The sequence below is a fragment of the Centroberyx gerrardi genome, chromosome 11 (assembly GCF_048128805.1).
Source record: "Centroberyx gerrardi isolate f3 chromosome 11, fCenGer3.hap1.cur.20231027, whole genome shotgun sequence".
NCBI lineage: Eukaryota > Metazoa > Chordata > Actinopteri > Beryciformes > Berycidae > Centroberyx > Centroberyx gerrardi.
In genome coordinates this window covers 6,523,837-6,788,836 of record NC_136007.1, presented here as the reverse complement: position 1 = coordinate 6,788,836, position 265,000 = coordinate 6,523,837, and the positions used below count along the sequence as shown (strand labels likewise).

Sequence of the window (265,000 nt, the reverse complement as noted above, 5' to 3'; positions counted from 1 at the left end):
AGACCATATGATAGTGATTTTGCAGTATGGAGGAGAAGCAGGGCTGTTAAAACAACGAATTAGCCTTGTCTGGGGTTAGTCTGTGTGTGTGTGTGTGTGTGTGGAAGAAGAGCCTGGGATCCAGTTTACTGGCAGGAAACAGGAAGTTGCCTCTTGACTCTCAGCTAGGGCCGAGCCTCTTATTGTCTCATTACTGGATGTACAGAAACCTCAGCTATTCATTCTTACTGTGATCAGGTTTTAATTACTTTTTTACCCCCAAATTTTCCAAAATCCATTACGTGTTTTTTTTGTTTGTTTGTTGTTTTTACTCTTCTCTTCTCTAATCTTGGTAGAGGGTTTTGGGATATTTGCCACATTACTTGTGATGCGATGTGGGATGATGGGTGTAACCTGTGAACGGTGATGCACTGGTGAATAAAAAGGTGGGTGAACTCTCACCTCCAGTCAGTGATCATCATAAGGCAAACACTCACCAGTATAAACATAAATCAATTATACTTTCAGAAAGCATTAATTTATGCTTGTTTTCCCGTGGATAACTGGCCAGACAGGAAAGTGGATGAAACAAAAAAGTAAACAAAAAAGTAAACACTTAATCACAAAATAACTCCTGGAATGCATTGAGCATCACAGATTGATGATACAGTATGCAGATATGAAACGGTGTTAAAGTGTCTAAGGGTGGATTATTCTTATAAAATAAAAACCCCCAAAAAAATCATTTTCATTTAACTTGCACCAGTTTGAAAATGATTCTCTTCTGCAAATAAAGACGTGGGGAAACTGAGTGTAAGTGGCTTTGTGTGTGTGTGTGTGTGGTCTGTAACCTAGCATACAGTATATATTGTATTTTTTGTCAGGATCAAAACGTGAGCTACGCAGTAACATGGAGGGAGAAGATGAAACATACTCTATATCTTCACAATTATTTATAGTGTCCTAATCTAACGTGTGTGTGTGTGTGTTATTTCTTGTTGGCAGGTTCGCAACACAGTGGCACGAATGAACAAAATGTGCCTGTGTGTGTTCATGTCTGCCTGTCTGTTTAACATAATGTTTATGCGGCTGTTATTCCTGCTGTCAGGTTCATATTCATCCCCATGATGACGCGGGTGGAACAAGATGAAACATAACTGTGTGTGTGTGTGTATTCATGCCTGTATGTCTGGGTCATGTTTAACCTGATGTTAATGTCATGTTTTGTTTCAGGTTCGTAACCTGTGCTACATGGTGACACGGCGGGAGAAGATGAAACACACTCTGTGCGACCTCCAGGAGAAGATCTTCCACCTGCAGATACAACTACTGGAAGAGGACATGGCTGGAGGTAAGAGGGAGGGAGGAGTGTGTGTGTGTGTGTGTGTGTGTGTGTGTGTGTGTATTTCAACAGCCTGAAGTCCTTTCTGGTAGTTGAGAAGCCTTTCCTTTCCTCCTTAAGTGGTGTTTGTAGTTTTAATAGTACTAGTAGTGGTAGTAGTAATGGTAGGAGTAGTGAAGTAGTAGTAGAAATAGTATTGTAGCAATTGTGGTAGTAGTAATAGTTGCAGTCATAGTAGTATTAGTAGTAGAAGTTGTAGTACTCGTAATTGTAGTAGTAATAGCAACAGTAATGGAAGTTGTTGTAGCAGTACTTGTAAATGTAGTAGTGGTATTAATTGTAGTAGTAGTAATAGTAGCAGAAATAGTAGTAGTTTAGCAGTGGTATAGTAGTAGAAGCAGTGGTAGTATTAGTGTAAAGGTTTTTTCTCAAGATTGTTGGGCTCTTGTCAAGTCCTTTTCTTCTTTCAGCTTTCTAATTACAGTCACCTAAAGAGAACAATGTGAAACTAATCGCAACACTTCACCCACCCTAGCCTGCAGCCAACCCACATTCTGTCCACCCAAAAAAACATACAATTTCTGGAAAGCCCCCGATGGTGGAAGAGCATAACGGTTACATTCTTACCCTTGCTGAGTTATGGCGGTGGGCGGGCAGTTTGGGAAATGGCCTTTCATCTATTTTGAGCAGCAGGCCACACTTGACACCTGCACAGCAAAGAACAATGGGATAATAGGTTGGCCAGACGTGCGACACACGCCATCCAAGTTAAATGGAGCTCTATTTCCTATCCACTCAGCACAGGTGACTGACCTCAGAGCCTTTCATGCAGCTTCTCTGTGATCACAAGGAGCACAGGAAGGCCACAGCTAAACGGAGTGTGTGTTGGTGCTGCTCTCTTGGCTAGGCGTCTGTTCAAAAACAGATCGTTTCAGTTGGACCACCAGGTTAAATAAGGTTGAATAAGTATGGTGAGAAGATTGCATGAAGGGAGCATATCTGTTTTTTTTTGTGGTTTGTTCTGCACCCTTCATTCCAAATGTAGATTCTTTTTTTTTTTTTAGTTCCTCGGTGGAAAAGTGTTACTTTGACATTTTTACTTTAATTCTGTTATTCTTCAACTCTGTGAATAACACTTCTGTGGATAAAACTACATTATCATTCCACATGGAAACAAGAGGCAGCGCTTGACATAAACTAACTAGTGGCAGTCATGGTAATATAAAGTGTAGCTGTCATGGTAATGATAGTGAACTCTAGTTGTCATGGTAGTGATGGTGAGCTCTAGTTGTCATGGTAATCATGGTGAGCTCTAGTTGTCATGGTAATGATAGTGAACTCTAGTTGTCATGGTAGTGATGGTGAGCTCTAGTTGTCATGGTAATCATGGTGAGCTCTAGTTGTCATGGTAATGATAGTGAACTCTAGTTGTCATGGTAGTGATGGTGAGCTCTAGTTGTCATGGTAATCATGGTGAACTCTAGTTGTAATGGTAATGATGGTGAGCTCTAGTTGTTCTGGTAATTATGGTGAACTGCAGTTGTCATGGTAATGATAGTGAGCTCTAGTTCTGGTAATTATGGTGAACTGCAGTTGTCATGGTAATGATGGTGAACTCCAGTTCTGGTAATTATGGTTAACTGCAGTTGTCATGGTAATGATGGTGAGCTCTAGTTGTTCTGGTAATGATGGTGAACTGCAGTTGTCATGGTAATGATGGTGAGCTCTAGTTGTTCTGGTAATGATGGTTAACTCTAGTTGTCATGGTAATAGTAGTCAACTCTAATTGTCAGGGAAATGTTAGTGAACTCTAGCTGTCATGGTAATGAAAGTGAATGCTAGCTATCATGTAAATGATGGTGAACTCTAGTTGTCATGGTAATAATTGTAAAGGTAGTAGAATCTAGTTGTTATGGCAATAATGGTGAACTGTACCTGTCTTGGTAATGACACTAAACTGTACATGTCATGATAATGTTAGTGAATCCTGTAATGTTTATGGCAATAGTGAGCTGTCATGGTAATGATGAAGTGAACATGTGTTGTTATGCTATTGATGAGCTGTAGTTGTCATGGTAATAAGAGTCAGCTCTAGTTGTCATGGGAATGATAGTGAAGTCGAGCTGGCATGGTAATTATAGTGAACTCTTGTCACCTTGGCCCTGTGGGTCTGTCATAGAGTGATGTGTGACTCCAAGTTTCTATGCTCTCTGGGTGTGTGTGTGTGTGTGTGTGTGTGTGTGTGTGTGTGTGTGTGTGCGTGTAGGGAGTTGTAGTAGTGCCCCAGCCGGCGCTCAATTTGCAGTGTTCATCATTCCTGAGGCAGGCTGCTCTGCTCCTCTCCTAGCCTAGTCTATTAAACACGCACTTACATACAAACACACACACACACACACACACACACACACACATATTTACACACACTTTCACACATGCACACACACACAGCCACATACACTCAGTAACCCTGAGACACACACACACACCCATGCACACAGCCACACACACACAATAACGCTGAGACACGCACACACTTTTTCACACATACACACAGTCTTGCACACACTTTCTCTCTCTCACTCACACACACACACACACACACACACACACACACACAGAGTGCAGAGCCCCTGACTCAGCAGTTTGCTGCCATCAGGAACCGGGAGCCGTGCTGCTGGCACTAAACAGCCATATCTATTCACACTGCCACAGGAGTTAGATTAGGGAGGATAGTTTGTGTGTGTGTGTGTGTGTGTGTGTGTGTGTGTGTGTGAGAGAGAGAGAGAGAGAGAGAGAGAGAGCACTGGGGGAGTGAAGGATGAGGTTGTCTGCTATAATGATTGGTCACGTCCCTCACCTAGTATCTACCTCTTTTCCTCTGCCTCTCTTTTATCTTTCTCTTTCTTCTCCCTCTCTTTCTTTTTTCTCTCTATTTCCTCCTTTCTCTTTCTCCCTCTCTTTTTCTCCCCTACTGCTCAATCTCTCTCTCAATCTCTTTATCTTTCTCATTCTTTCTCTCTGTGTTCCAAGTGTTTTCTTTTTCTCTGTCTCTTTCCCTCTCTCCTCTATCTTACTTTGTTTTTCTCCTCTCTCACTCGATTTCAGTCAGTCCATCAGTTGTCTCAGTTTGTTCTCCATCTGTCCAACTCTCTCTTTATTATTTAGCGTATTTCTCTCCTGGCAGCTCTTCTTTTATCCCCCCTTTCCTCCCAGCCTAGCGAGCTAGATACCGGCCCGCTTAGCATGTTTTCGATTCTAAAACGGTATCACAGCTCAAAAAAAAAATGTGACACTGAAACAATAAAATAACTTAAAAGTAATCTAAAATAGTGCCGAAAACTGTTTAAATTCAATTATTATACTAGTTTATTAGACAGTGGTATTGACAGATTCTGTTCATTTTGTGGCCAAGTAAAAGTATGGCAAACAAAATAAGCCAAATGTGTGGTTTTACCAAAACTGTAAATGGGACAGTGTCATTTCTTGCACTTCCAGTTAAGTGTGATCCATATGCATGTGCACCATTAGATTCATACAGGACAGGGTGAATACAATATGACAAACATGTTGGACATCATGTACTAAAACATTTTCTAACACTGTTGATTTATAGTTTCAAAACCTTCATTCGCCGTGTTCAGTCAGAAAAAGACTGTTTTGTTCTGCTTTTCGTTGTCTGTGTTTTGGTTGTTAAATTGGCCTCAAATCCAATTCCAAGTATGAAAATGTCTTAAAGAGCCTTAAATTTGTCTTTCTGGAACCTGCAGATACCCTGAAGTCACACACACCCCCCTCCCTCCCACCAGCAGCACTACCCATCCTCCCCTCTCCTCCCTCAGGACTTGTTTCCCACGTAGAAAACACACACACCTCTCCTCTAACCCGTCTCAAACGGCGCCGCTAACCTCTGTCCGCCTGTCTGTCTCTCATAGTAGTTCATCTGTCATGCTCCGCTCTGTCTGTCAGTCAGCCTGTCTGTCTGTCATGTTTATCTGCCTGTCTGTCATGTCGCGGCCTGTCTCGTCACGCTCCGTGGATACTAGCCTGTTACCAGCGAGGCGGGCGATATCCCTATAGTCCCACATGCTGACAGAGAAGCTACATAATGCTGGAAATACAGAGATGGTGAAGTGCACAGAGTATCCGGAGTGTTCTCAGCTCCTGTGATAACATAAGTAAGGGATAATGTACAGCAGGCTGGTCATTATTGCAAAATAAGCCCTGACAAGGTGATTCAAGACCCCGAGATGAAGCGCTTATGACCTGGCTACTTCCCAAAGACTTTAATCATTTGACACGAAATACTGATTTAAAAGGATTTTATTATGAGCTGAAGTAATTTACAAGCTTCCACCAAAGAATTAGTTCAGCAGGACTGCAAACATAGCAGCCACAGGCTACACTGAAGCAGAACTCACAACTAACTTGAACTAGGAATCAAAAGTTTTGTGCCCTTCAAATAATTTAAAGAAATATTGGGAAAACTTAGGTTGGCCTGCAGTAACCAAGGAGTAACATCTTTTTGGCTGAAGGTGTCAACAAAACAAGAAAGTGCTTAGATATGAAACGGCAGTCTGTAATGTGAAACAGTTGTCTGTTATTCAGAAATAACAGACATCAGCATGCACTCATCTGCCATAGCATGACATGACATGACATGACAATATAAACTATATAGGCAGCGGACAATTCCAACACACTTTTAGTAGACTGTAAGAGTGGGAAGTATGGGAAATACTTACTGTATCGATTAGGATTATAGCGATATATTAGTTTGCCTAAGATATTGGCCTTTCAATAACAATCAGATATCAGCCAGTCAGTGTTGCTCACCCCCGATATGATTGTACTCAATCGGCTTTGGGGGTGGCAGTCTATAAAACCTGGACCTGCGTCACCCTGCTTTAAAGAGCAGCTAACCCTCCTAAAAGAATTTCATTAGTATGGGTTTCAATTATTAATATTATTATTATGGGTTTCAATGGAGAGTTTTACTGTCTAAATGTTGTTTTAGAGGCTTTTCCACCCTGACAAGAATAAAACTCGTAAACTTATAAATGCTTGATTGATTGAAAGGAATGGACTATAGCACTTGGGCTCACCAGGAACAATTACCAGACTACTGTATACAGGACAAAACTCCTTTCCAGGCACTGAGATAAGTGGATTTCCACCTTGGCTGGGTTGTTAGTTATGTTTGCATTGGCCGCTGCTGACCTGATAAACCTGAAAAAAATTGCCACCTAGAGGACTTAATCTGATTACGTTGTTTTCACAGTAACTGTAATACTGTCATCTGATCACATGTAATCTGTTACTCGCCATTGCAGCGTCTCAGCACTTTGTAAAGTTGCAAACATAAAGGAAATCTGGATATATTAGTCCCATTGTGTTTTTGTTCATTTGATTCATTTCTCTGCAATGGAACAGTTCTCTGGTGGGGAGCATTACTCTTTTTTAACTATAACCTCATTCACACACACCTGCACGCACACACACACACACACACACACAGACAAACACAAACACAGGGCTGAGAGTTACACCAATAATATTCTGCTGGTAGTGCTGTTTTGTCTCTAAAGCAGCCACACAGAGACATACACACACACATACACACACACACACACACACGGCCAAGTTACAATGTTCACCATTATACACATACATAGACACACATGCATACAGCATACACACACTCATGTACACACACATATACACAAACACACAGGGCTGAGAGTTAGAGTATTATTCTGCAGGTAGCGCTTTTGTTTCTTGAAAGCGAACACACAAAGATGCAAACACACACACACACACACACACACACACACAATACAGGGCTGGTTTACAATGTTTAGTATTATTCTGCAGGTAGCACTCTTTCTTTAAAGCACACACACACACACACAGTTTAGTGTTATTGTTATGCAGGTAGTGCACTGCATTTACATTCTGGCTCAAACCGAACTGTGACAAGCTGACAGCGGTTAGTATTGGCCTCTCTGATCTGCTCTCTGCGTGTGTGTGTGTGTGTGTGTGTGTGTGTGTGTAAGGGAATACAAGGCTGAGGTATAGTGGCAGAAGGCACATAGCTGATCTAGAGATCTACAAGAGAGAGGGAGAGAATAAGGACTGAGAGAGAGAAAGATGGGGAGGGACGGGAAGGTAATGGGATGAAAGAAAAGGGTGGAAGGAGAGAAGAAGAGTGAAAAAGGAGGGGAGACATCGAGAGAGAGAAGGGAGGAGAGAGAGAGAAGAAGCGAGGGTAAGAGAGTGTGAAAGGATAGAAGAAAGGGTGGAGGGAGAGAGGAAAAGACAGAGGGGAGAGAGAAAAAAGCTTTCTCACGTTGCACTAACGAGCTCAGGTAAGAAATGGGACACAGCGTCTACACACACACACACACTGCAGTTCAGTGCACCTAGAAAGAGGGGAAATTAATCACACACTTCAAAAAGACGAATCCCCTGGCGCTGTTGCACCTTCTAAACGAGGGAGGGTTGGAGGAGAGGGAGCGAGGGATAACATTGCAGAGATGGAGAGAGAGAGAGAGGGTGGCAGCAGGGAGAGAGAAATGGAGAGGAAAAAGCACTGATCTAACAAAAAAGTATTTTAAATGGTTTCCACTGCTGATAGTTGGATTTGTGCTGAGATTACAAGCTGCAGGGCGACGCTTCTGCATGTTCAAGCCGAGCCTGCAGCCGTCCTCCAAATCCCTCCAAACTCAAAGACCGGTTTCCCCATTTTCCAGTCGTCGAAAAAAATTCAAAAGAAAATGATCAAATGAGGGAAAATGTCGCGGAAAAACGCGGAAAAATTGTCCCCAGGAAGATCAGAGGATAACATGGTCCTCCTCTCCAAAAAACCTCGGCAGAAATTAGACTTTACAAGCTGTGTGGAAAAGCTTCCCCTTTAGGAGCTTCCTCAAAGATCCCCCAGTGCTAATGGCCTCTGCAATTCCAGCAACAGCCATAAAATAAATTGGAAAAAGGGGGGAAATGTCTCTTGCATGTACCTGCACTCTCTTACAAATCCACATGTAAAAACCCAAGTCTCATACACTAACCTAGCCACCTTCAAACACACGTCAGATTTTAATATATTACCACATTAAAATATGACAAAGACCAATTCAAAATTGCTGTGTAGAACTCTTCACCTGACATCCCGCCTCCATTTGACTGTTAAATTGATTCAACCAATCAGAAGTGGAAAGAGGCACATAACAAACAGATCCCCCACGAGATGGCAGAACAAGTTTTGGGACATTTGTCGATAATTCTCTCGTGACAGTAAAGCCACATTATACCATCGTGTCATCGCGTTCGAGGAGACAGTGGGACCGGTCCAAACCGGAGATCCACTCGATGCTGTTTGGCATTCTTGCGAAGAAGGCCATGTAAAGTAGTGATAATGTGAAAATAATTTTTACACTCATGAATAGAATGGTAGAAAAAGTTAAAGCGAGACGTAAACATTGTGCCACATCAACATCTCATTAGCAAGTTTTCTTTCAAGCAACTAAAGAGTATCACAATTGAAAAGTAGCTTAGTGCTAGTTACATGCTCGACAGCTGTGAGTGTCTTGGCAAACAGAAATATAATAATGAAAAAGAAAATGAAATCACCACTGCAACTTAACAACTAACGTTACTGCTAACATTTAGGTCACAAGGCCTGCTACAGTAACGTTACATCCTCAACAAAAGCCAACAATCCTGTTGGCTGAGAGAAGTTGGCCAGGGCTAAACTTTTCGCCGTCATCAGCCATCAACAGCCAATCAGATTTCCTTGTTTCCCTACCAATGTGGTTTTGTTTCATGAACAAGTCCGCCGGTACAAAATGGACGGAAGTTGATTACAGTCACTAAAAGCTTCCCAGTTCTTTACAACTTTTGTTAGAAAGACTACAGGATAAAAGTGAGAAATCTGGTTTCATCCAAAGGAATGCATCAAGGATCCGCTCTTTTTCAAAACACATCCACTCAGTTCTCTTTTTGACTGCAGTGCCTGAAATCCCCTCCCATCTCCGGGATACGACGCTGTCTTCTCTATCCTTGATTCAGCCACTTCAGAATCACTTTACTGGCTGAATAAAGTCGTTTTTAAAAGGAGTTTTGTCCTGGTTGCGTTGGTGCCATCATATCGACTTCATACATATCAAGGACAGCAGGACCTGAAACAGTGAAAAGGACTCACTTTGCTCCTTTTCTTCTTCCAACTTGAGGACACAGTCAGTGAGCTTCAAAGACTCTTGCAATTGTTTGTTTGGAATTGGATGCCACCAAGAAATAAAAATCCTCATTGAGAAGGTCAATATTGGTTAGTTGTCTACAGCATTTACTCAAAAATATTAAAAAAACAAATGATAATGGGGGACATAAGAGAGAAACAGCTGGTTTCTCTTCAATTCTCTTTGTGAAACAGGGAGTTTTAGCTTAATAACTGTATCAGAATCACTTTCCTCAAAATGCCCTTCAAAGTTCATAAAATAACTGTGAAATTAAAAATGAGGGGGCAAAAAATGCATCTGAAAATTAGGAGGAATAATCTTTTTTTGCATTTCGTCCTGTTAACATTTTCCTTTTTTTTGGTGAGTGTTAGGGTTGTCAAACATTCATGCGTGACTGCGTCTACTGTCCCTTGTGGGCCACTGTAGGTGATTCGTGGGAACCAACAAATCGGTTTCTAATCAGAAAACAACTGAGTACGCAGCCTGAAGCAGTGGGAGAAAGTGCTGACTCCATATAAACCACTGCGTCAACAAAAAAATAAAACAACCAATATCGTAAAAAAAAGAAAAAAAATTCCACAATGAAGCGGTGGAAGTTGGACTGGTTGGGGACAGAGAGAGGGGAAAATGGCTCCATCCTCTTCTGTAAGGCCTGTAAGTTGGAAAGTCATGATATAAAATAAAACAAATCTTAGTGGTACAAAAGGAGTGTTTATTTGCCAATATGCAATGAAAATGTATTATTTCATAGTTCAATAAAAATGACACCATAAAGGACTAAAACACTAAAACATTAACTTTTTTTGGCAACGATTTTGTACCTCACTTTACAAACCTTACAATATGAACTAGGTTTAGACCGATATATTTGTTTGCTGATATGTTTTCTATTATTATTATCCTGGCTTTCAATACTGGGTCAAATTTAAAGATTTTCAATACTGCCACAAAATATCGGCTATCTGCAGCTACAATCCAAAAGTATTGGTATCAGCCTTCAAAACGCCTATCGGTCAAACCCTACTATGAACTGCAATTCAACACATACCCGACTTACAGCTTCTTTCTGTGCAGCTCTAGAGCAAAAACAAGACACTTGACTTCCAGCTCAGTCATTTTCATTTTCCTCAGAGACTTTGAACAGTTTGTCACTCTCATAACTTTTACAAACTGCCGCAGTTTAACTCTACATAACTTTTAACGACCGGACATTTTGGAACTTCATCCTAACCCAGGCAGCGATCTGGTGTGGATTTGGGAAAAAAAAAAACACTTCCACAGCCTCCAGTCCGGGCGAGGAGAAGCTCATTCCCTCCTATTTCCTTTTCACTATCAGCACTCCTGCTGTCAGTTTACCTTCTCCTCATGTTGTGTTCTGCCAATTCACCTCATGGGGTTTTTTCTTGAAGTGGTGCCACAGCATGAAGCCCTTTGGGATGCCATATATTCCTAAACTAACATGGGAACCTATCAGACCAGCATGAACTCTTTCTTTCTTTCTTTCTTTCTTTCTTTCTTTATTTATTTCTTGCTTTCTTGCTTGCTTGCTTGCTTTCTTTCTCCTTCATTCTACACATTGAGTATTGTGCACCTACTGAACTGTACACTCTCCTCTGTTTCCCTCCCTCTTCCCTCACACACACACACACACACACACACACACACACATACACACACACACACACACGGGTCGTCTCAGTGTGAAATCTCTCTCTGGTCTCCCTCAGTTGCAGCCATGCATGACCTGCTCCTCCATGCTAAAGCAAGCATGAGGACAGCCTACTGCTGGCTGTGACAGCCTGCACACACACACACACACACACACACACACACATTCATTAGCTTGCAAATGTACACATGCATACACACACAAGCAGGATATATTGTATACTACAGCACAGTTACAATATAATAGCATATACTGTAGTGCACATGCAGACACACACACATACACACAGGTACACACATATATATACAAACACACACATACGTGTCATATCATCCATATTGCACCCATATCAACTATTTTAAACTACAGTACCACAGTAAACTACCGGCTGCTGATCGAAACACACACACACACAAACACACACATATACAACTATTGTGACCGTCAGTATAGCTGTAATGAACTACCTGCAGGTGCCACCTGCTGTACAGACACACACACACACACACACACGCACACACACACACACACTGATACACAGAGCAGCAGGAGAGTTAGTGAGCCGTGCAGTCAGGACTCACTGTGTTTGTTTAAACAGCGGGAGCCTGTTACAACAAGACATCCCAACAATAAGGGCTTTCCATGCCATGGGATATGAGAGAGAGGGAGAGAGAGAGAGAGGGAGAGAGAGATTATCATTGTATGTGTGAGAGTCAGTGAAGTGTGACTGAATGTGTCTGCAGTGCTTCCTTACATGCTGTGTGTGTGTGTGCGCGCGCGCGCAGAGTCATGGACGTGGATGTGTTAAGGGATGTGTTTGTGTTCATGTGGTAAAGGTAGGGTTGGGCAATAATCCATCATTATCACGTCTTTCAATAGCATCATATTGTGATGAAATGCTAATATTGAGTTATCGTGATGCGCAATTCTAAATTGTCTAAATTAATGCTAAAAAGCAAATACTGATTAATATCTCTCACAAAATGAGATCTGAAACAAATGAGGGAATAGTATTTGAGAATGACTAGTATAAAAGTTTCATCATTTATACTCTAGTGCCCCCCTCACATCTAAAGACCTGCAGGCTGTTTTTGGAGCATTTCCATCAGCCAGAAAATGACACTGCTCTGATTGGCTGGTAGTACGAGAGGCCCCGCCCCCTCCCTTGCCCCAAAAGATGATTGGTCGACTCCAGTAAAATCAGCTTTCCACTCAACAAACCAACTGTGTTCTGACTGACCTATATCAGAGGCAACATGCTTTATTCAAGCTTTATTCAAATTTAAGTACAACTTTGGCAAAACAACAAATAGTACAAAACTGTTTTTATTGTGAACAAGGAAGATCCAGGAGTGTAAAACATTAGATTAATGTATATGCACAAAGTGTATGTATGTGCGTTTGTGTGCATTATTTGTTTGTGTATATTAGTGTATGCCTCAAATTGTGCGTGTTCATATGTCTCTTCACCATGTGTACATTAGTGGATGTGTTGGTGTGTGTGTACTGTATGTAGGTATATACTGTATATTAGTGTGTGTTGTGTGTTACCTGCCACGCTCCCAGCTGGAGGTGGGGAGCGGTCTCCAGGTGTGATGGGACGGCTCGCAGCGTGGCGGCCCGCTGCAGGGCTCCGTTACATGTCACACTGTGTGTCAGCATGCTCACACACCTGAAAACTAGCACAAAACCTGGTGTGTGTGTGTGTGTGTGTGTGTGTACAGTATGCTCATGGTCTGCTTGCTGAAAGGTTTGACAGTGTTGCGGTTTTGTTGTTTTTCTGTTGAGGTGTGACTGCAGTTCAAAAAGGTGAATGGACTAGGATTTCTGATTTTTACTTAAAAAGTTACAAATGCGTGTGCACATGCTGACACACACACACACACACACACACACACTCAGAGAACAGAGAACTCCAGGACAAGTTTTTTTTCTTAGTTTCATCTCTGGGGTTAACTCAGGTATCATTCATCAAAGCAGCAGAAGCGCTGGGCCCACATGGGGCTTCAATCTGACAGCTTCACCTTCGTGCTTTCACTGGAATATTAAACCTGCTTTACTACTGGCATTAACATGCATCTTGGGCATTTGGATCCTTATCTGGGTAGCGCTTCACTGCATAAAGATCCAAGTGTAAATGTACCTAAGATGCACTGAAGATGAATAGTGATGCGATCGCCCAAACCATGTCAGGAGGCGGTCAGAGACACATTCAGACACATTTGGCCACTTTGTTAAAAGGTGTACAAACATTCCCAGTCAATATATTATAATATGTAATTGGAAATAAGCCTAATTGGTTGTGTTGCTCTCTTTGTGATTAAACCGTTTTCAGACTTGCAGAAGAGCAACAGTAGTGTTCTTGTGTGACTGACAGCTGATTTAACAGAAGACCAGCTGTTGTCAGACAAGCTTTTAAAGCAAAAAAGTGCAAAAATGTAATAATACTACTTCCCTAAATCCTTGGAGGTTACACAGAGATTATCAATTTTGCTGTTGCTGACAATGCATATTTTCATTTTGCGAGGGAAAGAGCAGTCTGATTTGATGTTGATAGGTGAGACTTTTATAATGCGAGGTGTAAATGAAATGTAGATATCTCCTATTTGGATGCTATCTAGATAAAAACACACGTCAATGCAAGCTGCATAAAGGCCCGTAGTTGAATGTGTAGTTCATATCTTCTTTCTGTTTACCCATAAGGCTCTTCAAGTCTCCAATGACACAGTGCAATTAATTAGCATGTCGTTCATCACCTACTGCAGTAGATAACTAACATGAATCTTTTTCTTTTTTGTTTTATTCTTCTCAAATGATACAATACAATGTAAATATGAGATTAATGTGGCCAGATTTGCTGTAGAACCACAAGTTCCCGTCCATTAGAGCCTTCTCCTATGTTTACTTCCAACTATCAAGCAAAGTTTAGACAGATTTTTGAAGTCTTGCACCTAATTCACATTTTATTTTTTTGCATTTCCATCAGTTGAGTTGAAGCAAATAAATCGGCTTCCTGACTGTCAAAAAAAAGTATCTTTCAAGTATTGATTAGTGTTGGCTAATGTTTGCCATATTTTATCACATTTTGCCATTATACTGTATATTTTATTATCCCCCCTTTATCCATCCCTGCCTTTATCCCTTTATGTACGTTGTTGTAAATTGTGTGTCTGCTGCTTTCTCACCCATCTCTCCCTCTTGAAAAGAAGAGATTTCCTAAGCTTAATGGCACTTCCTGGCTAAATAAATCTTAGATAAAATAAATCAACCAAAGTCCATCACCTGACCCCGTCTTCTGTCTCTCCCTGCAGAGAAAACCCAGAAGGGAGAAAAGAGGAGGCAGAACGGAGTCAAGGAGAAAGGGAAGGAGAGAAGGAAGAGCAGTCCTGAGAAGAAAAAGGAAAGGTGGAAGTCAGAGAACGGCTCCCTGCTCAAAGAGCTAGGTATGTCTACTGTGTGTGTGTGTGTGTGTGTGTGTGTGCGTGCGTGTGTGTGTGCGTGCGTGGGTGCGCACCTTGCAGTGTTTTGCAGTGTTTCCAAACAGATTAAACACACTTCATTGGCCAAACATATGCCTCTATGTGTGTGTGTGTGTGTGTGTGTGTGTGTGTGTGAGAAAGTTCCTGCTGACAAAAGGTTGCAGCACATTCACAGCTTCGATGTATCAATAATTTATTTAATCCAGCATATCAATATATATATAAAAACTCTTCATCAGGGCAAAAAGCAATAACAATATCCTGGGACAATATAGAAGTTAGGAATCTTAAATATTGTTATTGCATTTTGCTCTGATTAAATCTTTATATGTTGAAACTTTGGCATAAATAAATTATTGATGCATCGAGGCTGTGAGCGAGCCGCAACCTTTTTCCAGAAACGATGGAATAGTATCGTCTATTATAATAATAGTCTGCTGTGGTCAGCACCTCTCCAATACCGGTGTACGTTTCCTTTTTCTTTTTTTACCAGAAAATTCCTGCCTCCATCATCACTGTTGTCATGCGTTCTCTGTGAATTGATCAGTGTAGACCGAGTGTCAGGTGCAGCCGTAACGTCTCTAATAGGAGCTGACTGCAGCCCGGCCCAGCAGGCCCGATCTGATGCATCAATCTGTTTGCACTGGAGCAACACTCACAGAGAGAGAGAGTGAGAGAGACAAAGAGAGACCCCAGTCCCCCCTCATGGCTTATCAGTAACAAATATGTCCACCTTGTTTTGGCCTGTAATTGTAATTCTTTTTTCAGTCACTGGTCAGAGAGCAGGGTGAGCCAGGTCTCTCGGTTAATCTTTGTCAAATATTAGTCAAAGATTAGTCAGTTATCTTGGTCAAAGATACTCCAACAGTTATGTCCACACTGGAAATCAAACCCATTGATCATCGCTCCCAGTTGGGGGACGATCCTACCCAATTTTAACTGACATTCAAAGCTCGGTCTCCCACATGGTGTTGCATCATTACTAGATGCATCATTCCCCCCAAGTTTCATCAAAATCCAGTGAGCGGTGTCTGAGATATATCGACGCATGGACTAACAAACAAACAAACCTTGTTTAGCACCCGCCTTGGGCCCAATCTGTGTAATTTTGAAAATGTCGCAACAAAGTGGTGAGATGCATCATTCCCAGAAGTTCTGTAAAAACCCAATCAGCGGAATCTGAAATATCAGGCTTGACACTTGGAAAAAACAATCAGTGTAATTTTGAAAATGCCGAAAAGCTGGGTCTGAGATGCATAATTTCCCCAAGTTTCATCTAAATCCAATCAGTGGTGTGTGAGATATTGTGTGTGGACAACAAATGAAACAATGTGGCATCTTCCTCTTCTGGTCAATCAGTGTAATTTCGAAAAAACCTCAACAAAGTGGTGAGATGCCTCATTCCCCCGAGTTTCATGAAAATCTGATCAGCGGTGTCTGAGATATCCCATGATGGACAGATGAGCGAACTAATGAAGGAGTGGAAGGAGTGCGATCCGTAATCCTTATCCCCAAATTTTTCATGGGTGACAACGGAGAGAAAGCGGGAAAAAGCGAGAGTAAGGGAGAACGACAGAGAGCGAGGGAGAGAGACAGACGTGGAACGTGAGGGAAAGCTCAAAAGAGAGAGGGTGAGCAGCTCCGTCATTATTAATATCTGTCATTGACGAGAGAACGGGCGAGAGACAGCGATAGAATAAGGGAGAGAGAGAGCTGTCACTGTCGATACTCGTCACCGGCGAGATGAGGATGGATGGTAATGGTTATCTATCCTGCTAGAAGGGGATTCATTCCTCACTGCCGATCATTACAGCTACATGTGACGCTCAGCGTGAGTCCAGCACGCTCGGGGTCCATGCACACGACGCACACATCACTTTGTACCGAAGCGCTAAACGCGGATATGAAGTGGAAATCGAGCCCACGGATCATACACAGGTGTTTGTTTATTACATTTACATTTCAGGCATTTAGCTGACGGGGGGGGGGGGGGAGGTAAGGGTGCAGTGTGTCTCGCTGAAGGACGCTTTGACAGACTTGTTGATGGACACACACTGGCTGTTGTGGTGATCACATCTGTGACTTTGAAGTTGCTAACACTAGACCGCCCTGCTGCCTGCCTATTAATGTGTAAACTGATAACATTTCAGTATACACACAATCTCATAAAAGTCAAAAACCATACTGTCCTCTGTCTAAATAGATTACGACACATAGCAGGTACATCTCAAGGATAATATCTTATTAAATTAAGAGTTTGTTTGCAAAAACATGTAACTCCATTTGTTAATTTCTATAAATCAAACTAGTAATGCATATTGTCAATAGGCGATAACGGCTTTTGCGACAAAGCAGATTTTGGATTCAGAAAGTAAGTTGTGTGAAGCATAACATACAACAGTCAGTTCATGTTTTTTCAAGAATGTCGTTTATCTGTTTTTGGAAATGAACTCTTCAAATATTGTTTAAATAATAATCCGTGACATTTTCATCTAAATAAATATCTGTTTTGCTACTCTATCACTGGTTGATAAAAAACAGTAGGGATTCAACCTATAGCCAGTTTATGAAGCTTTTACATTTCTTGTTCTAAACACTCGGTGTCTATTAGGTCTTTCCCGGGAAAAATCGTGAATTTCATCATCGGGTAATCGTGTACACAAAGTTGTTTTCAATGAATTGTTCTCCATAAATTGTATAAACTGTCCTCAGATTAAAAAAAAAAAACGATCTCTGACTTTCCTATGATAAGGAATTTCACTTTCTCCACTTTTCTCCAGCCGAGAAGTGAGAGAGGTTGTTTTTTTGCCGTTGGCTAACCGTTGGTGTTTCTTTTATTTTCCACTGAGTAGCTTTGGCATGTTTGGCTTGGAGAAGGCTAAACGTTTTTTTGAGTTCCTCAGGAAATAGTCAGAGTTTACATAAGTGTGGGCAGAGATGTGTTAATTGATGTGGTAATTGTTGTGTTAGATCAGATGTCAGGATACCAAAGCCTCTTTATTCAGCAAATTTGGGAGTTTTGAATTTTGAAATGGATATCTATCTGTCTATCCATCTCAGACAGATGTGTTTGCAGTGTTTGGCCCATAAAACCAGTTTTTCCTGAAGTCCTGAAAACATCCCAGTGTTTTTTCCAGATACAGCTGCTTGATGGGACAGCAGGGCTGTGACAGTGTGAGGAGAGCTGGTGTTGGTGGCCGAGGCAGAACCAGAGCTCACTGACAGAACCAGAGCTCACTGACAGAACCAGAGCTCACTGACAGGATCAAACATAGTGTTTCCTCTTCTCTCATGGTTCAGGTTATCTCTTTCATTTTGAACAGGAGGTTTGTTCCAAAATGACAGTTGCGCCTTTGAACAAAGTGACACCTACGTTTTCAAAGTGACTGATAGCACAACGTTGAAACAAGTTGTGGTGGTTTTTCAGAGGATAGTAGGTAACTTAACTGCATGGCTGACAAAATCATAGCAATTTTACAGACTGGATGCTTTATATTTTGCAAGTTTGAATGATGAACAATTAGTGATTTGTGTTTGCTTTGGGGTGTTTTATTTTTTTAAACGATGCATAGCATTTTGGAATTTAACTAATAGTATTACAGATCATAACACAGTGTATGAATTAGCATTCATAATAACAATCATATTGATGATATAAAATGATACTATAAACACATGAATATTGTTATGAATATTTTAAATATGTTTTAACTTTTAAATGAATAATATAATGCATGAATTATACAATTATGCTTTATCCGTCCTTGACAACAACTAACACCATAAAAACTCAAGGGGAAAATTTGTGGACCTCACAAATAATATTAAGATGTAATTAATGTGTGTGTAGGCGTATAATACAAAACAACAATCATTAACAAGCAACCAACAAACTAGGGTGAGAAAGTTTTTTTATGGGGAAAAAAAATAGTAGCAAGATGCAATGTACGTATGTTTGTGTGGGTGCATGAAATGAAAAACAAAGTCCTCCAGGCTTCCAGTGAAACAAGCACCTCCGCTGTGACTTAACTCTATATGTAGGCCATCATGTGGGTGGATTCACATTCTTATATAATCTTTGTTTACATGTATCTATATCTAATAAGTTATGAATATTCCTGCACCTCTCTAAAATGCTCTGGCCCATGCAGAGAAGTACTAATCATGATTAATTAGCTTTGAGCCTAAATGAGAAGCACGCACCTGAGTTATGATGGCTGATTATGCTCACTAATATCATTTATCCCCCTTTGTTGTGAGCTTTCATGCACATCAGTAAATACAGTTCACCTGCACATTGGTTCGCATTTAATAATAAGATGATATTGTATTGATGCCCGTAGGGAAATTCTCATTATGCTGCTCTGCCCTTAAATGCCAATAGAAAAGAATAGGCTACAGCTTTATTGTCCACCCAACATGGGAAACTGCGGGATACAGAACAGACACATCAGCAAACAACACATAAGACACATGAAAAACATTAAAAATACATAAATAAGACATCTTGGCATACTGACAACAGCACACGTGTGGCACATGCAGAAGAAAAGCCTGTATTACTTCCAGTGATCTAAGACAATTTGGCCAAAAGTTATGAACTTGAAGAAGAAAGAAAGAATCTCTAAAAAGCTAAAGAAGCCAAAAGCTAGAAACCGCTGAATGAAGACTCGACATTGTCATCAAGAGACGAAACCACCTGGAGCTGCTCTGTTGATATAATGGAGGCTTTCTTTGTTGGATTATAGCGTCTTGGTAGGTTTAACATGCAGCTGAGCTTAATTTCACTGTATCACTAACATTTCTGGATCATAAAATCCACCCATATGCCCCGAAAGTCACGCTGGGTTTCCACCATCGTTTTACATTTTTTAGTAGGTCCAGGTTTTAGGAGTTAAGACTTTGGCATTGTGGGCCGGCAGTAGCCTAGAGTTCAGACAAAATTGGCTTGGTTTCCCATTTCAAATCTGCTGTACGAGCTGATTAGCTGATTTTACTCACCAGTTTCAGGAGTGTCGATCTGGAAAACCTGGAATGGATAATGACACCCTGCTTAAAGGAATTTCATCAGTATGGGTTTCAGTGGAGAGTTTTAGTGTCACATAATGATCTAAACGGGTTTGAAAGAAGAGTTTTAGTGTCCCACAATGGTCTAAACGGGTTTGAATGGAGTTTTAGTGTCACATGATCTAAATGGATTTGAGTGGAGAGTTTTAGTGTCCCGTGATGGTCTAAATGGGTTTCAATTGAGAGTTTTAGTGTCCCATGTTGGTCTAAATGGGATTGAATGGAGAGTTTTAGTGTCCCATGGTAGTCTAAACGGGTTTCAATGGAAAGTTTTAGTGTCTCATGGTGGTCTAAACGGGTTTCAGTGGAGAGTTTTAGTGTCCCATGGTGGTCTAAACGGGTTTCAATGGAGAGTTTTAGTGTCCCATGATGGTCTAAATGGGTTTCAATTGAGAGTTTTAGTGTCCCATGATGGTCTAAATGGGTTTCAATTGAGTTTTAGTGTCCTATGGTGGTCTAAATGGGTTTCAATGGAGTTTTAGTGTCCCATGATGATCTAAATAGGTTTGAACAGAGAGTTTTAGTGTGCCACGGTGGTCTAAATGGGATTGAATGGAGAGTTTTAGTGTCCCATGGTAGTCTAAACGGGTTTCAATGGAGAGTTTTAGTGTCCCATGATGGTCTAAACTGGTTTCAGTGGAGAGTTTTAGTGTCCCATGATGGTCTAAATGGGTTTCCATGGAGAGTTTCAGTGTCCCATGTAGGTCTAAATGGGTTTCAATGGAGTTTTAGTGTCTCATGATGGTCTAAACTGGTTTCAGTGGAGTTTTATAGTCTCATGATGGTCTGAAATTTTTTGGCATGGTCCAATTTGAGGATATTAAGTATTGGTATCAGCCATCAAAACTCTATATCGATCAAACCCTAATATACAATATATAGACTCCAATATGTCCAGCATCATATGTCCATTTGTATCTTAGGACGGTACAGTTAAGATGTAATCTGACAGTGATGTTTTGAGCTTTCGCCCACACACACTGCCTATCAGCAGCGAGGCAGGCCTGTCTCTCATTTCCTTATTTAACCAGAGCGGAGCGTCGCAGGGCCAACAGTGTTTTCCTGTCAGTGTGAATATGATCAATAAACAGAGCGACGATAACAGAGGACAGGAGAGTTGTTTGGCTCTGCTTCCTGTTCTGATATGATCTCCCCCCCTCTCTCTATTTATCTCTTTTTCTGCCTCCCCCTCCCTCTTTTTCTCTATTTTTTCTCTGTTTCTTTGTCTTTCTCTCTCTCTCTCTCTCTCTCTCTCTCTCTCTCTCTCTCTCTCTTATAACCTTCCATCTTTATCTTTCCTTCTTTCTGTCTTTCTTCTGTCTTTCCACCTGACTGCTGAGGGATAAGGACTGTAACTTGATGTTCAATGGATGCTGGGAAATCATCACTCACATAGTGTTTCCATGACAAACAAGCCCTTCTGTTTATGTGGTGTGCTTGTGTTGTGTGCAACCGTATCATTTGTATGTGCGTGCGTGCGTGCGTGCGTGCGTGCGTGCGTGCATGTGTGTGTGTGTGTGTGTGCGTGCGCATTTGTGTGTGTGCTTGCCCTTCCCAGTGTGTTCTTGTCTTGGTGTGTATATATTGTGCCTGTCTCAGTGTGTTATGTGTGTGTTTGTCTCTGCATGTCGTGTGTGTTCGTGTCTCGCTGTCTCTGTGTGTTTGTGTGTGTGTGTGTGTGTGCGCGCCTGTGTCAGTGTGTGTGTGTGTGTTTGTGTGTCAGGCCATCTGTTCTCTGTCGGGCCTGGTACTGACTCCCAGGGCTTTGTCTTCCTCTCTGTGTGCTGGGATCAGGAAGACAGACATGTACCATAACTCCACTCAGATGTACTGTCCCCTATCCCCACTGTTTATTAGTGGGATTCCAAGGGCCATATGCCAGTGGTGATTTGAAGGGGGATTATGGGCGGAGTTTTCCTCGTGTCGCCCTTTTAGGCATCGGCTGAGCTTCATCCTTAACTAAAGATGAGGTGTAATGGGTGTTGTGTCCACCAGGAGCGTCTTTTCACTTCTTCGCCGACTTCTTTTGTCTCATTATTCTCAGTGGAAACGCTGGACAATGCTGCTGAATGTTCCCGACAGCCGTAGCAGCTTAGTGTATTTTAGAGCAATAGAAGGTAAAAATATCTCAACTTTTCACAGACTTTGAGCACCACGCTTCAAATGGATTTTCTGTATTCATTTAGTAACAGCAAGCGCCACAAACCCTGCTTGAAGACCCCATGAAATGGCATCTTTACTTGATGTATTTCCTGTTGAAACAGGATGTTGGGGCGGGACATACCTCATTCAAAAGTCTAAACTAATGGAATATCAGTCAAAGACAGAAAGGCAGTTTTATGTGATGGGAGGGGCAGGATTGCTTAATAATCTGTGGTGGTTTCATTGGTTGGAATTTATATTTACGCCTACTAGTGCAGCATGAGGTCACCATTAAAGATACTCCGTTTTCCAGGAAGTAAAAGTAATGGGAGTTCATTTCATGGGGACTTTAACACAATCATCTGTTTAGCGCTACTAGCTAAATAAGTACACATTCTGTTCAGTTCCATGGTGCATTTGTGGCAGCAACATGTAGATTTAATTGTCACTTTATTTGAATGTGATTTCAGCTCTCTGGTTCCCTAGTTACTCAGCTGCCTTAATCTATTTTATGGAGAATACATTAACATTAGGCTACTTGGCTTGATAATTAACGTTAGCAGCTGAACCGTTAGCTTTTAATATGTAAACGGTAGAACACAGTGCCGAGATGCATCATGCCTCCAAGTTTCATCAAAATCGGACCAGTAGAGTCTGAGATGTCAAATTTTGAAAAATTTTAATTAGCTCAATCCATAGTAAACCCCTCCCTGATTTCATAGCATGGAGGACAACAATGTGATTTATTATGAAATGAGTATGTATTATCTTACAAACATTTAGCTATAGATTTAGCTATATATATCCTCATTTAGCTATAGATTGAGCTATATATCCCCATACATCTCTGTATTTCAGCAGTCCATGCAAACTAAACGTGACAAAGAAAGTTCTCTCATCGTTTGACGTTTTGAACTGCATACTTCATTTACATATGGGAATACGATTATGCGAGAAAAGTTTCTTGGTTACGTTTTCACAGTCACACAACTTTTACTTGCTCTTACTAATTAGATACTGATCAATAAAGAACAGGTATGACTTGCAGAATATCAAGTGCTTTACGCTGTGACAAAATTTGACAGCACACAGGTGTAGCGGAGTGAAGTGTCTCTCCTCTCCCAGACTGACTGACATGAATCTGCCTGTTGATGACCACAGTTCTGTGGATCAACCTAAATTGATTACACAGAACTTGTTTACGCAGTCTGTGCAGGCTTGCTGGCCAAATGATCAAATTCTTCCCACACCAGTCCTCACTGCATGACCATCTGCAATTGGTCTAAAATATCTCGTGTTTGCTTGTGTTGTCTTGCAGAAAAGCTTCTACTCTCGTCTCCTGGTTCAGTGCCTGTTTAATCTTCATGCACCCCGACTGGCAAGGAGAATAAATAAGCGAACAAAACAAAGCCACTATTAGTATTCACACATTTGTATGCGCCACCGTGCTCGACTATGTTTCTATTTCGGGCAGGTTCAGCTTCGTTGTGAGTAAACTGCCTCCTTAAGTACGTGGTTTTCAGACTGAATGACCAGTATGTGTCCTGTTGAACAGACCCTGAGTGTCCTTATTTACCCCCTTGTGTCCTAACTCCTAGAGGAACCTGAGGCCAACCAGCCTGTAAATCCCCAGGCTGTCCAAGGTGACCTGTCCCAACAGAACAGGGTCAATCCTGGGATCAGAGGTGACATGTTAGGACCTGATCAGGCGATCGTCTGGGATCAAGATGAACCGCACTGTAACCTGACTCCTCTGAGAGACAGAGAGGACAGACAGAGAGAGACCGCTAGAGATACCGCTAGTGAAATCTGCTGCTAGCTAGCGCCGGCTTGTTTTTAGCCAAAGTAGCTAGCTAGTGCTCCAAGACAGACTTTCGCCGGGTCGTATCTCTCCAAGACTCCGGACTTCTCTTGCCTGTGTCAGTCGTGGTCTGCCACTTGAGAGACTGACACCCTTCTCCCTCACAATAGTCGGATTGTATCTGGATCAGACACAATGCCGTGTGAAGACTGCCAGCTGCTCCAGAAGGCAAATAGAAGCATAACTAACCTCAAGGAGGACATTCGTAGACTCTCGGATGAGCTGAAAAAGAAAGATAGTCTCTTATCCAGCTTCATTAACACCGCCTCTACTCAGGCTAAAAAGATATCAGCGATGAACTCGGCTATATCCGACACCATTCTGTGGGATCCAGTAACCCGTCCGCGACCCTCCTCCTGCTCGACTCCCAGTCACCCGGCTACCTGGACCGAGGTAGTGGTCAGGGGCCGCAAGAAGAAGAAGAATGGTCACCAGGCAGTCTCACCACCTCCCCTCAATCTTTCAAATCCCTTCGCGATTTTACAGAGCGAAGCACCGATGCATCCAGCGGATCTCTCCGTGGATGCAGCCATCGACCCGCGCTCTGCTGCTGGCCCGAGGTCTGGAAGAGCTGCGCCCGCGGCTGCTTGAGCCTTCCCCGCTCAATCCACCGCTGGCTACAACGGCAACAGCGCACCAGGTTCCTCGTCTGCTGCAGCGGCCGTCTCCCATCCTGCCACCGCTGATCCTCCTGTGGTCACCTCGACTGGCTCCTCTTCCACATCACGGCCTGGGAATTCCCGGTCTCGCCTCCCCAGGCAAAATAATTTGAGCACTGAGGTGCATCCCTGGTTAGATCTGCCACCATCACTGCCACAATCCCTTTCTCTGCCTCGTGCCTCCGTGATAAACTACCTTCTGTCCTAAAACGCCATCCAGACTGCTCCAACCTGGTCATTCACGTGGGATCAAATGACGTCAGCAAACAACAGTCGGAAATCCGCCGTGCGGACTTTCAACAACTCATCTCTGCCTGTTCTGGAACCGTAGTCAACTGTACAGACCCAACGGACTTCATCCAAACCTGCATGGGGCAAAGCTGCTCTCTGCAAACATTGACTATGCGTTGGCTAACCTGCAAAATGCCTGTCAGACTGTCTGAGACAGTCCATGCCACCATGAGGTAACCCACACATACATTCAAAATAATCTTCACTGCCACCATAAATTTACTGGAAGGGTTCCTGTTACAAGTGAAATTTCTGCAACATCTGGCCAAATTCATCCCCTACCAATCATGGGGCATGGACTATCAAACTCACATTCAGCTGCTCTACCTGTAAATCACATCCCAATCTGTCTAACACTCAGACACCGTACTTCTGTCTCCAGAGTATCCCGTTCAGTAAATTATGACAATCTTATTACCATTACACACACTATAACTCCATCCTCGCCTCCCCCTCCCTCCAAATTTGGTCTGCTAAATGTGAGATCGCTGTCAAACAAATCATTTATCTGTCAAGATTTTATTGTGTCCCAAAATCTAAACTGTTTCTTCATCACTGAGTCATGGCTCACCCCTGATGACCTCTCCCCTCTCATTGAAGCCACTCCTTCAGGCTACTCTCACTTTCATCAACCCAGGTCACATGCACGAGGTGGTGGGGTTGCCGTAATTCACAAAAATGCCCTCAAGTGCGCCATTATCTCTGTAGGCCCCTTTTCATCTTTTGAATTTCTGGCTTTTGTGATAGATAGCACCCCGCCGGTTTTCTGCCTTCTAGTATACAGACCCCCTAAGCCCAATATTGATTTTATCAGTGAATCCTCTGATCTCCTCTCCCACATTGCTCCGAAATACGACAATATTCTCATTCTCGGAGATTTCAACATCCACATTTGCTGTCCCTCTGAAGCCATGACCCGCGATTTTATAAATTTACTTGAATCCTTTGGTCTCCAACAATCTGTGAATGGCCCAACCCATGTTAAAGGCCATACCCTAGATTTAGTTGTCTCCTCAGGTCTCTCTATCTCCAACCCTGTGATAGAAGTTTTTCACCTATCTGATCACAGGGCAATCATTTTTGACCTCGATTTGCCACGCCTTTCTCCTGTCCGCCCTGCTCTTCTCCGCTCCCGCATTCTAAACTCTTCCACTGCCACTAGGTTTGCAGAAGCCTATAGAGAGGCTTCCATCACTACCAGTATCAAGGCTGCACCATCTCATGTGAGCACAGAGGAACTTGTCTCACTATTCAACAATACTGTTTCGGCCACCCTTGATTCTGTTGCACCAGTCAAAACTAAAAAACGTAAGCCTTTGGCCTCACCGTGGCTTAATAACAGTAATATTAGAGAAATAAGGAGAGCATGCAGAGGGGCAGAGCGGAGGTGGAAGAGAGATAAATTGCAGATCTCATTTCAAATTCTGAAGGATCTCTTGGATAAATACCAGCTGGCTGTCAAAAATGCCAGGGCTCAATACTTTTCCAATCTTATTGACAAAAACTGCCATAATCCCAGGGTACTTTTTAGTGTGTTAAACTCTGTCACCTCCTCTACTCCCACCCCCTGCTTAGAAGTGTCTGTCTCTAAATGTGAGGATTTCTTAAACTTCTTTAGAGTACTTGATATCAGAGCTAGTATTAGTCCATCTGTAAATAGCCTATCCATGTCCTCTGAGAACACTGCAGTTCTAAATTCCCTTAATTCCATCACTTTACCAGAACTTCATCATATTATCTCCTCTATGAAGACCTCCACCTGTTCTCTTGACATTATTCCAATGAAACTCTTCAAAGAAGTTATTGGCACCATGGGCCCCAGCATTCTTTCAATTATCAATAGCCCTCTGGAAACCAGCCATGTTCCCCAATCTTTCAAACATGCAGTGGTCTAACCACTTTTAAAAAAACAGAATCTAGATCCTTCAGTCCTCAATAATTACAGACCAATCTCCAAACTCCCCTTTCTTTCTAAAATTCTTGAAAAAGTAGTTTTTAACCAACTGTTGTCCCACCTGGCTCAAAACTGCATTTTTTAAAAATTCCAATCTGGTTTCAGAGCTCTTCACAGTACTGAATCTGCATTACTGAGAATAACTAATGACCTCCTTCTAGCTGCTGACTCAGGTAACTGCTCCGTCCTCTTGTTCCTAGATCTAACTGCAGCCTTTGATACAGTAGATCATTCCATTCTCATTCACAGGTTAAACCATTGGGCGGGGGGTCTACGGTTCTGCCTTAAACTGGTTTTCTTCATATTTAGCTAACAGATCTTTCAGTGTCTCTATTAGCGACTCATCTTCTTCCTCTGCCCCCATGTCCTGTGGTGTCCCCCAAGGTTCCACACTTGGTCCAATCCTCTTCTCCATCTATTTGCTTCCGCTAGGCCACATTATTCAAAAACACAACATTTCTTTTCACTGTTATGCGGATGATACACAGATCTACCTCCCCCTAGAGCCTAATAACTACACCAAACTAACTGACCTCAATAACTGTCTTCAAGACATCAAATCCTGGATGGCTGCAAACTTTCTTCAGCTCAATGAGAATAAAACTGAAGTTATCTTATTTGGACCACAGCATTTGACCAACATTATTTCTCCTCATCTTGGCCCATTGGCCCCCTCTGTTAAACCACATGCAAAAAATCTTGGAGTCGTATTCGATTCAGGATTGAAGTTTGACAAACAAATCAATCAGGTAGTAAAATTAAGCTTCATGCAGCTCCGCATCATCTCCAAACTCAGATCAATTCTCTGTATTTCTGACCTGGAGAAAGTCATCCATGCCTTCATATCATCCCGCCTTGATTATTGCAACTCGTTATAGTTTGGTATCACTCAGTCTTGTTTATCCCGTCTCCAACTAGTTCAAAATGCAGCAGCAAGAGTTTTGACAAGGTCAAAAAAGAGGGAGCACATTACTCCCATTCTTGCCTCCCTACACTGGCTGCCTGTTAGCTACAGAATTGATTTTAAAATCCTGATGTTTGCTTACAAGGTGTTAAATGGTTTCGCCCCCTCTTACATTACAGAACTCCTGTCCCCATATCACACTGTCAGAGTACTGAGATCGTCTGACCAAAGACTTCTGTCTGTCCCGAGATCCAGGACTAAGTGTTATGGGGACAGGGCCTTCTCTATCGCTGCCCCAAAACTATGGAATTCTCTTCCTCCCACCATCCGATTCTCCCCCACTATTGAGATCTTCAAGAGTCATCTTAAAACACACTTCTACTCATTAGCTTTTAACTGTGCCTAACTTAACTAGCTCAGGTATTTCTCCTGGAGTCTCTGTAGGTCTGTGTTGTCACTTTGGGCTCTGTGTGACCATGTGCCTTTACTATTATTATTATTATCATTATTATTTATCATCACTCTGATTTTTTCTCCTCTTCTATTGTGTTCATTTCCTTCTTTTGTTTTTGTTTTCCTCTGTGTTGTAAAGCACTTTGGATCAACTGTGTTGTGTGTAAAGTGCTATATAAATAGAGTTGAGTTGAGAGACAGAGAGAGACAGAGACAGGCAGAGACAGTGTCGTGTTTTTAGATATGAGAGTGTTGGAATTTACCTTTTTGTTGTACCCACTTTCCCTCAACCCTCCTCCTCTCCTACTTCAGTTAGTGAGTCATTTCCTACGTTTCCCAGAATTACTTTTTCGTCAATTCCCAGAGAGCAAGCCTGAACTTGTTGCATTTAGCTGTGGGTTATAGGCCGAGCGACAGCGATAACATACCAAGAGCAAGAGAGAGTTTTTGCAGTCGAGAGCCCCCTTACTCAATGCGAAACATGTCTTGTTGCTGCATTGCATTCTGGTCCATAGGGGCTACTGCTACTACGCGCATTCAGCAACCTTAAGGTACAAACCTTACAAGACTACTGTAATCTATTCAGAAGCACAAAGCCAGCAAAAAAAGTCATTTCTGGAGCCCATTCAGTTTCCCTATGCATTTTCATTCAGGTGGTCACAGAAAATACACTCAGGAGGGCAGTGAAAGAGATTAACAAGCCGGGAGAACTTTGATTTAATATTGCCAAATTGTACATGAGGGCAATGTGAGGTTGTTACACTGTCCAACACACTACAGGAACGGACAATTAAAGTGTAGTAGAGTGGCTTTTTTTATTGTACAGAACAACTCTGACAGGTTCATTTCTGTTACTTCATGCTTTGGGCTGTGATTTTTGATTCTGGTTGGCGTTAGTGTGTTGCAGTCTGAAAGTCCCCTTCTTTCAGGTATTTAGCTCTCTCTCTCTCTTTCTCTCTCTTTTTTCCTGACTACTGTATTTCTTGTCTTCCCTGCGTCACTCACATGTGTCTTTACATCGCTCTGTTGCAGTACCTTTGCTCTGTTTTTGTATCTCTGCCCGTTTCTATCTCTGTCTTTCTGGTCTGAGTTTCCAGGGAGACGGTTGGCACCCGAGAACAATCATCAGACTGTAGTGAGGGCTTTAGACCTAGCAACACACACACACACACACACACACACACAGGCCTGGTCTTGGCCCTGCCCTACCGCTAGTGCATTCCTTACCGTGTGTTGCCTTAGCAGCGCTGGCTAGCGTACCATTGCTTAGCATGAGCTACCACATTAGCTGTTGTGTGATGCCATCCTGTGGCTTTGTGTAGCTGTGAGGCAAATTAGCATGCACTAGCACTAAGGCTAGCCATTCCCAAACTGTTGCATAATGTAGCCTTGTGAGAAAGCCGTTACATAGCCTTTACCATGCCAGGGCCTTCTGTAGCATAGCATCGCTTAGCATAAGGTAGCATTAGCCTAGCATTGGCCTGGTATAGCATCACATTAGTTTAGCAGGAGCTGTGTTAGCTGTAGCCAAACAGGGAGGAGGGGAGGAGGGGAGGAGGAGTCGGGCATAAAGGAGACAGGATACAGCTCCCCCAACCGAGTCACATGTAGCACCTGCTGATCAGTGGGCTTCCTCAGGAAATCAAAATTGTTTAGAGTGATTGATTGATTGGTTGATTTGAATTTAGCTCAGTGTCTTGCATTAAAATCCCCCCCCCCCCCCCCCCCCCCCAAAAAAAAAAAAATCTATACATAATGATATCCACAGATATTGATGTAGAAATACATATGATGCATATGTATTATTATGTTGGACTACATCATCTAACATGTATGTGTACAGTAATATACATAAACAGGTGTACATCGACTGAAACTTTATTGATCCTGTGGGGAAATTAGGTCCTCCAACATGATCATGCTGAAAATGCCATGATGTTTTACTGTTTTACCACGTGTGATTGAGTAGATACTGGCAAAAATGCTCACTGTAAATGAGTAAAAACACACTCATTATGCTTTGCCACATGACTTGGCGGCAAAGTTAACCAATTAGGGGAAACAACGACAGATACGACAACCTTTGGGCTTCAATATAGTTCAGAATGGTTTGGCAAGTTGACAGTTCAATTTTAAACATTTTATCTCAGTGGAAAGTAGTTAGAATAATGTCACGATTGTATATGTAGATGACAGAATTCAGACATAGTAACAGACTACACAGTGGCATGTTTTACACACTGTGTATGAAAATATATGACTACAATGGTGTAAATTCTGCACTGTGTATATATTACAGGTTTTCTTCTTACCTCTTCACTCCTGCTACTCTCTCTTCTATCACCCCCTCCTGTCTTCCTCACGGCGTTTGTCTGTTTTTTTTTTCTCTTCGTCACCTATTCCCTCCCTCATTGCTCTCCCGACTCCAGCAGAGACATGCTGCGTCATGGAAACGACTGGCTCGATGTGTGTGTGTGTGTGTGTGTGTGTGTGGGGAGGATAGCTGGTGTTAAAGCCACCCTAACAGCACCTCCTGCCGTCCTGCTTGGCAGATGATTCTAGGCAGTGCAGATACAGGGGGGGGGGATGGGGGAAAAGAGAGAACAGTAGAGAAAAGAGAAACCGAATTTGAACTCAATCCAACCAGGACAGAAACATTTGTGAGCACTTTGTAATGTGTTTGTGTGGAAGTCCTTGGTCAGCATTATCTGCATCTCTGATGAGATTTATATGGCCTTGTGGTTGGTTCAGGGCCAGTGGTTCTTCAAAGTGGGTACAGCCGACTCCCAGTGGTCTTGTAGAGCAGTGGTTCTCAACCTGGGGGTCGGGACCCCCCAGGGGGTTGTGAGATAATTTTGGGGGGGTTGCGAGATGATTTATGGGGTAGGAAAAAACATATTTCTACTATACGATTTATTATCATGTCTATTTTTTTAATCAATTTATTTATTTTGCTTTTTTCTTGTGAAGTACTGAATAGTTTTCAGCCTCTCAGACTCCTCGAATAATCAAATGAAACAAGCTGAAAAGGGAAAAGCCAAAAAGGTTAAGAACCACTTTTTTAGAGAGATTCAATTGTGTACCTGGCTAAATGAAAAACAGTTAAATTCCACTACAATTTCATTCACTAGACAGTGGCATAATCAGTGTATGCCAATATACTATTTTGATCACCGGTGACATTCTCCTCACTGTTCTCTCCCCACCTATAGTGGAAAAACTTTGTGTGAAATCACATCTGTCAACACAAATCTAGGCGTATGTATTTTGGGGTTCCTAGAGATGAAAAAGTTGGGATCCCATGGTTTAGAGATTGGCTGAATTGACAACTATGGAAGAACAATGCAGAGTAAGCTCTTCCACCTCCATCTTTAGAAGAAGCTAGTAAAATATAGGCTAGCCAAACTATGGGCACCCTATTCTGTGGGAACACAAGAGAAGCAATGCATAAGCTGATGGGACCCCCCCCCCCCCCCCCCCCGCCGCCACCCTCTCTTCTCCTCCAGCACGCTGTCTGCATTGTGTGTGTGTGTGTGTGTGCGTGTCAGAGTGAGAAAGACTAAAATGCCACAGACAGACACGCAGTGCTTTGGCAGCACTTTTACAGCCCACAATGATAGAAAAGGAGCCATGAAAATCTCCTAATTATACAGACACACACACACACACACACACACACACACACACACATAGGGAGCTTTGTCTGCAACCTCCTGCATACACACATTCACATTCACACACACGACACACAGTCCTGGGCTATGACAGTCCTGTGCACAGACCAGAGCGTGGAGAATGCATTGTTGGGATGGAGACAGGAGACAGGATTTCTGCTGTAAAATGGGTTTATATCTTCATTATTGATGAAGCGACAGGAACGTCATGTTTGGATTTAGTGCTTATCCCGACGTACTGTGAATGTCACTGTCTCCAGGTTGTTGTTTTTTCTCTGACAGACCCTAAGCTCTTAAGACTGGGGGATATGGCCAAAATGTACAATATTGAAAGGTGCTATGTGAGGCATTTTAACGTCAATAAATCATGACCACATTAATTATGAGATATTAGTGTAATTAACATAAACAAAGATGAAGAATATCAGCGAGAAGATTGGCAGCCCCTACTGGTCTATACACTGCAAATTACATTCTGCATGTACGCTGTGGATTTTGTGGGAAATCTGCTGGATTGCTTTACGGCTCAAAGTGAGATTGCTTTACGGCACATAAAAAGGAAGAGGGCACTGTTCTTTTAGCGCAAACTGGGGGGGGGGGGTCAAACACATCATGGAGGACACAAGAACGCATACGAACCCGAATTGCAAAAGAGTTGGAACAAGTAGCAGCATCTTCTTTGCAGCAGGAACCAATGGGGTTTGTGGGAAATTCGGTATTAATTTTGAGAAACACTAGCACTAACTATACCACTGGTGTGAGATAGAGGCTATCAATCATCTCGACCATGGTCTCATTTGTTTACAGCAAATACACAAAGGTATCACAATTAATTTGTAAATGATGTCAAAAATACATACACAAAGCAGTATTTTGGCTTGTACTATTGGGGACAGTACTGCAAAAACACACAGCTTTGTATGGATCCATACCGGTCTACTGTCAGATATAAAGTGTCAGTGTAAATTGCTTTGGATTTGAGTGTCTGCTCAGTGCCTAAAACGTAAATATAATGTCTGTGTTGTCTTCAGCATTAGAGAAAGTGACTAGATAAGAGAAAGAGAAAATAATTGTCCGGTCCTGGTTTCCACCTTCCACAGGTGCGATCTGTCAATGTTTCCCTAATGGGAAAACATTCATACTGCAGCCAGCCACACAGTTTATATTTGCTCTATTACTTTTGCTTCTTTCGGAGGTCATTGCTGTGTGATGGAACTGTTTTTCAGTGTTGTAGTAGCCTAAAAGTTAGAGAAGCGGGTTTTCAGTTCGAGTCGTCTGGGCAAGTTCGAGTACCCTGGCAAAAGAAGTTGCATGTGAAAACCCACATGTGAATTCAAAGCACATGTGTTTTGCATGTTTTTTACTTTTTAGACACGTTGGTTTTCATATGTGAACAATTTTCCCTCGTATTCTCACATCAGGTGACAGTTTTTATTTCAGATGTGAAAATTTAAATTCATTCAAAGTGGGGTTTTTTTTCCACATGTGAACATTTTTTTCACTTGTCATTATGTTTTTTTTTTTCATATTTGAAAACTTAATTTCACACGCAAAGCAACAATTTACAGGTGAAAATGTCATTTTCACATGGGAAATGAGATCACGTTTACATATGAAAACCAGCAGGTGTCCAAAAAGCACATGTGCTTTGAATTCACATGTGGGTTTTCACATGTTAGTGTTTTGCAACAAGGGTAACACTCTTCACCAGCTCCCAGGTCTGACTGTGTGTAACTGAGATTCACTCCGAGATTCGCTCTTCCCTGAGAAAAAAATAAATAAATGAAATAGAACAAGTAGGCCAAATAACAGAAGTGCTTTGTTGTTCTGTGTACTCATGACCTTGTCAACCAAGGTTGGCTTCTATTCATTTTCAGTCGATTCAAGGAGTGGATTCTCTTTCTTCAGCACTCAAAAACTGGATTTTTGATGGATTGATTTTTTTTACTGTAAAACATGTTTTTCTATCCAGACTGTAAAGAAATAAGAACGGAAGCCCCATCATTATTATTTGAATTGCAGTCCCGCTTTACGTTTTGAATGGAGGGAACTGAAAGTGAATTGAACCCAACCCGGCACTCACCGGAAACTTGTGATTTAAGTGTTGGCACAAAAATCTTGTAAAGCGAGTCTGAAAGGCCTTGGTGCTCTTGCTCCGTTTATGCCTTTGACTTTTTACTTCATTTGAAAGAGAATTCCCTGCAACTCCACTAACTCTGAATAAGTGCAACAGCATTCTTCTCTGTTTTTTTTGGATTTCTGAAATGTATGTAAAGGAGACTTGACTTTTCTGCTTTTTCTCTCACTCTTCCTCCCTCACTCTCTCTTCTCTCTATTCCTTACTCACCCCTCTGCATCCTCTTCCCTCTCTCTCGCTCTCTCTCTCTCTCTCTCTCTCTCTCTCTCTCTCTCCTTACATCCCTATCCCTCCCCTCAGGTTTGTCGAAGTCCTTCCCGTTGGACAACTCTCTGTTTGACAGCTGGCTGGCCCAGTCGGTTCAGATCACTGCTGATGACATGCTGAGCCAGTGGGCTCTGGGCGCCCAGCACCGGGACAAGAGCGCCAGCCTGCTCTCCGACCAGGTAGGCCTTCAGTCTCAGGAGGCCCGGAAGTTAAAGTATAGCATTGTCACGATAACCAATATTTAGATGCTTCTTCAATAGTATTGCAAAAGATAGAATTCAATATTGGATTTTTATAAACGTTCGATACTTGAATTAAATACAATTCCTTTTGAACATCACCTCCAGAGGGCGTTAACATGCAGATGACACATAAATTGGAATAGATAAAAGCAGAAGAAGAAGGATTGGAATAGCCAGAGCTGCAGTCTGGCTCTTGAAAATCCAACAAAGTTAAACAGCTGAAAACAGCAACAGCGTCAAACAGTCCACCACCTCTTGATCAGAATAAGAAACTTTAGTCGCCAAGTACAATGTACAAGGAATTTCTCTTGGTGCAGGTATCAACATAAAATGTAATAAGTATAAGAAAAATGTAAAAGATACTGTATATATACAATACAATACAGGGCAAACTGAATCCCAGTCTACCTAAACTGGTTGACAAACTGGTACCAGGAGTGAAATATTAAACTATTTCACTTACAGAACCCGAGAAAACACTTGGTATTGGTGTCAAAGTCATAATTCTAGTTTTGTGACAACTCTAGTTAAGTAATTGTTTTTTTTCTTGGTCAGCTGCAAGTTTAACAGCGCATACTTCTATGCAAAGTCTGTTGTTCAAAGCTACTAGTGATTAAAGGATCTTTGATTAATATCAAAGAATTAAAAAGAGACTGTTTGCATTTAGTTGTAGGACAGTATTGAATTCCTCATAATGAAAATCACCCACATTAAGTACCTGCCTCAGAATTGTGCACAAGTACAGTACTTGAGTAAGAGCACTTAGTTACTTGCCACTTCTGTCAGATGTCAGGGTCTAGTAGAAAAGAGTAAAGCCTCCTCACTCCTCACACACACATTCATACGCCTTTTATTGACACTGTTTTGATTCAGTGTGGATCTTTGTTAGGTCAACACCTGCGGATTGAATGTGTCAATAAAAGGTGTAAAAGGCGTATGAATGGAGTGTCAAGTTGAGCAGGCTTTGCTCTTTTCTTCTTCACACTCTCCCTCCCAGTCACATGAAGGAGCTGGTGGTCGCAGTGGAGCTGCACTGTGGCTGACCCTCCGTTCTCCTCGGGAATGTGCTCTGTTTGTGTATTGATTGGCAGGGGGCTCCGACCAGAGAGCATGGCATGAGTCCATTGTTCGGGATGTTGAGGAACAAAAAACAGGGACAGAAAAGAAACAGGAAAACTGTAATTTTCCATTAAAAATGAATGGGAGATTGAAGTAAAACACTGATATCCTGAAGAAGGAAAACAAATCTGAAAAATAACATTGAGGATTGTTCATTAAGTAATGCTTCATGTAATCTGACTTTTATCAACCTCTGTCAGAAACCAAGGAATTTGCAACAACATTGACGGGTCCCAGGCTCGGCTTAGTCTGTAATTGACAAATAATAAAGCCACATTTTCACAGTCGAGACGAGTAAGATGGCTAATTAGAGCAGAGACCAAAAATCATCTAGTGAAGACGTAATATGTCACAATGTAAAATACTGTAATAATTGAAAATGTGAGTATGTGCTGGTGAGTGGTGGGAGGTTTTTTCCAAAACAGTAAATGCCAGAAAGTGAGTTTTGAAAGCCAGAAATCTCAGTAGTCATTGTTATTGATCAATAACCCTGCAGTTATATTATGGTAATTTTGTGCTACGGGGCAGTAAAAATCGTACAATCCTTTAAAGATGAACTGATTCACCTCTCTTTTTTCCCCCTCTCTGACCTGGTCCTCTCTCTTTCTTTTCCTATCCTAAACTCCTATATCCACTCCTTTCCCTGTCCCTCCTTTCACATCGTATCCTCCCATCTCCTCTCTCCTCTTCCCTTCTGCTCTTCTCTCCTCTGCCTTCATCTCCCGTGCCTGTCTTTCCTCTCTGTTCCTCTCTTTTCCGTACTCCTTCCCTCTTTTAATCTCTGGCCTCTCCCTCTCTCACCTCTTTACCTCTCCTCTCCTACTCCTCTTCTCCTCCAGCTCCTGCAGGGCGAGGAGAGCCTGCTGAATCTGATGATGGAGAACTCCATGCAGTCCACCTGGAAGACGCCCCAGCTGGGCCGCAAACCCCGGGGAGGCAACAAGCCTCGCGGCCGCGGACTCCCCCAGTCCACCGGCCCCGCCCAGCCCGAGAGCCCGCTCTCCGCTGCGGCCGCGGCCGCCTCCGCCGCCAGCAGCCCCTCCACAGCCAAGAGCCCCTGGGGGAGCGTGGCGGAGGAGAAGCCCAGCCACGTGGGCCGGAGAGGGGAGCGGTCCAGAGGCTCGTCCAAGGCGCTGCTCCACCACCACCACCTTAAGCACCACCAGACCAGGAGCTCCGACCCGCCGCCGCAGCCCCCCATCTCCAAAATGGATTCCTGTCACATCTCGGAGGACCGCGGCCCGTGGGACAGCGCCCACGCCAGGAACGGGACCGGGAGCGGATCCGGCAGCCTCGCCGCGAGCTCCTCCCCCACTCCGCCCCGCAGCCCCGGGGTCACGACGCCCGAGGCAGGGGGCGTCCCACGTGGCGGCGCCCTGCGTCTGCGCCTGTCCCGCCAGGGTAAATCCAGAGGGAGGGGCGGAGCCGGAGCCGCAGGGGGGGCGGAGTCTACACAGCGCTCCGAGAGAGACCTGCCCTTCCCCGGAAAGGAAGCGTCCCTGTTGGACGCCGCCGAGACTGACGGGTACTTCTCTGACGGCGAGCAGAGCGACTCGGACACGCGCTCCGGCGGACGCAAGCTCCGCCTGCCGCAGTTGCATTCTGGGAACGAGGACCTGCTGAGGAGGAGCGTGCTGGCATCATAAAGAACTGAGACTCTCGGACATACACAATCACACACACACACACACACACACACATACACCATCAACCAGAACACACACACACACTGTTATCCAAGCAGAGTCCCAGTCTTTGAGTCCCACTGGCTAATTGTCTCTCCATCTGTGCCCGGTATACAGTATAAAAAACGGCTGGATGGCTTTGTTCAACCAAATCCCTGTCATATTTACCAGTGGAAAATCTCTTCAGTCAAATGCTCTTACCTGCTTTGTTTTTTGGGGGAATTTGAATGTAGCTGTTAGCCCGTCATATAGCTACTCCACCAGACCATAGTTTGTTGTTAGCTTACCGTAAGATGCTATACGTTAAACAAATAGGAAACGAACATTACATTTAGTTTTTGTTTTGTTTTGGTATTTCAGTCTCTTTTCTTTTGTTTTAGGCGTTGAAGTATCCATTTCTGGCGGCCTTCTGTTGTCCGTGGTTACAGCCAGAATTGGGGATGAATACTTCGGGGCATTATTGTTCAAGCTGGTTTCAGGGTCTTCTTTACTCTTGGTCTTCACGGCCTAAGATGCATCCAATGAGTCCATGTTTTCTTGAATATGTTCAGTGGAAAGACAATTTCACTTCAGAGTTGGTCTGAATATGTACAGAAGGTATCGCGGAAAAATGTCTTTGGCCTTGAAAAGCACAACTAGCTACAGTCATAGGAGCTGTAATATAAACACTTGTGTGTATAATACATGCTCATTCAGGGTTGGGGTCAATTCTTGTCAATTTCACTCACTTCAAAATGCAACTGAAGCTGCAATTCACAAAATAAAAATGAAGCCTTCGTTTTCAATACTTTGGTAGATTTGAAGAACAGATCTCCAGCTTTTCCAGTTTCGAATAAAATAACTGAATAGAAAATAGATTGACCCCAACCCTGGTGCTCATTCAGATTGTCACACATGAACAAACACACACACACACACACACACACACACACACACATATTGACACATAAGCAAATCCCTTTGCTCTCTTCACAGCCGTTGTTGAAATATTTGATCTGACTCTTGTCAGCTGCTTTCAAATTCTTCCTAATCCTGAGTTCCATTTTTTTTTTTGCCTGAATCATTGGAGAAACATTATTCTAGAAACTCTGTGCCTTCTGTCGCTCGCCCTGTCCCCCCGCCTCCCCCATAACACCCCAACCTTCTCAATCAACCAAACAATCAGTAAGTAAATCAATCAGTCGTTTCTCAATCTGATTTATAACAATCAAACTGAAGGAAATCCCGTTGGATTGGTTACTGAGTGTAGCCAGCATTGGGCTCCTGCCACCTTAAGAATTGTCTAGTGCCTGAAATAAGGATGTAAATGCAGCGCTTGCCATTAATCAACAAAAGCATCTGCAACAGTTAGCAAAGCAGAGCCACACATAGTACTATCAGTGCAAAGTGCTGCCTACATGTTCTGTGCCCCCCTTAACTAGATTACTGGAGTCCAGAGCCGCTGAGGAAGAGGGTTTGGTCGCTGCCTCTTCTCTCACACCTTGAACAGTTGGCTGCAGCAACAGATCCATGTGGAGAGGTGGGGATAAAAACAGTAAATGAAGTGCTAGCTGGATGCACACTGGTAAACTCCATCCAAACCATGCATTCTTGTTGGTATTTTGTATTTTTATTAGCCTGTTTGCACTGTCAACAGTCAGAACAATGGTAAGAATCAGTAACTTAAAGCTGCATTATGCAAGATTTTTATGTAAAAATACGCCAGTCTCATCAGCATAAAACACAACGTTGGACTGGGGTTAGAAGAGCGTCACATCCCCACTAATTGAGTCGCTGTAGATTCACTCTATTTTCGGGTACGGTCACTGGCGGGAAATCTTCTTCCTGCATAGGGAGTGACAAATCAGAACTGGAAAATACACGTTTTATGAGCATCTTAAAAACTAAAAACAAACCAAAGGAAAACATACACTTTTAATCGAAAACGTTACATCTTTTGCCTCTCTCGTCCCTTTGGTATAAAACAGTCACAGCCAGTTTACTGACGTCAATTCAAAAATTGTTTACCTCTCGCTTGCCAGTGTACAAAAAGTGCATAGTGCAGCTTTAAGGCAACAGGCATGAAGAGAGATGAGTTAGCTGTGCCTTGCAAGTACCTGGAGGACCAGTGTGTGTCTATCTACGCCCTTCATATTATTGCCGTGTTGGGCTCAGCTGGCGTGGAGTTAGCACTTACTTAACAGCCATGGAGAAGGGGTGGGGCGCCAACATGGCTGCCGCTGAAACCCGCAGCGGCCAAGCTCTTCTAATCAGCGGCTCTGCTGCAGTCGCTCCTCCTGTTAGATGAATGATGAAAATGTAATAATCAGCTTCAGAGGCCTGCGCTCTAAGTTCTTGAATTGAGTTGTTTGTAAATTTGTTTCGTTTTTGAAGAACTTTTTTTGTTGTTGTTCTCTCAGAGAGTTGTATTTTGTACTTAAAGCAGTCCACGGTATTTTCTCAGGGGTTAAAAAAAAAACGAAAAAAAAAAAAGCAGAAGAATAAAAGGTTAAAAAATTTATCGAAAAAGCATCGTAAGACGTAGATACATATATATATACATATTTTATATCATATTCAGTATATATATATATAAAGCGATGTGTGTATGTCTAGAAACTTCCTTATTTGGCAAGCTTCACTGTTTGAACTCCTACACGACTACTACTGAGCATGTTTCCTCTCTCAGTATAATCCATGTGACCATCAACCCTGGGTTAAATAGTCTTAACAAATAATTCATGTTCGTTTTAACTCGCTCGGGGTACCAGGCGGGTGGGGTTTGCCGAGCCAGGACAATTCAGATAATGTCAAGTAGGTGGTCAAACACAAAAAAGTATATTAAACTGACTTTCAAGTGCTTTCTTGTGATTGTCTTGCACTTAGGGCGTTGTCCTGTGAGGAACCCCGCCCATCTGGAACCTAACTAGGCTGAAATAAATTATAAAAAGTGTTTTTAAGGGCTGTTTGACCCAGGCCTGATGACCAGAGACTTACACAGAGGTGCAAGTCCGATCTACTTCCTCTAGTTTTCTCTACGGACGGCTTCTGCCCATCTGGCTGTCTTCTGAAGCGACCACGCCAAAGAACAGATCTGTGTATTAAGGCAGCGTATTTACTTCTTATCTACACAAACAAACACACACGTACACATACATACACACACGCTCCGTCTCTGGTTTTCAAGATGAAGAACGTTAGATAAGGATGTCAGACTTAACTCTGTCAGTTTAATCCAGTTCAGCCCGGGTTTTGACCCGGCTCGATCCGGTTCAGTCAGAAGCTCTAGCAGATCTGCTTCCACGGGGGTGCGAAGTATCAGCCGTCGCCCCAATAACTGGCTGGTGTTGGTCGTTAAACTCTCCGTAACACACACACACACACACACACACACATTAACCCCCTTCAGAAAAAGCCAAATGCTGCTGAACTGCGTATGTGTATCGCACATACACACACACACTCCACACACTCACAAACACGTACACACAAACACACACACACACCAGAGCTGGTATAACAGGGTTGTAATGTACAAGATGACTAGTTTTTTATGTCTATGTGGTCTTGACCGCATCAGGAAGTGTGAGCTTACTCAGAGTGAAACCCCCTAACAGCAGAAGAGTATTTATTGCCGGTGACACTGGAGCGTCTCCGTCTCCTTCGTCCCTCAGATGGAGCCGTCGTAGAAGTTTCACGTCGTCGTTCCTCCGCGCCCGAGAGGTTTTCTTCTCTTTTCAGACGCCATGAGGTGTAACGAGTAGTCTGGCGAGCAGGCTTTTGAAAGACGGCATACGGCATACTGAGTTAGTTCTACAGTTATATAAGAGAGTATTGCCTGTAGCAGCTGCTGCAGTTGCAATACGTTAAATGCAGGATAGATGGAGGAATGTGGACTTCTACGATGGCTACCACCCCCATGGAAACTGACCATAAAAACACACACACAACAACAACAATAGTAACTTTCTTGTGGTCTGAAGAGAGGTTTGGGCGGAGTGCGAACCCTCCGCCGGGTGGTGTTACCGTTCACGTGTTGCTAAGACGGTGAAATGTAAACTTGGTTTCAATATTCAGTGTTCAGAGTAGCCTGACTTTGTAGACAGTGTTCTTAGACAAGGCCTCTCATGTACGGTCTTAACATGTAGTAGCAGATACTCGGGCTGCACAATGCTGGCAAAAAAAAAAAAATCATATATCCTTATTTTATTGGCCGAATTTAATTTCCTCCACAGAAATTGTGGGGGCGATTGGATGAGATGCTAATGCTTAGGACTTGCTGTTTTTGAATACAATAAAAGATTCTCTCCCGTTTGTAACTTCCAGCTGGAACAGCTTCATTCAGCTTCACACAATTTGGAAAATTGCCATTGTGAATACTGCAATTTTGATTTTTCTTTTTCGGTATCTTGTGCAGCCCTGGTTAATACAAACTGGTTATTATTATATATTTACAGTGTGGCTACAATGCCCTCTCCTTCCGCTTCGTAGATACTGTAGACTGGAGTCTTGCAGGTTTTTTTTTTTTTTTTATCAATATCCACTAGCATACAGCTTGGCGTTCAGAACATCACTGTCCTCTGTGTTTTATGCTAGCGTGGATGTTGGCACGCAGCCCAAAATGTGATCTGATGATCTTTCAGGTTTGCAACAGCTTGGTGGCTCTCTCAGGTTGGATATCCACACGAACAAATATGTTGACACCATGTGACCCAGATTAGATGTTTTTTCTGGGTTTAATCTGTAATACCGGTCACGGTGTGAACATTTCTGTTTGTTGGTGTGCAAGTTCAGCCTCAGAGCAGAGCGTGGGTGTCGGTATCAGCAGCAGATCTGGTGGAAAATCAGAGGTTATGCTCTTCTAGTGCTAGCTTACCACTTGGAGTGCATGGTCAACACGTTATGCATAATGGATAATACACTGTTGAATTCTAAGTGGTGCACTAGTGCGTGTATCGGAGCGTAACCCTCTCTCCAGGTGTTGGCGTGCTGCACAAACCTTGAATGCCGCACCAGAGAAACACCTGGTGGGTTTTGTGCCCGTAACAGCAAGGAACAAGCTGCATCCACCATGAACTTCTGGTGAAAAGCTGGAAAAGCCGGTGTCGATTGCTGGAGGTAATTGGAACCTCGCCTATATTCACGAAGCTGCTGTAGCACCGAGTATCTGCTGCTGATATTATATTGATGTGAGGCTTTTTGGAAAGACGTCACTGCACAAACCGGGCTGGGTTCCTCAGAACTTCCTCTGCAGTGCAAAGATCATGTTTGGACCATTTTTTTTTGGCAGCCAAATGCTGGCAAATTTCAGCTGTGGTTGGTTCTATTGTACCAGCCACTTGGGCAGGTAAACAACCACCGTTTTTAGGATGATTTCTATCTGTTTGGCTGGTGAAATAACGAAAATAGCGAGTGAATTCTGTCGCCGGTGGATGAAAAATTTGGTTGCCTGTCCCAGTTTTAAGGCATCGGTCAAAAAGTGATCATTGCACCGAGACGCTTTTGGGGAACCAGAAGGGTATCAGGATGCTGTTCATAGGATGTCTCTCTTCCTCTGTGGTAGCTGCTTTATCCAATAAGAAACTGGTTCACGGCTGCCGTCGGGTCAATGAAGTCAGGATTGGCCAATGCTTCAGATTCTTTAGTCTTGAATAAATTTCAGCTGATGCCGCAGCTTCTCTCTCGGGCCATTTTTTTAAGCGTTCATTTTAACTCAGTCGGTGACACAAAATGGCACAAGTGAAAGCAACTATTATCCAGATAACCAAGCGCAGTGGGATTCATTCACAGTAAAGCATGCTGCAGATGGCTTACGTAGTATTTTGAGAAAAAAAAAGAAAAAGAGCCACATAATTACATCACAGCTCTTGATGAGATCGATCTAGCACCCGAAGCACTTTGTTGAAATCTTGACCAAAGTTGAATTCATCAACAAACTGTCTAAACTGCACAATAGTGAGAAGGGGCTATGGATTTTGCCTCAATATATAGTACATGTCAGCAACAGAAAATATTATATTTTTCCCTTTCGTTTGCTTTCACTTGATATCTCAGCTCCCATCCTCAGCCATTCTGTTTCCCTCCTACTAAGCATTTGGTTGAATCCACTGGGGAACGCAGACTGGCACAGTCATCTGATAGAGTGGGACCCAGAATCCCAATCTGTGCTTCCTGTTTCTGACATCATTGTCTAGTCCTTGCTTTATTGTCCTTCGCCAGCCATCTAAACGCACCCGCCCACCTACTACCTACCTACCTACCTACCGCTGTTTAGCTGGAGTTTGTACACACCTACAATAATGTATAATACTGTTCTACTACTACTACTACTACTAGAGACATTTTCATTTTCCGTGTTTTGAAAAAGCCTTTGCAAGCTGTTTTTTTTTTTTTTTGTAACGCTTTAGCTGGCCGCCGTGGCTCGTATGAAACTAGAAAGCTGACTCATTATCTGCTTCCTCCGTTTTTACTGGCGCTTTGCTCTCCTCTCCGTTACAGCAAAGTATCGTTTCATGGTCTCAACATCCACAACCCAGACACACTGCACGGACTGGAGTTCTACTTTCACAAACGTTCCTCTGAGGCCGAGCTGCCCTGGAGGCAGAAATAATCTCATTGGTTGAGATAAACCTTGGTGGGCGGAGCCAAAGAAGAAAGAGCTAAGCTAGCTAAGAGGGAACTCAAAAATCTGAATAAAAAATATAAATGGCAATGACTTCTTTTTTTCATTCATTCATGACAATGGCGTTGATGATGTTGGAAGGTCAGCTGGGCTAACTAGCTAACCTACTATGCTTAAATTGCCTTTTTTTTCAGTTAGTAGCTTCCTCCTCTCTTACCTCTTGCCTTTTTCACTGGGCTTCAGTCCAAAACTGATTCTTTGGCTCCGCCCACTGAGGTTTAACTCAACCAATCAGATTATTTCTGCCTCCAGAGCAGCTCTGCCTCTGAGAAATGTTTGTGTAAATTGAACTCCAATCTGCACAAACTGCGCATCTCACTCTGCCTCTGCCCTCCTTCCTCCTCCTCCCTGCTCCATCTCTCCCTCGCTCTTCCCCTCCTTCTCCCCCCTCCCACCACCAGCAACGTCCCCTCTCTTCCTACCTGCCCCTCCCTGAATCCCTAAAAACTGTCCCTTATGCCAATCACTCCTCTCCTCTCCTCCTCTCTCCTCTCCTCCTCTCCTCCTGCTCTCTGCTTCAGTGCCCCGCCCCCCCAGCCGGCACGAGGCTCTTTAAATTGTTTTCGAAGCATAGGACGATCAAAAAGGAACTCTATAGCTTTAAGGACAAATAATGACAGACACGTGTTGTGTGTGTATGTGTGTGTGTGTGTGTGTGTAGGTGTGTGTGTGTGTGAGAGAGTGAGTGAGGAGGGGAAACGTTGCACTCTGCTTTGCTCTGGCCTGGAGAGAGAGCGAGGGGAAGGAGAGGTAGAGCTGGAGGGGGAGAAGGAGGTTTTAGAGGGAGGAAGGGAAGGAGAGATGGAGAGGGAGGAAAGGAGAGGTGGAAAGGGAAGGAAGGAGGAAGGGAGGGAGGCAGGCATTCACTGAACTGGAGCCAGAGAAGCAGAGAGAGAAAGAGGACAACTTGTTCTTTCCCCTGTGTTCTGTTTGCAGCCTGTCCACACAGTCAAGTTAACAAGCAGCTAATATAAACAACACCAGGCCCTTCCCTTCTCTATGACCCCCCCTTCACACACACACACACACACACACACACACACCCCAGCCCCGCCTTCCCCATCTCTCTCTCCCCTCTCTCTCTCTCTCTGTACTCTCTGTGCTCTCTCTGTCTACAGCTGGGTTTCCATCCAAGTCATTTGTTTTTTTTTTGTGCAAATTATGTAATTGAATCAGAATAGCTGAATGGAAACGGCAAAATTTGCATGTCATGGCATGATCGGCCCGACGAAGGCTTCGGTTTGGTTCAGTTTCATTGCGTAACTGTTTAATAGTGGCTTTGGCCTTCCAGAAGTGTAAAATATCTGCTCACCACGACCTCCCAGAGATGTCACATGTGATGTTTCTCCCAAGTGGAAATCGCCCATCGTGGTTCTCTGGTCGATAGCTGGTGCATTAGAGTCTCACCCAGTGCATTTCTTTGTTTTCTTCTTCGGATGAAAGCGTGAATTTGGCAAACATTAGCTAACACTAAAGACCAGTAACGATACTAATCGATTCTTGTGAGATTCTACCCATTTTTTCATGTGAATGTCGGGGTTTTTTTGACAATCAAGAAGCTGATTTATTCGCTTCGACCCAGCTGATGGAAACACACATAATTCGCATTTTATTTTGTGCGACATTTCACCAGTTTGCGTAAAATACACTTGACAGTCGGATGGAAACATAGCTTGACTCTTCTGCTCTTTTTTTCTCTCTGACATAATGTATCCAATCTCTGCGTCTGTGTTTTTTCACCTCTCTGCGGTTTCTCCCTTTATAATCTGAACAATGTTTTCAAATCCCTTTACATCTGGCATTAACATCAGGCTGCCGGGAGGTTCAGATTGTGCTCAGATAGATCAATAAATGCAGACTGACTGAAGATCTGGTCGTCCAAACCACGCCTAGCCGTGGTCAAAACCACATTTGGCCACTTAAACGCCAAAATGTAAATGCAATTGCGTTTCCAGTCCACACACAACAACTGTGTAATTGGAAATAAGCATTCACTCGGGTCCAGAGAACATATGCAAAGCAAACAGATGGCTCACACGGTATCTTAAAACAGTAACTTTCCTGAGTGCTTGCCATGCTGCTACAGTATATAAATGTTACAGAAGGAGGTAGGCGGGAGGGAAGAGCGGTTTGGTTTCAGTGTGGGCACCGGAGACAGTTTGATGCCAGGTGTAAATGTAATCGGGATAAATCTTGTCTAGACACAATCTGGATGTAAGACGCGTTTGTGAAGAGGCTCGCTGCATTTCTGTCTCTGCTCTTTCTCTCACTCATAATTTGACCAATCTGTCTCTCCCTGTCTCCGTTTCTGCTTTATTTCTCTCTGTCATTTTCATGCTTCATCTCTGTCTCCCTCCCTTTCTCGTCTTTCATAGCCTGACTGAGCTCTCTCTCTCTCTCTCTCTCTCTCTCCCCCCCTCTCTCTCTCTCTCTCCCTAGCTGTAGCTCACACAGAGAACAAACGTTTATCCGTTTCCTCTGAGGTTCAGTTTATTTATCTGCCTCCACTGTCCAATCTTTGATATGCACAGCCAAGGAATATGTGTTTTGATTGCATAAATTGGGGAAGCTGCAGTCCTCCTGTGTGTGTGTGTGTGTGTGTGTGTGTGTGTACAGGAATGCGCACATGTATGCTGATTTGTGTGTGTGTGTGTACAGACATCCCCGCATTCTAGCAGGTGTGTGTGTGTAAATCTGTTTGTGTATGGAAAAAGCATAATAATGGAAATGCAAATCGGATGCCTGCTGTGTGTGTGTGTGTGTGTGTGTGTGTGTGTGTGTGTGTGTGTTTGACACCCTGGGCTAATTGTAGTTGAAACTGTCCAGCAGGCGGTCTGCTCTCCCCAGTGAGGTGACCAACTGTGTGCTCCAGTCAGGAAGACGCTCTTTGTTCTCCTCACCTCCTCTTCTTCCTCCTTCTCCTCCTCCTCTTCCTGATCCTCCTCTTCCTCCTCCTGGAACATTCGGTCTGTCTTTCTCTCAGTTTCTCTCTCTTAACTTTCTCAAATGCCCGTTCTCTCTCTCACTGTCTCCTTAACTCTTTATCTCTGTCGCTTTTGTGCTTTTTTTCTCTCCCTCCCTCCCTCTCTCTCTTTCTCTCCCTCCCTCTCTCTCCCCCTCCCTCTCTCCCTCCCTGTCAGCTCAGTGCAGAGCAGGCAATTTCTGACTCTCATTAATAAGGAAATTCTCGCTTCCCTCTCCTGACCTGCAATTCAGAAAGTTTTCTCCCTCAGGTTCAGAAACGCTATGAAACAAGAATTCAGTGGAGTTTCGGTTTGCAAAATTTTGGCAACTTTTTAACAAGCAACTTTTTGTTATAATTTGTGCAGGTCCTTTTCCTGTTAGCACTCATGAATATCCTCATTTTTTTTTTTTGCCTGTATATGTTAATCTGTTACAATTTGAAGCACTTAGTGTCTATCTTCATTTGTTGATATAAGGTTAATTGAATAAGCTGCTCATCGTTTGGCCAGTTAGCGCTCCTTTCTCTCTACTCGTCATATTTTTTTTAAATCTTAATCATTCTGCAACATCAGATTCCTTTTGCATCCTATTGGTCACATTTACGCACGATTCGAATGCCAATCAGCATCTTGTCCAATCAAAGCAGAGCCCGACACAGGCTCCTCCTCCTCCACCTGTCTTATTTGTCCTTATAAGGTGTTGAAATCTCTGCTGTCGTGTCCAGTTACTCCTCCACTCCGCATCAGTTCTTCAATACGATAATATGAATGTTGCAGGAGTTTATCCTTCTGTATTCTTTGTTTCAAAGAATGTTGTGCCATTTGTTAATAGCAAAGAGAACTATTGAACATATATGAAAAAGAAGAGCTATTTTAAATTATTTTTTGGCTTTTTTTGCTATATTTATTTTCTTGTATTAGAATCTTCTTTGTAGGAGGGAAAATCAAAAAATGTATTTTTCATTAGTGCGAAAAACCTATTTTCTTCCTTTTTGTACAATTTCGATGTTTTAAGCGAGACTTTGAAAAGCAATATGATGATGATGACGACAACGATGTTTCCTGTGACTGTATCTGCATGCTGTTTGTGTTGCCTTAATGACGGCTGCGTCCCACTATGACCCCCCCTCCCCCTCCCCTCCCCCCCTCCCCTTCCAACTCTGACCCGCCCTAAACTCCCACCCTCATCTGGTGGAGTCCCAATCCAGTCCAGTCCAGTCCAGTGCAGTCAATAAAGCAGTGCTTTCTGTGTATCCAAACTCTCTGCCTCTCTGTTCATCAACCAAACTCTCCCTGATAAATAATCACTTTGACATGGGACCTATTTTATAGACAGGGGCTTTGACTTTATCCTAGATGCTGTTGTACAGTAGCTTCATAGAGTATGATAAAATAAATGGATAGATACATGGATGACGTACATAAATAAATTGCTACTAATTATTTCAATAACATCGACAACTTGGTAAATCATAGAAAATTGGTTTCAGCTTTTCAATTAATAGAAAAGTGACAAAAATCAAAATTTCAAGGATTTGGTTGTAAGGTTTTAAGCGCAGAATTTGTGCAAGAGACTCTTTTATTCAATGCCATACAAAAGTATTCAGCTCCTTTGTCCTTTTCTGCATTCTGTGGCGTTGCAGCCTGCATTCAAAATGGATAAAATTCGGTTTTTTTTGTCACTGATCTACACACTATTACGGAGCCCGGGAGTGGCCATCGGGAGAAAAATAATTTATGGCGCGGCCACGATTTACTGTAACGTGCGCACGATATGCACGAGACACAATTCGTTCCCTCGATCTGGTTAAAATGAGCCCTCGTTTTGGTTTATTCGTTCGCACGAGATACAATTCGTTCCCTTGATTTCCTCTTTACGTGCGCACAAATTGCCAAAACGTGCCCACGAAATAGTGATATCGTGCTCTCGATATATAATACATGCGTTCTTCACGAGCTTATAAAGAGTCAGTGCACAAATTGGTGATTATGTTTAAATGTGGCGCTGTCCTGGGTGTGTTGCAGCACCTGATTGTGTTTACATGGCCTGAAGGTTAAGTGGCTAAATATGTTGCAATATTTGGGGGCATATGCCTATTCAGTGTAAACAGACAATGGATATTAACATACCAAATCCTTACTAGGCCTATCTGCAATACCTAAAAGGTACCTTTTAAGTTGCATTTTTTCCTAAATTGCACAGTTTAACGAAATCGAGGGAACGAATTGTATCTCATGCGCACGAATGGACTAAAACGTGCGCACGTTACAGTAAATCATAGACTCGATATAACTTTTTTTCTCTCCCAATGGCCACTCCCGGGCTCCGTACACTATAACTAATCAAAATATTAAATGTTTTGAGTCTAAGTATTCAACCCCTTTGCGGTGACTCCCTTAACTTCCCTTAAATGTCCTTGAGAGGTCTCCACAACTTGATTGGAGTTCACCTTTAGAGCAAAACACATCTATATAAGACACAAAAGTCCACCATGAAGTCCAAGGAACTGTCAAACTGACAAAATTGTGAGATCCGGGGTATAAAGGATATGAAACAGTTTCTAAAGTAGGTGAAAAGACGAAGGAAAACTGTACTTATATGATTCAAAGTGCAAGAATCCAAGTCCAGGCACAACTGTGAATTTTTATAAGAAAAGCCGAATGTGTTGGTGTTTTTATATTCTCTCTGCCCTCCAAATAAAGGCTTTTATTATGAAAACTCACAATTGTGCCTGGACTTGGATTTTTGTGCTTCTAACCAGAGAACTACATTTTCTCCTTGTCCTTTCACCTGCTCTATCTTTTTCCCTGAGCACCTGTAGAGGTTTTTTTTAAATCCTGATGTACTCCTTGTGTTACTTCTTGCCTCAGTTTCTAAAGTGTCAGGAGTTTACAAGAGTACAGGAGGCTCCATCAGAAGTGAAAAAAAAATATGGAGCCACCCACACTCCTTCCTGGAGCTGGTTGTCTGACCAAACTGTGCAACCGGCCAAGAAGAAGAAGGAGCTGGGTCAGGGAGAAGACCAAGACTGGAGAACTTGCTGAAAGAACAACAGCCACTGAAACCATTTCACACTCCTAGAAAAAAAAAAAAAAAAAGGCATGATGACATCAGCCTGGAGTTAGCAAAGAGGCATGTGAAAGACTAAGAGCATGAGGCAAAAGATTCTGCAGTCTGATGAAATTAAAGAGTAACTAAACCCCAAAAATACTGTTTTTCAGCTGAAAACCGACGTATTTGGGTATTTAGTAGTGTTGTTGATGGTTTCAGGTCCAAATCTTGAAATTTTAGTGCAAAGTATTTGGATTCTACATATTGTTTTATAAAGTTAGGGTTGGGGTTAGGGTTAGGGTTATGGTTGGTTAGGGTTATGGTTGGTTAGGGTTAGGGTTGGTTAGGGTTAGGGTTAATTAGGGTTAGGGTTAGTTACTCTTTAAAGTTGAACCCTTCATCCTGACAAAAAGTTATGTCCGGCTTTTCAGCAGCAGGGACTTGGGAGACTTGTGAGGACAGAGGGGAACGATGAATAGATCCAAATACAGACAAACCTTGAGGAGACTCAGAGTGCCAAAGACCTGAGATCGGGGCCAACAATGTCTGCCTCAACAGGACAATGACCCTCAGCATATCACAGCCAAATCAACACTGGAAAGGCTTCAGAACAGGAATGTGAAAGTCCTTGAGTGTCGCGGCCAAAGCCCAGACTTGAATCCCGTTGAAAATCTGTGGAATGGCATCAAGGTAGCTGTTCGCAGACTCTCCCCGTCCGACTGGGCCGAGCCTGAGGTAAATCTGCAAGGACGGAAGAATGGGAGAAAATCCCAAAGTCCAAATGTGTCAGGCTGATAGAGACGTTTCCAAGAAGCTGTGTTCGCTGCCAGAGGTGCGTCTACAAAGTCTTCTTGAGGTTGAAGACTTATTTAAATTAGATGTTTTTGTGTTTTCACTGGCATTATGGGAGATTTTGTGTAGGCTGTTGACAAAAATTATAAATGTAATTTTGCATTCAGGCTGAAACAACACAAAATGCTGGAAATGTGGGTTGAATCTTTTTTGAAGGCACTGTAAATACGGCCCTGGGTTTTCCTCAGGGCCCAAAGCCGGTAACACAGAATTGATTGATTCAGATTCTCTGTCTCTCCTCTTTCTGCTTTTTTCTCTCTTTTCTCATAGCACTTTTCTCTTTCTAACGTAATCTGACCATTTTTCTCTCTCCGCTCTTTTTGTTTTATAATCTGGAACCTTTCCTATCTGGCATTAACATGCATCTTGGGCGTTCAGATTGGATTCAGATAGAGCTTAACTCTCTCTCACACACACACACACACACATACAGTATACTAGAAACATGCCCACAAACAGACATATTCACACTAATGGGAATCAATTTAGCAGCACAAAGCAAACGCACCCTCAGGGATCTGGAGAGACTAGATGCACCTGGCTTATCCTATAAAGCTCTCGTTTTCATTCTTCATCTCCAAGGATCTTTCCAAAATCATTTTGTTTTGCAATCCAAATGTTATTTTTCCAGGCTATTGTGCAGGCTAATCTAGCTAAGTGCTTATACTGCTAACCTACAAGCCAAGAGAAACTTTCTCTAGAATAGTTCGAGGGCCTGATTTACTGTTTCTTGGAAACAGCACTGTGAAGTGTTGGAGCTGAGTCTGCCATATCCCATGTGATTCAGGCTTTCAAGCAGTGGTTATTAAAGCTGCACTAGGCAAGATTTTCATGTAAAAACACACCTGTTTTATCAGCCTAAGTCACAAAGTGGGGCTGCGATAGAGAAAAGTGTCCCATCGCCCCCAGTAGAGACGCTGTAGACTCACCCTGTTTACACAAATGATATTCTTGTATTGGGAATGGACACCTCAAGTGACAAAATAAAGTGATGTGTATTTATTTCCTGCCCTGATGGTATGGTGCAGTTTAAGGTGCCTCCTCTTAGCTCAGCACTAGCCCTAGCACAGTGAAATCAGGGGAGGGACTATGGATCAACCCCGGTCCGTCTGTCCAATATCTGACAATATCTCAGACGCCGCTGATTGGAGTCACGTAACACCAAACCCAAATCTGTGTAACCTTCTACAGAGCACAACAGGTGGTGACATCACCTGGCACCAAAGATCAGCCAATAGCAGATGCCAATTTCAGTAGCATGCTTTCTACCATTAGATGTCAGGCTTTACACAGATTTGGGTCTGGGGTTTAGTTTCGTTTAAGGGAATTATGCGTCTCATTGCTCCATTCTGTCATTTTTTAAATTGGATTAATTGGCGCTACGTTTGTTTACTTGTTGGATTTTGCCCAAATTTAGGGGAATGATGCATCTCACCACTGCATTCTCTCATTTTCAAAATTACAAAAATTAAAAATGATTATTAATAAAGTACTACATCATTTAGTTCGTTCATGTGCCAAGCATAATATCCCAGACACCACTGATCCGATTTTGCCAAAACTTGAGGAAATTATGGATCTCACCGATGTATTCCAGCATTCAAAAACTGATTGGCCCGCAAGGGGAAACTACAATTACAGCTCAAAACAAGGTGACATACTGTATGTGTTATTTATTGGCCCAGACGGGGACTTCATCATTTGTGGGAGATGACATGTTTACTGTTGCCTTGTTATTTTTAGTGTGCTATTTTTTTTCCTTGACCAGAAAAGGAAGTTTCACTGCTGTATCAATTATCCTCCCCTCACCCAAAAACGGCATGTCAGTGTTGTTAGCTTCCCTTAATCATATTATTGTGTGCCACGCTTACAGCTAGCTGTCCTCCCAGGCTTCAATGAGGAATGCAAACTAATGTGTGTCACCAGCCTCAAGCTAGCTCACTGGCTTTGCAGGAAGCCATACACACATGGGCACAATGACGAACGCTAACAAGCTTTTTCAAGTCAAAAGACAAATGTAGAAACAAGTTTTCCCCGTAATGTGACAAGCGGCTGGCAAAGAAAAGTGACAGAGCAAAATTCAAAATGTCAAGGCATCCATTTAACAGCCTTTTGTACGCACAGCCAGTTAATCTGACACATTGTTGAAGAATCAATAGAGAGCAGAGAGCTATTTGGACAAACTGTTGGCAGCCGACATCCTCCACTGTGAACCGTGAAATCCACATCAGTTTCAGGACATCCACCAAACAACTGAGGAAGGAGGCTGGAGGGGGGGGGGGGGGGGGGGGGGGGGGGGGGCTGTTTGAACAATTCTATTGGTTACAATCTGATATGCTGTCCTGCACACACACACACACACACACACACACACACACACACACACACACAAGCTCGTGAATGCCATATATACACTACAAGTCAAAAGTTTGGACACACCTGCTTTTCATTCTCTTAAAGCCATTCTGATCTAAAGGCTTCTGCTTAAATGCTTGAAATTTGTTTCTTAGACAAATATAAACAGTGAAGTTGATCCTATGTATGAATTTCTTTCCAAAGCCTTTGCCTTTCCATCAAGGCAAAGGGCGACTACTATAAAGAATCTAAAATAGAAGATAGTTTTGATTTTGTTTAACACTTTTTTGGTCACTGCATAATTCCATTTGTGTTATTTCATAGTTTTGATGTCTTTACTATTATTCTAAAATGTGGAAAATAGTAAAAATAAAGAAAAATGTGATGTGTCCAAACTTTTGACTGGTAGTGTACCCCAGCACTTCTCACAACACAAGCATTTGCACTCCTTTCTTTCTCTCTGATTCCCAGGAGTTCCTTATCGAGTACAGTAATATGTCCAGACCAGACCAGACCAGACCAGACCAGACCAGCAGTGTTTCATATGTCAGCGGCGTTGAAACCATCCATTACACCGGCGGGCCGAAATGTCAAGAGGCCACTCGGTTTTAGCGTGTTCCTGATGAATTGTAAGTCATCTAGTTCCTCTTAAAGCAACAAACAGTGGACTCAGCAGAGGGCCTGCTTTTAAAAAAAAAAAAAAAAAAAAAAAAAAACTCCCACCACACCGCCAGACCCCGTGGACATGAAAGATAGTTTGTTTTTGTTGCTCTTGGTCGGGGTCCAGGCCACTTTGCAGTAAGTGACGCAGCGTTTCCCGTACGAGTTCCACTTGTAAATACTTAGGAGAGTCAAAGGAGGAGCGGGGGTGAGGTGGAGGGGGGGTTGGGGGGGAGTTAGGGGAGGGGGGGGTCTGCCTATGGAAAAATAATACCAGATGGAGAGAGCAAGGGTTATTCTCTGGTTAAATAAAAAAAAGGGAGGGACTACAAAACACTTAGACACATATAATTTGTTTAGTTTGCTCGGTTTTGTACGGAAGCCGAGAACGGCTAGGAGTAGGATGCATGAACTGAATTATAATTATTCTAACCTTAAATTTAATTCAGTAGTTTCACAAAAACACTGTTCGTATCCTGTGACTGTATGAGCGTACATAATGAGGCGGGGTCTCTATCGCACCTGCACAATTATTTTGCTTACTCTCTTTCTTTGTGTTTTATCATGTATATGTGCATAAAACTACGGAAGCCGAGAACGGCCGTGCTTGCAATTTTTTTTTTTTAATGCCGTTATCTCGAGATCACGAGTTAATTATCTCATTATCTCGAGATAACAAAGCTCGTTTTCTCGAGATAACGGGTTAATTTATCTCGTTATCGCGAGAAAACAAGACGCAATGCAATTTCTGCCTGTGTTAGACCTTGATTGAAGTACAGTCTGATGCGTTGATCAATAATGGGTAACGTTACTCCTTGATCTGACATTTTCAGCTTAAATCAGTTGCTACAGTTGTCAAGGCGCCATCTATGCATGCTGGCATGGCACTCCTGATCTCTGATAAATATTATAAGTAATAAGAGGAAACAACATTTTGTTTTCTCGTGATAACGGGTTGATTATCTCGTTATCGCGAGATAACAAAGCTTGTTTTCTCGAGATAACGAGATAATTAACTCGTGATCTCGAGATAACGGCATTAAAAAAAAATAATCCGTAGTTTTGTGCACATATACATGATAAAACACAAAGAAAGAGAGTAAGCAAAATAATTGTGCAGGTGCGATAGATCATTATGTATGCTCATACAGTCACAGGATACAGTGTTTTTGTGAAACTACTGAATTAAATTTAAGGTTAGAATAATTATAATTCAGTTGATGCATCCTACTCCTATTCATTCCTCAAAACTGCAACTTGCCTTATGCCTTATGCTCAGTTATTAGTTTTATCAAAGAAATAATATCCAAGAGGGCTTCCTTCACAGTGATGATTTGATTTGATTTGATAGAGGAAATTATTCTTGCAGGTAAGTGCATACATTACAAAAAAAAAACGAAAAAAAAAAACAGTGCAGGAATTAAGGAACAATGCATACAATAAACAACACATAAAATACAAATCATAGCAGGAGTGTGGTGTGTGCATTATCCATACAGAAATGTGGTTATAACGGTGCGAGGCACAGCCGAGTGTCATCAGCATCACTATTAGGGTATTTATACAGTTACCAAAATGTGTATACTGTCTGAAAGGTATACATATTAATAAAGAAGGAAAAAACAAGAAACATCACAAACTGGCTTCCTGGTTGCCACAGGAACTGGCATAGCAACCAAATTCATCTGTATTCCAGCACGTTTGACCTGTCTTTGACCAATCAGATTGCTTGGATGAAACTTTCTGTTGTTTAAGTGCGGTAATAACGTACAGCAAGCCGGTCATTGTTGCAAATGAACCAAATATGGTAATATTGATGCTCGGCGTGTAACCAGCAATCGAAAACTTTCATACCCTCCAAATAAATTAAAAGTGGTATAATCTTCTGTGTTTCTAATCTCAGTTAGCTGACTGATGTCTGCAGTAGCCAAGCAGTAACGTCTTTTTGCCACAAGGTGGCGCTGGAATAAGAAATCAACTAAATGGACTGGGCTTCTTAACTGCAGACTGATGTGATTAGATGTAAAACAGCAGTTTGTTATTCAGAAATAACAGACCTCAGAATGCCTTTATCGGCCAATCAGAATTGAGTATTCAACAAAGCCGTGTTAAACGATAACATACAAGAGGGAGCGCCAGTATACGATCACAGCACACTGGTGCCAATAACCACAATATAGAACAACCATGAGTATTTACTGCTTTCATACAACATTTCCAACATTTTTACCATAGTATCAAACATTAAACAAAGATACAAGCTTTGAATTTTTATTTAATAATTCTATTTTGGCCTAGTTCCCCATTGCTAAGCAGTAAACATCCTTGGTCAGAAACAAATGTGGTATTAATGTAAACAAGGCAGAGTGATACCGTTTGAGTTATAAGGTACAAATTTGTATACTCCAGTAATAAGAACTTTTGGAACGCCTCTCATTCAATCACAATGCGTGGTTGGAAACAAATGTTTAATAATCCTTATAGACCAGGCTTATGATAGTGCTAATTCAGCACATCACAGATTTCAGCACACCGTCTGCTGTGGGGATCAGACCTGTGACCTCCAGTTTAACTACCGAGCCCCATTCTCCAGCCCAGATGTTGGATCCACATTGTATAGTTAAGTTCAAGTTCAATACTTTATTGCCATCGCAACATGGTTGATTGGGATTTGTTTTGGCAAGCTCACTTAAAACAGACAGAGAGGGACAAAGAATGGTTAAAATAAACCACAAGACGTAAAATACTTAATACACATAGAACACAAGGTAAGACATAAGATAGAAGCAATAAAAAACAAAATAAAACACCACAAATAAAATACCATAAGCTAAGACATATGTACCATAGGGAAAAAAAACTATATTAAAACAACCACTGTACATGCCATATTGCACACTTAGATCTGACAAATAGACTGTAGTGGCTCAGTAGAAGAGTTAAGGAGGCGGACGGCCTCTGGATAAGTTCCTCACTCAGTTAATAACACAGTAGAAGACAGTGGTTGAACTGGGCAGCTCCCAGGTCTAAATGTGTGTAAGTGTGAGTGTGAAGCAGGGCGTTGCTGAAAAAAGTCAACCTTCCCTGGATAAATAAAGGTTAAAAATGAAAATACCAGTATCTGAGAGATCAAAAGATGAAGTAGGCCTAGTGAACTCCTGAGAAGCTGTACTTGGCTTTTTAACAATACTAATGCAACAGGCGTCGCCCATTCTTAAAATAAATGAAGGGTTTCATTCCAAAGTGCTATAAATTCACTTTGGGACAAAATGGGACAAAACAACTGGTGTTTTTATGATTAGATCCTGATTATATCTAATCTTAATGATTAGATTAGAAATGTTACTGTTGTGTAAGAGACAATTACTTCATTGTTATACAATGGAAACTTATGATGTAACCTGGGAGCTAGGTAGACAACCTTCCAGACAGTGTACATGTCTTGGTAACTGTTGTGTAAAAGCCACAATGCCCTTGAGGATGTTCTTTACTGTCATTACGGGTGCTCAGTTGCACATTGCATCTATTGCATCACCACTGTAGACGTAATCACAGTAAAGAATACCCTCTTGGGTCTTATTGTCATAATAGTTATTTTCATGCCATATTCCTTTACTTTCAGGCTAGCATTCATCTTGTAAGAGTATAAGTGTAATATGAGATAGTTGCAGTAAATGGCAAATATCTCATACTGGAATGCACTCTTCAGATATGTGAAGCAGGAGAAGCAGCCAGTCATGACTACTTCAGTGCTACTGTATAATAGCTCAGCTTTCAAAGGCATGCTAGAGAAGGAGGATGTACAAAAATACATTTCAATCACCTGAAATATTCTCTTCTTCTTTTTTGAAGTGCAGCAGATGATCCGTTTATTATCCCTCTCGTAAAGAATCCAACTAAAATCCAGTTTTAAAGGTACACTATGTAAGATTTGTGTGAAATAGCACCGCTTGCAGGCGCATAGCTGAATGACGACACTAAATCAAAACAAAGACAAAACTGGCAACCCCCTCCCCTCCAACCAGCGCGGCATACACACACCCTCGCCAAGCGAAACAAATGCAATTTTCTCAAACAATTAAACACTAATTGTGATAACTTATAATAACACAAGTCAGAGCTGGTTTGGAGTATTATATTTATGACAGGATCTGCAGAAATGACTCAAGGCCAGTCATGTCTGACTTAACATTACTAGACACATGGTGCAAAGCAACAAAGCTAAAAGTGAAACAGTAATGGCTGGGGATCCGTGTGTATTAAGCTCTAGGGCTTGTGAGCTATAGATCATCATCACCAAGGATAATAAATTCACTGACACATCAAAACAAAGCATGCTGACCAATTATTGACGTGTGTTAGCAAGGCTTTTGCCAGAAGACCAGATGATTAGCATAAACAGAGCTGAGTTAGCTTTGATAGCTGACGGCTGATAACATTATCTCTCTCCTATGCGCTGTTTGGCAACTCTGCTGTCTCTGCATATATTTACAGAACAGAATACAGAAGACAGCATAAAACTACATAAAGTCTAAGTCCTCGATTCATAATTTCTCAGTGAATCGGTTGGCTAAACTTAAGCCACGGTTAGCATAACAGATGTACAGCTCATAACATTAGCAGCATAGCAACAAACATAACGTTAGGCCTTTTAGCTCTGTATACAATGGAAACACATTATGAAACAACTGGGCTTTGCTTTTATCTGGCTCAGCCTGGCTCTGAGTGATGGAAATGAGGAATTAGATCTAATTAGTAGGGCTAGACCAGTTTCTCTGATAGCAATAGTCCAGACAGCAAACGTTAGATAACGTAAATTGCACTAGAAGAGGAGAAAAACAGCCAACTCAGCATCAGTTTTAACTCTTTTGGTTCCTCCATATTTCAATACCAGTACAAATGGTTATTCTTGTTTTTGTATCCTGCTCTATCAAAAGAAATTTAGGCAGCACACCGGGTTTTTTGGTCTTATAATTTGCTGCTTCTCTGCCATATTTTGCACTACAAACTGTTGTTGGGGGAGGCGGAGCTGGTTGAGCCTGAGTGGATATAAGGAGTGGGAGGGGCTCCAGCTATAGGGGAGGAGCTTTTTTTACGGCCCGTAAAAAAATACATTGAACTGAATACAAGAGGCAACAATCCAAATGGGGGATGAATAATTTAGAATTTAGATTTCATCCCTCCACCATATTGTTTGTCCTGCTGAGAAGATTGTAGACTAGATTAAAGTAAAAATCCTCCATTGATCACCTTTAAGTGTTTGATCTCCTGATTCCTCATCTGAAGAACTTTTCAACTCCCAACACCCTTTGCAAAGGTCTATGAGGGAGATAGAAGTCACATCTGAGGGAAAATTACCTTTGGCTCCACATTAGACGACGTGTTCCTATTTAATGTTTTCCCAGGAATCCCCATCGAGGTAAACTGTGTGGTTGGATATTATTTGGTACAGAATTGCGTGCAACTGTCATCACAGTAGGCAGGGAGATAACTGGAGAAAGTAAAGCCTATGATCAGAGAAACTACTGTCATACATCCTCTCACTGTGTTAACCTCTAGTAAAAGGAATAAAGGTAATGGTGAAATTACTATTCCTCATCCCTGTCAAGAACCCCTGTGGATCCCCGCACCCCACTGCTTTTGACAATCAAAATGACTGACTACAAAAAAAGGTCTAGACGTTGAAGGAGGGAGGGAGATGCTGACAGAGACCCTCAGCTGCCTTCCTGTACTGCCCTCTGGTGGCATCACATGATATGACAGAACATGGTTATATTGCAACTCCAACATAAAGCAATCACAATCACTTTAACCATCAAGTGCAATAAATGTAAAGGCATTTGTCTTGATGCCATTGGTGCAGAGGGATAGTGACAACTTAGAGAGTTTACCAATACATACTGGCACATACTGTATAGTACAAGGGACAATACAATACAACATTACATGCAGTGCATGCAGACACACAAAGGACAATGCACTGTACATACTGTATCACCCTATACCTGCAACATTATATGCCTGCGTTACCTTAAAGGGAATGTCTACTCTAAAACAGAATTCACAAAATGTCATTCTTGTGATCTTGGTAGAAAACTCACCCACAGCTAGAAAGCCTCGCTTGATGTTATCAAGAGACAAATCCCAGTTATTAACTTGCGCTACTGTATCCAACAATGGTATTAACTTGTTGATATTGCTTTGCACACACTGGAACACGCTGGTGAACATTTGTGTGTGGTGCGATTTGAGTTTATCTGTTTTACATTGTAAGCTATGAATTAGGAATACACCAAGTTTTTGTGTGACTGGCCCACTGGTCAACTTACCTGTCCAGTAATGAGAACTGTCACAACCCAGGCTCAATGGACTTGACAAAAAGGGAGACCACACATGTTTCAAAGTAATACAACAAATAATTTATTGTAAACTAAATAGTTAAATTATCCAAAATGAGAAGAAGTGTGTAAGTCTGTAACATCAGTAGTGAATGCATTGCAGGGATGAGTGTATGGTGTGGGGGTGTTGTATGGTGCAGAAAAAGAACCAAAAGAGGAGCATAAGCTGAAACCATCCAGAAGGGTGGAGAGGAGAGGGATAATGAGGGAGAGAGAGGAGCCATCTTAAATAACCTGGGATCCACCCATCCCAGGTGCCCCACATCAGCACCGATGACACTCCCAACTCTGCCTGTCAATCACCTGTAATGGAAGCACAACCAGGAAGCAAGCAACAGAGTGGGAGGGCTGTCACAGAATCATCCATGTGTCCCCAGTAGATCACCATGCTAATGTAGCAGGATATAATGTGATTCCATTTGCCATTACTGTTATGGCCACAAATGTCAGTCTTAATCCACTGGGACCCTCTGTCTGACCCCTTAATGTGACAAGCCCCCCCTCTTAGACCCCTGCAGATTTGGATAGTAAGCCCCCTACAATCTTCCCCAGTCTGCGGTTTCATGTCCCTGTGTCCGTTGCTGCTTGGCTGTGATACTGTGTGTCTGCCAGGGTCCTTATTTTCACTGTGATCACCAGGCCAAAGACACGGCAGATTTGGGCGACAAGCAGAGAATACACAACGCAGATTTCACTCCGCTACACTAACACTTTAGCATACACTATGTTGAGTGATAACAGGCAACTATTGAAAGTTATTACTTGTTATATGGCCTATAGATTCATTGTTTTTTATGCACTTTTTTATTTTTTTACCTCTAATGTGAAGCGCAGTGCATTGCATTCGATTTAACAAAATGTGCTGTATAACTAAAGATTCATTTCTACATTTTCAAAATGAAATATCATTAACTCAATATAGCTAATGTAGCCAGGTTTGTTTTTGGAACTATTTCAGGTGAGCAGCCATCTATTCATTGTCCCCAGTAGTTCAAGACAGTACCTTATTTTTGTATCATATTTTGTGTAAATTTGACCAATCTCTGCCACAAAACTACCAGACTTTGCTGCATATCCTTTAAGATTATTTACCATTTAGCTTTAGAGGTGCTGCAAGTTCTAATTTTATCACTTTTGACATAATGTTAGTCCCTACTAGCGCTCAACGGAAAACATGGAGAGGGCGCAACAGCCTTTACCCATTAACGTTAACGGTAGCAATCTGACAGCTCTAGTAACGTTAGCAGGCGAGTTCATACTAGCAAACACTTCTATCTAGTAAGAAAGCACAAGTCAACTGAATTACATTACAAATGGAAACTACAAAGTTGTTACAACACGTTTTAATAACACAAAAACTACATATGGAGCATCGCGTTAGTTCAGGCAGAACACTGTAGTCGTGCCGAGCCCAGCTGATCAGCTATCAGCTGTTTCATCCAAAACAACTCCCCAGTTGATCGTACCAGCTGACTCTCAAACACCAATCACATTCAAACAAGTCAATAAGGCGGTCTTTATAATCTGACAGCTCGCACTCTCACTCTGCTGTTCATTTATGCCACTGCTGCTAGAGACCTGGTTGCTGTGAAACTCCCTCCACCTCCCCATCCTCCTCCTGGTATTTTTGTACATAGGATGTTGTGTAAGCTATCTCTGAATTATGTCTGTTTGTATGATGTATGTCTGCTTGCCTTGGGGGTTAATTGTTCTCCCCGCAGAATCTCATGCATGCTGCCTGAATTCATTGGGGAGCATCCTCGAGAGCAGAACCTTTCCGCCAAATACAACTGTGTATAACCATGTGCAATAAATGGTCTAAACTCCTTGATGCAAGTGTCTCTGACTGAACAAGTAAAAAAGTTTTATTAAGTACAGATTGATGCTGTGAAGTCAGCTGTGTTTATGTTGGAGAACTCGGGTGGAATGAATCTTGCTCGATTTTCCGACTGGGAATTCCGACTTGAACGACCGTTCTGTTGCACTTTTTTGCACGAGTACAAAGGAATGCACCATAACATCAGTGATCTTCATGGTCCTCGGGACTCAGAGTACTGCTGGTTTTCTGCTGGTAAGCTACCAGGTAGTTAATTGCATTCACCTGGTGTCCCAGGTGTAAAATAATCCCTGATGAGATGGCTAGAATGAAAACCCTAACCCTAACCCAGTAGGCCTCTGGATCCTGAGGCCTGGGATTGAAAACCACTGTGCTAAATATGGAGCACCAGAGAGAATGATCTACCAGGGACACATGGATGATTTTGGTAAACAGATAAATTGACCAACGGGCCAATCTGGGCTGAAGTTCAGCAGCCGCTCTGCCTTTTTTTTTTTAGGTATGATTGAATATGATGAGCTCTCCAGTATATATTCCAATACCAAATAAACAACATTCCCTGCTTAGTGGCCCTATGCAGTGTGTGTGAGTGAGTGTGTGTGTGTGTGTTTGTGCGTGATCCATCTGTCAGTGTACTGTGTGTGTATTGAGATGTTAAAGCAGGACTGTTCCAGAGAAAACAACAGTTGTCCCTGCTCTGTTTACCACCGGGGGGGAGAAGGAGGTATTTCAGCGGGTTGCATTATCCCCTCACACTGCCGCAGGGCTCTCTTTCTCTCTCTCTCTCTCTCTCTCTCTCTCGCTCTCTCTCTCTCTCTCTCTCTCTCTCTCTCTCTCTCCCTCTCTCTCTCTCTCTGGGTTTCTTTGATGTGCTTTGTGTCTGCTGACAGAGTTCACAGTCCTCTCTCTTATTACTGTCTCTACTGTTTAACGTTTATATATTTAGAGTCTTCATCCACCGGGAGAGAGAAGGGGGTTAGGAGGCACTGGCACTTAGTTTTAGTGTGTGTGTGTGTGTGTGTGTGTGTGTGTGTGTCAGGGACAGAGAAAGTTGGCTTGCGTTTATGCATGTGTTTACATTTATACATTTATATGGATACCTACATGCATGTTAGGGCGTGTGCATACATGTGCTTGAATACACGTGTGTGTGCATGTGTGTAAGACTTCTATATATACAGTATGTATGTGCTTGTGTGTGTAAGTGGGTTTGTATGTGTTTGTATGCAGGTGTGGGCATGTATACGTGAGGTGTATTTTCTTTGCACGGGTCCCTGAATGTGTGTGTATGAGCGTGGGCATACGTGCAAATGTGTGTGTGTGTGTGTGTGTGTGTGTGTGTGTGGCTTCACAGCAGCAGCAGTGAAGGACACATCTCCGTGGCCTGTGTACCTTTCTCCCTGCCTGCCACTATAAATAGCTGCCAGTGCTTTTGCTGTACTCTTTTGTGTGTGTATGTGTGTGTGTGTGTGTGTGCGCCACCCTCCCTTTCAGAGATATTTACCAGACTGTTGATTAGGGGAAGGTGAAAGAGACATGGGAAGGGAGCGAGAGAAACAGAGAGAGAGAGAGGGGGAAGGAGAATGGGAGAGAGAGAAGGAGGGAGAGAAAACAAGGAGCTGGGGAGAGAGGATGGACAGAATAACAGAAACACCTAACAATATATGAATATCAAGTACCAAATAATGAGTATGGCCTCCCTGTGCCTTCAGAACAGCTTCAGTTCTCCTTCATGCTGTCATACTGAACTGCATGTTGTGAGATACTGGACCTTTCTTCCGGAAGGGAGGCGGGGCATGGAAGGCGTTTGACTTCATCTCGTTGTTCTTGAAGCCTCTCTTGAATTTGTTCAGCAGTGTGTTTGGGGGGGATTATCATCTTGGAGTTTGGGAGCATCAAGAGGGAGTATTGTTTGTGCCATAAGGTGCAGGAAGTGTTCCTCGGTGGAGTTCCTTGATGTTCCGTGTTGCAGTTTGTCTGTTTCAAGCTTGTTCCCCTTGCCAAGTTTTGACGTTTTTCTGACCGATACACCTGAAATTCAGGCACCGACTATTTGGCCTCATTGAAACTCTACAAAACTAACAAGCTCTATTAACCCTAACCCTGTCCACTGCTCTGTTGATTTGAAAACTTATACTTAAAGGGATACTGAGTAGGATTTTGCCGGTTGTGGCTTTCAAAGTTGACCCCTCCTCCCTAGCTCAATAAGACACGAAGCACACACGCCCCCATTGTAATGAATGAATGAATTTTATTTTATTTTCGTGTCGTACCATTTAAATGGCCCATCCCACATGGGATTACATGACACACAATTATAACAACATATAAGACACAGACTTTCTTATATAACATGCTTTCTGAGAGTCCATGCTTTATCTAAATAGTCCACAAAAGCAAATGTTTCCTTCTTGCACAATTTTTCCATGATTTCAGTCTTCCATCGATAAATAATCAAGATCTCTGAAGATATCTCCACTTGTTTCCAGTGCAGTTTCACTTGTTTCAGGAATTTTCTAGAAATGAGTGTCAGTATCTTTAAAGGTCTTGAAAAGTCAGAAAAAAGGCAGATCACTGCACTACAATTAAGAAAATGACACTTGATTCTACAAAATTCTTGAAACAAGTTGATTTGCACTGGAAACAAGTGAAATTATCCAACCCCATTGGCAGATTTTTTCACTTATTTTAAGAAAATTATGATTTTTAGGACTCAATAATAGACTGAATGACTTGTTAAGATGGAGATTTTTTGCAGTGTAAAGGCAATATTCCAAACCTGATCTGGACACATAAGCATCTTTCCCTCTAATTGTGATTTAGTTACTTCAAAATCCTTTCTTGTGGGGTGTTTCTGTTATTTTGTCCTCCTCTGTATTCTGAGGGCTGTGTGCCTGCCTGCCTGCTGTGCCACTCTTTCCTCGGTAACAAGGAAGTAGATTATGGAGCGGGATCAGAGGAGAGAGAGGCTTTCGCTCTGACGGAGGCATTCCATACATGCTTCGGCTCTGAGGTCACTTCACCCCAGACTGTCTTACCCAAGGGGATTTTTTTTTTTTTTTAAAGTTGCAAACAACAAAAGTCTTTGTTTACCACAGCATCTCTCTCTCTCTGTCCCACTTTTGTTTTCGCTCAGTCTCTGTCTTAAACAGCAGGATTTCTCCCCTCCACCACTGCATTGAATCATCACACACACAGACACACACACACACACACACACACACACACACACACACACACACACACACCTTTGACACACATATGCATCTCAACTGGATCTTTGTATTGTTTTATTCATATTCACATAGACAATCTGTCCCTGTCTCTTCATCTCTGTCAATCATACACATGCTTTCTTTCTTCTCTCACTCTCTCTCTCTCTCTCTCTCACACACACACACACACTCTCTCTCACTCTCTCTCTCTCTCTCACACACACACACACACACACACTCTCTCTCTCTCTCTCTCTCTCTCTCTCTCTCTCTCTCTCTCCTCTGCCTGCCAAACGCTACATAAAAAAATAAAAAAAACTCCCCACACAGAGTCTGGTTGTTGCTCAGATGCTTATGTCCGGTGACCAGAAAGTGAGATAGATAGAGAGAGAGAGAGGGAGAGAGAGAGAGAGAGAGAGACTTTTCCTGCCAATAAAGCATGTGAATTTAATTGGGGGAAAAGTGAAAGAGAGGGAAACAGAGAAAGAGACACAGAGGAAGATGGAGGCAAAAACAGACCGCTGTAGCTTGTTTTAAAGAATTATTGTCTGTGGCAACTGTAGTTAGCTTCCAACTGATGGTTTCCAAGCCTTCCTTCATCTTTCCATTTGTTAATCCCTCTCCAGTTACTCACACTGATAAATATGAACCCAAATATAAAACAAACTTATATGTCTTAAAGACCCCAAATGAAAATCTCTGAAAACTAAACTGTAGGAAAATGTCTGCACTCACATAGTAGGCTATGTATTTTTGACCGTCTTTAATTTGCACAGCTGCAACAGCAACAAACAGGTTTCAGCCTTCCTCAGCGTTTCTGCTTCCCTAATGAGAGTGACCCATTTTTATAAACAACCAGGATCCTCAATTATCAATCAAGCCCAGATCATAATAAACATAAGGAAATACAACAGTCATATTTACATATATACAATCTTGAGTGTCCACAAAAAGACAAAACAATCAATTGCAGTCACATTTTATGGACACATTACCATTAGGGATGATACGATCTGCTTATCTCACGATACGATTCGATACGCAATATGTGGTTCATGATTCGATAAAACCATGATACGCTGTAATAAATACAAGTTAAACGACAAAATTATGTTTATTTCTGAGACACAAATCTTTCTAGCGATGCCATTGTCTCGCTAGAATGTAAACAACAATTTAGAAATGTCATTACAAAGTGACAGTAATACAATTTGGATGGAGAGTTTGTGAAATTGTGATGGGCAAGCCGTCTCATTTGTGATTACTACAGTAGAATAAATGTAGCTAATATCGCGATATATTTTTCTGCCCCACGATACGTATTGTCACATTTTTGTATTGCAATATATTGAATTTTGATATATATCGTCCCATCCCTAATTACCATCAATCTGTTTTATAGGAAGCTGTCCTGCTTCTTTCTTCTTAGGAGTTAACATTGTCATATGTTAACTCCTCATTCAAACCCATGGGATACTCAGGTTGTTCTTTATTCTCTCTATTTAATCTCTGAAAACTCCCATCCTGGATGAGTGAGGGGGTTCAGGCTCCACTGTTCTGCAATAGTTCTGCACTGAGAGTCTTGATAAAGTGAACTTAATGATTGCAGCCAGACGGCCCGGGGGCCTCGTTTATTAAAATGTACTTGGATTGAATTTTTCACTTCATCTCAAGATCATTTTTTCAAATTGTGCATACACCTGATTTATAAGAACGGCTTTAACCGAATAAAAGCCGCGCGCGCAACCGTCAGTGTATAAATTGAGAGTGCCTCAGGAGTTTAGCGAGCGAATGAGTTTCAGCTCCCCGAGGGAAATTCTTTATGTCAAGTTCAAGGTATATAAATAACAGTATTGATGTGGGTTTCCGCCTCCTCTCATTTCTACGATCAATTTTGATCATAAGTCCTTTCTCTAGATGAGGCCCAGTTGCCAAGGCTGTATTTACACACAGGAGAAACAGAACTGGGAGTGTTATAGGTGAACAGAGTTTATTGCTAAGTGGTCGGTGTAGCAGTAAGAATTATTCTTCTGCACTGATGTTAGTATTAACCCTGATATAAATGATAAGTTCAGTGATTTTGGACTTATATAATTTGTCTCTTATATCCCTGCAGTACTTGGACCCGCAGAGAATATTGGCTCCAGAGTCAGTTGCTGGTTGAAACAGTGAGCTTTGTTGACAAAATATAACTTCTCTAACAGTAATAAACATTTTCATATAGCCTAAATAAATGTTCATTTTGCTACTCTCTGTCGCCTATTAATATAATACAAGTAATCCAAAAATAACGTTTCCGGCATCAGCCTTTTAAAACCCATAACAGTCGAACACTAGTTATGAGGCAGTAAAAATCGTACTTATTGCCCCTTTAAATCTCTATTAAAGTCACACTGAAATGACTTTTTCGTCATTTTAGCTTTGACAATTTATGCAAAACAAATGTTTTTTTATTGTTTTTTTATGTCGAAATCTCATTACTTTTACTTCCTGGAAAAGGAAAAATCTTTAGTGGCGACATCATTGCAGGTCGTGACATAAAAATTCCAACCAATAAAAACAATCACAGATTGTTGAACAGTCCCGCCCCTCTGCTCCTCCCAACAAATAAAACTGCCTTTCTCTCCCTAACTGATCTCCCATTGGTTTACACTTTTGAATGATGCCTCCTCCTTATGTCCCGCCCCCAATATCCTGTTTCAACAGGAAATACATCACAACAAGGAAACAAGACATGCTTAAAATGCAGCTTCAATTTGATACCAGTATCATCTTCTGTTGAGCTATTTATAGAACTGTTTAGCAAACTTCCCCAAACAAACTGGCACCTGTGTGTGTGTGTGTGTGTGTGTGTGTGTGTGTGTGTGTGTGTGTGTGTGTATGGGCAGTGTGGGTGAGTGTTTTGTAGAGAGAGATTCTTCTTAACCTGATATCAAAGTTCCTATGACAACTTCCTCTAATGTGTGTGTGTGTGTGTGTGTGTGTGTGAGAGAGAGAGAGAGAGAGAGAGAGAGAGAGAGAAAGGAGGGGAAAAAATCTTGATTTCAAGGTTCCCATGCTAAAATTCCCCCCACAGTTATCTCCAACATCTGATCTTTAGCTGACGAAGTAAACTGAAGATATCAAGTGTTTACTGTTGCTCTTGTGTTTCTGCTTCTACAGTACTGCTCTGTATGTGTGTGTGTGTGTGTGTGTGTGGGTGTGTCAGGCAGGATAGAGAAGTGTGTTTGTAACCTAAAGGTCCCCAGTTCGAATCCCCAGCCCACAGAACTTGAATGGATAGAATGGTCCTTCCACTGTTTGTCATTGTAAGTTGGCTACAGCATAAAATGGTAAAATGGTGATTATGGATAAGGGTTAGTTGCTATGGTGACAATGCAAGTCACGGGCATTAAAGTGGAGATGAAGCATTTGATAATATGACTGGTTCATTTGCATTTTACCTCAGACAAGACAGGACACTGCATTCAAGTCTGAAATTCACCTAGATTTGATAGAAAAATAAACAACAGTTCGCTTTTTCGCCACTAGGGCGCAGCCATCTTCCAACAAGCTAGCTGGTGACGTCACAGGAATGGTTCGTCTCACCTGCTCAACCTCAGTTTAACATTACTTTAAATTGAATAACCACAGGAAATGTGTGTGCTGGGCTACTGCCAAAGCTGTGCCCCTAAATATTTCATTAATATTTAACACAAAAAATGATGTATCATATGATCAGGATTATCACACAATATATGAGACAGTACTGTATAATCATACAATTAAGTCAGTTAAGTCTACATCGTAACAATAATTATATGTAATTATAAGCTAATCATAATAGGCCTATATTGAAATAAAAAATAAAGGTCCCCAGTTTGAATCCCCAGCCCACAGAACTTGAATGGATAGAACGGACCTTGCAGTGTTTGTCATGGTAATTTGGCTAGTAGGCTACAGCATAAAATGATGATTGTTGCTATGGTGACAGTGCAAGTCTGGGCATTAAGGCCGTAAAGTCTGTCACACTTGCTTGAGAACTGTGCAGATGTCAAAACTCAACTGAGCGCTAATGTTAGCGACAAGGCTAACGTAGCTTTATCACAGATTGTAGGCTACTTCTCTCTCTCTATAGCTGTAGTCAACATTAGCATGTTAGCATTCCACGTTAGCAACATGACAGAGAAGCTCCTTGGTTCTTGCTGTAAAACCTCTCACCTCAGTGACTTGCTGTAAATCAGTTTATACAGAAGCTAGCCCAACGGAACAAATAAAAATGGCCGCCACCTGGAATGTTGATTTGAATGGGCATGACCGCTCTATCCATTCAAGTTCTGTGCTTCAGACTGACTGGGAATATCAGCAGTAGATGAGTGGAGTTGTACTGGGCAGCTTCCAGGTGTGAATGTGTGGAACTGTATGAATAAGAAGCCAAAAAAAGAGCATCCATGTTCATGCTGGATGAATAAATCTTAACAAAAAACCCGCCTGAGCTCCATATCTCTACTTCACATTGTGTTTGAGTCTGCAAATGCTTGGCATCTCAGGGGAAACTCCTTAATCAGAGACACTTCTGCTTTTATGTCAGAACAAAGACAAATCACTCTTGCAATCTTGATAGTTACAGACTGATGACGATGATGATGATGATGCTCAGTCTCTCCTACTCCTACTACGATAAAATGTGTTTTGGTTACATTGTGTAAGGGTGATTTTTGGCGCCAGTTAAGCTGTCCCATATAAACTCTTAGATCAGTGTGAAACAGCGATGGGTTCAATTCAGTTTCATGATCATTAGATTGTCAGATCAATACAGAATACTGCAAGATTCATTACTATTAAACTGTCATCCTCTGTGTTTGAGACTGATGATATGTTAAACCCCATGGGTGATTTAGTCTAAATTAAGAGTGATGGTAACGATTCTTTATTTATTCTAGGGTTTCTTAATGTTTGCCCTAAATTCAGTGGTACACAAGGACCTGCACTCTGTATGTGAGCTATAAGCAATAAACCTGAGTGGTGATGTCACCGCTCAGGCTCAGATCCAGACTGACTTACAGTGAGCGAGCTGGCGGGACTGCAGTGTCCTGCATTTCATGTCTCATCTATGTTTTCATGAAAATGTTTTTTTAAATACTTTTTCTATTTTCATACATGATCATGTTTGAGCAAATACCACCATTATGTATTATAGCAGCTGTCAGTGATGATGCTGTTTTTCTCCCCATCCGATTTTAACATGACCTTATTTATGAATTATTCTTTTGTTGTCATAGACCACTGGAGCAAATGATCTACTGGGGGCACATGGATGATTTTGGTGTCTATATTCTCTGACTTAATGAGTAAGTTGACCAAGGGGCCAATAATCCAAAAACTTGGTGTATTCCTTTAAGGGTGAAGACACATACAGCAACTCTTTAGGCAGGTACATCTTGTTGCAAGGAAACATTTTTAAAAAAAACTTTTGACTCTGTCTCTGTCTTTGTTGCCCGTTTGTGAGATTTTTGTTGCCTAGTGCCTCACCACGCTTAGTAGACCTCCAGATGCAAGGTCAGGTTCTGCATAGAGTTTTCATTTCAAAATTAGATATCCATCTTTAGAAAAATCCACTCTGTCACCCACTCTGACAAAATGATTACTGAAAGGAATCTAAAACTCACTATTGAATATAATAAGAAGTTATAAGCCACCTTGTGCCTTCTATTTTCAATGTAGTATATTTTTAGAGTTTTTTCAACAACATCAGGTAATATTTTTAGTGCTTTGGAATGAAGTCGTCTGTCTGTATGTATTGTGTGTGTCCAGCCCTTCTCGTCTTCTCCTTGTGTTTGTTGTGACTTGGTTAAGGTGTGTCTTGAATGCTGATTGGAGCAGAGACGGGACATGGGAGGCAAAGTCACTGGTAATGGGATGTCACCTCCCTGTTGTCTCATGTCCTTAAATCCCTGGGAGGGACGACAAGGCAGAATCAGTTTCCATCGCTCTGCACAGCCGACTGAGACTGGAGACGGGCTGAAGGTAAGCAGGAGAGCCAGAGGGTTCTGTGTCTGTCACTCTGTGGGACTGCTGCTTTAAATACTACTACTGATACTGCTAAGACTGATCTGCATTCATCCTTTCTTCTTCTGGGTGTTAATTGACTTTTTTTTTATTTGTAAACTATTTGTATGTTTTGAATGTTACTTTGTAAATCCCTTTATATAAATATTATAAGTTCTAATAAATTAATAATACTGTGAAATATTCAAAAATATTACAGCTGTCTATGTAGACCTATCTATGCTATGTAAAAATGTTCTAATTCTAGTAGAATGGACATGTAGGACCTGAGTGTCCTTGACATTTCAAAATGAGGGCAAAATGTTTAATAGGCCGTATAACAGCATATAGTACATGTTTAAATACACTGTGTACAACACATTGTGAACGCCTTCATCTACATCTCTCCTTTATGACTGAACTGCATTTGATACATAGGGATAATAAGGGATCATTACTTTCCCCTGGATTATTATTGTACTGTTTGATTTTTGATTAGTTTCTATTTTCATGTAGTTCCAAGTTTTACTTCAATTTCAGTTTAACTTTAGTTGGTTTTCTGTGTTATTTTGGTAGTTTTAATTTAGTTTTTTTTTATTTTTTTTTTTACAAATTTCTAGTTTTGTTTTTATTTAGGTATTTTGAATTTGTTTGCAACAGGTATTGTGTAATACAAACAATAAATCATAAATTCTTAAAAAAATGTATTTACATAAATATGCCAAAAATGTATTCCTTTTTTACCCTGCACATAAAAACATGCTGTTTTAGTAGTAGTATCAAGATAGTTTGAGTTCAGTTGTATGTTTATTTTAGTTTACAACTTTAACACCTAGTTTTCGTCTTAGTTTTATTTGACTATAATAACCTTAATGGAGACAGCATATGGGTTTTGTGTAATGGCTCAAAAGAGAGGACTGTCCTCTATCTTTTCCCCAGACTTCCGTCTTCATCACAACAACCCAACCAGCTGAATCTCCTCCTCACACTGTCCTGCATCATGCCAAGCCAGTTTCCTCTGGTCCTGGGAACAGAAACCCTGTCCCACACCCAGCTGGCCTGCCCAGGGGAGCATCCTCCATACCCGAGTATGCAAGACTCCAGCGCCCCCTTGGACCCGTGGAGCCCGTCGGACAGCCAGGTATTCCTCAGCCACACAGGCAGCAGGCGGACTATCCAGACCCGGCTTCAACCAGGACACCCACAGGTGCTGCAAACCTGCTACAGCACCCAGCACCCATGCCCCGGGCACCACCCTGCACCCCTCACCGCCCAGCCCAGAGCTGGAGACCCGGTCCCGACTGTGAGCGCAACAGTGGAGGGAGAGGAGGGAGATAAGGGAGAGGGGGGAGGAAAGAGGCATTGTGGGATATGCGGTCACCTGCTGCTGGCCGTTCTCCTGGCTGTCTGCTCCCCACTGGTGGCTGTGGGAGTGTGTGTGGCTGATGTCGTGACTGGGGAGTGCTGCAATGTGCAGGGGAAACACATAGAGTCTGTTGATGATCTGATGTGAGAGAGAAGACTAACAATGGCTTTGTATTTATTACAGAGAGAATATGACCTTTCATAAGGAGCAGGGTGGGCATCAATTCATGAATGAATTCATCAAATCCAAATTCCATTCAAATGAGGAAGTGGAATTTGAATTTGAAAAAACCTACAGAATTGAATTGAATTCAGTGAAATTCCATGTTTTTTGGTACAACTACATATCTAAATTACATGTAGTGTTATATATTATCACTACTGAATATCATAAAATGTTAAAGGAGCCTTTCAGCTGGTATTTGATGCATAACATGTAATCATAATACATACATTATGATTGGATGTATCTAATTTGTTTAACTGTCTTTTATTTGATTCATAATGTTTGATTCATAATGTTTAGCGAGTCAAGACAAACTCTGAATTTCATGGAATTTAATGTAATTTAATTCTCCAGTCATTCCAATTCAATCCCAATTCTGTTTACTTAGAGCTGGGTGACATTCACATTCCAATTCCAACTCCAGGAATTGATCTGGAATTTACCATGCATTCTCAGTTCGGTTCGTGAATGGCCCCAACCCTGATAAGAACAGACAGTGGCGCAATTGTACTTGATGTGAAGTGGAAGGCAGGGAAAGCCAAGCTCTACTGAGAAATCCTTGAAAGATATTTTGATGTTCATCTACTCACTGTCATCTAAAGAACTACTTTCTTATCATTCATACGAAGTATGATTCATTGTCATTCGTGTCAAGGATGAAGATAAATTGTACAGCACTCCTATAAATCCTAAAAGTAGCATTTTCCATGCCATGTGCGCCCTCTAGAGGCTGAGACTGTACAGTGCTTATCATGAGGCCAGTTAATGTGCAGCAAATAGGCTTTTTATGACATTTTAGTGCTTACAAATTAACTGTTTTCCATAACCTATACACTCTTTACTTTATTATATGCATACTTCTATGTACATTAGCTACATACACAAACTACTGTATAAAGGACATATTTCTGGTATAATTGTCAGATTGAGAGAGAAGAACGCAGTTATTTAACCAAAGAAAAATGACAAAAAAACAAAGTCTTCATTGTGGACCAGTGTTAAGCCTGTTATTCATTGCAAACATTTATTACAATTTTTTATGATGCAAACAACAGCAAGTCCCTCCCTTGTCGGAACAGCTTATCACGTAGTCATGAGGGAATAAAAGAGACATAAAGGGACAGGAACAGAAAAGTGTGTATTATGCGCAATTCCATTGTTTCCTTTAAAAAAAAAAAACATGACAATCAGCTCTCAAATTCCTTAACATTGTAAATTTTGGCATCTTCTTCCCTCATGTTGTACTCTCTGGAATAATGGTGATTAAAAATCAAAAGAACAAGGCATGCATAATAGTTTCTGGTAATGCACATAGATCAAGGGACACCGCTTATAAAAAAACAAAATCCATGTACGATGTTCATGTACATTTCATATATATATGGTCCCTTTCTTATAGGTGTCTTAGGCCTATCTATCTGTTCCCGCTGGGGAAGTGTGTCCTCCATTATCTACACTTGGTCACTAGATTCACCTGTCAAAGGTCTGCGCTGCATGGAGACTCATCTGTAAGATGGACTTCTAACATTGACAACTACTAGATGTTACAAACCTGCCAACCAACTTTTGTTTTCGTTTCTCCTTCCTCTCTTACTGCATGTTATTATCAAGCTTTTTTTCCATTTTATTTTTTCAATAATTTCATTCACAGTTAAATAGTTTTCTTTTCATCATCTGATCATTGTGCTATCTATGCAATTTCATTATCAAACCTCACATGGGTGAGAGACGGTTATAGCCAATATTATTTTGTATTAAAATCTCCTCCCGTTCGCTGTATGTGTGGTCTCTCTCCACCCCACGCTTCTCTAAAAAAGGGAGCCGACAGACTTAGATCCATTCAGTGCTACTGTGCCCACAAGATAGAAAAGTCCTGTTCCTGAATGAGAGTATCCTAACTTCCAAATCACCTGTGACAAAACAAAATGGATCTTATTTCCGATACACTGAGATAAATGCACTGCTCCATTTTAATAAATGGGTACAACAGCCACAAAGACACACATCTTTACGGTGAAGGCTGTATACGTGGCCACACTTGTTTTATGTCTATTGAACCCATGTAAAAAAAAAAAAAAAAAGAAGAAAAAAGTGAGAAAAGACAAAACCAAAACGTGGTGATTAAATACTAGGCTGAATGTCTTCTTTACTGTTAAAAAAGTGTATTGCGACGTGTACAACTATAATCGCTCTCTCTCATCGCTTGAAATGTGTTGAAGGAGGGGGGGAGAGAGAGGGGGGGGGGGGGGGGGGGGGGGGGTCGGGAGTCGTTGGTATACCAATAGAATCATGTACAGATTTACAGTTATAATGCATTTATCGTCACACTCAACAGATGGCAAAATGGGAGGGGGAGAAGGCAGGAAACGATATAGAAAAGATTCATCCGTCTGAATTTGAACACCTCTGCTGTGGAACCGATGCTATGTTACTCTCTTAGAAAAAGAAAGAGAGAGAGAGATAGAAATGAGCGTATGTGCGTATGTAAGTATGTATGTATTTATGTAAGTATGTATGTATGTATGCTTGTAAGTGTGGTACCAAAATGTTCGACCAATAAAAGTCTATTGGGATCAAGTTGTACTGGTTTCTCTGACGGTGGAGGCAGACTTATTTAACCAAACATGGGGCTGAGTATGGTGGTACTGGTGGCAGCGGCGGGCGCCTGGGTGGTCGGGTCGAGCGCCCCCTGATGGTGGTGGTGGTGGCGGCGGCGGTGCTGGGCGTGGCTGCGTTAGTCGATGTACTGGGAGAGCCAGCGGAAGCCCTCTCCGTAGCCCTGCCTCTTCAGCACGCTGCACATGAACACCTCCAGTGGTCTCGTGTTCAGCTCCTTCATGGCAATGTTGCCCTGGGGGGAAAAAAATCAGTTTCTTTCACTTAGCAAACAGGTGAAGAAGGGAGACAGAAGTAACACTTGGTGCTGTTGTGGATTAAGAACAAGTAGGGAAGTTCTTAGGTTAGGAACAGGAAACAAATCTGTAGAACGCTGAGATACTATCTCTAAGATTAAAAAAACCTCCAGTGAGAAAAAAGTAAATTCTGCTGTATGCACAAAGTCCAAGACGCTCTAAATCCAGTAAGGAAGAAAGAGACTAAAAGTGTGAAAAAGCTAAAGATGAGAATTTAGTCATCAGATTTTGACTATTATAACCTTTATTGTGGTCAGTGTCAGAAGTAAAGTGTTAAGAAAAAGAAAAAAAAAAACAATTACTGCACCTACTGTAAGCCAAAACTTTTTTTTTTTTTTAATTATTTTTCACGTGGGTGTACACATTAAAAAAATAAAAATAAAAAAGTACTGTGTTTTAGGCAACAAACCAACCAGCTAACAGTATTTTATCCAACCTGGATTGCAGGGACTTGAGTCCACTTTGACAATGTAACAAGATCTGTGTTTCCAGAATATTTTGGGTTGGGGACCCATCTTCCCATAATCCACCTTTGGGTTCTGATGCAGTCTTTAAAAAACAATGTTCTAGTCTAATGTCTACTGCAATGCTACAGACTCTGCTTTGCCATACAGTTAAGTGTAAAGCATAAACAATTTGAAGTCAATTTTGAAGTTTCCCGTTTCATCTCATTTCCCCACAGGAATCATGAGTTTCATCTTATCTTGTTTGTACAAGATGTTTTGTTAGACTTACAATACTTAGGAGTAGGTTTTAAAAATGAAAGTAAGTAGTGCTGACTACAGGTCCCCATAGTGGCCAATTTCTGTAGATGGCCATTTGTGAATGCTTTGAGGTACAGATACTAAAAATTGGAAATGTTCTACCCCGGTGAAACATCACTATAAGGAAAAGTGCTTTCTAACACGATCTGGGGGGGGTTAGTAGTGGACTGGGTGACAGATGAGCGCCGTCTCTCCTCACCTTGCCTGTTGTCTGTCCATACAATCCAAATATCTCCCTCAGCTTCTCCTCGCTGATGGCTTCTGGTCTGTCGATCTTATTACCCAGGATCAGGATAGGCACGTTTCCAATGGTCTCGTCTGTCATTAGTGCCTGAGAGGACAGAGGAGGAGTTACTTTCTGGCCAAACCATACAGCCAGAGGTTGTCACTCTTCTTCAACCTGCCTTGTCTACTTCGACTTGAGTCAGTTATTTCCTACATTTCCCAGAATGACTTTCGACAAGTCCAGAGAACAGGCGTGAACGTGCCGAGGTTGGCCTTTACCAACCAATAAGCCTCAGAGGTTTGGCAAAACTGATTTAAAAATATCTTTAATCCTGGTGCATACATGTAAAAACGGTCACAATTAACATTAAAGGGATGGAAAATGTAAAAAATATGAGTAAAGAAAGACTCAAAATCACGCCGATATTGTCCTTTAAAGGCTAGTTGGATACGACATTTTTAATTAACTTTAAGTAACTTTGTGTACAACCTGCTTGGAGGGGCGGGGTTTCTCCAATAGTACAAAACCATCAGTAGGAGAAAATTAAGACAATCACAGAGAAATGTTTGAAAGTTAATTTAGTGTACTTTTTCTGTGACACCAACTTAACTACCATTATCTCAACTTTCCTGATGTGGTAAACACCGATTAGACCCGTACTTTGTGATTTGAATGTTAGGGGAGTTCTGCACCCTATCAAAAAAACCCCAAAAAGCTCTGTTGTGTGATAGCGGTCAGGCAGGTACTTACATCAAGTTCTGTTTTTGATTCGGCCAATCTGGGGTGATCCGCACAGTCCACAAGGAAGACGATACCGTTGATGGCGGGGAGGTAGTTTTTCCACACTCTGCGGGCTGGGTGAACAAACACACACACACACACACACACACACACACACACACACACACACACACACACACACACAGAGAGAGAGAGAAACAAAAACAACAGTTAGATGGTTTTGCATTGTGCTGCTGTGACACATGCAACAACAAAACTAACTAACCCTCTCCTTACGTCACACACATAAATGCACGCATGCGCACACACACTTTGAATACACTTTGGACACTGATCACGGTATCTCATATTAGCCTGATAGTAAGCAAAGGCTGTTGATAAGGGAGAATTCCCCTTCTGTGCTGCATGATTTACTTTTCCTAACCCACACATTTCCTCTGGTGAACGAAAAGTTATCTCAATCATTATTATTCAGTGACACTAAACGGATCATATCAGCAGTGAACAAGTGGTATCACAGCATCCTGAACACATACACATTATGAATACAAAACACACACACACACACACACACACACACACACACATACCTTGTGCGTGGCCTCCAAGATCGAAGGTGGTGAAGGTCATGCCAGCAATCGTCAGCTCTTCCGAGGCTGGTGGAGAAAAAAAAACAGTTACGGTTAAAGCTCAAAACTCATCTGAAAAGTCAAGCAGCTCACAAGTCAACAGTGTGCAGGAGTTTACTATATTCAGTCACGTGTGATCAGCAGGGTGGTGCAGTGATTAGTGATTGTTCAATCAGAAGGCCTTAGTTCAAGCCCCTGTGAAGCAGTGGCAAAGTGCCCCTATTGCCCTGCAATGCATTGTGGGTACTGGAGTCTTTGTTATCACAACACAACAGAAGTTCAACTGGCTGTGTTTTCTTCAAATCTCAGCATATGAATATGTGGCTTGGTAGGTATCTTTAAAATTATGTTTCTGACCAACCTGTTGAATTCCAAGAGGATTAGTTGTTTTTAAACTGGTACTTTAGCCAAGTAAAGACACACCAAATGAATTTACTTGACAAATTTTGTGTCATTCTGACCTGTGGTTAATGAGAGGAAGATTTTTAAAAGGTTTTTAAAATAATCCAAAATGGCGGCAAAAAAAGTATGGCCGTCATTATGGGTCCTGGAGGGAAAAATGTTCAGCATGTGCAGATACATGTGTGCCATGTTTCACATCTCTTTGACTAACGGTGTGGCAGACTGAGCCTTACTATAGCGCCCCCTGTGGGCCAATCAGTACCATTCTTTGTGTCCAGGTTGAGTCACGATGACCATGTGTGCCAAATTAGGAAAAAGCTACCAATCTAGGTCTGAGTTATTGGACTGAATACATAATAATAATCTAATAATAGGTACATAGAAATATAATTCAGCTTCAGCAAACTAAAAATGGCCTTTTCATACCAATTCAACAGTAGTTTGCTTGAGAGTTATTAAACCATGGCAAATCGAGAAGTGTCTAGGAATCTGTCCAAATCTGCCTGCATTTATTTGCACGGCTGGGTGTGCTTGTGTGTGTGTGAGTGTGTAAGTGTAGCACCGACTCACTCGGATGTAAAGTGGGCACATGCTGTCCCAATCTGTCATCTTTGAGCATGTGCAGTAGCGTCGTCTTGCCAGCATTGTCCAGGCCAAGAAATACTAACTTGCCGGATTTCTTGTACAGTCCTGAAACGAAGCCAGAAAACGTGAGAACTCAAGCTTGAAAACGATCCATCTTTTCAGATGGGTCGTATCGCATTATACATCAACACTCAGTCTTTGGAACCTGCGCACACAAGAAAATGTCACCGCATGTGGAAACAGGTGCTCAGTCTGATATGGAAATGAATAAGTCTCAAGGCTGTCAGGGTTTACGAATTGTGGTTTTGAACCTATAATCAATCAGTCAATCAATCGACTCAGTAAAAAAGGTGACACTTGACAATAAAAAGTTGTCACGCTGAGACTTGTTCTCAGGCATGCACAGGATCTTCACAAACGTATAAATAGATCCTTTTATGCGAGATGAAAAACACAGCTGGCGCGCACCACCTAGTGACACAGCCAATCACTATAATTACACTGTATGAACATTGAAGAAAATGAAAAATAATGAGCCACCCTCCCCAAAATCAACTTACGCTCTTGCATTCTTTATTGTGCGTAATGAGGGGGGAAAAAAGTTTTTATCTGTAATTTTATGTAGGACGGGTGCTTGGAAGTATGTTTTACTTTTGATTTCATGTCATCTTTTGGTCACAGTTAGGGTTATAGTAGTAAAATGTTTATCACAATAAAACCATTAATTTTAAACACTTTTAAGCTTTTTAAGCACTTTTTGCTTTAAGGGGTAATTTGACTAGATTTTACTGTTATTTTCATTTTACTGGCTGAACGAATACAGAGGAAACAGTAACCCAAACCCACTTCTTCCTCAACTTCTTTTCTCCCCTGTATCTAGAATGAGGTCACAAGTCATGACTGGGCTACGTAACGCATTCCCTATTCTCTGAGTCAGTGTAATGATACCAGTATATTTATGTTGAATTGCACAACAGCACAACAGCACCACACTACCTGTCTGACAGGGTGAGCAGGAGCAACCACTTCACTACAGCAGCGCTGACACAGAAACTAGAGCGGGAGACTCTGGGGAGGAGAGTGGCTGGTAGACACTACGAGATTTTCCACCACATTTCAACCCGATCAGTCCGTCACAGACCAATTTAGAAGACTGGAGTGAAAAATCATACGATGTCACGTTTCTCAGAGGAATTTCCTTTGGGTGCCTTTTCGTATCCACACAGCATATGTCATTTGGTCGATGCTTTTAGCCGTGGCACTTTGCAGTAACATGAGTGCATACATCTGTAGCATGGGTGGCCCCAGTGGGAATCGAACCCATAAGCCCGGCAGCATTAGTGCTCTAACCAATCAGCTATACAGAGCCATTTCAAACTATACAGAAGCATTTAAAGGAATGGTGACCACAGTTGATTGCACCATTGTGCTTCTTTTATCCAAATGGACCAGACTGGAAACAGGCCAAAAACTCTCTTGTGACATCTTTGCTTATTTTCTAGCATACTTTTGTAAACAGCATGTGTTTAAGGTACTGCTGAAATACCCTCATCTTGACAAGGGCTTTAGCTGTTTGTTTGTTTCCATGAAATCTAGTAGTGTGCATCAGCCTTTAAGGAGTGGTGCCTGCCTCTTTATCTGGGTATTTGTGTTTCAGATTAGCTTGGCAGTGAGGCACAAAGTAAACCAACACCTGTAGAAACTCTGCTCCTTACTGCCTTCTACCACAAGAGGGACAACATGGGTTTCTAGGAACAAAGCCTACTATTGTGCACAACACTATCGGCCCACCTTTTCACTGAACACCCGGGCAAGATGTAGGAGAGACCAGCAGTTGTAACAATTAAAGCTGTTCTTGTGATCACTGAAGACATTAATCAGGATATACTCACATAAAGGCCTCTAGAATTACAACCTCACCCACAGAGTTACATAATAACTTTAGCAAAAGCTTTGTACGGTTCCACCATTCTGGTTAGACATAGGTTCTACAATTTCCACTTAAATAACAAAGCTGTCAGCCTTGTATGCAATCACCTATTTACAGCTCTAAACAGTGAAATTATGTTAATTGTGTGTTAGTGTGTCTGGTCACCAGTACTCACCTAGAAACTGCAGTACGCTACTGAAACCACTATAAATCCAATCAAATATGAATGACATATCCGGAGCTGTTGAATCCTGAGAAACAAAACAAAACAACAAAAAAAACAGAGGTAAGAAGACATGAATTCACACAGAAGACCAAACACAGGGACAAACACTTAAACAAAACAATGATAATAATGAACGTCAGCCGGGACATTTTATTTTGGCTGTGAGGATAAACCTATCTTGTGACATGATGTGACGTATACCTAATAGCGGGGTTCAAAATCTTGGGAATCAAGTAAAAATTAAGACAAATTAGCCCATTATCAAACGTGTTTCGGTGAGGCTACTTTATATGGTCTTAATGGTGGGATTTCAACAGCCACTTGTAATTGTTCACTCTATTGATATCCAGATCTGACGATGACTGATATCACAATATTTTTTTCAGCTACACAATCTAGGCCTAAATAACGACTAGATATCCCTCATGTTTGATAATATATTGTTACTTGCCTATGGCCTACTGCTGAATGTTCCTGGAAACCCTAAGAGACTGAGAGAACAAAATGACATGTTTAAGTATCAGACTACAGAACACAGGGAAATCAGTAAGGCCCAATCAGCGCCGCTCTCCACAGACCTCATAAACGTGATGGCACTCAGTTGTGAGGAGAAGCAATCTGCTTCAACCTATCAGAGATTTGAGCCACTTGTGATAAGAACAATGACAGTCAATGGCTGGGTTTCTACAGCACATGATTATCTTGTTCCCGTAGGACTCTTTGCACAGAACGACAGGCGGTTCAGAGCAATGATCACACACAGTCTGACAGATTCTTAATAGCCAACTGAGCCAAGACATACGTTTTGTTCGACAAAGCCTATCTGCGAGGGCCTTGAGAGTGCAGCCTATTATCCTGACTAGACCCAAGCTTTCAAGATAACCTAACCAGATTGTGTTTCAATCAAAACAAAATGGAATTGAAACAGGGCCTGTTCTAGCCACATTAAATCAACAGCCTGCTGTCTAGCTAGATGTAACAGCTTGGTGCTTCTGTGTGGAAACGCTCTCTTCTCATTCACTTTCAAGCTTCTTTTTCACTCATCCGAGAGACATGTGATCAAACGTTTCAGACATAAGTGTCTCTTGTCTGTGAAAAAGGAGAAGAAAAAAAATAAAGGCAGAGGGAAAAGAAACTTCCTCTGTGATCATAGGAGAGGCTTTTGGATACAGGAAAGATTTTTTTCCACGACACCAATATGTTTGCCATAGTAGACACACACTATCGCCGCTTCTCCATCTCTGTGACAGTTAGAGTGGCATCAGAACAAGGTAAGCCGGGGCCGACCTGTAGCCCTCGTTGCATAACATGCAAACAACTCCAGGGCTAAAGTATATGGTAGCCAAAGGTCAAGACCATGCAAATACAGCTGAACTACACGTCAGCAGCAGCTACGCTCCAGTCCCCTTTGCTCCCTCCGCCCGCACCAGCTGGCTGCTACGACACTGTGGGTTGGCACTGGAAGCCGAGGCTCCCACGTGTGGTGTGATACAGCTGTGGATGCCGGTGAAACGGTTTGACAGAAAACCTACAACAACCACAGTAAAATACAGGCGCATACATAGCTCACACACAACCATAACCCTATCACCCCGTGGCAGTGAAAATGTTCACCCTCAGACAGCAACAAAGACCAGTTTTAAAGGATATGAGGTTGTTGTTAAATGAAGGTGGTCACGCTAGTAATGCCTTCAGATATAACTGACTAACACTTAGGCCTCCACAACACAAATATCTGTCAGTCAGGTTTAGGACAATTACCTCAGGTAACAAAAGTCCACAGAGGGGAAGACAGGAGCTGCATTTGTTAATTCAAACATCACCTAAGCTGTAGGTTCTGACTGTTTGCCCTCATTAACATGCAGTAGTCAGTTCAATCACTGCTAGTTTTCCAAAGCACTCTACCTTTGAATTCAATCTCTGAAGCAAACAGCTTGTTATAGTTTGTTATTGAGGGACATTTGAAAATAACGTACTTATGCAGATATTGTAATAATAAGGAACCATTACACAATTACATCTAAAACATTTAATAACAAATTAAGATAATCTGAATAGTGGGGTTCCATGTTTTCCAAAGAGACATAGATTCTACGTATTCCATTATTTCAGCCAAGTAATGTGAACCAATAATAATTTCAAAACAAAAGTACCAAACTACCCTAAAGAGATCAAATAAAGATGTGTATGTGAAAAAATAAAAGGAATGGATGCGGTTCGATCCGGCTGTCAAACCAGTCTTGTTATAATAATCACATTCAACGTTAGCTAGCTAACCTTTAACCTAGCAACGACATTACATTGATGATCGCCAGCACATTCCGCACTGGCTGAAAATCTAAAATGTCAAATTTTCTGAATGATGATGGTGAGATCATAGTAAAACATGGAAGTTTAATGTTTATCTCTTAATGTTAGGGTGAGGCCGGCTAACAGGTTGGCTAGCTGGAAGCCAGTAGCTACGTGTCATGTTCTCCAGGAGGCGACGTTGCATCAACAGGCTCCAGTAGCGATGGGAGAAAAGGGGTAGCTACATTAGCTAGCCAGCCGCTAGCTAGAAAATACTTAACGATGGCGCTCACAACATCGGGAACTAGTGAAAACGAGAGCACATTTTCTCTCATTCGCAGATATAAATGTAAAAAAACATATCAGCGAGCTAGCTCCAGTTTATATACAGTTTGAGGCTTCCTGTTAGCTATCGAGTTAGCCAACTTGGTGTTAGCAATGCTAGCGTAGCATCGTTAGCAGCCATGATAACTTGCTAACCGCATAAGCTAACAGAGATGCCGAGCTTTCACACGCACTCTTTTCCGATCTTTTGTGAGATAATTTATCCGAAAACTTACCCGTTAGTTACGTGTAGATGAATTCACTAAGTGTGTTCGCCTTTATAACCATGAAAGTTGGTCCCCCAGTCAAAAGACAGCCTGCAAATTCAGGTCTTCTTCGGCTTTCGTGTTTTGTTACTGACTGAGCCACGACACTGCAATGGCTGTCCAACAACTCCCAAATTCTGCCTAGCCGCTTCCTGTTTATGTTTCACAATCATCTTTCCGGTAGGTGAACAAAAATGAATTGAGACGGTGGTACGCGTTTCATTTTGGAAATACCACACTAATATTAACTGGCACTTTTCGCTAAAATATTTTACTGGGATAGACTGGTTAAAATATATGACGGACCATCTGAAGTACATTAATCATTATTTCCAACTTGATGGATTATGACATTTTGCTGTCTATCATGAAAAGTCATGTGAATGATCTTTTCTACACCGTCACTTATATTCAGTTTGCTCTGCTGTTGATCATTATTCTGATGTTCATTAAGCCCACTTATGTGTATATTAGTGTAGATTTTACTGGTTCAGCCACAACTGATGACACAAGAAAATGCTAAAAAAGAAATGGCACAGACATTACAAATCGGGGATTCCATTCACTCATATTTGTTTCCAGTACACTGAAATTCCAGAGCACAAGAGGAAATGCCACGTGTACACACTGCGCATGCCCGACGGGGTTTACGTTGATCCTGCTGGGTGATCCCAACTTCCTGTGGAAGAACAGAAGTGTCTCACACGATTATCTTGACAAGGCCTACACCCGTAGGTAGTTGAACGGGGATCGGCTCTAGCCATGGTCCTGTGATAGTCAACAAGTCAGTTAATTAACTTTTAAGAAAGTACGAGACGGCGATATAGTCGCTGTTTAATCGAACATCTCATCGCGTCGCCAGGTTACGTTAACCCGCGCCAGCCAGCTAGTTAGCTAAAGACGCAGCTAGCTATTCGCCAACCAGGCATCTCAAAATTAGATCACGGTGTCTATTTCAAGATGTCAACTACGGGGTTCAACTCTCAGAATGGGGCAGGAGGAGGACAGACATACGCGAATGGTGAGCAATAGTAAATTCACATCAATTCGTACCTGGCTGAGCTAACGTTAGGTAGGTAACGTTAGCCAGTTAAATTAGCTAGTAATAAGCTAACACACTAGCAACAGTTGGCTCTGATTGAGCTGTCTACATGTCCATTTGCTAACTGACTATCTTATTAACGTCGTTGGTTAACGTTACCAAGTAAGATTGGTATGTCAGGTATAGTTAGTTTATGTCAGCTAAATCTTTAGCTACTGATAATTAGCTTAAGATGCTAGTGACGTTAAGGCACGGCCAAGGCAGTAGTCAGTGAGGACAGAGGGGCGGTCGAAAAGCTAACGCTAGCTACATTGCTATCCAACTAGCTAGCGAGAACTTTCGCTTGTCAAGATGACAAACCAACAGGTTGGCAAAACGATGCATTGATAGCGAGGATAATTACCGTTAACGCCAGGTATTAGGTGGCCCCACCAATACCCAATTAGCACAACGTTAGCTGATACTAAGTTCATCCCGTTAGCTACTCTGTTACCCCGCATTCAACTGAGGGAACTTTTCCTGTCATGTCTAAACATCTATCCAGCTTTGGCTTGGGTCCCGTGACATTTGCCTGCTGAGGGTTTTTCGTGGGCACTTTGGTTGTCAGTGAGTAATCACATAGTTAAGATTATTATGTTCCCTCACTGTTGTGCAATACGGATTTCCAGCAGGCTAAGGAGTCCTGGCGTGTTTGTATCCTACGTTCAGTGTACATGTGGCACATTGGGGATGATCCAGATATGATCCGAAGAACTTTCTTCAGACTCAGCCCATAACCTACCTCAGTTTCAGACTGCTGACACATGTCTATTGGGTTTCCAAGAATGCAAGGGAAAGGAGACAATCTGAATTCACTGACTTTACAGCTGACAAAAGTGTGACTGTGGGCAGTCTCTAAAGGCTTTTTCTTATTGATGCTTGTAGAGGCATTTTCTTGTCCTTGAGGGTGAAGCAATTGAAGCTCGAGTTTATAATGCCTCAAGTTGTTCATCAAAGCTGTAGATAACTCCAGTCAGAACTTCTAATAGTTCATTCACCACATTCTCCCTTAATCTTTTTCTTATCTCCCTTGAATCAGACAGGTCATTTAAGGCTTTTAATCCAGCTGTTCTTTGAGCTCCGATCAATCTGAAAACAGTGTGGTAGATGACAGAAACAAACCCAAGAATGCATATCACTAACGTCAGGGTTTCGGGTTAAATTCCCACTGAGGCTTCTGGGGCCCCTGCTAAACTGTATTGTAAAATGTTTTGGATAAGCATCCAACAAATCACATACATTAACAGAGTGCTTACCGTTCCAAACCTTCCCTGTCATCAGGTTTATAATAAATGATTTTATTAATATGAATTAGTCTTTAAACTTCCTTCTTTTCCACTGATGGCTTTGACTGATCTAATGCTGATTGGCTCCTTGTTTCTTGATTTTCTAGCCATTGATTTTGAACTATTTTCCTTTACGTTTCATTTCGGTTTACCTTTTAATGAGCTGATTTATGATTGACTGTGAGGTCTTCCTGGTCCCAGTCCAGTCTCTGTTTGATTGGCCGAGAGCTGCGGCTGACAAGGAGCTTTAGTTCTTGAGGTTTCCCCTGGTCTCAGGAAGGACAAAGATTTGAGGTGGATTATATGAGGTGGATAAGAGTTGTTTTCTAATCCCTTCTATCGACTTATCCTAGCTCTCCTGTTATGTAGTGCAAGGCTAAGTGGATAGTAGTGAATCTGTTGCCATTATGTAATCACCTAGGTTGCAAGCAGGGATGCACTGATGCTGTGGATTTAAGGCGGATTCCAGTTCAGAGTATTATAATTTATGTATTGGTCCATATGAAGTACCGGTCCGATCCATTTGTTTTACTGATTTGGGCCAATGGATAACAAATATTTGAGATCCTTTTTTTTCTATTGGCAAGATCTTGCATCCATCTATGTGCGAAAGGCAAAAAAGTTGTTTTGCTTTTATATATGGCATGATATGCTAGACTGTTTGTACTGATACTTGGTATTTGGGAAATTGCTAGTGCCCCATTTTAGCCTGGTATCTGCACAATATCCAATCCTAGTATTCTTAATTGAAAGTTGTTTCTACTTATGCTAATCAGCATAGGGAAGTTGATATATCTGATTAGAAAAAGCAAAGCACTCTTTTGCATCTGTGGTGTCTGTCTACTGTGTTCAGACAGGGTAGGCCAGACGCGGCTCAGAGCCCCTTACTCACTGTCACTACAGACAGCTCATGGTGCATTAAATCCAGGTAAAGAGATTATATCCTGAGCTGTGTCAGTTTACTGGTCATTTGGAGGATTTAAGTCATTTCACTCACTGCCCCCTCTACCATTACTGTGCCATCTGCTTTTCAAATTCAACTTTTTGACCTGTGCCTCAGCTTCAAATTGAATCATTTAAAAAGTAGGCCAATGAAAAGTAAATTTAGATGATTTTTTTTTTTAATCTGTCAGCATTTTGGTGACATTTTAGCAACAGTGGCTGTGTGGTTTTTTTTTTGGGGTAAAAGTAAATATTTAATCACTATTCAAACATAGTTGTTGAAATGTGTGTCGATATTCCAGTCCATCCTCTTTAATTATCATGAACCTTTGACCTGACATTAACATGCCTTTATTCTTCTTGCTCTGTCCTCCAGGTCCGTCACAGAACCCAGTAGCGCTGCAGCAGCCACCGGGGGTCGGCTACATGGTTCACCCAGCTCCATACAACCCAATGCAGGCCAAGGCTCCCATGCCCCCTGGCCCTGGACTCTACCACCCTGGGCCATACCAGCCCGTTCCCCCAGTCAGCTCCTACCAACCTGTTCCCCCCGTCAGTTCCTACCAGGCTCCTCCCGGCCAGCACCTGTTGACCAGGCCTCCGATGGGGGGTCCACCGCCCCACACACCCCCTCAGTCGGCCAGCCCCAGTCCCGGTCCCAGGATGCCCCCTGCTCAGGCCACCCCTCCACCTCCTGCTGTGTCTTCTAACAGCTACTACCCAAACCCCCAGCAGCAGCCCGCGGCTCCTGCCTGGCAGTACAGCACTGCTCCCCCACCGATGGGGGCGCCCGCTCCCATGAGTACGCCCCCCCGCGGCCCCATGGCTAATCACGTGAACCCGCCGCCGAGCTCGCCAGCGCCGCCACAGTCGTCAGCAGCTTTCAGCTCCGTACCGCCAGGTCCCGTCTCCCATAATGCCACGCAACCCCTGGTGCCGGGGATGCCCCCCACCTCCCTCCATGGATACACACAGCCAGGTAGGAATGCCACTGGGGCATGGGGCAAGGTTGTGTGTAAAACTATAGGCCAGAAGACTGTTACCAGCCTATGTACTGTCAAATTCAGTAAAAATACTTACTGGCTTTATTGTCCCCGTAGGGAAAATTTATTTGCAGTGACAAACACACATGGCAACCACAACAGGTTATAGTAAACAAACAGTATCAAAAGAGCACAGTAGTGAAAGTGTGAATGTTAAATGAAAAATGTACGCTACAGTATCAAAATAATAATCATACGAAGAAGAAACAACGTCCCAATGATAACAAGTGAAACATGTTGTCCCCCATGAACGATGACGGCCCCCTTTGGGCCAGTCAGTAACAAGATGGATCATCCCTCTAGGTTCGGCCAGTCAGGCCAGTGATCTAGGACTTATGGCCTTTCAGAGTTTGAAATTTTGACCTTTAATTATAGCAGCCACATCCACCCTATCTGTGTCATTTAAAACGCCAGAACACAGTGCCAAGATGCATCAACCCTCCAAGTTTCATCAAAATCTCAGTCCCATAGTGCCCCACCCCTCCCAAATTTCATTTAATGGGGAACAATAACTATTCCATAGCACTTTTATTTTGTCTTTTCTCTTTCCTGTTAATGTCCTTCATTGGCTGCCATGTGCTACTGATATGCGTATCTAGCAGTGATGTGTTGGAGCTGGACATTGCCCTCTGCTCCCACGCTGAGACGGTTGGCTGGCTGCTCGCTCTGTCTCTCTTCCAGGCAGAGAGACTAATTTACTCTCCGTTTGTACAAAGGCCAAACAAGAATTTTATAGTTGCCTCTGTAATTTCTATGTAGCAGTGCGGTGGTGTTTGGGGGGTAATTTTAGCTTTGATTCCACGTCCCTTCCTGTTGTGCTTCTAGTGTTGATTGTAGTGATGTTGGCAGAATGCACACATTCATTCTAGGACTATATCTCATTGTGGTTTAGATGGAAAATTTGGATACATTATGCTGGTTGTTTCATTTCAAATTTCTTGTTGTGATGGCAAACCATTACTGAGTTAATACAGAGGAAACACTGTGATTTCAGTGACAAGAGGAAGGGGAGAGTTTAGCAATAACTGTCTTCATTGAGGAGTATTTGTCAAAAACGTAAAGAATCACGTAAAGAAGCACTCAGAATTTCAGTGACTTTTTATGTCAACTAGTCAATGACACTTTCTCTGAAGGAAGATATCTTGTTAAGTGAGTAGCAGGATGGTATTTGGTTATGTGATCGTAGGCTACATTGGTCTATGGCCACAAGCAATTTACAACCCAGGTCCATTATCATATTATCACTCATGCAAACATGAGCAGAATAAAAGAAGATTGCTCTTGAGAATAGGTGGTGTAATTACCAGCAAGTCATCATTAGTCGTTTTTTTTTTGCAGACACAGTATCTGAATGACTTGCCATTGCATTTTGAAAAGAAACTGGGATTTTCCTGTCTGTCTGTAGAAATGTTACTTTAAAACATCATAGGAGTTTTTTTTAGAGCAGAGGCCACATTACTCAGTTGAACATTTTTGTGCAATTATATATGATGATTTTATTTTCTAAAATTATCATAAAATATTTTCTCATTGATACATTTCATTTGGAATATTCACTGCAAAACGTCACAATGCTGATATAAGATGCAAAAATGAGTTAAAGTTCAATTTTGTTCTTCATATCACAAAGTTGTCACAAAATTGATATTCATCATCATTATCAGAATCTGTTGCAAAACAATCAGGATTTTCATTTTAGCCATAATCGTGCAGCCCCAGTGTAATGCACTAGTCTAATGAAGTCTGTTCCTCCATACCTCTTTAAAAACACTGTACACTTTTCCTGTTTCCTCATAATTGGAAATTACCCTTTTCTGTTACTGCTAGGTATTCCTAAGAATAAATAACCAACCTGACAAATTGTCCCCAACTGTCATTTCAGTTGGGGGACAATTTGTCAGGTTTGGTCAAGTCTTGTCCAGCCTTGTGAGTTAGGATGAAGTTTCCCTCAGGGTATATTTAAATGATTTACTCACTTATGGTCAAAGGAATATGTTTATTTTACAAATAGCCTAAGATCTTGGATTAACTTGCTGTTGTACGACGAGAAGGTAGGTAAAAGGTTCACCTAGCCTCCAGTATTTATTTAGTTTGCTACAGTGCATGGTAATGTTTTTGTACACTGTATTTTTAGCGAACTGTGCAAACTGGCTTTGTATAATTTCAAAAAGCATTTGCATATGCACCAAATACACAGAGGTGAAAGAGGTGTTACATAGAGGTGTTACATAAATAGAAGAAAAATGGAATTCCTATTACATGGCCCCTTTAAGGTTAGGACAGGGATGGGAAGCGGCTCTCTAGTCAGTTCACCAGGTCAAGCTCAACCCAGAGCCTGGCCTTGTAATGTTTTGGCTTTAGAGTTGGGGGTGGATCTGTCTCAGCTTGCTGATATCAGCTAGCTACGTACAACAAAGACCTTACAGAAAACTGTATGTCAACTATATGAACGACAAACCTGAATTGGAGTAGGTAAATGATGGTTTGGAGGATTCCTGTAGTTGTTCTGTCTTAAAAAGGTTTTATAAAAGCCAAAGCCATATGAAACATAGGATTTCCAGTGCTAGACACTCCTGATCTTACCCTTGAGTCCAGCCTTGCCTCTGTTGTTGGTTTGGCCATAGAGGTGGATGTGTCTCTGTTGCTGTTCTCTGACATTAGCTAGCTGTGGGTCAGTGGCACCACCAGCTGTCTTCACCTCCGCTCAGAGCTTATAGTGTTACAGACACTTAGCGATGCCTCCTAACTGGCTTCTACATGACATGCAGCAGCCGTGCTAAGTGGTCTTGTTTTACATGATGCAGTAATGTTGATAGGTTGTGATCCGGCCTAAATGATGCGACTAAAAATGAAATTTCACCTAGGATGATAGGAGGTTGTTGGTGAAAGTTATATTACTTGTGTTACCGCTAGAATGACTGTTTTAAGATTGTTCTTTTTTGTTGTTGGTGTTATTTACCAGGCACTGCTCCCCCACCAATGAATCCCATGGCTCCCAACACATACCAACCAGGCAGGGCTCCCTACGGACCCCCACCCACAGGCCTCCCACCCACAGGCCTCCCACCCACAGGCCTCCCACCCACAGGCCTCCCACCCACAGGCCTCCCACCTACAGGCCCCCCACCAACCATGAAACCCACCCCGCCCCCCACTGGCCCCCCCATGGGCAATGCCACCCCTCCACCCCCCAAGGCAGATGGTAAGTTTCTGAAATCTGGCTCTTGGCATCTTTTTGTTTACCTGCTTTCTCCTCAGGTGTGATGGTCTGTAAAGGCTGCGGTATACTTTCAACGCCACATACACATTTTTGTATAGGCTACTTGCTGCAGCTTTGCGTTGTTAATTTATTTACATTTCACACCAGTTGAGCCAGTTGAGTGATCATACAGAGGCAGATGACCTCTAACAAGCTCAACAAACCGAGCCTCCAAACGATTCATTTTGAAAGAGTTGACTGCGGGATGTTAGCACAAAGATGTAAACAAAGACAATAAACTGGAACGACTACACAACCAGTCACATGATATTTTAGACCAATTGCAGATCACACAGTGTGTGAAGAGTTTAACCAGTTCAGACAGCAAGCCTGTGTGTCCTACTGTTAATACAAACCTGCTGAAATGTGTTTCTGCAACAAGTATACCACATGTTTGAAGTACAAATGTATTATGGATCTGTGCTGATTGTAAGGTGAGAGTGCTATCAGTAATAACCATTGTGTTGTGTCAGTTTGGGGCAGGGACAGTATGTCCATGTACAAACCAGCCCTTTTTGTTCTGATCGCCTGCTTGTTTCCCTCCCTCCCTCCTTCCTCTCCATGCCAGCTCAGTGTGGGGGGGCAGTTAACAGCACTCTGTCCCCCACTGAGCCCGATTGCCAGGAGGGGGATATTGAATGTCCAGGTGTGGCCGAGTCTGTCGATAGCTATTAGCTGTTATGTCAGTGCCGTGGTGCTCATCCTGTCCTTTCCGTGCTGTTGTTCATTGTGTCCAGGGATGCACTGATCCCTCAAACTGATTCCAAATACAAAGCTCTTAAGTATTGGCTGATACCAAGCTGCAGTCCATGACTTTTGACAATGTAGAATGTTCCAAAATTCACTGGACAAAAATGGTTGAGAGAGAATCAGTTTTTCTGGTGGAGAACTTCTATATAGTTCTATGTGTGTAAAAGGCAGGAAATCAAGCGGCTTTGCTTTGATTTCTGAAATGTTACTTGTGGTTTATGTTATGAGACATTAATTATATATCCTATTTTTGCCTGGTTATTCCTCAGTATCAGTGCATCCCTTCTTAGGTCTATTTCTTGTTTGTAGTTTGATCACCTCTCTCTCTCTCTCTCGTTCATTCTCACCACATCTCACATATGTCCCATAAATATACTTATAGCTGCCAAAGAACTAGATGTTTCATGTGTCTAGATAATCTAGTCCTTCGATACAACCTACACCACTTTCCATCATGACCTTTTTCTCCAAGTTTTTTCCAGCGCTGTCGATAGTGTATTAGTACCCCTTTGTATCCATTTCTGTCACATTTCTTGTAGCTTAATTCCTTCCATCTCCATTGTCTGTGGTTAGCACACTGTGATGGAAGTAGCGTAACGGGTTGTGCCGCTGAAATTATTCATATCACGTCTGTTTACACTGACACAGGACCTGTGGCTGGCAATGGCCCTCAAGCCCCAAACAGCTACAATCATGTTGACAACAAAATGGGTAAGGCCGGGTTCTGTCACGTATTGAATTGCTTTGACACTGACCGCATGTAAAGTCTAGACTCACTCATTAGGGTTTGGTTTAATGGCACAAGGGACAGTTAAAGCAGATGCTGTGTATTGGTAAATGGACATTGTCTCTGGTTCTGCTCATTGATTCAATTTCAGGTGTCAATACCAATTCTTATGCTAATTACTGGAGGAAATTAAGGGTTTGCAATAAACACCTGTATTTTCCTTCCCTTTTTAAAATGAGCACAGTAAATTCCTTCTTTAGTGCTTTTTTTTTAACACTGAAAAATCAGCACCTATAGCAGAGATTTGTCTTCACAAAAATATAACTAATCGAGGAGTGGAGCATCCCAAAGCCATGGCATGCTGTTATCAATCACAATTCTTTTATTTCCTTATGGATTCAGAATTTCTTTTTGATAAGGAACCCTACTAATAATCAATGCTTTGTCTACTGAACAGCTTTGATTCGTTTTTCTTCCTACTGATATGACTCTAAGTTAGTTTCTGTTCCTGTCTCCGTTCTAGCTGGCCCGCCCCAGCCTGGCCCCCCCGGCCGGCACTTGGGCCACTACCCCTCCCTCCCCCCCGGGTACCAGAACACCTCGGCGCCCCCCAGCGCCGGCGCCCCCCCCATGCACCCTGCAATGCAGGCCGCCACGCAGCCTTACACCCAAGCACCTCAGCCGTACCAGCAGGTGAGCTGGATCACACAGCAGCGCTCTGACACTGTACTGTTGGAGCATTTTGCATAAACAGTGTGCCGGGTCTCTTTGTTTGTGGAGCGACATGCTCTGCTACTTCTGTCATGCATTTGCCTTTTCTTTTAGCACACATGCAAAACCCTTTAGTCTATACAGGCCTCTAGAGAAATCTAAAGTTGCTGCTTTTTTTATAAGGAGCTGGTGTGCATTATTCACCGAGGCAAAGCAGACCAGAATAATTTGAATAGACAAAGTTGGCAGCTATAATAAGCTTTCACAGCTTACTGAAATTCAACTAGTGAACTGATGCCTTGATGCCTGCATTCACGCCTGCATATGATCCTTTTTTATACAGTTATATCAATGTATCAGTTTGCCGATACAGCTTTTATTACATATAGCCCGATATTGGCCTTTTATTACACATCAGATATCAGCCAGCCAGTGTTGTCAACCACCGATACGATGGAGTTTCCTCCCTGACCACAGCTACATCTGTAAAATCTGTAGTGAAATTTTATTTTGTTTGCACTTCTTATGTATTAATTTAAATGTTCAGTTATGTTTTTTTGTAAATTTTCCTTTTTAAAGACGGTAATGAGTTTCCCAGAGTTTCCCCTCATCATTGAATAGGTGCAGTGGGTCAGCCTGCCCTTAAGGAGCTGTTGACCCCAAAAGCAATTTCATTAATATCTGTGTAAATGGAAAAGTTCACCATCCCTTGGTCTAACTTATTCAGAGGCTTTTCCACCTTGCCAAGAATACAATTCTGGGGTAAACAGTGAATCTGTGTGATCTTTTGGCATCATTGGTCAAATTTTAAGATATTGAATATTAGCAGATATCTATATCGGTCAAATCCTACCCTCATTACATAGCAATAGCACTGCCAGGGTCACCCATGCTAAATATTGCGGCTCTCACAAGTTTGTAAGACACTTTGGTAAATGGGTCCACCAAGTAGCACCTGTGCCCCTACTCCCCGGCTGACTCTTCCCCCCTTTCCCAGCCTCCTGGTGGCCCGGGCCCGGCCCAGCTCAGTCCCTCCCTGGCCGCTCTGAGCCTCCAGTCCAGCACCCCCGAGGCCCTGCGGGTGGTGAACCTGCTGCAGGAGAGGAACCTGCTGCCGCCTGGCCCCGTCTCCGCCCCGACACCCTGCCTGCCCCAGGACCTGCAGAAGATCAACTGCAACCCAGAGTGAGTCAGGATGGACTGCATGTCTTTATATTGATTCTGTCTTTTATTTGTTCATGTTTTATCACTATTATTTTAGTAATATTAGTATTATTGTGGTTGTTATGCGTTAACTCTTAATTTTGTTTTGAATATTATATTATTACATCTGAAAATAATATTACTAATAATGAAGTTGTTCATCGTTATTGTTATTATACTATAGAGTAATTTTTGTGATTTTGATTAGGATTTTATTTTTTTTATACCGAGATATAGTAGATTTGGTGTGAATTTCTGTGAAATTAATTTTTGAATGTGAAAGCTATTTTTAAGAATGTTAAAACTAACTGTATTCGGGGGCATTTTTACATTCTAAACTATTGTACAAGTCCTTGCAGTCAAGAAAAAAAACGACTAAGTCACAGCTAGTGGTGCATTCCCGAGAGGAAGCAGTAACACAAAACTCAAATGGGACTAAACCAGCACACTGAGAAAGGCTCTGTGAAATGTCGGCTGTGTTTAGGCTTCCTTTTGTTCTGCCTCTAAATACATTTCAAATCAGCTTGAGCATCATCTTTGTCCTTGCAATTGCTTCCCCATTTGAGTGTTTTTGCACTGGCTACATTTACGTTTTTAAATTGCTAAAGGTCAAGGTAAAAAATTTAAATTGGCAAAAAATCAGCAAGGGAATTTCTAGCCAACAATGGATTCAATCCAACGCCAATCCCTGATGTATTTGATCTCAGTCGCCCAAATGTCGTACAATGCTGACACGTGTAGAATAGCAAGAACAGCAGGACCTCCACATGCAGGACTAAAGTGCTATGAGCTTCTGTGTTTGTGTCTCTCCAGGGTTTTCCGCTGCACCCTGACCAGCATCCCTCAGACCCAGTCTCTGCTGAACAAAGCCAAGCTGCCGCTGGGCCTGCTGCTCCACCCCTTCAAAGACCTCTCGGTACAACAGCAAGCGCTCTCCACACTCAAACCAACCCTAAGCACATTGTTTGCACACAGCAGTAAACTTGTGACAGGAAGGTTGTTGAGTCCTTAACACTAGCTGAGAAAAGTGAATAAAGCTCCTAGGTGTGAATAGGTTTTACTGTATGAATGTGAAGCAAATTGGTGCCAGAAAACTGCTGAGTATGTGCTTCAGCTCTTCCCTGAATGAGTAATGGTTTAAAAAAAAAAAAAAGCCTGCATCCTGTAGATAAAACGCCTAGACCAGACTAGAAATGGCTTTATATTGAGGGTTGTTTTGACGATGCTTCTCAGTATAGGATTTGACTAAATATGTCTCGGGGTTAAATCTCGCTGTCAGAATGATTTCATTCTTGTGCTATCTGTGACACAGAAGGAACTTGAGATGAAGTTGTAGAGCTAAATGAAACCCTTTATTTGAATGCCATTTGTGCAGACTTTGCAGCCAAGAAAACGAATTTGCCCGAGGCGTTTATGCTGAAATGTCACACAGCGGTTGCACTGTGTTTTTTCCTGTGCAGCAACTTCCTGTGGTGACGTCCAGCACCATCGTCAGGTGTCGCTCCTGCAGAACCTACATCAACCCCTTTGTTTCCTTCCTGGACCAGAGGAGGTGGAAATGCAACCTGTGCTACCGAGTCAACGATGGTGAGGAGGGGCGGGAGATGGGAAGGGAAGACGATCATCTGAAAGGGCTATTGTCATTGGAAAACACTGGAGGCCCTTAACAGTTCCCAATAAGTCAGTCAATACAGTTCCAGCCATTCAGCAGCAGAGTCCTAACTAATATGGCTTGGCAACAAAATGCATTTCCATAAAGTAACAAAAGGAATTTTGACTATGATGGGTTTTGTAATTTTTTCCACTTATTTTGAAGGTGCTGGTTTTGATCTGAATTTGGAATAGATTGTAAAACAGTTCTGTCATGTAAGGGAGTGTTCACATAAAGCATGTTTGGAGGCTGATGTTGACATCAGACAGCCAGCAGTTCCTCATGCTTTGAAAGCCTACCATAACACAATGAAGGGAGGGCAAACAGCAGTCTGAACTGATGCTTATATTCAGCTGTTTCTTTGTGAGTTCTTAACTGGTATGGACACCAGAGTCCATGATGCTCAGCTAAAGTTACAGGACCTTTCCACTCTGGTTCATACCAAAGAAAAGAAACCGTAGACGTGATCGCTCCCTAAGATTCAGTGTTCAGTATTGTAGATCTGTTTCTTGTAACCTGACCCTCAGGTTCAGGAGAGACAGGCAGTCTATAACAGGAGTTAGTTTTGTTTTAATTATTCCACACAGGCTAGAAGCTGCGATATGTATGTCTATATATGCCTTTCATATACAGTATATAAGCCATTTGGCAGGCAGACACCTTTATCCAGTGCCATGTGTGCATATATTTTTAGTATTGGCGGCTTCAGTGGGAATCAAGCACCCTAATCCTGGAAGTGTTTGTGTTAAGATGTGAGAAAATATAAGGGAGGAGAAACCACTATTTATGCAAAAAGAAAACAATTTCTTCAAGGTAACAGTTACAAAGATAGAAATGTGTACATTTGGCCGTGGAGCAGTAAATACACAATATACATTATAATATGTCCACACACTTTAGGCAGCGTGTTTTGTGTTGATATGTTCTTCCTCCGTCAGCAAGGATTGTATCCATTCGAAATGCGTCACCTTAAGTTTGCATGTATTATGTAGCCATATTTACACTTCCACAGCCTCTGTACACATTTTTATCTTTGCGTCTGTTAGTTTCAATAAATGATTTTCTCTTTGCATTATAAGTGATTCCCCACACCTTATTTTTCTAGTATCTTGCTTTCGTGGGAACCCTTTGCCCTTCTCTAGTACTGTGATCTGACTGTTAGAATAACCTGACCGGATGGTGTGTGTGTGTGTGTGTGTGTGTGTCGCTGCAGTTCCTGAGGAGTTCATGTACAACCCAGTCAGCAGATCGTACGGAGAGCCACACAAAAGACCCGAGGTCCAGAACGCCACCATCGAGTTCATCGCTCCCTCAGAATACATGGTAGGATTCAGCAGGAATGATGGATACTGCTACACTGGCATTCAACATATAAATATAATGTAAATGAGTTCATTTCCAAACATATGCATCAAAATAATTACTTGAAGCTCATCATCATTCACTATCTCTAAAATATAGAGGAACCACTTTGTAAAAGTGCTATTTTGTCATTTAAGGACCTTAATTACCTTACCGTATTATCTTATTTAAAAGTACCTCAATTTGTTTTCATTTTGTGCCATCAATCATTTTATAACAGTAGGTTTCACTTCTTTCAAATGGTAGAATATTCGTTTTTTAACAAACTGTTCAAATGGAAACTGGGCATTAAATTAAATGTCCTCATTGTTGCTGTTTGTGTGAAATATTTGATGCCCTCGGGTCCAATGAACCAAAGTTGTTTATTGTCCAAGTGTTTGCATGCATCTTGCAAATTATGTGGTGAGCTGTGTGTGTGTGTGTGACTGATTGCCTGTGATGGTGTGTGTTTGATTTACTTACCTTATGAAACCTCTGGCCCTCAGCTGAGACCGCCACAGCCTGCTGTTTACCTCTTCGTTCTGGACGTATCCCACAATGCAGTGGAGACGGGGTACCTGAATGTGGTCTGCCAGTCACTGCTGGACAACATTAATGCGTATGTACATCATTATATTCTCAGTTATTGTCTATGTTGAGAAGACACCGGGATCTGATGCATCTGCCCCTTGTGCTTTTATACTAATGGGGGGGGGGGAGACTTTGTAGAAACCTGGCTCAGATGTTTGACATGTCACTTATTATATGTGTAGATATACAGACGTATGGTTATTTGCAACCACTTATCCTTGGCAGTTTATGAGTATATGTTATTATTTATACATGCACTTGTTTAATAGATGTTATGTTTCCTTAATTAATTCAGCAGCAGAGGGCCACCACACAAACAAAAAAAATAAAATGAAACAAAACATATTTCAGTTAGATTTTCTTCAGAAACTTTAATATTAAGAATCACTGCTTTAGCATAATAAAGTACACAAGAACAGTATTGGTACCACAAACTACACTTGAACCTAAACTGGGACCAGAATGGGGACTGATGGAGCGAAAACCAAAATTACCATTTTGAACCCCAATAAGCTCCCCATATTGTTCTTTTTTTCTGGCTGTGGAATACTCCTTCACTCCCTGAGATAGATATGTACTGTAGCTTTGTGTCAATAATTATTGACCAGCTGTTAAGACATATTCTTCAACATACGTTCAGTAGTAGTAATCTTAACTGATTGCTGCAGTGTTAAAATGGGGCTCATGCTTGTTAGATGCAGCTGAAAGAAGGTCATCCCTGTCACTTGACTGCCAGCTTATTTATTTATATGCGTGTTCGTGTGCTCTAGGCTTCCTGGAGACTCGCGGACAAAAGTAGGCTTCATCACCTTTGACAGCACCATCCACTTCTACAACCTGCAGGAGGGGCTTTCTCAGCCACAGATGCTTATTGTGTCTGACATCGAAGGTGAGAAGCGGCCAACAGCAAGGGCTTTGCTCTCATTATTACAGCCGCTTGACACTAGCTGTGTGCAGAAATTCACAACCAATAAATAATCAGAAAGTGGCCCATTTTCTGTCCTTTAAAGCCGCACTTGGCAAGAGTTTCATGTAAAAAAATACACATGTCACAAAGTGGGGCAGCAACAGAGAAAAGCCTCCCATCTCTGCTAGTTGGACCCTGCTGGATTTTCCCTATTTGGCCAAATTAAATTTTGGTGTTGGGTATGATCACTGGTGGGAAATACAACATCAAATAGATTTTTGGATTTATTAGATTATTTAGTTGCCCACTTTACCTCAAGTCAGTTTGTTGCATCATGAGCAAAGGCTTACATGTTTTTTTCTTTATTGCGTTTGTGTGGTCTTCTTGAATCAATCTCATCAAGATGGTAATGTTGGAGTGTTTGTAACTGCATTTTTTAATGGCATTTTTTTTTCACTCCACAGATATATTTTTACCAACACCAGACAGCCTTCTAGTAAACCTCAACGAATGCAAAGAGGTGAGAAACTTCACCTTGGTTCAAGCTAATTGTATGTCAAGTTTGCTAAAATTATACTACGGCATCTTCATGTGCTACAGGCATGGATGCGGGTGCGGCCTGTCTCATTACATTTATCCAACTCATAAATCCATAAGCATTTGCACTGGAATGTGTTTGAGGTTGTTGCCATTGTTATTTGAATGTATTAACAGTCCATGACTTCCTCACTTTTTGCATCGCTGTTCTTAATTACAAACTTAATTTTAACCATGTGTTTTCTATTTCTCAAGAAAAACATTAACTAGATAGAAGATGTCATTTCACTCAGAACATTTTGGACCCACTGTTGGAGAGAACTTGAATCATTCTCAAATTTCACAAAAAATGAATTTCAAACCTTGTGTTTGTTTCCCAGCTTGTGCAGGATCTGCTGAAGAGCCTTCCACATCTGTTTGAGAAGACCATGGAGACCCAGTCCGCCCTCGGTCCGGCTCTGCAGGCCGCCTTCAAGCTGCTGTCGCCCACCGGGGGGCGCATGTCTGTCTTTCAGACCCAGCTGCCCAACCTGGGAGTGGGGGCACTCAAGTCCAGAGAGGACCCCAACCAGAGGGCATCTGCCAAGGTAAGAGCTCTATACAAAGAGTCTTAACAGGTTTCGTAGATCCAAGGCTCATTAAAAGTACTCACTATGAAAAATATCCAGGAGAAAATTCAAAAAGTTGGGTATGGCAGTAATGGTATGTGCGGGGGCTCCTATGAAATTCTACTGTCTTTGCCCACCACCAGTAAGAAAATTTGACACATTTTCTTAGGGTGACTGTCTTTTGACCTCATTGTCTTGCCTTCCTCCCAGGACATCCAGCACTTATCTCCGGCCACAGACTTCTACAAGAAGCTGGCTCTGGACTGCTCCGGCCAGCAGGTGGCGGTCGACCTGTTCCTGCTCAGCGCTCAGTACTGCGACCTGGCATCGCTAGGTGAGTTCAGATGGGACGGGGAGATGGAGGGAAAGGGGGGAGTGGGGTTATTGGTCCACTTGTTACTGCTCAATACACTGTACTGTGACCTGGCATTGCTAGTTAATGTTTGCCATCAGATTCATGAGTCAAGATTTACTGGCCTGTTGTTAACTTTGTGCTATATATAATAAAAGTCTAATAATTAAACTTAAACAAATACTTTTTTTTTTTGGGAGATTGGCCAGCTGGTCAACTCAACTCCCATTAAGCAGTGAGAATATAGACACCAAAATCATGCATGTGTCCCCAATAGATCATTGGCAGCAGTGCTCCATGCTAACACTTTAGCAAACACTCTGTTGAGTGATAGTAGGCGACTAGCAGCATCTTCAAAGTAAGAACACTAACCTTTTAGTAATAAAAGTTGTTAGTAGTTTTTATTATATGGCCTGTAGATTCTTTAAAAATGAAATATCATGAACTCAGTTTTGCTGATTTTGCCAGGTTTATTTTTGGAACCTTTTCAGCTGAGAAACCACATATTCGTCCACTGTGCAGTGATTTCTATCTGTACACAGTCTGCCATCGCCCGGCACAGTCACGAGGAAAGTTTGAAGAAAGTTTTATGCAGACAGTGCAACAGTAGAATTGGCTTAGTTTCCTGTATTGCCAACTTTGCAAGCAACCAATAATGAGTGCAAGAGTCAAAACAACAGTCCCCAGACAGTAAAAAAAAACATTAATTTGTCTACAACATCCATGTGTCATCAGTAATTGAAAAAAGCTAGATACAGAAATAAGAGGCAAGAGGAAAGGGTTTTTTCTTTCAACAAGACCAGGTGCGAGCAGGAGAGTCGGGTGTAAATCTATTTTTATCATGTTGAAAAGAAGACGATCAACATCTCATTCCTGCCTCTCCTCTCCTCTCCTCTCCTCTCCTCTCCTCTCCTCTCCTCTCCTCCCAGGTTGCATATCCAGATACTCTGCGGGGAGCGTGTACTACTACCCCTCCTACCACCAGCAGCACAGCCCCTCGCAGGTGGAGCGCTTCCAGAAGGATCTGAAGAGATACCTGACCAGGAAGATCGGCTTCGAGGCCGTCATGAGGATACGTTGCACCAAAGGTCAGGTGGAGTCCAAAATGGGGAACTTCAGGAAAATTAAACCTTCCTGACACATTTGTAGATGTGACAGGAAGATTTGAGATGATTTGACATAATCTCACGTTTATTTTTTAGTGAGCAGAGGTGTGATTTTTCTGAGTTACAGTTTTTTGGACACATAACTCCCATTAATTTCAAAAAATATTTGCTTTTTTAATGCTTTTTTGTGTTCCTTGTCACATCCCTGAGGCGTTTTCATTTTCCCCTGCTTTTCTATTATTCTCTTTTATTTATCTTGTCCCGATCACATTTCTGCAGTGTTATTTTAATCATGAAAAATCACATGATTGGATTATGTATTCTTCCCTGTGAAGAATGACAGCGGCTGCCTGGTGTGATAATTATATGGAAACCTACTTGTGTGTCTGTCAAAAAGTCCATGTGAAAAGTTTGTACCTTTTATAGCCCCTCTGCTCAGAAGAGCATGCATTCTGAAATGTATGACTTGTAGAAGGATTATATGCTCTTTCTAACTTTCTAAACACGTTAATAAATAATAATATAGGCCACTTTTACTGCAGTATGTACCAGCAGTACAGCCTGCACAGCTTGTGAATACATTAAAATGTGACTGATGGCTGTTAGTCCTTGCAGTAAAAGCTCTGTCAATCAATTTGAAAGACAAAACATCTCCAGACCCCAGACACATTGATTCTTTTGGGGCTACCTTTGTGCATATGATAGTATTATGGATTGGTAACTCCAGTTTCTCTCTGCAGGTCTGTCCATCCACACGTTCCACGGAAACTTCTTTGTGCGCTCCACCGATCTGTTGTCGCTTCCCAACGTAAACCCGGACGCTGGCTTCGCTGTTCAGATGTCCATCGAGGAAAACCTGCTGGACATGCAGGTCGTCTCCTTCCAGGCCGCACTGCTGTACACGTCCAGTAAAGGTACACACACTCAGAGACACACACACATACACACACACACACACACACACACACCAGGTCATGGAATTTCTGGAATATCATGGAATTTTGAGAGGTTGTATTCCAGACAGGGAAAGTCAGGGAATTTGCTAAATTCACTTTACAGGAATTTACCAGAATGTATTTTACAGCTTGGTTCACACACATTTATTGCACCAGATAGTGGTTTTCAGCTGTTTTTCTCCACAGCAGACCAGCTGTAGTGGAAACCAGACTGTTCACCCCTTTGAAAAACAGCATTAATAAACCAGGAAGGAAGAACATTTTTAGGTCACTGAAAAGCTCCGACTTAGTTATGGAAAGTAATGGGAAAAGTCATGGGTTTTTAAATCAGGGCCATAGTTGGAACCTTGTATAACGTGCAGACACCTTTTAGTGGATGCTTTTATCCAAAGTGACTTGCAATACCATGACTGCATGCATTTTTTATTTGGCTGCCATGCATTCGTATGGATTTAATATGGATGTTCATATGGATCGAACCCGTAACTGTGGCAGTGTTGGCGCTATGCTTAACCCAATATGCTACATGAGACTACGCATGCACAATTGTACATACACAGATATTATAAGCCCACACACTTATTCACATATTTGATTTATAATGGAAATGTAGTTGGACTGATTGTCGGATCAGATCTACTGTGAGGCTTTTCCAGAGTATTTCCTGGAAATCACTGCAGGAATTTGTTTTTGGGAATGAGGCTTTTCTACGTTTCAACTGTAATAGAGGCATTAATATAGAACAGTACTGTTACTTTTTCTATGTCATCTAATAGGGTTATGCTAGTGGAACAGGTAATTAAACAGGTAATCTGATCAAACTTTGAATTTAAGCTGATTAAATGTTAGCTTTGACCTTGAAAACGTGTCTAAGATTTCAAAAAACTGATTGAAAATATTTTTTGCGGGGAAAGCCTCCATGTTTAAAATTTTTAAACTAAAAAGACATCTTTAAGTTAAAAATCTTAAATGTGAACTGTCTCTGTAGCTAGAGGTTTCTTCAAGGCCAAATGTAAAAAGTAGAAATAATGAAAGTTTGTCCTGTTTCTTGTCGTCAGGAGAACGGAGGATCCGTGTCCACACCATGTGTCTCCCTGTGGTCAACTCTCTGTCAGATATCTTTGCCGGTGCTGATGTTCAAGCCGTCACTGGACTGCTGGCTAGTATGGGTACGTACCGCACTTGCAAACAGGCGGACTTATTTTTTTCTTAGAATAAAGTTGTTTTAGGCAACTTTTAAAACAAGATATTCTGGTGCTGTGCAGAATACCTGGCCTACAAATCAAACTGCATGTTGGAGAAAATTGGTTGATTTTATTCAAACTGACCAAACCTGAAGCACTGGCATCACATTTCCTCTTCCCCTTACTATTACATTTTATATGTAAGATTGATAAGATAAGATTGCCCACATGTGTCACAATTGCATAATGTTTTGTGAATATTGCACAGCCTTAGTTCCTCAAATGTCTGACTAATTTCAAGCAAAGTTGTGCAAATAAACCGAAAACGACAGCTATATTCCATTATGAGTTTTAACTTAACATCATTTCATCACAGGTGTCAGATTTATACTAATACCAGGCTGTTTCTGATGGATCAGAGCCTCACTCTAATAGTATGTTTTCAACAAGAATATTTTCTTCCATATACAGCATGAGTTTGGTGTGTGTGTGTGTATAAAACGTAAATAAAGGATAGCTTTCCATTAGTCTTCATTGTTATGGTAAATGGTCTTTGCCTGGCTGGATGCTATAATCATAGCAGGCTTTTCCTCCACTTCTCTGTTATTAGCGCTGACAGATGGCGGTGATGAGTGACGGTGGCTCTGGTTGCCTAGTAACCGTCACATGCAGAGCAGTCAGATGAGCCTGGGCTTTTCTGACACTCAACCACTACTTATAGAACAGACACTGCTGTTTCCCTTCCTTCAAAATATGGAACACCAGGAGTTTGACATTTAGTTCAGTCGAATCTCTCACCACACTTCTCAGCTGGAACATTAGTCACTGCACGACTACTGTAAATGTATAGTCAATCCAAGTGTGAATGTCATTAATGAAAGTACACAGCCTCTACCACTTAATTCTAATATTCACTACATAATACTGAAATAAACAGTTACAGTCACAATGAAATGAAGATTAGCTTCACCTTTTAAGCAAATTTTACGTTATGTACACATAAAATTCTCAAAGAATTATTATTATTTTTTTTTTATATATCAAACTCCCACTACTGTTACTTCCCAGAAAATGGCTTATTTTTAGTGGTGTTCATAAAAATTCAAACTAATTATACCATCACAGATTTTTGAACAATCCCCTCTCAGTCCCTCTGATCATATAAAACTTGTAACTTCACAATTTTCAAAGTGACATAAATGGCAACATGGTATGTTATGGTATTTTTGGGTGTTCAACCCTGAAAATCCTGTTTCCTTTACCTAAGACACCATGGTTGCATCCCAGTGGCTGGGATTTATTCATTTTAAAGAATCCAAAATTTTTGACAAATCAAGATTCATGTCCCTCCCCCTAACATCCTGTTTCAGTCAGAAATACGTCGAATTATGGAAAAATACACAATTGAAATGCTGTTTCAATTAATGGGAGACAACTGACAACTTGACACGTGTCCTTCCTCTCTCTCTCTCTCTGCAGCTGTGGACCGTTCGGTGTCGGCCAGCCTCAGTGATGCCAGAGACGCGATGACCAACGCGGCCATCGACTCGCTGGCGTCGTACCGCCAGGCCGTGTTGACCATCCAGCAGCCCGGCCTGCTGGCTCCCGCCTGCCTCAGACTCTTCCCCCTCTACATCCTCGCCCTGCTCAAACAGGTCTGCCTCTCCACACCATACCAGCACATTACACAGCAGCTTTGAAAAGAACATTGAAAAATAAAATAAAAAATCTACTGCACTGTCTGCCAATTTTATGCTTGGGTTCTACTTGTCCTTCCACTGTATTTTTACCCTTGAACCAGGGGATCCCAAACTTGATGCTCAATTGGATATTCACTAGATATTCACAAACCCATATTTGTTAATATTTCTGAGTCATTTTTGTATATTTTCACTGCAGAGGTGGGGACTAGAATCACATGACTTGGACTCGAGTTAAAATTGCATGAGACTTGACTTTGACTTGTACTTTGATGACTTGAAAAGGTTTCTAAAGTCTTGACAAAAGATCTTGTGTTTGTGTAAATGACTTGTTCCAGCAGACGACTGAATTTAAATTCTGTTTTCTGAATTCGTATGGAATGATTGAATCTATTGAAGTTGAAACTGACTATAGAAACTCACGATGCTCTTATCAAGTTTTTATCCTGTTAAAACGATATTGCATTGAAAAGTCCTAGATATTTCGTTTTCTTTAAGATATTAAATTGATACTGGACTCTTGATTTGTTACATGACATTAATGACATGGACTTGACTTGGACTTGACTTGATAATCTACATTTAGACTTGAGACTTGGTCACACCTCTGTTTCAGTCTGGTGAATGAAATAACACTAAAATCAAACTATTCCACATTTTTGTTTGGACCCCACTGGATCCTACTCGGGTACCTGTGGATTCTCTGGACCCAGCTGTGGAAACCCCTCTGTTAACCCTTTACTGATCTCTCTTCCTGTGTGTGTGCGCACCTGCAGATAGCCTTCAGGACGGGGACCAGCACCAGGCTGGATGACCGGGTGTTTGCCATGTGTCAGCTGAAGTACCAGCCGCTGGCCTACGTGATGCTGATGATCCACCCTGCTCTCTACCGCATCGACGACCTGACGGACGAGGTGAGGGGATGAAATGCTTATTCCCACATGTTCTAGCTGTAGATATATTGTCAGTTATTGCGGTTGCAGCCCCACTTTGTGATTTAGACTGATAAGATGGGTGTATTTTTACATAAAGTCTTACCTAGTGCATATCTGCTTTTGTTGCTCCATTTCAATATCTCCCACAGACATTTTGAAGTGTCCCTCTGTTACTAAATGTTCTCTTCTTTCTTCTCTCTCCTCCATCCTCAGGGGGCTTTGAACATCAGTGAGCGGACCATCCCTCAGCCCCGGATACAGCAGCTGTCTGTGGAGAAGCTCTGCAGGGAGGGAGCCTTCCTCATGGACGCTGGAACGGTGAGGAGGATTCAGTCCTGGCTTTGAAATTAGCACTCGTAACGCACTAACAGAAATACGAAATGGATGCTACTCCCTTGTCTGCTTCTACTTCAGTTAGTGATTTCCTACATTATACCACAAATGTACTACCAAAGTACAACCAGCGTGTATTTTTCCTTTTAAAGCACTTGGATTGGAATGTACAAGCTCTAGAAGAGTATCTACACTTAAATTTCCATTTTACACGCACACTTTTTATCCAGAATGATTCAGAATGAGTGCAGCAGTAGAAGCTTCAATTCCTACATCTATAACATTACAAACAACCAATAGGAAGGAGTACAAGTGTCAGAGCCATAGCGCTCAATTTTGTCAAATTTGTACTGAATATTTGCATGTTTCTTTACCGTGCTTTGACTCTGCCCCTTATTCCAAAAGGTGATTTATCTGTGGATTGGAAGGAATTGCAACCCCAACTTCCTCACGCAAGTCCTGGGAGTTCCCAACTACACTGCCGTGCCTCAGAACCTGGTGGGAAACCTCATGTTGCACCAATCCACCACATACAACTACATTACACCCTCACCTGAATTGTCAAATGAAACTAGATGAATACTTGTACTGTACTAATACTGTTATTCTTCTCCAACAGCACGTGCTCCCAGAGCTGGACACTGCCGAGTCCCAGAGAACCAGGGCTTTCGTTGGCTGGCTGAGGGATCAGAGGCCTTTCTACCCCACCCTGCATGTCATCAGGTGGGCGTTAGACCACATAGAAGAGAGAGTAGAATCAAGTAGAAAGTGCATGTAGTGTTAGTTGTCTCTACCTCTGTGTGGGGAAATTAAAACCAGCCACCAGTGCTAGTAAAGTTTGAGTTTGTCTCCTCTTCCAGCCACTTTGGCAAGTAACCCACCGTCATCTGAAGCTCTGATTCTGTTCCATTCAAGGGGGGAAAAACCCCTGCTGGCTGGTAAAATAGTGAATAGTTGTTGGTGAGTTCAGGGATTTACCAGACACTGTGGCAATGGACGAAGACACTCCTGCCCTGTTCTTCCTATTTTGCATCTCAACAAGTGGTTCAAGAGAACCACTGCTTGAACTTGATTCCAAGAAAATTCCCAAACTCCTATGACTTCAGCACAGTAACAGCAAAACAGAGTAACATTGAGGTTGAACTTACTGATCTTGTCAACTGCTGTTACAAAGTCTTAAAAAAGTCCAAGTTCCTTTATTAGCACTTTGAATTGACACTTGGAACTACTACTACTATACCACAATACTCATGATCACAATTTTATATATCACAATATGGCTCACGTATGCAGAATCACAAGTTAAATCAACTTAATGTTCATCCCATTGAACCAAATGGTAATGTTCGGTGTGATGTCAAACCAAACTGAATTTTTCAAATAATATACCATATAATAATATGATTATTCTGATTAATATATAATTAATATATATATTAATATATATTATTATACTGTATAATAATATACCATACCTCATTTTGTGAGTTTTTAAATAAAATTTCCTTATTATCATCAATTTAGACAGTAGAATTGTGTTACAATATCCCAAAATCACCATAACATCACAATATGATTCCACTGAAAGACGATAGGATGGAAGGAAGGAAGGATAATATTGAATTTTCGCCCAGACAGATACTGATGAACCTTTTTTGTGTGACTTTCAGGGATGAGAGCCAGCTGAAATCCAACTTTGTGCAGAACATGATCGAGGACCGAACGGAGTCGGCCTTGTCTTACTACGAGTTTCTCCTCCACCTCCAACAGCAAGTCTCCAAATAATAAGTCCGTCGGACCGCGGAGACGAGGGGACACTGATGCGAGGACGCGCATCGGTGTTGTATGTATGTGTCTTTGTGTGTGTGAGTGCGTGCGTGAATGTGTGTGTGTGTGTGTGAGAACAGCGGGAGGCATGTTCAGGGATGCCTCTCGCTCCACCTCCAGCTGTGGTCCAGCATCTCTCTGAAAAAGCCTCGTGAACTGAACTGATGTGAAGCGTCACAAATCAAACTATTTGACGGACTGACCGAGGACGGAGGGACGAAAAATCTCGATTCTGATGCTGATTTGGCACTTCCCCCCCCCCCCCCCCACACCCCACCCAGCTGGAGCAAACTGTTGGAAAATGAAAATAAAAAAAAAGAAGAAGCAAGAAATCCATGGCGGTGATGATGATGATTATATATGTCAATGATCGAATGAATCAGTGTTTATTCTCATAGAACAATGCTGTCTAACAGAGGTATCGTTCAGATACAGTACAGGCAATGGATGTGTGAAGTCTTTTTGTTCAAAAAGCACAGTTGTCTTTACTAATAGAAGTAAAATAATGTATGTATGCTTAAGGCTAGGTTCATGAGGATGATTAATGTGTCCGCACTCAAAGACTGTTATTGGGTGTCACCTGGAGCATTTGTACACAGAACACCTGAGCTCTAACAATACTCTCTAACATAGTAGTGAAGGACAGAACGTGTGCTTTTTATTTCTCAGTCATTATAATCGTGTGTCGAACAAATCTGTAGACTTTGTTGTAAATGGCGGAAACGTTGAAGATGTTTGATGGCGGACCGACCTCGCTGTAATTCGCTGCCTTGAATGTGTCGACTCAGCAATGGAACCTTTTTTTCATCCCGTCACGGTCTGATCTGTCCTTCAAAAAAAACTCTTTCTTTCATCCTTTCTCTCTCTCTCTCTGTGGACATTCAACACCTCTGACGATGTCGCCGTTCTGTTTGTGTTTTTTTTTTTTTTTTCGTTTGTTTAATTTATGAGACTCCCAATCTGATTAAATTCTGTAATTGCCTTGTATGGGAACTCACTTTTTATTATTAAGCCTCTGTTTAAATACAGACTCTATATATGAAATATTTTAATATAATAGGATATGGGAAATTCTTTAACACAGACATAACAAAGCCATTGTTGATCTTTTAATCATGCTTATTGATACTTGTATATTGAAAATACTACATTATATAAAGGTAAAGAAATGCTGATGATTTTAGTATGAACATATTAAGGTGAAATGACGCTAAGAAAATAAAATGTTTGGGACTTTTTAATCATAGTTTGTGTTGTGGTGGGTGAACAGTGTTTGGGTTGTGAGAACAAGGCTAACAAAAAATAATATTGATCAGTAATCAGTATAGTCAATATTCCTCTTGGCAAAACTCTGGTAGGCAACTGATTTCATCCAGTCTGAAAGATTATGAATGAAAAAGCAAAAATGCATCTATAAAGAGGCACAGACATTGCTGGATTTTCATGCATTAAGTTCTACATCCATAATAGAAACTGATGAGGATTAAACATAGTCCCTGTATGTAAGAAGTAGCAGGAGTTCCACATAGAGAATGACCAATGGAAAAAAAAAGAGTTGAATAATTAGACGTAGTTAACAGTACTAACATGTTTATTACATACTCTTCTGCTTTTATAGCCAATTATGGCTGGGCAATATGGTTGAAATCAATATGACAATCATAAGGATTTTTTTTTCGATTTCAATATCACAATATGGCTCAGGTATGCAAAATCATGTTAAATAATCAAATTAATCTTCATCCCATTGAACCTATGGTAGTGTGATGTCAAACAAAAATGAAATTTTCAAATAATATTCCTACCATACCTCAATTTGTCAGAGTTTTTAAATAAGATTTGCTTGTTACCATTAGTTTAGACAGCAGAATTGTGTGTCACGATATCCCAAAATCACCATATCATCACGATATGATTAAACGATAATATTGAAATATCGTCCAGCCCAAGGTAGGATCATCACTGGTCCCCTGGAGTAAGTGAGTCCTTATCAGTGAAAGAGTGAGAGTTTGTTTTCATGTGACCTTAAAAAGCTTCCTGTATTGCAGATGTGAGCACAGCGACCAAACTTTGTTTTTTCACTCTTAGACGCATTTTTTTTTATTAGATGAATCTAATAAAAGAAGGCAGGTTGCTTCTTATTTCTGCAGCCTGTCACAGATCAAAGTGAATATTATAGCTACAGCAACACATCAAAATCCGCAGCACGTTTCATTAAAAAGGACAAGGTGTTGGAAATACTTTTTGAAAAAGATATTTTGCACAAAAACTGCTGTGCATTTTTATTAAGATGATGATTAATAGAGAAATAATAAGGACAGTCAAAGCATCTCCGCGGTGTGGCGACAAAACGTTAAAACAAGCGGCAACATCAAACATCAATATGCTGTTGATTTTAAAGTTCCTTCTTTGCTCTTTCATTAATGCTTTGACACATCTGAGGTAGAACTACATATTCTACTCCAAAGTGAATTGCTAAATGAGTTCATTCCAGTTCTATAGAAAATAATAGTTCATTCTTATTAAATAACTTATTTTGTAACCCATGACTGGACCTGTTAGTGACGGGCCTGCTTTTTGTGTTCAGAGGGTGTTTCAGCCCTCAACGCTGTCTGACAGACGGAGCGGCGACACCTGCTAACTTCCCCACTAACAAAGAAAGACAACGCTGTGTTCACACTGTGGCCGAAATAAAAGCCACACTGGTCGGCAACAAACTGCCCCTGCATCCTGAAATAGTATTGTGTGACTGTTCATTTTCAATATTTCATTTTATTCCCGAATGTCTAAAGTTTAGGCCTATATTTTATGTAAATTGTCAAATATGATCCTCACTGTAAATGAATAGGAAACCAAGTGAGGAATTGGAATTGTCCAGCCAAGCCAAAATATATAATAGTAAACAATACAGTACAACTTTTCACTTTTAACATTTATCCTACATGACTTTTGGAGCACACCCAGTGAGAACGAATGGGAAGCCCCAAGATTCACTGCTAGAACGACGCATTATGTCCAAACTATAACTGGCAAAAATAAACAGTGTAATAATCGATCCTAAAGTACAGAGCTGGTTGATAAAGCTAGGAAAATGAACACCTGTGTGTCTTAATTGACAGCATGACATCAAACACAAGGCCCATTTTAACCTGTAAAGATGAATTTTCTTTTCTTGCGTTACAAAGTTTGTTATTCCCAAGACGTTCTTCCTAAATTGGAAGAACATTCTCCACAAAGACACATATTCATAGTATTCCCATGATGTCACATGCATTTCCTACCAATATGGCGCTTTACAATACACACAGCTCATTGGCTGTGTTTTTGTTATTTGATTGTGATCACCTGTTAATTTATTACAATCAGCTGTTATTTTCCTACCAAGATGGCTGTGTGGTGATGTAACAGAATACTATATTGACTTGGAGTTCTTGGACTTGATATTCACTTTACATTTTCTTTTGGTAAGCTTATGTTTCTGTGTTTTAAAGAGTTAGCAAGTTGCTATGGCGCCGCCCTTCGTCTGTAAGTCAGCGCCGAGGGCTGAAACACCTTTAACCCGCTTTTTTTTTTTTTTTTTAATCCTCGGGATCAGAAGAACGCTCAGAGATGACATCATCAGTGCGCGTCATCACTTCAGACAACGCTAGGTCCATTCTGCTGTGTTTACTAGAAAGCAATGATCTGAGGGCTTTGTGCTGTCAACACTAACCGAGCGAGTGGATCGTTGTTCTGCATCCACTTTGAACAGACTTTATAGGTATTTTATTTATTTCAACATGGAGTCCGCGGAGGCCAACGGCCAGAGGAGCCCCGAGGAGAAAAGCTCTCTGTCGGCGGCGCAGAGGAGAGCCGAGATCCGAAGGAGAAAACTGCTCATGAATTCAGAAGACAGAATGAACAGAATCGTGGGTTTCGCCAAAAATGAGTCTGAAAACAACGGTACGTAACGGTAACTGGTTAGATCTAGACCGTTACATCGCTTGTCGTGTGTTTTCCTGCTGAAATGACTTGGCTAATATAAGCTCGTAGCTGCCTGTAAATTAGCAAAGCCTGTTGTCGTGTCTGTCATCAGCATCTTATTCCTGTTCGTCAGCACGTTGTTTTTTTCATCGCATCCAACTTCCACATATTTACACCGTCATTCAAATCTTAATACAGCCGTTGCTTGCTCAGGCTGCAACACTAGAAGGCCGTTGACTAAAAGTTCCCACCACATGACAGAAGATAAGATGAAATTTTAAGTATCCCCATGGGGAAATTGGGCCATTGCAGCAGCAGCAAATAATAATAGGATACATCACAGAAAAATAGATTAATAATCAGATTTGAGCAAATGCAACTGGTGACTTCAACACTAGAACATATTAAGTAGAAATGTATGAATGAAATTATGAAAAAAGTATGGATTACAGCATTAAGAGAGTGCAAAGTAGCAGCAGAATTTAGAGACAGACAAAATGTAAAAATAGAACAAATCAGAGGAAAATGAGAATGCAAAGAAAAGTATTATGTTAAAATATACAGAATGTGCAAAAATGATTTTCATATTAGAAAATCAGAGGGCCATACATGTGTATAAAAGGTGTCTCAGTATATGTCCATTGTAAACTACCCCATTCAAATATATTTACTTACAGATGTAAATAATGTACAGTGCACACAGATTTGGGTATGTGTATTATTGTCTGTCCATCTTATCAAAAAGTCTGGATTGAGGTAACATAATATGTAAAGAAAAAATTACAATTATGCAAGGCAAATGTGCATTGACTCATTGTCTGTTGTCATCGCCATCATAGTCAGAACTTGTACGTATGTACTGTATATACATATTATTATTACCGTTACCTTTATTTTATCCAGCAAAAGTTGACTGTGCATGCTTAGGTTACTCCCACCTCCCTTATTACTTTACAATACTGAAACATACTGTAGCTATAGTTAGACATAACATCACTGACTTCGTCTCACTTGCACCTTCCCTCCCTGCTGTCCTCCTCTCCGCCCAGCAGGAGCGTCCCGGCGTCCCACAGAGCCTCGCTTCCACCTCGACCTCGACAGGACGGAAACGTGGCCGTCGTCGTCTTCGGCCTCTCCGAGACCGTCTCCCTTCCTGCCGGAGGCTGCGGGCCTCGGCAGCCGCTCCCACAGCGCCACCCCGGAGAGGAGGGGCTCGCCCCTGCCCGACTGCAGCGAGCAGCTGGACGGCGCTCTGGAGGACGAGGCCGTGGGACTCCGACAGAGACCCAGGGGGGAGCGGGCGTCGGACGACCCCAGCGGCTCCCCGCGCCGAGGCCTACAGAAGTACCTGTCCCGTTTCGACGACGCCATGAAACTCCGAGGTCAGCTGGCCAATGAGAAGCCGGCCCAGGATGGAGGCTCTGACACAGAGGAATTTGATCCGTTCAGAATCTTCAGGCTCATCGGCAGCATCCTCCTCGCCGTTTTCGTCAGGGTTTTTGTCTGCAAGTATCTGGTGAGCCTGGTCGCTGTAGGAGCGTTGTTGATGTGGTAACTGAAAGGAACACACTGGCTTTTTGGGAGATCGGACCGTTGGTCAACTTCCTGTGAAGTGATCGCAACAAAGACACATGCAGCATATGATCTACTAAATGATCCATGCTAGCAGCATGGAGCGAATGATGTACCGGGGACATATGGATGATCATTTGATTTCTATGTTCTCATCACTCAGTGGCAGGTTGACCAATGGGCCGGTCTCCGAAAACATGTTTTCCTTTAAGGAAGCACCAATGCCATGTTTTCACTGCCAATATTGATTCCAAGTGCTAAACTTTAAGTATCAGCTCATATTAATTTCTGATCAATTACTTCTCACCGAACAAGTTATGAGTCATTACACAAACATTAATGACGTAATCCATTTTTTTCCCCTTAGAGATATACAATCCCTGCTTTTGGTATGCTTTGGTATCACACATATGACCCACTGTTTTGGCCTGAAATCAGCCCATTATCCAATACCAGTATCAGTATTGGTGCATCCCTACTTACTATTGTTTTCAGCTGATAACAGACTAGTGTAAACATTACATTGTTTTAATATTGTGATCCTCTCATATTCTTCCATTCTAGTCAATATTTGCTCCATTTCTCACCCTGGAACTGGCCTACATGGGGTTGTACAAATACTTTCCAAAGGTGAGTTGGCACTAGATGTTTGTTTTTGATCCCTTTCCCATTGCTAATTGAATTTGCTATATTTATGCGAGATACATCAAATGTTAGAGAAGTTGCATATTGCAGCTTTAAAAATGTCCTGCTAAAACTGAATAGTGCTTTAAAAAATCGCATGTCTTCATTTCTCATAGTCTCTCTGCATGTTCTACCGTCTCTGCAGGTAGAGAAGAAGAACAAGACCACTGTGCTGACCGCCGCCCTGCTGCTGTCCGGCATCCCCGCCGAGGTCATCAACCGCTCCATGGACACCTACAGGAGGATGGGCGACGTCTTCGCCGACCTCTGCGTCTACTTCTTCACCTTCATCCTCTCGCACGAGATCCTGCAGCTCGTCGGCTCAGAGACTCCCTGATTGGCAGGGAGGACCTCAGTTAGCCCCGCCTCCTTGTCGTCCCCCCCCCCCCCCCCCCCCGGTCTCCCATTACAAACAAGGCATGCTCGTTTATGCTCGTTTATGCTGGCTGACGCGAGTTTTGTGGTCGACAGGGAGGAAAACAAACCTCACTGCCTTACTATCAGGGTCATGCGTCAGCCGGACTAGTGCTCATTACTTCAGTGCTTCAGCTTCCACTAAAGCAAAACTAAATGTGACCAGAGAGTCCAGTGTTTCCTGCCGGGCCCCCCCGAGTTATTTGTGGCGGCGGCAGCTCCGTACGGGGGTTAAGTGACAGAAAGAAAGTGTTGGTGTGTGGAAAGAAGATACAATGCCATTTATTGTGCTGAGAGGAAATTCAGTTTTCAGGGCCAGTACAGAAAACCGTGTGCGTCATACACAACAGTTAGCACTTTTTAATCGCATTTTATCAGTTTGGGAAATCTATTTGCAGCCACATGAATGGGAAACACTGGAGTCCCTCTACATTTTCCTTACCTCCAAAGATAGTACATAAGCTGGGGCTGGGTGTCATATTATGAACTGATATCAACCAGGGTGGGAAAGTAACTGCAGCCACCAGACAAATGCTGGTATATTTGGGCTATGGCTGGTAAGTTTGCTTGATCTGCCGAACACCTTGGTAGGTATCCAACTGTTGTTTTGTGGGTCTGTTCTGTTGTAAACCAATTCTGCTGGTGAAATGGTGAAAGGTGGTGGCTTGTAAAATTTGTAATCTATATGCCTCTATAGCCAGTGGGCAAATAAGTTGATTTCCTACCCAGTATACAACACTATTAATGCCTTTTTGTAAACATGCTCAGTCAGCCCTGTAGTGTGTGATGTAGGGTTGGGGTCAAAACATTTTCAATTCATGCAATTCAAAACCTGAATCCAAACTGCAGTCCACATAATACTGATAGAGCCTTCCTTCCCTTTATTTATTGGATAGAAGAAGCATTTCAGGGTTAAACTTTTCCCATTTAATTTTGGAGATGATCCTCCTCCTGAACTGACTGAGTTGTAAGAGACTTGACCACAACCCTGCAGTGAAGAGGTTACTGAGCTTCTTTATCTGTTATGACTGACAGAAGCAGTCGATGTTTGAGTTATGCAGAGGGTTTAAGACCGAATACCATAATGACTGACAGGAGCAGGTGGTCTTCTGTTCCCTGATGCAGAAATACACACATTATCACCTTATTACCTGTGCTGACTTCTTGCCATGTCCGAACCTCAAGCAGAAGGCTATATAGAGATTATAGAGGCTTTGCAGTTGTGTTACAAATAGAAACCACATCTGGTGCCATCATGGAGGTTCAGTGGAGACTTTTCTGCACACAAATAATGGCTAAATGTAGAACAACCAGGCTAGAAAAAGAGAGCTACTGGAAAAAGGTTGTTGTGATGTGAGTGTAGATCAGTTCAGTAACATTTTAAGTAGAAGTGAATAGTCTGATAAGGTTGGTTTGTGTCCAAATGTAGGTTACTGTGACACAGTAAACTGTCTTGTCTTTAGCCCTAGTCTCTATTGTAAAACTCAAGAGTTTTACAATAGTAAAACTTGAGTAGCTTGAGAAGAGTCAGGTCAGTTAACCTGAACAAACTGTTAGCTAGCTAACTAGCGAGCAGGCTCACTTAGCAAAACAAACAATGTTAAAGCGAACATGCAAGTACTAGCCACTACTAACTTAGTGTATGAATCAGGTGTTAACAACAAAACAGTGATGGTTAGCTGACCAGATACTATGATTTACAAGCTCACAAACTGACATTATCTAAACACAAAATCAGTCAGATTTATCTGTGGTGAAATGATCAGTTCCCAGTCAAAAACAACATGGAAATCAACCATGTCTACTGAATTCTGTTGAGACGGCCAAATTGTACATTTAGACACACAATCAGCTGTTCACAGCCACTGTTGCCCCAAGAGCTGAGGACCTCCAACATGGCCGCCAGAGGGGGAGTTACATCACCTGAAAGCCGACTATAGAGAGTGAGGAGGGGGGGGGGGGGGAGTCTAGGGCAGGAGTTCTCCATCATATTTAGCAGTAAAAACAGTGTCACCCCGGCAATCAGCCTCATTAAAACACACTATAGTGCTCTAATTATGGATCAATTTGGGTCCAAACCATTCAGGTCTAGAAACTCCTGCCTTGAGTGTGGTAGAACGTCCTGATTACTAAAAACAAATACAGGATTAAGAGTTTTTAATCTCTCCATTGGGATACTGATGGAAGTCACTACAGGCCTTTAATCTCTTCTACCGAGATTGAGGTAGAGTTTAAAAAGGATAGTTCAAGTATTTAAGTATTTGAGAAGGTTTTTTTTGTCTAGCAGTAGCACGGCTTCATCCTTTATCTCAGAAACTAAAACACTGAGGCAAACAGCTTTTTTCTCTAGACTAGAAGTCAGCTCCCAATGAATCTGATTGGCGTCTTAAAAACCCGAACTATCCCTTTAACAGGTGGATGCTGCTGACATGCGTTTGTATTGTGATAGATCTCTTCATAGACGATGCTTTAAAGTTACATTTTCCATTTGCGCGCTCTCTCCTACAGTGTTCAGAAGGGTCCACCTGCATTATAGGAAAAGTTAGAAGAAGCATTTTGTCTTTCGGGACGCACCGTGAATGTGGAGTAAATTACTTTGCACCATCTATGAGCTTAATAAAAGTCAACTTCATACATTCATATCCCCATATTGAAGTGTGTGATGGACGGGAGAGGGGAACGTTTCGGGGCGTACTGGAAAGTTGTGTGTGTTATGGCTGCTGTTCGGTGTGAGGCAGTGGGATTTTTCGTATGCTTGTATGTCTCTCTCTTGTATTTGCGCTGGGGTAACTCTGATGAAACGTCCCGTCTTGCTTTGCTCTGTCCTCCAGCCTCACTCATACTCATATATATACTCTCTGCTCCTGTGGTGTGTTACGTCCTCTTTCCATACTCGTCATTTCATCCAAATTAATTTATTAAAAAGTTTGTCGGTGAATGTTTTTTGTTCCTGTAAATGCGTTGGTGTGATTTACTACTCGTTGGACTTACTTGATTGTTTTTTTTTTGATAATGTTTACAGAATTAATTGTGCTGAGTTATCGAACTGTTAATTGTTTTTAATGGGTCTTATATTGCAATTTAAAATTCAATATTAAATCGGTGTCCACATAATGTAACAGTCTCTGCTTAGAAAAAACATATACCGGAATGAATAACCCAGGACAATTCAAACCAAATAAATACTTGTGTAACATTTCATGGTGCTTCTGCTTTAAGACTTCACTTTATATTTACTCTGTTTTTACTCTTTTACTCCTTTATCAGAGCTGATTGCTTCAACACTAGAGTCCCATAATGGCTTGGCTCTTTTAATTGCTTGAGACTTGACTTGATGCATGAAGAGAAGACTCGAGACTTGACTTGGGTTCTGGTGACTTGGGACTTGACTCTGACTTGTACTTTGATGACTTGAAAAGGTTTCTAAAGTCTCGACAAAAGATCTTGTGTTTGTGTAAATGACTTAGATTGAAAGTGATGAGATTTGTTCCAGCAGACGACTGAATTTAAATTCTGTTTTCTGAATTTGTATGGAATGATTGAATTTATTGAAGTTGAAACTGATTATAGAAATCAAACTCATGATGCTCTTACCAAGTTTTTATCCTATTAAAACCATATTGCATTGAAAGGTCCTAGATATTTAATTTTCTTTAAGATATTAAATTGATACTGGACTCTTGATTTGTTCTGACTTGTTCTGACCTGGTGTTCTACATTTAGACTTGAGACTTGACTTGAGACTTGAGCCTAAAGACTTGAGACTGACTTGGGACTTGAGCAAAGTAGACTTAGTCACCTCTGCCTTGAGGTCATTCCTTATAACTTTATTGAATTATTGAATGCAGTGGTTCTGAAACTAAAAAAAAATTAAATGGGGGTCCGTGGACCATATACGGAAGAGGATTAGGGCCAATTTTCATAGCTCAAATTTTATTTGAGCTCTGAGATTAATCACAGAATTCTGAGAATAAAGCCACTATTCTGAGTTCTGACTTTATTCTCAGAATTTTGACTTTAAACTAAAGTTCTCAGAATAAATTAAAGTCAGTTAAATTAAATTCTGAAAGTAATCTCAGAACTCACATGTGGTCCTCCTCTGCCGCACTAATGTGTTTATATTTGGGGTCCGAGACATGAACATTTTTGACTGCATTTTTACAGTTGTCGTGCTGACCTCCCACCACTAGGAGACGCACTCTGCCGTCCTAGCTCTGCGTTTGAGCCTTGACCTGTCGCCGTTTGATGATGTAGCAGGTTCAAAGACCCATGGCAACAAGCGTACAAGTTTCGTTATAAGCTAATTGACTGTTTTTTTATTACCTGTGTGCAGTCAGAATAACAATGGGACGGGAGTCAAGGTATGTAAGAATTATTATTTGCATTTGGTATATCTTTGTGTGATTTTCACCAACTCTGCAGCTACTTATCAAATCAATTTTGATAGCTAACACTAGCAAGCTAACACGTTTAGCTACCGATGCTAACATCAAACCAACTGTTCGTTTGAACGGGCTTTGGTCGCTGAATGACGGCTAGCAAACAACTTCTTCATATTCTAGTGTGTTTTCATCTTTAGTTTGTTTGCTTACGTAGCTATTCTGATGTTTATTATCTATTTAGACATTACAGGAAACGGTCTGCGTCCCGTGGCCGGTCCGGCAGTCGGTCAAAGAGTCGCTCCCCGGACAAACGGTCCAAGAAAGATGACCGGGCCGGAAACCGGGACCGGGACCGAAACAGGAGGGAGCGGTCACGGAGCCGGGAGCGTCGCAGATCACGATCCAGAGACAGAAAGAGACCCAGGTGGGTGCAAATGGAGGAGAACCCGTGTGTGTGAAAGAGAGAGAGAGAGAGACTGGGATGGCAAGAAGCAGTGAAAGAGACCGGTCTAGTCCAGTGTTGTCTGTAACGCCCTGTGTGTGTGTGTGTGTGTGTGTGCTGCAGGAGGTCCCGCAGCAGGGAAAGGAGGAGGTCCAGGAGCCGAGACAGGAGGAGGTCAAAGAGCAGGAGCCGCGGCCGCAGGTCCCGCTCCCCCAGCCCTGGCAAGAGCAGGAAAACGGATGAAAAGTGAGAATTCTTGTACACTACTCTAAAATCATCTCAAGACACCTCTGATAACCAGAATCCCTTTAATCACCAAGTATACTATATGTAGGTGCAGCTTACAGACTTTAACAGTACATACTGACACAATTGATAACAATTTAAGGTTGATTTTGCATGCCAAAACGGCCCTGTGTAGGGCCAGACAAAGTGGATTGTGGGTATGCATAGATCACAGAAGCGGCCTGTGTAGGTGATGTGCATGCCCACGAAAAATAACTACTGATATGAGTAGTGGTTATGACTGGCTACACATGGTTTTCTGTCCCAAGCCCTGCATGTTCAGATGCCCTCAATGATTAATAGTGTCATTCTTGCAGAGAGGCCAAATGCATGAAATACATTTCTGATGCACTTGCCATGAATAGTCATTGATCTTGCTGTATTTTTTTCTGAGAGTAACTTTTAGATCCTTCTCAATATCTTGCATAACCTTGATGCGTAATTTCCCAATACCGCTGTTTCTCTTACTCTGTTTTCTGTTGTCCTCTTAACAGGTCTAAGAGCAAGGAGAAGGACTGCCCCGATACCTCGTCTGACAAGAAAAAGGTTAAAGAAGAGAAGGAGGATGAGAAGGTTGAGGATGTAAGTTTCACATAGCTGGACAATGGGACAGTCTTGGAGTGACCAAGATTATAACAAATATCAAAAAAGTTGTCACTTAAAATAATCAAATCTTTTTGTTCTTCACATGAAGTGTGTACCAAAATAATAATTCCACCATGTGTACACAGTACATTCTTTAAAAATGTTTTCTGGCATGATGTAAAATGGAAATGTATGGAGATATTATTGTCTTTCTTGCACTGTGTGTGTTTTTGAAGTATGTACCAAGGTAAATTCTCTCCCCCAAAAAGAATATACTGTGTTTTGAAATTAGATTTTTCATATATTCTCTTTTTCGTCGAAGCAGCAAGATTTTGACCAGAACAAGCTGGAGGAGGAGATGAGGAAGAGGAAGGAGCGGGTGGAGAAGTGGAGGGAGGAGCAGAGGAAGAAAGCCATCGAGAACATCGGAGAGATCAAGAGAGAGCTGGAGGAGATGAAGCAGGGCAAGAAGTGGAGCCTGGAGGATGACGACGGTGAGGAAATTAGAAATAAATCTTAGAAATAACTAGTATTACTTTCCTTCAGACCTGCCAAGGACATCATTAAACTGTACTATGTATTCTGTCCTCAGTCTCTTCATTAACTCTCTGTTTCAGATGATGACGAAGAAGGGCCGGCTCCGATGGAGGCTGAGGATGACGAAGACGTGGAGGGGAAGGGCGAGAGGAAGGAGAAGGAGATAAAAGAGGAGAAGAAGGAGGAGGGGGAGGAGGAGAAGGAGCCTCCCATGGAGCAGGAGGCCGAGGAGGACGACGTGGATCCTCTGGACGCCTACATGGAGGAGGTGAAAGAGGAGGTGAAGAAGTTCAACATGGGAGCCATGAAAGGAAACGACAAGGTGAGTGCGGGCCTGGAACCATGCCCTCCGATGAAATTTTACAGTTTTCAAGGCTATGATAAACAGTTAACGTTTTGAGACACAGATGGGCAATTTCACTTACAGCCATAAGCAGCAGTTTGTCCTTAAAGGGACATTGGGAGTGTCTTGAAAACAAAGTGCTGTACAGTTTTGAAAGCCAGAAATCTCAGCACTTAGTGAAGTAATTGTTGAGTCAAGTATTGATCAATAACCCTATCAAACCCCCACAGATGTATGGTCATTTTGGGCTATGGGGTAGAAAATCATACTTATTGACCCTTTTAAGCTTTTGTTCCTTATTGGCCCACATTGTTAATCGGCCATCTACATTGACTTTAAAAAGTTACCCTTGTGTTTTTTATGCAGAATGGGTAGTCCAACCCCTTGGTATTTTTGAGATAGTAGAAAAGCTGAGAAGTACAGCACAGAAGAAGAGATTCTGCTAGGTTTGATGCTCAGACAGCAGGGTGAACTGTGAATTCAGAGGCAGGAGTCTTAAATAAAGATTTACTTACTTACTTACTTAACCACTACACCATCTTTCTGCACTGGCCACATCTTATCACTTTTATTGTCCAGTGTCAGTTTTTAGCTTCACCATCCATTTGTCTTACCGGCGCAGGTCCTAGTAAATACTGTCTTTTTGGCTGTTTTACTCCAAATTATATATTGTCTTATATATATATTTTTTCCTTCTACTTCAACAGAAGGGAGCAATGACCGTAACCAAAGTGGTGACAGTTGTTAAAACCAAGAAAGGACCGCACACTCACAAGAAGAAGGGCGAGCTGATGGAGAACGACCAGGATGCTATGGAGGTGAGTGTTTTTTCCCCCCTCAATGTTTTGTTTGTGAAGGAGGGCGCAACTTCAGGTGGTCAACATGCATTTCCCTTATACTGAGGGTTTTTCTTTCATTCATGAACAATGCGCCTCACTTCTGAAAATTGCTCAAACATTTGTGAAAACTATGTTTAGTCTGTGTCAGAAAAAAATTACTAAATTCTGGTTACTTGGTATGATCTCACCTCCCACTTCCTCCCTTCTTTCCTTGCTACCTTCTTACGCCCGATCCTCCTCTTGCTACCCCCCGCTCACCCTCCTTCCTCTGCTGTTAGACTTACTGTAATTTTCTCCCGATAAGTGCATCTGCTAATTGCCTAAAATTTAAATGATGTGTCCGCCAGTACTCGTCAGAGGAGGAGGAGGTGGATCTGCAGACGGCTCTGACAGGATACCAGACCAAACAGAGGAAGGTCCTGGAGCCCGTCGACCACCAGAAGATCCAGTACGAGTCGTACCGCAAGAACTTCTACGTGGAAGTGCCTGAACTGGCCAAGATGACTGTGGAAGGTATGTGAACAAAACTCTGGACATGTTGATTTTTGTTATGATTTACAGCCATCTAACCCCTCTCCATCTGGTTGCCTTGAACCCATCCAGAGGTGAACGTGTACCGGTTGGAACTGGAGGGCATCACAGTCAAAGGGAAGGGCTGTCCCAAACCCATCAAGACCTGGGTGCAGTGTGGTACTTCTATGAAGATCCTCAACGCTCTGAAGAAGTGAGTCTGACTGATGATATTAATCTTTGAGGTGGTTGTGAGGGACTGGGCAACTTGTTTGGGCAATGTAGTTATTGGACAATAATCCTGGAAATGGGAAATGAAGAGAGGCATTGGTAAATTTAATGAAAGGATAGCAAGGCATTCAGCTTGATTATAAAACGGCTATGAACAGCTCAATAAATACCCATTTTATCGCTCAGTTGCTTTGGTACCCTTATTTGAGCTCTACTCCTGACAACCAAGAAAAGTACCAGGGCGTGTCCATGTCAAATATTCCCTGGCAATATTACTGGAAGAATTTCCCTGTGTTGCATCAGCCTTATTGTTGAATTTCACTAGTGAGAGGGGATTTTGTAGATTTCTCAAGATATGCTTTGATGCACTGTAAAGGCATCGGCACTCATGTCTTACTCAGTCTGCTCTTTGACATGAACATAAAATTTGAATGTATTTCCCCTCTCCTAGGTCTGCCAAAAAAAGTATTCAGATTGCACTTGACACTGGCAGATGCTTAGACTGGGTTGCTCAGTACATCCAGTGAGCAACACATTGTACTGGTGAACATCTGTTTTCTCCCAACCCGACCCAGGCACAGCTACGAGAAGCCGACCCCCATCCAGACCCAGGCCATCCCCGCCATCATGTCAGGCCGTGACCTCATCGGTATCGCTAAGACCGGCAGCGGGAAGACCATAGCCTTCCTGCTGCCCATGTTCCGGCACATCATGGACCAGCGGCCCCTGGAGGAGGCCGAGGGACCCATTGGTGAGGGCCGTCCCTTTCATACTTCCTTTAGGCTTCCCTCTAACATTTACTGAAACATTTTCTCTTGGCTATATACAAACGGAAGACTGGAATAATTGAAGTGGGATAAAGACAGAAAGGATGAGCTTGGGTGGCGGGAGGAGGGGTTGGGGTGTCCTAATCCAGTGCTTTTTGAAGAACGGGTTTAGGACCCAAATGTAGGTCAAAGGAAGATTAAAATGGGCCCAACTTTATTTTGGAATAATAACCGACTGGCTCTTAAAGCTTCCAAAGTATTTCTACTGCAGTGCAGGGTAATGATGCATAAAACACCGTAATTTATTAACCTAAAACAGGTGAAATCATCTTGATCAGCCAATCCAAAAGCCTTTAAAGTCAATTTTTAATCAGTTAATGTACTTGGCCAATAAATTGTTTCTGATTTAAATAAATAAATAAATAAATAAATAAAAAAAATAAAAATTGAAAATGTGTTTCCACAGAATAATGAAAAGACAGAAAGCCGCTGCTCTAATCTTATCGTCTCTTTTCCTCCCTTCCTACAGCTGTGATCATGACTCCCACCAGAGAGCTGGCTCTGCAGATCACCAAAGAGTGTAAGAAGTTCTCCAAACCGCTGGGGCTCAGAGTGGTGTGTGTTTACGGAGGCACAGGGATCAGCGAACAGGTACACACACACACACACACACACACACACACACACACACACACACACACACACTAGCCTTCCCTGTTCATCTTATTTCTAAAGGGCTGTTTTTGGCGAAATGTGGTCCGATCGTTAGACTACAATCCATCTAACACAGCAGAGCAATGCTTTGGGTGAAGGTGAATACCGCTCAAGAATACATAATGTCAGAATACATAATGTCTTATGGTGTAGGACCGTCCAATCTATATTTGCAAACTGGGATAACTCTCTCCCAAAACCAGAAACAAGGGAAATTTGACTCATCTGTGATACAAGGTAGCTGCAGGTCCTTAAAAAGTCTTACAATAAATTATCTAAATGTAAGGCCATTAAAAGTATTAAAATATCTTAAATACAATTATTAGAGGTCTTATTTTTTCCACCATGTAATGACAAGTTTCCCTGCTCTTCATGCCTACTCTTAGGTTAATACAGAACAGGGTTAATAGTACAAATATGCATTGTGTCTGCTTTAATATATAGTTTCAGAACTTTCATTAGGGTAAAAGAGTCTTAAATTAAATTCCAGGTAGCATTACAAAGTCTTAAATTTGGCTTTCTGAAACCCTGTGATATTGTTGAGGTATGTTTAGCTTGATAATACAGTGAATTGGATCACAAGGAATAACGCTGTCTAGAGAAGGAAAAAAAACACATTGGCGGTATTTTTGTCCATTAAATAATAGTTCTGTATGAATGAATGTATGGATTTATAATGTTGGGTGTCATCTTTGCGGCGCAGATTGCTGAGCTGAAGAGAGGAGCTGAGATCATCGTGTGCACACCTGGAAGGATGATTGACATGTTAGGTGCCAACAGCGGTGAGTTTCAAACACCTGACCCTCCAGCTTCATTAGTCTATCAGGATGTCAGTGCAAATAAGCGCTCGTATTGCTAATTGCATTTGCATGGAATAAATATTACAATGTGATATAGTACATAATGAACCAAGTCAGTACCACTTACTAAACTGTTGACATTATTTGACCGCCTTGGGGATCAGTCATATCTACAAGACAGTGATGCGGTCCCTGAAGATAAGGGCAAGTACAGGTAGGTGGAACTGGTTCTGCCTCCGTGGATCCTGCTTCTCCAGGCCAGAGTCGGTGAAAATGTTCAATAGCTGTAATGAAACGTGGAAGTAGGTCGGTCAGCATTTGTTAGTATGATAAAATGAGAGAATAAGCTCAACCAGGGTTCTACAGTGTTTCTGTTTTAGTAGCATATGCTCTTGTAAATAAATTCATGCTGCCTAGAAGACTAAAAACGAGCACATGTGCAACTGGAGAGTCAAAGCACGGACAGGCATTTTCCAATTATTTTCACGGATCACGCTCCTTAATACCTTTCCTGTGGTCTTAATTATGTTTGATTATGGAGCTCATGTGGCTCCTTTTTGAATGAGTATCACTGTAGAGCCCTGCACAACATAGAGCGTTTAAAATAAATTAAATATGTGCACTTGAGATGTTTTTATTAAATAATAGCTGTTATATCTTATACTTTTATTCTGCATTCGTAAATTCTTGATTCTGCACAGTTATAATCATAAAAAGGGGTTTTGTTCTTTCCACACATGCGAGGTAATCTCTAATATGTTTCCCTTGTAGGTGAAAAGGCGCTTGGTCAGATAATGCTTGATGTGGCTCCATCTCTTGTATTGTATCTTGAGGCTGTTTTCTGACTTTACAGGTCCCACATGCGCCTGAGATGGTACGCAAGACCAGAGAAGCAAAAAAGAAAAACATTTTAAAATAATAAAAAAAAAACTGGCCACTTAAATGTACAAACAAAAGAATATGATGCATTTAGGATGCCTTGTTTTGCTCTAAAGTAGTGTTACATAGTCTAATCTTGGAAAGGGTTTTCTGTGTTCTTCACATTAGTTGATGTGTTTTTAAAATAGGTAGGATCTGTCTGAGGACCCAACCCTACTTGAGGTGAACGGTTTTCCCTCTGCTCCTCTCCCTTGGTGTGTAGGTCGCGTCACCAACCTGCGCAGAGTGACATACGTGGTGGTGGATGAAGCAGACAGGATGTTCGACATGGGCTTCGAGCCGCAGGTGGGTGTTGCCTAGATCCATACATCAACATAGACAGATTTTCATAATTCTCGATGCTTAAAGCTGCACTAGGCAGTTTTGTACATTGGCAGATTAAAAACGTGTATGAGTAAACAAAATAAACTAACCTCCGAGTGTCGTCTGTTTCCTGCACCAGGTGATGCGTATCGTGGACAACGTGCGTCCGGACCGTCAGACGGTCATGTTCTCAGCCACCTTCCCCAGAGCCATGGAGGCTCTCGCCCGCAGGATCCTGTCCAAGCCCATCGAGGTGCAGGTGGGAGGCCGCAGCGTGGTCTGCTCCGACGTGGAACAACACGTGGTAAACAGTCTTCATCTCTCTCTCACTGACAAGGATTTGTTAGGAAGGTTAGATTTTTTTCTGGTGGTCTGGTGGCCAGGATGGTGAGTTTGTGAACTCTAGGGCCTTTTTGTCTAATGTTTGACCACCAAAATATTACATTGCCCTATTTTTGACAGTATTTAGTTTTTCCGATCGAAATTAGACTAGAAAAGAATATGAATCGAGCAGAAACCTGTGTGAACTCATTAGTTGGTAGCCTAGAGTATTTACTCTTTATCCCAAAACATAACTAAAACTGTGAAATGGATCTTTAGGGAAATTAGCATATTATGCATTATAAAATGAAATAAAATAACACATTTTGTTGACTTGACAACAGTTTTGTAAAACCATGTTCCTTTTTTATGGGTCCATATTTGCATAACTACTCTGTAACGTCCAGCTCTAGCGAACCTTGAGAATCTTTTTCATTTACTTTTTGGTACCACAATCAAGTGAGATTTAAACTTTCTGAAGTACTTCTATTTGTAAAATTGGTGGTTCTCCCACTGCTGCTGCTGATTAATGAGGACGAGAACTTCCTTATAATTTGGACTTGTGTTGACATTTTACACTGATGAACAAAATGTTTAATTCAGTTTCCCCTTTCTCTCTCCCTCGCTCTCTTTCTCTTTGTTTCTGCAGCTGGTGATTGAGGAGGACAAGAAGTTCCTGAAGCTGCTGGAGATCCTGGGTCACTACCAGGAGAAGGGCTCGGTCATAATCTTCGTGGATAAGCAGGAACACGCCGACGGACTGCTCAAAGACCTGATGAAAGCCTCCTACCCCTGCATGTCTCTGCACGGAGGTACCGGCTTTGATTTGGATTAGGGATGCACCGATACCACTGTGTGATGCTTTATTGATTCCTGTAGGGGAATTCTCTCTTCACTTACCCCTCCTCCAGCGAGGTCGGAGGTCAGTTATGGAACAAAGCTCCTGGAGCCGGTAGGGATTCAGTGTTTTACTAAAAGACTGTCTCTCTAACCACTAGCACATCCTGCTGCCTACTTTTCACTGCTGTGGTGGATATAACATCTCAAATGATAAGCAGCCATAGTTTTCTCCTATTTCTAAACCTACTTTCTAGGCATGTTTTTGCTTTATTGGACAGTTTACAGTAGAGAGACAGGAAAGCTGGGCAAGAGAGAGGGGGATGACATGCGATAAAGGTCCCAGGTCAGATTCTAACCCAGGGTATTGTGGGTACATGGTGTGTGCCACCAGGACTCCCTATCACCCATTTCATAGAGTGAGAGGATGGTTTCAAATCTTTTTCACACGTAGTTTATATTACAGAGTTTGGGGTTCAATTCCTTGAAAAACTGTGCACTGTGTTGTAATTAGTACCACAGTTAAATGGGATGATTGTCCTTTCAATAGTCACAAACCTTTTTATTTTTGCCTTTTATATTTTCTAAGAGTCCTGGAAAAGGGAATATGGAAAACGAGTAGCACTCCCAAATCTTTGGTCTTTCATATATTTCCATCCTCTCCTCCTCCTAGGCATCGACCAGTACGACAGAGACAGCATCATCAACGACTTTAAGAACGGAGCTTGTCGTCTGATGGTGGCCACGTCAGTAGCAGCCAGAGGCCTGGACGTCAAGCAGCTGATCCTGGTGATCAACTACAACTGTCCCAACCACTACGAAGACTACGTCCACCGGGCCGGACGCACGGGAAGAGCCGGCAACAAGGTCAGTCAGTTCAAATTCAACTCAAAATCTTTTATTCGTACAGGGTTGGGCGTGCTGAGGGAGCGTTTTTGGACACAGCGTTCATTTTTATTGTCTGAAATGGACTGGTTAGCTCCTGTTAATGGCTCTAAATTCCTTTTGAGAGTTCATAGCAATTAAATAAGAATCACACTCTTTCATTTAAAAATAATCACGATCAACCGATTATACGATCATCGGCACAGACCTACATATGATTTAGCACTGTCCACTAGCTTTTTCCCCACAGAGGGTATGTACAGAATACAAATATGACTTATAATTTTTAGACCATTGGATGGTACACAGTAGAGAGTGATGAGAGGAGAGAGACAGGAAAATTACATGCAACAAAGACTGAGTCAGTAACAAAAAAATCATGTGGAAATTAAATGTTATCCAGCTGCTTCAATATTATCCAAATAATTGAAGTTTGACCAGTTGCACATTTTACTGTGACACAAAATTCATCTGTGTTTGTGTAGAGTTTAAATCTTCATCCTCTCTGTCCCGTGTCTTCCTCTCAGGGCTTTGCCTACACCTTCATCACGGAGGACCAGGTTCGCTACGCCGGTGACATCATCAAGGCCCTGGAGCTGTCCGGCTCCCCTGTCCCCCCCGAACTGGAGCAGCTCTGGGCCTCCTTCAAAGACCAGCAGAAAGCGGTAAGATGAGTGAAGGAGGGATACTAGAGGGGTGGTGTGTGTATGCGAAGTACTTCCGTGCCGATATGAAACTTTCAGAGTACGATTATCTTGATATACGATATTATCTTAATAATTATTAAAAAAGATGAAAACTTTAAAAACAGTACTGTAATATGCTTCAATTACTTTCAATTACGAATTTATCACATCAATCACAAGACGACTTTTTTTCTTAAAAAACAAAATTATAAAAGGCTGGTTTAGCTTATAGAAACTGTAAGGATATTTTAAACAACACAAATAAAAATCCAAATAATAGCATCTAATAAATGCGTCTCCACTCACACCAATTTATTAGAGGGCTGCCAATTTTGGGGAAAATAAATCAATGATGACAGATGAGAGAGGCGGTGGTCACGGTAATAAAAATTGTTGGCAGTGTCATAACTGTTTTTTGTATAGTAATACCGGTTATTATCCCATCCCTAGTGCCAAGGCTGCATTCAATTTCTCAAAGCTTTGCACTTTATTCGCACAATATTAGGATGGGAGCGGGAGGTTCCTGTTTTGAATTTTTAAAAGTCGGTAAACTGTGCTCTCCTCGGACCTAGATTTCTTCTTCTTAAGTGTCCGGTGGGATGGAGGTGGTGAAATGTTTCAGCCATTGTTGGCGAGTCCAGCTTTCTCTGGACGGAGCGCTTGTTCACTGTGGTTTAGGTGAAGGTTTTACATTTCGCTCCCAAGTTTCAATTTGTCACTTGCTTTGTACCGAGAAGATTTCCCACCAGTGACCATACCCAATACCTGAAATTAATTTGGGCAAATAGGGTGAATCTATAGCCTCTCAATTAGTAGGGGTGTAGTAGGTCTTCTCCGTTGCAGCCCCAATTTGTGATTTAGACACTCTTAAGAGAAAAAATCTTGCCTAGTGCAGCTTTAAAATAAGTCAAAATTAAGTATAAGTTCTTCACTTTTTGTCTGTCTTTCTCTCCCACTCTCTCTTTCCTGCCCTTTCTCCTCTCCCTCCCTTCATCCATCCGTCCAGGAGGGTAAAACCATCAAGAGCAGCAGCGGCTTCTCAGGAAAAGGCTTTAAGTTCGACGAGACCGAACACGCTCTGGCCAATGAGAGGAAGAAGCTGCAGAAAGCCGCTCTGGGGCTGCAGGACTCCGATGATGAGGATGGAGCCTTGGATGTGAGTAACCGTACCATGTGTGATTCAACTTCTGCTTTGCCACACAGTCATAAAATTGGTAATAAAAGTTAAAAATAGACACATGTACAATGATCATGGATTTAACAACACTTTGTTGCATATAATTTAACACTGCCCGCTATCTTTTTTTTTTCTGTGCAGAATACAAATATGACTTATTATAATTTTAGACTATATTTAATTGCATTTCTGCTTAATTGGATGGTACACAGTAGAGAGTGATGAGAGGAGAGAGACGGGAAAATGACATGCAGCAAAGACTGAGCCAGTAACAAAAAAATCATGTGGAAATAAATGTTATCCAGCTGCTTCAATATTATCCAGATAATTGAAGTTTGACCAGTTGCACATTTTACTGAGACACAAAATGGACCTTGGTTCCCCCAGCCTTCCAACCTTCCAACCTAATATCACCTGCCGTACCTTCCTCCCTCCCAGATTGACGAGCAAATCGAGAGCATGTTCAACTCCAAGAAGAGGGTGAAGGACCTGTCTGCTCCCGGTTCGGCCGGCGGGCCGGCGGGCGCCATGGCCGCCGCGGCAGCCGCCGCCGGGGGGCTGACCAGCCTCGGGGCTCCCTCCGCCGGAAACATCCAGAAACTGGAGATGGCCAAGAGGCTGGCGCTCAGGATCAACGCTCAGAAGAACCTGGGTGCCGAGGCTCAGGTAGGTTCGGTAGAGATGGAGTGTATTAGTGCTGGAGTGTCTGTTTATTGCAGATGCACAATGCCAGTGCTGTGAATGATAGTATTTTTATGTGTGTAAATATTTACTGATATTTGGTAGAGCATGTGTGTAGTAGGGTTTCACTGATATGGGTTTTTCAAGGCCGATACCTATATTTTTATATTCAAGCTGCCAATAGCGGCGATTTTGTGTATCTTTAAATTTGTAATTCCTTGGTCATTTTCTGCACTTTACATGGTTCATTTCATGTGTCTTGCATGTTTTCTATTGTCTGTTGTCGGTTTGTGTCGTGTTTTATGCCTTGCAGCGCCCAACTTTCCCATTTTCCCCTATGTGACTAATAAAGTCTTGACCTTGAGCTGGCTTTCTCTCCCTGGACAGGACGTGATGCAGCAGGCCACCAACGCCATCCTGCGCGGCGGCACCATCATGGCTCCCTCGGTGTCGGCCAAGACCATCGCAGAACAGCTGGCGGAGAAGATCAACGCCAAGCTGAACTACACTCCGGTGGAGAAGCTGGAGGAGGAGCGGCAGGCGGCCGAGCAGGCGGAGACCGTCAAGAGATACGAAGAGGAGCTGGAGATCAACGACTTCCCTCAGGTCGGCAGCACAGAGAGAAGGGCTTTCTTAACAAATGTCCCAAAAGTCCTGCATATTTTTTATTTTACTGTGTTAATAGGCTTTCATCACATTGTGGGGGGAAAAATGTTTCTGTATGCCAATTCAGTGACTCAAAAATTATTTTGATTAATCGTTTAGTCTATAAAATGTCAAAAATAATGACAAATGCCCATCACAAGTTACCAGAGTCAAAATGAAGACTTAAAATTTGGGTTTTTTGGCTGCTGGTCACGCCAAATAAGCAAAGTATTCATTTTATAATGATATGAAACGGAGAAGCATTTTTGAAGCTGTAACCAGCAAATGTTTGATATTTTTGCTTGATAAATGACTAAAACGATCGATTATCAAAATGATTATCGATTAATTTTCTGTCAATCAACTGTTTCAGCACTACCACTAGCTGCAAGTTAGCTCATTATCGTGCAACTTTGCCCTCAGAAGTGCCTATTTAAGAAAAATAAGAGACTAAAATGTAGAATCTCAAGGTACTCCTGAAGGAATATTTCACTTTTACACAAAATTTTGTTTTTGTGCATGCTCAGTACAACGTGACTACATCAACTGTCACCTCTCACTGTATCTGAAAGGAGTTTTCACTCACTGAAGGATGATGGGCTTTTCTTGGATAGAAAATATTTAAGGGATGGTTCTGGATTTTTTTCTGGGTTTTTTGTTGCTGAAAATTTGGCACCAACCTACTGTTTGCATTTGGTAGTAACTGTAACGGAAGTGTGGAAGTAAAATAGCTGAATATTGTTTGTTCTGTTCTCCCTCAGACGGCCAGGTGGAAGGTGACGTCCAAAGAGGCTCTGCAGAGGATCGGTGAATACTCTGAAGCCGCCATCACCATCAGAGGAACCTACTTCCCTCCAGGCAAAGAGCCCAAGGAGGGAGAACGCAAGATCTACCTGGCTATTGAAAGTATGCATCAGGGAAATTACTTCTCAGGGTTGTTTTTTAAAGAATTTCATGATTTTTGAACTCACAACTCCAATTCTGTTTTTCAAGGGAGACTGGGCAGCTCATTAATCTCCATTAATCTTTATCTGAAACAATCTAATGGAGATTCCCATTTTCCTGTGTTTGATGGAAGTGTGTATGCTGTGTATTGATGTTGGTGTTTGTTTTCTAGGTGCAAATGAACTGGCCGTGCAGAAAGCCAAAGCGGAGATTACCAGGCTAATCAAGGAAGAGCTCATCAGATTAGTAAGTACTATCCTCTGCTGCTTGAAAACAGAGATGCACCGATATGATACTGGCTTTGGATATCGCACTGACACTAGATATCTGTACCAGAATTTGCCTGTTATTAAATTTTGATGGAAAGAATCACACGTAACATGTTAAAAATAGAAGCACAGCAACTTGATTTCCTAGCTTTCTATGTTTTGGATCTCCCTAGTTGAGAAAAATGAAAGATTCCGTCATTTTTTCCCCCCAAAAACTAATAATAATAATCTGAAGATATATTGTCCATAAAAAGCTCTACATCAGATCAGTATTTTGTGTTGCCCCGTATATGGTTTAGTGTTCTGAATCAGCAGTGGAAAAGGTATCGTGTGTCTCTGTTTGAAAACATCTGCTTCATTTTTGCCTGGATCAAGTTCTGTTGCTTCTGATGTAAATCGTCCGAATCTCTGCGGCGCTGATGTCTCTCAAATATTAATGGAAAACATACGGGGCAGCTACACGGCAAATATCAATGAAAGATGCCGCTCATTGTGTGTTTTTTTTTTTTTATATATATATATTATTCTTTTTCTCCTCACAGCAAAATTCCTACCAGCCGACCAGCAAGGGCCGATACAAAGTGCTGTAGAGGAAGAACCGAGGCTCGTCAAGAAATCTCCCGTCATCTCTACAGCTTCACTGGATTCGTTGCAGAATATTTTAATCTATTTTTTTTTCAATGTTGTTTCCCTCAATTACCTTACTTTAGTGTATGATTTTGTTTTAACCCCCCCCCCCTTCCCCCTAAATTTCTTCTATGCTTCATTTGAGTTACCAGTGATTTTATACAAAACCATGCAAATTATTTGATCCAGTTTTCACGTTCAATGTCACTTTACCATCTGAAATCAAACTACGCTCAAACTTTGAGCTCCTTGTTTCGTTTATCTGCAGCGTGTCTCTGAATGTAAGATACTTTCATTCAATGTTTAAATATTTTCAGTCTGTTTTCACTCTGTCATCTGTACAAGTAACAGATAAAGCGTAGTCTTTATGAAGAAACCCAGTGATGTAAGATGTTTTTACTTTTCCTCACAATAAAACAATGTGTTGCTAAGGAAATAAACACGCTGTGTCCAGTTGTCTGCGTTTAAGCAACATTATAGCTTGAATTACAAAGATTCAGGAGAAAATTGTTTGCTCTCACTTTGAATTATTAATAGCCTGTCGTTTTATATTATTTATCAGCAGCAGAAAGTGCTGCATGGTCGCCTGTGAAACTGAATTATGGCTCCATTTCAAGTGTAAATTCATGCAGGCTTGTTTGGTGCGAACAAACAGTTGTGGATTATGAATTAAAAACAAGGATGGGATGTGAAAGTGGTTACAGGGGGGAGGAAAACCTCTTTGCATTCCCGTTTGGACATCTGCGCATGCTCAGACTGCGCTCCCGTCTTATTAATTTTTAATGGCAAATGGCTGCGTTTCTTATCCAAACCTCTGGAGCTTGGAAATAACGCCGTAAACGCGCCGTTTACTGTCGTTTACAGCGAACCAGTCTGCTGTAGTAATTTAATGATAGTCGATGTGTTTGCGGTGCTTTTGGAAAAATGGATCGACTCACGCTTTGAGGGATGAAAGATCATTTTTTCTGCGTAACCCTTTCCGCCCCGTGATCTGCGAACAATCGAGGTACAGTAGTGCTAATGTTGGTGGCATGGGGTTTTTAATTCACTATCTGGCCCAGATGTAAGCAGTCAAATTGGATGTGTGTGTCACTTCTGTGTTCCTTTGTCAGGCTTTTTAAAACCGTTTCAGTAAAACCCTTATTTTGGCGAAAACGACGCTTTTAGAGAGGCTGCTTGTAAGCATTAAATTCTGATTGTTGTGTTATACAGGAGAAAGTGACATGGATCAGAAGATTTTGTGATCTTGATGCAAAGATGCGGAACTCCTGTGTATATTTTTTGTGAATGAAATTTACTACAGTGTCTGTCGCCTATGTGATAGTAAAGTACACTCCCCCTCTGCAGAAGAGACCAGTATCATCAGCAGCAGTCTGGACAGTTTGTCCTTTGCCTTGTAAAGTACTTCTGCCCTGGATTTGGTTATTCATTATGAGCACTGTGTTGCCTATTAGCCAAAATGACCCAACATGAACCATGAAGGCTAGTTTTATATGTAAAAGCATTTTTGTTGATTTTCAATTACTAGATGCTTATTTGTGAGATACTATTGATCCCCTGAAGGAGAAATCCCTCTTTTCACTGCCCCCCTCCACAGGGAGGTCAGAGGTCAGAGGTCAGATACAGGGCAGCAGCCTGGAGCTGGTAGGAGTTCAGTGTCTTACTCAAGGACACTTCAGCAGGGGGGATGCTATCTGTCACACAGGCTTCAACATGAGCCTTCTGGTTCAATTACTACACCACTCTACTGCACGTTTAGGGTGCATTCACACCCTATCTGAACTCTGGAGCGTTTACTCCTTCAGTTTAGTTTGTTTGGTCAGGTGAGAACAATGCCATTCAAACTGTGGTGGCACCAAATAACGGCACAGAGAGTTTGAAAATGTGAGTCTCAGTCCTCTAAAAACTGAACTGCAGTGCGGTTCGTTAGGAGTGAGAATGTAATCTGAACCAACTACAGGAAATGACCCCGAAACGCAAGGGATTATGGGTCAGTTACTTAAGCCTGGAAGCCTAGTATAACAAAATTAACTAAATGAATGAGTGCAAACTTGGAGTCCAGTTGAGGTGAAATGCCTCCTCAATATATGGGCCAAGGAGCGCATTTTCCAACTCCTTGAACAATGTTACAACAAAGAGTGCAGACAAGCTGAAGTTACAGGGACTGGAGTCAGATTTGTTTTGACTTCCCCTTGCCGCCAAAATCTCTAACCTGGCAGGATGACAGGTTACTAAAATGAGCTGCTTGTGAGTCCATGTGACTTTAGTTTACAAGCCCTGGTTCACTTGTAATTGGGCACTGTGAACCTAAATTAACCAAATACAAAAATGCAGTAAACTTTTCCACTGTGGTTCAGACCAAAGAAAGTGAACTGTAGGTGTGATCGCACCTCTGGTGTTAGATCTAGAACATTTTAATGACTTTGGTTGTCTCACATGTAGCTGTGGGGGAAAATAAAACCATCCACCACTCTAATACTGGTCAAGTTTGTCTGTGGCTAGTAAATTTGTTAACTGGCAGGTACCCAAACACTGTATGGCAGCTCTTTTCCTTTCTTTCCTTTCCAAAATCAGTCTGGCTGTTAAAATGGTGAAAGTTGCTGGTATGCTAAGCTGCTATGAAATCTATCTACCAGTGTGACCAGTGGCCAAAAAAGTATGTTTCCCGCTCTCATCTGTATGTGATCCTAACACCTTTGCCACATCTGTCCAACCCCCAGCAGAAGATGATGCGCCAGGTGACAAGCAGCGACTTCTGCATGAGCAGCAGGCCGTCCTGCCTGGCAGAAGATGGCCACCACCCGGCCAGCCACTTTGACCTCTGCGCCTCCCAGTCCAACAAGTTCTACCCTCCTCCTCCGTCCCTCCAGATGACCCTGGCTCCCATGCCCCTGCCCACCCAGAGCCCCCATAAACCCATGGCCTGCCACAGACAGGAGGCGCTCGGAGGTGACCCCTGCTCGCCTGGAAACTTACAAGGGATCAAAAACACAGATCAGTCGCAGGAGGACCCCAAGAAGAAGAAGGTTGTGGGGAAGACGGGGAGACGCGGGCGGCCGGCGGGGACCACCAAGCTGGCCGGGTACAGAACCAGCACGGGACGGCCCCTCGGCACCACCAGGGCCGCCGGGTTCAAGACGAGCCCGGGGCGGCCGCTGGGTACCACCAAGGCGGCGGGGTACAAGGTGAGCCCCGGACGGCCCCCCGGCAGCATCAAGGGCCTCTCCCGCCTCAACAAACTGGCCTACGGTACCTGCAGTGCGGCGGCTTTCCCCTATCCCCTACCGCACAAAGAGATCCTCTGTGAACCTTCGTGCAAAGAGAAGGCAGCTAATGAGTAAAGCCCCGACTTTGTTCGCTTCGTGCTCGCCCTCCATCGGTGGAACGAGAGACGCATGTTTTCAGGTTGCTGTCAGATATCAGGTATGATTGTAATCTGTCCCAGTCTGCTGCGATGGTGAGAAGAGGAAATATGGATTTCTATTCTAGGTGTTGGTTTCATCTGTGTGCCTGTCACCTGATATTGTACTGTGAGATCTTCACTGCTACTGTTGGAGATCTATAGTGTGTGAAGGGTTTCACTACAAAATGCTATATCCGTGTGGTTGAAAAAAATGATACCAGATGTTCATTGCTCAATATCTGAAAAATACGACTGATTGTCATCTTAAATGTTATTTTGTGGCCAGATGTTTTTAACTCGCTTATAACTTTAATAATAGTTTACAATAAGTTTAAACTTTAAAGGTGCTACATGTAGCATTTTAACACCAATTCATAGTATTCCCATGATGTCACATGCATTTCCTTCCAATATGGTGCTTTACCACACACAGCTCATTCAGTCACCTGTTATTTTCCTACCAAGATGACCATGTGGTGATGTAACAGAATACTATGAATAAATCATCACCACATTCATTTTGAGAAATTCCTATAATTACCATAAACAAACAAGACCATTGCAGAGAAGATCGGAAGCCTCTACCGGCCTTTACACTGCAGTTTGAATTGTGAGCCACCGGGTCGCAGGAAATCTGCTGGATTGCTTTACAGCACAAAACAGGAACTAATTTTATTTTCCAAGTTATACACACTGCAGTGTGTATAACTGCAGTTTCAACTTCACATTAGCTTACTTCGTTGGAATGCAGATTTGTTCTTATCAAGGGTGATAACAGCTCTTATCCTCCTCCTTGCTCTTTAAAACAAACTTAAGCAGGACAAGTAGCAACATCATTTTTGCAACAGGAAGCAACAGGGTTTATGGGAAATGTGGTCTTAATTTTGAATAACACAAAATGCTACATGTAGCACCTTTTACGTTTACGTTACGTTACGTTTCGCATTTCAAAAATAGGTGACGTCTCATTCTGGAAACTCTTATCTTCAGTGTCATGGTGTATAACTGATTTTGAGAATTCGGTATCTAATTTTTTAAACCTTTATCTAGGAAACGTTAACTGAGCATGCATGCTCTTTTTCAGCAACTCCCTGCACATTCATACAGTTGCACACATTCACACCTGGCAGCTGCCCAGTACAACCGCAGTTTTCTACTGTTGGCCTCTGAGCAGCTCCAGAGCAGTTGGGGGTTAAGTGCCTTGCTCACTGGCACCTCAAAGATAGTTCAGTCAGGAGAGACAAGGTAGAATGCTCGAATGAAAACTTTATTCAAAAGCGAAACACATCGGAAACTTTGGCGTAGGCTCCATGGTGAAACCCCTCCCATTCATGGAGTCAGGAGAATATCTGTGGATGGACATAGGAATTAGGAAGCCCCGCCCCCTGGGAAACCAGGAAGCCCAGCCACTAGACGATTGGCTCTCTGAAAAGAGAGGGAAAGTGTTGGCCAACTCTGATTGGTTCTCTGAAAAAAGTGTTCGCTAGCTTTGATTGGGTAAAGAGAAACCATGAAAGAAACTAGAGAGGTGGGTGGTATTAGCTAGTCTTCCTGATTGAACTTGCACATAAACTTCTTTTGTTGAGGGAGGGCAGCGCACCTCTCACTCACTTTCTCCGCAGTTTTTCCCAGCCAGTCCGGAGATTCAAACCGGCAACCCTCCGCTTACAAACCTCTCCAACCTGCAGGCTAATGGCTCCCCAAAATCAAAAACTTAATCCAACATTTTCCACAGGACTCCAGAAATCACTCCTGCTAATATAATCTTTTATTGTTCACTCTCTAAAGGTCTTGTCTCAATTGTCTACTGTGGTATTTGCATGCAGATGTCATCAAAACAACTGAGTCAACATTACAGTCTGTTGTGAAGTAAAAGACTGTTTAGTTGTAATACAAACCCAACTTAATGATTTTTACTGACTAAGAATAAAAATACAAAACTAAACTCAATTCACCTGTCACCGGGTGTCCATACATTTTCTATGACCAGGGAAACATTGGCTAATATGGATCATGGTTGCCTTGTTTGCTTGATGGTTGCCATGGAAACATTGGCTACAGCTAAACTTTTGGTTGACGTCACACTCATGTGTACTAGTACTGACATTCTCTTTAAGCTACAGCTAGATAGCTAGCTGGCTTTTATAATGTAGCCTATAACAGATACATTGCTTTACTTTAAAGGGATACATTGTAATTTTGAATGTTCTATTGTTCTCCTGTCTTGTCATGTTGTAGAGAAAGTTTCTGTATTCACTCCTCTGTCACCCAAAATTACTATGCATTGTTTGCATCATCCATCAAAACCACTGATGACACCGTTTGTGTGAATGAGGAATGCAAACTTTGCTAACAAGCTGTTTTTAGCAAAACTGAAGTACGGATGAAGAAATGTTTCACCTCAGTGTGACACTTGCCTCAAGAAAAACAACAGACGAAGATTCAAAATGTCAAAATATAATCAGTTTATCTCTAAAATGGATTTTGAAGGTGCAATAGTGTGCGGCTGAAAGCACTGACCTGAGTTACATGGCAGTTTCACTGCAATCAGAACACTAACTCATTTACATAACTGATATCTTTCAAAACACTTATTTCTTGTGCTATTTATGTGACAGACATTTACCTAAGGCCTCAGATATGCTATTCATGCTCACAGATACAAAAGTGAACCAAAAAGATGTGGCTTTTGATTTGCATTTTAAAGGTGCTATGTGTAGTATTTTAACAACCATAAATCATTAGAACATTAATTTTGAGGCATTTGTATAATTACCGTAAACAAATGAGACCATCGCTGAGAAGATTGTGAGTCTCTACTGGCCATTTTACACCGGGTCAGATTTGGCGGGAAATCTGCTGGATTGCTTAATACCACAAAACAGGACGAAGGAGCTCTTCTTCTAGTGCAAACAGTGCTAAAGTTTTCAGAGTTTCTCACAATGGCAGATGGTAGAATGAGTGAAAGGCTGATGGAAAAATAATTTCCAACGTGCCAAAGAGAAAACTTTGACTGAAGACAAGAACACATGGCAACATTTCTTTACAGGAAGCAAATTTTGAGAAACACTAGCATTAACAAAGCCACTGGTGTGAGATAGAGGCTACCAATCATCTCCATCATGGTCTAATTTTTTTATGGTAATGATACCAAGACATAAATAATAATTAGTTTGACAATGATATATTGGTGTTTTAAAATGCTACATGCAGCACCTTTAATTGCATAGACAATCAAAATGATGTTAATCCAACTTTCCAGTTTTGGTACATTGGCAAGGAAAAGTCAAGAGGTAGGCTAAAGTTGTTGTTTTTTTGTCTTTGAGATACTATACCATGGCCCTGCAGAACACTTGAGTCTGATTGGCAGGGAAGCTGAGTATTTTCTGAAATGCTGAAATAACAAGAAATATTAGTACTGTGCAAATAGTTTAAGAAAGAAATGAAGAGATGCAGTAGAGTGGATGGTTTACTATTCGTCATATCACGTTATGTTTTATGCACAGTAAGTCATGCGATTGTCAAATATCACTCTGATTCAAAATAACAACTAATTGGCTATGTGACTATCTGCCACTGCAATGTTTTGCATAATAAGACTATCTGGCAAATGAGTTTGCACAAAATCTGAAGCTTACAACTTGCTGTAAAATAACATTTATTCAATATTCAGTATTATTCATGTCTGGGGAATTCAAATTCTGAAATTGAAGATTTATAGCATTGCTTCACTGAGCGGTTCTCTCACCCACATGAACAACTTTTGACAGTTTAGAATAAAAATGACAAAATTAAAATTGCTGTTAAATTTGGGTGCAATAATCTATTGTATGTATTGTACTGTGGTAACTTTGATACTATCAATTTTTAATATTGTTGTATTTTGATACTTGTGTACAAGGCCTTCTTCACTTGTTTTGTTGATGATGTGTGTAGTATTAACTGAGGTCACATAAAAACATCTTTATCATCCTCTTTTACCAAAGAATTTGATGTTTTCTACCTATAAGCTACTAAGATGTCTGTGCTAGAGTGTATTTGATAACAAATCAGAACAACTGACAAATTATCAAAAGAGAGATTTTGCCATATAACTTGTAACTTGTAATATGTAACTGAAAAAGCACTTGGTGACCACTCTCCGATGAAAGATACTACTATTATCCGTATTAATACAGAAACTCTTGAACTTCTTTTGAAATGGTCACTTCTGAGGCCCATTCCCTGCAAATGTATATGTTTAAAATATTAAACTGGCAATTCCTTGAATGCATTGTAAATTGCTATACAGTGACAATGTAAACTTCCTTCCTGACACTCCATCATTTTTATATTCATCTGTTATTCTACTTTGCAGTACAGTAATACCTTTTTTTTTTAAAAATAATGCCTATGTAGCCATGTTATATTTAACTGATAATTGTTCTTAATGTAAACATGATTGCGGTTACGGCTGGCAGGGTGCCTGTTACACTTTGTGAAGTTTGGTTTACACAGTGTTTGTGTCAGAATGGTTATGAAGTTGTTTTTCTAATAGAGTTTTGTTGTTCATATAGCAGGCTGCAGTGTGTTTAGGCTGTAGATGCACACGGTGAGGCAGGGCTAAGTGGGAAAAACATGCTAGCAGGATGCACTATTAGCTCGTACGCATTTTTACATTGTCTGTGAACCAAATGTAAAAATCTATTTGGTATTTTTAGTAGCCTGTCACGGTGTTAGCCATGTTGACTTTCAGATATTTGGCAGTCAACAGACTGTTTTCAATGGTAAAAATCAAAAACCTTGCAATGATAACAGCATAAATAGCGACTGGTGGTACTGCTAGCATGTTAGCTCTACTCACAAATACCCAGACGATCCATGTGTATTTATTCCACCATGTAGCCTTGGTGTCTTACTTTGAATACTTTATGTTAAATGTAACGCCAAGGTGTAAGAACTTCAAAAGTATGTTTCTGAATACATTTTCTCTTTGTCAGTTTGTTTTAATCAGTGAAAGGTACTGAGATTTGCACTGAGATTTTGGATCTTGACCCACCAAGTAGAATATGTGTCTGTGGTTTCTGATTTCTGTTTGGCCCAGAGAAACGAAAATGAAATGTGTACTTAAAGGAATGGTAAAAATTGATACTGAAGGAAAAATGATGAAATATCGTCTATCCCAAATGGTGGAATTATTGACATGCCTGTAATTTTTAGCTATTATATGTAGAGTCAAATCAATGCACATGCAAGGTGCAGGAATTAAGTTTGTTATTTCCTATTTTTCACTTGTCCTTTTTGAAAAGTAATTTATTTTCTTTCTCTCACCCTGTTCCACAAAGCTCACCATACGGTTCTGCAGTCTGTAAATGATGATTTTAAAGATATTACCTCACGTTTTGAGTGTTTCTAGGGAGATGTGAAGCCCAGTTATTACTACAGTGTAATCGGCTAGGCCTATAAAGCTTTGTATATTCCCATTTTATTCTTGCATGATTGTTGTGGAATGTTCAAAAGTTGTGTAATAAATTTGAAAGTAAGACATTTTTCTTGAAACGCGCGTTGTCTTTCATAAAACCCTCGAGATATCGTTATGTAGGCTTTATTCTCGCTGTCGGGTGGAAACCTCTTATCTCCAAAATGTCAACTTTTTGAAGGAGTTTGATAAGGACCAATGATTGTGTAATTTTCTCAAACCATAGCATGTAATCCTTAAACTTAAGTTCAAACACAAAAACCCCAAAATTGGAGTCACAAGGTTTTCACATGACAACAACAATATTGAGTAGAAAATTTGCAAGGAACATGCACAGTCATGTCGGGGCACAAGGGCTTACACCAACAAGGGCTATCCATCTAGATTTTAATATTTCTGCCAGTGTTTTTCCATAACTAGGGGACTAGTCTAAACTGGTCTTGTAGGAGTGGGTGTATTCTGTAGATAAGAATTGCCTCAGAATGATTCACCTATTTATCATGGCTTTGCTTCATCTGGGTTAAATTGCCACACTGACAAAAATGTGTTCAGTATTTTCATATGGTAGGCGTATGTGCTACTCAGATGTAATTTTGTAAGCGGGTGTTTTCGACAGTACTCGTCATGAAATTGTTTCATTTCTTACAACAAAACCAAGACCCCAACAGATCCCTTCAGCTGGTGGGATTTCAGGGTGTATAAAGTGGACTCTCCCTCTGAATTATATGCGTGTTTCACTTATTTGTGGCATTCAGCCTCAAAATAACAAATTATGTCACTATTTGCCACTGCAATGTTTTGTAGTTTAGAAGACTATCTGGCAAACATACAACTTAACTTTACAGTTCATTTACAACTTAAATGAACTAAAATAACATTTATTCAGTGTTCAGTATTATTCATGTCCAGGGAATTCAAATCCTGATACTGGAGATTTATAGCATTGCTTCACTGAGTTGTTCTCTCACCCACACAAACAACTTTTGACAGTAGAATAACTGACAAAATGAAAATTGCTGTTAAATTTGGATGCAATAATCTGTAGTATGTATTGTAATCCAGCCTCCTCGCTTTCAAGGACCATATGAATCACCCTTCCATCACTGTGTGCAAAAATAGAGTGAGTCCAATTTTCCTGTCCAATTTTACAATGGAAGTAAATGGAGACATCCGACCCGGAAGTCGAAGTCTAGTGGTGCGGATCGCTAATTCTTCCGACGCAGCTATGGAATATTCGTTCCTATGATGCAGACAAAAATGATTTCTTAGCTTCAGATGACAAAATAACACATCGTACTTGTATATACACTTTTACACTATGACGGTATTTTTAAATAAACTCCATCTTACGTACGTCGTATTATTTATGTTGTATTTTTCTGATAGCTTGAGTTTTTCGTCGGTGACAGCACAAGGTAAGAGAGACTGACAGCCGCTTGCTAGCTAAACAGTGCTAGCAAAACATTGCGAATACAACACTTAGATAGCTAATGTTACCCCGTCATTTCAGTTACTGCCAACAAGCTAGCTGTCTAGCTAATATGGTGTTTAATTTTTGACAACTTAGACAAGATGTAAACTCAACAAACAGGTCCTTATATAACGTTAAAACGATGGATCATGTGAGTCGCCCCAGATTGTTTGCTTAACCAAGATGTACTAAGCTAATATTAAAAACATGTCAATCAAAAACTGACGAGTCTTCACAGGAAAGCCTTTGCAAAAATGGAAACCAAACCCAAATTTCCAAGCTAATACGTGCAATGCAAAGGGAACTGTTAGCTGGTATTAGTGTCATAGCTGTTGTCGATGTTAGTTATTTTTAACTTCACAATCATGAGGAACTCCCATGGGAAGAATAATCTTCCCTTTTAATGTCTTACAGAGCCTGACATGTCTCCATTACTTCCACAGAGAATGACGAGCTACCAGAGTTCAAGCTGTCAGAGGATGTGGCCTCCGACTTGGAGAACAGCCCCAAGTTTGTGGAGACAGAAGACCTGGAGTCTATGCCAAAGAGGCAGTTCAAGACGGCTGAGATTGCAGATGCGGTGATGGGGACCGAAACTCCCATCGACCCGTCCGATATTGAGTCCCTCTTCCCCAAAAATGTGAAAGACTTCCAGTCAGGTTTCTCACCGCCTTGCGATGAGAACGATGCACAGTGTGGTTCAGCTGCTCTGGCTGCTGAAGATGAGAAGAACTCAGAGTCATCAGAGCAGGTTGTCTACCAGAAGACTATTACAAGGAGATGATAACTTCAGTCATTTGGCTGCTTTCAGATTTTAACAACTTAATGGGCAGGGTGGGAAATTAACACTAGCCTCTACTGAAAAGCTGGCAACTGTTGGCTGTAGCTGGTAAATCTGACTTTACCACACCTTCTGGTGGATAACCAACCATTGTCCTTTTTACTCTAAAAATAGAAACATCTGGTTAAGAATTGAAGTGGCTGGTGAATCTTTGAAACCACCAACCAATGTGGCAAGTGGACGAGAAAGCAGATGACAAGCAGGACAGTCTGATTAAAAGAAAATCAAGTGCTACAGTGGCTGTAGATGTTTGTGGATTGCTGACATTAAGTTAATAGTAGGAAAATAGTTCCACTAGTTGAGAGTCACCTGTATAGCTTTTTATTGGCTTAGGTTTTATTCGTTAGACTCACATTCATTCTGACCACTGATTATGTAGAGGAAGCCTTCAGCGTAAATAGTTTATTACATTTAATAAATGTAAAGACTAGTGCAATACATAGCAGCTGACCCCTCCTTGGTTTCTGCTCCTAGGTGACGTTGGACCTGGTGCATGTGGACACCATGGCAACCGAGGAGCAGAACTCGACAGAGACCGCTAAGACTTACAAGGTGACCTGTGATAAGAGGAACATCACAGGGATGGACAGCTTCTCTGTGCAGGTCCTCAACGCTTCACAGGTAATCATGAAGGTTACAGGAAGGCACTGATGGTTCCTACTGGGGCCGACTGTTCTAAATAATGTACACACTCACAGTACTGCAAAGTGCTTTGGTTAAAAACATCCACCAAATGGCATATACTACTACTACTACTACTACTACTACTACTACTACTACTACTACTACTACTGCTACTACTACTACTACTACTACTACTACTACTATTATTACTACTACTGCTACTATTATTACTACTACAACTGCTACTATTACTACTCATAATAATCACCTTTTTAAGCGCCTACTACATGTAAAAGCAGAGTTTACAAAGTGCTTTACAAAAGGGATGTAAACAAGGAATGGAACAATATATGTACTTGGGTGATGCCAATGATACAACACCTTCCATTGGCATCAAGCTTCATCATTGTTGTACCCATAGTTACAGTCCAGACCACCTTCTGGAGTATTAGTGCACTGCCTACTTTCCTTTACAAAAAATCTGAACCAAGCCGTCAATCTGCGTCCTTGTTGCTCATTTCCCGCAGGACTTGATGGAGTTCCTGAATGCCAACAGTACCGAGTGTTCTGTGGTTTTGTTCTTCACCACCTGGTGCCAGTTCTCAGCCAGCCTGGCCCCGCACTTCAACGCCCTGCCCCGGGTCTTTCCCAGCATGCACTTCCTGGCACTGGACGCCTCTCAGCACAGCAGGTAAGTGGTCAATGATGCAAATATCATCCTTTTTAAACAAAACTCAGTCCTCTTTAAAATGTCAGAATACGTCAAAGTAAAATCCATTATATATTGCACAGGGAAAGAGAATCAGCTAATGCCTAAATTGTATTGTCATCCACCCACACTATGATGTCGTCAGTTAACCCTTGTATTGTGTCTGTCTCTGTCTTCCACCAGTCTCTCCACGAGGTTTGGCACTGTGGCGGTGCCCAACATCCTGCTGTTCCAGGGGGTGAAGCCCATGGCCCGCTTCAACCACACAGACAGGACGCTGGAGACGCTCACCTCTTTCATAGCTAACCAGACAGGTAGAGAAACAGTAGAGACAAGCAGTTTTAATGTTTGGTTCTGCAAGGAAACAATATAAAAACTATCCTGAAGACGGTCACGACGGCCAGGAGAGTCTTACATGTGTTCAGGTCCAGCTTTCTCTGGACAGAGCGCTCGCTCACTGCTGTTCAGGAGAAAGTTTTGTATTTTAGTCTTGAGTTTTGATTTGTCACTTCCTGTGCGTGGGGAAGATTTTCTGTCGATGACCATACAGACACCAAAATAATGATAATTTCAGCAAACGGGGCAAATCTACAGCATTTCAATTAGGGGGAATGGGAAGCTCTTCTTTGTTGCAGCCCCACTTTGATATTTTGCGTGATAAGATGGGTGTATTTTTACATGAAAACCATGTAGCATTCATATATAGAATGCAACTCAAAGTGCTTTACATAAAATAATTGGATTAAAACAATTACAAGCAAAAGCTAAATTTTCAAACAAAATAAAAAAAATACAAAGCAGAATACAAGCAAAAGCAGAAACTAAAACAGCAATTTGTCTAGTAAAATTACATTAAAAAAGAAAGAAAGAAAGATAAAAATGAGTCATATTCCAGTATAGGAACAAACCTCCAGTGACAATCCACTAAACTGCCCTTTAAACTTATTTAAATCTCAACTATATGTATTCCAACACTTCATGACAGACTGCTCTTGTTTGTGTGTGTGTGCTCCAGGGTTTGAAGCGAGCGCGGACAGAAACGTGACGGAGGCGGACCGCGTGGGTCCGCTGCCCAGCGTCCCGGTGAGGAGCATCGACTGGCTGCTGGTCTTCTCCATCCTCTTCATCACCGGCTTCACTCTGTACGCCATCCTGCGCACCGACAGCATCCGCTGGCTCATCCCGGGACAGGAGCACGAGCACCAGGACTGAAAACACAAACAGAGACTCAAACTGATCTGGATGTACATAATTATTTGATAAATGATTTAGTTTGTTATTAAAACTAACCGCTGTTTATTTGCTTATGTTTCAAGTGTTTGATGATTAAAATAAATGATGTGAGGATAACATGCTCTCTTTGTGATTTGCTACGTATTTTTATGGCTTGTAGTCAATATAAATTAGTTTGTAAAGAATGAAATGAGTAAATTAGACTGTGGGCGATGACAGGAGCATGGCTTGTGTCTGAAAAGTCTACTTGTTAGTAGTCATTTTAAATACAGTTTCAACTTATTGTCGTGCTGTAAACTGGGGTTTCTGTTTGCTGTTTCTGTGTATTTCTGTTGCATGCCATGTATTAGGTATTAGCTTTCAGTCATAAGCCTGAAGTACAAAGTACAGAGCAGCTGTAATTGATAAGAAAGTGAGGGGTAAACCCACTTAAACTCAACTGACCCACATTTTTATTAGCATAACTGCGTTAGCCACATTTTTAGGCTGACATAAATCTTTATAACATAAACTGATGCATACAATCAATCAATCAATGTAAGTGATATGAAATGAAATTAAGTTCATATTTAAACTTTATTTGTTCGCAATGGGCATTTGGTTTTGTAGCAAGTATTAGACACAGAATAAAAACATGTAAATATTGTGTTTTAAGGAAGACAAAGCATGCATTATTTTTTTTAAAATATATATATAATTGATTTTTGTTTTATATTGGTGGGTGTTTGATTCAACTGGGAGTCCTAGCTTGCCCACCTTTTTTATTTACCACTATATGAATGCATGAAACACACTCGAATGGACGCATGAAGCATACAAACCATCCAAATAAGTACAGGTATGAATATCACATGCAGCACATTTTCATCAGGCAGTATGTTGAACAGCTATGGCAGACAGACAGCACAGGAGAGTGGAGAGCAGGCAGAAAGCAGAGGACAGTTAACACAGCGCTGGTATGCCTGCTGGGTTAATGTTTACTCTCAGGACGAGCAGCTTGTTATGGCCCTGTCGTCTCTCCGGGCTGAGCAGTCTGCTGCTGCCTCCGGTTTCCAGGAATTCATCTAAAATGGTGAGTGCAGACGGGCTTGGGTGGGCAGACTTTCAGTATTAGCATACTGATAAGCATCTTATCATCTTATCTGTTAGTAGCAGGTTAACACTGTGCAAGAGGTCGCTGTGAGTGATCCACAGGCGAGTACAGTAGTTGTTGTGGGCTGTTAGTAGTTACAGCCTCGTTCTTTGTCGCATGAGGGAAAGTTACACCAAATGCCATTCAAAAACCTGGCAGTTTAATGTTGACATTGATTATCGGCAAACGTACATACTTGGTAGAGCATGATTTAAGACCATTCCGGAGATATTATGAGCCAGTCTTCAATTCGGCGTACATATGAATCACCAGACAGCAATAAGTTGTAAAATTGATCAACGTTTAGGATTGGTTCGCCTGTTACTCACCTATCTCCTTCCACCAAAACACAGTGATATTGGCTTCAGTTCGGGAGTATCGACCACTTCCTAAAGTTGAAGGATTTAAAATAAAGTGCTGCTTTGTGGGTTGTATGCATGCCGAATTAAACAGTGGCTTATAACGACTCAGAAAAGGGCTTGAGTCATATTACAGAGTTTGTAAATTTGCCAATAAGCAAGGCAACGTTAAACTGCCAGATTTTTGAATGGCATTTTTTTTTTTGACTGACTTCGTAGTCCGCATGGGAAGTTTTGGCTCAGCAAATTTCTGTCATTATATACCTAAGATGTACAGATCACATGAGGAACTGTGAGGTAATCTTCACCTCGCCATTTGATAACACTGCTGTTTTATTTACACCATTATTAGTGTCAGACTGCCACCTTGTGGACACAGCGCTCATAGCACTCAGGTAACTGCTAAAATACAGGTGACATCTGAATAAATGAGGCGCCTCTAGACTGTTATCCCTTATCGTGGTTAGGGGCATGGATAAAATGGCAGGTAGGCCTATTTTACCACAATCCTGGCTTCCAATTCCATCAAGAAAAATAAGTTATCATATTCAGTGTCATTTTGGTTAAAGTGGCTAAACCAAGAAGTCTGAGTTGAAGTGATGTTGGCAAGGAAAAGTGGGACCAAAATATGCACATGCTTATAATCCATGATATCTGTGCATTATTTTTAGATAAGTGATAATATTAAGTAATAACTGTTCTACCATCTAAATAATGATAAAAAAAAAAACACTGTTCATGTGTTCAAGGGTAAATAAACACATGATAAACACTTATACTGCTGTAGAAACTATGACAAGAACAATCAGACAATTTTGTGTGTGTGTGTGTGTGTGTGTGTGTGTGTGTGTGTGTGTGTGTATGTGTGTGTGCGTTCGTCTCCAGGCCTCAGACTCCCATTGGCTTTCCCCGGCAGACCGGGAGCAGCTGCTGATGGAGCTGAGGGCCACCGGCTGGGTGGAGGTGGAGGAGCGCGACGCCATCTACAAGGAGCTTCACTTCAAAAGCTTTAATCAGGTGTGTGTGTCTGTGTGTTCTTGTTCTTCTGTCCTTGTGAAAATCCACTTTGAGTTTCAGACCTTTGGAATGAGGAGATTTTTGTCAAGTGAGGATGTTTCTTACTTAGTTAGGTTAGTTTAGGGCTAGGACTTGGGTTTAAGGATTAGGTTAAAATTAGATTTACGTTTAGATGAGGGTAAGGGTTGAGGTTAAGGTTAGTTGCATCTGATTCACTGTCTGTCTGTCTTTCTCAATCTCTGTCTCAATCAATCAAGTACACCTATGCATACAGTATATACACACCAGAGATGTGTCCAAGTCAACTTTGCTCGAGTCCCAAGTCAGTCTCAAGTCTTGAGGCACAAGTCCCAAATCTAAATGTATATTACAAAGTTAAGTCCAAGTCAAGTCCCAAATCTAAATGTATATTACAAAGTTAAGTCCAAGTCAAGTCCCAAATCTAAATGTATATTACAAAGTTAAGTCCAAGTCAAGTCCATGTCATTAATATCAAGTCTCAAGTCTAAATGTAGAACAGCAAGTCAAGTCAGAACAAATCAAGAGTCCAGTATCAATTTAATATCTTAAAGAAACTAAATATCTAGGACTTTTCAATGCAATATGGTTTTAATAGGATAAAAACTTGGTAAGAGCATCATGAGTTTGATTTCTATAATCAGTTTCAACTTCAATAAATTCAATCATTCCATACAAATTCAGAAAACTGAATTCGTCTGGTGGAACAAAATCTCATCACTTACAAGTCATTTACACAAACACAAGATCTTTTGTCAAGACTTTAGAAACCTTTTCAAGTCATCAAAGTACAAGTCAAAGTCAAGTCCCAAGTCACCAGAACCCAAGTCGAGTCAAGTCTCAAGTCTTCTCTTCATGCATCAAGTCAACTCTCAAGCAATTAAAACTGTGACTCGAGTCTGACTTGAATCCAGGTCATGTGACTCGAGTCCCGGCCTCTGGTACACACACACATACAAAGCAGGCTGTCATTTAAAAGAAAAGCTCTGTTTATCCGATTCACCTACAATTTACAATTTACAGTTTCCCATTTGGCAGACGCTTTTATCCAAAGCGACGCACATATGAGATTTTAATACAACACAAGCAAGGATCTATTCTTGAGAGAACAACGCCTACCTGGTGAAAGAAAGAAAGAAAGAAAGGAAGAAATATTTCAAAAAGACAGCAGCACACACTAGGGGTGGTTTCAGTTTCCACATTTAATAATATTGGAATATTGGCATACTGACAGTACTGAAACAAAATGTCAGTCAAGCGTCAAGCATGCATGTATTTGATCCATACATGCATACACCACAGGCTGCCATTTCAACCAAATGAGAGGTTGTTTTTATTTAATTAACCTGTTTCGTGAAAGAAAGAAAGATTGATTTCCAAGAAACACACACACACACACACACACACACACACACACACACACACACACACACAGCATCAGTCTTTACAGTCTTTTTCCAACCTGCCAATAGACTCTATGATGAAATCCTGTTATTTCCTAGTTTTCGCAGCAGCAGATCTCTTGTCTGCCTCTGGCTGCTGCTCTGGTCTTCGGGGGGCTGTTGTACGCTGGCTGGAGATTTGTTTGATGGGGATCAGGATGCAGACCGCCAGACGCACGGCCGGCTCTGTAACCATCGGAAACGCACAAATTCATGTGTGTTTATACGCTGATTGGTTGCAGGTGTAGCAGGGGACACGTTCCTCTCTGCTTTCTGTGGTTTTATTTGGTTCCTGGATTTTGGTTCCTACCTCCCCGGGGAAGCATTGTTGAGTATTTAAAGGTTTTCTTGTGTGTGTGTGTGTGTGTGTGTGTGTGTGTGTGTGTGTGTGAGAGAGAGAGAGAAACTTTTTTTCTTGTGCATTGTTTTATTTGTTAGTCATAGATGTATGGGACGTGCATTGGGTTATGAATAGGACCGAGCATCCTGGTCAGTCCTTGGAAAATGGGGAGATTGAAAGCCATAATAGGCTGGGTTTCTCCGTATGAAGCTCCATGAACTATCAGACCTGGGTCAAACAGTATTTAAAAACCTAGCGTTTGTTTTAATCCACTTGGAGTACCAACTGGGTGGGGTTTATCACATCAGGACAGTTTAGATAGTGTCAGTCACGTTCCTGTTGTTGAAGTTAGTGCCCCATGTCATTTATGCCAGTTGACATTAGGTGTGTGTGTATTCTGTGTATATTGTGATGGGTTTACCTGCAATATTTTGTCACAAGTTTTCATACAGCACTTCTGCACTTGAGCACAGTGCACTTTTTATTTGGAGCGTGTGAAATGAAAAACAAAAGAAAACATTTTTTCTGCACCTCTGTGAAAAGGATTTTTTTGTCCTGTTTTTCAGCAGAGTGTGCATTCTTCAGGATCTTCTTACTCCATGTGATGCACTATGCTTTAAGACCCGGATCATATAGTATTACAGACAGTACTTAGCGTTTATTTTAACATGCTTGGGAGTACCAGACGGGTGGGGTTTATCACATCAGGATAATTCAGATAGTGTCAGGAAACGTGTCAATCACAGGAAGAATTGATTTACTACTACTGTCCTTTGACTGTCCAGGCAGAAGGGTCTCATTGAATTACGTGGCAATCTGTACCAATCTGTTAGTGCAGGCGGGGAAAAACAAACAAACAAACAAACTATTTGTTCCCAGGTCTGGCAGGTAGCCTACTACATCGCCACAACTCTGTATTTGGCGAAGTAAACTGCAGCATCTCAAGGCCACTTAGCGGACTTCCTCTAATCCCGTCGTTAGTTGTTTTAGGCCCTAACATAGTCTGTTTTTACACTTCCCTGTGTTTGAAGTCGGGGGGCGAGCGCTGACCTCCCCCATCTGCTCCTCCTGGCTCTAAAGCCTCTCCTCTTACCCCGACACGTCAGGCCGCATTACGCTGAAACACACCAGGCTGCCAGTTGGCAGCAATTGGGGTTTCGATCAGAATGATTTCTTTCACAAACAATCAAATTGGTTAAAATGTTTCATCTGGTTCACAAACCACTAACAACCCCACCATTCCTTCTGGTAGATGTGCGTTTCTTCCTTTTTTTTTCTTGCCACCCTCCCTTCCCCATCTCTCCCTCTGTCTGTCTTTCTGTCTCTGTCTGTCTCTCATTCCCACTTTCTACCCCATGTTATTGGGGAATGAGCTCACGTTGTTCCAATTTGACGTGCTGGCAACTCTCTCCGTCTGCGTCTGTCTCTCTGTCCTCCTTTCTCCCTCTTTCTCTTTTATTCTCTCTCCAACATCCCCCATTTCTCCCATGCGTTTTCCCAAACCTTGTAGCTCGTTTTTCATGGCTGTTCTTTAAGGGCTTTTACCAGAGGGGAACGGAGATGAGGAGCGACACGCTGGCTGATTTCCATTCGCCACTTATCTCCGAGTGATGGGCTTGAGGAAATCAGATCCCCCGGAGTTTATAATGAGAATAACAAATCCCCCCGTCTGTGAGTTGACACACTTCCCCCTGTGGTCTCTAGGGGGCGGTAGAGCTGTACCCATCGGCTGGGCAAAACCACAGTGGCAAACTGTGGAGTGGAGCTGAGTACACAAGGCACCATGCCACTCATAGCTGCAAATTAACTAAAAGGGAACATGACAGCTGGACTCGCTTTTTCAAGTTTATTTTTCTTTGATTACGGCAAGTGGAAAGTGTTGTGATGCTGTTGTAACCAGCGCGGTAATTTATCTGTGGCATGCGGGTATACAATGCGTTGTCATTGGCAGTAGTCTGAGGAGTAAATGTGAGTTATTTTCCTCGTCAAGTCCAGTAATATCTAATCGGGTTTGAGAGGTGAAATCCTCTTTCTGGAGTCGCTCTGGTTGATGAGAATCCATGCAATCATATGTGGAAACATCCGTGTGTTACAGGACTAGTTCTTTCTTTTATACTGTAAATTTTGGTTGGAATTGTGCATTTTTTTAAGTTGCAGTCATTGATACATCGGATTCAAAAATCATTGATGTTGTTTATGCATAGAGCTTTATGTTATGTATGTTTACAGATGACCATCTGCTTTACATTTGGGTGGATGAAGTGGAAACATTCATGTGACACGACTGAAATGGCTAGACTTAAGATGCAGTATGTATAGGAGAGGTGAGCTGTGCATGCTCAACTGTTTTGTTATGTTAGCTGAGGTTGACAACGATGGCATTCCGTCCTTCCCCACAAACATTCATTCATCCAGCAACAGGAAAAAAAATCCACTCAAAAGCTGCATTCAGTATGGAAAAAAATAATCAGATTCAACATTTTTCTGACGGTTATTCTCTTGAGTCTCTCTTGCAAAGTGAACAAACCTTTCCTTAACTGAGGGAGGAGGCACTTTCACCCAGGTAAACATCGCTGTCCAAAGTACACTGGACGGTTTTTACTTTTTGGTTAACCCGGGAAAGCAGGAGGACTGTTGAGGAGTTCAGTGATTAGTTGTCTAGATGCTCATTGGTGACGTGAGGGACGCCTCGTTAGGTGAGTTGTCCCACTCACCTAGTTAATTTAGTTAAGATAGAGTTAGGGGTCGACCTCTAATTATCTGAGGAGCAAGATTGTGCCACGGAAGTTAGATGAATAGTAAGGGCACGTCTTTGGGTGTAACAGTAATTGGCCACCATAGAGTTTGTCAAACCAACAAAGCTGAAATATTTGACTCAAATCACACAAACAAAAATATGTTTTTTGTGGTAAAGAATCAGCAATTTTAGCCCCATGAGCCACATTTCCATGACATTATCAAACAATGTATGGCAGCTATCTTAAAGTAGTAGTCAAATTAGTATTCATGAATGTTATTTTGAATGGGAATATCCATTCTGTCTGCTCTGTGGTGTGTGTTCATATGGGGTTAAAGTTGTTTTACAGTTTGGGACACACTGTATACAGATTGTTTAGAGATGTTCCCTCATAAGCTTTCAGTGACTTCACTCTACATGTACAGTATATGAATACAATGAAGAAAAGGATTGAATGCATTTTATTGTCCTGACTGACTCATAAAATGATATTGTGGCTCAGTAAAAATGTATATTAAACCAGCTGTGGAAACTGTCTTGAACTGATATAAAGATATTTAGGTCTTGATTTCACATAATGAGGTGCAGGCAGTAGCAATGGACGACTATGGACATCGTCCTAATTTTGGCGCTACATATACACGGGTTTTCAAAGTCGGTGCAGGCTGATGAATCATCTATCTAAGGTCAAAATGTTTGCTGGGAGAAAACATAGCGCACACCACACAAAAATAATGAGTGACATAGCAAACATCATTTACAAATTCACAACATTTACAGAAAAACTTGCACGAAAAACATGAATATGACACAAACTTGAGACAAACAACACACCAAACTTGCGGTTCACCACGGAGGAGAACCGCATTACAAGCACCGGAAAAAGGTAGCGTTTTTACACAGCTTCTGGACTTAAGTTCCAATTTTAAGACTGAGGCAGCTGCTGCGATTCCTGAGGAGAACAGGCCATGTAAGTGCTGTGTTCAGATAGTTACCTCCGCTCCCTCAGGTCCATTCTAGGAGGCTGATCCCCCTTTTTATATTCCGTCAGGGACTCTCTCTCCACCAAATCTCCTCTCAAGCCTCTCCCTCTCGTTACGGGCCTTGCTCTGCTTGTGTTGAATAAGTTGTCCTACAACTAAAACTGAGCCCCCTGGATAAACCAAACTCTCAAGGCCATCTCCCTTCTGCTACACACACACACACACACACACACACACACACACACAGGGGTATGTATGTGCTAGGGTTGGACTGATGTATCAGTTTGCCGACATTGGCTTTGCATTAAATATTGGATATCAGCCAATCATGTCGTTCACTGGCAGTTATAATGGAGATTCCTCCTTGACCACAGCCTGCAAAATCTGCAATGAAATTGTATTTTCTTTGCACATTTATGCATTTAATTGTTCAATTATGTTTTTTGTAATTTCATTTTTCATTTAAATGTACTAATCTATCCCAGAGTTTCCCCTACCACTGAATAGGTGTGGTGGGTCTAACTGCCTTAAAGAGTTTGTAACTAAAAGAATTTCATTCGTCTGGGTTTCAGTGCAGAGTTTTAGTGTCCCATGATGGACTAAATGCTGTATCAGGCTTTTCCACCCTGACAAGAATACAATTTTGTGGGAAGCGCTGAATTTTTGTAATTTTATGGCATGGAAATGGTCAAATTTAAAGAATAACAGCATAAAATATCAGCTATCGTCAACTTCAGTCTAAAAATATGGACCTTGAAAACTCGTCACATATCGGTTGAACCCTAGTATGCACACTCACCCCTACACATGCACTCACACCATATCCTTTACTCAGAGCGAGAGGCCGGTTAATCGGCTCAGCGGTGTTCAGTTCCCACCTCCGTCTCCAAAATGGAACTTTCCCTGGGAACTGGAGGCGTCCCGCATTGATCTCATCTCGTGAAAATGGCTGCAGGGAAGCCGCGAGGTGTGGCGCCCAAGCTAAAACAAGATAATCTGGCTATCAGTCTTTGGGTAAGCCAAGATGGCCCTGACGTCTGCTGTCTTTTGACGAGCCCAATGTCTTTTTAAGCCCTGGCTGGTAACCCTGTAGTTAATGAGGGGTTTGCATAAGTTAGCCTTAACGCCATGCTTGAGCATTACATGACACTCCTTACATAAATAGCAGTTGACGCTGTTACACGTGATATTAGTTACTTTAATCCTGTTCACAGGGTGGCAGAGCGTGCATCACCTTTGTCAGAGTATCAAATTGAAGTTCGCCTCAACGTTGAGGATGTTAATTCGAGAAGATTAATACCGGCGACGTTGCACATGCCCGGCGAGCCTCGCTCTGCTACATGAAAGAACTTCGGCGCTTGGCAGCTCTACTTGAGAATTAGTCGATATTTTGCTTTAAGTTACATGTCAACTTTGGAGGGAGAGCCTTCTCCGACCAACTGGAAGCGTCTGAAGTGTTGTTTGGGAAAGAAGAGAAACGAGACATAAGAGGTGTGGTCATCATCATCATCATCATCATCATCATCATCATCACCACCGTGCAATTCACAGCGTTCTTGCCTTTCACTGTGGAGGAGCGAAGGTTTTCCAGGAGGCTGACGCTGATGCTGGTGATGATGGGGCTCGCAGGATAATCATCGGGTAGTCATGGTGGCGTGTAATGTAGGAGAGCGGTTGCAGGAAGAGAATGCGTGTCTTTGCGTGTGCGTGTGTGTAGGTGCATACTGGTGTGTATGCTAAGGAGGTGTGCATGTATGTGTGTGTGTCAGAGGCTAGTAAGAGTAGGCACAATCTGCATGCACTTAGTCCTGGCAAGGCAGAGCAGGCGTTCCTAAGCCCCTGGACCGCGCGGCGGTGGAAAACCGATCTGTAAATAACAGACACATGTGTTTGAAACTGAGGCCTGTATTCCAGCCCTCGGCCGCAACGAGAGAGAGAACACCGCTCCGCTCCGACGTCAAATTGTCTCATCCAGTGTTATATGACAATCATGCCGTAATAGCGCCGAAATGGCCCCTCAAAAGCGGGTGCGCGGGGAAAAGGGGCGTAGCGGGGGTCCGCCGTCGGGTGTTTCTGATTATTTGAGATGGGGGTCTGCAAAATGTCATGTCAAATTATCTGAGTCTGACAGCTACAGCTTGTTGGGCCGGGCGCAGAGAGCGGCCGGCTGGCTGGCTGGCTGGCTGCGGGACGGGTAGTCGACCGGCTGGCTGACCTGTCGGCTCGAGAAGTGTGGCCCATACAAAACAACAAGGTAAACAAAGCGGTGTGAGAGGGAGAGTCCTTGACCTCTGTTGACATTAGGTCTCAGCTGGGAGTTGAGGGTCGGTTTTATTTTCTTGTCTGGCCCAAGTGGAGGGTGTCGAGATGACCTACGGGTGACAGGCGAGCACAGCACCTCCACTCCGCAGCATTGTGTCCCGCTACTCTCCTTACTGCCCCCGAGGGACCACCTCAAACGAGATTTTTCAGGTCTTTTCAGGATTTCAGGCTTTTTGGACATACAACTCTGATTCATTTCTACCAGGGGATTACCTCTTCCTGCTTTTTACCCCAATTTTTTGTGCTCCTGAGCACATCCCAGACACATGAAGCATCTTTCTCAGGGTTTCTGTTCCATACAGGCTGAACTTGTCGTCTTCTGTTTCACATTCCGTTCTCTTCCACATAACATTCTGCTCTGCAGTTCATTTACACATCTGTGAGGTCTAAACGGTGACACGTAATTTTGAGGTTTCATACATTAGGATGGTGAATGTGACACTGTGTCCTGCAATTTCTGTGTTCAGCACTTTGTAGTTACATAAAAAGTGTAGGCTAGGGTGGGGGTTCATTCACTGTCAATTCAGTCAAATTCAAAATGAAAATAAATGAAAATCAAAACCACAATTCTTTGGATAATGATGGAGCATTTGTTCTCAATCATCTCTAATGGGTTGAAAATGACAAACTCCTCATGCCATGAGTTGATTTTTGAAGAAAATGCACTTCCTGAATGAAACGAAATGAATTATAATGATGCAGTTGTGGTATAGGCTAGAAGTTACTTCTGCAATGTCTGGAAGAGTCCCGATACAGATATGACTGCACATTTTTGCAGTCTTCTCAGTGGGTCTACAGCCATGTTGCTATTGGGATATTTGTTGCTGTGAAGAATAATATTCAGCTATAGAGTGATATGACCCAGTTGTCAGGCATGTAGCCCAGCGATTGTTAGCATACAATATTTGGAATGCCAACCAAAATCTTCAAATCTCATCAAGAAATTAAAGGAGCGGTAAGCAATCTTTATCAACCTTAATTGGTGACAGTAGGAATTGCAATAACATGGTCAGAACTTGTCTCCTACACAAGTCTCTGGCACAGTCCCCCCCTCCCTACCCCTCCTGTTCCCTTGAATTACAGTGGCCTGACACAAACAATAAAGTCACATTTTCACAATAGAGACAAGCAAGCTAGCTAATGAGAGCAGAGATCCACCAGAAATGTCTAGTGAAGAGCTAATATATCATGCTACAAAATACTGGAATAATAATACTGCTTTGTTGTTCACTCTTTTGACTTGAGAACAAGGCTTTTTAGCATCTGTAGCTGAAATGTCCCGCCATGTCGGTCGCTCGCTCGTAGCACCGTCCTTCATCACTGAGCAGTTGGGAGGAGATTGGGAGTGTCTTGAAATACCAATGGATGGGGAGTTTTTGTTGCAGTGCAGGCTGGAAAGGGAGTTTTGAAAGCTAGAACTCTCAGTACCTAGTGAAGTAATTGTTGAGTCATTGATATTGATCAATAACCCGATCAACCATTTTGTGCTATAGGGCAGTAAAAGTCTTACTTACTGCCTCTTTAAGGTCTGGTGGGGGGAGGCATGGGGTTTTGAAAAGGGAAAAGTAGGAAGCCATTCTTTAGTGTTCACACACAATCCTTTTACCTGTCAGTCAATGTTCCTCGGCAGCAGATTAGCCTGAGCTCGGAGAGAGGACATGTTTGGACAACACCTGACATGACAGGCTGCTTCGCCGTCTCCATTAGAGCCAATGAGAGCTGAGAAAAAGCAGACCGTCTCAGCCTCCAAATTGGTGCCAGCGGGGTCAAGTTGCAGGAATATGCCAATTACTTAAATTGATCGGGAGACGGTTTCCTTGATAATCAATTTGATCAAGCTGCCGATCGTGTTACACGCGCCGCGCTGCACGGGCACCGAACAGGAGGTCTCCGAAATTGGTTACAATGCACTAAAAAGGCTCAACGCAATTTCCTCTCGGCGAGTAATTCTGTTTCGTCATGTCAGGTGGTGGACGGGCCGCAGCGACGGCCGATGTAAACAATGGCGTTTCAGTTGATTTAATTAGGCAGGGAGGAAGTATTTAGGGGCTTAATTGAGATTGCAGTGGGAAATTGCTCTGAAATAGGTCTACCTGATTTTTTTTTCTTCTTCACAGTCGGCATGACGAGGGATTTCACTCTCCTCTTTGTAGATAATTAGAATAACCATAATCACTCCCTGGATGGCCTGTGATTGGAGGGAGCCACATGCCAAACTGGAAATATGAAGAGTGTGTATGTTTGTGTGTGCGCGTGCGTGCGTGCTCGCTGGTCCGTGTGTGTGTGTGTGGGAGAATGCTCACATACACACGTATTCAGGGGGGTTTTCTACATGCACAGAAATGCCGTATTGTGTCACTGTCTCAGATGGCAGCATTGCTCCGTATGTTGTGGGTTTCAAATGCTAAACGATTTACTGAATGTTTTACTTTTTATCGTCCCAAATTTATTGGTGATTCTCTTATTAGATCACTGCTTCAACCCCTTTTTTGTTACAGTGGCATTTATTATGATCAAAGTATTTATTGTCTTGAGATCCAGGTTTCTACCAGGGGAATTTTATGAAGTCAATTCATTTTCATTTAACTCAGTTTAAAATGTAAATTAACTTATTGATAGAGTTTTAATTCCTGTTTATTTATTTAGAAATTGCATATGGAAGCATTTTTTATGGTAAATGTTTTCCACTTTTTCAGTTTTTGAAGAAAATCCACTTTTTTTGATTGAACGTTGATTGTTTCTCCCTCCAACAGGCATTTGGCTTCATGTCACGTGTGGCCCTGCAAGCAGAGAAGCTGAACCATCATCCAGAATGGTTCAATGTTTATAATAAGGTAATAACTTTCTTCAGGTTATAGCCAAAAATCACACTTTATAATGGCGGTAACAGTTAATACACTTCAAAAGTCACTTCAAAAGTCACTCACGGTGCTGTGGTCGGTTTGGTATCCACTACACACACACACCGAAATCACACTTTGTAGAGTCAAACAGCGTTAACATGAATGCGTCTTTTGAGTTACTGCCATATTTACAATGCTACGGTTGGTTTGATAACAAATTACACACACACCGAGATCAATCAGCCCCGGATAAAGTCAGATTTTTCATGTCAAACAATCCTCCCAGGCTCTGGAGAGCTCCCCTCCGTTCCACTCCAACGCCTGAAACACACTCCGTTAGTCAGAGCGACGAGGGGAGGCAGTAGCTTCAAGCTGTAATCCCATCGTTTTTCTTGTGAAAAGCTCTGCAAATATCTCTACCTCCCCTCCCCGTTCCCCCCCACCGCCCCAACACACACACACACACACACATACACACACTCTCTCTCTCTCACTCTTCTTTGCTTCAGAAATAAAGTAGTGGTTGATATGACAAACCCAGTCCCTGAAAATCTCTCAGCATTAGGCTGTAGCCACTGAGTTACTGTGTGGCGGACCCGGCTGCTCGGAGAGGAATGCTGCTCCTAATCCACTCTTTATTAAAGTGGCTGCAGGACGGTGCTGCAGGTCTCTGGGCCCCCGCAGCACTTTCCACCAGACACTTCAAAATAAATCCCACATTCACTGAGGTTCCCCCTGGAGAAAATACATGTTCTATTCTATTATATTACTAATATTTTATTCATATTATGTACTGTTCTATTTGGTTCCATTCTGTTGTATTGTGTTCTATTACTATTATATCACTATTATGTGCTAATATAGTATTATATACGGTTCTATTGGCTTTGGGGTAAATATGCAGATTGGAGTTTTACTTATACAAACATTTCTTAGGGGCAGAGCTGCTCTGGAGGCAGAAATAATCTCATTGGTTGAGTTAAACCTTAATGAGCGGAACCAACATTTAAAAAAAAAAAAATTCAGAGTGCAAGTTAGCTTGTTTATGGCTAAGTAAAGTTAGACTGAAGCCCGCTGAAAAAGGCAAGAGGTAAGCGAGGAGGAAGCTAATATTATGAAGCCTAGCGCTCTGTTACTAACTGAGAAAATGCAGTCTGTCCATAGTAAGTTAGCTTGTTAGCTAGCTGACCTCCCAAGTTCCAACCAGCCATACAAGCCTATAGCTATCTAGGTAAGCTAGTTAGCTAGCTGCTGACCTTCCAACATCATGAATACCATGGTCATGACTGAAAAAAGAAGTCATTGCCACTTTATATTTTGACCAGAGTTCCTTCTTTGCCAGTTAGCTAACTTGAGTTTTAACTGAACCAATGAAGTTATCTCTGCTTCCATAGCAGCCCTGCCTGTGAGAAATGTTATATGGTTTAACTAAAACTCCAATCTGCTCTAAATACAGCCTTCATTATCCTTTATTCTGACTGACCTGAAGAATTTCTTGGTTTGTCCTTCCTTTGTGGTTATTTATTGATTGTGAACAATGCTCACTTTTCCATTTTCTGCACAGGTCCAGATCACATTGACTACACATGACTGTGGAGGATTGTCAAAGCGGGACATCAAAATGGCCAAGTTTATTGACAAAATTGCACTTACAATGTAATTTTTTTCTTTGATCAGAAAGTCAGATTTATTTTGTCCAGTTTTCAGTTGACATTTTGTCAACGTTTCGAATGAAATCTGTGAAAGATGTTCTTTTTTGATTTACAATATATTTTGTACAAGCTTTGTGTTAGAATAAAGAATAGATCCTGAGAAAGTGTGTACACTCTATAATTGATTTACAGCCTGTAGCCCAGCGTCGGCTCTTTGAACTACATGGAACTGTAACTCTGTAGACAAAGTTGCTCTGTGCTTTAGAATCAGAATTCCCTTGCTGACTGATTCTGGCAGATTCCATTTCATTGTGATGCCACTGTGCTTTTCTTATTTTCAACAACGTTTATCTTCACACATGGAATTACAATGGAGTTTAATTGTTATAAACTCCATCTGATAGTTGCCAAGGATCCAGACGACACTTTTCCCTCTCAGTCCTCCACCAGACCACATGTTCTCCTTTTGGCCCCGGAGAACGGAGCAAAATGAGCAAGGCGGTCAAAGTCAGTAGGAGTGGATTTATTTGATTTACGATTTAGTAAAGGATGAGTCAGATAGGGCTGCTGTGACTTCGTGACTGGAGCGCCGCTGGGAGAAGATCAGCAAAGAGAGGAGAGTGTAATGAAGGCTAAGTCAGTAGGACTATTTTCATGTTGGCCTCCTGTGTGGTGATTATTTTCTCTCTCTCTCTGATGCTTTGAACCATATCCTGGACAGGGAAGTGAACGCATAATGCTCTCCCCTCCCTCAGCATCTATCTAGTTAAATCTAGTCTGTGTGCCCTTGAGCAAGGCACTGAACATCTCACCTTCATACCTGAAGGTATCAAGTATGAATCTGTAACAGAGTGTCACTAAAAACGACTAAATTTGTTCGATCAACTTTCCCTGATCAATTAAAGGTTTAAAAAAAATCCATTGTGCAAAGAGTTTCTTCTGCATAAAACCATATGCATCTCTGTTGACTATAGATATAATTCAAATATGTTTTAACGTTTCAACAGAAACATAAAGAGTCCAGTGCCGTGATAGAGCTTTATGAGAGTGACAAAAGAGCATTGAAGGTCAAAAGTAACAGATACAGTGCCAGAATCGGCCCTCGACGAAGATGAGCCAAAATAGCTCCACATAAAAAGTAATGAGCTCTAATTTATGCTCTTGTTCAGAAAAACAGTGTTTGATGGCTGCCATAAATATTGCCATCCTTGGCAGCAGCAGAGCCGTGAAAGGCTCTTACACAGTGACCTCTACAAGTATTTGGACAACAACACACTTTTTGGCCTCATTCTCTTATTTTGCATGTGAAATGACATGATGGCTATGAGGCTAAATTGCAGACTGTCAGCTTCAGTTTTATGTGTTTGTCAGATCGGGCAAACGGTTAAAAAACTAGAGTCATTTTTGTTTATGTGCCTCTATTTGAGGGTGCCTAAAAAATTTGGAGGGATTGAGGTTACATTTAATAAATTATTCATTTTTAGTATGTTGTCAGAAATTCTTGGTCTGCAGTGACTTCTAGATGTCTGAAACCCATAAGCATCATCAGACACTTGATATCTTATGCTGAGGTTCTTTCCAGCCTTTTTGCATTTTGTTGAATTGCTGTGAGAATTCAGCTGTGACTCCACTTGTCTCTGAGGCAGAATGCAATATGTGGTTAGGGAAAATAAAAAGTAAGGAATGGGCTGCGTTATGATTTGGTGGGAAACAAGCAGTTTTTTCTCAATGCTATTCTTTTTTGGACTTTATGAGGAAATTAATAGAGGAAAAAAATACTCTTCTTTAATTCATGTGAATATTGTGTATAATGCTAGTATATAGGAAATTAAAACATGGGAATGTGAACAAACAGCAAACAAGGTGCAGTCTAATTTCCGACATTTAAATTCTCACCTCAAATGATCATTAGGGCCATTATCAATAGATAGGCTACACCACAGAGTATCAGCCTCAATCACAAAGTGGGGCAATAGAGACGGCGTACATTCACTCTATTTGCCCAAATGAAATTCTGGTGTCATTTATGGTCACTGGTGGGAAACCTTCTCCGCCCACAGGACGTGACAAATCAAAATTTAAGAGCGAAATCCAAACTGTCTCCTAAACAGCAGTGAGCATCACAGACCGGCCGGTTGGTAAACATGAGCGCGCTGTGTGACGTTTACTGATGTCACCTTACAGGATTTCTGGGTTTTGAAGTTCAACATTTTCAAACAGTTACCTCTCACTGTCATTTGGAGCAAGGCAACATGTGAAGTTGCCTTGTGCAACTTTAAAACTAGACACAGCTTTTGGGCAAATCAGGTGGAAAGCTGGGGTGTAATTTTATGTGTTTGTTCTGATTGCAGCGCTGGATCACAGCTGTACTCCAAACCATGAAAATTTGTGTGTAACCTTTGCCCCGATGTTTGTGCTAAAGTTCAGTTTCACCATCATTGGATTTTATTGTTCTCTAATGCTGTAACTTGAATCCTACAAGCTATAAAATTGACAATATTTACATTAGATTAGATAATTTGTCAAACCTCCACATTGTTCTGCCTTTTCGCAGTGAAGGACATGCAGGCCCACACACACGTCGGTCAAGATGAAGCACATGACTAAAGTTTGATATATATCATATTGCATAGATGATTTGTGAGTACTTGACCCCCTATTCATCCATCTGTATAGACAAGTTCTGACCAAAATTAGACAGTTATTGCATCTGTTGTGTGTTAAATCGTACAACATCGACCCAGACAGCCCCCTCCCCCATCTCTTCTCTCAGGAAGAAAACTGCGAGGCTGGAAATAATAGCAGACAACCTAGACTCCAAACACATCTTCACCTTCATCTACTTCTTCAGTGTTTTCTTTGGCATGGTCATTTAGGAGGAACCATGTTTAAGTGATGTTTGGAACTTACATAGAGTGCTTTCATTAATAAACTCCTATGCACTCCTCTGTGGTTCATACTGGTTCGCACTGCTGTCCCTTACTCTTGATTAGATTACCTTTTCTACTGTTGCATTGATCTTAAGATGCTCCAGACAGTGAGCTAATTGTAATTTTGTAAAGACATTTTAGCAAAATGCAGATTGTGAAAAACCCATACGGGATCCGACCCCATGAATGCCTCATTTGCGTTGTCTCGTTTCCTTGTCTTTCATTGTGAGACAGTTCAAATGGTCATGAACAAACCTATTCATGAGTAATTATCCAGGCAAGAGTTTGACACTCTTACATATAAACTATATTAGGCAACTTTGTATGTTGGCACTTACAAATGGCAGCGAGAAGTAACTGTTTGCAAACTTCAATACCCAGAAATCCTGTAAGCTGATGTCAGTAACCTGCTCACAGCACGCTCTTGTTTACCAACCTGGCCGGTCTGTGATGCTTTATACCAAAGAGAGGAGAGAGGAAAAGATCTAGCGTTGGTGAGTCCAGCTTGGTGGAGAAGAGCCCATACTGGCTCCAGAATTTCATTTGGGCAAACAGGGCGAATCTACAGCATCTCAATTAGTGAGGATGGGACGCTCTTCTCTGTTGCAGCTCCACTTTGTGATTGAGGCTGATAAGACTGATGTATTTTTATATAAAAATCTTGCCAAGTGCAGCTTTAATGAATGAGTGAGCACTTAAGGGCTCAACACTTCTACAGGACACATTGGCTGTTGCAAGGATTGAACCTGTGACCTTTCATATACAGGACAGCCTCTCTAACCACTAGGCCACCCCTCTCTGTCCTCTAGGGGGGTGGGGGGGCTTTTCTAAGTGACCAGACAGCACTTCCTACAAGGCCGAGCTGGGCCAGGCCGGACCAGATGTGGCCCTTCAGATAATTGGCCTCAGCTGATGGCCAGAAGCGGCAGGCAGCCAAGCCAGCCCTCCCATTAGTGAACTCCCTGGATTCTGGCTCCTTAATCCGTTTTCAGCTTCACCTCCTAATTCTGCACCGCCAGCACTCCAGTCTACACACACTACACACACACCCACGAGAGAGAGGGAGAGAGAGAGAGAGAGAGTGACAGTGGAAGGAATGAGGAAGAGAGCAGCAGAGAGAGTGGGGAGGGAAGTCGAGGGGGGGAAGAGGTGGAGGGGAGTAAATGGCAAACGGAGAGCGAAGAAGGGAAAGGAAGAGAGTCGAGAATAGGTGAGAGGAGAGACGAGGGAGACAGAGGGCAGCTGGGGGAGTTAACAATGCCTTTCTCTCTTTTTTTTTTTATATATATATACCTTGAGATGGAAAAATAATAATTCTCCCCAGCATAAATGTCTAGCGCCGCTGAGAGCGACAGAGGGAGAGAGAGCGAGAGAGAGAGAGATGGAGTGGGGGGTTCGACAGCGAGAGAGGGAGAGAGAGGGTTTCTGGGATTTTTCCAAGTAGCTGCTGTGCGTGATAGCGGCCCATATTTCTCCTCTGGTGTGTGAAGAGCAGCTTCACTCCCTGACCATGTGGTGTGGGGGAGACCGCTGGTTGCAATCTGATACTGGCAAATAAAGATAACAAGGTCATAGAAAGTCAATTTTGCCTTAAGTCTGCTCTCCGGCTCTCCGGCGGAGCGAACAGGACAGCGTTTAGCAAGCCGGCTCGTCTGCCGTGGGATTCGCTGCAGATGCAACGCTGAAAGTAATCACAGTGTGCGCTTGATGCCAAGAAACAATAGGGAGCTTAACATTTGCAGAGACATTTGTGTGGCAATTGATGTTTGATCAAATGCACTGTTTGTATGTCTCCCATGTGGTGCGCCAGTAACTACCGGACAATCACTGACTGTTCTTTGTGTCAGTAAATGGAAACATATTGGTGTCGTTTTCAGTAACAAATGACTGCTTCATGCTGTCTTCTTCCATTTGAAAGAAGAGTTGTCATAACTCCTTGTTTGGTTTTTGAAAAGGAAACCCAAAAAACACTTTCTAAGCGGCATGAGGGAATCATCAATCTGATGTTCAATGCATTCCGGGAGTTATTTTGTGATGAAGTGCTGTAATTTATTTTTTTGGTGTACACACTTTCCCTCAACCTGCCTCGTCTACTTCAACTTCAGTTAGTGATTTCCTACGTTTCCCAGAATGCCGTTCGACAACCTCCAGAGAACGGGCCTGAACTTGTTGCATTCAGCAGTGGATTAAAAGTGTAGGTGGAGACAGTGATAGCATAATAAGAGCAAGAGTGAGTTTTTCCAGTCAAGAACTAGTGAGAGCTGCCCCTCATTCAAAATGCAACATTGTATCTGCATTGCATTCTTGTCTAGTTCCTGCTACTGTTGGAGGAGAAAACTGTCTCTCTCCTCTTCTACGATGGATTTCTCCCTGTATGATTGTTGAACGTCGGTGTAAAATGGCGGCTCTAGAAAGAAGCCCTCGCTCTTTGATTCTGAGGGACTGACACCAAAACCTGACGTTTACTGTTGATATTTTAGATCGCTGAAACATTTTCTGCTATCAAACTCCATTGTAGCTGCTGGAAATATCTCAATGTGACATCACATTGTTTATGTTTGGCCAGTTATCTACAGGGGGGAAAAAATGCCACCAAAACAACAACATGGGCCCAGAAATCTGTTTTTTAATAGTGTTAAAGCGTAATTTACCTTTAAAGTTTAGTACTTGGAATTGATATCAATGCAAATGCAATAGAAAAGAAAAAATCTGAGAAATCATGTGCAGCACAAGCAATTACAAAACATCCACTTCATAATGCTGCCTGCTGCCACCTGACCAGCAGACTGGGCAGCATGGCTGAAAATGTTAGCACAATAAAATGTTTGATATCGGTTGATAAAAAAATTGTCACAATATACATTAAATTATTATTTCTGTTGTTAAAAGGCTTTTAGCTCTCGAGTGAAGAAACCAGAAGGTTAATTGGTAGTTTAAAGGATTCTTTGTAGTCAAAACATGACAAACCTGCTATTTGATTATACCGGATGGAGGGGTCACAGTATATGTCCCTTCAGCAGGATACTCGCCTCCAAAAATACCACTGTAATACTTAAAAAAGGATTTTAATTCAGCCCCAGCGACAAAAGGTACAAATCTGTACCTTGTTTTCTAAAAGTGTGGGCAGCAGATGGAGGTCAGACTCCATGCAGATCCTGGTGATGAAAGTACAGTTAGACTCAAGTCATGTAGATGATACACCGCAACTTTTTGAGTCAACAGAAACAGGCAATTTTCCAAAGAATTTAATCGAACCACATTTGCTCCTTATCTATTTTGACTTTGTACCATGTGTTGATCTTTGCTGGAGGCACTTTCCCATCTCTATTATCTCAAAAAATTGCTGATCTATTGTCACTTTTGCTGTTGACAGACACTTATACATATAGAACCATGCAGCCTGAGCCACCAGGATGACCCAGGAACTCGAATTTTACATGCATAGTTGATCAGCACTCATCCTGCGTTCCTCCAGCACTTCTGGAGTCTTCCCTCCCTCGGCCATCTGTAGGTTCAGAGCCGCTGCCTAACGGGCTTTCAAAGAGCTAACCGCCCTACAGTCAGGGCAAACAGATAAAAAACAGCTTCTGTAAATAGCATCCCAGACGGAGGGAGACAGAGACGAAAAGAGAGAGGAAAAGAGAGCAATAGGAGGAGGGTGTGGAGATGTGAGACTGATGAGCTGTTGAATTTGAGTTGTCGTTAAGAGTTTGGTTACAGCTGAAGGAACCTGTTGAGGAAGTTTGGTGTAGTAAGTCTGTCAGATCGTCGTTTTCTTTCAAGTAGTGTTATCATAGTTGCACACACGCACATGGAAACACGTTAACTTTAACGCAGACACACACAGACGCTCTGGCAAAGTCTTTGCTCTGTCTTGGTTTTATCTGTATTCATGCCCTTTCTTCTTGGCACAAAATTTGACGGTGCCTTGCATTCATATAGTCAACCAATCAACTAGTAGACTCAATTCTTTACTCAACTGCACATAACTCCCTTTGGCACATTATTTTGCAGACAGCGGCGCATTAGCTAAGCACAAGCACACTAAAAACTAGGCGATGCAGGATGTGAAGTAGCTGTGTGCTGCAGCTCGACTCAGCACCGTCACTAATCCCAAAATGACTGTCATGTGTCAGCTTTGTCAGAATTACCGCAGTACAGAGATGGAGTCGTGGGGGTAATTACATCATTTTCTCAGGACGTGTGTAATTATAGTAATTCATGCTGTTGTACTGGGGCTTGCTACAGCATGCACTTATTGGCCAAATGCTCATTTGACTGCATGTGATCTGCCCAATCAGCGTTGTTGTTTACTTATAGTTCTATTATTTGGTTATAAATCAACCCCATAAATTTAAGTTTATCTTTTTACAGCACAACATAAATTTTGGTTTATTATACTGAGGAATATGGCAACGAGCAGGTTTATGATGACTTTAGGCTGATTGAGATAAAAGACAAATATTAAGTGATAAAGATAACATTTGTAATTTTGGATGCATGCTGCACTTGGATGTGTTAGATTTCCAGTTACAGTTAATCAGATTTAGACTATATTGTTAGCATGGAAAATCAAATAAAATTAAATATTGAAATATTGATGGACACACATTGGCTGCTGCAGGGATCAAACCTGTGACCTTGCAGTTACAGCCCAGTCTCTCTAACCACTAGTCCACCCTGCAGCTCAGCGATCAAACACTTCTGGGTGGTGCTATTGGAGACGAGTCAGCATATTCACTGTGTGTCATGTAAAAATAGCTCTATTTTTGTAATTCAATCAAGGGCTATTAACTTCGCCGTGGCAGGTCCAGTACAAAAGACCCACTCAAAGTCTTCAGCTCTGTTCCATTACTTTCATATTCTTCATGTTTCTGCAGAGCAACCATAGGTGAATCGGAGCGGATGACGTGTTTCGCCTCCAGGCTTCGTGCAAACCTGACAAAGCCTGGAGGAGAAACAAAGTGCTTGTTGCACTAAAGAAACATTAAGAATATGAAAGTACCGGAACAAGTCTGAAACCTTTCAGCGTACAGTGGAATAATTCAATCCTTGTGTGTGTCTTATTGTTCCGGCTCCGACCTGAGAAGAACACTGCTAGGTTGTCAGCTGTAAAATAGGTTTGTATCATAAGTTTTCTCTGTCACACATCACTTATCACAGGAATAACTGCAGTAGAAGCCTTCGCTCTGGAGAAAGGTTATCCCCGACTAAGCAGGGTTAACAATCAAAATCACCGACTTAACCTTGGGCCGACTGAAAGCGTCTGAATTAGCACTGATTAGCTGTTAGCTTTGGGCTAAGGCTAACCTTGGGCTAAGAATGTTGTTAAAACGAATAGGTTTGATCTTAAAGAGGTAGTCTGTGAGCTCCTCGTTTGTGGATTTTGGGCGACATCTTTGGTGCTGAGCGCTCATTCCTGTGGTGTTTCTGCACTGCACTTCCCAGAAATCACCTGTCAATCAAACAGCATGGGTGGAGCTTGGATTTCCTTTTGATGAAGTTTGAGTTTCTGTAGTTGGCACTCTTTTCTTTGTCTGTTCAGTCATGGTGGCTATCACTGCTCATGCTAACTACCCAGTTCTTCTTCTATTTATTACAAACAAACCGCTGTTGCTGCTGTGGACTCCCTTGTTTCACACCATTTTGCCCGGATTATGTCACATGGAGCGTGTTTTTGGAGTGTGCTGGAGCATGTAAAATGCGTACTTCAGCAGGCTTGATGCCCGCACAACTTGTGCTTTTCAAGTGATAGCATAATAATCCAGTTTGTTAGAACAAAAAACAGCAGGGATATGGAAAACCATATGTTTATATGAAGCTATAGGGGTTCATTTCAAGTTTTCAATGTAAAAAAAAAATCTAAACTTATGCAATTGTGGGTGTGAAACACTGTTTCCCTGTCACACATGTAGGCTTCATTCAATTTACCCCTGATATGTTACATTCTCTCTCATATGAAGAGAGCGCCACGCTAAACTCCATTCAAAAATCAGTCATGTTTGTACCTTGCTTATCAGCAAAGGTGCAACCCCCCAAAAATATGACTCAAGAGCTTTTCTGAATCTTTATTAGCCGCTCTTCAATTCGGCATACATAATCCACCAAGAAGCACTTATTCCAATAAAACTTTTAGAACTGGTTTGCCTGTTATTCTCACAGTCTTCCTCCAACCCAAACACATCATGGAGGGCGGTAACGAGCAGCGTGAACTAATTCTGAAAGTTGAGATTTTATTGAAATAAGAGCTGCTTTGTGGATTGGATTAAAGCCAAATTGAACAGCGTCTTCTTAACTTTTATAAAAGGCCTTAAGTCATGCACCCTATTTGGACCCTATTTTCCCATCTTTTTGTGTCTAAGTGACTAAAGGGGACAACAATTTTTGAAATTGGTCCAGTATTGAGCGAGATCGTTGATCATGTAACTTCCTGCAACAACTCAACTCTCGCGAGACTTGAGCGAGACTTGGTTACACACAGACCGGATCAAGCGAAAGGTAAAGAAAAACATTTCATTTCTCTGTAGGGTCCTTTCCATAATGTTGTCAGACACTTCACACAATCTGAGCCTGTCAGTGGCAAAAACAAGCACTTTTAGTGGACGTGCGATTTGCCCCGTCGGATTACATTGCAGCTCGTTTCGCGGCTGCCGGCTGAAGCGATCTCGCTCAATACTGAACCAATTTCAAAAATTGTTGTCCCCTTTAGTCACTTAGACACAAAAAGATGGGAAAATAGGGTCCAGGTTGAAAAATACCGAAGTTACCCTTTAAATTGACAGATTTGTGAATGGAGTTTGGTGTGACGTTTTCTGCATACAAGAGAAAACACCATGCATCAGCACTCACAAAGCATGAAGAGAACACATTGTTCTGACTAGTAGTAAAGAGTATGGAAATCAAACGTTTTAGCACTGTGAGCAGCACTCCAAGTTTTGTTTTATGTGTTTTCAAGTAAAATAATTATTAATTTGAGGTGACAGACATACAGCGGGCGAAACAGGGAGTCCCATTGCTGCTGCTGGAAATGTAAAACGCATCATTTCCTGTGTGGCAGAGGTTTTCTCCTGGTAAAGACCTACCAGACACCGGGTGTTTAGAACAGCAAATGTACAGTAAAAATTTTAATGAACTGGATATTCATTGAATCACTGTTGTGTGATATCAATTGGTGACAAAACATCCCTGAAAATATCCCAGGTTACTTTAAAGCTACACTGTGTGGTTTTAGGAAGGAAATTTGAACCTCTGAAGTGTCAAAAGATAATGATACAGCTTTACCACCGAATAAATAAAGTATTCTAAAAGTGAGATCCCTACAACACTGTTGGAAGCTTGAAAGTGATTGTTCGACTGTGGTGGTCTTACCTTCCCACAACATTTGAAATGCAAAGCAGCATCTTTGACTTTGTTCACACTGCAACTGAAAGTGTCCCAATTCTGATTGTTTTTTCCATTTTCTCTGTTACACAGATCTGATGTTTTCTAGTCAGCGCCAAAAGCAAAAAGCTGCATGGAGTCACATTTTTTAAATTCCAATCTGGACCACATGGATAAGTGGTATAAAATCGGATCCAGAGGCATGCAACTTGTATTTGAACCCCCAACTCGTGTTGTGTCTCAGGTGAATGACGTAAGCAAATCTTGCCTCATTGACCTGAGACAGTTGTCGTGATTGTGGCGCCCACAGCAGCTTGGCTGAGCCAGTGTTAGCATGCAGGCCAACGAGACACAACAATGGGGAAAAAGCCAAGTTGATTTGGTATTTGGGGAGACGCCACGATTCAGTCAAAACTCAAAGGTGCGTTACTGTAACCAAAATGTGTTCAAAACAAGTGGGAGAAAAGTAGACACAAAAACAGATGTGACATCTTATGTTATTGTTACTCTGTGCACGCGTCTTTTCATCATCACTGCCAGTTCAAATCGGTATTGTATATTGGTAACACACAGAATAGATGTGAACCGTCACCCAGAAGAATCAGATGTGAGCAGCAATTCAGAATTGAGCGTAACGCCCTGCGGTGTGAACGTAGCCTTCCAGATCTAACGTTGGCTCACTTTTCTCCAGAGAGTGTGTTTTTTTTCTGGATACATGATGAGATCTGAAATCACCTCTAAGCATTTTGCAATGGATATTTCCAGGAAACCATTGTTATCCCCCAGAATGACACCGACATCATGCAGCTTTAAGGCCAACTGTGTTGTTTTCAGGTTGCAGCAGCTGCGACTCGCACCCAGAAAGATAAACATCACTCACATCAAGACAGATGAAGGCCAACGCTGCCAAGGTGTCCTAATGCACCCTTGCTATTGTTTGATTATAGGGTCAGTATTGCTGTTATGGAGTCCAGGTAGGCTATTGAATAAACTATAGGTTTGGATTAAAAGACTAGAAGGACTTAGTCTTGTTTACAGGCTGCAGCAGCTGTACTGCTGGTCTGAGATCAGATCAAACACTCTGTGAGCTGCTGGAGGAGAACTGGCAACAAGAGTGACAAAACTCACAATGATAAGAAGTATTTGCATATATTATTATATATATATTATATATATTATATATTATACATATTATTATACATATTATTAGTGCTTGTTTTACTAATTGTGGTGCACCAGATGGGCGGGGTCAAAGACTATTCAGAAGTGAACTGAATTGATGCTTAAATCCTCCAAACTTTCTGGTATGTGGCAAATCCCACCTATATTTTACCTATAAATACTAAAATAAAGCATAAAAAGTATTAGAAATATTATTAGAAATTCCATTTAAATGCCTATAACTTTGTTTCACTGATGCGGCTGACCGCAGGAGGAGTAGAGCAGTTTATAAAGGTATCTTGTGGAAAGCCAATATCATTATTTGCATATTCAAATAAAAACACAAACTGGAACGTGATGTAACTTGTGTGCTGTGTTGTTGAGTTTTGCTTGAGGAGGAGGACGAATTTAAGATGTGAAACATGCAGAAATGTATGTGATGCCATTTCGAGTCAGCGTTTTGAAGTCCAACATCGTTTCTTTTTCACACGGCCTGGATTCTACATTACAGTCCCACAAATTGCAGTGATTGATTTTTTTTTGTAAGGAAGCCAGCGCAGTGAAAAAAGCTTTCTGCTTTAGCTCAGCTTGGCAGTTTAGCTCAGTTTTAGAGGAGAAAATGCTGCTGCAGCCCTCTGTCCTCGTGCTTCTGACCTTCACTGAGAACTAAAGTCTTTTTTTCACCTCAAGTTTTTTAATTTTTCTTTCTACTCTGTTATTGAAGAAGTGTAACAGTGTTTCTCACATATGGCTCCAATCAAAAAGTGTTTACATTGAATTACCTTTATATAGGAGGGTTTGTTCAATTAAGCAACGTGTGTGTGTGTGTGTGTGTGTGTGTGTGTGTGTGTGTGTGTGTGTGTGTGTCTGTAGGTGTGTGTGTGTGTGTGTGTGTGTGTGAGGTCATCCTAACCTCACCCTCTGCTGTTGAGAACACACACAGGCACAACAGCACACTCCTGGTCAGCTGCCAGACACACACTGAGGTGTACAGTCCAGCCCAGTCTGTTTTAATACGAACACCTGGCCTATTCTATTCTATTCTATTCTATTCTGTTCTGTTCTGTTCTGTTCTGTTCTGTTCTACCTAGTTGGATTTCTTGTACGTGCAAACTTAGGCCTACTTGGCCAATAAAACTGATTGTATTGTATTGTATTGCATTATATTGTGTTTTCTTTTATTCTATTCTATTCTATTCTATTCTATTCTATTCTATTCTATTCTATTCTATTCTAAATTAATTGGTCAGTAAAACTGATTATAATGTATTGTATTGCATTGAAATCTGTTCTATTATATATATATATATATATATATATATATATATATATATATATATATATATATATATATATCCTATTTTATATATTTTATATTTGGTCAATAAAACTGATTCTATTCTATTCTATTCTACCAAGTCGTATATCTTGTATGTGCAAACTTACTTGGCCAATAAACCTGATTGTATTGTATTGTATTATATTGTGTTCTATTCTATTCTATTCTATTCCAACTTAATTGGTCAATATATCTGAAATCTATTGTATTGTATTGCATTGGATTCTATGCTATCCTATTCTATCCTTACTTCAACATAATTGGTCAATAAAACTGATTCTATTCTATTCTATTCTATTCTATTCTATTCTCTCCTGTCCCAGTGTAACGTGTCTAATAAGCTTGCAGGGTGTCATTCGGGGGAAGTGGGGACTTCCTTCCACAGAAATACCAGTTCAAATATTTACCGGCTATAAAGCGGCGTGTTGAACTTTGCCCTCCAGGTTCAGGCCTGTGCGCGAGGTCGGACGGTGTTGCTTATAAGTGGAAACTATATGGTTACATTTACGACAACCGCGCTTTGTTTTTGTTATGAATCACTATGAGGTTTGAATTCGCTTTGTTGTCTCGTCAAACATTTCCAAATCAAAGCGGATAGCTGCAATTACAGCGAATGCGCATGCCCGTCCTGAGTAAACGTTCTCTCCCGTGCACGCGGGCGCGCCCATAGAAAGAATTTTAGCCGTGCGCGCCGTTGATATGCTGTTATGACTTGTTATGAATGCTAAACCTTATGAGAAGGAACTACAGTAAGCCTATGATACATATCACAGCAGAACAAGAAGCCCCTATATGAATATTATAGGAATATTATAGTGATAGCCTACTATAGGAGATAAAAATACCAAAAGTAGCATAATATCAATATGAAGTCACTGAGTACCATAGATACACTGTAAATGCCTATAGAAATATTATAGGAATAATACAGTAAAACCATTGGAGTAAAATGCACTACAAAATACGATAAATGTAGGCTACTACTGAGTACCACAGACACACTATAATCCCTATAGTAATATTCTAATGAACTATAATTCCATTAGTAGCCTAATATTATAATGATACCATAAGAGATAGCCTATAAATAACATTAAGTAGCCTACAATAAGGTCACTATAAACTCACTATTGAGTACCACAGGCACACTGTCTCTATAGAAATTGTGTTTTTTGTTAGGGAATTCATATTTTATTATTGACCTAGCCTATAACACAGCACTAATATCATATTAATCATGTAATAATTCTGCAGGTATCACGGGTCGTTTTCTATTTGATGACCTATTAAGTGTTGCCTAATCCCGAGTTCCCTCCTTCACAGCGCATTATCAGGCAAAGTACATAATCATTGCTGTTACACATCTGCGACGCGCTAATATCAGCCTAATGGTGAGTAATATAGATATGGGGATTTCTGCAGGTGTCAGAAATAAGATATGATATTGATTGAATCCACTTTGGTTGCACTTGAACAGAAGTGTATGGGATTATGGCCAAAGAACGGATAAACAATATTTTTGGGGGGATAAACACATTTTCCGGGACCTGTTTTGGATATTTTGAGACCCAGACTTAGAGAAAGGTGAGACTGTTTCAGCATTTCGCAATTTTCGACAGCTCAAATAAATAGCCTAGAGAGAGAAATATCTTAGGCTCACATTCAAAGGAAAAATATAGAAACCAAAGGGAGATAATCCCAACAATTCGCTTCTTGGCACATTTACTCTCACACAGTGTTTTTCATCTGGCCGAATATGATTAGTCTAAAACATGCAGGTTAAATATAATATTCCAAAAAGGTTCCTTGTCAACATGAGCGTGAATTAGGTACAGAGAGGTGTGTTTGCTTGCCAAACCTCAGCCTGAATGAGTCCAAATTTAATCTTGTGTAACCTATTATTATAGTCCGGTGAAGAGCAAAGATCAAGTAGCTAGAAATTTTCAGTATGTATTTGGACACCACATTGGCTAAAAAACATTCAGGACCAATGTTCCGTCTAAGCTGTGAGCCAGTGAGCAATAAAGTTTGCTGATTATCACATTGATTGAATAATAATAATATTTTGTCAGTCATTAGTCATTGATCCACTTAATTCCTAGAAATGTAGTCAGTTTGGACGTTTTGGTGGCAAATAACTGGTGGCAAAAGCAATTAAATTAAATGTCTGTGGAGAATTGATTTCCCCTTCACATCACAGAAAGTATTATTTGATGTAAAATGTGCAGCGAAGACACACAGAAACAACAGGCCTACAGGAATAAGTTTCAGACCTTTAAAAAACAAAATGTGACTTAAGGCCAGATAATACTGAGCAGTCCCATGTTAATCGCTTAATCCTTTACAAAATTTCGTATATTTAACATAATCCTTTTTAATCGAGTGGATCAATAGACTGAGGCTATTCAGCCAAGTTGTTCTATATTTATTTTTCCATCATTTATTTTGCCCCTCTTGACAAAAAAGGGGAACAGTGCGGCTTTTCTCGTTAAAAAAAGATTAATTTGGTGGGAGAAAAAATAATGGGCTAAAATATACTTGAAATAAACCTCTATTTTCCTGTAGTTTATTCAAACAAACATATTACCATAAACACATGAAGACTTTGAATCACCTTTTGTATACAGTTTAGGCTAATGAACTTACTTCTGCAAAGTCTTACATTATTACCAACTCGTACAAAACACGTTGCACTCAAGTTAAACATGCGTGGTTTCTATTTCAGCAAACAAAACGAAAACTGTTCGGACGAAAAAAACAAAAACAAAAAAACAACAACATAGAAAAGTAAAAGTCACTGAACGGGATGCGTTTTGGAGTAAAACGTGGCTCCCTGCATAGACGGTAAATAGAAAGCACACAGAAGCAATATAAAAGACTACTTATATGTACAATATAGATTTCTTCTTTTTTTTTAATGGGTCCGGATTCATGTTATATTCGACTTTTTTTTTCTTCCAAATCCGTGTTTAGGTCGAAGCCCCCACCGCAGTCTTCAAAGCAAGCAAGCACAAAAAAAATGCACAAAATTTGTCCCATTGTCTGTTTCTTATGTTAGGCTTATATAGGATATGTACAATGCAGCAATGTAACACGTCTTCATCATTAAAAAAAAAAAAAAAAAAGAAATCCAAAAAACCTGGACATTTCAATTGCTGTGCAAGTTCATTGGTAAACACATACAACCCGCATAATCCATTTTTTTGAAAAATAAATGATTGCAACTAATCCAGTTTAGTTGTCTGTTTGTTTTCCGCAGGTATAGGCTTTTACGCCGTGTCCGCTTATCATATATATATATTTATTTTTTTTATTTTTAATTTACGGCCCCCTTTTTGGCCCGTCAACTGTTATATTGACAGGCGTTCAGGCTCGAGCCGGGGCTTTGCAACCCGCTGTATCCAAAAGTGGGATGCTGTTTGGATTTGAGTCTGAGCGTCGCCAGGCTGGAGTTGCAAGTGTCCCGGTAAACGCTGTACGGAGAGCCGGGCGGCCCGTACGGACAGGCGGAGGACGACATGGCCGAGTTGATGCCGGAGGTGCCGATGCCGTTCAGGTTACTGATGTTGTTGAGGCCCGGGGCCGACATGCCCGGCACGGCGGAGTGACCCATCCCGGAGGCCATGGTCATAGAGGAGATGGAGTTGGGGGCGGAGAACATGGACTGCGAGGTGAGCGGGCTCATGGAGTTGAAGAAGGTGAAGTTCTTGGTGGACAGCGGCGCCGGGGTGAGGCCCTTGTTGGTCCAGTTGTTGTAGGTGTAGGCCGGGTACATGTCGTCGTAGGGCTGCATGAGGCCGCTGAACTGCGGCAGGTAGCTGTTCTTGCACAGATCCATCTGCTGGTTCCGCTCCCGCTTCCTCCACTTGGCCCTGCGGTTTTTGAACCAGACCTGCAGGAGAGAAACAGCGTTAATGTTGCGGGAATTAAAACAGATATATCACCTCCACTGCTCTTATAGGGTGGATTGGTGTTTAGGGCGCCATACACAGCAGATTTTATGGTGTTATTAAATTGTGAGCTTGGAATTGTAAGGTTCTATCTGACTTTTTTATTTTTTTTTAAATCTAAATGATCAACTTATCCACTTTTTTCATTATCTTTGAATGTTACTTTATGCTTGTGTTTTCTGGGGTTCAATATTTCAATAGATAGAAAGTAGGCAGCATAACAGTTTTGCCAGATCGGATGTCAAATCTCTGATGATCAGTATCTCACAGCTGCACTCCATCCGGATACAACCTCATAATTCAAAGCTCAAGAAGTGTTGATTTTTCAGTGACATTTATTTGGAGTTGACAACTTCTAAGTGTTGACTGGAGAGTTGTTTGTCCACTCACAGAGCTGATATGACTCTGGGGCGGCTGCTAAAAGAGCCCTATAGGAATTCAAATTTTACTCTACTTGTATAAAAGATGTAGACAGTGTTAAACATTTTATTTTGAGTGGTTAATTGTATTTTCAAAAATCCATGTTTTTTTTTTACAGGAAATTTCAGACTAATTGCAGTAAACGCATCACAATTGCACTTGATCCTGATTGGCTCCCTGACTAAATAATTACTAAAATTCTTCCAATCAGCCAAGTTTGCAGCATTTGAACTGGAAAGCCTCCACTCAGCAGGTTTACCTCATTTGAATTAGAGGAGCTGCTGCTCTCGGCCAATCAGGATCCAGTATTGTGAGGACTTAGTCTTCAAAATTATTCAACAAATACATTTTTAACTAAACTACATTCATTTGCAAAACATCATGAAGAACATTATTCTTATCCTGAGCCAGATTTGAAAACCAAATTATTAAAACTGAGTCACATGGGACCTTTAATATTGTAGAAATTAAAACAGTGGAATAAAGGAGTTTAGTTCCAAATTGTGTCTAACATTGCTCTTTGGGTAGATATTGGTGTTTAGGCCATCACACTGCAACATTTCCACTGTTAATAAATGTTGATTTTTCAGTGATAATTATTTGGAGTTGTCAGCTGTTGATTGGAGAGTTTTAAAAATCTTATTTTTCTTAAAACAAATGAAAAGTCTGCCAATGGAGTGAGGGAATTCCACTTAAAAAAAGAATTCGTACACTCAATATTGCATTGAATTAAAAAATAGATTTTTTTTTTGCAATTTAATTACTGTCAGACAAATTAAGTTAAACTACAGGCACTCAGGGGCTACATTTAAACGAATCACATATTTATTTAGGCCTACATCTCAACAAAACATACAGCATATTTCACATCATATGTTAGTAACAACACGTGTCGATGTATGTATTTATTAACATACAGTAGGCTATGTCGTGTCGAAAAGTAGGCTACTATAAACGTGTTTTGTCGTAAGCTAGAAGGATGCGTCTGAGTCTTTTTATGAGACGGTTTCATTTTCATTTTTGTTTAATATCTGATTGCACTACAATGATAAATAAACTGAAATTACCGGCTAGTATATTGGTATTTAGGTCAGAGTGTCCAAAATGTAACCAACAACTGAAGTGAAAAATGAGACACACAGAGAGGATAAATCCAAATCCATCAGAAAAACGCCTCTGGATTTCCTCACGCCTTATCAAAACTTGACAAAATATCCGTTAGTCCGCACTCTACAATCCCCCGCACAAGTCATTTTTAATTCACTGTAGAAACAGTTTACAAGTAGTATCATCTCTCTGGCCCAGAGAGGCTATTTATAGCCCTGCAGGGAACAGGGTGGTATTGACAAATTGTCCACAAAGACATGAGCGATGTGACAGAAGCTGCAGAGGCGACATGCAGGCTTGGATTGAGGCTTCAGCTTCCTATAGGCTACACGAGATAATGAAAATAATATTCTAGCTTTAATGCAATGTAAACAAGTCTAAACTACATTACAGCTAATTAAACCAATTATTCATGGCATTCAAAATAGTTAACCCCCCACAATTCACATAGTATCCAGATTAGAATTGCATCGTTAAATCTCAAAAATATCAATACTGTCCAGCTTGATTAAATACTAATGGAATTAAAAGGTCAAGTCCAAAACCTGTAAAAGTGTCAAAACACACATCTTTTATTAAAAGACGAGGTATGAATCTGAAATATTCAGGCTGCGCTGCCTGGCGATCCGAGTCAATAAGCTGCAGTTTATTTCTCTCGGCGAAATAAAGGCTGCAGTGTTGGAAATTAATTCCGCCTTGGCCCCAGAATTAAAAAAAAAAAAAAAGAAAATCCAGTATTACAGCCTTGTTCTGAGACTTTTACTTTTTTTCCTGCACTTAAAAGAGCTGTATGTATTTTTTAATGCAATTTGAGACGGTGGATTTAGCAAGGCCGAGCCGTCAGGCGCCAGTTGCTGTAAATTAAAACCAACTGCAATTGCTTTGTTTTTAATGCGCAGTTCTTGCATCGCAATCCAAGACATTTTTGTGAGACAATTCTAAAAACGCAGCCTGCGTTTAGACCTGTGTAAATACAGCGCGGTGGTGAAAAGCAAATGCAAATGCAAATGCACTGGTTAGCCTGTTATTGTGTCAGCTATTTTATACTTTAAAGGGGCCCTATAATATGAATTCATTTCCCTGTTTATTTACATATATTACCAAAGCTGTGTAATGAAGGCATTATTATTTTATTTTGTTTAAGTGGTTAAATTTAAAGTTACTGCATTTTCAAAAATCCATCCCTTTTTCACTGCCGTTTCAGACAAACTCCACTCCCCCCATCATAACTGGACTTGGTTTTGATTGGATTCCCTCTCTATAAAACTGCTGAAAGATCCACCCTAAATAAATAAAATCACATGTTGCTCCTATATCTTGGACAGTTCCATGTAGATTTGGCAGCTTGAACAAATCTCTTCCAAAGGGAGAAACCAAGGTCCAGTCTGGTGATGATGTCATCAAAAAGACAAATCCTCCACTGGCTCCATTAGCAGCAAATACACCCTTAAAAAGGATGTGTCACTTTCAGCATATCCAAATAGTTTAGGACAGCTTCCATTTGTGGTACTTTTCAATAAAACACATGTTAATTAATATCAATGTAAACATATGTGCCAAATGTGCAGTTTCAGCCTGTGTTGTGTTGAATGCTGCTGTCCCAGTGTTTGAAAATGACACATGTATTTTAACAGTGTAACTGAGACTTTTTGGATGTGCTAGCTTACAGTCAGGGTTGGTTGCATTTTCCTGCTTAATATCTGTTAGCACTACAATTTCCCCCCAATTTATTGTCAACGGAGTTTCCTCAGCTTGTCTCTAACATCACAGATTTGGTTTTCTGCCTTCTAGCAGAAACATCACCGGAATAATAGTGTTGAATAAGCGCACAGAACAAAAATCAAAACCAAATCCTCGGGGAAAGACATATCTAGTCTGTGATGAATATATAGACCTACATAACGGCAGATACGAACTCCTATAACATAACTACAGTGTTTCGTAGGCCCTGATGGGAAGTATCACCGCCGGTCTGCGTCGTCATCCTCAGTGGAGAGACTGACCACTGTAACGCTCGGGGAGGGAAATCAACCGTGTCAGTTTTGCCCCATAATGTCAGTGATAACAAGTAATTATCGCGGTGAAATCATCACAACTATTATACCCAAGTGTAGCCTTGAAGTTAAGCCTTTAACGGCAAGTTTCAGCTGGATTTTTTTTAACCTAAGAATTGTTTTATTTATTTGGTTATTTGGTCTTAGAATTTCCTTTTTAATTTGTTGCAATGCCTTAGAAGAATTCTATTATTTATTTTGTGTCATAGAATTCTCTCACCCGTTTGGCCAATTACCTTAGAATTCTCTTATATATTTACTAAATAGCTTTTACGCACGCATTACACACGCTTTACGCACGGCCTGCCGGTCTCTTACCCGGACTCTGGCCTCGGTCAGGTTGGTCCACACGGCGATCTCCTCCCTGGTGCTCATGTCCGGGTAGCGGTTCCGCTGGAAAGTGGCTTCCAGTTCCTGCAGCTGCTGGCTGGTGAAGTGAGTCCGCTGCCGCCGCTGCTTCTTCTTCTTGGGATCGTCCGCGTTCCCGTCATCGCTTCTGTGTTCAACGCTCCTCTCCTTTTCTGTGAATCATGAAAAGAGGGGGGAATTATTGTTTATAGGCTACTTTCAGTGGCATGCAAATGGTTGACCTTTTTGCCTACAAATGTCACTATTCACACTCCCAAAGCCTCAAAACTCTTCAGACTGCAGATTTTAAGCAACGGGCAAAACAACCAAAGCTTTAGGCCAACTATAACTGCAAAGGCCCGTCCCGCGTGTGAATGAAGCAAATCCAAAGCTAAAAAAGTATATTTTCAAAAGCCTTCACACAAAGAATAAGCCTGAAAAGGATAGTGACGTCTTAAAGTCAAATATTAACAAATTTGTCTTGGAGTTTGTTTCTGTCAGACTCGCTGTTAGATTTGCTTCAGAATACGTTGTTAGATCAATATTACTCTCTTTACAAGGTCTACCCTCTCTTATCTCCCACCTGCTATCGTGTAGTCGTGTCCTAACAAGATAGTCTCATTAAACTGAAGGGTCTACACGTGGAAGGTTAATCGCAAAAAGGGAATAGTCCCATGAATGTTTACCAAAAATATAAGCAATGAATGGCGGACTATTTATGACCAACATAATGCTTAATTCAAGCCCCATAAATAATCTTAACATGGTGATACAGAGGAGAATTTACCCACATATTTGATCAAGTGACTGAGAACCATTTCTTGCTCTTGTCCTGCTGCAGTTTGGGTAGCAGCAGAGCACAAAGCGCCTTTGTTTTTTTTTTCTGAAAACATGACAAACCTTAAGAATACAAGAATAAACAGCCAACATTTGAACAGCTTGCTGCTTGCGATTCTGCTAGAATTATTGTTAGTGCAAGCCTGCTGGCTTTTAGTTTAGCTCGGTAGAAAGGCCTATTATTTATAGTTTATTATAATGCATTTACTGACAGCAGGCCAGGCTGTGCAGTATGCACATTTTTCCTTGACAGACCTCAGGATCCTGCCAAGTGTTTGGTTCAGCGCAATAAACAAGAAATGGGGTGTAGTTATCTATCAGCCAAAACAGACTATTTTCCTTTTCAAAGTCTATAGTATATGCCTGACTATTAAACTGGTAGAAAGAATGGAAATAGGCCTGTATAGACCGAGGCTAAGATTTACTGCACGTGTAGCCTTTTGATTTATTTTATCTATTTGTCTATGCCACTGTGACAGCTCACATTCGAAATAAATTGTCATTAGAATCAGAATAAACAGGCAGTGGGATTCACCAGTCAGCCCAAACAGTCTATATCTCCTTTCCCCAAAGCATAAAGGTGATACGACGCTGGCAGAGCGGGTGCTTCTGACAGCCCGCCGTAACGTGCTTATGGAGACATTAAATAAACTGTTATTGCAATCAGAAGAAGGAACTGAGTTGCCATTGCACTCTCAACAGTGTACCTGCCAACTCTGTGTCTGACGACTCGCTGCTTGAGTTCTCTAAAGTTTCTCGACTGCTGTTCGAAGTTCTCGGTAAATGAAACGTCGAGGCCACGTCGCGGGGCGGCGGTGCTCTCACTGCCTCTGCGATTCTGTCCAAATTCATCCCACCTTGAAGAGAATGATGCGTATAAAGAGGAAACGGGGTGAATCCTATGGTGCACGGAGCTTTCCTCCTCAACAGCTATGCTACAAAAAATCCACCCGCTGCCAAAGACACACCGCTGCATGAGAAGATAAAAAACCGTGCAGGCAAGATTTCCACGAGAATTTTAGTTCTTCGGAAAAAAAAAGAGAGAGAGAGAGAGAGAGAGAGAAAAAAAATATAACACAGCCCCCTTTTCCCCCTGTGCAGCAGTGACGGGCCAGCGCGCTCTGCTCGTATCCGCTGAGGGAAAAGCCTCTGCCCGCTGTGACCGAGAGGAAGCTCTGGCTCTCCAACCTAGAGATGGGACCCACCCATCTGCTGCGTTTAACCTCCCCAAAATGAGAGCGAGTCCCACCCACAAAGGCTGCTCACTGCAAAAAATATCCACCCAAACAAGTCATGCAGTCCAGCGTTGAGGCTTCAAATCTTAGTTTAGTGTAGAATCTGCCATTAAGGTGAGATATTTCCACTTTTTTCCAATGCAAATCAGCAGATTTCTCGAATAAAGTGTCATTATCTGTCATTAAAAATCTGCTTTATCTGAAAAAATTCCCACTTAATTCAAGAAAAACCTCGAAACAGGTGAAACTGCAATGGAAACAAGGGAACTTATCTCCCCCGCTGGCACTTATTTAAAAAATATATAAGGTTTTAAGGCTCACTACTAGACTGAATGCCTTGTTACGGTGGATATTTTTTGCAGTGTTCAGTCGCTTTTTTAGCGGGGTTATCTCACGGGAGCGAGCAATGCAACGCTTTGCTTTTTTGGAGTAAAATGGGCCTTTTATTCGTGCAGGCATGTTTGAAATACGTCCAGTGCAACGCAATGGAACGGGCAGCTGGGTGCGCTTATATACACACTCCCACACAATGTATATCTCGGATATGTACTGAGCTGAATAAACATTTGCCATCCACGCGGGCCTGCCCAGTTACTGTTTTTTCAGCGCAGCGCATGAAAAGTGCATGATAATATACACTTTATTCTGTGTATGAATGAGACGCACTGTAAACTGTGAAGTGTCATTCTATCAGCTCACTGGCAGCGAGGTTTTGCTTCGCTTTTTCTTGTTCTCCGACATATAAACAATCAGGCCTAATAAAAGCGAGGCGGATCAAAGAGCGCAGATGAATCTCTCTCTCTCTCTCTCTCTCTCTCTCTCTCTCTCTCTCTCTCTCTCTCTCTCTTATATTATACAACATTATCTTGCTGCGTCTTGTCCAGGTGCCACATCATCCATTGGCTGTTACTGTAGGCTATTTTCTGTTGCAGGGCCAACATTATTATCTGCTAAATAAATCAGTGAATAAATTCTAATCATGCAGCAAATCTCCAAGCACTGCGCTAGTCTCCAAACAGCCACCAGTTCCGTATAACACATAACAAATGTTCTATTTTCTTTCAAAGTATTAATATCCCACACTCGATCCCAACCTACAAAATCCCACTATGATTGGACGGACTTGATTAGTGAGATTATTAGTCTTACTACAGATATAATACGAGTTCAAACAGATTACCTGAACATGGAAAGTCATTAGCTACTAATTAAGGATATATTTGAACCTCAGTATCCATTTATGCACAAACTGTGGCTTTTTCCAGGTTTGCGGACATCATGAATCAGCCGTTCACAGACTAAAGATGTTTTTGAGTGATAGCCTATTAAATGGAGATTAAATCGATTGGAGCAAATTTTAGTCCAAAAACAATTAAGTTTTACTGAGAAAAACATGGGGCAATTTAGATCAAGTTGGGGAAAGAGTAAGCCTATGCTGCTTAAATATATATATATATATAAAAACAACAACAAAAAAACAATGCATCCTGAAACTCAGCTCCAATCAACAGTCAGGACAACCTCGGTTCAGTTTTTCCAGATTCATAATGGAAGCTATTAAAATATCATGGTATTTCTCTAATCTCTGTAATCCCCACCACGCTTACAAAGTGCCTGCGATGCCTCACATTGCACTTAAAGTAAACTAATACCCTGATTTCTGTGTCTGTAACTTCATGATCTGCCCAGATGTGGACTTGCTGTTCCAGTGTGTGTCGCACTGGGCCGGATCCCAGTCCCAGTGGAAACGAGATGCTTGCTGTAAACCTATTCCTCTGTTCCTCTGTCAGAAACTCAGCGCTGTAACTGTAACTGTAACTGAGCGGCGCCTGCTGGTCAGAAGATACGGGGGCGAAACGTCATATTGTCAATTATTTTGACGTCAGGATGGCGCCAGGTAAGGTATTATAGTGAGGTATTATAACACTTCCCAGGCTTAAGCAGGCCCGATTCATTCTGGGATTTCAGAAGATATTGGATTTTATTTTGCTTGAGACCAAGAGAGTATACTCAATCTGGCTTTATTTTTCTAATAGGGTCTATATCAGTTTCCAGTTCATGCGTAATTGAGCATGTGTCCTGCAAAATCTCCATCTTGACAAGTCATTTACTCTAGTATTGAGTCTTTAAATATTACTTTTCTTAAAACAAGTAAGTGGGATGAGAAAAAATTCTTAGGCCTGTACTTGTTTCCAATCAACTTGAAACAATTTTCTTGAATCATATAAATATTTATTTTCTAATAAAACATCCTCAAACAAGTGGAACTATCTCACCCTACTTGTTCACTTGTTTTAAGTAAAATAAGATCTGAGTGACTAAATGACTTGTTAGATGGATATTTACAGTGATATGCGCAATTACGCGTAAGCGGGAAACTGGAAGCCTGTATAAGAAAAATAAAAACAAATTGCAGATTTCGTATTGTAACAGTGTGGATTAAAGGCTCTCGGTGTCTCTTGGAACATGAGACTGGCTGGCTTGTTGACTTGCTGCTCGGCCTGTAGCCTACATGTGTCAGGTGAAGCACATGGGCCCGGGCCTCTGCTGCTGCAGTCTGACTCGGACCGTCCCGGCGCCAGGCTTAAGCATTTTCGACCTTTGTGTGACAGTGACTTTTGACATGAGATCCCCGTCCGACCGGAAAACTCCCCCGAAGGCCCTTTCAAAAGGCAATTGTGCAACCTCTCAACAATCACTTGCCTTTTTCCATGTGTATTCGTTCAGCTTTTTCACGAGCGTAAAGCAAGCCTGTTATGAAGCCTCTCTCTGCACAATGCGGTATCTTAAGAGAGGGGCCTATTGAATGTTACCAGGTTACCTCAGCACGTTAATAACCTGCCATATGAACAAGGAAATCAAATTATGTGTGAAATATGAATACTAAGAAATGGCATTCACCGTTCCACAAAATTTGAGTTTTTATTTTTTGTGTTTTGGGCATAATCTGCCTTTTGCAACTTTAAGTGTACAGGGAAGTGACACTAACTCATCCACCATGCATCTTGGTGGGTACAGTGACCGTCCCGTAACAGGTTCGATCCCCGCATCAGCCCTACATCCTGCTGAAGTGCCCTTGAGCAAAACCCCGTGAACCCCAACCCTCTGTCAAATCGCCCCGCCTGGACAGGAGCTGCAGCCAAAATGCGTAAAATGCAACTGTTAGAAGATATTGGCTAAATGAGTCAATTTCATCTAATTCAAGCTGAAACCAGGACTGAAGAAGACTGTTCTTCTTGCGGGTTTGGCAGCACGAGGCCTTGTGGGTGACGCAATCACGTTTATGAGTAACCAGGAGACTCTGCGGGGTAATGATGTCCGCGTTTTGTTATAAGTGACCTCAAGGACCTGGTCATCCCAGTGTGTCAACAGCTGGTATTTACTATGCAGATTGTGTAGTATAGGCTGAATGGACTGAGAGTCATAATTGGCGTGTGTGTGTGTGTGTGTGTGTGTGTGTGTGTGTGTGGGGGGGTTATCGTGGGTCCATTGTGTATCATTGGAGTGCATAATGGTTTGGTCAATATATTTTAATTCAAGAGCAGTGGTGTAGCTGTATCCTTAAGAAAAATACCTATAATCTTATAATACATTTACAGACATAATGATACTATACAAATATTACAGCAAGACTATAAACTATGTGTAACCTCCTATAGGAATATTATAGGGATATTATAGTGACACAGAATAGCAGACACACTTTAAGTCGCTTTAGGAATATTATAGTAATATTATAGTGATACCATAGGAGATAAAAATACCATAAAGCAAGATAAGATCACTATAAACCCACACTGTAAATCCCTATAGGAATATTATAGGATTTACTCTACATAGTGATTTTTCGTTAGGTGGGGTTAGTTTCGTTAGTTACTGTGATCCTACACCATCCTGTGTATTCGAGTAGATATTAGACTGATAGATGGGGCTAATCTAAATACCCAGAATAAGAGGAGGCCATCCCTACCTACACTCTGACTCTTCCTCTGTTCTTAGGGCACTTGCGTGTGATGGATGAGCTAAAAAGCCTTTCCATCCGGCAGGACAGGTTAAAGGCCAGTGGCAACGCAAACACTCATATTTTTCCTCCAAGAAGTGAAAATAAACTCGACGACCGCCGTTAATCATACACCAAACATACACACAAAAAAATGTATTTTGTCCCACTGTATGGTAACCAAACAGAGTATAAGCCTATACCATGGGACCAAACAAAAACATATAGAAAATTAAAGCTGGGCTGCAGATTGAAAGGGAGGCAGCCATGCAGATGTAACTGGACACGGCGGGTAACTGGAGAAGGACGGGGCTGATGACATTATTGCCTTGGTGATGGTTTCCCTGCGCGGTCCAAGGCCTGCGTGACCCGCAGCCTGACAACCACCAGCAACATGACATGCGGTGATGCAGTTGTAAATAAAAATTGGATGAGCAATAACGAACAAATTGGAAAGCATGAATTTTATCTTCTTAAAGACTCTATTCTCATATAACTTACATCAGTTTGGTACGATTTACTATGATGTTTACTATATCATAAAAAAATCATATTAGCCTAAAAATGTGGGTAAAGTATATTCTGCAAATTCAAAGGTGGATAATGAGGACTTTTTTTTTTATAACACTTTCACACACTTTTGAAAAAATAGTAGGCCTACTTGCATAATTAATCTAATGCCAACTTTTAGATTCCATCATGACTTTAAATCCAGGTCCATTGTGCTCCAAATGCTCACCGACAATACAAACCTGAACTGATCCTACACAACTTCAGAATCCATTTAAAAACCTCAAACTGGGTTTATCACATCCAGGCTGCTGTCAGTCAAAGCCTCTATCAGCCAGTTGGTCTTCATAATGAGGTTTTGACTTTGTGGCGAGGCGACCAGTTTGTTTACGATGCATTAAGGATCTTAAGGCCTTTAAGTTGAAACCGTTCTAAAGTCTGTAAAGTCTGTATATTATTGTTTCAAAATCTTCTGGTGGTGCCTGCTATCATGAAAACATAAAAAGTCCGAGATTTTTCCAGATTTCTCCATTTAGGCACGGCTCTTTGGTCTCTGGTCAGATATATAGAGGAGTGTAAAATGTAAACCCATCCAAACTGTTTAACCACCTTTTTATTTGTGATATGAAACTTACTCACTTGTTCATGGCATTCGTTACAGTGATACGTATAAGATTTATTTAAGTTATATGAAAATGGGGTAAATTTCTATTTTGAAAACAGTTTATTATTTATATTGGTGTATATTTTCCATATGGCTCACAGTTTATCCACTTTTACCTGGTCAGTATTTAAAGGCGATGCACGTGGAATATTAATGCAATTTTACCTTCAGCAGGAACAGGAATTGTGACTTGGAGGAAATCAAAAATATAAAACACACAAATATACAGAAAAACAATAAAGCTGATCGCAGCTGTCAGTAAAATTGCTCCCATACATCGGGTCAAAATTCAGTCTGCTCTCATTACATTTAGATTTCAGCACTCTGTCATTTGCATCTCATTATCTGATATTTCCGCATATCAGCATGTCTTACAACCCCCTGCGCACTAATACACCGCATATCATGAATATCTGTACAGTCACTGTTAACACGCACAGTCTACGTGTTGTGATATTTACCCCTGATAAGTTTAACCCGTAATAACCTTTCAATACGGGGCTCAATTTCAACTGGTTCATGTGCCAAGCAAGAAGCAGGCCTCGACCTTCCTGAATCCTTTTGCTCGAGTAACCTCACCGTTTCTAATTTTGCAAACTTGACGGGCAAAATATTAACAAACTATACAGAAAAATCAAATTATCTTAAAGGCAATACAGTGGTCTATGAGAGAAAAGATACAAGTCATACCTGGATCCCCGCAAGAAATTACATTCTTCGACAGATTCAGTTCCATTCCAGTTGCCTGAAAAACAAAACAAGCAAGTTGCATCAACGTTAATTCTCCTGCATGTGGAAGAATTTAAAGAGTGTTTGAGGAGAAAAGACAAGACAATTTCTTTGTCTCTCTTCAACCAAATGTCTGTGTCTATGCTGAAGGTGTTAAGGTTAGTTCAGACTAAAACACGTCAAACCGTCTAAAAATAAGACAAATAATCGGATGATACAACATTAATCCTTTATAACCTTCGGAAATCTTATTTTCTAGTATTTTCCAATATTTTCTAGTAACCTTGTTTCTGTGCCTTTTGACTGTCTTGATTGTGAAACACTTTGTATTTTTGTTTTAGAAAACTGCCTTTACAAATAAGGTTATAAAGGAAAAAAAGGAGTTCCACTATGGCGACCCTCAGGCAAAAAATGTACTTTATTTCACAAGCTTTTCATTAAGCAACAACCCCAAACCAAACAACAACTTCAGCAAATGCCTTCACACACCAAAACCCAATAGAAACTCTGTCTATCTTTGTATTATTATAAAATATTTATTCTCTAACCAATGTGCTGTGGGCCTCATCCCAGTGATCCCAGTCACACACACACACACACACACACACACACACACACACACACACACACACACACACACACACTCCTTATCTGCTGGAATCCCTTTGCTGGCTTTACGTCCACAGTAAATCTTCGCATAACTCCCTTCTTTTCCTCCGTGTTCGCACGCATCCAGGCGCGCACACGGCAGCCCATTATTTTCATTTGGTTCATTTACCGTGTCAGTCAGAGATTATTGGATATTCACGGCAGAGTGCACTGGAAATATAATTCTGGCTATAACAAATGTTGCTTCTAGTCATGAGGGTATTGGTGAATGCACCCACCTAAGCGTTACACTGCTGATAATGGTAATATCCTGAAAACTAAATAGATTTGACTTCTGCAAAGATGCAAATTGATATTTCTTCAAGTCCTGCCCTTGTTTTTACTCCAGAAATCGTTACCGTGGCCACGCGTAACGCTCCATCCACTCAGCGAGCTGTTTATGGGACGCTCCGGTCACTGAAATAAGCCTGTTTGACCCCGAACTACAACATGCATCTTTCTAGTGAGTCGGCATGTGTCAATATTTGCTCTTTTTTTTTCACGCTCGACACGGACCCCAGTGTGACTCATATTTAAACTGGGTGGATTGCCGCGTATAAACACAGCAGCAGCAGCAGCAGCATCCGAGGCAGGACGGCGGCCGTCCTCACACCAAACTCTACGGCAGTTTCCCCCGCAGCTCGTTTTCAGTCAGTTCGTAGTTGTGTGTTTTACTCACCAGTTGGTTCCCAGCAGAGGCAGACAAAGAAAAAAAAAAGGAATAAAAACCCTCAGAGTTTCCCCATGCAGGTGTTCAGTAAATCCACTTTTAGCGTCTGTGCTGCGCGCGCTGCGTCCAGGATAATGAGCGCTTTGGTTTTGGTTGCGTCTCTGCAGCGCTGCCTTGGTTTTCTTCACCAGCCTTCTTCTGCACGCCTCGCGGTGACGTCACGCCAGCACCCCCCTGTACCCCCCTCCCCCCCCCCCCCCCCCCATCCTCAGCTTCTTCACCCTCATCCTCATCCTCTCCCCACCTTCATTCTCATCGTCTTTATCCTCATCATCTTAATTCCCACTTTTATCTTCATCCTCACCCTCATTCTCTTCCTCTTCCTCATAGTCATCCCCATCTTCATCCTCATCCTCCCCCATCCTAATCTTCCTAATCCTCATTTTCCCTCATCTTCATTCCCATCCTCATCATCTTCATCCCTACTTTTGTCCTCATGATCACCCCCATTCTCTTCCTCTTCCTCATCTTCATCCCCATCTTCATCCTCATCCTCCCCCATCCTAATCTTCCTAATCCTCATTTTCCCTCATCTTCATTCCCATCCTCATCATCTTCATCCCTACTTGTGTCCTCATGATCACCCTCATTCTCTTCCTCTTCCTCATCCCCATCTTCATCCTCATCCTCACCTATCTTCATCATCCCAATTCTCATTCTCCCTCATCTTCATCCTCGTCCTCATCGCCCCTAGTCTTCATCATCATCCTCGGCCTCATTCTCATCGCCATCCTCATCATCTTCATGCCCACTTTTGTCCTCATCCTCACCCTCATTCTCATCCCCATCATCATCCTCATCCTCATCCCAACTTCATCCTCATAGTCCCTAGTCTTCATCCTCATCCTCGCCCTCATTCTCATCGCCATCCTCATCTTTATCCTCTCCAACTTCATCCTCATCATCTTAATCTTCGCCCTCATCCTCATCCATTCTCATCATCCTAATCCTCCTCCTCTTCCATCTTCATCCTCAACCTCATTTTATTCCTAATCCTCATCCTCATTCCCACCTTCATCCTCACCTCCATCCTCATCCTCCCCATCTTCATCTTAATCCTCATCCTCCCCCATCCTCATCCTCATCTCTCAGCCTCAACATGTGACGTAGCAGCCAACCAGAATGAACAGTTAATTATCATGAACTATATGGGACTTATGCCGTTTTATTTTAACTTTATAGCTGAAAAAGGTTTTTATATAAACTGTGGCTCTGGTGTTGAGCCTAATAAGCGATCCATCTGTAGGCAAAATCGGCTAATAATTGCCTTGCTACAATTTCTATGTGTGAAATGTGACAGCGGGTGTGAAGAAAAACAGTTTCAATGTGAAAAGTTGAGGCTTAAGAATTTTTATGGTGTGTATTAGCTCTTAACTAAGCCTATCATTTGTGTGCAATCCACATTTTGAATTGCTTTTCCGTGAACGCACGCACATACAGGTTGGCTTGGACTGGGACAAAATAGTTAGGCTGTTATAAGTAATAGTTTAGTTTCTAACATTTATTTCCAAGATTGCCTCACTTCATGTAGGCTATGTAGTGGAATAAAACTGCCTTGGCTGTTGTTTTACTTTTTATTGTTCTTGTTTTTATATCTATTTATTTTTACAAAGATCAAAACAGCCTATAATTTCGATTTAACTGTCTCGTCTCAAACTTGCACACACATCAGTTTCTGCTGTAGCACTGTATTGTTTTATGTTAGGCTGCCTTTACTTTGCTTTTTAAACACGGAAAATCCCAATATTTTACATATAGGCGATAAATCATTTTTATGAATAGCCTAAATTACAATATAGTCCTAACTATTTGGGCAAGTAAAGGCATTGCGACAGTACACAGTTTGTCTCTTCAGTAACTGATTTAGTTGTCATGGCAAATAATAACCCGGCTTAATATAAATGAGACTAAGTTAACGAATGACTTAGTATAGCCTTTATATAGCAACCGAGTTTTGATCTCCTGATATTAACATACATCTATAACCGCCATTTTGTTCCGTTTGTATGTTTTTGAATGAATTAAATCTATTGATTACAGGAATATTGTCTCTGTCCCGTAGCCTATGAACCTAATTGTAATGTAATTGTTGCGTCCACTGAAATGAAATGATCAGAAAATATATTGTGAATATTTTCTGAAAGAAATAAAGTTGTTAGATCCAAACATCCAGGCCTTAGTGTGTGTGTGTGTGTGTGTGTGTGTGTGTGTGTGTGTGTGTGTATGTGTGTGCTGCAGCTCAGCGGCGAAGAGGGAAATAAGTGGAAAGGGACAAAACACACTGAAAATGATGAAGACAAAATATTTATACGAATCCTTGTCTAAAGCAAATAAATTGAAGTAGTCTGGTCAGATCTTTAGTGCTGCAGCGCGCTCGTATAAATAGACTGAAGGCCCGAACAGGCAAAGTAACATAGTAGGCCACAAGTAGCCGAGGCCAAGATTAAAGTAGATTTAGACTCTAATCCTGGAAGGACTGGATCACTGATGAAGGTTCTCCAAATAATGCCATGCAAATAAAATAAAATAAAATAAAATAAAATAAAATAAAATAAAATAAAATAGAATAATAAAATAAAAACATTACATTAAATTCAATGTAAAATAACCAACATCTCTAGAAGATTATTCAGGCAGTAAGAAAAAATGTCCTTATCAGCATCCCTTTTGCACAGCTGATCTTTATATAACAAAAACGAAAACACACTTTCAGGCTGTTTTCTGCAGTCCAAGCGCTAAAACTGCGTCTATTCGGACAAAGCGCATTTCCAGCTCCACACACTCGGTTCACAGCCTCCTTCTTTTGGCCTGAGACACGGTAGAAAGTGTGAAAGTCATCCCTCCCTTTTACACTTTCCTTTTTAACCCGGCCAAGCGCCGCGCACGGAGCAAAGCCCGGCTCTGTGAGAGGGATCCTGGGGGGATTAAAGGGGAACTCGGGTGGACCTTCCCATGGTGCCTTTCGCAGGCGCGGATCGACTCCCTCCCTGAATGGAGGAAACCCAACAAACTCCCTCACCTATGATCCTCAAGTCAGCTGTTTCAGGAGCAGATTGGGTTACTCCTGTATCAAAATGGACGTGTCAATATTTGTCCTGCACACAGTGAGGTAATGCTCTGTCCTCGATCTGGATCTGGATCTGGATCTGATAAATCCAGGCGGCTTGAAGCCTTTTGTAGGAACACTTGACTTTTACCGCCATGAGACGAGTTGACATTTACAGTCAAGAGCAGCTCTCCTTGATTTCCATTTGGGTTTATAGTTCCATCATTTTGTTTTGTGATGAATTGCTGATTAGTTGAATTCGTAAAGGCCTTTGAGACATGCTTTTGTGATTAAGGGCTATAGAAATAAACCTGACTTGACTTGACTTGACTTGACTTGAATTCACGTCAAAATAAAGTCAAAGTCAAGATTCATTTTGAAATATGGATGCAAAAGTGTATATGTAAAAGTAGGCTAAATTGTGTGTTAAAAGAAAATAATGAGAGGAAACAACTTGTCTGTAATATCTTTACTGTAAAAAATCTGTAAAAATGTACCACTGTCCGTACATGCAATATTCAAATTCTACAAAATAATGTAAAATTAGTCAATCACTGCAAGAACATATCCCATGCTGAGGGCCTTTACTGTATCTCATCCCGTTCAACTGGAGCAAAAAGCCACAATCCAGGTCTGGATCTGTGGCTTCACATGACAATACTGACCCGGGCTAGTTAGCATGCAACTGTATCCACAAAATAGTAATAATGGGCAGTTTGGCCTGTGTAATTGTCTACCTGTCAGGCCTGCATTGCTAAATGATGAGTCCTCCACACACACACACACACATGCATTCTCTATAATTAGGCGGTAGGTAAATGCTGTGATTACTCAACGAGTGACTAGGAATGACTGGGAGTTAAGTACTACCCTGAAGGTGAGGCAGTGGCCGCATCTCTCCTGTGCAAATAGGTGGAGGGATTATTTAGCCCGTTTGGTGTGTGTGTGTGTGTGTGTGTGGGGGGGGGGGGGGGGGGGGGGAGGGAGGGGGGAGAAGGGGTGTGTGTGTGTGTGTGTGTGTCTGTGGTCAGGGCCTGTCTGACTTCAGATGGTCACCTCCGCAGAGTAAATAGTGATTCCTAAATAACAGAAGGGCTGATAGACGCTGGATAGGTGAAAAACAGGTCACACCCCGCTGTGAGCGGGTTTGAGTGTGGAGGAGAGGAGGCTGCAAGCAGGCAGTGTGTGTGTGTGGTGTGTGTGTGTGTGTGCAGATGCATGCCTGTGTGTGTGGAGGATTTGTGTGTGGGGGAGGTAAGTGTGTGTGCGCGCTTTTCTGTGTGAATCTGTGTGTGGATGTGTGCAAGCTTGTATGTCGGCCTGAGTCGATATGTGTGTGTGTGTGTGTGTGTGTGTGTGTGTGTGCAGGTACATGTAATAGCACACACACACACACACATCACACACACTTGCACAGTCATAAGCCTTGCCCTGAACCTGAACATGCAGGTACGCAGCAGCAGTCTTGGCTGTGTTCAGCTGGTCAAGCGAGCGACTCCCACTAAGAAGATTTTCTCTTCTCTCTCTTCACTGTGGCCCTTCAGCCGCAGCCCAGCTTCAGCCCAGTCCAACACGCACCACATCCAGGACAATCATAATAAAACAGAGCTGGTGGCATTAGTACGTAAGGCCTGTTTCCGCTGAGCGAAGAGCAGAGAAGTGCTTTTGAACCGCGCGTCGTCCAGACTCTGCAGAATCAATCAGGAGGGTTTTGTGAGCTTGACGCTGGGCAGCTCGGCGGGACGGAAAGCCTTTTGTAACTGTTTTTTTCCTGACTGAGAAGAGAGCTGAGAGTCGGCCTGCATGTCAACAAGCCAAACACCCGACCTGCCAGCCAGACGCACAGACAGATGCACAGCCAGCAAGCCACGCAGAGATATTTACTTCATAAAGTTTCCACTATGGATATCTATCCACTTCAAGACATGTGAGCGCAGGGGGATGAAGTCACCCTCTCATCACTGGGGCTATTATAGGGAATGGATGCTTCCCAGTTGCCGTTTTTTTCTTCTTTAAAACCGTCCCCCTTGAAGTGTGTTGAGAACACAGATGTCACAGTTTCCAATCGGCAGTGAAATTAGTGATGTTTTGATTACGCAGGACTCGGAGATTACCAACGTAAACAGGTCTGGTGCATAGATCATCATTTCAAGAGGAGGCATCATCCCTTTTTTCCACTTTGTCCAAACTCGGCTGGCCTCTTTGGCTTAGCGCTGATGAGAATCGGACGTCCAGCTTCCAGTTTTTCATCTGAGCATAAACGTAATGCTAGTTAAAGTGATATTTCCTTTTGGGAGAACATTTATAAGGCCAGCCAACGAAAGTGGCTGCTATGGCAACGCTTAGTCAGCACCAACTTTTGACTTTCAGTTTGAAAACCCTCTATCATATTAACCCAGTAAGGGAAATCGGCTAGTAATAAATCAGGTCATTTTGTTTCATCCTGGATTGAACTTTTCATCAAGCAATTTTTCAAATTTGCAATATTGAGAGTTGGGGAAAACTCCTGAATGCCACATCTGCAGAGCAGCTAATGTTGGAGGCCGACCGCTCCCGAACATCATTAGAAGCTAAAAACTGAAACGTAAAACATAATTTTAAGGACCAAACTAGCTGGTATAAGTTATATTACAAAAGTTACCCATAAGACACAGTGACCCTATAACTAAACATCAGAACATGTATTTTGTAATCAGGCCACAACTTGGCATCTTGATTTAAGATTTCATTTATTCTATTCCCGTGTTCTGTGATTGTCACGAACATGAACAAGCACAGAAATCAGAAAACTAAGAGTTGGACTGACATCACTACAGTGAGGTCAGTGAACTGCACACAGACCGCTCATGTTTACCAACCAGCCGGTCTGTGATGCTTTATACCAAAGAGACGAGAGAGGAAAAGATCTAACGTTGATGAGTCCAGCTTTCTCTGGATGGAGCGCTGCTCACTGCTGCTTAGGAGACAGTTTGGATTTCGCTCTGAAGTTTCAATTTGTCACTTCCTGTGGGCGGAGAAGATTTCCCACCAGTGACCATACCTGACAACAGAATTTCATTTTGGAAAATAGAGTGAATCTACGCAGTCTCAATTAGCAGGGATTGGATGCTCTTTACTTCTGCAGCCTCGCTTTTGATTTAGGCGGATAAAACGGGTGCGTTTTTACATAAAAATCTTGCCTATAGTGCAGCTTTAAATTCCCAAACACTCTGAAATCGCCCTTCCGTAGAGTCCGCCTCAGGACAGCAGGGGAAATTCAAGATCTTAAATATCTGAAACCTTTTTTTTTTAAGGCAAGTGGGTAGTTCACTCCCTTTGTCATTTTCTTTTGGTTTATTGAGACAACTGAAAGCTGAGTGGGAGGCACAGGACACAAGGTCCTGCAGGACTCAGTGCCAGGCCAGCGGGAGTTCATGTCCAGAGGCAGCGGTCTTAACCAATACACCATCACTATGCGCTGGAAGATAACGTTTTAAGCCGCGGATATTTACCACAGTACAAACTCCACAGCCCAGCACAATGAGGTTTCCATATCTGTTTATCCCTTCAATCCACCTGCGTCTATAAATGATAAAAACTAATCCAGAGGAACAGGCCTGTTTTGTATTCAGGAACACCTTGAGCTATGGAGCACACTGTGCTATAATATCTGCGGTGTCCCAAACGGGATTAAAGTACTGATTTCACTCACTGAGGGAGTTTGTATTGGACATGATGTGTGTTTGGTCGGGGGGATCCAGCACTTTATATCCCATACATGGCCTATATCCTCCTTGGTAATCATTTAAAAAGGGTAGAGAGGTTTTTTCCTTTTTCGATATCAGTTGCACGAAAATAAGTCTTTTTTTAATTTCCCTCCTTTTTTCTCTTCCATTTTGATAGATTGTTTTATTTACCCTCTCTCTCCAACATCTGGATTCTGGCCTCTCTCGAGCGGCACACTGCACTGAACAAGCTTGGCTGTGGCTCGGCGAGCTCAGAGATTTATGGAGGAGGCTTATAGCACTCTGCTGTGTTTGGGATAGCGTTGCCCTGCGCCGTCCCACTAAGATCACTATACAACCCCCCCCACTTTCAATCCAGCCTCTGGCTCATCGAGGAAAAGCGTCCGCCCCCTTTCCCCTTCTCAGTCTGCTTCTGCCACCAGTGAGGGACAATAAAGCCGCGAGGTCACGTGGATCACAGGAGGATTTTGACTACAGACTTCACCAGACTGGGATCCACGTGGTTCCATACATTCAGATGGTTCAGGCAATTATCAAGTGATAAAAGTGGTAAAATAGGGGGTATTTGCGTTGATTGAAAAATTGAAAAATGAGAAGAACTCAGTCTCAAGCGCTTGACTTTTAACAGTTTTTGATTTATTTTGGAATTGGATTACCCATCATTTTACCATCTGTAACACTTGGCTATCTCTTGGGCAGATCAAACTGACCATGTAGACCTATACTAAAGTCTTTATGCAACAAATAAATGGTCAAAATGCTGGCAGGACCACAGAAGCAACATGGCTTCTGTCCTGTAGACTTTATGCGATGCTAAATTCTTTATATTGGTCAGACTTCCCACTTCCTGCTCACAGACACTTGTGGGAAATTGAGCTGCAGTCTCATTAATGCAGTGAATTAAATCTCTAACCGACAGCAAACTATACCTACTCTACACCTGACATGTATATTTGAATGCTGAATTAGTGAGCAGACATACAAGCTTAAGGAAATTACTGAAATTAAACTAAACTTAATTCAACTTAATTCAACGTGGAGAATAAACGCACCAGAACTCAGTTTACCCACTTTCTTATCTGCAAAATAATTTTTTGATTGACATTACTCTTTATTATATATGGAATTCAGAGTATTCATCATAGTATGTAGCATCAAACATATGTTATGAGGATAGGATCTTTTATCTAGAAAACAAGCAGACATGACTACTTTTTCTGGAAACATAATTGATTTTTTATTTATACTGGTGGTTGTTTACCTTACTGGAGGTCAGAGTTTACCCACTTTCTGATTTACCACTACATCACTGCTAGTGAGAAACTACCTTTTGCCTCTGTGTTCTTGTTCTCTGGCTAAAATCTCTCAGTTTTAATGGCGTGTGTCAGTTCCAACACCCTCTTACTGCTCTACTTCCTCGTTTTTGGGCTGAGAAAGGGGGGGCGGCATCCATTTTTCCATTATTTCAGGTCTATTGCTTCCCTTCTTTCAGTTCTAGGGTTGCCAATATATCCATACAAATCTTTTTGGGCCTTCCAAAGGGTTCCTAAGACAAGATATCTGAGAACTGATTTCAAGATAAGCTACTTTTGTCACAAACCATAATAACAAAACCCAAGAAGCGGATGTTTACTCTGTACATTTCTTGATATGTCCACTTGCATTTTTTGGTGCATGGCCAATCACCGATGTTACATTTCAGCCCTTGGATCCTGTCAAAAAGGTGCATGGCACCAAATGTTTATAGCGTGTGACTGGTCGGGAAAGAAGGAGTGAATGTTCTCGGTGTGAATCTCTGCAGATTCTCAGCACCTTGCTGCCCTACGTGGGCATGTGAAGGTAACAACTCAGGGCATGAGAACTGTCAGAGGTTAGTCAGAGGAAGGCGGCTCCAGCCTCTGCACCGGGCCTGATACATGTCTATATAAACCTACTGACAGCAGGCTGGAAAAACAACCTGGCAGAGAGAGAGAGAATGGAAAGTAGAGTGGAGAGTAAACGAGAGAGAGAGAGAGAGAGAGAGAGAGAGAGAGAGAAAGAGAGAGAGAGAGAGAGAGAGAGAGAGAGAGAGAGAGAGAGAGAGAGAGAGTGTCCAATCCGGCCCGCCCAGGTTTCGACCTATAGCTCTCTTTGTATTCCCCTGACACAAAGATTTATTATGCAAACATTACCGTTCCCAAAAATACATATTGAAACAATTTTTGGACAAACACGGCAGACAAAGTGAGCGTCCTGCGCTGTCACGGGAGTTTGGAGCTCAGGGCGAGGCGGCGGGGCGGCGAGGAGAGCAGCAAGTGCATTAGTAGTCTCGCTTCAGGAGCGCTGAAAAGGTAAGCAGGCCGGGGCGGCGGTGTGGGCCGTCACACTAGAGCAAAGGACTGTCAAAAGAGAAACAAAAAGGAGGGAGAAATGATTAAGAAGCTGCCACAGCCTCCCAGCCTGTCGGCCTGCCTGTTCAGTGGAACGAGGCCTGCTGAAGGCATGGAGCCTGAGAGCGTAAATACATGTAAACACACTCCCATGTACATCTGCACACACACACACACACACACACACGCATGCATGAACACTTGCATTCACACACGCACTTGAATATCTGGTTGGAAAGCGTGGAACACAAAATAGAGATGAAGAATCTCTTCTACAGATCAGGATATCCAGGTCTAAAGATCTTTTCTGAAGCCAGATAGTTTTGGATCAGCTAATTTTTTTTTACTATTTCCTTCTTAGTAACTCTTGTACTGGAGTTGGCCCAATATTTCTCTTCACATACAAATGCAGCCCTCATTGAGCAGATTGGAGTTTTAGTTGTACAAACATTTGTGAGAGGCAGAGCTGCTCTGGAGGCAGAAATAATCTGATTGGTTGAGTTAAACATCAGTGGGCGGAGCCAAAGAACCACAGTATTTCAGAGCACAGGTTAGCTGACTGGTAAACTTGAATAGCAAAGAAGGATATTTTGTCAAACTCTCTTGTCAAAATCTAAATAAAAAAATATAAATGGCAATTAATTATTTTCATTCATTCATGACCATGGCATTCATGATCTTTGAATGCCAACAGGCTAGCTAATTAGCTTACCTAGATAGCTATAGGCTAGTATGGCTAGTTTGAATTTGGTCAGCTAGGCTAACTAGCTAACCTAGATAATTTAGTATGGACAGATTACATTTTTTCAACCAGAAGCAAGAGTGCTGGGCTTCTTAATAGTAGCTTCCTACCTCTAATTACCTCATTTTTCGGGGCTTCAGTTACTTAACCAGACAATTGTGGTTCTTTGGCTCCGCCCATCGAGGTTTAACTCAACCAATGAGATTATTTCTGCCTCCACAGCAGCTCTGCCTTTGAGAAATGTTTGTAGAACTAAAACTCCAATCTGCCATCATAGATGTCCCATGTTTTTTACAGCTTTGCTGCACTGCTGCTTCAGTGTTCTGCCAACCCAAAGGGGAACGGTTTAGAAAATCCTGCAGCACTAGTGCAGGAAAGATGCAGGTGGATTAGGGGTGTGTGTGTGTGTGTGTGTGTGTGTGTGGGGGGGGCTCCCACTCTCTGCCTTATGGTCCATATCTTTCTGGAGAAATATTAAACCTAGGACACAGTGTTCAGGGAAGTTTACGTCACTGAAGACATTAAATTATGAATGACTAGTCTAACTCTGAATCATATGTTCTGTGTTTTAGACCTTTTGATATACAGTTCAGAGCAAATATACATCTTTTCCTCGTTGATTTTTGTTTTCCTGTGTTATGCAATGGGTCCTGACTTCATGGACGAGGCCAAAAGTGGGTGTCAGATCCTTTAGTTTATCTATATGTTACATTCTCTCACCCCACAGCTTCCAGAGAGCTGACAATACCCAGGGAATTGACCACAACATCACTATGTAAAAACCAGCTGTGGAGATCATTTCTTCCACTGAAAGATCAATATATCAAAACGACATCATGTACATTAGCCAACGGAAGTGACATGTTCTTGGCGAGGTCTGAACTTCTCTGCGGCAAAGTCAGTGTCATATATTGATTAACAGAAACCGCTGAGGCTGAATGAACCTCCTCTACATATTTGCTCTGGGCCCTCAGCCGTGTTTGTCCATCAACAAAAGGTCAACCACATATTTAATTTTCTCACAAAGCGCTGCACTCCCTATTGAGCTCATCTGGCAACGTGTCGGACCTGGGAAATTCTCTTATTTCACGGACCAACACATGCACGCATGCAATCACACATGTATGCATTGAAGCACATATTTACAAGCACACACTCACACACACGCACACAGACGCCCTCCCTTCCCTCCCACCCCCCCAAAAAAAACAAGTGATGTATGTGTTTTTCAGAGAGGACACGTAGGTGAAGCTCAACATTCCTCCTCTCCTGCCTCTTTTCCGCAGAGTGAAAGGTATTCAGGAAAGAAGAGGACAACGTCGCCCCACTGGACAATTTACTGCCCGTCTCTGGGAATTCCACATGATCCAGGTATGGGAATGGAGAGTGGGAAAAGCCGGAGCAGTGAACTCACCCTGGCAGTTTTATCTTGATTGTCAGATAAAACGGTATCTGCGGCTATAAAGCTGTACATGGGAGTCTTTAGCAAGAAGCACTTTAGCTCCTTCTCACGTTCTGGTTTCTGATAAAAATCGCCCAAACACAGTGTCATTAGCAAGGCCAATAAAAAGCGCGCGGAGACACGGGGCTTCATCTGAGGACTTCGCTTCCAAACTGCCACATGTACATTATCGGGAAATAAAACCCTGTCCCTCCAGTTCATCATTCAACATCTGTAAAATACAGATCTGTCTGTAAACATTTTCTCATTTTGAAAACCAAGGATTTGAGTTAGGCTACCTACTGTCCTTTAAAAACTATGATCATTTGTTTTGAATTTGTGCTATGGATCATTATGTAAGAGTAGGGATGAAACTCTTGACTTAATCCCAGGTTTCATCATCTTAACGACTATGATAAAGAAAAACAAGAAAACAACAATGACAACAAACTATAACTATATCAATGTTTCTCCCAGAGGTTTATTCTTGTCAGGGTGGAAAAGCATCCGAAACAGCATTTAGACCATTATGGGACACTAAAATTTTCCATTGACACCCATATAAACACACTTATTTCAGGTGGGTTAGCAGCTTTTCACATGTACCAACTTTAGCTTGGATTTAGTCTTAAACACAACAGTTGTTCATAAGAAACATAAAACTTTACATACATTTTAGCCTCTTTGCTACTGGAAATGAGCGATTCACTTCCCTTCTTCTTTCACTTTTCTCTTTTCCTCATTCTTCCAAGGGCATCTAGTCGGACACACACACACACACACACACACACACACACACACACACACACACACACACACACACACACACACACACAGTAGCCCCATCCAGCAGGCCAGGCAGGGAGGATGAGGGTGAAAGAAGGGAGGAGGAGGAGGATGAACTGCTGGAACTCTGGTTATCCTCAGTGAGGAAAGGCTGTAGCTGTTTTCCCACCACAACACACGCAAAGGGAGACGTCTTCACATGTAACACAGGATTCAACTCTGTCTCCATCTCTCTGTTTCTCTCTCTTTCTCTCTCTCTCTCTCATTCCCTTTCTCCATACCAGACAAAGACCTATAATCTCTCCATCCCAGGTTCTTTCTTTATTGCCCTCCCTCTGCTGGTCTGATGTAGTGGTAAATTATAAAGGTGAGTAAACTATGACCTCTATAGTTGAAAATCATCATAAAGCAAACATCCATGAATATAAATATCAATTATACTTCAAGAAAAGCTTAATTTACACTTTTCCCTCCCTAAGAGACCCCTATCTTCATTTACCTTTTACAGTTTGATCCCACTGATTGAGCTGTATGCTACAAATTTTCCTCATAAAATTCATAAAACAGTGGGTAAACTCTATTTCTACAAATAAAAAGACTATGACCTCTAGTTGGTGATCATCATAAAGCAAACAACTATTACATAATCAAAAAAACAATTATGCTTTCAAAACTATTAACTTAAGTAATTAATTTGTTTCTCCCCTAAAACACCATATCTTCATTTAACTCACAGCAGTACTGACTAGTATGCTATAAGATTTCCCCACCTTATAAAAAGATGGGTAAACTCTATTTTTGCAAATAAAAAGGTGGGTAAACTGAGTTTAGCTGCGTTCGTTTCCCCTCCACTACGTCCCTGATCTGGCTGATTTTCACCAGAAGAAGAACCAATCTTTCTGTCCCAGCTTCTTTTTTCCTTACACTCCTCATTCTTTATTGCTCTCCCTTGGTTGGTCTTATCTTCCAATCTCTCTCTCTCTCTCTCTCTCTCTCCCCCCCCCCCCCCCCCCCCCTCTCTCCCTGTGGTCAGGATCTTCCACCATCTGACATCTGCTATGCAGCGTTTCCCTGGAAGAATGAAAGAACGGGTTCCCAGTGTTTAGTTGGAGGGAAAACACTGTAACTATACTCCAGTGATAAAGCAGGTGTGGGTGGCTATTGTTAGACTCTTGTCTTACGCTGCAAGACTTAGTCCCAAATGTTTTGAATTGTTTTGAAAGGCTGAAGTTGGGGGGGGATTTGCTCCCTCAGTGTGTGAAGAGTGTATGTGTGTGCATATGCATTTGTGTACTTAGATAGCTGTGTGTGAGGGGGAATTATACACATATCAAAGCGAATGCCATTGGCCTGATGCTCTATTAACTCAAGTTTGACTGATATGGGTTTTTTAAGGCTGATGTTTTGTGTCGATACTCAATATCTTTAAATGTGAACGTTTTCATGCCAAAAAAGGACAAGGATTCAGCGTTTACCCCAGAATTTTTATGCTTCTCAGAGTGGAAAAGCCTCTGAAACTCTCCAGTGAAACTCAGGATTAATGTCATCCATTATTTGCCAGATGAAAAACCACAACTTCTGCTTGGCCTCATATTTTTGTCCACTTCTCTGTTATTAGGCTGCTTGCTTTGTTGATTGTACATAAATATTCCTGCTGTCACATAAACTCACACACACACACACACACACACACACACACACACACTCTCATAATGTTGATGATGAAGAAGATAATGATGACTAGATGACTTGAGGATGACAGTATCCGCTGAATGCTTAAAATGTTAAATGAGGCAGAGAGGAGGAAAGAGGAGAGGAGAGGAGAGGAGAGGAGAGGAGAGGAGAGGAGAGGCAGGGAGAAGCAAAGTAAGAGGTGAGGAGAGAAGAAGAGCGGAGAGAAGGAGAAACAGAGAAGCAAGGTGGATCCCTAAAGTCCAGGAGGGGAGACTAAGATGGGTGAAGGCGGGATCTGGATCCATAAGGGTGTATTAGGGTGCATTGGGGTAGTAATGGGACGATATGCTTATCTCACGATGCGATTCGATACGCGATATGGGGTTCACTATTTGATACGAATACGATACGATGTAATGCATACGAGTTCAATGGCAACAAAGTCAGAATTACGTTTATTTCTGAGCCACAGATCTTTCTAGCAATGGCATTGGCTCGCTAGAATGTAAACAACAATTTAGTGCAAAAGTGCAAATAATAATATAATTTCAATGGAGAGCTTGTGACATTGTGATGGTCAAGCCGTCTCATTTGTGATTACTACAGGCAGAATAAAATGTAGCTAATATTGTGATTTATTTTTTTGAATTTCGATATATCATCCCATCCCTACATTACGGTGGATTGCAGCCTCAGATAAAATGAATGCACCTTCGGTTTTAAAGTGGCCAAGTTGTAACTTTGTACACACAATCAGCTTCTGTTGCTCAGGAGCGTTGGACCTCCAACATGGCCGCAGAGGGTTTGTTACGTCACCTGAAAGCTCTCGAAAGCTGCAAAAAAATGTGTGCTCCCTTCTCTGATTTCAGATGGGACCTCACCTGGTTTGAGGGGGCGAGGGGAGGAGAGACGGGGCGGAGCAAAGTTAAGACACAGCGGACAGACGAGGGGAAGGGGTGAGGATGGGGGTGGGGGTGGGGGTTGGTGGAAACTGGGAGAGGCGGAGAGGAGAAGCTGCAGACTAGAGTGGGTGGTGGTGGGAGAGCGGTGGGTGGGAGGAGGGTGCGCTGGGTGAGGCTGAGCAGGGTGAGAGCTTTTCTCAGGTAGGTTTGCCCAAACATGACGGCTTGTTTACCTGTCAAGTTGTTGCTTTTGTCTGGGCCTCCCGTGAGAGACAAAGGAGACAGAGCTTTAGCTCTTCTCCAAGCAGGACCACCAGTGTAGCGTGTTTGTGTGTGTGTGTGTGTGTGTAGGTGTGTGTGTGAGAGAGTGTTTGGGTGTGTTGGTAATGTGCAGGAGTGTGGGAGAGCGCTCCCATTCATGTATGTGTGTTTGTGCGCATCCGAGCGCCTTCATGCGTGTCCCGTGCGTTGTGTGTGTTATGTGAGTGCGCTCATGCGTGTGCGCGCACATGTGTGTATGAACCCGAGCGCCTGTGTGTTTGTTGCTGGGCGTGTTTGTGTACAAATGCAAACATGTGTGACTAATTCGTTTTCGGGAGCAGCAGACAATGCACACAGTAGAAGGCTGTGGAATTGGGTTTAGGGTGAAGGGGTGTGTGTGTGTGTGTGGGGGGTGTGTGTCTGTACGTATAAGGGTGTGTGTGAATGTGTGCGTGTGTCTCTTTGTGTCTGTCTGTATATGTTGGGGTATGTGTGTGGGTTGTAACTTGAGTACTGTCATTCAAACAAGCACATTTATTATGGAGTCATCCCATTGACTTAGCTGACAGTGAACAGTGTCATGCAAACTTAATGGAGATATTCCTCCAGAAAACACCAAGGCAGTATGCTGACAGTTTAAAATACATGTACACACTGTAAAAAATTAAGTTAGAGAGCAATAGGAGCAGTTATTTATTAAATCCAATTGTGTTTTTTGGTCTCATCATTGTGCAAAATATATACATTAAATACAAGATGTTACCAGAAGAAGGATTATAATTAGAATCGCTTTATTTGTTTGTTTGTTTGTCTTGGTGGCTTTAGATATAAAAATTACACATTACATATCCACAACTTACATACCATCACAGTACATACTGACACACTGCAATGACAAGCACTTCACAAGTACAAGGGTACATTGGCAGACATGAAAAACAGTTAAACATTAGGGTTTGACTGATATGGGTTTTTGAGGGCCGATAAGATACAAATATATTTTTTTTTTGCCAATATTCAATATCTTTAAATTTTACCATTTCATGCCCAGTAGTATTCAGTGTTCCCAGCAGAATTGTATTCTTGTCAGGGTGGATAAGCCTCTGAAACAGCATTTAGACCATCATGGCACACCAAAACTCTCCATTGAAGACTAATGACATTCTTGTAGGGTTAGGGTTAGCAGCTCTTTAAGGCAGGGTGACCCAACACACATGTTACATAGTAGGGGAAACTAATAAATAAAATGTACAAAGATAATACATTTCACTGCAGGTTTTACAGACTGTTTTAATGTAGGTGTGGTCAGGCAGGAACCTCCATCATGTCCGATACTTAATAAAAGGCCCAATATTTCGATCTAACCCTAATACACATCACACTGCAAATATAACCTCAACATTCATTCACTATGTGTAATATTGTAATGTTACTGTGCATTACAGTGTCACAATATTTCATGTTAGATTCACCTCAATAGGTGACACACAAGTTTGTGACACAAGTCTCCATTTTTTGAGTAAAGTTAACATTTTTTCCGTCATTTCTTCTTCCAGTGCACATTGGAAGGATTCACGTTTCAAATATTCCACTTGAATCATAAACAGCTCATGTTGCTTCCTGCACTGCACGATGGTTTTCTGCTCAAATGTTGCGGGTTTGTTTTGATTGATGGGTAGTTTATGATCCCTAGGGAGGAAAAACAACAACAAAATGTGTAATATCTGTGTTGGCATATAGTCACTTTACACCAACACATACATTTCTCTATTAGCCTACATAACAACTTTATAACAACATTCAACAGAAACTGATAGCACAATACATTGACAATTGACCTGAAAAGGTTTCAAAACGTTTCCTGCATATTTTAAAGTCTTTGCAAATATAATTGAGGACGTATTGTGAAATATGAGGCTCCTACCCAGGCTGCCTACGCTGATGAAAACCACGCAGTTGCAAAATGTTTTTCAGGAAGGAAGAACGAATGCTTAATTTTTCATTGACGGATTGCATTTTGTTGACCATACAATGCCTTTTTAACAGGTTTCTAAGGCCGAATTGGCCACAAAACTCAAGCAACACTTAAAATTCTGCTAAAAAACCCGCCACAGTTGCAGTTACGTGTTTTATGTTTTGCGACAGCAGTGAGCAGCAGTTCAAAGACTGATTGCAACAGCGCTGGATCAGTTTTTATGCCTTTGGTGCTTGTGTTTAATTGTGTGTATCTTTAGGCTTTAGCTGCTGTCTGCTAGTGTGTGTGTGTGTGTGTGTGTGTGTGTGGTGCGTGGGTGTCATGCATGTGTATTTGAGAGAGTGTCTACCTGTGTGGCAGCAGGTAAGCCCAGTAATCTCTGTTTGTCTCAGTCTGAGAAGCATAATGCTCTGACTCATTCCTAGAACGGGTGTGCTAAAATCCAAAGCACTCTATCTATCATAAAAAGCAACAGTCGCCACTGTAATTTATAAAACTAATCCTCAAATGCCAAATTAATATGTTAAGTATAGGTATGATTAAACGATTTGAAAGATGCCTGTAGACTCCTAATGTTTAGGCAGTGTTTTCATCCGTAGTGAGTGAGGATGAGTTTAAAGTGGTAATCCCCGAGATCCCTTTTTTTTTTTTCTTTATTCGAAACAGTGTGTCCAGTACTGTGACGTCTTTTAACTTGGATTTCCTTGAGTTTCTGTAGGTGTCGCTCTTTTCTTTGTCTGTTCAGCCATGGTGGCTATCGCTGCTCATGCTAACTACCCAGTTCTTCTTCTTCTGTTTTCTTCCAAACAAACCGGAAACGTAAAACGCATCACTCACGCAGAGGATTTCTCCCAGGAAAGAGCTACCAGACAGGTGGTTAGAACAGTAAATGTAAAAGCTTTCATGAACTGGTTTACAGGTTGAATCAATACTGTGTGATATCAATCAGTGATAGAGAGTAGCAAAACAATGATTTATTCTTATGAAAATGTAACGATGTAATGTAATGATTATTACGTTAACACCGCTCTTAGATGCAGAATCTCATTTCAACTTTGAGGGGAACGGGCATTTTTACTTTCTGATTTCTAAAGGGGGAAAAATAGAAAACATCTAATATCTACCACATCTCTGTTCAGGCCACATCTGCACACTCAGCTGTAATTGTAAATGAAACGGCTCAAAACATTCAAAATCTTCCTTCTATAAAGTCAGCGTTTGTGTCAACGTGTGTGTGTGTGTGTGTGTGTGTGTGTGTGTGTGTGTGTGTGTGGAAGGGAGGTGTTTCTCTGTACTCTTTCCCCATTGCACTTCGCTCATGTCTGTAACTCTATCTTGCCCTTTTCCTCTATCAGCAAATCTCTCCTCTATCTCCCTCTCTATTTTTCCCCCATCTCTGTCCAATGTCTCTCTCTCCTCCATCTCCCACTCAGTCTCTATATCAGTCTCTCCCTCATCCCTCCTTCACTCCCCATACCTCTTTCCCCCTATCCCTTTCTCTCTTTCCCCCATCTACCTCTTCCCCCTTGTCTCTCTCTCTCTCTCTCTCTCTCTCTCTCTCTCCCTTCCTCCTCATCCATCCTTCCCTTCCCCTGTTGTGTAAAAGCAGCTGCTGCCTCTCTCTCCTGGGTTGGTTAGCTGAGTGCTAAGGAGGAGGAGGAGGAGGAGGAGGAGGAGGCGTCCGCTGGCCGGGCTAAAACCAGCTGGACATATTTCATGGGGACAGAGAGAGATGGGGGGGGGGGGGGGGGAGGGAGAAAAGGGGGAAAGAGAGAAATAGAGATATGGGGACAGAGGGAAATGAGAGCAACCGGGTGAGAGGGCAAGAAATGGGGGAGAAAACGAGCGAAGAGACAGAAATGTGGGGAAAAAAGAGAGAAATGGGCGAGGCATGGAGTCACAGAGACATATTTCAAGCTGCAGTGGGGGTCTGTGGAGGCTGTCAGGCTTTGATCTGGCCTACACATTGTGTGTGTGTGTGTGTGTGTGTGTGTGTGTGTGTCTGGGCTGTGAGGGGAGCTGATTGCCAGAGGCCAGAGCTGGAGGATTAGTGAGCAGTTCCCTTCTTCTGGCGCAAAAAGCAGAAAAACTTCCCCTGTGGTTTTCTTCCACTTCTTCACCCTTGTTTGTTTTCTTGATGATACCGACAGAAATTCGCTGAATGACTGATAGATAGATAGAAGATTGATATATATAGATATGTACAGTTACGCTTTTTAGCGGCTTTAATTTAATTTCATTTAACTAGGATACGATTCAGTAAGAATGAAGACTTTAATTCCAAAGTATGGAATATGAGATATCCACTTGAAAAAGTTTCCACACCTCTGTTTGTTCCAGGATCTCATATCACAAGACAAAACATGCAAAAGAATCACCCTGGAATCATACTGGTTGTTGTTCTTCACATTTATGTTCGCTGCAACAAATGTCTATCTTGACAATTCATGTAAAGCTAGTTCATGCTTCATGCAGAAACGGACGGGAAGGAGTGTGCGTGGTCAAAATGACGTAATTGCAGCCAAAACGCCCGGGTGCATTGGAGTTGTGCGTGAGGCAGTGTACCACCTGAAATTTGAAACAACGCAGACGGCACCACAGCACCTTTCTTGCCGCAGCAGCTTTATTACCGGAGTTTCTCGGCATTGCAAGAAACTCTGAAAACTTAAGCTCCATCTGCAGTAGAAGAATAGCACCCTCTTCATCATGTTTTATGCCATAAAGCAATATCCCTTTGTGCTGTAAAGCAGTAATTCTCAACCTTTTTCATATCAAGTACCCCTAATTTAGTCCACATTAGGGCCACAGACCCCCATTTGATGAGATTTTGTCCAGAATCCCATGACTATCTGTATTGTAGGTAGAGAGATAACAGAGAAACTATGATCAAAACAGTCATTCTTCTACATTTTCTAATTGTGTTAACTTCTTGTAAATAAAATCATTCTGAAGTTTAACAATTCATCAATTGCTGGGGACCCCCTGGAACCCCCTCAAGGACCCCTCGTGGTCCCCGGATCCCAGGTTCAGAACCACTGCTGTAAAGCAATCCAATTTCGATATCCTGCCAAATCCAACCCAGTGGCACACAATATAAAATGCAGTGTAGAGGCTGATGGTCTCATTTGTTTACAGTAATTACACTAACGGCTCAAAATTAATGTGGTAATGATTCATGTTAAAATAGCACCTTTAAAACAAATAGATAAAAAAAGCTTTACTGTTACTGTTTAGGAACATGCGGTTGTTGGTTTTCCTCCAGGTGTATTCTCCTCAAACAAATGTCTGCTTTCCTGCCTGGTCAGTGAGCCTAACCTTTGCTCTGTCTTAATCAGGTAAAGTAGTGCTTCAGTAATCCACTGTTTGCAGCCATGCTGTGGTGAGGTACGTGTGTGTGTGTGTGTGTGTGTGTGTGTGTGTGTGTGCCCGCCTGCTAGTCAGACTGAGGTCTTGGGGAGATTGGAGTGGCCTTGAGGTCAAAGGTCAGATAAACACAGCTGGCACTCTCCTCCTGGCTGGCTTAGAAAAAGCTGTTTTCTCCTTTTTTTCCTCCTCCCCACTGCCTCTTTCTTTATCTCTCTCTCCCTCGTCTATCTGTCTATTTTCTCTCATCTCTGTCTTCCTAGTGATCTTTCTCTCTTTCTCCCTCTCTCTTCTCCCTCTTTCCTTCCCTAATCCCCTTTCTCTATCGTCTATATTTCCTTTTTTTTCTCCGCTCATCGTTGTCTTCCTGCCCCTCTATCTCTCTCTCTCTTTCCCTCTTGTAACTTTTTTCTCCCTTTTCCTTGCCCTCCCCTCTTGTTTGCGCTCTGTCATCTATCATCTATCTATTCCTTTTCTTTCTCTTCTCCGTCTTGCTAGTCTTCCTTCTCTCTTTTCCCACTTTGAAACCTTTTCTCTCTCTTCTCCCTCTGGCTTTCTCTCTTGTTGTTTCCTTTCTCTTTCTGCTCTCCTTCTCGTCTCTCTGTCTTTTCCTTCTCCCTTCTCTCTCTCTCTCTCTCTCTCTCTCTCTCTCTCTCTCTCTCCATCCTGTCTGTTTGGTGAGGAATGCTCCCTCGATGCCCAGATCCATCACATCTCCACGTTGTTGTCAATAAATCAGCCCTTTCTGTCTCTTTCTGTCTCTTTCTGTCTCTTTTGTGTCTCTGCTTCTCCTTTCATCTTTGACCTTGTCAGAGTCTCTATCTATCTATCTATCTATCTATCTATCTATCTATCTATCTATCTATCTATCTATCTATCTATCTATCTATCTATCTTTCTATCTATTGGCCCACAGATCGTGGCATAATTATTTTCCTTGTTTTCCTAATATATAAAATGCATCATTTCCTGTGCGCAAGAAGATTTCCCGCTATTGGCTGTTCCACATGTGCTTGTATGGGAAAAACCAGGAAGTTTCATGCATTGCTGATGGATTCAGCCCAAACACATTACTTCGACTGAAAATACATTACATTAGATTACATTACGTCATTTAGTAGACGATTTTGTCCAAAGCAATACAGCAATAGTTTTTCATAAAAATGTTACATAGTAGATCTTACACCTTCCCCAATAGCGGCCTATCTTTAACTCTCACCCTAAAGTTAATCTAACCCTATTTCCACCATAACCCTAACACAAAACCTAATCTAACCCTAAAATAGGTCTCAAAGCAGTCCTTCCTTTCACAGAGAGCTCTCTGTTCTTAGGTTCAGAACTCAAACTGGTCCTCACATGTATAGTAACACAAGTAGACACCTTGGACAGTCCATCAAAGTGTTCTTGACTGGTCTCTCTTCAGGGAGAGGAACGGCTGGCATTGAACTATAGTTGGCTTACCAAAGTCTAGTGGAAAGTTTCCCCTTCAATCCAGCAGATTATAGTATCAATGCACAGGATTTATGTGTGTGTGTGTGTGCGCGCGCATGTGCATGCGTACAGTATGTGTGTGTGTAAGAAATATGGGAATTGTGTTATCCAAACCGCACACTTGGAGTGTGTCACCTCGCTGCCTTTGTAATTGTGATACTAATGCAAAGGGTTTATGTCTGTGTGTTTGTGTGTGTGTGCTTGTGTGTGTGTAACAATGTGTTATCCGAACTGCACACTTGTAGAGTTTCACCTCCGGTAGGGTTTGCGGAGGAGAGTCCAGTTATCCCTTTGGTATCTCCTTCCACCGGCCGGCCAGACACCTTCTGCGGCCCATGAAAGCGTCTCCATCACAACATTAGAAAGTGTCCTAAACCCCGGCGGGGCCTCCGCGCTTCTTCGGTTTTGTCAGTTGCTCGGAGCCCATCCATCACGGCTTCCACCCTTGAGTGTCAGAGGGCAAGTCGTACGTCCACAAATAATCTGGGAGAAGTCTCAGCGAGGCAGACGAGATGACGTGTTGTGTCAGTAATGTATGGCCGCATTCATGCTGTTGTGTGGGCCGCTAATGAGGTAGGACTTATAAGGTAAAAGCGGAGCGATGGTGGACTAGAGGTTTGAGAAGTGCACTGCAAAAAACGTCATTTAGTCTCATATTCAACCTTCAAATCTTATTTTTCTTCAAGCAAGAGAAAAATTCTGCCAATGAGGTGAGATAACTCCACTTGTTTCCAATGCAGTTTCACTTGTTTCAGGAATTTGTTGAAACAAGTCAGAAAAAAAAGGCAGATCACTGGACAACTATTAAGAAAATTAAACTTGATGCTACAAAATTCTTGAAACAAGTTTATTTGGATTGGGAACAAGTGAAATTATCTAAACCCAATGGCAGATTCTTTCACTTGTTTAAGGAAAATTACGATTTTAGGAATCAATAATAGACTAAATGACTTATTAAGATGTGCAGGGAATGGGAACGTGTAAAACATCAGTCAATAGCATCAAATTGCACTTGAGCAAGGCCTCAATACCCAACTTCTTTAGTGGAGCTGCTCAGGAAGATTATGACTGTACTGATGTGTGTAACAGAATAGACAAAGTAAGAAGAAAAGTAAATATCATAAGCATGGGACAGGACGGGAATAAAGGTATTTCCCAGGAATAACCATATGTTTAACTGTAAAAATCTTAAAGCAGTGTCTTGCTGTGAAAGAGCCAAAGTTCTCAGCAAACTTTCCCCGGATTAAAAAAGGTTAAAAAAGGGTCATGGTTTTTGCTGGTAAACATAACCTGAGAAAATATCCTGTTTACTACTGTTGTGGTTTAATTGACTTAAGTAAATGCCGATGCGTGCTAATTGTTTTCTCACACATTGCTACAGTAGGTGTGCACTCCTTCCGCCTCTGGGCTTATTACATTCATCCGTAGGTGTGATGAGACGCTGCCTGTTTGTCAGCTTTGCAAACCCTCAGATATTTGTCAGAACACAGGATGTGTCACCTTGAAGGCCTTTTTTTTTTCTCAAGGGGTTGCGCCTCATCTTTGGCACCGCCGATGGTTTCGGGGCATTGTTTAGATCCAGCCTCTCGTGTTACTGCTTCCCCGTCTTGGCAGCTGCTTAGGGCTAGTCTGATTGCATTGTCGTATGCAGATGTCAGCATTGTTCGGAGGCACAGCCAGAATAATTCATGCCCCCACCCCCCTTACTACCGCTACAACTAGCCGTACACCTCCACCGCTGATTGTCTCCAACCAGATACCTGCTTAATATGAAAACTGGCCTGCGAGACGTGACGTAGGCTGGGACATCCGCATTGCATGCAAAGGAGTTGGTCGGCTCCTGACAAGAGGCCACAGCTGCCAAACGAGAGACAGCTTCATCATTGTCTTCATGTTACAGATGGATGGTATTGCTGACAGACAGGCGGAATAAATTGGTGGGGATATTAAGGAGAAACAAGCTTACGTTTCAGGGTTTCTCCTTTTTATCTCTCTCTCTCGGTCTTTCAGTGTCAAGGTGCATTTTTATTCAAATGTAGAGAGAGGATGAGAGAGGCTACTGCTATACATGTTTTGTTAAGGTGATTTAATGCAAAGCAAAACATTTGCCTGAATCGGTTGCTTGTATAAACAATGGATTAACACATAACTGGACTGTTGTGTGTAGCATAAAGCAAATAGCATTAGCATGGGACAATTAAAATAAGGTATTTGATTGTGTATTATAGTTTCATATTGAACTACAAATCATGGTTTGATTCAAAAAGAATTCATACCAAGTCAATAACTGATAACAAACCCCAAATGCACAACTGGTTCACGATCAACACATCTGAAATCAGCAAGGCATGTCAATCACACTGATGGTTCCCCTCCCATTTTATAACCAACCAGTTATTTTTTCTTTCTGCATAGGCTGCTTCACCATCAACGCCAGAGCTACACTCTTAAAAAAAGATGTGTTGAAATAATACAGTATTTTTAAAGTCACAATAAAACCGCATTTTGGGAGCATCATGCTTCCTTAATGTTCCTGTTGAAACTGGATGTTTGGGCTGGACATAACATGCAGAGAGAAAGTAATGAGAAAGATGGAGGGGCGGGATTGTTCAAAAATCTGTTATGGTTTTATTGGTTGGGATTTTTATTTATATATCCTGTTACACAATGATGTCACTGTTTTCCAGGAAGTAAAAGTAATGAGATTTTGATATAAAAATACAAGAAAATAACATTTTTGTAATTTTTTGTGGGTCTATGCTATGATGGTTAGAATGATCTAAAATTTGAAAAACTAATTTGTGACTTTAAGGAAATACATAATGGATGTCAGCAAAATGTTTTGAAGTCCCGCCCTCCTCCCCCTCAGCTGGGCAGGTTCATGCCCTGACACTTGTCACTCATCTTGATGAGCTGTCTGATCAACTGATGTGGGATAATCTAGCAGCGCTAGCTAGAAACTAGCATCCTACCTGTGTAGGACAAGCTCTCTCTCGCTTCTCAGCCCTTTCGTCTCCTTCAGATGCGGGTGTGGAAAAGCAATGCCAATGTTCGCCTACTGTTTTTGAATGGGTTTTGTCTGCTGCACGTTTAGCTTTACTGTACTTTCTTTTCTTACTCCTTTTCACTACTTTTGTTGTTGCTTTGACTTCCCTGTGCTGCGGCCGCTAGCTGTAGCCGATAGCCACAACCCTGCTGTACACAGACAGACAGACACAGACTGATGGTGTATAATATATCCTTGTTATTCATTGTTATTGCAATGTGGAAAAAGTTGCATATTGCAACTTAAACGCTTGTTTGAAGCAAGGTGCTCTTTTGCTAGAAGTTGAACGGCACTTCAACTTCCAGCTGTCAACATCTAAAAACATGCTAAGCTCTGCACAACCTTGTGGAAACACAACCTTACACACATTGTGACATTTTACAACGCATCTACACGTGTTTGGCTCGAAACAACACATCTTGCATTATTTCAACGCACCTTTTTCAAGAGTGTAGTCCTGGTCCAGGCCAAACACCTTTACTGGTGAGTTACAGTCCCCAACCCAGAGAGGCTGTTAAAGCACTCGAGGAGAAGGGGGCAAGCAGTATATTAAGTCCAATTTCCATAAGCCCGGCCTTAAATTAGACGTTTGGTGCTGCTTTAAGTAAAACCTGAAGGTAACGGAGGCCAGAGTGGAGCCAGAGAGATCAGGAAGATATACGGTGACATCAAAGCTGTTCTTTGCACCCCACAAAACCTCCACAAATTCAGAAAAATCCACCGATCTTAGAAGTGGGAGAGGGCACATGAAATCTCTTTCTGCCCTTGTGTGTGTGTGTGTGTATGTGTGTGTGTTTGTGCGTGTTGGTACGTGAGAATGTGTGTAATTGTATGTGTGCATTATGTCAGAGAGACAGATAGAGATAGAGGCAGAAAAAATGAGTGTGTGTGTGTGCATTATGTCAGAGGGACAGCTGTGAGTGTATGTGAGTGAGTGAGTGAGTGAGTGAGTGTGCGTGTGTGTATGTTTTTATGTTTTGTGTGCATGTTAGAGAGACAGACAGTGATAGCAACAGAATAAGTATGTGCTTGTAACTCTGTCTTAGTGTGTATGTGTGCTTCCATGTGTGTGTGTGTGTGTGTGTGTGTGTCTCTCTCTCTGTGGATGGGCTAATATCTCGGCCCCAGAGCGTGACATTAGATGAATGGCTCTGCATTGCTTCTCCAGGTTACAAGATTAATGGCCGACGTCTTGAGATGACTGTGGCATATGAAATATGACTGTATTCCTGAAGTGAATTTGAAAGTTAATTTGTCATGAAATCCAATCACAAGAGGGGGAAAAAGTGTGTTTCCCTAGTCTAGAGGCTTGTGGATCGGACTCACGGGCAAATTTGAGCCCCTTCCCCAGGATTTCAGTTGAGCCATTTGGTTTATTCAAGCAAATGTATAAACCAAATGGCTGTGAGAGACATGTATGTAGCATGTGTAAGGTCGCGCTTGTCAGACCTAAGTGCCAACATGCGGTTTGTGACGGTGTGGGTTAGGTAAGAAAAACAAAATGAAGGGAAAATCTTAATCGTTTTGGAAGTTTGAGCAGTTTGAGGGTTGAAATCGCGAGCGCAGGAGAATAACTGCTTTGTTTTATTCACGGCTCACAAAAAATTAGAGAGAGGTCACTCACTCCCATACGGCACCTCAAATTGTTTTTGTCAGAAAATTGGGGTGTTTCACGTCTTTCCAATCTCACTGTATTTATGTGCCATTTAGGAACGATAACCTTAAACCTATTAACTGAAACTGAACTTTTAGAAGAGATTACACTTTGATTTCCTGTGCCAACACTGGCAGTTTCTCTTTTCGCTCATTCTTTCTTTCATTCATCCGTTTGGGTCGTAGGAGATGTTTGCCGCAAGACAGTTATTCCCTGCCGCACATATAATTAAAACCGATTATATACCTGTATCATTAGTTGTGCCTTTCCCTGTGACTTCTCAGTTTCCTTTGATGTTGTACTCTGCAGGCTTTTCAGGCCCATGAGTGTGTGACTTGATCTTGCTTAGGTTGCTTTTCTTTCTTAAAGAGAAAATTGCATGTGATTAAAGAGAAATGTCAACATTCTCTGCCAACTGGGAACACTGCACCACATCTTGGGAGTCAAATAAAAACATGAATTATGATCTAAAATGATCGCTCTAGTACATTTTGTGAGAGTAAACAGCATCACACAATATTAGCACTTGAGATTCGTCAGCGCCAATTAATTGTGACATTGAAAATGCATTTTTGGAACTGATTTCCCTGTTAAGAGAAACAAACAGATTGACTGATTTACTGATTACAGGTTGTAAATTGGCAGTAGATGTTAGACAATTGAGTCAATTCTTTTTTTATTTTTTTGTTGTGTGTGTATATATAATTATCTAATCCCAATGACATACCGCTCACAGCCACCACTCCTTTCCTCTTACATCTAAGTCAGGACTGCATGTACTAATAATAGCAGTTAGTTAGATCAGATTTTGTTTATTAAAAATTTGAAAAAGAATGGATGAATAAAATAAATCACTAAATTCTCACAGTAAGAGTCTATCGCCTGCTTATTTATATGAACATATGTATCGCAAGTATATTGTTTCTTTGTCCATATGCAATCACTTCTCAAGACAAACTTCTTCTTCTTCTTCTTCTTCTTCTTCTTTATTAACGCATTCAGGAATGTTGTGACAGCATGATTGTGCAGTAAATCCGGGGGGATACAGGTGTGACAGTGATACCGTTGTTTTGACAGCGTTTTAAGGTAAAGTCCCAGCTGAATTATTCAGACGTGGCATCCGAAGTCATCGCACACAGACCCCTATGAGCCCTTTGTAAGCCCTGACTGGAGAGAGAGAGAGAGGAAGAGAGAGAGAGAGAGAGAGAGAGAGGGAGAGAGAGAGAGAGAGAGAGAGGAGAGAGAGAGAGAGAGAGAGAGGGAGGAGAGAGAGAGAGAAAGAGCAAAACAAAGAAAGAAATACAGAAAGAAAGAAACACAAAAAGAATGGAATACAGAAAGAAAGAAACAAAGAAATACAGAGAAACAAAGAAAATGCACGAAAGAGAATGCATGAAAAACAAGAAAGAAAGGGACAGAGATGCAGAGAATGAAAGAAAGAAAGAAAGAAAGAAAGAAACAGAAAGACAGAAAAAACAAAGAAACAAGGAAGGAAATGCATAGAGAATGCATGAAAATTAAAGAAAGAGAGAGACAGCACAGAAAGAATGAAACAAAGAAAGAAATCATGAAAAGGCAAACAAGAAAGAGAGAGACAGAGATAGAAAGAGAGACACACAGAGAGAGAGAGAGAGAGAGCGAGGACTTACCATGGACTTACTGTAAGTCCTGACCCTGTCACTCCGCCATCGAAGCCTAATGCCGGCGCCTAAGTGGCCCTCATTTAGCCCGTTAGGAGCCGCGCTGGTCAGCATGTATGACAGAGGAGGAAGGAGATACAGGAGGAGGGGGGGGGTGGAGGGGTGAGGGGGGGGGGGGAGGGGAGGGGGGGTAAAGTGAGGATTGGCTGGATTTGGTGAGGTGAAGTTGTAATCCTGCCTCTACGCTGCTTGAGATTCGACCTCTGTTTATGAACCGGCGCTGAGATTTGCTCCCTTCCGAGCCTGGAAATATTATGTCGAGGCATCGTTGTATGTCTGTGTTTCAAGAAACGGCGCTGCCAATTTGCTGCAGGACGCCGACACAGTGTGTGTATACGTATGCGTGTGTGTGTGTGTGTGTGTGTGTGTGTTTGCGGAAGAGAGAGAGTTTACGGCGGTGTCCCAGTCGAATCCTTCTAACCCCCTCTGGGGCGATAACCGGCCATTTTGTTTTTTTCCCTGTCAGGCTTTAGGCCCCAGCCGTGTGTTTAAAGCAGCAGCAGCGGCGGCGAACACACAGCTCCAGTGTCTCAGCAGCCTTCACTGCAGCTCCACACACAAAGTGCAGACAAAAGCCCGGGCTTACACCTGTAAATGTGCCTTGCTGAAATTGCCTGTTGTAATCCTGTGAGCCTCCAGAATCCGCCAGTACAAAGGGAATTGATGATAGGGTATTACGGCAGTATGGTAAATATGGCCCACCCTTAGAAGTGCCTGAGATGATATATTAACACTGTTTCCCTAGCTGCAACTGAACCAACACTGAGCTGCTTTTTAGTTTGTAATTTGATGACGGATTTTCAGATCAATCGCTAGACGAAGCCGCGGTGCGATTAGGATCCCTGTCTTGATTTGAACAGTTTGTAATTAGTGTTTAGTCAAAATTGTTCCGTTTCATTTTTGTCTCGCAGTGTCATTAAGAAAATGACGCTCTGCAAAATCTGCATACTTAAAATGTATATAGGCTAAAATTATAACGATGCCTATTTTTCACATTCTGATTCCTATTCATCATATCCAAGTATAGGCTACGATGCAAATATGGGTGACAGGAAGATTATTATTATTATTATGGATAAACTGACGCCAAAAGTTATATGCTACTTTATGCTGCACGAGCCATCCCAATCAGTGATGTAGAGGGAAATGAAAAGGTGGATAAACTAAAACCTCCAGTTGATGATCATCAGAAGGCAAACAACCACCATTAAACTACCATTAAATATCACTTATACGTTAAGAAAAACATCAATATACGGTTCTTTTCCTCACCCCTGTCCACCAGCTTTATTGTGTTATCCTTGACAATTTCTGAAAACTGTACATGGTTTTCCCATGCTCTATGTTTCTATTAAATGTCAAATAAATCAAATCGGAATCAAATCAAATCAAAATGTGCCTTTATGCAACATCAGTTTGATGCTACTATGATGCATGCTATGAAGTGATTTTAGGTAGGTTCAACTTCAACTAGATCTCTGATCCTAAGTCTCTTTAATGTAAAGTAGGCTGAATATAAAACTGTTGGCTAGTAGTTTAATTGCCCCAATTTTGTTAGATAAGCCTAAATAAGCCAGCAAAATCAGACTTGGCTCTCAAGAAAGAATATGTTATGATGAAAAAGTATTCTTTAAGGTACAGTAAGGGGGGAAATGCCACAGGCTAGCAGCTTAGCAGCAGGTGTGATGTTAGTGGGGAAGAAGGTGGGAGGGATTAAGCCTCGTTAGCACAAGGCATGCACAGTATGACACGGACAAGTTTTCATGGGAACTTTTGGGAAAAAAATTTAATCAAATAATTAAAGAATTGTTGGGACAGAGGAAAAGACAACTTGAATATGTGTATCTTTTAAGAAAAAGTTTTAAAAGCCGCCGTCATACAGTGTCAGAAGTACAAACAAGAAGAGTCAAGAAGGTTCAGACTGAGTGAGCATTAAATAACAATACTACTACTGTAAGTATTACTACTATTAGGCCTACTACTACTACTACTACTACTACTACTACCACTATATATTCCTGTGCATCAAGACAGCTTTGGTTGAAAAGAAATGGTTTGACAGTCATAATATCTTGAGCCGTAAATATTGGAGCCTGCCTATACAGAGAATAAGTTTTAATCTCTATGCATCCATCTTAGCATTAACATGATAAACCAGATAATGAAAAAAGCTGAATACTAAAGTTCACTTTGTCTGTCAGGGTTTGCTTTACACACATGGACAAAAACAGAGTTTATTCCTCTAGTGTCACCAATGTTGACATTATCCAGGGTATTTGTATAGCATCACAATGAGACAGTACCACACACACACACACGCACACACACACACACACACACACACACACACACACACCTACATACCCAATAAACCTACAGTTGATGCACACACGCACAGAAACAGACTCTCATACCTGCACAGAGAGATGGAGAGCTACCCCCCCCCCATCCCCCACACACACACACACACACACACACTGAGATCTTCCATAGCATCATTATTTATACATTGTTGTGCCACTATACATGCGTGGGATTAAACACACTTTACACGCAATATAAATACCTTGGTCAGTCTGTTTATACTCACTTTTATTTATCCAGGGAAGGTTTTTCTCAACGCTCGCTCTGCTCCACATTCATACACACATTCACACCTGGGAGCTTCCCAGTCCAACCACAGTCTCCTGCTGCTGGACACTGAGCAGAGCCACTAACAGAAGGTTTCATTCTCATAGTTTCACCACAGACTTCTGCAGACTAATTTGCTTTAATCTTTCTTTATTTTCATGAAGCTGAGCGAGTAAAACATTCAAGAGCAAACGTGTTTCTCATCTGCTTCCTCAGCTTTGCTCTTAATTCAGCGATAGGAAACAGGTGTGTTTAAGTATTATATCAGTCATGTGACAGTCACTTTATCATGTGACATGTGACAGGTGTTTTTACAAAGCTATATCTAAAATCACAAAAACTGAAGAAGAAATTCTGTAATTGTGGAACATTTCATGTCCGTGGGATGTATCTCGCATACATTTTTATTAAAACCTTTTTGAATGCTATTCTTATTTTCATACATGTTTGAGCAACTATCATCATTATGTATTATAGCAACTGTCATTGATTTATAAAGATTAAGTTGGATACTGAAAAAGTTGTTTTTCTCCCCATTCGATTTTAATCACAACCACCTTCTAATTAGCCAAAAAAACAATAAAATGAGCTTATTTATGAATTCTTTTCATCTTTTTTCTTTTATGAACATGAGATAATCATGACACACAGGCATTCATTGCCAATACACCAAACATTAGTCGTACAATAACTTTTATGTATGTCCGAGAAATCACTGCCAACTAATTAACCCATTCAAAAACCTCTCAGTAAGAAATGGTTCGTCCCAGAAGCACATGACCTCACCACATGATGTCATTTCTTGTGAGGACTATAACACTGTGAGGACTGTAAGGTACGTTGTTTTACATTTTTCTTAATATTTGTTATAAAGTAGCGTCTGAGTTAATATTTATTGAATGTCAGCACTGTTACTCCAATATCATTATTAAATGACATCTAATATCATATTTATCACATTTTAATCAATTATTTGTATGATATTCATGCAATTCCTTTTTGAAAATTTGATTTGATCTGATTTGATTGTGCAGTCCAGGCCCAAAACAGCAAAAAAGTAAACTACGATACCTATAACATAGTTGACAAATAAATCATTATAAATAAATATTTCAGTTTTTGAATAAATATCTGAAATCTTTATAGCTTGACCTTTGCAAGCTTTTGCATACATTACATTGCAGGGATGCTTTGGAAGAATATATACATTTTTTGTGACAAACATTTACTTTTTTCCATTCATTTACATTAATGCAAAATGTCCCGCAATTACTGTGCTACTCAGATTTTGCCAGCTGGTCCTGGGATTCAAACAAACTGGTTTCACTGACGTTTAGCCTCTAATCGCCCCAATAAGCTGAATTTCATTGAAGTAACAGCAACATCCAACAAATCCTGTTGACTTTGCTCAGCCAGGTGCTGTTTGCTTCAGCAGAGTCCAACAGCCATTCAGGACAATAATAACTTCCCAAACAGTTTAGTACGAGTTCAGCGCCTTCGAATGGCAGGCAAAGCCGAGCTACACAAAAACAATGTTGGAGGCTTCGCTCGGTGACATCACAGCCCCGAGTCAAATGTTTCGCCTGTTTGTCACAAAGTCACGCTGTCAAAGGCGGTTTTTCAAACACACACACACACACACACACACACACACACACACACACACACACACACACACACATATGCACACTTGCAAAGACACACTACAAGCACACACGTAAGCATGCATGTGCACACACACAAATGGGCCCAAAATACACATATGCACCCACATGCACATGCTCGCTCTCTCTCTCTCTCTCTCTCTCTCTCTCTCTCTCTCTCTCTCGTCACCACACAATTGGAGTGTCAAAGTGTCAGAGCAGCATTTGAAAAGCTGTAGTAATAACAGTTAAGGCAGGGCATCAGCGAGACGCAACACTGACACTCTTAACCTGCCTCTATCAACACACATGAACTGCCTCGCTGGCAGGGGAACAACTCTCTCACGGCTCTAGTCAAAACAAAGTGCGCTGTTCACACACTCTCCACCGGCCAAGAAGCTCTCCTCCTCTCTACACAATGCCTGTTTGTTGTATCCACTGAGGGTAAAAAACCACAGGCTGCTTTCATCAAGTAGAATGACCAGCTGAATTCAAGTTGAAGCCGCTCCTGCTGATTTCACTTCCAGCATGAAGGGGAGATGAAGGTGTAGGGGAGGAGACAAAAAGATTTTTAAGCCCTAAGACAATTTGGACATGGATTGTGAAGGGGTTGCAACTCAATTAGGGGTGTAAAAAAAGCCTTAATGCATCGATTCATATCAATTAATATAGTATTTAGGTGTTTTGTGAGCTCTCTGTTCTGCAGAGCTAAATAGAAGGTGGAAAGGGTGTAGGCTAGAAAAGTTGTTGAAAATAAATGTAATGCTTTGAACTAGTAACTTGGTGCAAGGTTCACATTTGTTTAATTATTGCTGACTGAATCAGTTGAGTTACTTTTTACAGAGAGGTGGTCTTAATATTTTGTAAATTCAGTGTAGAGTGTAACAGTGTTTTTCAAAGTCTGGGCTGGTACCCAAAGGTGAGTCATGGAAAGATTAAAATGGGGTTTCTGATTTATTCTGGAGAAACTGATTTTACAGTATGTTGGCTGTTTTATGTTGCCAAAGCCCTCTAGATTATTTTCAACTGGATAAAATATTGCAGTGTAAAGTTGGGGTAAATTATCTGAAATGATCCTCCACAATTACCAGTTGCAAGAAGGAAAACATGAATTCCCAGAGAACAAAGTTGAAGTGAAATGTAGGACGTTCTCGTTATTCTATTCTATTCTATTCTGTTCTATTCTAGTCAAAGCAGATAGTCTAAGTTTGAATCTCCACCTCTGTCTTTCTAAACATGCGCTAAAAAGATTTATGACCTCATCATTGTAGTGACTCTTGCTTGTGGTTCGCCTCAATCAGCCACCATCTTGTTTTTCGCCCTTGACAAGTCAAAACAAACTCCTCCGCCCCGTTTCCAAACCTTCTGAAGAAATCTGCCCTGCAGGCAGCCCGCATGATTTCCACTCTGAAAGATTCATAGGGACATTTTACACCCTCATTGTGTTTACATTAGTAAAGTGGGTGTAAATGTAGCGCGCTGGTGAATGTTTTATGAATCTATATCTCTCTGGTGAGGCGCGCGGTAAACTACACGTTGGAAAGGTGTAATGAGGGACGATGATAGCCTGGACGAGGCGGGGGGGGGGGGGGGGGGGGGGGGCGGGGGGGGGGTGACGGAGGGCGGGCCGACTCGATGGGTTGGGAAAGTTTTGCGCAAGGATCTGGCAGCGTTAATGTGGGCGCGCACATGTCCGATCCTGAAGGATTGCATTTGTCTTGAAAGGCCTCCAAAGTCAAAATCATTGCATGTAACTGTTGAAATCAGTCAGTGAATGTAAACTGAATGGTGTTAAACCGTATGACTGATTAATTGATTTAATTTTATTATAGTGTCATATACCATACTAGTGCCCAGCCCACATGGGCTTACAAGACACTGTGAAACAAAGTGATCAAACAAAAGGTAAAATGTCCATCTACAATTCACCTTCAAATTACATTACAAACAATGGATTTCAGTATCATAGCATCTAATATCTCAGAATTTAAAATAAATAAGGATTCCTTCCTTCTTTCCCACGCCTTAGAGATACATTGAGCAGTGTCAAAGTCATGGTTTCTAAACAGGTATTCAAGTCTTTGTCCATCCTCCATCAGAAATAAATCACAATGAATTAGCTTATCGCACAACTTAATTCTCAAATCATTACATAAAGGGTAATAAAAGATAAGATGAATTTCATCTCATTTAAGTCGCAGAGTGAACATAGTCGCTCTTCCTCTGGAGTGTACGCTGCTGTCATTTCATATCCATACTGTGTGTAGCCGACATTATATACTGAGTTAAACTGACTTACGGTTTGTGCTGGGAAGAAAGTGAGTGTGTGAATAATTAAGTAAGAAACTAAGAAAGTAAATAAGCAAGTGAATCATTTCCCTCTACTTCGGGACAGTTTCATAGCCGGTGTTAGTGTTTCTTTCAAAATACAGGTCAAATTCCTGTTATAATTTAATGTTAATCACCCTTACTGCAGAGATAACACTTCCCGTGGAAAGACAGGAATGATTTCTATGTACATTTGGTCTTGTCAAGGTTAAGTGGAGGAGGCAAAGGACAGCATAATTATCACTGTGCGGGCTTCCCTCCAGTCCTCCTCACTGTCTCTCCCTCTGTCTGCTGCTCCTTCCTCACCATGGCAGAATGCCCTGCAGGGTGACCTGTCTATCACGGCTGTCACACACACACACTCACACACACACACACACACATACAAAGAGAGACAGAGAGAGAGAGAAAGGCATGCACAGAAGTAGAGTTGAGTAGGAGTGAGTGTAACGAGTAAAGACACAGACAAGTTTAGATCACACAAGTTAGTGGTGGGAAAGCTGTTACTGTTGAAGGCTGGTAACGCTCTGGAGGCAGTACAGTCAAAACACAACCTACGCAAACACACACACACACACACACACACATGGGCATACACATACACGGATACAAATGTATAAATACACAAACTGACGCACATACAGTACACACACACAGCTATGCATATTAACGATATAGGTGTTTTCATTTTGATCTGTTTAGAGAAGTATTACACTCACACACATAATATGCGGCTCTTCACTTTGACTTAATTTTTTTTTAAGCCTTAACAAGTCACCCGAGTGACTCATCGTGACACAGTTTTGAATGAGCCATTAAGGGAATTGTGAATGATACGCTGTCAATCGAGCGGTGCCAGAGGGAATACCAATCGCAGCTTGACATTAAGGTTGCTTTGAAGGAGTGAGAAGCCTGCGAGGCAGTTCAAGTTCAATGGTTGCCAGAGGTCCGCCGTGCTCCACCTATGTGTTTCGCAAGTAAACAAAACAGGCGAGATGGATTGAAAAAGGCGGTAGGGTGGCCTAGTGGTGAGAGAACAAGTCCCATATTGAAATGTCACAAGTTTGAGCCCATAATCAGGAATGTATTCCTATCTGCTAAGTCTCAACAAAAGCACCAGCTGAAAGCCGAAAATGTGAACATAAAAAAAAAGAAGTTGGATCCAAAATATGACGTATTACCTTCTTTTAAAACATTATTTCTCATGTTAATGTTGCTGATTACCTATCTTAAGAAATTTGCTTACAAAATAGCATCATTTTAAAGGATGCAATGCTCTGAATTTCTGAAATATTGAACTTGAGAAACCGTCCCCCCCCCCCCCCCCCCCAAAAAAAAAAAGTATATGTAGCATTTCTGAAAGCACCGCTTCATATGTTTCTACAGATAACTTTGAAAGAGCAAACTTTTAACATATATACTCCTTGTATGCACTGGCCCGCGGGTTTCCCTCCCCGCGGCTGAGACTGGTAGAACCTGCTTGTGTTTTTGGAGCTGACATGGACAGTAGCCTGTCAGTCAGGGCAGAGCAGCCATCTGCACTTCATCAGGCAGACAGATTCTTGTAATAGCCCCTCTCAGATATCTTCTTTTCTTTTTTTTTCTTTCTTTTTTTTACATAAGACCATGTTAGCTGCTGTCACACCGCTGTGTTAGACGCACTGGTAGACCTGCAAACAAGTCACAGCCTTTGTTTGTAACCTACATGGAGGACCGGATGGGTGGGGCTTACTGCATCAGAACAGTTCAGATGGTGGAAGATAAAGTGTCAATCACAGAAAAGTAAACTAAATTGACTTTTAAACCGCACCCATTTGGTGCAGCAATACCATACAGCCCGGGTCTGTTCATTGTATTGTATTGTATTGTATTGTATTCTATTCTTGTCTATACAAATGATTTAACCTCATTAAGTGTTCCTGGAAGCAACCCTTTGGATAAAAGATCTTATCTCTTACATATTCATTGCATTGTATTTGTTGTATTTATTTGCATTGGGACAGACACAAATACATTGAGAAGATAGAGATTAGAAGGGTTGCACCATCACGATTGCATTCTTATTTCTCTCATGTCTGGTCCATTTTTGGGTTTTGCTAAAAGACAATTTACATCAAAATATCAGCATATTAAAATTAAAATAATCAAAGCAATTACGCGGTGGGGGTGGTTGCGTTCAACTCTGCTGACCCGGGTTCAAGTCTCAGCTCAAGAGGAAAAGTTTTATATTTAACCATGACCAAAACCTTTCCCTCACCAACATTTTTGTTGCCTAACCCTAACCTTAACCAAAGTTGATTCACTTGCCAAACGTAACCATTAGCTAATCTTTTCACGCGACAAACATTTCATGGTGGAGGAACATAATCTTATTTGTGTCCACAACACCTAATCTGCATTTCAGAGTTTGTGCTGATTTCACCAAATTTTGTGAGACCTTTTTGTTACAGCGAACCTATCTAAGCGCCAGTGTCTGCTGTCAAGTACAAATATATCCTATTTTAATATTTATGGTCACCATATAAATCACTTCATGATCAGTTTGTCTCTTTCTTTCTGACTATCTCCGGCAGAATTTATCAAATGAAGAAATAAATTATACTGGCAAATCTGATAGAAAATTAATATACAGTCAGGGATAAAACTGTGAAAATATGGGCGTCTGCATTTCCACATTTTGCCATACAATGACGAATGCTTCTCCAGTACTTGTGCCATGGATTTGGATCTGAGTCAGGGGCAAGATAGATAGATAGATAGATAGATGGATGATGGCTCAGACAGATACAGTAGATAACACACACACACACACACACACACACACACACACACACACACACACACACACTCAGATATGGGTGCCAAGTTGGTATAGTCCGATAGCAACCAAACAGGTGGTACACGGCAGTTCCGTGAGTCATGTTCAGCTCTACTGGACATGCATCGCCAAAGTCTGCTGAACGCATTGCTTTGTGAGTCATATGTCTGTCAATGCAAACTGTCAAAACTGCACAACCATAACGTGCTGAACAACTACAGCCAAGTATGTAAAGGTTAGTCCATGACTTCCCACGTCATTCAGGTTCTCAGGTGTTCTCGATGTGGAGGCGGTTTGTTGCGGCTTGCTGTTTCTCAAGAGTTTCGAGTATTGCATTCAGATCTTCCATATAAGGAAGATAAAAATCTCCATAAACCCCCTTCTCTAACCTTCAAAATATCTCCACCTCGCTCGTCCTCATCTTCTGTTGGTTGAACCATCGCTGGTTTGGTCTCCATTTCAGCCAAAACTGTTAGGACAATTGACAAAGCTTTAATATTAAAAAACGATGGGTGTGACAGTTGGGAAAATAACAAAAAACCCTAAAACAACTCTTGAAGAACAATTGACAAAACTTTAATATTAAAAACTAACAAGTTTCAGCTGCAACAGCCTTAGTTAGGATTGCAGCATTGCATGTAGTCAGAATAAATTATTCAGTGACATCCAAAATGGCCCATAAAGACATTACTGTTAGGCCAAAATATATAAGAATATCCAGATCCATTTGACCTTCTCTACATTCACTGGCGATATTTGTGTGATGTGTTTATACAGTAAATTACAGCGCCCTCATTTCCATAATTAAAGTGTAATTGGACAATAACAAAACCTAATTTGGTATGGTTTATAATCACACAGAAGCCTGAGCCTGATTCTGAGAGCAAGAAGGATACTGGGTGCTGCTGGTATTTTTGTTACAGAAGCATTGGTGCAGTATAACAAGCTGCTATAACAAGCTTACATTTTGTTGCTGTCCAACTACATTGTTATTGTCAAAATACAGTGCTGTAATCTACAGTGTTGTACATGTCAGCTAGGAGGATGTCAGTTGTTACACCCTGAGGTCAAATAGACACTATACAAATTCACTTTTGACAGCTTAGACCAAGTAGAATCGACACCTGCAGATTTTCAGATATCCAAACTCTTATAGTCTTTGTAAAGGTGAATCATGGGGCATGGCTGCCTTGGGGAATGAAAGTTTGTTTTGGTTTTTGATCTAGTTTGATCTATGGAGTGTATCTGCATTTTTCCTCTTTTGTCTCTCCAGCTGTTGTTTTCTCTCTCCTGACCTGAATCAGGACGAGAGCCAAACACATGACACACATCACATTCAGAGGCTTCTCCACACTCTGGGAAGAGACACTTTGACATTTTGAAACTTACTTGGTAATTTTCCTTCATTCTGTGACAATCTACTCGTTGTCCTTGTTCCATGGGTGTCAGTATATAATGCAACTTGTCATGGTGTCTCTGCACCATTGTCAGACAAAATACATTCATTACCTCCACCAACAAAGTTGGAAGGAAGCTATGTTTTCTGTTTGTTGTGGAATTGGCTGAAATCTGGGACTACTTTTCCTGTCTCCATAGCAAGGGAAAGTGGTGGGCAATCAGAGACGGCATACAACTAAAAACCAATGCACTGTGGGGATGAGTATGTGGTTGCTCAACTGAAATAGTTCCAAAAATAAGCCTGACTGCATAAGTCATATTGAGTTGATATTTCATTCACACTAAAAACTTTTTATCACTAAAAGGTCAGTCATATTTTGGATAATGCTAGTCACCAACTATCAGTGTATCTTAAAGTAGCATGGAGCTCCGGAGCGAATGATCTACCAGGGACACATGGATGATTTTGGGGTCTATGTTCTCATCACTTAATGGGTAAGTTGACCAACGGGCCAATCTCCCAAAAACTTGGTGTATTCCTATAAGGGAACCAAAGGACAAATGCAGAAACTTTATCCCACTGTGTGATAAGCGTCTGGTGCAGAGAACCAACTAAAATAATAAATGTCAAGGTCTCTTCCTAGCAAGTTTTTTCCCCTCTTGACATTCACTTCCACATCTCTCGAGTCAAACTTGACTTTTAATTTCCCTGAAAACATATATGTCTATATGCATCTTTCACCCTTAAAAAAGTTCCATTTTGTTTTTTAATTGACTCGTCTACAAGATGGGCTGTCATATCTGTCTCTCTTAACAACCACATCCACAATTTACCCACCGGAGGATAATGGCCAGGAGGAAAGGTGCCTTTAGGTGCCTCCGAGCCCTCTCTTCCCTCCTACCTTGGCCTGATTAAAACAATTGAGGGGGAACACGCGGGGCACTTGACCCAAACGGTGCATCGTACCAAATTGCTTTTGTTAGGTGAACGCGGCGCTACGCCTGGCCTGCCTATCTGCCCGTGTCTTGGGGGGATTTGCGATGCATATACATGAGCGCTGCGGGCCGGGAGGGGAGTCAGGCGGAGTTCTGCAGGCCAATTTAGGCCTGGAGGGAGAGGTGAGGAGGACACAGGAGGATGGAGAAGGGGGCAGGAGGCAACTCTAATAGAGCTTCCTGCTAACAAGCCCCATCTCTGGGCTTTAAGTCTGATGTCACCACACCTTCTCCTCCACCTCCACCTCCACCTCCACCTCCAACAACGCTCACTATCTCTGCATAATTTCCCACACTCATTTTATTATGCTGTTACCTCACCCCCATAGCGATTTGGATGGGCAGCTGTGAGTTAAAGACTTTTTCTCTCTTTCTGCCTCATTTGTGGAGGTGTAGAATAGGACGGGTTCTATAGTTTTTGTATGTATGTTTGTGTGTGTGTGTGTGTGTTTTCTATCCGTCTTTGTCAGACAGGTGCTTTGTTAAGCTGCTGCCAATCATCGTCAGGGTTGTCTTCCTTTCCAGAGGGGGTGAGTTTTTTCCTCCATGCTCCATTCCTTTGCGAGTGTAACTGAAAAGCAGTGGACAGGTCCAGAGATTACATCTCTAACTAAGTTTGCTTCCCTTTTTGACATTGCTCATGCGTCCCACACTCCAGACAGTCAGTGGAGTTCCTCATAGCAAACTCCGGGCCTGGTAACAGGTCAAAAAGTTCCCCCTGTGTCGAGGTCTGCAGTACTATTGAACAAGATCAAGAGAACAATGACAAATAATGTTGTGTTGTTTAATGTTTAATGTGACCAACGTTGGAAAACCAACATGTCAAATCTGTTGTATGTGCAAACTTACTCTTGATTCCTGATTCTTGATGATTCTTATTCTAATTCTTGATTCCTGATTCTGAAAAACAATCAAGTTTCTTTCACAACAAAGTGAACGTTAGGTCACCATCGTAGGTCACCGTTTTTTTTATATGCAAATATCACAGTAGTAGAACACAAAGAAAGCTCCACACACGAGTTGAAAAAACCTCCTAGCACCGTTCTCATGTCAACGTATTTGATGGAGGATAAAGAAAACTTCATGCATATACTGGATAGCCAAATCGATTGAAATTAAAGCTATTCTGGATTGTTCTACTATTGGAGTGTGTGCTATTTGTTAAAGTTATAAGTTTCAGAAGTATCTGGACCCCAACACACTGAGCTGTTTACTTCCTCAAAACTTGACCCCTCTAATAGCTCTGTGTCAGGATGTTTTTAGATGAACCTCAGCAGACTGATATGAACTGCGTTGCCTTAAGCACTTCCTGCGCTAAAGTAAACTGACTTCCATTGTGGCTCTTGGTTGACAGACTTCTGAGTCTGTTGAATTGAAGCCCTTTGTTTACACTCGGTATTAGTTAAGCCTTCAGTCTTAATTACCTTCACACCAAACTCCTGCCTAGCTACCACAATCTAACTTGTTTCAATGCCTCATAGAGAAAGTTAAATAGTCTAGATACAGTTTTCTTCTACCTCATGGTTTGAGTCATTCACGCATTGAGAACACCACTTAGTGACTTAATGTGTCATTGATCAGGGTAGAGCTTTATTGAGAAAATGAAGGTGCGCGTCACAGAAGACATTAGTTGTAAATATATTTAATAAAGTATGATGTGTCCTCAGTATTTTCAAACTGTAATTTTCACATTTCACAGTCAGAGATCAATTATAACTAATCAAATTGAACAAATTGCCTCCATGATGATTTTGATATAGACTCTTTCACATCCAGGTACATATTGTGATTTCCTCTTGAGCTGTGCTCTTTTACAGAGATTTAGATCGTGAATGGATGAGATTGCTCAGAAGATTTTATTCCTATTTTTTAAGTAAGACTTCCATTACAATAAAGTTATTTTTAGCCTCCTAATCTCTATTCCATGCTCTTTTCCTCCAGTCCACACAACCATCAGACCGTAAGCACATTTATTCCTCATCACTTACTGTTCCAAATGGCGGCCTATCAAAATCAGATAATCTGTCTGTGATGCAGGAGATAAGAGTGAAGGTTGTGAAAGACATAAATTGTGCACGGCAGTGGTGAGGAAAAAAAAAAATGCTATGTTGCATTTATTTTCCAGCTTGTTTTCCTGAATGAGTGGGTGTTGACATGCCGACGCACCAAAATATGTCCTACCGACATATGTCCTATACACTAACTGTGCAAAATTTTCCATGAACTGTAGTGAAGGGGAGGAGACAAAGGAGGTTAAAGGAGGATTTTTTAAATTTGAGTTAATAAATAAATCAATTGTGCAAAGTGAGTTGCAGCTCAATATTTGGGAAGACATCCTAATATTTTTTAGACTTTGTGTAGCTACTGACCTACAACTTCTTGCTGGGATTTGTTTTATGCTGTTTAGAATTATTAGTGTGGTGTTTTAACATGTAAAGATAGAAAAGACAAGACAGAGAGAGGCAGAGAGAGAGAGAGAGAGAAAGAGACACATGCGCCGAACTTGAATCCACAAATTCCCAAGTACACGCCGCTCACCTCAGCCTGCCGAGCCAACAGGACGCCCCACTGTGGCAAATTCAAATGCAAAACCCCCTTTGACCTCAGAAAACCCCTTGAACACGAACAGCTGCTTAAATTACATTGTGTTAGTACTTGATCATTCAGGAGATGCTCTGTCAGACAGGGAGGGTTAAATTGAGAGCTTGTCTCCCTGTCAATCAAAACAGCTTGAGACGAACATCTCTGTCAAAATCAACTCTATTGCCCCCTCCCCCCCCTACACACACACACACACACACACACACGAGTGCTCTCGCTCTCATTTTGACATCTGTGTTGAACAAGGCCTCTGACAAATCCTCCCAACACAGGCTTAGAGCAGCTACCTTGGGAAATCACAGCTCTGTGTGTGTGTGTGTATGTGTGTGTGTGTGTATGCATGTGTCATACATATCCATGATGCCACCGCTCTGTGCAGCAACATGCAAGTGCGCGCGTGTGTGTGCGTGCATGTGTATGTTAGACGCATCCGATTGGTGTGTTGACTCCTGGGGGTAATTGACAGGCTAAGGCTCCCTTGTTTAGCCCGGTCTCAGGAGGGGCAGTTAGGCTTCCTGCATGCAGAGCTGCGGACCGCCACTCATGGAGAATGCATAAAGGGATCTCTGGTGTATCTAAGGATTACCTGCGTTGTAAAGGGCAGGGGGGGCAAATAAGGCCACGGCAGGTAAAGTTGACAGATATTTGTCATTATACTTGAAGTGTGTATGCTTGTGTGTCTGACTGTATAAACAGCACAAGATAGTATTGAGTAGTAGTGGCACAAATGGTAGTAGTACAAGGCGTAGTGATTGTAGTAGTAGCATCAACATTACGAGCAGTAGCAATAGTTGAAGTAATAGCGGTTGTAGTGGTAGTACTGGTAGAAATAGTAGTTGCCATGATGGTAGTAGTAGTAGTAGTAGTAGTAGTAGTAGTGGTGGTAGAGGAATCAACATTACTAGCTATAGTAGTAGTAAAAGTAGTTGTGGTAGTAGTAGTAGTAGTAGTTGTGATGGTAGTACTAGTATCAACAAGACCAGCGGCATCAGTAGTAAAAGTAGTAGTAGGAGTGGCAGTACTAGATTTTGTGATGGTAGTAATAGTATCAACAATACTAGTGGTAACAGTAGTAGAAGTTGTAGTGGTAGTAGAGCTAGTAGTAGTTGTTGTCATGGTAGTAGTAGTTGTATCAATGATACTAGCCCTAGTAATAGTAGAAGTGGTGGTGGTAGTTGTAGTAGTTGTTGTGATGGTAATAGTAGTAGTATAAACAATACTAGTGGTAGCAGTAGCAGAAGTAGTAATAGTGGTAGTAGCAGTATATTAGCAACACTTGTAGTACTTGATTGATACCACAAATGCAGAAATAGAAGCGACTACATCAGTAACGCAGAATAGTGTTTTCTCCTCTTCCTCCCTCCTCTCTCTTCTCCCTCCTCTCTCCAGGTACATTTGCTTCCTGATGCTACGCACCCATCCACCCATCCACAAAGCCACCCAGCCACCCACACCCATCCACCCATCCACCCATCCACCCAACCAGTCAGTCAACCAGCCAGTCAGGTAGACATGACCCAACCTGCGGCAGTGCGGACCCAGGTAGGTGTCTCCCAGCGGCAGGGACACCTACCAGGCAGCAGCCAACATTAACAAACATTATCTCTCATCCAGAACATCAAACGGGGCAGGGCAGCCAGGAGGAACCAGGGGAGAGGTTAGGAGTCACGCTGCTGTTGTCTTTAACGTCAGTGTTCACATAATGCGCCTTTTGAGGAACAGTGCCTTACAGTACTATGACTCTTTACATTTTTAAACATAGTAGAATCCAGTGGGAACTGAAGCCCTAACCATGGCATTATGAATACAACACTCTACCATTGAGCTACACAGGACCATTTTATGGATTTATTTGATTCTAGTAGTAGTAATAGTAATAGTAGTAGCAGTAATAGTTGTAGTAATCGTAGTAGTTTTAGCAGTAGTAGTAATAGGAGTAGTAGTAGTCGTAGATGTAGTTGTAGTAGTACTAATAGCAATAGTAGTACTAGTAGTAGACGTATTAGAGATAGTGGTAGCAGTATTAGTAGCAGTATTTATTATTTTTTTTTTGAGTATTTTACTCACTAGTGTTCACATAGGCATTACAGAATACATCTGTATCATGCAGAAACATACAGTGTCTGCATGGTTTTGTACAGCTTTCTTGGTTTTCTTGGTCCTTAATTTAAACTTTTTGCAAACTGTTTTTAAAAAAGTGAAGTTCTATGTTAATGAAGTTTATTAGTATTAATCATCATTTTCTTAGTTCATTTTCACAGGGACAATGTGTTAAATTACATGATACAGAGGCAGAGGTTGATGGCATTTGAAATAATGAGTTAGTTGTTTCTTTTGTTCAAGATGAAGTCAGCGTACAAATTACAGCTGAATTGATAGCAGCAGAGTTAGATAAAGAGACTAGTTTTCCTCTGCAATACCAGACATTGGTTAACATTGTTAAAAAAATGGCCTTAAAAAGAAGAAAAAGAGGCCTGTTCTTATGGAAGGGAAGCACGTATTTGTCTTGGTATGGACTTTCTATGTTTACTTTTTAACTTTCATATATTGTCATATGATACAGCCATTTCTGGCTTTGTGGCTTGTAGACAGAGAGTTAAATCTGTTTTTCCGTGTGCTCGTGTACATAAACAGTACATCAATGTGAAGTCATTGCCTCAGGATGTAGGTATGGTGTGTGTTTGGGCTGTGTGTTTCACTTTATTTTTTTTGAAAAGATTAGATGAGATGTAGAATCACAGGGGCATAAACCTGCAGAGAGTTTTGTGGTACGCACAAAGGCTCATTCACCGTCCTTTTCCATACGAGACCTCACACAGTTCTCTCTTCCACAGCACACAAAACGTGACACCAAAAATAACCAATGAGACACATAACACGATGATCCACACACACAAAACCTCACCTGACCCAGCGACGGGAGAGGAACGCGACACATCACCAGCGGTATCATCAGAGGTGTGCATCTCATGCTCTGCTGGATTTGAGATTTGCTGAGATACAGAACTATCTGGTGATTGTGTCAGAAGCAGCGCGGTGTCAGTGATGTTAACCAGGCATGAGAGATCACACAAGAGGTGTTTATTTTCTCTGTCAGAAGCCTGGCAGTCACACCTGAGTCTTGTCTTACCACGGTTCCTCAAGCAGAACGCAGCCTCATTAGACAGCTGTGATAAATTGATTGCGATCTCACAGTGCGTGGATGTAAAATAGCTATTGATGGATGAGTGAGTCATCACTCTGTGGGAGATATTACACTAACTGTAGGTTGTAGTGTGATTGTCTGTGCTTTTATTGTACTGATTCTGGCAATCCAAACTGTGTTTTAGTCTGTTGACAGCACAGATGATCACCGCCTTTGAACCACAGCTCAGATTGTTAGATCCTGGTACAAACAGTGGCCCGATTGGGGTTTGATTCCCACTTATGCTGCATATGTATGCACTCATGGTACTGTAACACTTTTTTGGATAAAGGCGTCCACCAACTTACTTATTTTATATTAAATCAGAGCTACTGACCATTTTCTTTTACACAACAACCAGTCATAAAATGTCACAAAAATAAAGTCACCTGCAAATACTTACCATACTTATCCAGTTTTCTTCTTTTTAAATGTTCATACAGCTAGAATATTATCAGAACCATAACATACGGTCTGTATATAATGATATGCAATATTTTAGGTGACAAGATAAGTATGCAAATTTATGAACCCCATGTATGCAAACACAACAAATAACAAAAGCAACCATTGGAAATTCCCTTCTATTGGACACCTGCTGTATTGTTCCTCCTCTACAGCTTCAACTATACTGTATGCCATGGACTGTGACTGTTGAATGTGTATCTAGAGTTATCTGCATATTCTGCTGTACGATCCACTGTCCCATTGTACTATATTTGAGGCCCTGTAAATATAATACAATGTTGTCAAAATGCCTGTGCACCAATCCCACCAAGACAAAGACCTGTACATTTATTGTACTTGGTGAATAAAGTGACACTGATTCAGACACTGGGCCTATCTACCTGGAGATGGGTTGTGATCTGGACTATGAGTTCAAGGAAACTCCAGAAGGTATCTGCCACTGGTCTGTCTGGATTGGGCTTGGTGCTTTACAGGTGGCCTTTTCATGGGGTAAACAAACACATAATCTCCACCAGGTCTGCATATCATTAATCTTCATCATTTGATTGTACACTGTGGCACTGTAATGACAAACATGGCATCGTGGTTTTGTCTAAAGGCACACGCTGCCAAGACCCAAGGTGTGGCTGCCTCCGCTCCGGATGACTGCTTGGTTGGCTGGCATGTTGGCTAGTTGACAATTTGTTTGTTTGGTTGGTTTTGTTGGCTGTTTGGCTCTTTGTTTTATTGATTAGCTGTGGTTGCCTCCGCTCCAGATAATTGGTCTGGTTTGTTGACTAGTTGACAATTTGGTTGTTTGGTTGACTCTTTTGTTGTCTGCTTGACTGTTTGGTTGTCTGGGTTGCTGGCTGCTTGTCTGTCTGTCTGGCTGGCTTGTTAGTTGGCAGTTTGTCTGTCTAGTTGGTTTGTTGGCAGTTTGGTTGCCTGTGGTGGTTGTCTCTGCTCCAGTTGATTACTTGGTTGGCTGGTTTGTTGGCTGGTTGACAATTCGGTTGTTTGATTTACTGGTTGGCCGGTCAACTTTTTGGTTGACTGGTTGGCTTGTTAGTTGGCAGTTTGGTTGGCTATTTGGCTCTTTGGTTAGCAGGGGTGGGTAGTAACGCATTACAAGTAACGCACATGAGTAAAAAAGTCGTTTTTTTAAGGAACGAGTATTTTTAGTTCTTTTTTTTAAACTGTACTTCTACTCTTTACTTGAGTATATTTTTGAGCCAGTAATCTACTTTTTACTTCACTACATTTGCCATTTATACCTTTGTTACAACTAGCCTGCTCTAAATGCGGGGATTGAGTGTAGGGGGGGAGAGCGCGCGAGGAGCACCTCTACTGCAGATGCCAAGTTGCCAGCTGCCTGGAAGAAAAATAAGCACCACCTGTCTTTTGACCACGATGCGAAAAACCCAGAACAAGAGGCAGCTTCCAACAAATGGGTATCCCCAAATGAAAAATGTGAATGGAAAGAAGTTTTCATTCTCTAGTTGATTGACTGAGGTCTTGGTACAGGGAGTAATACTACAGAACAGAAAATCTGAGTTTTAATTAATTGTATTGTATTCGGTATCTACTGCATTTTGGGGCTGTAATAGGTTTGGTTACTTTGATAATGTCTGTAAATACTAGAGTTAAACAGACTTATATTCTGTTTTATAAAGGGCTAAGAAAGTTTGATCAACAAGTGCTGTTTTTTCATTATTTTGCACTGGCCCGCACACCCTAAAAAATATTAAAATGGAAAGTAACTTGTACTTTGAGTAATTTATTAACCAGGTACTTTTTTACTTTTACTTGATTAGGTTTCTCAAATGGTAATTTTCACTTTTACTTGAGTCATTTTTTATGGGAGTAATTGTACTTTTACTTGAGTATAGATTTTCAGTACTCTACCCACCACTGTTGGTTACTCAGTTGGCTGTCCTGCTGTGGCTGTCTCTGCTCCAGATGACTGTTTGGTTGGCTTGGTTGTTGCCGCGTTGGTTGTGTTGGTTGGCTGTTTGGTTGACTGTTTGGTTGACTGTTTGGTTGACTGTTTGGCTGGCTGGTTGGCTGGCTGGTTGGCAGGTTAGTTGGCTGTCTGAATAGCTAGTTGTCTGGTTTGTTGGCTGTTTGGCTCTTTGGCTAGCTGATTGACTGGTCGGTTGTAGTGTGGTTGGACAGTTTTCAGAGTTCGCTGGATGGCAGCATCACCACCACAGACAACATCACTCAGAAACCACTCATGCATAGAGACTTTAAAGACTTCAGTACAAGCTGAAGTTGGATTGTTGAATGGTATCTGGTTATACATAGGAAAACCAAACCATAATCAGCGAAATTGACAAACACAACCTAAATGATACACAAATTTCCTACTTTGTATAAAAGTACAGTAATGTCTCTTTCAACACACACAGGAGACTGTCAGAGAATCAAGAAAATGATTTATGATCTGGGTGGTTATTGGTTTGTTTTTCCCATCCTCCTAGAGAGAGAGAGAGAGAGGGAAAAAGAGAGGGAGAAAGGGAAGGACTCACGGGGAACCAGAGACAAAAACAGAGGGGATGATGCAAGGAATGAGAGAGGGAGCAAAAAAAGACAGATGATGTTTAAAACGTGTAATCCTCAGGTCTGTGATGGGGTATGTGGCCCTGCGGTGTGTCTCAGCCCAGGCCGTAACGATGTATGGCAGCTTCATCGAGCCTCGGCAACAGAGATCTGTTTATTTAGTTTCATTCTTTTTTGAAGAATTTGCATTGTATTTAGATGTTTGTTCATGTAACATTCATGCCAACGATATAGTGACTGACTGAAACTGAAAAAGAGAGAGAAAAAACGAAAAGTGAAAACTGTATGGGCATCCATACACGTATGAAAACATGTTCGGTTGAGATGTTATATCATCACTTTATTTGAACAGCTAAACAATTAGCAGACATCCTTTCCTGTTCATGCATGTGCATTTGCTTTTTATTTTTTCTGATACTCTATTGATCCCTGAGGAGGGAATTTGTCTTTGTTGCTGCTCAGCTGGATTGTCTGTCAGGCCTTCAGAGTTCAGGTGAGGAATACGCTACGCAGGAAAAAGGAAAAAGAGACTCACTATCAGTTATGACAGACTCATCCCAGTAAGCCCGACTTTCATGGATCATCAGCAGCCTCTTTACTTGATCCAACATCAGTCATGAAGTTCATGGGTGGGTTACTGTCAATCGCCACCGCCTAGCTTTAGCTTCTGTTCAGAGTCCCATCCAACTAGTACAACAGGAAAGCTAATCCCCTTGGGGAAATTGTCAAGATTTAGGTGACTTGAAGTATAGAGCATCACTATATGTTGATAAAAGACTATTGAAATTGCAAAATTCACCTCTGCAATCGCTAAATCACAAAAGATGATGTTCTTTCAGTCAAATGTAAAGGTGTCTCAGCCTTCTAAATGAGGTATTTTGTTGCTGACACATCAATTTCAAGAAAATCTCTTACAATTCAATCACGATTGCAATATTTAGCAAAAAGATCACTTTTTTTTTTTTAACTATTATGCAACCATACTCACAAGAATAGTTTTTCTCACAGTATGTTTACATAGATAACCTACAGCATAATTATTTACATAGGCAGCCCAGCTCTACAATCCTTACAAATATAAGATATATAATTATGATGTTGGCAGATTAGGCATCTTGTTAAATCAGCCTACGTTCTCATACTTGGCAATGCTATTGTCTCAGATTTCATCTATGTTGTTGAACAAGCCATTCATCTATTAATCTTACTATTTTCGTTTGAGTGTTTGTTCAGACAGAATACAGGATGAAGGTGTGTGTAGTCTGGGTGTTATTTCCTGTCCTATTGTGCGTTGTCATACAGCGATATGGTGGGAACCTCACAAACGGTGTCTTCTCTTTTCACCGGGGTGTTTGTCTGTATCTCTGTACGTCTGGCTGGCTGCCTCTCACTGGGATTTCTCACACAAACTTGTTTCTGCTTGCCTTGCGGCTACATCTGAGGTTAGGTGAATGTGTGTGTGTACATGTTCTTGCTTGTGCACGTGTACATGTGTGTGTGTGTGTGTGTGTGTGTGTGGGATGAAGTCTCAAAGCGTCAATCAAATGTAAATCCAAGATAAAAGGAAGGGATGCCCTTCCCTGTGTATTAATTATAGTGTTTGCGGTGAAGGAGTCAGGAAATTCAGATGCTAATGTAGCGTACAGTAGCCACTGTTCCGCTTACCTGATCAGGAGACAATGCGATTCCCTCACTGGGAACCGAGTCTCATGCTTAATTAATCATTTACGTTACAGAGAGAAAGAGACAGATAGAGGACTGAGATAAAAAGAAGGAGAGAGAGAAGCAAAGAAAAACTGGTGACTTCATTGTTTTAGTGTGCTTTAGTGTGATGGGGCAGGAGGGGGGAGATGTAGTAGTAGATTGTAGGGGAAAAGGGTAGTTGCTACGGTAACCCAGGTATATATTGTTTAAGGTAAGGGAGAGGCTGGAGGCAGACAGGTTAATCCTCTCCAGGCAACCAATTACAGACTTCCATCTCCCATCCTTCCTCCCCCATATAATCTCAGTGACTCACCCTCACACTCCCTTCCCTCCTGTCTACCTCTCTGTTATCCCAACCTCCACGTCCTCATCTCCCTCTCTTTCTCTTTCTGTTACAGCAGCCTTACTTTGCAGTTCTTTCACAAATCTCCTAGTAACCACGGCTGGTGCCATCATGGAGGTCAATCAGAGAATTGGCTGTGCACAAATAATGGTTAAATACTGGACTGGAAAAGAGAGATAGGTGAAAAGATAGGCATGGTGTGGATGTAGGTCCATTCAGTAATGTCATAAGTAAAACTGAATGGTCCGATAAAGTATACTCCAAATGTAGGACACAATAAATTGTCTTGTCTTTAGTCCTAGTCTCTACTCCAAAACACTCAAGCTTCTCAAGCAACAGTTGTAGCTTGAGAAGAGTCAGCTCAGTTAACCTAAAACACAATAAAGGTTGGTTTTTGGCTTTATTAACTAGCAAGTTAGCTAGTTAGCGAGCTCATTTAGCAAAGCAACTAATGATAATGTTAACATGCAACTACTTGCCAAGTAGCCTACTATAAGCTAATGCTAGCTACTTGCTATGTAACGTTAGCTATTGAGCAAATCAGTGGTTAGCTAACCAGAAGTAATAGTGTTTACAGTATACACATTAAAATTGGACTTCTTTTTCACTCACAAAACGCAGATTTGCATGTATGTCACTTTCTCTTGTAATATTTATGTCCTTTTAAATTGACTTAACACTTTGTCTCGATCGTTCCCCATTCACAAGTATCCTGACAGTCCATTTCTACATTTTTATCTGAGCTGCCTCACCTATCCATCGATTTGAAAAAGTGGGATTACAAAATGATTGCTGACTTATTTTGGAAAAAACAAGTTATTAACTACTGACATTTTCAAAGATAGGATTGTTTATATTTTTTAATTGCTGATTGATGAATTTCAAGTAATATTTTTTCTAAAAATTGATATATAATGTTTTGGAATTAAACCATATGCCACATAAAATAAGTAGGCACAACTGTTTTTCGTCCTATCCTGATTGAAACTGTCAGAAGGTCTCACTTCATACAGCAGACCAAGGAATCACACTTAATATTTTTTCCCTTTAAGTGGATATTTAGTGTTTTGTAATGAACTTTATACAGTTTCTACATATTACATTTGATAGATTAGCGTTGGAATTGTCGGCTGCAGATGTTTATATAACCCCAAAATTGTTTATATTCCATTTTTGTCATGTTTATTGTCTTTCATTGTTTTTACTATTTACATTATATTTGTATGTTTATATTCTATTTCTCTACTGTATCCTTATGTTTGCTTCTGCAATGACCTAACTTCCCCATGGGGATGAATAAAGTCTTATCTTATCTTATCTCGTCTTATCTCATCTTATCTTATCTTATTGTACAGTATCATTAATCCATACATCTTAATACGGCTGACCCCAGAGTGAGTAAAATTAAGCCTCTGCAGCCACTGAACTCTACTTTATTGTTCGGCTGTTATCACCTTGATTTGACTTCATTTCAGACACATAATAAAACAATGTGGGGCAGGAAAGGCGATGTACTGCAGCAGACAAGATAGGTTGGTCCGGCTTTGATCTGTGCAGCAGCAGAATGTGATCTAATCCTTTAATGGGCCGATGCTTAGTCACCCCGATGTTCAACACACTGAGAACCATCTGTCACACAGAGCAGGTTGTGAAATCAGGTTTGAATCACATATGCACAAATGTGATGATAAGAGATGAAATGTGTCAAGTGAGAGGGTGTGCGTTTGTGTGAGTGTGTGTGTGTGTGTGTGTGTGTGTTTTACATTTACAACAACTTTACATACCTCTGTGCTGCTTGTGTATCTTCTCATTATTCTAATGACAACTGGCTTCAACAGTATAATATTCCTAGTGTGGATAATCTACCAAACCCTAGTTTATATTTTTGGGTAATTATATTTTCAGTTTAATTTGATAGCGTTACTAGTTTTCCTTTTTTAGTTGTTGTCTCTAGTGAGTCCTACATGTTGATAAAATTAAGTATAGAGGTTTTGGTTTGAATAATATATACTTTCCTGTTGCGATTAAATAAAAGTGATTATTTCCAAGTACGATGCCAAAACCGCACATTGTGATCCTCGGCCATGCATTGTTGTGTTGCACCCGACTGTGTTTGCTTTCTCCCTGTTTTGCCACATATAAAACAAACTTCTTTACTGTGCAACGCCCCATGAGCTGCAGCCAAATAAGAGGCAGACCCCCAAACAAAAGCTTTCAGTTTGTTTGCCCGACCGCTGTAGAAAACTTTCAACCCAACAATCCCTCAGACGCCTCGCCAGTGGTCACACCAGGCGTTTTACTGTTTCAAATGTCCGCTTCTCTGCCAGCCAACATGGCTGCCAGCACACATGCCTACAGTAATGAGCGATGAATTACATATTGAAGGCATCACAGTAATCTGATTCCCCCCCAAAAATGATACTGTGGTTGTTAGAGTTGCTGTAAAAATCATAATTAGCATTTAAACATTTTTAAAAAGATATACTCAGAAATGTGTTTAAAGGGAAAAGATTTGAGATTATAGGCTCTGACATAATTTAAATTTAAATAACAGTTGAAAATGGTTGTGCATGATGATAATAACTATTCTAATTACTGCCTTTACCATATAACAACTTGTTTGATTTCATATTCTATCAATTTTGCAAGCGAGGTAGGCCAAAAACAACTGAAATTATTTTATTATTAGATTATTTTACTGAATTTGTGCATTCCAGTTACAGATTTACATTTTATAAATAACCGTCCTACACACAAAGTATTAAATTGTTTATGTGTGTAAGCCGCTGTGCCAACCAACATGGATGCCGGCATGCATGTCAGTGCTGATGAAGCATTTGATATTTTCTTAAAAGGCGGCAGATAAATTCATTTTTTTCAGCCAGGCCCTTATTACTTTTAAGACCCAGAGTAAAATGTACAGTAACATAATAAAATGCAATGAAAACAAACAGGGTGTAAGAGAATGGTAGAGGAGAATAGAGCCGAATGGAATAGAGCCAAATAGAATCGAGCTGAATGGAACAGAACAAAGCAAAATAGAATAGAATAGAATAGAATAGAATAGAATAGAACTGATTAGAGTGCAACAGAATATGTTTTTGCCTCTAGGAACGCCTGCTAAGCTTGAAGTACAGACCCCCCATGCAGCTGAGAGGACTAACTGTGGCTATGGAGCCCCAATTAGGCCCCTGCTCCTGGGGTGAGTGCACCCCTGGGAGGCCCCTACCCTGGAGACACCACCCCCACCCCACCTCCCCCACCGCTCCCCCACCACTCCCCCAAGGCCTATACTGCAGGGATTAAAGATGGCTGGGTTGCAGAAAAGATGATCCACAAAGCCTCTTGCTCTTTTTTTTTGAGTTTGTGAGAAAGCGGGTGTGGGGATAGTGGGGGAGGGATGGAGGTGTGTGTGTGTGTGTGTGTGTGTGAGTACGTCTGTGTGTATGTTTCCTATTGTGTGTGTGGCATTTGTGGTGTGTTGCATTTAATTACTTGAAGTAGTTCTGCGAGTTGGGCGGACAGCTTCTGGCCTGCTGGCTGGTCACACTCCTCTGTCTGCCTGCCTGCCTGCCTGCCTGCCTGTCTGTCTGCCGGTTTACCTACACAGACTCGCTCAGGTGTGTGTGTGTGGCATTCCACAAATTGCCAGGAGGAGGTATTAGTGCACAATGCGTCGGAGGCATTAAAATGGCAGCCGACTGCACTGAAGTGATTTGTTCCTCCTGGCCCGTTCCACACTGCAGCATGCGCTAAGTGTTTCCGAACTGGAGAGAGCAGCGTTGCGTTTGGATGCACTGCGCTGTGAAATAGGTAATGCAGTCATAAAGCTGCCATCATTATACATGTAGTCCATTTAAAGTGGCTCTCTGCTGCTCGTTTAGTGCGTGGCACCAGGGTGGACAGGATTATGGGCTTCCAGGTCCAAGCACTGCTCCGTGGGTAGAGCATGGCACTAATGCTGCCAGGGTCACAGGTTCGATTCCCGCCGGGGTCACCTGTGCTGAAAGGCTGTTTGCATCAGTGATGTGTCTGGTTTAATGTCCAGCAGGAGCGATAAGCCTGACTTGTTTTTCCTCACAAAACTGTGAAGGCTCTTTATACTTTTTTAAATGCTCAAATTAGCCTCTCCTTGTAGGTTTCCCTGTGTTTGAAACTTGAGTCGAATGTTATGTGAATGCTGCCGTTTGCAGATAAGACAAAAGTTTGTCCCAATTGCTGTCATGACTGTAATCTTTCATTTCTGGCTAAACTATCTTTGTCTTGTCTTTCTCTGACATTTCTGTCTCACTCTCTCTCTCCCCCTCTCGTTTTCTTTTCTTTGGTTAATCTGTAAATGATTACATTTTGAGTGTCACCTTCCCTGTCACCTTAGATGTGTAGCTAAAGGCTTTCTCTCTCCATCAAACATGGGCTAGCTATTGTTGTTGGCCCACTGTGGAGAGAGAGAGGAAGAGAGAGAGAGGAAGAGAGAGAGCGAACGTCTCATTGAACGACATTTTGAAGTAAATTTCTTTCTCTCTCTCCGCTTTTCCCTCTCGGTTCCAATCAAATCTTCCACTGCTCTGAGCCCCTTAGTATTGGCATACTGTTGCAGCAGACACACGAACACACACACACACACACACACACACACACACACACACACACACACACGCTTGTTAGGCCCTGGCAGAGAAGAGAAAGAAATTGAGGTAGCAAGGGGAAAAAAAGAGAAAGAAATCATCCCTGAGGTAGCTTGTAAATTGTACTGGAATGCCGGGGCAGCCAATCAAATCAGAGGAGACTGCGCCAGAGTAGGAGGGGCGGGCTTTCAGCAATGATGATGCTAATGCAGCCAATTACAACTGGGCCAGCCACGCTCCGTTTTCCCCCTCCGCAATGTCAATGGCAACATTTATCCCCCAATAAAACAGACATGATCTCAGGAGCACGGGCCGGGCCAGGGCTTTCCGTTCCTACAAATTTCAGTTGATTGTACAGTACTGTGCCTGTAAGCACTTCTTGGGATGATTGCCGTGCTTGTGTTACACGTTTAAAGGGAGATTCCGCTTTGCTTTTCTGGGTTTTCTTGAACGCCGAACTTTGAAATTCTTGACTGAAACACCAAGACATAAATACAGCGTGTTGTCCCACATTTAACACTTAATCCCAACAGAAATAGAAAGATCAAGTCGATGCACATGTGTGTTTCGAATGCGCTCACACACACACACACACACGCACACACACACACACACACACACATGCGCACACATACACACTCACTCAGACAGCAGGACTAGCCTCCCAAAGCTGGAAACAGTAGGAAGGACGCAGTCGGCTAAAACCATTAAGAACAATGAATCAAAATCAGGAAGACTAACTCCATTCCAGTCCAGCACAATAAATATACAGGAATTTATCTTTCTGCGAAATAGCGATAGAGAATAAGACAGTTTATCATCGCTGTCTGGTGAAAACCTTGTATCTCCAAAATGTCAACTAATTTCAGGAACAGCCTTGTTTTCAGCTTGACCACCACACATTTTGGAGTTTATCCAGTGGGTTTTGAAAGGGTTTCATAAGATCAAGGGTGGTAAAATTTTCTCAACCCAGAGAGGAGCATGTAATCCTTCAACTGAAGTTAAAACATGAAAATCACCACGGGGTTTATGAGGTTTTCACATGACCACAATGGTATAAAACAACAATAACAATGAATAATTTAAAATAAAAGTGTTATTGTTGGAGGAATTGTCATGCTTTTATTGGTTTGTAATTACAATATCTATAAATACCTGTTTAGTTTCCTAAGGGTGGGAACAGTGATAGAGGCTGAATAACAAGACCAGAATAGAACAGAATGGAGACTAGAATAGCGCAGAAAACTTTATTGCCCATTACATGTGTATATCATAAATTTGTCTAAAAATAGATTCTTACTAATTTATCATAAATCCATGGTTAGCATAATTCATCTATCTGAGGAGGATTGTTAATTTACTGTAATAATCATGATGCAAATAGCACTTGAATCCATTTGAATAAAAACTAATATACTTTGTTTGATACCCAGCATGCCTGAGAACGGAGCCACATTACATCCACACAAAAAGTGTTTTTCTCCTGGCTCCTTTTCCCTCGTGGTGTTTTTTTGGGGTCAAAGGTCTTATTATGTGTACGCCATTAAACCCAAAGCTGGATAACAAACCAAATCCTGAATAATGAATGAGAAATTCAACGTAATCCAGAAGCCTTTCCCACCTAAATACCTGGCTCCTTATTTTCCTCTCTGGTTCAGCACTAGTCAAATACCATCTTTTCCATTAACACCTGTAGATTAGCTCTAATTGATGTGACACTCTGTTTAGCAATTGACCCATCGCAGCGGGGAAATTGGCATCGCAGAGAGGAGACTTAGAGACGATTGACACCTATTTATTTCACCAAGTCAAGTGTGAAAATAACGTTTCCTTAGTAAGAGGACATTTTACAGTAACACAGTGGTGTACAGTCTGCTTAATTTGAATGGAAAATTCAAGGAAAGTGCCTGTTTATTAACATTAATAGCAACATATTCCGTTTGTTGGTTGCTTTTACCCCTCCACAGGACAAGTGCATACATTTTAAGTACGTGTGGCCCTGGCAGTATGGATGCCATACGTACAGGGAATAAAACCTTAACACCAGACTTTAGGAAAATATCATAAAGAAACGCCATCTGTGGCTCTTGAAATATTTTACAATTCATTGTGCAATGTGTGCTTTGTCTGTGGAGATGTTAGAGGTGTCTGGAAGTTCATACTGCATATAATTAGCCACACACACACACACACACGCACGCATGCACGCACGCACGCACGCACGCACGCACGCACGCACACACACACACACACACACACACACACACTTGCTTATTTTCCTGTATGGGGTTGTAGTGTGTAATCGGTTGACGTATTCATCATTTCTCTTCTATTAAACATATAAACTAGGCAGAATACTAAGCATTAGCCTTCCAATACAGATAGTGTTGCTGCCTGTCTTGTCTAGACCACAGGGAGGTGTGGAACTGTTGTAATCTTGTTGATGCATCTAAAGACCATTATGTTATTATCCTCACAACAATGGTCTCTTAAGCCACATAAAGCCTGTTGAATTAGCACTGAGTACATTCGTCTGGGGTGTCAATGTTATATTGTGTGTTAGAGAGAGAGAGAGAGAGAGAGAGAGAGAGAGAGAGAGAGAGAGAGAGAGAGAGAGAGAATGGATGTGCATGTGTGAATGTGTGTTTTTCTGTACTTCTTTGGTATGTGTGCTGGTACACTATCCAAATGAATTTACCACCACATACTGTATTTATCACGTTTCCTGATTCATTATTAGAATCAGAGCCGGTTTAATAGCCAGTAAGGAATGTGCCTTGGTATGTTGGTTCATTCTCTCCATCAGCAATAAAAACTAGAACAAGTAATTGACCTTATTCCCACGGCGGCCATTTTGAAATTCCATCACACTCAAGGTGGGGAACTCTACCTGGAAGATTGACATATACATAAATTAGCATTACTTCAACATATAAGCGAGGACTTCAGATAAATCTAACAATTATCAAATTATCTAGCAATCGCTGGAACAACTATAGTGACTGCTTGAATTTAGCAGGGAGGTTAGCTAGCTTACTAGCTAGTTAGCTACTAGCTAGCTGTCTAGACTAGATTCTGGTAGCTATAGCTACAGTTGGCCAAATATATTAGCCTAAAATGTGAACCTATATCCCTCTGGATTCTTAAGATCCATTTGTTTCTAATTCAGTGGGGAATCTGTGAAATGCTAAATGTTCATCTGACTCCGGTCATTTGTTTGATGCATCTTGGTACAGAACAGTAGCACATAGATGGGCCGTCCTAAAGTCTGAGTGAGTCCGACTCATACAATCACATATAGACATAAAGTAACAGACGAGACAACACAGACGATACACAAAAGATTGAGCTCTGCCGAAGAACATAACATTCGCCTCCTGGTTTCATTATGTCATCTTTCTACACAGACCCTTTTTGGCGTATCATATATAAAATCAAGTTCTGAAAAAATTTAAAAACATACATACTAATAGGCCTATGTACTCTGCAAGGGCAGATCTGTAACAGCGTACAACTGCCTACTGCATTGCTGCTAGCTTTTGAACAGACTTGTACCTTTTCCTATATATTCTATATAAGGTTGATACTGTAACAGTATCCAGCAACGTCCTCCAATGCTCCACCTCTCATTTACTCTCGCACCACCTCTATCATCGCACCACTTCATCACACCACACATACCTTTCTTTTTTCTCCAATGTTTTCCTTTATCCAACATATTTTTCCCATATACATTCTATATGCGCTCTATAAGGCGGGGTGTGCAGCTTCATCCAGCAGCGTTCTCCAGCTCTCCCTTGTCATTAGCAGCACCACTTAGCAGCTCGGTTATCTCCCTGAGACAATGCTTCATCAGTGGATTAGGCTTTAATTGGCTGCATTAGCTGCCTGCCCCCCTGGCTTTGTAGCAGCTGTGATCTTAAAGACCCAATCCCTGATTCAGACGCACACTAAAGGGTTCGCCCCGCCACCGAGTATCAGCAGGTAGGAATGGAAACATGTTTTGGAAACTAGCGAACATTAGCTGAAATTGCTGTGATACAATTAAAGCAATAAACAGTTGCTTGCAATTTATGCTGCTGTAGTTGCTTTTCTTCATATTTATTTATTTATGTACATATTTTCCAAATGAATGGCTAGGGCGTTGATAGAAGGACCAAAAGGAGACAACAGGTAAATATGAGTTTTGAATGTGTTTTGAAGCTGTAAAATGTTTGTTTATGCTTGCATAAAATAGGTGAGTACTTGAGGATGTAATGGGCTAGAAAAATTAAAAAATAAAAAATAAATTAAAACTGCTAATCTCAGAGATATTTTAGTCTCAGCGGGACTACTTAATTGAGTTAATTTAATTTGTAATTGTTAATTTAATTTAGAATTAATTTAAAAATATAAAAAATCCGGGCTGAGGCTTTAACATGGTATTGTGTTTGAGAAGGACTCACCTCGGCTCAGCCAAGGCCTTATGTAAGGCCCTGCAGCGCTGACCCCGCATCTGCTCACAAGCCTCCCTATAGAGGCCAGGGAGGGCTGTGTGTGTGTGTGTGTATGTGTGTGTGTGTGTGTACATCTGCATGTGCACATATGCATACAAACATGCATCTCTGTGTATGTCTGTGTACATATGTGTGCACGCGTACACATGTATGCCTGCGTGTGTGTGTGTGTGTGTGTGTGTGTGTGAGGAGCTTATAGCTCTGCTGGCCCAGAGAACAGCCTGCCAGGGTTTATAAGACAGTAAGGAGGCTATTATAAAATGCTCTGTAGGGTCCTGCCTGTTCAGATGTAACAGTGTGTTTTCTCGCTGTAAGAGGGCTTGAGATAAACTTAAACTCCACATTACATCATTTAAATTCTTGTTTTTATGTGTATTTGTGTTCTTTGTTGTTCTGTAAAGCATTTTGTGACAGGTTTGTGAAAAATGCTTTATGAACAATTGTATTATATCCAAAATAGTAATTATCTACTATATTATCTTGATGCCTAATAATTATTGTAGTGTATTGCTAAATGACCTACTGTATTATCAAATATTATCTATATATTTATAAATGCATGTACACTAAAACTTGTACTTGCCTGTTTGAATGTTCTGGCTGGCTGGAGCATCAATGTGAATTCCATTAAGCTGAGATTCATTTATTTTTCATTTAGCCTTTATTTAAACAGGGAAGTCACGTATGAACAAAGCGCAAAGACAAGTAGATACACATGGTGCTCATATAAATAATACACACATAATTACATTTAATGAATACATACATTTATAAGAAATTGTGAGCGATGGTTAGATCACCAGTGTCTGAAGTGAAATCCACTGCACACAAATTATTCAGCGGTTTTTCCATTACTTATGTTTGTATTTAATGCAGTTCAATATGTGGTATTTATATAAGCATGAGACAGAAATGTAAATAATGGGGAAAATGACCAGATTTTCATTTTCATTGTGCAGTGGGTTACGCTTGATTTGGATGCTGATATATTGTATTTATTAATTTAAAAAGTATATTTCATAGAGTTTAGTGAATTTCACAGATCAGTTTATAAAAAAAAAATACATATAATTGCATCTTCAAATCCATTAGTAGCATAACATTAAGACAATATGTTAATACAGTTAATAACTCCAATGATATTTACATCATCAGTTATTTTGGATGTCACATTTTGGAATGATATATTTGAAATACACTATATACTATCAACAATACCATCAGCATGCCTACTACTGTTAACAGTCATAATACATTTTGACATTTTGCATTTTATAATTTAGAGATGCATAGCAGGCGCTCTTTCCCAGACTAATTTAACATAAGTGCAGCAGTAGAAGATGCTTAAATTCAGATGTCATCAACTTTACAAGCAGCCAAATAATAAACTAATAACACACACACACACACACACACACACACACAGTGAGAACCAGGGTGATTCATGTCTATCAGGCGTCCTCAGCTGGAGACAGTGGTCTAGAGGCTGGAAATCGATCTGTGTCCATCCGTATCAAATGACGTTTTCTGCCTCCTCCGGCTCCTGTCAGATGATCACGTCTGATATTATTCACCCTTTTATCCTCCTTGTTTTCTGCTCTCATTTTTTTTCCTTCTTCCTAATCTCTCTTCCTCTTCTGTGAGGACCTAAAAGGAAAAGGTTTCATCTGAGCAGCCTGGATTCTTCCATTATTAGAGATGGACACTTTTCTGCTTTTTTCACAGTTTCTTGCTTTTTAAAATCTCTGTTTTTTTCTAATAGTTTCTCCTTTGTACCTGAAAGCAGCAGGTTTTATGTATGTTTAAATTCTGTGATGTCACCCAAATTAGATGATCAAAACTTTTCCTTCTTTTATTTTTCTTATGACAGCTTTTTCTCTTCTGCAGACCTAAAGGAGAAAGTTGGCATCACCTAAAATATCATTTTTTCAATATTTTCAAAGACAAAATCAAAGTGGATCCTGCAGCTGGAGGAAAAACTCAGAGCTCGTTCTCCTCTTCTACCTGTACCCATGGTAGTTAGTGGGGAGGGAGGGTGGAGATATTGATGGTTTTACTTGTTTGTCTTTTTTTCTTTTATTTTTTTCTGGACTCTGGAGGCCTGAAAGCAGCAGCTTTGTGTAACATCAGGAACCTTCGTCCCTAAGAGGCTCAAGTGTGGAACAATAAGGAGGGTAAGTCCCCCTCCTCGGGGAAAAAAGAGCTGGACTCCCCCAACACACACACACACACACACACACACACACACGTTTTCAAATGAGGCCTATGTATGCAGGGATGATATATATTTTTTTGTTTTCATGACATTTAATCTGAAGTTTAATGTGATTTCAGAATTATTTGATACTTTTTTATATATTCTACTTTTGTTTTTTAGTTTTAATTTGATAACAAATAGGTTAAAATGTTATTTATCATAATTTATGAATTCTATAGATGCATAACATTAAGCTTAATTTAAATTATAGAATATAGCCTAATAAAATATTTTGATATATATTTGTTCCATATTGGCTTATTTTATCCGCTGAGACTTGAAATATTTCTTGAGCTATTTCATAGCCAAGCCGTCTCAGTTTACAATTTAATTACAGATGAATACTATTGAATTATAGGCTACCTCAGATTGCATTTGAAAATAAAAGTAAAGAATTAAGGCTAGGCTATATATTAATAAATAGTCAGAATATTAACTGGTGTAATTATGGACTCATAATAAAGCATAAGCATTTTATTTTAAGGTGATGTGATTTTTTTCTTTTTATTTTGTTTGTTTCGTTTTTTAAGCGTTAATCTTTGATCCTTTTCGTCATCATCTGACTTTGTTTAGTGGCGACAATTACAGAAATTCATTCATACATTTAAATCTTTTTCTCTGTTAAATATAAAGTAGTTCCCCTGAAAGTTTCTCTTGACAACGGCCTCGTTTTATATGAGGCATGCCGGCCGTGGCCGTAACAGAATATTAATTTACCACAAGCGGGATATAAATGTCAATTAGGTTCAATTAACTTTTGATTTAATTCGTTCGCTTGTTTGATTCATTCATTGAAACGCGAGTTTTAATTCAAGGCAAACGAGCTCCTAGATTCAGCTCTTGTTTTCACTACCGCATGTGGCTTTATTCAAAGTGGGAAATTCAACGTTTGCATATTAAATGGCAGAAGACAAAACGTTTTGGTCTAATCGCCATTCCTGCCTACACAACCCGAATAAAACAGCGTGCAGCTCTCAGTGGGTTACAAATACAATGGGTTAATAAGTGGGCCTACACTGCCACGGCAACACTGACATAGGCCTAGCTAATGAAATAAATATTTTTTTAGTCCTCTTTCAAATTAAAAGTCATGGGTGTTTTTATTCTGTTGTTGTCTGATGTTAGAGAACTGAAAAAAGGCCTGTAGACTGTTGTGCAAATTAGCTGTTTGGTGTATTGAAGCAGCATTAAAAAATAATAGATAGTAAATAAGTGTAATAGTGTTTACTTTCTCTGCTGTTATTTTTACATTTTCATATGTGCATAGGCAATTTAAAATAAGAGTTGTATCAAAACAAATTCCACTCAACCTAAGACTTTGCAATACAGCATTGTTTTAACAATGAGTCACTTAAATTGGAAATAAGCAAATGAGTCATTTAATAGGTTTTATAATTTCTTATGCTCCGGGTTCAAACAGCCTGCAGCTCAGCTGGTTAGAGATTAGAGAATATTCTCTCTGATAGCAGGAAGACAACACAGTGTTTTAGTGTTTTGTATGGCAGACTTCACTCCTGGACAACAGGTTGACGGACAAACCTCAAGTTGTTTCTCTCTTTCCAGCAACACAGCCAAGTCCTTTAAATTTTTTTAAATAAAAAATCCCTTCTCTTTTCTTCTGAACGGGCGGTAAATTTTTCTCCCCGCCGCCTCCTTCATTTAACCGACCGGTCTGGTTTTGATTGAGGCCTAAAGGTCAGCTTTGGAGTTTTTCTTTTAAAGCATCTCTGACTCCAGTTTTGTGGCCAAAAGCTAACAATAAAGCCAAGCCCTCAACTCCCCTTGAAATAACGGAGATTTTTATCAAGCCTCTGAACACCCTTTTTCCTTCAAAGGGCTTAAGTGCTTTCATGTCTGTAATAACTTTGTATACAGTGTATGTATACAGACTAAGCTACAACAAGGTGATAATAAACCGGCTACTAACTGCTGATGGTGAGGCTAAAGCCTTTTAGAATTAGCATAGGCCTGCCATATAAAAAAAAGCTTTGCAGTAAAATTGACAACATGTCAATAGGTTTTAATTTCCAGTCATTGTGGTCAGTTCAGCCGGCTCAATTACAAAACCAGACAATACTGTACAAATTCCACAACTCATTCAAGTGAGTTGTATTGCAACTTAGTTGTAATGGAGGACTGTGGGATTTCCCTGTCATCAAGATAAAAAAAGGCTGATTATTGATGTTGGTGTGTGCAGAGAAAGAAAGAGATTTGAACCTGGTTTTGCCTGTATAGATAAGACAGAAACATAATGTAACTTAGAGCATCTGTTACCTATAAGTTCTGTAGTTTGATTTCTTCCATTTCTACCACTTCAGGTCTGGTTTTTGCTGCATTTTGTTTACTTTTCTATCTCTATAATGTACTTCTATGGTAAATGTAAATGTACTAATTGGTTTGTGATGTACTGAAATGCTTTGGCAATTTTTGGTTCTCTTCCATTCATACCAATAAAGTTTGAATTTAATTGAGAGAGAGAGAGAGAGAGAGAGAGAGAGAGACAGGCAGAGAGAGAGAGACAGAAAGAGAGAGAGAGAGAGAGAGAGAGGCAGAGAGAGAGAGAGAGAGAGAGAGAGAGAAAGAGAGAGCATGAAAACCCACCAGCAGCATCTTCTATCTCAGCAATTTTCCATATTTTTCCTCACATTTCCAAAATATTTTTTTTCTTCCCACAACCCAAAACTGACTGAATAGACTCTGGTGACTGAACCTGCAAAATCAGCAGACTCAATCGCTATATCACATTGTAATTAGACATTTATGTAAATGTCCCTCTCTAAAATACACATTGTAGTATTTCACAGTGCAGGATGATATGAGCAGGAAAACTCACCAGCAGCAACAATATTGTTTTTTTCTCACAGCCCAAAACTCTGTAACGACTATCTGATTCAACCATCGCATCACACAATGTAATTAGGAACTATTTATCTATCTATCTATCTATCTATCTATCTATCTATCTATCTATCTATCTATCTATCTATTTATTTATCTATTTATCTATTTATCTTCCTCTTAGACACACATTCCTCTACTACATTTCTGGTAGGCGTTTCTTTCTTTCTACTCTCATACTTTCTACTCATGCTGGTAGGGGTTCAGTGTTTCTGTGCGACCCTCCGCTGGACCCCGAGCCTGTGCTTTGATCCACACTGACCGCATTTACCTGATACACCCAGCCCACTGCACCCGTGCGGCCCCCACTGCCTGCTGGGATTCCTCTCACCGGGGCTTCAATGGCCTCTACAAGTGCTATTCATCAGGCCTCAAGTGCTCTTCATACTGGGTATCATTGATAACACCCACCTCACAGACAGATAGGTGAGCATGTGGACAAACACTCACACACACACACACACACACATGCATGAACACGTCATCCTCTTAGTTGTATAGGTTGGACTGATGTATTGGGTCAATTTTGTCTTTTTTATTAAATATCAGACATTATAGTTATGTCCTCCACTTCTGATATGAGGTTCCTCCCTGAATTTATATTCTTTGCACATTTTATTTATTCATTTATTTGTTCAGTTATGTTTTCTGTGGATCAATTCTTGATTTAAAGGCCGAATGTATCCCAGAGTTTCCCTACCATTGAATACTGTAGGTGTGATGGGTCACCATGAGTTATTAAGGAGCAGCTAATGCACATAGAAGAATGTCATTAGTTTGGGTTTCACGTTTTGGTGTCTAAATGCTGTTTCAGAGGCTTTTCTACTCTGCCAACAATAACAATTTGGTTGAAAAACACTGTATACTTAGAATTTTTTGCCATGAAAATGGTCACATTTAAAAATATTGAATGGCTGCTATCAGCAACTACAGTCTAAAACCCTCAGTCAAATCCTGTTTGCAAGCCTTCACGCTAAGCGATTTTATATTCAAATGAATCATGTTAATTTTCTTGTGAAGTGACAGACATTTCCATATATCTGCATGCCAACAGGAAGAAGCATACAATACTCATTTATAAACACACACACACACACACACACACACACACAGACTCATGGCTCCAGTACAGCGGAAGAGACTGGGTAGGTAATGGATGTTTGTCAATGGTGATGTAACAGCCTCTCATGTCTTTTATCGTTATCAGTCCTGCATACAGACACGCTGAACCCTCAGCTGGTCCCCCAAAGACACATAATATGTACACATTCGGAAAGAAATTTAAAATACAAGAGTTTCACGCCATCTCCTGTAACAGCCTACAATATGTCGGTAGACAATTTCAGGGTTTACAGAGTTTTGTTTCCCTTCTTTCACCTCTCCTCTTCTACAGCTTTCTCTCCAAGGCATAAGGCAGGCAGCTAAGGGTGGAAAGTAGCTAAGTACTTTTTCTCAAGTACTGGACTCTAGTATAGATTTGAAGCAATTATGAGAATGTCCATTTCACTCAGGTTTACCCTTTTCATCTCTACACGTGTCTAACTGCAGCTACAAGTTACCTTTAAGAGAAGGGTTTTCAATACAAGGCACAGGATCAATTGATAAAAATGGTAATATATTGAATATGGGATGCTGCCTGGTGTGAAAATAAAAGGACTTTGTATCAAGCATGCAGTTTTGATATTTTTTAGAAGGCTAAAGGACATTAAATCTATTATTTGAGTATTATATTCTCCCCAAACAAATTTAGTATCCCTGAAAATTTTCAAAAGGAGCTTGTGTGCATCTGAGGATTCAAAATCAGACATTTACAATTATTTTCACCATTCATGCTTCTCAGTTTTTCTCACATTTTTAATTTAGGAGCAATTTGCCCTTTGGAAAAAATGCCTGTACAGCCCTAAAAATACTTCAATACTTTTACTTAAGCAGCATTTTGAGTGGAGGACTCCTCATTTCACCGGTCTACGATTCCTCCAAGGTCCAACTAGCTCTCTACTGTTTCTGATGCAGAGAGTTTCTATCCTCCCTCCACCTCTGGCAGACAGAGAGGCACTTTCTCAGGACTGCAGCTCCGCTCTGCTGTTCCGTGATAATGATAAGGCCCTAAATCCCTGTGTAGATTTGACCTTTGTCCCCCTCTATTTTTAAACTGTCTTGTGCGTTCAAAGTTGCGATCTGGCCGGTGCTGGGAGGATTAGGTGTATGTTTGGGCAGAGGTGACTCCAGGAGCCCCCACTGTTTGGTTTGGCAACCCTGCAGCCGCCACACAGCTGCCGGCAAACCCCGCTTGATCTACCAGATACCCAAAATCATTATGTTGTGTTTGTTATGGAGGGGGAAAAAAAGAAGTGAGGAGAAAGAAAGAACGAAAGAAAGAAAGAAAGAAAGAAAGAAGAAGAAAGAGAGAATTTTTGAATTTAAAACTTGACCTCTGTAGCTTACAAATACATTCAGAAAACTGTGCATAAGTCAGGATAAGCAGCCATTTAGCTTACACTACGTCCAGCCATGAAAAGAGAACAAAAAACAAACACAAAACTAAAAAAAACAACAACACACAAAACATTAGAAGAACAAAGATTCAAGACTAATAAGCCAGCGGGAAGGTGCCATCATCCAACACTTTGCATGGTACACACTCAATGCGTCAAGGAAAGAAGGAAAGAAAGAAAGAAAGAAAGAAAGAAAGAGAACAAAAGTAGGAAAATAAGAACAAAAGAAAGAAAGAAAGAAAGGGAAAGAGAATTACTCCCAAACTTGAGTGTAATATTTACAATCAGTTACATCCCTTTTTAAACAGTTATCAATAGCCTATTGATTAAAATCATGTTATACCGTATTTTATATTTACAAAATATACGCCTTAAGAATAATCAGAGACATGCATCATGCAAAATGGTATGAAAATACACAGACAACATGCTGTTATTGTGGGACATGTGTGTATGGAAATACATTGGAAACAGCATGTTGTATTATGTTGTATTAACTGCCACTCTAATATGGAAATAATCCTGGAAAGTTTGTATACTGCTAAGACTCAGGAAAGTCCACTGAGTATATTCAAATGTATTTTTACATGGGATTTGAGTTCCGTAGAATATATTCAAACGTGTGTCTGTGTGTGTGTGTGTGTGTGTGTGGGTGTGTGTGGGGGTGTGTGTGGTGTACGTGTGTGGGGATGTGTGTGGTGTGTGTGGGGGTTGGTGGGTGCATGGTGTGTTGTTTCTATTTTCTATTCAATCAAACCAGAAAGTAGATTTTGTTCCAAATTCAAAACCTTTTGAATCTTTTAACATGACAGGGTTCGACCGTCGTCTCTAAGGAGAAACTATGGAGAATAAAGGCTCTGTCATTAAGAGAACAGCGGTTTAGGTTTTAGTTTTGACCTCAGTGGAAACGAACGGACCCCAACCCCGATTCAAACCCACTTTTTCAAAACTACCCGAGGCTGTTTGATGCATTTGAACGGTCGTGCAATCTGTCATTTGCTCGGCCTCTTACGAAGACAAACTCGTCCCTCGCCTGACAGTTAATGGGTTTGGCCCACTGATTAATTGTGATGAATGGGAGCTCATTCATAATCCATTGTGCAGTCGGCCCTGTGTGCTGTCAAAGGTGCTGGACACAACAGGAGCAGCAGAGAGAGAAGTCAGGTTTTCACAATAGAAAGAGGCTGACTACTGCCCCCTGTTGGCCGGAGCATCTCACTGAGAGGCTTCAGAGAACAGCATTTCACGGAAGATGTCGAAGTGTGAGACAGTAGCCTCATGGCTGCAGGTATTCAAAAAACACTCCATTCAAAAAACATTTAGTACAAATATGAAGATGATGGTCATATTTTCTGGATAGATAAACAGACAGATAGACACACACACACATACACACACACAAAGCAAGAAGGCACAAACACACACACACACACACACCATGAAATAAGATATTTATCTCCTGTGTCAATTCTTGTGGTAATATGAAAAACACATGAAAAATGTAGCTGCGAGCAGCGATCAGGGGGTTTAAGCCCATATGGGAATGTTAATAATTTAAGGCTGTCAGGGGTCAAGAGCTACATGGGAATGTAGGGAATGTTGAGAGCGGCGGTTCTGGCAATCACAGCAACGTACCTAATGAAACTATCCATACAGAGTGGCTTCGTTTTTTTTTTTTCTATGTTTATCTAATTTTGTATCAGCGTTATTGTGATGGCTTAACTACTCACAGTGCCGCTATTTACCCTCCTGTTTTTGGAGTCAGCCTAAAATCTTGCATGTAATGCATGTTTCAATAGGAGGTGCTTCCATGCACGACATGTTTGTCCATGAGTGTGTAAACCCACTTGAGTTATCATAAGGTATTATATGGCGGGCCACACCCAAATTCATGGACCAATAGATAAACTGTAAGTTGTTTGCTCCACTGGACTCAGAGATATATATTTTTGTTGTTAGTGATTATTAACCCCCTATTATTTAATTTTAAAATGCCTTTACACACACACCTTGAAGAGTTTCATTCCAAATATCCATTATATGAGGAAAATTGTATGAATGTAAAGCACAGTATGAGCTACTGTTATCTTCAGACCTTTTTTTTTTTACAAAATAGTGATGGTTTTGATGATAAAACCTTCTGTGTTTTTGAAATGTTATCTGATGAATTTCAGGTAGCACATATTTTTCCAAAATTCATATAAAACATTTTGGAATGAAAGCCTTCATTTGGTACTTAGTTTTATTTGAACAATCCATCGGGAAACTATTGCCAATCTCTCACATCTTTATTAAACATTGGCAGCAATGTTATTTATTTAGTTGGACCAATGTATGGTACATTTGTGAATATAACTCCATAAATACTCTATACCAAGTTTGGTGTTGATTGGTTAAAAACTGAAAAAAGTCATAAGGGATTTATTGTTTTACCACATCAAAATGATTTAAAGTCCATCATAGACAGACTTTGATAGTCTTAAATTTGTAACGAGAGCACAGCTGGATAAGTTTACCAAGTTTTACGACTATGGGAGAAACTGTTTTGGAGAAACGGCCTTGTAAATGTTCAACTATCTGTAGCATGGATAGCATTTGGACTCATAATGCATATAGAGCTGGGAGGTGCCATCCTCTATCATGTAGCATTTCACAGGAAATTCAAACTACCTCCAGCCCTTCAAGACTTAAAGATCCCATATTCTCCACTTTCCAGGGTTTTATTTTATGTTTTGAGGTCTATTCAAAGCTGTGTGTGTGGTGTCATGTACCAAAAAGAATCTCAATCCATTTTTACATTTTCCAGCATCTCTCTGAGCCTTACCAAGAACAAGCTGTTTCTATTGCTGTGCCTTTAAGGCTCATTAATATTAACGAGCCTCTGTTCTGATTGGCTAACCGTTTCAAGAGTGAAACATGAGACACCGCAGCCCGGCAGCTACAGGTAGGGAAAACTCTCCGGTAATAAACAATGACGACCGCTCAACCGCTTTGAAAAAAATGCTTTGTTAGTCTATTATTTCTTAAAAAATGATAATGAGCGAACCTTTGTGACGCCACAAAGTGACGGAAGTCCAAACGCCTCGTTTAGAGGTTTGATTTTCTAATATGGATTGTGTGGATTTAGTTGGCGACCGTGCGTTTTGGTACTTTCACCATGTTTAGATAGACCATCCAACTCCTTTATAATCAAAGAGGCAAGGGGAATCCTGTTTTACAAAATATGGGACCTTTAAAGTGACACTCCATGAGATCCATGTCGTCTTGATTTTGTCTCCATCTTTGTTGCTAAGCGATCATTTCTGTGGTGTTTCTGCACTGCACTTCCCAGAGATCACCTGTCAATCAAACAGTGGGCGGGACTGTGACATCTTTTTCCTTGGATTTTCTGATGTTGAAATTTGAGTTGTCTGTTCAGCCATGGTGGCTATCACCGCTCAGTTCTTCTTCTGTTTATTCCAAACAAGTTGGAAGTGTAAAACGCATCACTTCTTGTGTGGCAGAGGATTTTTCCCAGGAAAGACCTACCAGACACTGGCTGTTTAGAACAGCAAATGGAAAAGCTTTTATGAAGTGAATATAGGTTGAATCACTTCTGTGTGATATCAGTCAACAATAGAGATTAGCAAAATGGACATTTATTTATATGGAAAATGCCTCTGATTTCTACTTTAAGCCCCTTTTCTGATTCCTTTGCTTTCTCTTGTTTTCTTGCTCTCTCTCTCTCTCTCTCTCTCTCTCTCTCTCTCTCTCTTTCTTTTTCTGTCTGTCTTTCACTCTCAGACCCATATAGCTCCTACTGCACACACACACACACACACACACACACACACACACACACACACACACACACACTGCACTGTGCACCTCGACAAGATCTGAGGCCAGATATTTGATTTACACTGGCGGGGTCAAAGAGAATGCATTAGGGCCTTTCGGAGGAGAGGCGCAGGGAACGGCCAAGAGTTATAAAGTGGTCCAATGGATGCTGACACATGGCCCTTCATAACAATCAGTAGAAGAGTTAGATGCACTGGCCCTGACCTCCTCCTCACTAACACCATGATCTACACACTCCAACCCCCAGCCCCTATACACCACACCCTGCCAGAGACCACAACTCCCAGCTCATGCCTTAAGGAATCTGGCTAAAAGCTTAAAAACCTTTTCTTCATGTTGAGTTTTTAGCGTTTTTATGAGCTGAATGTACTTTTTGTTTAGTTTATAAATTGTTGTTAATAATTGCCACTAACACCATAATGTACACATCCAACCCCCCACTCCGTCTCCCTCACATCAT

The 265,000-nt window shown here is 41.5% G+C and overlaps 9 protein-coding genes across 14 annotated transcripts in view; 7 read left to right on the top strand and 2 right to left on the bottom strand.

Annotated features, from left to right (window-relative positions):
• The window catches only part of jade2 (jade family PHD finger 2), a 193,158-nt gene extending 153,038 nt beyond the window's left edge, over positions 1–40,120 (top strand). Inside the window, exons 11-14 of the mRNA XM_078286437.1 lie at positions 1,213–1,330; positions 14,533–14,664; positions 34,143–34,288; positions 36,310–40,120. Coding sequence (XP_078142563.1) covers positions 1,213–1,330; positions 14,533–14,664; positions 34,143–34,288; positions 36,310–37,116 — 1,203 coding nt within the window. The 3' untranslated portion in view covers positions 37,117–40,120. The remainder of the gene's footprint in view (positions 1–1,212; positions 1,331–14,532; positions 14,665–34,142; positions 34,289–36,309) is intronic.
• Positions 40,121–73,764: 33,644 nt separating this feature from the next.
• Positions 73,765–85,528, bottom strand: sar1b (secretion associated, Ras related GTPase 1B). Of its 2 annotated transcripts, none has more exons than XM_078286390.1 (7): positions 85,506–85,528; positions 81,131–81,206; positions 79,011–79,130; positions 78,000–78,065; positions 77,419–77,522; positions 76,642–76,773; positions 73,765–75,617 (listed from the first exon to the last, which is right to left on the bottom strand). In XM_078286390.1, exons 2-7 carry the CDS (start codon positions 81,186–81,188, stop codon positions 75,501–75,503), a joined length of 597 nt encoding a protein of 198 aa, XP_078142516.1. In that variant the 5' UTR covers positions 81,189–81,206; positions 85,506–85,528; the 3' UTR covers positions 73,765–75,500. The 2 variants fall into 2 exon arrangements, with proteins under 2 accessions (XP_078142516.1, XP_071758462.1); XM_071902361.2 differs by lacking the exon at positions 85,506–85,528 and adding an exon at positions 84,031–84,186.
• On the top strand, positions 84,754–110,402 carry sec24a (SEC24 homolog A, COPII coat complex component). Its single transcript, XM_078286391.1, has 24 exons — positions 84,754–85,081; positions 87,746–88,348; positions 91,375–91,455; positions 91,516–91,614; positions 93,070–93,132; positions 93,672–93,841; positions 94,857–95,044; positions 95,876–95,978; positions 96,523–96,649; positions 97,927–98,036; positions 98,561–98,673; positions 99,416–99,534; positions 100,017–100,072; positions 100,470–100,676; positions 100,908–101,031; positions 101,979–102,137; positions 102,896–103,069; positions 104,170–104,280; positions 105,775–105,950; positions 106,772–106,909; positions 107,144–107,248; positions 107,669–107,761; positions 107,883–107,986; positions 108,934–110,402. The coding sequence occupies exons 1-24, from the start codon at positions 85,021–85,023 to the stop codon at positions 109,046–109,048; spliced, it is 3,399 nt and encodes a 1,132-aa protein (XP_078142517.1). The 5' UTR covers positions 84,754–85,020; the 3' UTR covers positions 109,049–110,402.
• A 2,363-nt stretch (positions 110,403–112,765) lies between these two features.
• camlg (calcium modulating ligand) lies at positions 112,766–117,169 on the top strand. Its single transcript, XM_071902369.2, has 4 exons — positions 112,766–113,032; positions 114,106–114,569; positions 115,190–115,255; positions 115,455–117,169. Exons 1-4 carry the CDS (start codon positions 112,870–112,872, stop codon positions 115,644–115,646), a joined length of 885 nt encoding a protein of 294 aa, XP_071758470.1. The 5' UTR covers positions 112,766–112,869; the 3' UTR covers positions 115,647–117,169.
• A 2,799-nt stretch (positions 117,170–119,968) lies between these two features.
• ddx46 (DEAD (Asp-Glu-Ala-Asp) box polypeptide 46) lies at positions 119,969–134,907 on the top strand. 2 transcript variants are annotated; one of them, XM_071902355.2, is made up of 23 exons: positions 119,969–120,084; positions 120,347–120,529; positions 120,671–120,793; positions 121,327–121,414; positions 121,743–121,911; positions 122,035–122,276; positions 123,005–123,115; positions 123,484–123,649; positions 123,740–123,860; positions 124,453–124,628; positions 125,174–125,295; positions 126,062–126,140; positions 127,300–127,382; positions 127,540–127,704; positions 128,371–128,533; positions 129,232–129,425; positions 129,971–130,108; positions 131,136–131,285; positions 131,745–131,972; positions 132,375–132,593; positions 133,394–133,538; positions 133,750–133,823; positions 134,389–134,907. In XM_071902355.2, the coding sequence occupies exons 1-23, from the start codon at positions 120,068–120,070 to the stop codon at positions 134,434–134,436; spliced, it is 3,204 nt and encodes a 1,067-aa protein (XP_071758456.1). In that variant the 5' UTR covers positions 119,969–120,067; the 3' UTR covers positions 134,437–134,907. The 2 variants fall into 2 exon arrangements, with proteins under 2 accessions (XP_071758456.1, XP_071758455.1); XM_071902354.2 differs by having other exon boundaries at positions 121,740–121,911.
• A 2,292-nt stretch (positions 134,908–137,199) lies between these two features.
• Positions 137,200–137,814, top strand: c11h5orf24 (chromosome 11 C5orf24 homolog). The gene has a single exon (XM_071902370.1). It carries the CDS (start codon positions 137,200–137,202, stop codon positions 137,812–137,814), a length of 615 nt encoding a protein of 204 aa, XP_071758471.1.
• Positions 137,815–144,560: 6,746 nt separating this feature from the next.
• Positions 144,561–148,429, top strand: txndc15 (thioredoxin domain containing 15). Its single transcript, XM_071902367.2, has 6 exons — positions 144,561–144,749; positions 145,249–145,556; positions 146,121–146,267; positions 146,798–146,961; positions 147,163–147,293; positions 147,995–148,429. The coding sequence occupies exons 1-6, from the start codon at positions 144,653–144,655 to the stop codon at positions 148,189–148,191; spliced, it is 1,044 nt and encodes a 347-aa protein (XP_071758468.2). The 5' UTR covers positions 144,561–144,652; the 3' UTR covers positions 148,192–148,429.
• Positions 148,430–149,097: 668 nt separating this feature from the next.
• On the top strand, positions 149,098–163,957 carry LOC139914147 (pterin-4-alpha-carbinolamine dehydratase 2). The gene is made up of 4 exons (XM_071902368.2): positions 149,098–149,284; positions 150,589–150,720; positions 161,316–161,396; positions 162,970–163,957. The coding sequence occupies exons 1-4, from the start codon at positions 149,171–149,173 to the stop codon at positions 163,063–163,065; spliced, it is 423 nt and encodes a 140-aa protein (XP_071758469.1). The 5' UTR covers positions 149,098–149,170; the 3' UTR covers positions 163,066–163,957.
• A 14,445-nt stretch (positions 163,958–178,402) lies between these two features.
• pitx1 (paired-like homeodomain 1) lies at positions 178,403–193,177 on the bottom strand. Of its 4 annotated transcripts, none has more exons than XM_071902362.2 (5): positions 193,049–193,177; positions 191,683–191,737; positions 185,291–185,440; positions 183,717–183,919; positions 178,403–179,759 (listed from the first exon to the last, which is right to left on the bottom strand). In XM_071902362.2, exons 2-5 carry the CDS (start codon positions 191,726–191,728, stop codon positions 179,211–179,213), a joined length of 948 nt encoding a protein of 315 aa, XP_071758463.1. In that variant the 5' UTR covers positions 191,729–191,737; positions 193,049–193,177; the 3' UTR covers positions 178,403–179,210. The 4 variants fall into 4 exon arrangements, with proteins under 4 accessions (XP_071758463.1, XP_071758464.1, XP_071758465.1 ...); XM_071902363.2 differs by lacking the exon at positions 193,049–193,177 and adding an exon at positions 192,729–192,743; XM_071902364.2 differs by lacking the exon at positions 185,291–185,440.
• Between the last annotated feature and the right edge of the window lie 71,823 nt (positions 193,178–265,000).

Bases quoted from the DNA above. Each gene is read 5' to 3' on its own strand.
- c11h5orf24 (XM_071902370.1), top strand. From the start codon at position 137,200: ATGATGCGCCAGGTGACAAGCAGCGACTTCTGCATGAGCAGCAGGCCG.
- ddx46 (XM_071902354.2), top strand. The intron at 130,109-131,135 runs GTAAGATGAGTG...CCATCCGTCCAG, and splicing joins TCAAAGACCAGCAGAAAGCG to GAGGGTAAAACCATCAAGAG. The intron at 133,539-133,749 runs GTATGCATCAGG...TTTGTTTTCTAG, and splicing joins GATCTACCTGGCTATTGAAA to GTGCAAATGAACTGGCCGTG.
- pitx1 (XM_071902362.2), bottom strand. From the start codon at position 191,728: ATGGAACTGAATCTGTCGAAGAATGTAATTTCTTGCGGGGATCCAG. The intron at 183,920-185,290 runs GTACACTGTTGA...CATGATTCACAG, and splicing joins GTCAGACACAGAGTTGGCAG to AAAAGGAGAGGAGCGTTGAA. The intron at 179,760-183,716 runs GTAAGAGACCGG...TCTCTCCTGCAG, and splicing joins TGACCGAGGCCAGAGTCCGG to GTCTGGTTCAAAAACCGCAG.
- sar1b (XM_078286390.1), bottom strand. From the start codon at position 81,188: ATGTCATTCATATTTGATTGGATTTATAGTGGTTTCAGTAGCGTACTG. The intron at 79,131-81,130 runs GTGAGTACTGGT...GCTTCGTTTCAG, and splicing joins TAGCGTACTGCAGTTTCTAG to GACTGTACAAGAAATCCGGC. The intron at 76,774-77,418 runs GTAAGTACCTGC...CTGTCCTCTCAG, and splicing joins AATCAAAAACAGAACTTGAT to GCACTAATGACAGACGAGAC.
- LOC139914147 (XM_071902368.2), top strand. From the start codon at position 149,171: ATGCCTGCTGGGTTAATGTTTACTCTCAGGACGAGCAGCTTGTTATGG. The intron at 149,285-150,588 runs GTGAGTGCAGAC...GTTCGTCTCCAG, and splicing joins CCAGGAATTCATCTAAAATG to GCCTCAGACTCCCATTGGCT. The intron at 161,397-162,969 runs GTAATAACTTTC...TTTTCTGCACAG, and splicing joins GGTTCAATGTTTATAATAAG to GTCCAGATCACATTGACTAC.
- sec24a (XM_078286391.1), top strand. From the start codon at position 85,021: ATGTCAACTACGGGGTTCAACTCTCAGAATGGGGCAGGAGGAGGACAG. The intron at 91,615-93,069 runs GTAAGTTTCTGA...ACACTGACACAG, and splicing joins TCCACCCCCCAAGGCAGATG to GACCTGTGGCTGGCAATGGC. The intron at 95,979-96,522 runs GTACAACAGCAA...TTTCCTGTGCAG, and splicing joins ACCCCTTCAAAGACCTCTCG to CAACTTCCTGTGGTGACGTC.
- camlg (XM_071902369.2), top strand. From the start codon at position 112,870: ATGGAGTCCGCGGAGGCCAACGGCCAGAGGAGCCCCGAGGAGAAAAGC. The intron at 113,033-114,105 runs GTACGTAACGGT...TCCGCCCAGCAG, and splicing joins AAATGAGTCTGAAAACAACG to GAGCGTCCCGGCGTCCCACA. The intron at 115,256-115,454 runs GTGAGTTGGCAC...CCGTCTCTGCAG, and splicing joins TGTACAAATACTTTCCAAAG to GTAGAGAAGAAGAACAAGAC.
- txndc15 (XM_071902367.2), top strand. From the start codon at position 144,653: ATGACGGTATTTTTAAATAAACTCCATCTTACGTACGTCGTATTATTT. The intron at 144,750-145,248 runs GTAAGAGAGACT...TTACTTCCACAG, and splicing joins TTCGTCGGTGACAGCACAAG to AGAATGACGAGCTACCAGAG. The intron at 146,268-146,797 runs GTAATCATGAAG...CATTTCCCGCAG, and splicing joins AGGTCCTCAACGCTTCACAG to GACTTGATGGAGTTCCTGAA.